The sequence below is a fragment of the Lepidochelys kempii genome, chromosome 9, assembly GCF_965140265.1.
Source record: "Lepidochelys kempii isolate rLepKem1 chromosome 9, rLepKem1.hap2, whole genome shotgun sequence".
Classification (NCBI taxonomy): Eukaryota; Metazoa; Chordata; order Testudines; family Cheloniidae; genus Lepidochelys; species Lepidochelys kempii.
Genome location: NC_133264.1, coordinates 91622889 through 91866681, shown reverse-complemented (window position 1 = coordinate 91866681; position 243793 = coordinate 91622889). Strand labels below are relative to the sequence as shown.

At 42.3% G+C, this 243793-nt stretch overlaps 3 protein-coding genes across 20 annotated transcripts; 2 read left to right on the top strand and 1 right to left on the bottom strand.

The window, feature by feature from the left end:
• The first annotated feature begins 1264 nt into the window (after positions 1-1264).
• Positions 1265-77003, top strand: MTM1 (myotubularin 1). 6 transcript variants are annotated; one of them, XM_073358366.1, is made up of 15 exons: positions 1265-1391; positions 24914-24985; positions 26438-26510; positions 28402-28496; positions 29745-29855; positions 31004-31105; positions 51714-51797; positions 53530-53679; positions 55516-55704; positions 61157-61342; positions 64153-64359; positions 68312-68404; positions 70372-70485; positions 70837-71013; positions 74356-76910. In XM_073358366.1, the coding sequence occupies exons 2-15, from the start codon at positions 24923-24925 to the stop codon at positions 74521-74523; spliced, it is 1812 nt and encodes a 603-aa protein (XP_073214467.1). In that variant the 5' UTR covers positions 1265-1391; positions 24914-24922; the 3' UTR covers positions 74524-76910. The 6 variants fall into 6 exon arrangements, with proteins under 6 accessions (XP_073214467.1, XP_073214466.1, XP_073214468.1 ...); XM_073358365.1 differs by lacking the exon at positions 1265-1391 and adding an exon at positions 21143-21640 and having other exon boundaries at positions 74356-76911; XM_073358367.1 differs by lacking the exon at positions 1265-1391 and adding an exon at positions 21143-21698.
• Positions 77004-82335: 5332 nt separating this feature from the next.
• Positions 82336-135221, top strand: MTMR1 (myotubularin related protein 1). Of its 9 annotated transcripts, none has more exons than XM_073358358.1 (17): positions 82336-82572; positions 86006-86111; positions 92063-92086; positions 94232-94285; positions 96985-97060; positions 98634-98728; positions 98963-99070; positions 99489-99590; positions 101699-101782; positions 102469-102618; positions 103652-103840; positions 105268-105453; positions 109733-109939; positions 110946-111038; positions 118249-118362; positions 120260-120436; positions 132294-132424. In XM_073358358.1, the coding sequence occupies exons 1-17, from the start codon at positions 82442-82444 to the stop codon at positions 132336-132338; spliced, it is 1941 nt and encodes a 646-aa protein (XP_073214459.1). In that variant the 5' UTR covers positions 82336-82441; the 3' UTR covers positions 132339-132424. The 9 variants fall into 9 exon arrangements, with proteins under 9 accessions (XP_073214459.1, XP_073214452.1, XP_073214451.1 ...); XM_073358351.1 differs by having other exon boundaries at positions 82337-82572; positions 94232-94282; positions 132316-135221; XM_073358350.1 differs by having other exon boundaries at positions 82337-82572; positions 132316-135221.
• Positions 135222-137155: 1934 nt separating this feature from the next.
• On the bottom strand, positions 137156-223069 carry CD99L2 (CD99 molecule like 2). 5 transcript variants are annotated; one of them, XM_073358346.1, is made up of 14 exons: positions 222912-223065; positions 178024-178089; positions 171262-171300; positions 167472-167537; positions 166449-166487; positions 162027-162119; positions 159950-160033; positions 158484-158576; positions 157177-157218; positions 154109-154174; positions 148762-148782; positions 148362-148481; positions 141543-141608; positions 137156-141062 (listed from the first exon to the last, which is right to left on the bottom strand). In XM_073358346.1, the coding sequence occupies exons 1-14, from the start codon at positions 222967-222969 to the stop codon at positions 140995-140997; spliced, it is 921 nt and encodes a 306-aa protein (XP_073214447.1). In that variant the 5' UTR covers positions 222970-223065; the 3' UTR covers positions 137156-140994. The 5 variants fall into 5 exon arrangements, 3 of the variants coding, with proteins under 3 accessions (XP_073214447.1, XP_073214448.1, XP_073214449.1); XM_073358347.1 differs by lacking the exon at positions 157177-157218 and having other exon boundaries at positions 222912-223063; XR_012160616.1 differs by lacking the exons at positions 137156-141062; positions 141543-141608 and adding an exon at positions 151345-151826 and having other exon boundaries at positions 148411-148481; positions 222912-223069.
• Positions 223070-243793: the final 20724 nt, after the last annotated feature.

The following is a 243793-nucleotide window of genomic DNA, read 5'->3' as shown; positions in this document are numbered from 1 at the left end:
CCAAAATAGCAATTAGTACAACTTGCTGCCACCAGCAAAACTAACCAGCAAGGCAGAGAAGCTTCTATTTCACACTTGCTTCCTCTCCTCCACTATTTCCTTTTCTTTTTCTGATCCCTCCCCCTCTTTCCTTTCCCTGTTTTCTCCTCCTCTTCTGCCTTGTTCTATCTCCTCACAATCTCTCTCCTTCTTTGCCCCCATTTCAAATATCTTTTAAAAATATAGTAGTGGTATTAACAAGTGGCGCCAAAGTGTAAAAAAAGGACAGGAACTTGGGTGCTTGTCAGAGGCAGATACAGTACATTAGGCAGCTATCCAAGACGGAGTTCTGGTATGTGACTAGGTTTTTATCCAGTGTCCATTGGGTCATTATTATCCATCCTTGATTTGATGGTAGATTGCAATACTGCCTCTGCTGTCTCTCCATCTCCTAGGCCAGGGTAATGCAGTTGTCCCACATGGCTTTTTGATTGGCAGTCTGTTATAATTTCTAATAATTTGGGGCAATAACTTTCTTGTAGCTATTCTCGGTTCCGTGCATCTTGCGGAGTCGATTGCGTTTTGAGCTCTGCACCAGTGGAAATGACTCCACACAGTCGTGAGGCAAGGGTGATTGAGATACCCTTGGAAGTCTGGACGTCGGCGTGACCATTTCAATCACTCCTCTCTCACGCTGGCCGTCCTCCAACTTTTCACTGGGCTGCGTGTCGCCAGCCTTAGTTCATGGGTTCTCAGCTTGGGGCTTTGGACCAGATTTCACAGGGCTTCACCCACCTCTATTTAGGCAAGATAGGCAGCAACAGGCCCCCCCACAGAACTTGTCTCTGTTTATTGGGAGGTTACAGAACGGAATAGATTGAGGGCAACAACCCTAGTGGGGGCGGGAGGAGAGAGTGTGTGTGTGTGTGTGTGTGTGTGCGCTGCGCTGCCTAGGCCGTAGCCGCCTGAGGGCTGAGGTGAGGCAGTTTGTTCCATGGGTTGAGAAAGGGGGGGCTGTTGTCCTGCAGGGGTTCATGGGTCTCCCTTCCCATGCTGCCCCCGCCCGGCCACTTTCTCCTCCTGGCTCTCTTTAGAGTCAGTCGTTGTGGTACGGACCTGAGACCGGCGCTGTCAGCACAAGCAAACTACAGCTCCCGGCAGGCCCCGCGGCCCGTCCCTGCCCACGCAAACTACAGCTCCCGGCAGGCCCCGCGGCCCGTCCCTGCCCACGCAAACTACAGCTCCCGGCAGGCCCCGCGGCCCAGCCCCTTCAGCCAAACCCTTAGGCGGGGGGGGCTCCGCTCCGGCCCCGTCACGTGACAGGGCGAAGTTGGCCCGTGCCGTGAGGGGTGCGCTCGGCGCGGAAGCGGGACTCGGGCCCACGGCAGGGGGGAAACGGCGACTGGAGCGCGGTGAGTGGCCCCGGCCTCCCACAGGGCAACGGGCGGCTCCTGCTGACCCCGGGGCTGCGGAACAGGAGCCCGGCCTGGCTCCCCCTCCGCGCGAAGTACTCCCCCCCCCCGTCCCCACAGCAACCCCCCCCAGAGTCCCCCGATATACCCCTCCCCCACGCCAACCCGCACCCCTATAGCTCCACCCTGGCACGCCCCAACGCCCCACCCCGCCATGCCCCTCGTCCGCACCCACCGCCCCACCCCACCCTCACCCCCACCCCCGCCATACACCTCCCCTGCGCTCCTGCCAAACCCCTCCCCCCCCAGAGTCCCTTCCCCCACCTTGCCTCCTAGGTCACTCTCACCTGCCATGCCCCTCCCCCAGGCGCCTTGCCCCATATGTCCCTCCCCCAAGGTAGCCCCCACGCCGCAGAGTCTTTACCCGCTGGGTCACTGCCATCCAGTCACGCCCTTCCACTCATGGCACCCTCTCCCTTTTCCTTCCTAGGCGGGCCCCCCCACATCCTACATAGCACCTCTTCTTCCAGCCATCACCATGCCCGCCACCCCGTCTTTCCCGTGCCCCTGCCCCCAGGTCAGCCCCAGCCCGCGGAACATCACTTCACTTCCTTAGCGCTTGGTGTGACCATTAACTCTCAGGCCATTTCCTCTCCCTTCTCTCAAGTCACATCTCACCTTGTTTCCCAAGACACTTTCTGGGCTCCTACCTTCCTGCCATCTTAAACCCTTTTAAAAGCTGTAAGTTGTGTTGGAGAAGGATATCAGGCCATGAAGAGATTTCCCATCCCCCAGTGTTGCTCTCGGTTTGGGTGCTATGTAAATTACCTTTGGCTTCAAACCGAGATGCTGCTTCATGGGAGTCTTTAGGAGTATGTTTTTGTTACTATTATTATTCATTCCCTTGGGATTTTTCTTCTGTTTCTAGCTGCTCCAGTGGCGTGAATGTTGGTAACTTAAAATGAGATGTTAAATGTTTCATTGAAATACATGACACATTAACAGTACCTCCCTCATTTGAAGAATTAAGTAGATTAATTCCTCCTCCTCCTCCAAAAAAGTTTCCCTTTCCAATGACATTAAAATGTGGGGCAGGTCTTTTAATTTCAGAGCAAATATTTTTATTTTATTCTTAATGAGAATAGTTCTTGCTAGCAATTTGCTAATTTGCTGTTAGTCGTTCTTTATTTCAGTCTTTTCTATGTGAAGTAGGAAAAATGGTGGTGATATTTGCAATCTGCTCATTTGGCTGAGTTAGTGCTAGAATAAAATCAGAAAAGTAAATCAGTTTTAATATCTGCATCGTTGTTTTTCAAATGATCATACTGCGAGACCTTTTAAGATTTTTTTGTTAATTTTAATGGTGCTGGGAGTAGGGCTTCCTTTAAGGAGGAGAGCTCACATTTGTTCTTAGTAGCTCTCAAAAAATACTTCTAGAGATTTTGGAAGACAAATTTTAGATCTACATTACCGGTAGTTATGTGTTGCTCAATGTTAAATGACTGAATGGATTTTGTCTTTCTTTGTGTCTGGTCTGAAGATTGCTGCCCCTTTACTGGTGTAGTTAATAAACAAGGTTATATTATGTTAAAAAACAGACCGACAGAAAATGTCTAGATAGGTTCCTACGGTTTGGCTCTACTGTGGCTTTGGTATAATTGACTACTGTCCAGAATCCTTTACTTACCCATAAGGAAATAGTACTTTTTCCATGGTTATGGTCATACTTGTTTGTCATTAGCCAGGTCTGAAGGACAAAATTTTCCTGGCAGAGAACTGTTTCAGTGGACAAAAACAAAGCATACTTATTACACACTGCTACAATATTTGGTTTTAATCCATGGTTTAGTGGTAAAAACAAACTAGGTTTCCAGATGAGGATATCCAAGCTGATAGATGCAGATAGCTGTAATGTGATTAGTGTTGTCAATATATGTCCTGCAAGTGACAAAAGTAGAGAGTTCAGAGAAAAAGAACAGACCTGTATGAAATGTTGTCATCATCTAGTTTGATCAAACTAATTCTACAGTAACTTTTTTTTGTCTAGTAGAGTACATTTCTGGTGTGTGTGATAGCTGTATAATATATTATGACATTCCCTTAAACTCTTTGACAAAATTAATCTTGCACACTGTGTAACAGTCTTTTAAAAATGTTGTGTGTGTCAGAGGGCATATAGCTTACTGTTATGGAATTGGAATTCTATAAATTACAATTTCTTTTTCAGCCCCAGTTGAGTCTCTAAGGTGCCACAAGTACTCCTTTTCCTTTTGCGAATACAGACTAACACGGCTGTTACTCTGAAACCTGCATAGAGACTGTCTTCTCAACATAAATATATAGCTGTATGTGAAAATAATACATCAAAACAAAACATTACTGCACACGTCTCCCCTGGGGAGAGGATCAGAGAGCAAACACATGACAGATGTTAGTCACATTGCTTAATATGCTACTGGAAACTGCTCAGACACTACAGTGATGAGTACTGTATAAGAACCTATATAGAAGAGAATGGAAAAGAAAATAGATGCTAGAGGCCAGTTTGGAACTGTCATTCTTAGGATTCCCGAGGGGAAAGCCCTTTACCTTCCCAGCTGAAATTTTGCCTCCAGCTAGTTCAGTTAGGTGGAGTTAGTTCAGTTTTTCCTTTTACACCTGCAGATCAAATTAGAAATGTGTTTACCGTTATTTCAGCTTGCTCATCATCCAGGAGGTGAGGAGCAGTTTGAGTTCCTTATTTTTCGCTTCTTATTTTGGCATTTTTAAATTAATACCTGCTAGAACATTGCTGGCAACTGTGGGATGCCTCTCCCCACCTGTTGGATTGCTGCCAGAGGCCCAGTTATAACACAAAAAACAAATAAACACCATTTGTAGCAGAGGTGCTTAGTTTACTGTAGTCATTCAGCCTTGCACTGAAGTGGATCTGTTCATGCTTTTGCAACTAAAATGACTTGACAGATTCTAAGGGGGAGCAGCAGGTGAAGTTAGGGTCTCCCTGAAAGTGGTAGGTTTCAGAGTAACAGCCGTGTTAGTCTGTATTCGCAAAAAGAAAAGGAGGACTTGTGGCACCTTAGAGACTAACCAATTTATTTGAGCATGAGCTTTCGTGAGCTACAGCTCACTTCATCGGATGCATACCGTGGAAACTGCAGCAGACATTATATACACACAGAGATCATGAAACAATACCTCCCCTCCCACCCCACTGTCCTGCTGGTAATAGCTTATCTAAAGTGATCATCAGGTGGGCCATTTCCAGCACAGATCCAGGTTTTCTCACCCTCCACCCCCCCCCCCCACACAAACTCACTCTCCTGCTGGTAATAGCCCATCCAAAGTGACAACACTCTTCACAGTGTGCATGATAATCAAGGTGGGCCATATCCAGCACAAATCCAGGCTTTCTCCCCCCCCCCACTTTTTTCCGGGGACACTCACACAAACTCACTCTCCTGCTGGCAATAGCTCATCCAAACTGACCGCTCTCCAAGTTTAAATCCAAGTTTAACCAGAACGACGGGGGGTGGGGGGGTTGGAAAAAACAAGGGGAAATAGGCTACCTTGCATAATGACTTAGCCACTCCCAGTCTCTATTTAAGCCTAAATTAATAGTATCCAATTTGCAAATGAATTCCAATTCAGCAGTTTCTCGCTGGAGTCTGGATTTGAAGTTTTTTTGTTTTAAGATAGCGACCTTCATGTCTGTGATTGCGTGGCCAGAGAGATTGAAGTGTTCTCCGACTGGTTTATGAATGTTATAATTCTTGATGTCTGATTTGTGTCCATTTATTCTTTTACGTAGAGACTGTCCAGTTTGACCAATGTAAATGGCAGAGGGGCATTGCTGGCACATGATGGCATATATCACAGTGGTGGATGTGCAGGTGAAAGAGCCTCTGATAGTGTGGCTGATGTTATTAGGCCCTGTGATGGTGTCCCCTGAATAGATATGTGGGCACAGTTGGCAACGGGCTTTGTTGCAAGGATAAGTTCCTGGGTTAGTGGTTCTGTTGTGTGGTGTGTGGTTGCTAGTGAGTATTTGCTTCAGGTTGGGGGGCTGTCTGTAGGCAAGGACTGGCCTGTCTCCCAAAATTTGTGAGAGTGTTGGGTCATCCTTCAGGATAGGTTGTAGATCCTTAATAATGCGTTGGAGGGGTTTTAGTTGGGGGCTGAAGGTGACGGCTAGTGGCGTTCTGTTATTTTCTTTGTTAGGCCTGTCCTGTAGTAGGTGACTTCTGGGAACTCTTCTGGCTCTATCAATCTGTTTCTTCACTTCCGCAGGTGGGTATTGTAGTTGTAAGAAAGCTTGACAGAGATCTTGTAGGTGTTTGTCTCTGTCTGAGGGGTTGGAGCAAATGCGGTTGTATCGCAGAGCTTGGCTGTAGATGATGGATCATGTGGTGTGGTCAGGGTGAAAGCATGTAGGTAGGAATAGCAGTCAGTAGGTTTCCGGTATAGGGTGGTGTTTATGTGACCATTGTTTATTAGCACTGTAGTGTCCAGGAAGTGGATCTCTTGTGTGGACTGGACCAGGCTGAGGTTGATGGTGGAAATGCTGGAAATGGCCCACCTTGATTATCATGCACATTGTAGGGAGAGTGGTCACTTTGGATGAGCTATTACCAGCAGGATAGTGAGTTTGTGTGTGTCGTTTTTGGAGGGGGGTGAGGGGGTGAGAGAACCTGGATTTGTGCAGGAAATGGCCCACCTTGATTATCATGCACATTGTGAAGAGAGTTGTCACTTTGGATGGGCTATTACCAGCAGGAGAGTGAGTTTGTGTGTGTGGGGGGTGGAGGGTGAGAAAACCTGGATTTGTGCTGGAAATGGCCCAACTTGATGATCACTTTAGATAAGCTATTACCAGCAGGACAGTGGGGTGGGAGGAGGTATTGTTTCATGATCTCTGTGTGTATATAATGTCTGCTGCAGTTTCCACAGTATGCATCCGATGAAGTGAGCTGTAGCTCACGAAAGCTCATGCTCAAATAAATTGGTTAGTCTCTAAGGTGCCACAAGTCCTCCTTTTCTTTTTCCTGAAAGTGATGGCGCCACCCAGTGAGATTGATGTTTTAGCCAGGTTATCTAAATGATCAGTTGCCCACTTAGAGGGGAGGCACTCTGGAGAGGTGTAACATTGCTAAGAGGGTGTTTAAAAATATAATTCCCCTGAAGAAATGGTTCTTCCAGATGACCATACATTTGATGGAGAGCAAGATTCACATCCTCCTCACCCCCGCATCTCCCCATCCTTTAGCTAGTTTTTTTATAGGAACCGGGGATAAATCCGGGGATAACAGGACTGAAAAATGGACTAAAGGGAACAAAAAGTACAGGTGAAAGAGAATGGCACACTAATATATCCATTGTTTGAGAACATTATCAATGGGGAATTGGGAAAAACTTGGACATAGGATATCATTTCAACCGTCATAATGAAGTTTTTATAAGGTATAGCAAAATGTAAAGTAGAAATAACTTCCATTTCATAGGTGGAATCATCAGTTAAATCTTTAGCAATAGAGCTACTGTGGCCTGAGGAGATATCTTTCAAAAAGAACAAGCAGAAAGACAGACTGAAGACTTTTTTAAAAGAAACTTTGAAGCAGCATCTGTTGCCCCTCAAACATTTTCATCAACTACATCCGTTTTTCGCAACATGAGTGGCGGGGTGGGAGGTACAGACTACTTCAATGGGATGCAAAGGAGAGAAAAGGGTCTGTCTGGCTTGGAAAGCTGCAGATCATTCCTAACTACATGTGCACACTGCAAATGTGCTGCTCAGTCTGTGTTTCCTTTTTTCTTTGCTTCTGTTGTGCTGCTTTCACTGTACAGGGCTTCAGACTGAGATAGCAACCTGTCACACCCGAACCTTGTTTGCTGGGCTTGCGTGGCACCCACATCCACTTTGGTGGGCACCAGTGGATGTTCCCCCATGCCAGCAGTGTGTGCCTTCGAATTGAGTTGGGTAATGAGTGGGAGGAATCAGAGCTACCAGGGAATAAATGAAGGTAGGAGGTATGTAAGGGACAAGTCAGAAAAATGCAAGAGCAACAAAGGAAAGAACATGAGGATGACAAAGGGGGGGCAGACAGAAAAAGAAGAGTACAAGAGAAAGGCGACAGAAAAAAGAGATGGCACTATCATAATGTGGCACTGGGGACATATACCAATCCCTCCCCAAGGGTGGAGGAGAAGCACCACCAACAAAAAATATTGGGAACCACTGACGTGCATGCTGCTTGCTCTTGATGATATGAAGACAAAAGATATAGCAAGACAGTAAAGAAAAGTCAATCTGCTAAAATCTTACTTCAGCTACATCTGTCATGGCACACACTTCCGTTGGTTCCTTAATCTGTCTTGTGAGATGTGGCTTCTAATGCTATTGCTAAAAGACACTGTTGACTCCTCCATGGCAACCTCTCCAAGCAATTTTTTCAACATAATTTGAAGGAGGGAAACAGTTGAGTGAACAGTTAGAGAAAGTACTGTTGGAGGCCAATGACAAGAATATGTCCTCTGCACCTTAAATGGCCTTACAGGAGGGCTAATTAACTCTTCAAATGTAGTCGTTTTGAAATTGGGGTGGAAGTTAGGTAGAGTTCCGGCTACAAAGGAAAACTCTGAAACAGAAAGTGAGGAGGAAAGTCTAGGAGCGAGAAAAAATCCTCTCCAAATAAGAGTTGGGTTTCCTAGAAAAAAATTTCATTCAATACCTGCTCTAGAACAGCAGGAGTGTTTTTTTAATTTAATTTTAATTTTTTTAAAGCCATAGGTACAGTAACATCTTGTCTCTTGGGTCTGGGAAGCATTGGGAGAATATCTTGTCAAATTTGCCAATGAGTATTTTCACACTTTCCCCATGCTGCCTCTTATGCAAGGGAGGACTCCCCGTAAAAATCTGCAAGGCCACCACATTCTTTTCCTTTAAATCTCTTTAAAACCCAACAGTGCTGTGATGTCTATAATACGCTTGACGTTTGTTAGGCAGCTGGAGTGCTATGACTGCTGCTTATTATATTAATTGTAACTATCTCATTGTTATCTCATGCACTGTATTGTATCCCCCCGTTCTCATTTAATACAATTCTGTTGTGAGCTCTTTACGGCAGGAGTCATTGTCTTGTTATGTGTATGTTTGGTGTGTATGAGGAAACTATTGGGAGTGGTTCCAACTCCTTAATAGTGTACCTCTCATGATCCAGCTTTTCATTCGTAGTCTCACAGAGAATTGGTTATGTCAGAGGCATTACTACATAGTCCTAAAAGGACAGGCCAGCCTGGAAAAGAGCTCAGTATAAGCACAGAGCAGGTAGAAAAGTCTTCTGGAACTAGGAGTGATACTACTGACGACAGTCCTCCTTATGAGACACACTCAAGAATCTGCATACGTTAGTGATGAATCTGACTGACTTCACTTACGTAAACCTACAAGCGGTCTAAACAATATTAGGAAATTCTGCAAATAGAGCATATACTATTCAGTCAAGCCACATACATGTGAAGAGCTTTCCACATGAAGGTTGTTTGACTTATCAGGCAATTTGCACATACTGATCGCTGCCTGAATTTACATCTGCCTTCAAAACTCCAAGAAACTTGGAGCTCCACAGGTAGATGCACTTGACTAAATTTGTGAATTGTTTCTGGTGCAAATGAAATGTGCAATCTGGCAATGGATATCCTATTCACTTATTGGTTAGGCATGCATTCAGACCACAGTCAGCAGGATCATTCAGACAGTAAGGGTAGCGAAACCATTAATGATGTATGTAAACCAAGATGAGCTTAGAATGCTATTGTCTTCTGACCCAGTGGAATTGTTATTATACAGCTTACCCTACTAAGCAGGCTATTATTTTCAGGTCCTATTTGGCATCCAAAGCCAGAAACTTTGAACTTAACAGTAGCAACTGAAATAAATTTGTTGAGTGAGATAGATATATCTGAATGTGCAAGCAAATAAAATGAAAGCTTTTTAGTGGAGCTGCTGGTTTTTAAGGAACTGGTGTCTAGCCTGTTGCCTTAAGGCTCTTAACTGTGTATCTTGAGAGTGACTTTCTTATGAAGAAAATTTTTGTATTTAATTACAAACTTAAAATGTGTTCTCTGACAGCTTTTTTTTTCAGGAGGGGAGTAAAGAGTAAGCAGCATCTGAGGAGGGGCTACTTTGAGGGGAGGGATGAGGGAAGAGAAAGCAGAAGGTTGGAGCCATGTTGTCTTTACAGGAGTGGGAAGGGAGGGGGAGCAAGCAAGTTGCAGAGCAGTTGGTGGAGGGATGGGGCCCATGGGGGAGAGAGAACTAGCAAGCGGAGAAGCAGGTGTACTGCAAAAAGGACTCTTTAGAAAAAGAGAAAGGAAAAAAAAAAAGCCATCAGTTTCCTCTTTAAGCCCAGCTGGGAAGCTGAAGAAGCATCTTAGTAACTTAGAAAGTAAAATTTAGTTTTAGGCACCCAAATTAGGAGCTACTTTTATGCTTTCAGTGCAGTTTCTTGAGAGAATTCAGGAAGGGGTTGGAGGGGGAAAATATTGTAGGTTTAAACTACGCTATCTCATCTGATTATGTCCCCTTCACATTTTGAAATAGGACATTTGACTCTTACACTGAAAATGTTTGGATGCTATTGATTTTGGATTTGAAGATGTGGAGAAAAAGGGATTTATCTGTATTTTTTTATGAATATCATCTGTACTTCAGTTCACCTGTTTGATGTCCTGTCTGATTTAATGGAATTTAAATCAAAGGAGGCTGTTAGGGGGAAACAAACAGGCAATAATGACAAAGTTAAGGTAGTGCCAGAGAGAGTACCTAGGATCCTCAAGGAAACAATGGGGGAAATACTAATAGGGAAATGCCTGGCTACAATCAGGCTAGCAGTTTAATTTTCTCAGACCTGTGGATGGGGTCAAAAGGGCATTAAACTATTAGATCCTGGCCTAGAGAGGAACCAGTGTGACGGGGCAGCCACTGCTAGGGACATAATGTAGGGTTACCAACTGTCTAATTGCACAAATGCAAACACCTTTGCCCCCCCGCCCATCACACCCCCACTCACTCTCCTGCACCCACACTCACTTTCACCGGGCTGGAGCAGAGGGTTGGGGTGTGGGAGGGGATGTAGGCTCTGGGCTAGGGGGTGGGGCCAAGGAGTTCAGAGTGGCAGGGGGCTCCAAACTGAGCCTGGGGCAGGGGGTTGGGGTACAGGGGATATGTGGGGTACAGGCTCTAGGAGGGAGTTTGGGTTTAGGAGGGGACTCAGAACTGGAGCAGGGGGTTGGAGTGTAGGAGGAGGTGAGGCAGGAGAGCAAGCTCTGGATGGAGCTTACCTCGGGCTGCTCCCTGAAGCGACTGGCATGTCTGGCTCCTAGGCGGAGGCATGGCCAGGCGGCTCTGCACACTGCCACTGCCTGCAGATACCACCCCTGCAGCACCCATTGGCCGCAGTGTCGGCACTCAGGGCAGGGTGCGGGGCAGCATGTGGAGACCCCCTGGCCGCCTCTGCGCCTAGGAGCTGGACATGCTGGCCCATTCTGGGAGTTAAGCGGAGCCAGGGTAGGTAGGGAGCCTGCCTTAGTGCTGCTGTGCTGCTGACCGGACTTTTGGCTATTAAAATGTCCCGGATTGCTTTTAATAGTCACCGGGAGATTGAGGCCGATTTCAGTAGATTCCTGGCCAATCTGGGAGGGTTGGTAATCCTAGACGTAAGGGGAAGAAGCACAGAAATGGTGGTATCTTGGCTAAGAGCAAGAAAAGTGCAAAACTTGCAAGGAAAGGATCGAGATTAGTTGGGACCAGATGTGTATAGACTGTTGTTTTAATCTTTCTCTTGGCTTGGTATGTACTTTAGCGTAAATAGATGATACATTTGTTTTGAATAAGTTGTTTTATAGTCACTTTACTCAACCATAGGTTGCAGGCTTCCAGAGACTCATTTCTTACAGATGCCAAATACAGTTGGGTCTGTTGTGTTAACACAGTTGGAAATGGGGGGAGCTGCCACTCCAGGAGCTGGTCTGTGAGTGGTAGAATTGAGGGCCTCCACATGGAGAGAGGTGAAGGTTACAAAATTTGTCACTTGAGTGCACTAGAGGATGGCCGCAATAGGAGTCTAAGGCACTCATAACAATGGCAGTACCATTGGAATGGGGGGTGTGGTAACCTGGTGATCCAGTCTAAAGTGCGGGTAGAGGTCTGACACTTAGGGCTTGTCTACACTTACCGGGCTATTGACATGCAGCGATCGATGCATCAGTGGTCAATTTAGCGGGTCTGGAGAAGACCTGCTAAAGCGACCACAGATCGCTCTCCCATGGACTCCTGTACTCCACCGGATTGAGAAGAGTAAGGGGAGGCGTCGGGGGAGCTTCTCCCATCGACATCGCGTAGTGTGGACCCTGTGGTAAGTAGATCTAAGCTGCATTGACTGGAGTTATGCTATTCACGGAGCTCAAATTGCAAAGCTTAGATTGACACTTCCCTGTAGTGTAGACAAGGCCTTAGAAAGGGTGCCCACAGAGAGACCGGGTAGAGGTCACAGTTCTAACTTCCCATTGAACTGTGACAGAAGAGAATCTTAGATTTATTATGACAGGTTTCAGAGTAGCAGCCGAGTTAGTCTGTATTCGCAAAAAGAGAAGGAGTACTTGTGGCACCTTAGAGCCTAACAAATTTATTTGAGCATAAGCTTTCGTGAGCTACAGGATGAAGTGAGCTGTAGCTCACTAAAGCTTATGCTCAAATAAATTTGTTAGTCTCTAAGGTGCCACAAGTACTCGTTTTCTTTTTCAGATTTATTATGCACTTTTGGCAATTGGCTTAATATTTCCTCTCCTGTTTAAAATACATTGTTGAAGCACTGTGCTTTCAGGTTTGCTCGTTTTGCTTATGATGATAGGAATTCTTCTTTTTCATCTGGAAAAAGAATGCTAACAGGTAAGGGCTGGTGGCCTGCAGCAGTGAGTGTGTACCAGTATACTTACAGTGCCTTAATTGTCTCTAAAAAAGAAAAGGAGTACTTGTGGCACCTTAGAGACTAACCAATTTATTTGAGCATGAGCTTTCGTGAGCTACAGCTCACTTCATCGGATGTATGCAGTGGAAAATACAGTGAGGAGATTTATATACACACAGAACATGAAAAAATGGGTGTTATCATACACACTGTAAGGAGAGTGATGTATATAAATCTCCTCACTGTATTTTCCACTGAATGCATCCAATGAAGTGAGTTGTAGCTCACAAAAGCTTATGCTCAGATAAATTGGTTAGTCTCTAAGGTGCCACAAGTGCTCCTTTTCACATTGTGAAAAGATAAACTATCAGACTGTTTCTCTTTTTTCTCCTTATCACTAAAAGTAATCCTGGTTTAAGTAAATGTTCCCCATCTTGTTTAGTCATCCCTAGTATTTATTTCTATGCATATAATTGACTTCACTATAGTTGCCTATGTCACTTGGGATGAGCCATAATGTCATCCTTTCCTCATGTTACCACTGTACCAGAAGCTTCTGGAAATACGTCTTTGATGTCTGATAGTTTAGTGTAATTTCTAGGGCTCTCAAGTGATTAAAAAAATTAATTGCTGTTAATTGTGTGATCAAAAATATTAATCGTGATTAATTGCATGATTAATCACAGTGTTAATAATAGAATACCATTTATTTAAATAGTTTTGGGTGTTTTCTACATTTTCAAATATATTCATTTAAATTTCAAGGCAGAATACAAAGTGTACAGTGCTCACTTTATATTTTTATTACAAATATTTGCACTCTAAAAAACAAAAGAAATACACCTCTACCCCAATATAACGTGACCCGATATAACATGGGTTCTCATACAACGCAGTAAAGCAAGCCTCTCCCTCCCCAGAGTCTGGGAGGCAGGAGCTGTAGGGGGGCACTTTTTGGGGCCCTGCAGGCCCAGAGTGGCCCGGGTGATTAGCAGGGGGCCGGGAGCAGCCCGCTCTGCTTCCCTCACCCTCAGCCCCAGCCGTGTCGCTCGGGGGAGGAGGCATAGGGGAAGGGATTCTCTTCCCCCCCCCCCCCGGCACTCACCGGCAGTGGTGGAAGCAGAGCAGCCCGGCCCCAGCCTGCTCCACTCCGCCAGCTCCCAGCTGTGGCGCTCCACTTCCCGCCGCCAGTGGGTGCGGGGGGTGTCCTTTCCCCAACCACCCTGCACTCACCGGCGGCAGGAAGTGGAGCTCTGCGTCTGGGAGCTGGTGGAGTGGAGCGGCCTGGGGCCACGTTGCTCCACTTCCAACCGCTGCTGGTGAGTGCCTATCAGGGGGTGGGGGGGTGGATAGGGGTCATGGCAGTCAGGGGACAGGGAGCAGGGAGGTTGGGTAGGGGGTTGGGTCCTGGGGGGTGATTAGGGACAGGGGGCTCTCTGGAGGGGGTAGTCAGGGGATAAGGAGCGGGGGGGCCAAAGCAAGTTCGATATAACGTGGTAAGAATTTTTGTCTCCTGAGGACCACGTTATATTGGGGTAGAGGTGTAGTATTTTTCAATTCCCCCATTACAAGTACTGTACTACAATTTCTTTATCATGAAAGATGAACTTACAAATGTAGAATTATGTACAAAAAACCCCTGCATTCAAAAATAAAACAATGTAAAACTTTAGAGCCTACAAGTCCACTCAGTCCTACTACTTGTTCAGCCAATTGCTCAGAGAAACAAGTTTGTTTACATTTACAGGAAATAATGCTGCCTGCTCTTGTTTACCATGTCACCTGAAAGTGAGAACAGGCATTTGCATGCACTGTTGTAGCCAGCGTCACAAGGTATTTACGTGCCGGTGCTGTAGCTATTTTTAGAAATCTCACATTGGTACCTTCTTTGTGTTTTGTCAGATCTGCAGTGAAAGTGTTCTTAAAATGAACATGTGCTGGGTCATCATCCGAGACTGCTATAACATGAAATAAATGGCAGAAGGCGGGTAAAACAGAACAGGAGACATGCAGTTCTCCCCCCAAGGAGTTCAGTCACAAATTTAATTAACGCATTATTTTTTCAACAAGCGTCATCAGCATTGAAATTTGTCCTCTGGAGTGGTGGCCAAAGCATGAAGGGACATACAAATGTTTAGCATATCTGGCACGTAAATACCTTGTAATGCCAACTACAAAAGTGCCATGTGAATACCTGTTCTCACTTTCAGGTGACGTAATCAAGAAGCAGGCAGCATTATCTTCCATAAATTTAAACAAGTCTGTTTCTCTAAGTGATTGCCTAAACAACAAGTAGGACTGAGTGGACTTGTAGGCGCTAAAGTTTTACATTGTTTTGTTTTTAGTGCAATTATGTAATAAAAAAAAATCTACATTGTAAGTTGTATTTTCATGATAAAGAGGTTGCATTACAGTACTTGTATGAGGTGAATTGAAAAATACTATTTTTTGTTTATCATTGTTACAGTGCAAATATTTGTAATAAAAATAAATATAAAGTGAGCGCTGTACACTTTGTATTCTGTGTTGTAATTGAAATCAAATACTTGAAAATGTAGAAAAACTTCCAAAATATTTAATAAATTTCAATTAATATTCTGTTTTTAATAGTGCGATTAAAACTGTGATTAATCATGATTAATTTTTTTTGAGTTAATCGCATGAGTTAACTGCGATTAATCGACAGCCCTAGTAATTTCACATCCTTGTAAAAATCTCTCCAGGTGAACATAATTACTGCCGAAAAAATCTACAAAAATCGAATACTTTTCCTTTTAGTATTAAAAAAGAAAATGTTTCTCTCCACACCAAATTATTGTTTCATCTTCAACTGTCATGTTGGTGTATTCCTACTTTTAGAGATATATTAAGTATATATATTACTAAATAAGATTTCATTCATTTATCCTATTTGCATATTCTGAAACTAAATCTAGTAATTCCTTACTAGATTTAGGAATCAGTAGCAATTAAGTAGCAAAGAAGCATCTTGTATGAAGTGCTTCATGGTAATATAACTGCTGTTAAGGTGGTATGACCGTTTAAAAGCAATTGTTTTTCTGTTCAATGATGGTGGCTTAAGAATAAGTATCTGTAAAGGAGCAAATGCTATGTTATCCATAACTTACACTAGTTACCGAACATTTGTAGTAAGTATGCATGCCTCAATGTAATTTGAATAAAGTTAAATTGATATGTTGGGTATAAAGTGACTTTAAATGTGTCCACATAAGGGTTTTCACAACTATAACAATATTGATTTAAATACAGATTTCAGTTAAACAGTGTAATTCTCATATATAGGCCTTAGAAGACTCATCTGTGTCAAATGATCTTTAATTGGTTCCTGGACCCCAAAAGAGCCAAATCACTCTTGTCAGGACTCCACTGACCCAAATTTGGCTCACTGGGCATTCGATCCTAATAACAGAGTTGGTGGTGGTTTCCAAACCTTTTAAGAGTCCTAGTGAGGATTGCAAATTCTTGAGGGGAGCTGCCAGACTTTATAAGGGGGTGATGAGGTGTTCAGGAAAAGAGTGAAGGAGAGAGCAGAAGGCAGATCTCCCAGGCTCTTTAGGGAGGGTGACAAAATGAGAGGATTGAAGGGAAGTTGAGGTTTTTGCCCTCTCTTGTGGACCTCCCGCAATTTGCGGGAGGAAAGAAACCCCACAAGGAGCCTCAATAGTCACACCCAGTCCATGAGTTTTGATGGGCTTGACAAGCTACTCTCAAGGCTTAGGACCAGATTTTTAGAGGTATTTAAGTCCTAAAGATGCAGTTAGGTACCTCTAGGTGTTTTGAAAATCCCATGGTACCAAACTCCTATTGAAATCAGTGGGGGGTTCGGAGCCTACGTGATTTTGAAAATTCCACTGGGTGCCTAGCCTGCATCTTTAGGTGCCTGGCCTTTAGTGTCTACCCCTTTCAAGGTCTGAGGGAGCTTGGTGAGGCCCCAACCTTAGACAGAGCTAGTATAAGTATAGTTTTTTGGTTTTTAGTGAAAGCTTGGGTCCGAATCATTTTTTGAGGTCATATGAGCCATCGTTCTCTGGCAATGTTACTATATTGTGTTTTAATAACACTTGTAATAAGACTTTAAACAACTATATTTTAATTCTGGTTGCTAGATCTCAAGTAAGTTAAGTAAAAGTACACTTTGTATCTTATTTTTTCTCTCGCTGCACAGTGGCTAGGGGGAGAATGTTCCAACTATTTAACACACTATGTATTTAGGGTATCCTAATACAGCAGTTCTTTGTATGATTCATTTAAATTTTTTTGCAGAAAAATTCTGTGTCTGCCCAAGATCTAACCTACCAACTTTGAGTCTTATATTTTTTTCATGGGTTTGCGTTGTGCAGTGTGTTTGAGGGATTTGGGCGGGGGGGAGGTGTCAAAACTGGTTCACTTGCAAATTTCTTCTTATGGAGCAACTGCTGTTGCTGCATAATAATTGGAAAGTTGAAACTATTTTAGGACTATGATGGAGTATGCCTTTGGACTCCTCAGCAATCTCACTTTGGCAGTTTGCCAGAAACAACTCTTCTAATCTGTTCCATAGAAGAAAAGAAATCAATGTTTTAAAGGGAAATGTTTAATATGAGATTTAAAAACCTTTTCTGAAAATCAGTTAGCTATTCCAGTCTGAAGAAAAAACAGTATCGGGTACTTCTTGAATTGGCAGGTACTGTAAATGAGAACTTGATCTGTTCAAGTGGATCTTAATTTAGAATTTTGTTCACTGCTTTATTTCTTCATAAAGTCTCGCACAAAGTTTAAGTTACTTGACTATAGTTTACATATAAAGTAGGGGAAATGAAGAACTACTCTTAGTTTGGTAAGATCTTATCTGATATTAATAGCTTTGAAGAAATTCAGTTTTTGCCATTTCTGGCAATTGGAAATGAAACTGAATTATTTGACTATTGTTCTGTAACTATATATGAGCATGTTTCACTTCTTTATATCTTTTGGAATAGATGGAAGTCAGCAAATGATTTTGTTCCTATCATTACTGAGATCATCACTGAAATATCTAGAAAAACAAGGCTTATGAAGTATTGACAAATAGATTTCCTAAAAGTATTTGTGGCGTATGTTCTTCTTTGTGTAGCAAACATCCTTTTTTGCTGCATCACAAGGTGTGCTAGAAAACTTGAGTTTTTCAGGTGGCCTGATGGGATGAAAGCAGTTTGGGTTTTTTTGTACTGCTGTGTATCAAGGTTTTATAACCATAAATTAGCAAGTATTTAGCAGACTTTTCTCCATTCAGTGAATCTCTGCATGAATACAAAGAAAGTAATGGGGCTAAAATTATAAGGCCTGTCCTGTGAATTTGATAACAGGGTTTTAGCTGTGCAATTCATCTTGGCCCTGGTCAAGTTTAGGTCTACCTAAACTACAAGTTTAGGTAGAATTTAACAGTGTTAGATCGATTTAACCCTGCACCCATCCACACAGCGGAGCCATTTTTGTCGACTTAATGGGCTCTTAAAATCTATTTCTGTACTCCTCCCCGACGAGGGAATTAGTGCTGAAATCGACATCGCTGGGTCGAATTTGGATTAGCGTGGACGCAATTCGACAGTATTGGCCTCTGGGAGCTATCCCAGAGTGCTCCATTGTGACCGCTCTGGACAGCACTTTCAACTCAGATGCGTTAGCCAGGTACACAGGAAAAGCACTGTAGACTTTTGAATTTCATTTCCTGTTTGGCCAGAGTGGCAAGCTCATCAGCAGAGGTCACTATGCAGAGCTCATCAGCACAGGTGACCATGCAGTCCCAAAATGGCAAAAGAGCTCCAGCATGGACCGAGCGGGAGGTACTAGATCTAGTCGCTATATGAGAAGACAATCCGTGCTATCAGAACTCCGTTCGAAAAGACGAAATGCCAAAATATTTGAAAAAATCTCCAAGGGCATGAAGGACAGAGGCTATCACAGGGACCTGCAGCAGTGCTGCGTGAAACTTAAGGAGCTGAGGCAAGCCTACCAAAGAATCAAACGCCCGCTCGAGGTCAGAGTTTCTATGATGAGCTGCATGCAATTCTAGGGGGTGCCCTTACAACTACCCCACACCTGTACGTGGACTCCTGCAAGGGAGTCTCGCACAACAGGGATGAGGATTTTGGGGATGAGGAAGATGCTAGCGCACACCAGGCAAGCAGAGAAACAGTTCCTGGCTGTCAGGGAGAACGGTTTATCACCCTGAAGCCAATACCCTCCCAACCCGGGCTCCCAGACCTTGAAGGCGGAGAAGGCACCTCTGGTGAGTGTACCTTTTGTAAATATAATACACTGTTTAAAAGCAAGTATGTTTAATGATTAATTTGCCCTGAAGACTTGGAATGCATTCGCAGCCAGTACAGCTACTGGAAAAGTCTGTTAACGTGTCTGGGGATGGAGCAAAAATCCTCCAGGACACCTCAATGAAGCTCTCATGGAGGTACTCCCAAAGCCTTTGCAAAAGGTTTCTGGGGAGGGCAGCCTTATTGCATCCTCCATGGTAGAACACTTTACCACGACAGGCTAGTAGCACGTAGTCTGGAATCATTGCATAAGAAAGCATGGCAGCGTGTGGTCCCAGTGTTTGCTGGCATTCAAGCAACATCTGTTCTTTATCTCTCTGTGTTATCACTCTCCTGAGGATATCATTCATGGTCACCTGGTTGAAATAGGGGAATTTTATTAAGGGGACATTCAGAGGTGGTTGTTCCTGCTGGGCTGTTTGCCTGTGGCTGAAAATAAAGCATTCCCGCTGTTAGCCACATGGTGGGGAGAGGGGTGAAGCGATCATCCCAGAGAATTGGGTGTGTGTGGGGGGGGTTAGTTGGGTTTGTGCTGCACGTTAACCCCAAAACATCAGCCCCTCCTTTTAAATAGCCAATGTGTCTTTTTCAATTTTACTCTCCCTTTTTTTTTCCTCCCGCAGCTGCAAATGTTTCAACGCTGCCACTAGCATCTCCATCCCAGAGGCTAGCGCAGATAAGAAGGTGAAAAAACCGCACTCGCAATGAAATGTTCTCTGAGCTCATGCAGTCCACCCAAACTGAAAGAGCCCAGCAGAATGCGTGGAGGCAGACAATAGTAGAGTCCAGGAAAGCACAAAATGAACGCGAGGACAGGAGACGGGAGCAACAGGAGAGGTAGTGGGATCAAGAGGAAAGGTGGTGGCAGCATGATGAGAGAGGCAGGATGCAGTGCTGAGGTTACTGGAGGATCAAAGTGATAGGCTCCGATGTATGGTTGAGGTGCGGGAAAGGCACGGGCCACCACGGCAGCCTCTGTGTAACCAACTGCCCTCCTCCCCAAGTTCCATAGCCTCCTCACCCAGATGCCCAAGAACGCGGGGTAGGGGTGGGGAGGCGCTCTGAGCCCCCAACCACTCCACCCCAGAGGACTGCCCAAGCAACAGAAGGCTGGCATTCAGTAAGTTTTGAAGTGCAGTGTGGCCTTGTCCTTCCCTCCTCCCACACCCCACCTGGTGCTTCCTTCCTCCCCAACCCCTCCCAGGTTACCTTGGCAGTTATTCCCCTATTTGTGTGACGAATTAATAAAGAATGCATGAATTTGAAACAACAATGACTTTATTGCTTCGGCAAGCAGCGATCAAAGGCGGGAGAGGAGGGCGGTTGGCTTACAGGGAAGTAGAGTGAACCAAGGCGGTGGGTTTTCATCAAGGAGAAACAAACAGAACCGTCACACCGTAGCCTGGTCAGTCATGAAACTGGTTTTCAAAGCTTCTCTGATGCGCACCACGCCCTGCTGAGCTCTTCTAACCGCCCAGGATCTGGCTGCGCATAATCAAATGCCAGGCGATTTGCCTCAACTTCCTACCCCGCCATAAACATCTCCCCCTTACTCTCTCAGATATTGTGGAGCACACAGCAAGCAGTAATAACAATGGGAATATTGGTTTCACTGAGGTCTAACTGAGTCAGTAAACTGCGCCAGTGCGCTTTTAAACGTCCAAATACACATTCTACCACCATTCTGCACTTGCTCAGCCTATAGTTGAACAGCTCCTGACTACTGTCCAGGGTGCCTGTGTGTGGCTTCATGAGCCATGGCATTAAGGGGTAGCCTGGGTCCCCAAGGGTAACTATAGGCATTTCAACATCCCCAATGGTTATTTTCTGGTCGGGAAAGTAAGTCCCTTGCTGCAGCTGTTCATACAGACCAGAGTTCCTGAAGATGCAAGCGTCATGTACCTTTCCTGGCCATCCCACATTGATGTTGGTGAAACGTCCCTTGTGATCCACCAGTGCTTGCAACACCATTGAAAAGTACCCCTTTCGGTTTATGTACTGGCTTCCTTGGTCGTCCAGTCCTAAGATAGGGATATGTGTTCTGTCTATGGCCCCACCACAGTTAGGGAATCCCATTGCAGCAAAGCCATGCACTATGACCTGCACATTTCCCAGAGTCACTACCCTTGATAGCAGCAGCTCAGTGATTGCATTGGCTACTTGCATCACAGCAGCCCCCAGAGTAAATTTGCCTACTCCAAATTGATTCCCGACTGACCGGTAGCTGTCTAGCATTGCAAGCTTCCAAAGGGCTATCGCCACTCGCTTGTGAACTGTGAGGGCTGCTCTCATCTTGGTATTCTTGTGCTTCAGGGCAGGGGAAAGCAAGTCACAAAGTTCCATGAAAGTGCCCTTACGCATGCGAAAGTTTCGCAGCCATTGGGAATCTTCCCAGACCCACAACACTATGCGGTCCCACCAATCTTTGCTTGTTTCACAGGCCAGAATCGGCGTTCCATGGCATGAGCCTGCCCCATTTCCACCAGGATGGCCAAATTGCCGGGACCCGTGCTTTTAGAGAAATCTGTGTCCATGTCCTCATCACTCTTGTCACCATGCTGCCATTGCCTCCTTACCTGCTTTTGCAGGTTCTGGTTCTTCATATACTTCATGATAATGCGCGAGGTGTTTACAATGCTGATAACTACCGCGGTGATCTGAGCGGTCTCCATGCTTGCCGTAGTATGGCGTCTGCAGGAGAGCAGAGTTGCAGGGGAAGCGGTGGTTGGATGGCCAGTTTTGCAGACCTACTGCATCTTCTGCTGCCAGGACGACAGCTGAGTGGGCTGCAAGCTTGCTGTGGTATGGCGAGACAAGAGCAGCCGAGCAGAGTTGCAGCGGAAGTGGCCCTGTGAGACCACCAGGAGAGCAGAGTGCCAGCGGAAGCGGTGGATGACGACGGTCATATAGAAGACCTGTGCGGTGGATTCATAGCATCAGGAGAGCAGAGTGGCAGCGGAAGCAGTGGATGACGATGATGGTTAGCAGTCCTACTGCACCGTCTGCTGAAAGCAGTATGGTGCCCGCATGGAAAAAAGGCATGAAATGATTGTCTGCCGTTGCTTTCACGGAGGGAGGGACGGCTAACGACATGTACCCAAAACCACCTACGACAATGTTTTTGCCCCATCAGGCATTGGGAGCTTAACCTAGAATTCCAATGGGCGGCAGAGACTGCGGGAACTGTGGGATAGCTACCCACAGTGCAACACTCTAACAGTCGACGCTAGCCTTGCTATTGTGGATGCACTCTGCTGACTTAATGCGCTTAGTACATTAGTGTGGGGACACACACAGTCGACTGTATAAAATCGCTTTCTAAAAAATCGACTTCTATGAATTCGACCTAATTTTGTAGTGTAGACATACTCTTGTACAGCTACACACAGCCCCAATCAACTCAGTGTGCCTGTAATATAGGAGGAAGTGTTGTCCAGTGGCCAGACAAGGAAATTAAGGGGTTTAGGATTCCTTCATTCTGTTGCAGTTCCACCACTAATTTGCTGTGATCTTGGACGAGTCACTTGCCCATTCTGTGCCTTCATGCACTCATTTTCTGTACTAGATGCCTACTTACCTCATATGAGTGCTATAAGACTTAACTTACATTTGTATAATTTCCAGTATAAGATGCTAAATAAATGCATATTACTGTTCTTCCTGAGAAGAAATAAGGCCTCTGAGCTCTGAATTACATGATTTTTGTAACTAAACCCTCAGTCTTAATGTTGTATTTAACTTCCCTCACCTTTTAAAAAATAAACTTATAACTGAATATCTTTTTTGAGGGGGATTTCAGTTAATGCTCAGGTATCTTTGTGAACATCTGTATGCGAAATGGCTTAATGGACGGTCTTTCTTCTTCTTTTAATAAAAATAAATTTGAATGAAGAATAAGTACAAAACATATCAGCTAAAAGCCAGTTTTAGTTTAAAGAAAATAGTTTCAGCCATTTGAATGTTGAGTGTTCAAATATACACAAGTGACAGCATTATTATTTAGAAAAGATTGCAAACTTGTGTTCAATATTTTTTTATACTATGAAAATTTTTCTGAAAACTTGCTAGTTCCAAACTATCTTCTCTCACTCCTAGTTGCCTTTTCTATTATTAATATAATACAGCTGTGATTTCTGAGGTATTGTCTGCTGAGTACTAGGAACAGTTCATCCTAAAGGTGGCACAAATAGATATACCACACTTACGTTGAGTGTACTGTTCTAAAACATATCTTCCTATGAAACATGGCAAAGGCATTTGAACTCCCTCAGCACTTGCTATGTTTCAAATTGTAAGTTTTCAAACAAAATAGTTTCTCAGTTTCATGAGTCCAAAGATAAGGTGGTTCTTGAGCTCAACTGGCTAAATGTTTAAACTGAATAAAAATCCAGAATCATTTTTGGGTCACAACCAAAGCAACTTTTGGAGAAAGTTGAAACAGAAAGAGATCTAGGAAGGAAGTGATGCCTCGATATGATAGCGTTAAACAAGCTGTTTAGCATGCTGAATCACAAGGTTCTTTTTCCCTCATGTTTTCATTTGGAATATTTTGGATTTCTACTACTTGTGTTCTGAAGGAGTGTTTTTATACTTTCCACTATATTTTTGCTAAGCCATAAATCATGGCAGCATAAAATAATTTAAAAAGACTTGTAAATAAATTGAATATTAGGGTTCCTATATTTGCCTGCTCTCATTCACAAGACAAGCCAGTGAAGTTCACAGATAGTTCTATTTTACCCTCATGCTCCTCCTGCACTGGAGTGCTTTTCCTGTACAGTCACCGCAATTTCAAAACCAGAAGGGTGTCACAATTCTAAACTGCTGGTATCACTTCTGCCTGCTTCACACTGCTGCAGCATCAATGGGAACATGCTATTGTGCAGAAGCAGAGGTAGATTAAACCAAGTGACAAAAGGGATCTTTTCAAAAGTCTGTAGGAAAAAAGCCACTGTGTGTTTATCATTGTTGATTAAGGCTGTAATAAGAGCATTCTTGTGGCTTTTAGGTAATAAAACCAAAACCTTTCAAAAGACTGCTTTCAGTTAGTAGTTAATCTTAGGGAAGGGTGTCACCGGTAGAAGAAAAATATGTTACTGGAAAATAGACTTGCACCTTTGCCCATCTGAGGTTAAAGCAGACAGGTTCCCCGTCTGCAAAATCAGAAAAAATAAACTGAAGCTTGCTTTATAGAGTAAATCCTGAAATGGTGCACTTTTGTCTTTAATCAAAACCAGCTTTTTAAACTTGAATTAAAAAAAAAAAAGGCAGCCTCTTTGTTTAAATGATCAAGGCTCCTCTGATTAAGAAAAAGACAACAAACTCCCCCTGCTGGTGGCTTCACGGACATTTCAATTTTAGGAAGTTGGGATTGTGTTTTCTGACCATAAAAATACTGGGGAATTCCTTCTGTTTTTCCTCCTCTGATCTCTCAATCTTTCTGAAACATTTCTTATAAATTTACTCAGCTTAAATTTTAAGGTCTGTGTGATAAATGCCAGTTAATTTAATTTTGTTCCCTGTATTCCTAAATGAAAGTTCATAATATAAACTAGGGGTAGGCAACCTATGGCACGTGAGCTGATTTTCAGTGGCATTCACACTGCGCAGGTCCTGGCCACCGGTCTGGGGGGGCTCTTCATTTTAATTTAATTTTAAATGAAGTTTCTTAAACATTTTAAAAACCTTATTTACTTTACATACAACAATAGCTTAGTTATATATTATAGACTTATAGAAAGAGACCTTCTAAAAACGTTAAAATGTATTACTGGCATGCGAAACCTTAAATTAGAGTGAATGAATGAAGATTCGGCACACCACGTCTGAAAGGTTGCCAACTCCGGATATAAACCTTCAGGTGACAGATTATGTGGGTATATGTTTCTACTATGTAGCAGAACACAATAGCTAAGTATGCTGAGTTATGTACTCAGTTAATCACATTTTAAAAATACCCAAAATATATAATATGGACTCCAGGTACTGGTTTTGTTTGGGGCTGGGGGAAGGAATTAAAAAAAATCAAAAACCTAGTATATTATTATTTCATTATATTTGGAGGCTTTAAAATATTGTGATTGATTTGAATGAGCATTAGATTGCAAGGCATTTTAGAATAAATCTATATATCTAAAATTTCTAATACTTTCTTTTGCAAATGTTCAAAGCCCGTTCTCTCCTGTTCTTACATCTGACTTCTGTATAATATATGCAGTCTAGCTGAAGTCTCCAATATCTGCTTTCTCATCAGCTCCCCAATATGGCCTCATCATCAACACCTAAATATAATTCAAACTCCTTGGAGAGTTCGTCAATTAAAAGGGTGAGTGTAGCTTCTTCTGTATTATTGTGGCTATGTATTTTTTTCACTTTTTAAGTCAAGTATCCCAGGGGTCACTAGCTTTCAGGTTCTTGAACATAAAACTGAATATTTATTGCGTAACTTAAATATAAATTATTTCTATTTCCAAAGTTCAAATGCAACTTGAAACAACAATGAACTGTAAGATTGAAGCATCAACCTGTGCAAACAAAGAAATTTCTTATTCCAGGTTTTTATAGCGCCCGAAAGTCAATCCTGTTTCAATTTGCAAATTGCTGTGCACTTTTTCTAGTATTGCTGAATGTTGAAATTTTGTTACTATTCAGCTCTTTTTGTCTTTAGAAAAATTCTATCACACAATTAATTAACAAGTTGTATCTAGCTCAGTGGTTCCCAGACTTGTTCCGCTGCTTGTGCAGGGAAAGCCCCTGGCGGGCCCGGCCAGTCTGTTTACCTGCCATGTCCACAGGTTCAGCCGAACGTGGCTCCCAGTGGCCGCGGTTCGCTGCTCTAGGCCAATGGGAGCTGCTGGAAGCGGCGGCCAGTACGTCCCTCGTGCCGCTTCCAGCAGCTCCCATTGGCCTGGAGCAGCGAACCGCGGCAACTGAGAGCCGCGATCGGCCAAACTTGCAGACACGGCAGGTAAACAAACTGGCCTGGCCCACCAGGGGCTTTCCCTGAACAAGCGGCGGAACAAGTTTGGGAACCACTGATCTAGCCATATCTGGTAGCTGGGCCACTTTGAGATAAAATATAATTACCTAAAGATAGTACTCTCTACTAAACTCCACTCTTTCGTCACACGTATTGGGAGGGGGAGTATTTTTATTTGATTTATTTTAGCTTGATTTATTCTGAGGCAAATAGATGCTGCTTCTGCATTACTTGGTGGACTGTGTATCCTTGCACTTAAGTAGTATAATAGAAGTTTGTTTACTTGCTGTTTAAAAATATTTCTCACTACCTTCTGCAGAAATACTTATGCTGAACTACAGCCTTGTCACTCACTGTTTTTTTAAAATCTTTATTAAAAGACATAAGCACCAAATGTGCAAAGTATATCTAATAGTGAGGTGAACATTTTGCTTGTATAACTATTTGAAAAGTGGGACAGATTTTTAAACTCTTGAACTAAGCAACTATGATGAATAACTCTTATTCCAGAGAATTGGAATCTACAAAACCTTTAGAGACATTGAGATATAGACATTTTATTCCAGTTAAATACAGAAATTATTTTTGAATATTTCTTTAGCAAATAACATTAAGCACAGAGTTGAATTATTATTTTAGGGGTTCCTTTTTGCTTTGCTTTGCTATGTCAGTTCCTGTACTGAAGTTCCTATTCCTTCATGTACTGGATATTTCATGTTTTAAAACAGTTTATATCTATAAGATTTGAAGAAGTTGCATCAAGTATGAATTTGTTTTTATACCACCCTTTCTCTTTAGACCCCAAAAGATGGAACTAAATGGGAACAAAATGAGGAAATACCTCGTCTACCAGGAGAAACTAGAGTCACAGGTAAAAAATTATCATTGAATGATCTAACCTAGTGCATATTGAAGGATTAGTAGGCCATCTGTATGTAGTTTTATCTCTGTACTGTTGTGAATTTGTAGTGGGGTAACTTTTACTGAATTCCCATAAACATTTTATTTTAAAAAAACATTCAGGGTTGTTGAAGTGTGACATCCACCCAATGCAAACCCTTAAATGCAAGAGAATGCCAAGGTAAGGGACGCCTCTTAGTTGTAACTTACTGCCCATACAGCATATTTTTAATGACAGGACTCCCACATTCCCTTCTTATATGCTGCACACAACACATCACTTTCCCTCACACAATAATGTGCAACTTTAACTACAACTTCAGCAACATAAGCATGTGTCAGCGTTGACTTGTGTGCTAAGTGTTGCCCTGTTATGTTTGGGATATATGATATTGTAAGGAAGGTTTTTGCATTACAGTGTGAGGAAGTCTGTATGCAGTGTTTCCTTATGTGTTGGAGACAGAAGGCTGATCCTTGTGAAGGGGTGGAGTCTACCACCCTCAGTGGAAATGTGCTGTGTGGGTGTTAGGGTCCGATTAAAAGGAGTCCTTTAGCTTGACATTCCTTTGGGTATATCTACACAGCAACTATATACCCATAGCTGCCTTGCTAGCTGACTTGGGCTTGTGGGGCTCGAGCTGCAGGGCTGTTTAATTGCTATGTAGACTTTTGGGCTCAGGATGGAGCCCAGGCTCTGGGACCCTTACACTTCACCCTTACACTTCCGGGTTCCTGAGCTTGTGCTCCAGCCTAAGCCTGGAAGTCTACACAGAAATTTAATAGTCCCACAGCACAAGCCCCGCAATCCCATGTTGGCTAGCATGGGCCACCTGTGGGTGTCTGGTTGCTGTGTAGACATATTCTTTGTATCTAATGGTTTGTTTTGGAGAGATATCGCACTTATGAAAACCTTAACTGGTTTTAAATATTTTTCTAATGGGAATTTTCTAGATTTTTAATAGAGCAAGTGATGGAGGGATTGGAGGCAGGGTATATCAGGGGGAGCAGGAATGGCTTCCTGGATTTTCCTGATGTTGTTAGGGTACTACAGAGTGAGTGGGAAATCCTGATATGGGTGGGTGCGTGGGGAAAGTGGGCCAGGGGAATAAGTGGGGAGAAAAAATGGATATACTGCACAATGAAATCTCTGTTTAATGAGAGCAGTAATAATACCTGCTATAAGATTTCTTCACAAAGCTTATGATAGATCTTAAGAGCAGTTATTTATATATGTAGTAGTATTTCCTTGCATTGTAAATGCCCTCACTAATTGGTCGTAGTGGTACTGATGTATTTACGGTGCCTCCAGGGCTCCAGTATTTGCATTATAGGCTGCCCTATGAACTGTTCTTTAGTTCTGGTCAAAGTGAAATTGAGTAGTTCTCCCCAGTGTGAACTGTTAATGATGAGCCCCGACACACCTTACAAATAGAACTGTGTACCTTGACACAAGAGAACTTATTGCAGAGCATCAAAAGATGAAACAATATCAACATTAAGAATGTTTTCACTGTGGAATCTTAAAGGAACAGTCCAGCAGCTACAAAAGGAATTTTAAATCCCAGTCGCTGCCTCATGTTTGTGTAGTTCTTTCGCACAGCAGTGAGAAAGAGGAAGATACAGATGTAGTCAGAAATCAACCGACTCGGGGCGGTTGTAGAACCTGAAACATTCAACTTTTTTTCCTAAATGTCTATTTATTAACATGTCAAAATTTTCCCCTCATGTGGGTCCTTCTCTTAATAAATTTTTTATTATGAGTACAGTCATCCTTTTTATTGCTCTTATTAGTGTTGTCTTTAACTCCTAAATTATGCTTTTTTCATAATATTTTAAAGGTAAATGCTGTGTTTCCTTTACAGACAAGGAAGTTATCTACGTTTGTCCATTTAATGGTGCTGTTAAAGGAAGACTGTATGTTACGAACTACAGACTATACTTAAGAAGTGTGGAAATAGTGAGTAGTGTGTGTAAACATTTGCACAATGCAAATCTGCATAACTGAAGATCAGTAATGAGATGCAGTTGTTGTTTTGGTCCCTTCTAGCCTTGAAATGTATGAATCTCTGCCCGTAGAACAGCACTGCTGGGGGGATAGCAATGGCTGCTCAAGAAATTATGAGTACAAAACAGAATAAAACTAAATCATGGGCTGCTCTGTTGTGATCAGACTCAAGGTTTTAGAACCCTTGAACTGAGATCATTGTGATCTCAGACAGTTTTTATTACTTGGATGCAAAAAGTTGGCAATATTTAGATACAACAAGAGTGGGCAATTTTCCTCTTCAGTGCTAAAGTTCATTGCTGTGACAATAGTTTTACGTTGCCAATACAAGAGTAATTTATTCCTGCAGCGGAGTTCATGTGAAGAAAAATAGAGCTGTCACAGAGAAGATTTGCATTGTTAGCAAAAGGAAGGTGATGTTCAGTTAAGATAGTAGCAGAAATATTAGGTTTTTAATAATCAATATGGTTTTAATTTTACTGCTTAATTTAAAAAAGTTAGTATATAATTTTTCAGGTTTCATTGTCTTAGCTTAGTTTGTACTCTTACAAATGAATGCAGGCAAGATTGTGATGTTGCCTTTGAAAGATGAAAATTATTCATTACTTTTCTCAGATATCTGTGCAGTCATTTATCGTTTCAAACATTAACAGAAAATTACAAACCAGCTCAACTTACTTTAAAGCTATATTTTTTCTTAATTGTATGAATATTGTTAACACTTTTGAGAATGAATCTATTTGTCAGACAGATCCAAACCAATAGCCTTACTAGAACTGTAGCACCTCTGGATAACTTCTCAGTTCACTGATTTCTGTTCTACCTACAATTACACAGTCAGAGCTAATGTAGTGTCACTACAAGGTGTCTTCTATGCTTTTTCCTCTTTTCATCAATATCTTGAGTGAAACTAGACACAAATTGGCAGTTCTTGAAAAAAAATCAGATAGGCAGGGATATAGTGACTTCACAATTTTTCAACGTACATTGGGAGGAAAAGAACTTATCACCAGGTCAGTTTTGAGTCTGCATTGCAAAGTTAAAGCAAGAAACAAACTCATTTACAGAATACATGACACCTGCTATGTGTATTTTTATGACTATAATAGATTACATATCTTGTGATTTTAAAGAAGTTTTGTATGAAGCTTAATGGCAGTAATACTGTATTTATTTTTATATTTTATCCTTTCTTTCCAGGATCCAGTTGTGATATTGGATGTTCCTCTGGGTGTAATTGCAAGGATTGAGAAAATGGGAGGAGCTTCAAGTAGAGGAGAAAATTCCTATGGACTAGATATTACTTGTAAAGTAAGACTTGCAACAATTCATTAAAAAGAGAGAATTCATGGATGTCAATTTTTCATTGCATACATCTTTTGCAGAAATTAGAAAACAAAGTATTTTGTTCATCCAGCAATTTGGAATTCATAGGGTAAATTTACTTTTATCCAAAATGTGCTCACCCCCCGCCCCATCCTACAGCTAAATCTAAAGAAATAGCTTTTCAGAACTATCTAGGAAAATAATTATAATGTGTAACTGCTGTTGTCACCAAATGCAGGGAGAAAGATAGCATTTTGTAGTAGTAGACCAATGATCTTGTATTGTAATACGCAGTTTTAGGGCGCATCAGTGGGATTTTAATCACTTTTATGAAACAAGGCCATAATTCATGCATCAATAGTTCCTTATTTTATGGACCCTACTGGTCATTAATATATTATCTTATAGACTTCTTAAAAGACCCACCCATTGTCTTATAGGAAGGGTCAAATAGTTGTATTAGGTTTCATTGCCAAAAAAAGGACCTTAACCCAAAGGTGCAGGCATACTTGTAAAACAATACATCTGTTTTCTTAAGTCTCACAAGATTTGTGGCTGTGTATATTGCCACAGAAAATACGGTTATGAGAGGAATTCCTTTTTGATAATCCAGGAGTCCTTGATATAACTCTTGAATGGAATATGTAAGCCATAGACTCTGTTCTCAACAGTAACATGCAAATTTCTTAATTTTAAAGTTAATCAAGAGGAAATGTCTGAGTACAGTGTAGTCTAGACAGCTTGTTGGCAAAGTACTCATGTTGTAAACATAGAATAACTCATCATCCACAAACATTCAGTAGCCCATGAGACTTGCTAATGAATCAAATAATATTGCTTCTGACCGTTTTAAGCCAAAGAGGAGGAGCACCAGTGTTGCACAGTAAGGTAAAACTCTTTATTCCAACCAAATATTGTATGTGAAGTTGTTAAATTCTTTATGCCTTAAAATAAAGTACCCTTTTTTTTTTTTACACCATGAAGTCAGAGAGATCTTAAAATGACCATTCAGATTTGTTTTTGATACATTGAGTACATTCTAAATCATCATCATACAATACAATACTTATAAATAAAGTAAAGATACTGTACTACTTTGCTTATTTTTTAAAAGGTAATTGTCCTCATTTTAGGATATGAGAAATCTACGGTTTGCACTGAAACAAGAAGGTCACAGCAGAAGAGATATATTTGAAATCCTTACAAAACATGCTTTTCCACAGTCACATAATTTGGTAAGTTAGCACTATTGTACTCTTTAATCCCTTTTTTTAAATGCAGAATTGTTTCCTCACCGTTCTCAGTTAATTACTGTACCTGGTGACAGGCACCGTAGATGCATAGAATCGTAGGACTGGAAGGGACCTCAAGAGGCCTTCTAGTCCAGTCCCTTGCATGATTACTTACAAAAAGAATCGCCACCCCATGTCTAATCTATACAGAAGAACTGTATTCCTTGAAATTCATTTATCTTAAGATCTTTGCCATTTAAAAACATCCAAGTATATCTACTATTATTAAATACGTATACTTGTATCTTCCAAATCCCCTGTGACCCATACAGTTGTTATCATTGCCCGTCAGAAAACATAAGTTACGTCTTTCCTGGTCATGTTAATATAATGCTACTTAAGCTGTTTGATTTCCCCCACCCCTACTTCCCCCTCTCCAAACATTAAATTGTTCGGCAGTCTCCGAAGCAATCAAAGTGAGTCTCCTGGCAATTGACATTTAGGACAAGTAGAGGTAGTGAGCCAGCCCATATTTTATTGGCAATTATTAGTGAATAATATAATTAGAAGTTAATACTGTACTGAATTTGCACAGATTTATTGCAGATAAAAATCTTATGGAAGAAGTTCATTGACAGTGAAGCTAACAAATCCGGATTTTTGGGTCTATGCCTATAGGAGAGGGAATACTTTCACCAGGGTTCCTTGGTATCGCTGAAAATATGGTGTCATGGAATAAAACTGAAATTTGTGGGCAAGTACTCAATAATGTGGACTCCTCTTAGGCATTTTGGAATAAAATATTTGAGTGAATGAAATTTTGTATTATGCAAAAGACAAAAACAAACCCTGTGAGGGACAAAGATTGTATAACTTCGGCTTGGGAAATGTTTCAGATAAATGCCACTGCAGGTTTAAGCTTAGAAAAGTTGCTCTCATATTTCATAAGCAAATATATATAATATATGCATGATGCATCCATTGGTATAATTATACCAACTTTTTGCTTAAAATTCAGCTCACCTGCTCTGTTTCCTCATTGGTTAACAATCTTTAGTGCTCTAATAAAATGTAAAGCACAACCAGCCTTTGAAACTTACAAGTTACAGGTAAATGAGTGCACATTTTGCAAGAAAATAAAATTTCTGAGACAAATGGTAATTCTAAATGCTTTACTTGTAAAGCCTTCTTGCCATGGCCTGTGTTCTGAATCAGTTGCTTAGTTACTATCCTGCTTAGGCCATGTCTACACTACAAAAATAACCATGCCTAAACATACAACATGGTTTGTCCACAACCATATTTAAACATGGTTATTTTTGTGGTGTAGATGGGGCCATAAATCAGAGTTGACACTCACAGTGTCCTGTGATTAATTCTGCCCCAGAGACTTTCCCCACAGTGCTTAATTACTCAGTGGGTAAGAAGTGGGAATTAATGTTGTAAATTACTCTACAGTTAGAGAGAATTTTCCAGTTTCAAAAACAAATGTTCAGAATATTTGCAGCTGCTAGTTGCTGTTTAGAAGTGGCACACCAGTCTGTCATATACTTACACCTAATCTCCTTGTAAAAATATTTCCAACTTTAAAATATTTTACTTATGCCTCTTCCAGGTGCCTTGGTACTGTGTATGCTTGATGCTGTCCCAGGTGACACAGCTTGATATTTTAAGAGATTCTAAGGACCCCTTTCATGCAGGTCCCACAACTGGGTCAGAATAGCATGGATTCATTTTTATTAGTGTATCCAGGCAACCTTCAAATATAATGTAATCACAGTAACTGTAGCAAACATTAGCACTGCTTATTTGCAAGGAATAAAACATGCAGCACAAACACAAACTAAAAAAGGAAATAGGATAGCACAAACAATATTGGTAATGCCCTTAATAAACCTTGTTGCAAAGAATGATAAAGGATTACATTCAATATATATTCACGGTCAGAGCCTAACATTGGCTCTCAGGGTACGCCGGATTATGTGAAAGTGACTACAAGTGAATGGTATAGAATGAATTGCTGCATCCTGTGTAAATTTGTTTTCTTCTAAGTTCAGGCTTAGTCCTCCATAGTGTCCAGAGTCTCGTCCACTCTATAAACTCCTGACTAGCCTTCTTGATGAGTGTAGTAAAAATTCACCACTCATACACAAGCCCATAATTTAAAGAGCCCCTCTTCATGTGGCTGATAAAACATTAAATGTCTTTCCTACTGAGTCCAGGGCATCTACAGTCCAATATCACAGTAGTGACCAGTCTTTAAAGAACCCCTAGCCCTCCATGTGTGTGCTTTTTTTGCGCACACACTGTTTCAGATAAGAATCATTGTTGGCTAATTTAGGACCTTGTGCATTGCTTCCTGGTATGGTGCTTTGTAAAAGACATTGTGGAGGTGTTATTGAAACCATTTCAGCCTTCTGAACCATTTGTTTCCCAACATGTTTGTCTTCTGAGATGGTTAACTAAAAATTCACTCTTTTAGCTGTCAAATCCAAATAAATGTCATCTGCTTTAATTCTCTTAGGGAAAAAAGAAAAATTTAAGAGAATTATATGGAAAAGTCAGTGTATCAAATATGAATCAGAATGTGATCAGTAATTGTTTACTACCTGTTTTCTTGGAACACTGTATTTAAAAAATTTTAAAATGTGATACATTTTTTTAAAAGTGAAAAGTTTTATACCTGGGATTCTGCGCTTCCACAGTTGTGATTGGCTACTTCAATAACCTGCAAAACAGAGCAGGGAATGCAGCTCCCTTTTGCTTCTTGGATTTAAATAATGTGCTCAACTATAGCAAGTAAATCAATTTTTACTTTGAAAATGAAAATTATCATTAAATTTATTAGCAATTTTTAGAACTAAATATTTAGCTTATTACTATGTTGGTCATTTGGGACTTTTAGGGTGTTTGTTGTGTACATAGTTGTGTTTTGTAGCTCAGTTTTATTTTAATGTCCCAAGGCTAGCCATAGGCATAGCCATCCATTGCAGATGTTCTTGAGCTGCTGTTTTTTAAGCAAGTGCCGTACATTTGTCATCAGTCTGTTGCCATGGGTATTCTTGAAGTACAGTAATAATGTTAACAAACTGGCTGTTTTCACTTTTATTTGTCATGTGATACAATTTTATAGGTGACAGTTAAAGCAAGCTGTTGAACCTGAATAACAGAGTATGTTTGGCTAAACTCTAAGCATCATCTCTTCATAGATGTACTTTAAAAGCTGTTGCTGAATAGCTTTTATAATCAACTTATCAAAAAAACCTTTGTTTTTAAGAAAAATCTTAAAATGTATTGCTTATGTTTTATAACTTCTAAATGCTCTGCTGCATATCTTGGGAGTCTAAAAAAATCAGATGTTAGAGTAGCAGCCGTGTTAGTCTGTATCAGCAAAAAGAACAGGAGGACTTGTGGCACCGTAGAGACTAACACACATTTATTTGAGCATAAGCTTTCATGGGCTACAGCTCACTTCATCGGATGCATTCAGTGGAAAATACAGTGGGGAGATTTATATACACAGAGAACATGAAACAATGGGTGTTACCATACACACTGTAACAAGAGTGATCAGGTAAGGTGAGCTATTATTAACAGCAGAGCTGCGGGGGAGGGAACCTTTTGTAGTGATAATCAAGGTGGGCCATTTCCAGCAGTTAAGAACGTCTGAGGAACAGTGGGGGTGGGGAATAAACATGGGGAAATAGTTTTACTTTGTGTAATGACCCATCCACTCCCAGTCTTTATTCAAGCCTAAGTTAATTGTATCCAGTTTGCAAATTAATTCCAATTCAGCAGTCTCTCATTGGAGTCTGTTTTTGAAGTTTTTTTGTTGAAGGATTGCCACTTTTAGGTCTGTAATCGAGTGACCAAAGAGACTGAAGTGTTCTCAGACTGGTTTTTGAATGTTCTAATTCTTGACGTCTGATTTGTGTCCATTTATTCTTTTACATAGAGACTGTCCAGTTTGGCCAATGTACATGGCAGAGGGGCATTGCTGGCACATGATGGCATATATCACATTGGTAGATGTGCAGGTGAACGAGCCTCTGATAGTGTGGCTGATGTGATTAGGCCCTGTGATGGTGTCCCGTGAATAGATATGTGGACACAGTTGGCAACGGGCTTTGTTGCAAGGATAGGTTCCTGGATTAGTGGTTCTATTGTGTGGTGTGTGGTTGCTGGTGAGTGTTTGCTTCAGGCTGGGGGGCTGTCTGTAGGCAAGGACTGGCCTCTCTCCCAAGGTCTGTGAGAGTGATGGGTCGTCCTTCAGGATAGGTTGTAGATCCTCTCCAACGCATCATCAAGGATCTACAACCCCATCCACTGTTCCTCAGATGTTCTTGTCAACTGCTGGAAATGGCCCACCTTGATTATCACTACAAAAGGTTCCCTCCCCCTCTCTCCCCACCCCCAGCTCTCCTGTTAATAATAGCTCACCTTACCTGATCACTCTTGTTACATTGTGTATGGTAACACCCATTGTTTCATGTTCTCTGTGTATATAAATCTCCCCACTGTATTTTCCACTGAATGCATCCGATGAAGTGAGCTGTAGCTCACGAAAGCTTATGTTCAAATAAATTTGTTAATCTCTAAGGTGCCACAAGTCCTCCTTTTCTTTTTAACAAAGTCAGAGGATGCCTTCCTTGGAGAAAGAAAGGAAACACTGTGGAGGAAGTGCAATAGAACCTCAGAGTTATTACCACCTCAGGAATGGAGGTTGTTCATAATTCTGAAATGTTCGTAACTCTGAAAAAAACGTTATGGTTGTGGGTTTTTTTCAAAAGTTTACAACTGAACATTGATTTAATACAGCATTGAAACTTTACTATGCAGAAGGAAAATGCTGCTTTTAAGTGTCTTAATTTAAATGAAACAAGCACAGGAACAGTTTCCTGACCTTGTCAAACCTTTGTTTTTTAACTTTTCCTTTTTTTTATTAGTTTACGTTTCACACAGTATTGTACTGTGTTTGCTTTTTTCCCCCATCTCTGCTGCTGCCTGCTCGCGTACTTCTTGTTCCAAATGAAGTGTGTGGTTGACCAGTCAGTTTGTAATTCTGGTGTTCATAATTCTGAGATTCTACAGTAGATCCCTACTTTCCTGCTTTGGCAGGTCCTGACACGATTGGTGTGGGTTTCAAATTGCCAGCCGTTGCATAGGTAGAATACACAAGGAGGAGGTGTGTTGTTTTGTGAACCTAGCTCCTCATCAGTCTGCCCACTGGGCTTGTATGCTTCCCTTGGGATAAAAGACTGTCAGGTAGATAACTGTATCACTCCCAGCCTGCATTGTGGTAGCGGGGAAGACTTTCTCCTGTAACTCCTACCTTACTCCATGGCACTCTTGTGGTACATTAATAGTCAGGATAGACTTAAATTATGGTGATGTAAAGCCTAGGGAAAATGGCCTGTTTCTTCTGGCTAAATAAGTAATTAGTGCCATGTTTCAATGGTCTTTGCTGACAAGATCAGCATTTTGTTGACTACCAGCTTTTGGGTCTGCAAGGAGTTTTCTCCCATGGCAAATTGGCTGTTCCTTAAATATTTTTTAAACTTGTCTAAAGCATCTGTCAGCGATCACTTAATATAGACTTCAGTACTGAGCCAGGGAGGTTCCTGGCGGAAGAAGAGTGAGTGAGCCCATGTGAAACGAAGCTATTCAATTTTAGACTTATTACATTGTGATGCATATGGAAGATTCCCTTTTGGTTTTTGGTTGTTACCTTGTCTTTTCCAAGTACAGGGTGGGAGTAAAGTGATGAAGGGATGGGTTGAGAGCCAACTATAGATAGGCCTTATGATCAGAATCATAATTGACATACTCTGATGTGAAGGCTAGATTTCTTCCTGTGGGGAACTGATTTAGGGAGTTTCAGCCCAGTGATCACAGTGAGTGATGAGTGGGGACACTGTGCCTTCTGCCCTGCCGCATATTTTGGACCTCTTCAGACTCTCTCATGAACAGATTTGACATACTGAACATGGCTTTGCAATACAAAAGAATATTTCATTATCTAGGGAGGTAAGGAGAGGGGTTCAGGGTTTGTTGTTTTGTTTTTTAAAAAGCTTAGAACATGACTCTGACCCATGACTGTAACTAAATTTTGAGCTCTCCTATGGGACCCTGAGAGCTATGAAATGTAGACGTTATGTGTGATGGGTGATCAGTAAGTGGATGCACTGTGGTGCATCTAAGGTTGTTACCTAGCTTCTTACCTCCCATGTGAAAGCATGATTTTCTTGCTCTGGAGTTTCTCTTGAATTGTATGCAGTGCTTCTTAACAAAATGCTTCCTTGCCAGGCTGTTTTGAACAAATTTGCCTGAGAGAAATCCTTAAATGAAAGCAGCTTCAAAAGAGCAAACTTAATATTGCCCATCATCTGAACAGTTTTATATACTCCGATCATATTTTTTTAAATCTGAAATAATCTGTGTGTTTCAGATGTTTAATTTCTGCCCAGCAGCTACTTGTTTCCTATTCTTGGAACTATATATTTAGATTCTTATAAGGTTGTCCATCACCGTGGTATCAGAGCTCACTTTGGGCTAATGATATTGGTATAACCACTGTTTTCTGCTGGAGCAAGGGGTTTGAAGAAAGCTAATTTACTTCTTATAGGGAGGCCTACCGACTCCTGTACCAATCAGTGGGTAGTATTGACATCAGCACTCATCAAGCCAGAAAGGAAACCGCTGTGAGGCAGGAAGCCTAATGAAGAAAAAGGCTAGGGTTAACAGATCCATCCATTATGCTGAGCTCTGATTGTTACAGGCACCACCCATGTACTTGCTCCCTGCATTGTGTTGTGAACACATTTTTATTTTAATAATTTAACAATTACAAGTCGATTTGTCTCTCTGGCTTTTTATGTATTATTTACTATAAATACTAACATTATCTTAAATTTTTGATTATATAAGTTACTGTTTATCATTCACGCTTTTGGGTCTTAGATCCTCAACATGAGGCTGTTGAAATTTCTCTAGGCCTCAGGGTGTTTTGATTTTTGACTGTAACAGTAACAGGGTAAAAAATTGAGCCTGACCATCAGACACCACTTTCTGCTGACTATAAATGCTGCTCCATATGCTCTCATCGTTTTCCTTCTGGACCTAATTCTGCTTGGCAGTAGGTGTCAGATTCGGTGAAGAGACCTAAAAAGGAAGCTCCAAGTATCTGCCTTGCACAGAAAAGAACTTATTTGAGGAGCTGGTAAAGATAACTTTACAGAGGGTGAAGGAGACAAAAGGTCATATTGCATTCTCCTGTGCCTACAATCTCTGCATTATGCATCTTGGGTCGCCCTTTTAAAGTAGGGAAAGGAAGGGCTGTGCTTTGTAAGCCAGCTTTCATGTGGATGACTGGCTTCAAGGAAGCGCTATACTCCCTTGCATGGTGCATTAAGCCTTGGCAGTACCAAAAAGCCCAAAGGCAAGGTTTTTAAGAAGTTCCAGCGCATTTAGCCAACTTGCCATTACCAGTAGTCCACTAAGCCCTATCTCTCAGAGGCAGACTGGGGGCCTCCGCCACTCCACTCCACTCTGCCTGTTCACCTTAGATATATGGGTCCTGACTATTGTGCAGTAAGGCTACATGATCTGCTTCCAGATTACCCCACTCTGAGGGTATTTTTGTACTTCTTAAATATAGGGGTCAGATCAGGCTGGTGAAACACTTCTAAGGTTCCCGTATTTTCAGCATATGGAAGCAGATTTAGGTTTCAATCCAGCAAAACACTTGTGTAACTTTTATATGTGTGAGCAGTCATTTTGACCTCAGTGCAACATGACTTTATGTGAGTGAAGTCATGCACAGGACTTGGCAAGACTGGGGCCCTACTGTTAATACTGCTACAGCTAAATCTGTGTGCATGCTGCTCTACATTCTGGAGTATGCATGATGGACAAGTTATCAACTGAACAGGATTCAAAACTACTAAACTGCTTTTAAAAAAAAAAAAAGTAGAGCAGTAAATATGGAAGTAAACTTCAAAGACGTTAACACAATATAAGCTACTCCCATGCCCTAGCATTGTCCATTTTAGTTGTACTTATGCAATTATTTTTTAAAATTGTATATGAAAATGATTACACCTAAAATTTACGCCTAAAATTAGGTGTAAATTGTCTTTTTAGGTGGCTATGTAGACTTAGTATTTTTTATAACTTGTATTAAAGCTGCATTTTGCAGCTAATATCACTTTTTCCTTTTTGAGAGTAGGAGAGTGAGCTAAACTGTAAACCCAGTAATTGAAAGCTGCATGTACAGTACACTATTTGGATTTAGAGGAGCTGCATTTTAACACCGTAATCAGGTATGTTTTGTCTGGTGACATTTAGACACAGTGGCTCTTTTTTTTTTTTAAATAGTGAGGGATGAAAAATACCATCTTGATCAGTCAAGCGAAATATAAAGGTTAACATTAAATGTCTGTCTTATGCTAAATGGTATCCATATGGCCAACTAGCACAAGTCTTTCTAAACCTTAGATTGATGTATTCTGCATGGAGAACCTCCACAAATCTGTGGGAATTTTTATTAGGAAAATTCACTGCATGCTACAGAATTTCATTTACTTTTCAATTTATAAAATTTATCTATTAGCAACTCTTGGCATGCATACAGAATTTATGTAATTTTAAAATGCTAAATTGACACCATATCAAACTCCTAGAACCATGTCTCCTGTAATGGAAAGCACACTGGCCTAAAATTAATACATTAAAATGTTTCTTTACGTATGATAACAGCAACACATTAGATTATTCATCCAAGATTTTAATATCTGATTCACTTGTTTAGGTTATTTTTTTTTTCATTTCTCTGTGTGCTGAGACGCTGAAAATCAATTAAGTTAGTTTCACTGTTAGGATCTTGGCACAGAAATGCTTATTTGTTTAAAAAAGTTTCCAGGGAATTTTTTTTAAAAAGAGATTGTTAGGGAAACAGTCTGTGACCATATTTTTTTTTATTTGCACATGTGTATATGCACTTATAGATGTGAACTGTAATGTCACTTGTCAAAAAAAATTGTTCCAAAATTTCCCTTGTGACATTAGTCTTTTATGAATCAGTGCATGGAAAAGCAAATCCCTCTTATATAAAGGCAAAGATTTTATATATATATATATAAATTGTTTGAACAAACTTGATTTAAACTAGAAAATCTAAAAATAAGATATGGAGCTTAGGGTATTATGTCCTTAATTCACCCTGTCATGCTGTAAGGCACAAAAATACATTGTCCTGTGTGTACCTGCTGAAGTAACAAAATTTTCATGGATGTTAATACATTCTCTGTCAAATAGTGCACTCTAATGCTCAGGAGGTTGTTGAATTGTAGCAATGAAAAAAATGGTTTGTATATGTCAATATATTAAAAGCTGGAGACTTCTGTATAGAATAGTAAGTCGTCATGAATTGTGGGTGATATTTGAGGCTTTACAAGTTAGCTGGGCTGGTTCGTGTGTTGACTTTGTGCTGTTCAGTAAGGAGGGACAACTTGTTTAATTTTATTTAGATTTAAAAAAAATACTTAAAATACTGATGTTAATTGTTTTAAGAACCAAAAAGAGTGGCATAAATGCTTAGATTTCTCAATTACTGCAGCTGTCCTCTACAGTGAAAAAAGCTGATGGGGGAAATTCACAGTAGCAGACATTGCTATACGTTCAACAGCATTTTTTGTTTTTTGGGCACTCAGACCTCTTGGTAGGTAAACTGACAAAGTAACAATGAAAGGTCATGCACAATATAATCAGCAGTCCCTGGAATAATATTTTATTGTTGCCATTATTGAATATTGAGTTACTGTTATTTTGCAAGTACACTTAATGAGGTAAACTACAAATTCTGCTTTCTGATATAGAGTACAGCCCGCTGCAGTGTGTGTTTCTTAACTTCACACAGCAAGTGTTGGACTCCCACAGCCCAGCTAACACTCTGACTTGACAGTGGTTAGAATTCATCTGATTTATAAAGGTGCCAAGTTACTTGAGTTCAGTAATATTTTTAACCCTTCAATGAGCTCCAAACAGTAACAGCTGGATATTTCTTTCTAATACGTCAAGATTGATGAACACTTTCGTTTTCAGTCCACCTCACTTTCACCCTTGGTTGTCAACTCTTATATAAACTAGAAACCTTTAATTGTTGAGAAACATCAGCTGGGGGATGGGAGACTATTACATTTCTGACACTGAGATCCAAGAATGAAGAATTTCCCTGCCACTTTTCATCTCTAGCAGTAAAAGAATCAGTTACATTTTGAGAACATTACAATTGGGTTGCACTTTTGGTGGAACTGAAAAGTCTATAGCTAAAGCACTTTTATTCCCAGCATGTCAGTGGTCTAGAGTAAAAATTTTTAGCTAACGTTGGTGTAAAGGAACATAATTTTAAAAATTAGTTTTATATAAGATTGGTAGGAGCAGCAATGGGTCTTCATGACATGGTTTTGCAAAACATTTTGACTTGAAGCGTCACCATGAAATACTTGACAACAATTTCAGTATGACAGTGTGAGGTTATTACATTTCAGAAATAATCAGGTTTTAATTATTATGCAAATACGAGATGTTTCATCTTCATTTGCAGGCAAAATCAGGTAAGGGTTGCATGATTAGCTGAATTGTAGTAATAGCATCCTAAAGCTAAGGATAACGAGAACTTTGTTTTAAATGTTTTTGCTGTGAAGGTAACAGCCTTTTCATTGAATAACAGAATAGTGAGGGTATGTCTACACTACGGAATAAGGTTGAATTTATAGAAGTCGTTTTTTTAGAAATCGGTTTTATATATTCGAGTGTGTGTCCTCACAGAAAATGCTCTAAGTGCATTAACTCGGCGGAGCGCTTCCACAGGACCGAGGCTAGAGTCGACTTCCGGAGCTTTGCGCTGTGGATAGCTATCCCACAGTTCCCGCAGTCTCCGCTGCCCATTGGAATTCTGGGTTGAGATCCCAATGCCTGATGGGGCTAAAACATTGTCGCGGGTAGTTCTGGGTACATATCGTCAGGCCCCCGTTCCCTCCCTCCCTCCGTGAAAGCAAGGGCAGACAATCGTTTCGCGCCTTTTTTCCTGAGTTACCTGTGCAGACGCCATACCATGGCAAGCATGGAGCCCGCTCAGGTAACCGTCACCCTATGTGTCTTGGGTGCTGGCAGACGCGGTATGGCATTGCTACACAGTAGCAGCAACCCCTTGCCTTGTGGCGGCAGACGGTACAGTACGACTGGTAGCCGTCATCGTCATGTCCGAGGTGCTCCTGGCCACGTCGGCTGGGAGTGCCTGGACAGACATGGGCGCAGAGACTAAATTTGGAGTGACTTGACCAGGTCATTCTCTTTAGTCCTGCAGTCAGTCCTATTGAACCGTCTTATGGTGAGCAGGCAGGCGATACGGATTGCTAGCAGTCGTATTGTACCATCTTCTGCCTGGCAGGCAAGAGATGAGGATTGCTAGCAGTCGTATTGTACCATCTTCTGCCTGGCAGGCAAGAGATGAGGATTGCTAGCAGTCGTATTGTACCATCTTCTGCCTGGCAGGCAAGAGATGAGGATTGCTAGCAGTCGTATTGTACCATCTTCTGCCTGGCAGGCAAGAGATGAGGATTGCTAGCAGTCGTATTGTACCATCTTCTGCCTGGCAGGCAAGAGATGAGGATGGCTAGCAGTCGTACTGTACCATCTTCTGCCGAGCAGCCATGAGATGTGGATGGCATGCAGTCCTTCTGCACCGTCTGCTGCCAGCCAAAGATGTAAAAGATAGATGGAGTGGATCAAAACAAGAAATAGACCAGATTTGTGTTGTACTCATTTGCTTCCCCCCCTCCCCTGTCTAGGGGACTCATTCCTCTAGGTCACACTGCAGTCACTCACAGAGAAGGTGCAGCGAGGTAAATCTAGCCATGTATCAATCAGAGGCCAGGCTAACCTCCTTGTTCCAATAAGAACAATAACTTAGGTGCACCATTTCTTATTGGAACCCTCCGTGAAGTCCTGCCTGAAATACTCCTTGATGTAAAGACACCCCCTTTGTTGATTTTAGCTCCCTGAAGCCAACCCTGTAAGCCATGTCGTCAGTCGCCCCTCCCTCCATCAGAGCAACGGCAGACAATCGTTCCGCGCCTTTTTTCTGTGCGGACGCCATACCAAGGCAAGCATGGAGGCCGCTCAGCTCACTTTGGCAATTAGGAGCACATTAAACACCACACGCATTATCCAGCAGTATATGCAGCACCGGAGCCTGGCAAAGTGATACCGGGCGAGGAGGCGACGTCAGCGCGGTCATGTGAGTGATCAGGACATGGACACAGATTTCTCTGAAAGCATGGGCCCTGCCAATGCATGGATCATGGTGCTAATGGGGCAGGTTCATGCTGTGGAACGCCGATTCTGGGCTCGGGAAACAAGCACAGACTGGACCGCATAGTGTTGCAGGTCTGGGACGATTCCCAGTGGCTGCGAAACTTTCGCATGCGTAAGGGCACTTTCATGGAACTTTGTGACTTGCTTTCCCCTGCCCTGAAGCGCATGAATACCAAGATGAGAGCAGTCCTCACAGTTGAGAAGCGAGTGGCAATAGCCCTGTGGAAGCTTGCAACGCCAGACAGCTACCGGTCAGTTGGGAATCAATTTGGAGTGGGCAAATCTACTGTGGGGGCTGCTGTGATGCAAGTAGCCCACGCAATCAAAGATCATCTGATATGAAGGGTAGTGACCCTGGGAAATGTGCAGGTCATAGTGGATGGCTTTGCTGCAATGGGATTCCCTAACTGTGGTGGGGCCATAGACGGAACCCATATCCCTATCTTGGCACCGGAGCACCAAGCCGCCGAGTACATAAACCGCAAGGGGTACTTTTCGATAGTGCTGCAAGCTCTGGTGGATCACAAGGGACGTTTCACCAACATCAACGTGGGATGGCCGGGAAAGGTACATGATGCTCGCATCTTCAGGAACTCTGGTCTGTTTCAAAAGCTGCAGGAAGGGACTTCATTCCCAGACCAGAAAATAACTCTTGGGGATGTTGAAATGCCTATAATGTATCCTTGGGGACCCAGCCTACTCCTTAATGCCATGGCTCATGAAGCCGTACACAGGCAGCCTGGACAGTAGTCAGGAGCTGTTCAACTACAGGCTGAGCAAGTGCAGAATGGTGGTAGAATGTGCATTTGGACGTTTAAAGGCGCGCTGGCGCAGTTTACTGACTCGCTTAGACCTCAGCGAAACCAATATTCCCACTGTTATTACTGCTTGCTGTGTGCTCCACAATATCTGTGAGAGTAAGGGGGAGATGTTTATGGCGTGGTGGGAGGTTGAGGCAAATCGCCTGGCTGCTGGTTACGCGCAGCCAGACACCAGGGCGGTTAGAAGAGCACAGGAGGGCGCGGTACGCATCAGAGCAGCTTTGAAAACCAGTTTCATGACTGGCCAGGCTACGGTGTGAAAGTTCTGTTTGTTTCTCCTTGATGAAACCCCCCGCCCCTTGGTTCACTCTACTTCCCTGTAAGCTAACCACCCGCCCCTTCTCCCGTCAATCACCGCTTGCAGAGGCAATAAAGTCATTGTTGCTTCACATTCATGCATTCTTTATTCATTCATCACACAAATAGGGGGATGACTACCAAGGTAGCCCAGGAGGGGTGGTGGAGGAGGGAAGGAAAATGCCACACAGCACTTTAAAAGTTTACAACTTTAAAATTTATTGAATGACAGCCTTCTTTTTTTTTTTGGGCAATCCTCTGTGGTGGGGTGGCTGGTTGGCCGGAGGCCCCCCACCGTGTTCTTGGGCGTCTGGGTGTGGAGGCTATGGAACTTGGGGAGGAGGGCGGTTGGTTACTCAGGGGCTGCAGTGGCAGTCTGTGCTCCAGCTGCCTTTGCTGCAGCTCAACCATACACTGGAGCATACTGGTTTGGTCCGCCAGCAGCCTCAGCATTGAATCCTGCCTCCTCTCATCACGCTGCCGCCACATTTGAGCTTCAGCCCTCTCTTCAGCCCGCCACCTCTCCTCCCGGTCATTTTGTGCTTTCCTGCACTCTGACATTATTTGCCTCCACGCGTTCGTCTGTGCTCTGTCAGTGTGGGAGGACAGCATGAGCTCGGAGAACATTTCATCGCGAGTACGTTTTTTTTTTTTTTCTTTCTAAGCTTCACTAGCCTCTGGGAAGGAGAAGATCCTGTGATCATTGAAACACATGCAGCTGGTGGAGAAAAAAAAAGGGACAGCGGTATTTAAAAAGACACATTTTATAAATCAGTGGCTACACTCTTTCAGGGTAATCCTTGCTGTTAACATTACATACATAGCACATGTGCTTTCGTTACAAGGTCGCATTTTGCCTCCCCCCACCGCGTGGCTACCCCCTCAACCCTCCCCCCTTCCTGTGGCTAACAGCGGGGAACATTTCTGTTTAGCCACAGGCAAACAGCCCAGCAGGAATGGGCTCCTCTGACTGTCCCCTGAAGAAAAGCACCCTATTTCAACCAGGTGACCATGAATTATATCTCACTCTCCTGAGGATAACACAGAGAGAGAAAGAACGGATGTTGTTTGAATGCCAGCAAACATACACTGCAATGCTTTGTTCTACAATGATTCTGGAGTACGTGTTACTGGCCTGGAGTGGTAAAGTGTCCTACCTTGAAGGACGCAATAAGGCTTCCCTCCCCAGAAACCTTTTGCAAAGGCTTTAGGAGTACATCTAGGAGACCCGCGAATGCCAGGGCAAAGTAATCCTTTCACATGCTTGCTTTTAAACCATGTACAGTATTTTAAAAGGTACACTCACCAGAGGTCCCTTCTCCGCCTGCTGGGTCCAGGAGGCAGCCTTGGGTGGGTTCGGGGGGTATTGGCTCCAGGTCCAGGGTGAGAAACAGTTCCTGGCTGTCGGGAAAACCGGTTTCTCCGCTTGCTTGCTGTGAGCTATCTACAACCTCCTCATCATCATCATCTTCTTCATCCCCAAAACCTGCTTCCGTATTGCCTCCATCTCCATTGAAGGAGTCAAACAACACGGCTGGGGTAGTGGTGGCTGAACCCCCTAAAATGGCATGCAGCTCATCATAGAAGCGGCATGTTTGGGGCTCTGACCCGGAGCGGCCGTTCGCCTCTCTGGTTTTCTGGTAGGTTTGCCTCAGCTCTTTCAGTTTCACGCGGCACTGCTTCGGGTCCTTGTTATGGCCTGTGTCCTTCATGCCCTGGGAGATTTTGACAAAGGTTTTGGCATTTCGAAAACTGGAACGGAGTTCTGATAGCACGGATTCCTCTCCCCAAACAGCGATCAGATCCCGTACCTCCCGTTCGGTCCATGCTGGAGCTCTTTTGCGATTCTGGGACTCCATCATGGTCACCTGTGCTGATGAGCTCTGCATGGTCACCTGCAGCTTGCCACGCTGGCCAAACAGGAAATGAGATTCAAAAGTTCGCGGTTCTTTTCCTGTCTACCTGGCCAGTGCATCTGAGTTGAGAGTGCTGTCCAGAGCGGTCACAATGGAGCACTCTGGGATAGCTCTCGGAGGCCAATACCATCGAATTGTGTCCACAGTACCCCAAATTCGAGCCGGCAAGGTCGATTTAAGTGCTAATCCATTTGTCAGGGGTGGAGTAAGGAAATCGATTTTAAGAGCCCTTTAAGTCGAAATAAAGGGCTTCATTGTGTGGACGGGTGCAGGTTTACATCGATTTAACGCTGCTAAATTTGACCTAAAGTCCTAGTGTAGACCAGGGCTGAGTTATAGTATATAAAAGGGGTGAATCCAATGAGTTAGAAACAGAAGAACCAGTGAGCAAGGATTGGCGTTGTTTGCAAGTGGTGGGTTTTTTTCAGTGCTCCTTTTTGTTTTCCATAGCAGCTGTTATCGTACATTCACTGTAAAAAGACCAGTAAAACAGTTACTAAAAATGGCTAAACCAGGTTGTCATCTGACAACCTCCAGAGTCAAAATTTTCTTCTTCTGTAGAGTTCCAAAAATCTCTTACTGATGATGTCATACAGTATATAGTTTATTTTCATATATGAAGTGGTGATGGTAAAGTTAGATGTTAAAGTTGAATGTAAGCCTGTGAGGGCTTTGAAGAGGAAGAGGCTAATATGTATATTGAGAATTTGTGTTGGCATTTCCACAGAAGCGAACAGAATTATTCATGTAGGGAGTGTAAAAATTTTACCAGTGTTGAAACCTTTTTTCATAAAATGCTGTTTCTCCTACTCCTTCCCTTGCCCACAAATTCTGTGGTGTTGGATACACCGTTAGTGCTTTAGCTCTAATCAGTGAAAATATTTTCATCTGCTTATTTGGTGTCCTTAGTGGATTTATTTATTTAGGTTTTAAGCTTTTTGGGAAAGGAACGGTCTTATTTGTATTGCCAAAGCCAAGCATTGAAAAATCATGAGTCAGACTGCGAAAAACCTTGGACATTTTAAAAAATGTTAAGGTGGTTTCAGAGTCTCTGTGGTGTGCTTGCTTCGCTTTGCATAAACAAACAGTCCATTGGATCAGGGGCTTTGAACATGGGTCTTTCCCATCCTAGGTGAGTGCCCTAATCCCCAGGTTTCTCTGCCCCAGGCACTGTACTGCAATGTGGGAGACTCAAGTTCAGATCCCTGCTCCACGTCAGGCAGAGGGGGGAATTGAACCTATGTTTCCCACATTCCTGGTGCGTGTCCTAACCTCTGAGCTAAACATTATAAGGATGATACTACTGCCACCTCCTCCTTCTCTGACACCTCTGGCCACTTTGATTCTGGTCTCCCAAAATCAAACTGTTTTAGTAGTGTCACCAATTCACAAATAGTTTCAGGTTAGGCAAAACTGTATTTTTCATTAAATAAACTATTTAATGAAAATTTTTGCCCAGCTCTAGCTGAAAGAAGTCTGATGAGACAAGTGTAGGTGGGAGACAAATGACTTAAATGCTTATTGCCTTGCCTTTAATGGTATGCATTGGTGGAATATGCAGTCAAGAATCTTTAGCTCAGTTAATCATAGAATCATAGAAGACTAGGGTTGGAAGAGACCTCAGGAGGTCATCTAGTCTAACTCCTTGCTCAAAGCAGGACCAACCCCAACTAAATCATCCCTATAATTAAGGTTCTTGAACGGGGATGAATAAAAATAATTTAGATTAATTGAGAAAAGACTTCAAAAACGTTTACTGCTTGTGAAACATTCATACCTATGTTTATTAGAGATTGAAAAAGGAAGCAATTTCACCCTCTTGAAACTTTTCTGCTTTGGATATTCATGTATTTTGCTGTGAAAGAAAGACCTAGGATGAGAGTGGAGGTGACAGTGGAGAATGAACTGTATTCGGTTTTAAACACTAGCATTTAACTTCCTTTTGTCTTCTTACAGTGTCTAGTCTTTTAAAAAGAAAAAGCTTAAGTGGAAGGCAGAGGGAGAATGTTTAGCTTATAGAGCAATCTCTACCACATTTTTCTTCTCTAATGAGTAAGATCATTGATTGTTACCAGACCTTTATTTTGGATGATATATGTACAATATATGCTTTTTAGTAATAGCTTATTCAACTCCTGTGTAAGGATACAGAAGCACAGTAGGCCTCCACTTTTTAAATCCTTTCATCTTTTACCAGAAATGTTATAGTAGACCTAACATTTATTTTGAAAGCATATAACATGCTGGGATTCTCCTCCTAGAGGATAGTTCCAATAAATATATTGAAAAGCCCCAAATGCTTCCTTCATTCCATATTCTTCTAAAGCTTCATGTCTTCACTGCATTTCATAATTGTGTTGTGCTGTTATATGTTTTAATGAGATACAGCAGATTTTTGGCACAATTCAATTGACTGCTTATATTCTAGCTTTTCTAAGGATATCTAGTAAAGTAAACAATTGATAATGCTCACCTTTCAGGACTTGTAGAATTAGCTTTCTTCTCAGTTTGTCAACTCTGAGAAAAGTTAAAGGAGTTAAAAGTAGTTCACTTGACTCCTAAAGGGAACTTATCATTTCTAAATACTATGTTCTTAAACTTCTGTGGTTGCTCTCTTAAAGTTTTAGATCATCCTGTTGTTCTAACGAAGAGACTAGAATTTGTATATCTATATATTTCAAAATAAGACCTGAATGACATATAATACACATGGGAGCACAGAGTCCTGCTTTAAAAGAAATCTCTTTTCCCATTGTAAGCATTCATCCCCTCTACAGACAGTTTTCTCATTTTAGTTTTGAAACTTGAAATTAAAATAAGGGTTTCCCTATGTCATTCTCCATCTGAAAAAGATTTTTTTGTTATTTTCGTGGTGAAACATACAACTTGGCTACTTCTAGATTGGGTCACCAGCTTCTTGATTTATTTTATTTTAACAGGAAATTTATCAGCGATAGGAATATTTAATCTATGCTGGCATAGAGTACCAGAGACAGCTTGTTCTTATTTTATTTCTCAGTGATTGAACTGGGGAATGTTTTAATTTTCCAGTGAAACCTGCATTTAAGGGTCACCTTGAATAAGTAACAAACTCCTGTTTTAAGAGATCAATTTCTCTAATATTTCCAGTATTATTTTTGTTCAGCCTCTAGTTTAAAATTGCCCTTTTCTGTGTTGTGATGGTAGGCCCTTGGGTGGATTCTTATGAAAGATGGATCAAATTTTGTGTATAATAAATTACCACTTTAAAATGGCCATGTGCTATGAGTTCAGTGCACATAAATTACTTCAGTGGTTTGTGAGCTTCTGTTTTTGTTCAATTATTTTTACAGTTCTTCTGCCTACCTTCAAATATTCACTTCTGTTTCTAGTAGACCTCTTTTTCTTGAGAGACATGGGCCCCCTAATTAGTACAATCAACTTCAGTCAAAATTTATTTAAGGCTTACTCCTATTGAAGGTTGCCATGTATAAAGAGGGGAAGTGTAACTATTTTCTTTACCAAGTTGTCTGAGAATTAATTTGGAACTGAACACTAATCTAATAGTAATTTTGTTGCGCTTAAGCTGTTATAGTTCCCAGTTCTAATGGGTTAGATGCAATATTTTCTTAAATAGTACACGCAATTACAATGTATGTGTAATAACTAATTTTTAAGGCTTGTCAGTCTGAGATAGAATGTGTGTTTAGGGAAATGAAAACCACTCTTCCTGTTGCAGGATTCCATTTTAAATGTTTTACTCATAAGTGACTGTTTGATTTAAACATGTGCAACACGTCAGGCCTGAGTTAACCCAAAATATCCGGTTGGCTCAAGCTACAGAAGGCTGTAGGTCCTAGCTTCATTGCAACTCAGCCTATTCAAGAGAAGGACTTGCCTGTTGAAGAAGCCCATGCACACTTGTACCTATGGCACATTTGTGAAGAATTCCTTAACCTCCTGAGATGCAGTAATCTAATTTCAGGATCTTGATTCTTACGTACCAGGACGTGTTCCTCCCATGCCATCCTCCCCGTACCAATTACTATGTGTCAGGCTGTGGTTAGTCCAGCTCTAGACTTGTAAGTGTGAACTGCACAGCTCTGAGAGGCTTGATGATCCAGCATCAAGTTTATCTTTTCTAAATGTTGTCATATGAGTAGCAAGGTGATTTCTTGTCTTATTGTTAGACATCATCTGCCCTGGCCCTCTCCTCCCCTTACAGCTGTTCTACAGCTCTCTCGAGGCAACATCCTGGCACTTCTTCTCTCACCGCCTGTCCTTGGGCTATAAAACCATTTCTTAGTTTCTTTCTCCAGCTGGCGTAACAAATAGTTGATATACCACAGAGTCATTGCTTTTCACATTGACGGAGGTGCTTTGAGTCCACACCATCATTGCAATGATTGTTAAAAGCAATGAATTATGTAGCATGTTACCGACTTGAAGGTGGCCAAAACAAGGAAGTAAATAGGAATTAAAGGGTACCATAAAGTTACTGGTAGGAGTCCTAGGTAAGAGGATTCTAAACAAGTATGAATGTTTCTCAAAAAAGGTGAACCTAGCTGTATTGAATCATTGAGCTGCATAACCTATAGAAAGCCAGCTTTTATAAAAATTAGGGAGTCTTTTCCAACTCCATATTAAAGCTACTGAAAGGTAAACTGCTTCCTTTGTCCTGAGGTTGCTATATGACTTCAAGTGCCTTTATACACATCAGCAACAACCCAATCTGTTCTCCGCCTTCATGTTTGTATCTAATGTCTTGAGTAATAATAGCATTGACAGTTATTAGAAAAGAAGTTGTTTACTTTGGGTGGAATATGAAACTACCTGGAATGTACAAAAATTTAAAATCACTCAAGGAGTCACCTGCTTGGTTTAAAATATATAAAAATAATTTCTTACCATTTTCACCCTCCTAATTTTCAGGTTTTATATTATTTTTCAAACTTTTTGTTAAAAAATTTATTTTAAAACTCTTTTAATTGTCAAATTTACATTGTTTCATTCAAGATTTTGTGAATATCTAGAGTACAATACAAAAAGTACTGTTTTACATTCATCTGTCACACCTCAACTTTGAACAGAACATACAATGAGGGTAGCAACACCAGAAAATTGATCTAGTCATTTGGGACATGATGAGTGAGGATCTTTCTTGTGTAAGCTACCTTCAGTTGGCATTCTATGTATTAAATTCCTTTGTCTTCCCTCTTACAGCCTTTTTTTGCATTTGTAAATGAAGAAAAGTTTGCTGAAAATGGTTGGATGGTTTATAATCCAATGTCTGAATACAGGAGACAAGTGAGTTAAACATTATCTGAAAATGTAGAGAGACCTGGTTTTTGTATGTGAATTTCAGAAAGTAGCAAGGTCATTTGTCACCATTTTTGGCGGGTGGAGGAGGAGAATAAATTGTGAAGTAGAGAAAGGTTGACAGATCTGACAAAAAAGTAAGATTAAAAACAAAACATGGTGGAACCTCCAAGACTGTTTAAAAAAAACAACAAAAACTTAGTAAGGTGTCGCTGTATTTCTTTTTAGACTCTTGATAAATACCATTATAGCACGCTATTATTATTATTTAGTAGATTTACTGAATAGTTACAACAGTTCTCAATTGTCTATATTGCATGTAAAATGAATTATAGGACAACACAAAGTTTGATTTTTACATTGTAAACCCTGCATTTCACAAGTTTATAAATCAGCTCTAAAAGCTGTTGGGGTTTTTTTTAGCTGCATGCACTGGTCAGTATATAATATTAAAAAATCTAGAAGTTTTCACTCTTGGAAGTCTGTGTTGCTAATTTTGGATATTTTGAGCCCTGCTTCAAAAGTTGAGAGAGTGACAATGTAACAGAGGCATTTAGGATACTTTAAGTATGCAAATTCCATCCAGTCTGGTATTTCCAAAAGTTTAGAAAATTGCTTATTATGGAAACTGCACATTCTTTTACAGTGGTTGTTTATATAAAATCAGTTCACGCTTTGAATTGATATGGAAAAAAAGTAATGGCAACAAAGGAAAGGGGGCATGGTATACTTAGTTTTAAAAGGCATGTTTGTTAATTAGGTAAATACATCTGAGAATAGCACCAAAACTATTTTCATGATGACATATCGCATAAATACTAAGTACATTAAAAAGTTTTAAATTCATGTTTACACAACAAGCCATCATAACTCTCTTGGATTTTTTCCTTGTAATTTTCTGATGGGCTAAGGAGTATCCAGATTCACGCAGCATCTGTTTGGTCCGAGGTTTAGAGGCCCAGGCCTAAAGAAAAGGTAAAAATTCAAACACCCACACAAACCCCACTCAGTGTGTGTGAGTGTATGGGGAGCTTGTTAGCCCCTCTGAATTCGCTGATGGGCTGTTGGGGGAATAGAGTCTCCTGAGTAACATCCTGTTATATCAGTAGTCTGTTCAGCTAAGAGGCCATTTTGTTTCCTAATCTAATCAGGAGTCTGCTTTCAACCTCAACAAACTTCAAACAAATATAAGACTCAAGCTTTGTTAGGGTATGAGAAGGAGAAAATTTGAGAGGAAGGCCTTTCCTCTAATTCTCTCTTCAGGTTTGTGCCTTTTTGTAACCTTTTTTTCACAGGCAGGCTGGAAAGGCAGTTGTCTCTGTAGGGGGAAAAAGCTTTTCTTTACCCCTAAATTAGGGAGAAGGTTTTTTTCACTTGTTGTTGAACTATTTTTTTCTCCTAATTTCAGTGTTGTTTTTTACATGAAGGTCTAGTTAAAATACAGTTTGTGAAAAGGACCGCCTATACAGGCAAGCGTGTTTTAACTACTGTAGTTGTTAAAGATTGTGAACCCATCAGCCATGTCCTGTCTTGTGTGGTCCTGTAATCTTCTAAGCTACCATTTGTTCCGTATCATCATTACAATAGTTACCCATGGTAAATTGGTAGGTTGTTGCCACCATGTGGCCATAATAGCATGTAAAAGAATAAGTATAAAGAAGAATTTGCAAACTTATAAAATAACAAGTAAAACATACCTTATTTCTGTTTCGTTTTTAAGGGACTGCCCAATGAACAGTGGAGAGTAACTTTTATCAATGAACATTATGGACTATGTGATACATATCCATCACTTTTGGTAGTCCCATATAATGCCACAGATGATGATCTCAAGAAAGTTGCTGCTTTTAGGTCCCGAAATAGAATTCCAGTAAGTACTGTATGTGATAGAATGTGCCTTAAAGAGTAATTACTGTGACGTTTACATGCAAATATATGACTCTTGTGGCCTGAGAAATGAGGGTTTTTTTTTATGTTGCAGCCAAGTAACTTAAATTGATTTTACTGCTTTAAACTACTGAGACTGCCAAGTCCTGTTTCTGGTTCCCCTACAAAAATATCTCCAATCCCCATTTTGCTCTTCTCATTTCCCTTTCCTAGCAATAACTGCCACTGTTGCACATTCCCTTTTGTTGACAGAGCCTAAGCCTCAGGCCACCATCTGTACTACTTTGTGGGCTGACTATTGTTGGATGCACTTAAGAATTGATGATAAATGTTATCCTTCTCATATGCATGCAAACCACCTGGCAGTCTAACACAAATCTGAAGGTCATTCATAGAGCCAGACCTCCTACATAGTATCCTTTTACTGAGTTGCCAGCTATTTATTTATTTTTTTTAATAGCTTGGAAGAAATATTTTTAACTTAGACAATTAAAATACATTTTAGGTAGTCCTAGAAGAACTTCTTTAACTTTAGAATAGAAACCACAGAGTAACAAATTGCAGCCAAATATAAAAACTAAAAATTCTAGTTCTGTTTAAACCATTTTGACTGATTTTGGTTTGTTTTTTGTTTTTACTTTCACTCTTTGTTAAAGGCGCACTCATATGATCATGTAAAAAAAATGTGCTAGATCAAATCTAGTGACGTGATTAAGGTTATCTAATGGATTTACGGTTAGTTCTTTTTGTAACCAGGCTAATCTCATCTAAATCTTGCTAGGTTCTGTATATGCCTGCACAATGGGATCAAATTCTTGTGCAGCATGAACTTATTCTATCACCATAAAATAACCATTCATTCCCATCCCCACACAAACATTGACAACTATGGCTCGTTGATGTAATCTTCATTGAGGATTATTTTCAACAGTGATTACTTTTGAGGATGCTCACAAGGTGGCCTGGCTCCGCCCCCATGTTCTCACAGTATTGTCAACATGCTCAGACTCTTCTTCCTGTTCTGTGTGCAAGGACAATGGATAAATTGTAGCCAGTTTCAGAGGCTCATCTCACTGGTTCCTCAGACTTTGTTCTCATAGACTAGGAAGCTGGGCTGTCTTGTTTTTTTTCCCTTCCATTCTCTGATTTAGTGGAACAGTGAAGGGAGAGAAAACAAACTGTACTCAAATTAACTTCCCATTGTCGGGAGATCTGGAAAGCAAGAGGCAGCTGCAGGGAGAGAAAACAAAATTTCAGGCACCTGGATGGAGCAAAAATGCTGAATTATGTGACATGATGGAAAAATGCTAGACTACGCAGTTGCAGAATCGTGGGAACTCTAACTGAAATGTATGGAATCTGTTCACACCTCTGAATTATTGTTGCAGCCTCTTTGCTGATTCAGGCAGGCATTTTTGCATTAGTTTATGCTCAGTTTGCATTTTCAAAATTATTTACCCAGCCATTAGAATTTAACAAAAGATGAGATTAAGGAGATGAATTCTGAAGTTACAGAATACACTTGACCTTGTATATGTGCATACAATTTCAGGAGACCTAAATAGGAGTTACATACACAAGAGGAGAATAAACTTTTTACATGCCAGTAGTTCTTGTGCAATGATCTTTTACTAGAAATAGTAGCCAATAACTCTAACTTAAGACAAAACATACGCTTACCTTTTCAATTTCTTCCAATTTAGCGAGGTCTAAATATTTTAGACTTCCCATTAACTTTATAAAGAACATAACTTTGATGCTTTAAGCTGTGATTCCCAAAGAGTACGTTGCTTGATAACGCTTTTTGGCATGTGGCTAGGTGCTGTCATGGATTCATCCAGAGAACCAAGCTGTTGTTATGCGCTCCAGTCAGCCTCTTGTTGGTATGAGTGGGAAAAGGAATAAAGATGACGAAAGGTATCTTGATATTATCAGGGATGCTAATGGACAGATCTCAAAACTGACTATCTATGATGCAAGACCCAGTGTAAATGCAGTAGCTAACAAGGTAAGTAGATGTTTTAAAAATCCTGTTTCTGAAAAAGCTATTGTGTCATAAGTTTGCTGTTTCTAACTGTAAGATTTTTACAGTTGCTTTTTTTTCTTCTTCTTCTTTTTTTTTAACTGTTGGTAGTTTAAAATAAAACGCCATCAAAATACGAGTAGTAACACACTACATTACAGTCCTCTCAGAAGTGGAGGAACTTGGAAGCCTGTAGCAAATATGTATAATATATTTGTTGGGCTGCTTCAGAGTTCTAAAGGTGGGATAAAAAATGAATTCTGCAAGATGTTTTTGCACTGCTGTAACTCAAAAACATAAATAACAAACAAAATAACTTTTGCAGGCCACTTGCTGGGAATATGGAATAGCTTATTAAAAAAGAAATATGGCTTTAATTTTTTCTCTGAAGTGTATGGAATGTACTTTATCACAGACAGTTTAGCTAGATTTTAATCTGATTGGTTGTGTTTTTAAGGCTTTGGTTCAACTGGCTGCATTTTAGTTCCCAAATAACATTTTACACTGCACACTTAATTTTAGTGGGTGACCAAAACATTATCTCTTTGTTACAGCATGTAATCCTCTTGTGGTTTTCCTTGTGGAAGGAATGCCATTTCTTACAAAAATGATTTAAATTTTTTTGGACTTAATTCAAAGATGGATTATGGCCAAATCTTATACACACACATTTCTTTTATTGTAACTTTCCTGTACAGCTTTTCAGCTTTTTAGAAAAAAGTTCTAAATATTTTGTCGTCTGATGGTTCTTTTAAAACATTTTTTTGCTAGGTAGGAGTTATCAATCCTACTTATTGCTCCTGGGGGAATTCTGCACGAAAAAATAAATTCTGTGCACAATATTTTAAAGTTCTGCTTATTTTATTTGTCAAAATAACACAATATAATCTTGCCAGTTTCAATTATTTTGGTAATTTATTTCAAAACCTCTATCAACAAGTATGTCTGTAACAATACAGACAACAAAAATCATTCAGGAAGTGTTTTTTGACAAATAGATTACTTACTAGGCATATTAATACATAGCTTTGAGTAATAATTTAAACTACAATACAGAAGCATATTTCCAGCATGCCTCAGAAGCAGTGCAAAGGCTTGGGGGAATCAGAGTAATGGAGGAGCTGAGGGAGAGGGAAGTAATTGCTGGGAAGGAGCCTGGGCGTGAACCTGCAGTGTTGTGGGATGTGGGTGGGAGAAGTATGGAACAGTTTTTGGGGAGTTTCAGGGGGATTGGGGAGAGATTTTTAGGTTGTTGGGGGGCCTCACCCATGGAGACTCTGGCTGACCCATAGCCTTTCCCATTCAGTCAGGCACATTTGCCCCTGTCCCCATGTGTCCCTGCACCCCCACTCAACCACCCCATCTCCATGTATCCCTGCTCACTCCCCCACCCCATGTGGCCCTGCACCCCCACTTCCATTCAACCCCCCCACCCCAGTCTCTCTTCTCCTCCTTTTCCCCCTGCCCCCCTCCCCCAAGCCCTTCTGAATATAATACAACCTAAATGGAGCTACTATAAGGTGGGTGCATAACTGATTGGAAAACGGTTCCCAGAGAGTAGTTTTCAGTGGTTCACAGTCAAGCTGGAAGGGTATATCAAATGGGATCTTGCAGGGATCAGTTCTGGGTCCGGTTTTGTTCAATATCTTTATCAATTATTTGGATAATGGCAGAGAGAGTACACATAAAGTTTGTGGATGGTACCAAGCTGGGAGAGGTTGCAAGTGCTTTGGAAGACAGGATTAAAATTCAAAATGATCTGGACAAACTATAGAAATGGTCTGAGGGGTAAATAGGATGAAATTCCATAAGGACAAATGCAAAATACTCCACTTAGGAAAGAACAATCAGTTGTACACATACAAACTGGGAACGAGTACTGCGTACAGGGACCTGGGTCTAATAGTGGATCACAAGCTAAATATGAGTCAACAGTGTAACACTGTTGCGCCAAAAAAAAAAACAAAAAAAACCCAAATATGATTCTGGGATGTATTAGCAGGAGTGTTATAAGCAAGATAAAAGAAGTAATTCTTCTGCTCTTCTCCATGCTGATTAGGCCTTAACTGGAGTATTGTGTCTGGTTCTGGGCGCCACATTTCAGGAAAGATGTGGATAAATTGGAGAAAGTCCAGAGAAGAGCAACAAAAATGATTAACGGTCTAGAAAACATGACCTATGAGGGAAGATTAAAAAAATTTGGTTTGTTTAGTCTGGAGAAGAGAAGATTGGGGAGGGGGGGGGACACAATAGTTTTTGAGTGCATAAAAGGTTGTTACAAGGAGGAGGGAGAAAAATTGTTCTTTTTAACCTCTGAGGATAAAACAAGAAGCAATGGGCGTAAATTGCAACACAGGCAGTTTAGGTTGGACATTAGGAAAAATTTCCTGTCAGGGTGGTTAAGCACTAGAATAAATTGCCTAAGGAGGTTGTGGAATCTCCATCATTGGAGATTTTTAAGAGCAGGTTAGACAAACACCTGTCAGGGGTGGTCTAAGATAATACTTAGTCCTGCCTTGAGCGCAGGGAATTGGACTAGACCTCTCAAGCTCCCTTCCAGTCCTTTGATTCTATGAATCCCAGTCTGTGTAACCCCCCAGCATCTCCATGTGCCACCCTCTGTCTGTCTCCTCCCAACCCCCCATATCCTGTGCCTCCTCACCTGGCACCCTGGGCAGGGCACTGTGAGGAACGCAGCCTTTCCTCCCTATCTGCTGTTGACTGTTATGACTAGTGAGCTGGCTGCCCTTTGTTCTGGTACCACAGCAGCCCCTGGTGGGCGAAAGGTGTAACTGCAGCGCCTCGCTGTCAGAATGTATTTTCTGCTGTGAAAAAAAAAATCTACGGGGACATGAATTCTTTGTGCACGCAGTGGTGCAGAATTCCCCCTTGAGTAAAAGTATTTTCAATCTTCTAAGCTGTAGAAGCAGTGGAAGGGTGCATTTGCTGGGTTTGAGGGATATTGACCTATACACTGCAAAGGGTTGGCCTGTAGAGTAAGGTCAGAATGAAGAAGAAGCTGCAAAATGGAGAGTTTTGGATTTGCCTTGGATAACTCTTATGTAAACAAGATTTTGGGCTTACTCCCTGGGCTTTGAATGCCGTTTTTCATCCACACCCAAAGACCACACAGCCAGTAGGAATTATTGAAGCCCTAGAGCTGAAGTAACAATCGTTCCTTACTCCAGGATGGATAAAACCTAATAAAAGGGACTAAATTATATAAACACCTTTCATTTTAGGGGCAGGATGACTGCTCTGACACATTGAGAAAGCCCCATCCTGTGGCAATGGTAGTGGACTACACATGTACTCATTCTTCACTATAGTTTAGAGGGTTGGGTTGAATTTTTACTGGTGGGAAATGTGATTTCAGACCGCTTGAAAAGCCTAGTCTCTTAGCATGACTTGTAGGGGCAGTGTATTTTTCTCTTTCCTTACAGCAAGCAGGAATCGGCCTCTGCAACTGCTTTGCCATGGAACTTCTGAGAGAGCAGCCATAGCAGTGACTTTTTAGTAAGAATCTTAAAATGTGTTATGCAAGAAACAGAAAATTTGCTCTTAGAAAACTCACTTAAAGTAAAGCTGATGGTGATCACTCAGTGAATTCTGTCTGTCAAAATTATTGGTCAAGCTATAGAGCAGGGGTGGCCAAACTGTAGCTTGTGAGCAACATGTGGCTCTTTTACTGTGACTCATGAGCCCCGCCCCCCTCTCCGCCTACCAGACTGGGAGCCCAGGACCTCTGCCTTGCAGTAGGGTGGTGGGGTAGGAGTTTCTGTCCAGTGGGGAGGGGACTCTTGGAGCTTCAGCTGAAGCCCCAAGCCCTGGCTCCCGACAGGCGTGCCCCAGCTCTCAAACTTTTGAAGATTGTCGTATGCGGCTCAGAGGGCCAGTAAGTTTGGCCTCCCCTGTGATAGAGAATTTTATTATTTAAACTTTATTCATTCTAGGAGCAAATAAACAGGACACTGAAATATAGCAAGCTTTGAGACTCTTGGTGCTAATGTGGGTAAACCTGTGCTTTCATTAATTAAAGTTTGTAATATGGAAACAGGAAAAAACTGTCATTTCCTCTTGATTAAACTCCTGTCTAGTTAATATAGAAATGTAGTGAATAAATAATTCCTCATTGCATTTCTGCCATTGATGATCCAGTGTGCTAAGTACAATCAGAAGATTGAGATATTGCTGCTTTGTGGAATGTACCTTATATTTTAATTTTTATCTTCTAGTCCATCTGAGCTCCACTTAATTTAAATCCGTTTCCTCCATACTTAAATCATAAATTTGTTTAGCTAGTAAAAATAACACTCAGGAATTAAAACAAACAAACCAACATGGTTAGACAGCAGGATGTCTTAATAAAAATTACCTGTGTTTAAGGTAGTTGGTGTCTGGTCAAGGGAAGGCTATTTACCACCATTACTTATGTGTGTATATATAGAGTCTAGGGGTATAACCGTTTGTCCTCAAAGCAGCCTGGATCCTATCTGATGTAGTGCTTGTTCCATTTTTGCTTGTCTGGCTAGTTCAATCCAGTCCATGGATTATGGGACTCACCTTCACAAAATTTAGCTCTTTCAGCCAACATTATTATAACTGTTTTGTTTCACTTCTTAATTTTGGCACTCATGAAAATAAAGAACCTGAATATCATCAGTGTTCAGGTCTGTTCAGGAACTCGAAAACCAAATCAAAGCTGAAATGATTGTCTTGTTTTGAAAGATGCATAAAGGTGATGGAAGAAGTGGAAGCATTTGATGATGGTAGGAGGGTGAAATGTGTGAGGAAGCTTGTATGGCCAGTAATTCCTATTTACTTTAGTAAATAACTCTCCTTTTTGGAGCCTTGCTCGAAGGAGCATGCAGACTTTGGTACACTAAGGAAGATTGTAGGAAGATTACGCTTCTGAATGTAATAAGGAAAGTGATGCTCTTCAGATTTGACACCTGGATCAAGCCCTTACAAAGGACCCTGTAAGAGTTGCCAAAATCATTCTCTAACTTCATGGCCTGATATGTTTATCTAAGACAAGGCGGCAGCAACAGCAACTCATGAGGGTTCCAGAAAGAGAACTAGATTAATGGACAGATTTGAACTTTGTTAGACCATTTACCAAAAAACATTTATTGGGCCATACCCATGCACAAAGCGAGCTACCTTGGATTTGCATTTTCTACTATTTTCTTTATTATGTAATTTGTATTGAGGGGAAAAAGCTTTCTAAAAATATAATGAATAATTATTAAATATAATATAAAAATAGGGCTTGCCTACTATAGTTGGGCTATATAGGTGGACTTCCTCATAAATAATTGACTTGGTAATGTGGCAGGGTATCCTAAGGAAGGTTTAATCCTCTCAATCTTAAAGTATTTCAGCAGAGTTTAAATGACAACTAAAAGTAGATTTCAAATCTGTTTTTGGTTTTTAGGCCACTGGGGGAGGATATGAAGGCGATGATGCATATCCCAATGCAGAACTCTTCTTCCTAGATATTCATAATATTCATGTCATGAGGGAATCTTTAAAAAAGTTGAAGGACATTGTTTATCCTAATGTAGAAGAATCGCACTGGCTCTCTAGTTTGGAATCAACTCACTGGTTAGAACATATCAAGGTGAGTTTCGAGCGCAAAATAATATTCTATAGGGATCGTATTTTCACTTGTTTTACATAAGACTTTTTCACTTGACTTTTTTTCTTTTTGTAAAATAAAAACTACATTAGTTTGCTTTGTAATTTGTGTGATTACTGAAGAATTGTAGTTACTGCTGTTCTGGAATTGGGTGACCTTGAAAATGTCTTGCTGTTTTGCTTGTTGGAAACTATATAAAGGGTTGGCCGGTAAGGTAGGACTTCTGCAAATATCAGACTTGCTGTCTTTATTACAGATGCTGTTTTCCAAAAGAATTTTTAAAAAGAGGCAGCATTTATCTACTCTACACAAAGTGGGTTACCTTTTGATTAGTCAGGCTGTAAAATTATTCATGTATAGATGTGTTAATATCCAATAGCTCTGTCTAGATTGTACTAGTCTTAAGAATATATCATGCTAATATCCCTATTTAGCCAACAGTAAGAGACATTTATCATTTTAAATATTGAATCATAGAATCATAGAATATCAGGGTTGGAAGGGACCTCAGGAGGTCATCTAGTCCAACCCCCTGCTCAAAGCAGAACCGATCCCTGACTAAATCATCCCAGCCAGGGCTTTGTCAAGCCTGACTTTAAAAACTTTTAGGGAAGGAGATTCCACCACCTCCCTAGGTAACGCTTTCCAGTGTTTCAGCACCCTCCTAGTGAAAAAGTTTTTCCTAATATCCAACCTAAATCTCCCCCACTGCAACTTGAGACCATTACTCCTTGTTCTGTCATCTGCTACCACTGAGAACAGTCTAGAGCCATCCTCTTTGGAGCCCCCTTTCAGGTAGTTGAAAGCAGCTATCAAATTCCCCCTCATTCTTCTCTTCTGAAGACTAAACATCCCCAGTTCCCTCAGCCTCTCCTCATAAGTCATGTGTTCCAGTCCCCTAATCATTTTTGTTGCCCTCCGCTGGACTCTTTGCAATTTTTCCACATCTTTCTTGTAGTGTGGGGCCCAAAACTGGACACAGTACTTCAGATGAGGCCTCACCAGTGTTGAATAGAGGGGAACGATCACGTATCTCGATCTGCTGGCAATGCCCCTACTTGTACATCCCAAAATGCCATTGGCCTTCTTGGCAACAAGGGCACATTGTTGACTCATATCCAACTTCTCGTCCACTGTAACCCCTAGGTCCTTTTCTGCAGAACTGCTGCCTAGCCATTTGGTCCCTAGTCTGTAGCGGTGCATTGGATTCTTCCATCCTAAGTGCAGGACTCTGCACTTGTCCTTGTTGAACCTCATCAGATTTCTTTTGGCCCAATCCTTCAATTTGTCTAGGTCCCTCTGTATCCTATCCCTACCCTCCAGCGTATCTACCACTCCTCCCAGTTTAGTGTCATCTGCAAACTTGCTGAGAGTGCAATCCACACCATCCTCCAGATCATTTATGAAGATATTGAACAAAACCGGCCCCAGGACTGACCGCTGGGGCACTCCACTTGATACCGGCTGCCAATTAGACATGGAGCCTTTGTTCACTACCCGTTGAGCCCGACAATCTAGCCAGCTTTCTATCAACCTTGTAGTCCATTCATCCAGCCCATACTTCTTTAACTTGCTGGCAAGAATACTGTGGGAGACCATGTCAAAAGCTTTGCTAAAGTCAAGGAACAACACGTCCACTGCTTTCCCTTCATCCACAGAGCCAGTTATCTCGTCATAGAAGGCAATTAGTCAGGCATGACTTGCCCTTGGTGAATCCATGCTGACTGTTCCTGATCACTTTCCTCTCCTCTAAGTGCTTCAGAATTGATTCCTTGAGGACCTGCTTCATGATTTTTCCAGGAACTGAGGTGAGGCTGACTGGCCTGTAGTTCCCAGGATCCTCCTTCTTTCCTTTTGTAAAGATGGGCACTACATTAGCCTTTTTCCAGTCATACTTGACATACTTTGCTTTGTGTGGGAGAAGATGAAGGTAATTAATAATTGAGTAAGTACAAGACAACGTAAGATTAAGATTATATTAATAAATGAGTGCTGTAAAACAAGGATTCTTGAGTTCCAATGGCACATGAACATAGAGAAAATTAAACTATTTTACTGCATGTTTAAATAAACTGCAATTTACAAAACATACAAATTTTAGTCTAGCAATGTTTATTACATGAATTTTTGAACTTCATTTTCTTTGCAAATGAGTTGTGTGCATTCCACTTTGTACTTGAAATAAAATATTTTTAAGGTATGGATTAATCATAAAAATGTTTTTAGCAGTATGTTTTGTCAGTTGGTTTTTGGGCTTGTACCCCTAACATTTCTGCATTTTTATAACGTATGCCCTGCTGTAGTAACTACTGTTTACTTAGAATTTCAATTTTAAGTGAATGGTTGCAAAAATAAACATCAGAAAAGGATAAAACCGGCTTTATTTTTACCAATAGCATCTGTCTCAAATCTTTAACTCAAAAGGAACTAAATGAAATGTGTAATTTTTAACACAGGTACTTCTTGTGGTAATCCTATTTTTAAAAAGCTTTTATGTTGTTCAGTATGGTAAAGACACTATCTTCGTTCCCATTTTTGAGAAGTTGCTGTGAGATGAGTTTGGTTCTCTTTTTCTTAGTAAACCCTATCTTGTATAGTTTGGGTCTTCATTTTTTTTTTACAGTAGAAATGGCAAATTGCTTGCTGAACTCCCAGAAAAATCTGATCAATTTAACACACACACAGGTGTTCTTCCCCAAGTCTTTTAATTAAAATTGTAAGAAATCAATAATTTTTGCTGGAATGATAAATCTAACCTTCTGAATTGTCTGGTATCTGTACCTCGTTGTCAGCTTGTCTTGACAGGAGCTATTCAAGTGGCAGACAAGGTGTCTTCAGGGAAGAGCTCAGTATTGGTGCACTGTAGTGATGGTTGGGACCGAACAGCACAATTAACTTCTCTAGCCATGTTGATGTTAGACAGCTACTACAGAACAATTGTGGGTTTTGAAGTTCTGGTACAAAAGGAGTGGATAAGCTTTGGACACAAATTTGCATCGGTAAGAATTGGAGGAAATAATTGAAAGGAATTGTTTTAAAGTTTTTTATGTATATTGTAAATTCTAAAACAAGGAAGATTTTTAGATGCTTGTATTAAAACTTTGGTGCTATGAAAGTTCTAATAAATGTGTTCAATTTTTCAGTTGATCAACATGTCAAGTTTTGATCTGTTCTTTACTGTCTGTCTAAAGTGATGAAGAAAAATAAATCTGAGCAGAATGATCAGTCTTACCTAGACTTGAAGCTATTCCATAGCATTTATTTCATTTTTTCAAAATTCATTTACTTTGTCTCCCTTTTTTGCATCCTGCTGGAAATGCAGAACAGTTAATGTTATGGTACCATTTAGCGGGCACCAGTAAGGAGGCAAAGAATAGTGAAAGCTTTCCATATGCCTCCAGGACGGAGCAAAGAATACTGGAAACGTGGAGCATAAATTCAGCTTTCTCACTCCAGCAGTTTTTCTTGGCTTTTCTCTGACTGCTCATAATGAGACAAACAGATGGAAGAAGCTGGACAACCTTTTCTGGGTAATATGCTGAGAGAGAGTTCCACCTTCTTCCAGCATGTCCTAGAATTTGTCATAACAGGTTTCAACATAGGACTCAAGCACTGTTATGCCATAACACCAAGTCCAGCTCTCTCCTTCTACAGTCTTTTTGAGGTGAGAGGGAATCCCTAAGGCCCCACCTCTGTACTTACAAGCTTCTCAAGGGCTTTTCCCACATGACTCATCTTCAGATCCAATATCTCTCAGTAAGACTTGTCAAGTTTGTGTCATTGTCTCTTTAAGCCCCTATGTGTTGCACCTTGTGATTTAATCAGAATTTGGCTTTTAGTTGCCCTTTCCCCATCTTGTAGTTTTGAAGAACTAAGCCAATGGTCCTCAAACTTTTGTACTGGTGACCCCTTTCACATAGCCAGCCTCTGAGTGTGACTCCCCTTATAAATTAAAGACACTTTTTTGTGTATTTAACACCGCTATAAATGCTGGAGGCAAACCGGGGTTTGGGGTGGCGGCTGACAGCTTGCGACCCCCCCCCTCAATGTAATAACCTTCCGACCCCCTGAAGGGTCCCGACCCCCAGTTTGAGAACCCCTGAACTAACCTCCTTCGTTATTAATCTTTGCCACCAATACCTTCCATTTCTTTTCAGACAAATTGATAGTTTTTCATTTGCTTCAGGAGTACTTTTCCAGAGCGATCATATACCTCCACATGGTTTTCTCCAACTTTTACCTAAACTCTTTCTCTCCTTTCAAACAGACATACTACTCTCAGGATATAAAGGGAGGAGCTATCAAGCTTTATTTGCACAGGACTGATATTCAAAAAGACAGACTCTTTTCATGGTCCAGTGCAAGGATTACCAACCTCTAAGGCCACCATTAGTTCCTGGCTGAAATCCTGTATTGACAGCAGGGTAAACCCCCTTCTCTCACAGTGAAAAGATGCTCTGCCAGAGTCTTTCTTTCTGCTACTTAAGTAGAGAGAGAGGAGGCCATTTCCTCTGATATCTGCAGGGCCACTACCTACTCTTCACTTCACATCACACCTTCATCAGTCCCTACAAAGTGGACCTAACTTTCCCCACAAAGGCAGACTTTGGATGTAGTGGTCCAAGTTAACTCTCAGGTAAACCCATCTTCTAACTGGGGATACTGCTGGTGGCTTCTGCTAGCTGTTTTCACATCCTGCTGGCAGCACAAACTCTATTACCAAAGTTACCCTGTGCGAGAAGTTACATTCTTTAGACTCTTATCAGCAAGGCTAACGATATGCTGTAGATGTTTAGTTCATCAGTTATAGTAAAACAGTAGCACAACTGAATTGTCTTTTTTGAGGGATCATCTGACAGTGGACAAACATTGCTTCAGCTTAGATCTTTAGAAAATTAGAAAAAAATATACTGCTAGATTTTAGAAAAGGAAGATTCTTGAATATGGCACACATGCCAATTTTTAATGGCACGCTTCAGCCTGCTGGGTCCCAGCCACCGGTCCCGCTCAGCGGGCTGAGCAGGGCCGGCGGCTGGGACCCCGGCTGGCAGCAGTATGCCATTAAAAATCCTGCCCGCCCCAGCCTGCTCTTCCCCCAGCGTTCTGGATTCCTGCCCCTCCTCCTTTCAGGTGATGGCCCTTGTGAGGGAGGGGGAGAAGCAGAGCCGCAGCGCGCTTGCTGCTCTGGGGAGGAGGAGGAGGAGAGGTGGGGATGGGGCCGTGCGGTGGAATCAGGGCATATCCCCTACAGCCGCCTGCCATGAGCCGCTCTGGGCAGTGGGCTGGAAGCACCCCCACGACCCTAGCCCACACCCCCAGCCCTCTGCCCTGACACCTACACCCTACCAGACACCCTGGCCCTGATCCCTGCACCCCCCACACCCCAGCCTCCTGCCCTGACCCCTGCACCGCCCATGACACCATCCCTGACTCCAGCCCCCCCCCACCCAATGCCCTGACTCCTGCACCCCCCCCCATACCCAGCCTCCCCATGCCCTGACTTTTGCACCGCCTCCACCTCTTGCACCGAACGGGAGCTCCTATACCCCCCCCCCCCACACACCTGCACCCCTTGCATCAAATGGGAGCTGCCCAGGTAAGCACTCCACACTCAAACCTCCTGCCCCAACCCTGAGTCCTCTCCCTCATTCTAGCTCCTGGCCTGACCCTACACCCCAACCCCCAGCCTGCTCCTTCACCCCCAGCCCTGTGCTCAGTCACTCCCACCCTCAGCTCAGTGCAGAGAGAGAGGAAGAGAATGGGCTAGAACCAGGGAGAAGGCAGGAACCCACTCTATGTGGGCAGGGCTGGGATCTCAGATCGGCAGCGGGCTGAGCGGGGCCGGCAGCCGGGACCCTGGCTGGCAGGAGCTGGTGGATGGAACCCCAGACCGGTAGCGGGCTGAGCCGCTTAGCCCACTGCCAGTCTGGGGTCCCGGCTGCTGGCCCCGCTCAGCCCACTGCCAGTCTGGGCTTCTGGCTGCCGGCCCCTTCGCAGCCGGGGTCCCGACTGCAGGCCCAGCTCAGCCCGCTGCCGGCCTAGGTAAACGGAACCCCAGGCTAGCAGCAGGCTGAGCGGGCTGGTGGCGTAAGATCAGCATTTTAATTTAATTTTAAATGAAGCTTCTTAAACATTTTGAAAACCTTGTTTACTTTACATATGATAATAGTTTAGTTATATAATGTATAGACTTATAGAGAGAGACCTTCTAAAAAACGTTAAAATATATTACTGGCATGCGGAACCTTAAATTAAAGTGAATAAATGAAGACTCGGCACACCACTTCTGAAAGGTTGCCGACTCCTGCACTATACAACAGCTGCTACTTACTCTCTGAGAGAACATGAAGGGGAAGGACAAAGGAGCATAAACTTGATTTCCATCTCTGAGAAAATGTTGGTAGAAATTGATTCCATACATTTACAGGATGTTCAAAAGAAACTCAGGATTTGGAATGGCAACAGTAGCATGAATTAGCGTAAATGATTGAGCTGGGTAAGTATTAGGGAGCAAAGATGTTGCATAGCTTCAAACTTAAATGAAGATAAAGAACTAGTGCAAGTTCTTGCCACCTTGGTCATGTTTTGCATAGTCCTTTATGTACAGGATTCAGGGTGCTGAAGACGCCCATGCTTTGGAGGGTTGATTTCAATACTAAATCTTGCAACCCGTAAGCAAGAAACTCCCATTGATTCCAGCAGAAGTTATCTGCACTGCAGAACCTTTCAAATCTTTAAGTGGTCTAAAATAATGTTAATATGTAAAATGATATTGCTAAAGTCAGGAGGGTGGACAATAGAGTATTAACCCCCTCATTGTAGTATTGTAGCTCAAATGTGTTTTTCATACCTCTCTTGGCATTTATGAAGCATGTCTCACACCAAAATAGATATCAGATATATATCAAAACCAGTTGTGAGTAATGTCTAACTTGCTTTGTTTCATTTCAGAGAATAGGCCATGGTGATAAAAATCATGCTGATGCTGATAGATCACCTATCTTTCTCCAGTTCATTGATTGTGTGTGGCAAATGTCTAAGCAGGTAAGCTCTAGCCATATCCAAAAGATGGTGTTATCCAGCAAATAGCAATATTTTAAAATTATCCTTGAATTAAGAGTGAATTCTCCAAAATAAATAAATAAATAAAAATACTGCCCCTTCCGCCCCCCATTTCCCCCCAAAACCCCACAACAACAAAAACAAACAAACCACCCCTGTATACGTAAGTTTGCTGCTCTGACCAGGTAGTAGAAAGTAACAAATTTACTTTTTTCTTTTTTGTTAACCCTCTCCTCCCTCCCAAGCTGGAAGTCCACCTATTTCTGAGTAGAAAATGTGCTGGCTTTATGTCCAGTCCTTTTGCTCATTAACCAATATTTCATGTCTAAAGGACTGTACTATGACATAACTTACAAACATTCATAAAAGCATCTATTTAATAGTGTAACACTGTTGCATATAATTACAGGAGCTAGAATTAATGTATTATGGATAATTTTGTTTTTATTTCATCATTCCAAAAACTGTTCCTGGAAACACAATTCCCTCATGCAAACTTTGTCTTTGAGCGTCAAACTAGGTCTATCAAACTGCTATAGGTTATTTCACAGTCCCTTCCCGCATTTTCAGAGCACTGAGATTGAGATTGTTTCTCCGTCCCGCTTTTGTAATCCTATTCTAACACCTTGCCCTGAAGATACTGTGACATTGCTTCTTCCTATTGAAGCTTGAAAAGAATGCTTGGGGCTACTCAGTTTTACCTCATAAACTTAACAGACTGTTCGTATTAAGTAACAAATATTATCCTTATAGCATATTATATAGCTATATTGTCATTATAGCATACCTAGCCCATGTAGGTCAGGTATGAGAATCAAGAACTGGAAATCAAATATTAGTTCCCCCCTGTGTGTCCGTGCAAAGCAGAGTCACTAGTTCGCTAGGCCTCTGAGTTTTCTATTACTAGTTTAAATGTGATCATTTTGGCTGTCTAATCTTGATGCAGTTGAGTTAGCAATCTTTCATGGATCAGAGTAAAGGTGCCACAAGTACTCCTTTTCTTTCTTCATGGTATCGTTACTGAAGAACTGTATTTCACTGACTTTGAAGAATTATGTTTCTGCCAGTGAGCTAATTATTCATAAAAATTTAGCTAACATTATGGAGACAGAACTTTTGCCTTGAATTTCTGTTAAAACTTATCTTGTGGATCGCAGTCTTCCAACTATACCCTTTCACAGCTTATTCTGTTTATAGAAGCTTATTGTCCCCACTTGAGATATCTCAAGAAATGTACAAGTTCACTTAGTGTAATAATACTGTGCAGCCAACTAAGTACTACAGTTTACTTTTGCCCACTGTAAGCCCCTCCTTGCATTTTGTTTGGATAAACAAATCCTTTTCCAATATTAAGCTAAATCTGTCACAGAAAAGTCAACAGCTTTCTGCTTAATTGCAGTGGCCCCATACCTTTATCAACTCCTAATTCCTGCATGTAGTTAGTCTGAATCTTTTGGGGACAAAAATGAAAAAGTTCCTGATTAACAAGGAAACCAGCCTCTTGTTAGGCAAGATGAGACTTCATCTATCTTTGGAGTGGCAGAACCAGCTTTATATCTCTGAGCTTAGAAATGTAAAGCAACATTGTTGATCTGACAGGACATATGCTAATGTATTCATTGATAAGATGTCAACACTCCTACATTCTTACCTGTTTCAGAGTAGCAGCTGTGTTAGTCTGTATCCGCAAAAAGAAATGGAGGACTTTTGGCACCTTGTTAGTCTCTAAGGTGCCACAAGTTCTCCTTTTCTTTTGACATCTTACCTGTTATCTGAGCATTTAATCCATCATGTTTGTAGTTGTTTTGTGGCAGGAAACCTAATTTTTAGGTAAACTTAACAGGTTTCCTAAAGGACTTCTTTTAAACTAGCTGTTCAATCAGACTGTTTCTGTGTGTGCGCTCATGCACACAGAAACAAATCTCTAACAATAACTTTTTTGTGCCTAGTTTCCAACAGCTTTTGAATTCAATGAACAATTCTTGATTACAATTCTGGATCATTTGTATAGCTGCCGATTTGGTACTTTCTTGTACAGCTGTGAATCTGTTAGAGAAAAAGAGGTAGGTAAAACTGATGATTGTTTGACTGTGGCATGAGGAATATATATGATCTTAAATTTAAAAAGAAATTAAGTTGTGTATAGCCAAGGTGGCAAAAATGGCACTGTTATTTGAACAATTGCAAGACAGCAAGCTTGTTTTTGTGTATCTAAAAGAAAATATACAGACTTTACGGTACTTTGTGAGTTTGTCACTGCTTGTGGAATATTCTTCATTTAGTGATTATACATGTGATACTTTTAGTTAGAACAGAACCATGCTATATGAAAAGTGTAACTGAAGATACCATAGTGTGTGCACTCTTATACTGTACAAATACTCAAAATCCTTACCATTTCATTTTCTTTGCAGAAAGTGACTGAGAGAACGTTGTCATTGTGGTCATTGATAAATAGTGAAAAAGCAAAGCACACCAATCCTTTTTATACTAAAGAACTGAATCGAGCACTCTATCCAGTAGCCAGTATGCGTCACTTGGAACTTTGGGTCAATTATTACATTAGATGGAATCCAAGGATTCGGCAGCAAGTAAGTCAACTTGTCTAACTTATATGAAATACTTCTCAACGTAAAGATACAATACACTTTAATTATGACTTGTACTATTTTTTTACACTATACAGAATATTATTTATGCTCTCTGTTTAGTCATTTCAACTAATGTCTGTCAGGAAGAGAAGAAATATTACTATGCTCTTCTTGACCTCTCAGACTTCTTTTTTGGACATTAAGATTATTTCACTGGTATGCATCAACATACCTTCCAAAACTTACTTTTCCCACTTAATTTTATTTTTTAAAAATCTTTCCTTTTTTAGTTTTTAAGAGCATTTGATGCTTGTGAAAAGCGGTGACTGACAAACCTGGAGAATAAAGTTTTTCTATCCATAAAATAGGTAGAGCACAGACACTAGAAGTAAGATACCCATACCGCCCTGTCATTGTGTAGAGAAAATTTGTATTAGAGATTAGCATTCCCCATTCAGTCCTTTCCTCTGCTGAAATTCCCAGCAAGAGGCATCAATTGTAATTGATTTTTTTTTTTTTAATCTGGGTATTTTTTCGGTAGGACTTTCAGCTCAGGCCACCAAAATTATTTTAGACTGAGTAGCCATTAGATGTGTAACTTGTTTTGATCACTACCGGCCTGGTTCAGAGTTGAACCCAGAAACAGATCACGTTTATTACTGAATTCTCTGAGTGCTTCAGTCCTTCAAGATTTTTAGTATAGTAGAACCTCAGAGGTACGAACTGACAGTTCAACCACACACCTCATTTGGAACCGCAAGTACGCAACCAGGCAGCAACAGAGACCAAAAAATAAAGCAAATACAGTTGTAGCAGTAGTGCTGTATTAAATGTAAACTACTTTAAAAAAAAAAAAAAGTCAAGTTTTAAAAAAATAAAAAATTGACAAGGTGAGGAAACTGTTTCTGTGCTTGTTTCATTTAAATTAAAATGGTTAAAAGCAGCATTTTTCAGTTATAAACTTTTGAAAGAACAACCATAATGTTTTGTTCAGTTACGAATGTTTCAGAGTTACGAACAACCTCCATTCCCAAGGTTTTTGTAACAGGTTCTATTGTATTTAATTGATATACAGAGGCTCAGAATTTTGTTTAGTTATTAGTTAAAAACATTTGTAAAAATCTGATCAATTGAGCAGAGAAAGGTAGTGCATCATAATGTTTGCTATCTTCCCTAAGAAGTGGGAAGAGTTGTGGTTAGGGGAAGAAGGTATTTGACAAAAGCAGTCTTTTTCATCCAGCCACTGGGAATGAGCAGGAGTTTTCAGGCAGCTCAGTTTCTCTTATGTAGTTGATCTTTTGTATTATTTACAGCACTCTGGAGCTGGAAAAAAGCCATCCAATGTATTATATATTTTTATAAGTATGCTGCCAGTTTGAATTCGGCATTTTCATTTCAAAACTGTTGTTGCTTCTGCTGAAAGGCTAGTGCATTTTGCAAAAGGTGGAACTACAGATTTGTTTTAGAAAGCTAAGGATTCTAGCGTATGGCCACTGGCCACTTACCTATTAAAGTTCTGGATTGAGGTGCCAATTACCATTACCAAACAAAGATTTTGGCCCTGGAGCACTATAGCATAGGTGGAAAAGTAGATGAGGATTCTCCATCACTGCTAGCAAATGATGAAAAATGTTGCCTGCTTGAGCAGTTTGAATTTTTTACCTTTTTTTGAGGAAAGAGACTCTGAAGTTGCTGATTTTTTTCCCCCTGTTGTTTAAGCCCCATCTTCACTAGGAAATTGACTCACTGTTGATGTGTTCCCCTGAACCAGTACTGAATTTTAACTGCTAGTGTAAATGGGACAAGACTCTTTTCAACATCATTACAAAAAGCTCAACTGAGGCTTCTGTGCAAGCAATGGATCAGTTTCCTAGTGCAGTATTCCTTTAGAGTTAGGCATAGTGATCGACAGCTTTCCTATTTTCCTGCTGATTCTCTAGGGTAATAACTGAATCCAACAGCTTCTATAGTTGGTTCATACTCTACCTGTTGTACCAGTATCTCACCTGCTGCTTAATGTTAGAGAAATAGATTACATGGGAGGGGAGTAAAGCAATTAATTTATTTATCCCTAAAGGTATGTGGCATTTTATTTGGTCCTGCGGGGACCTGGAAGGCTGTGTGTCTGAGTTTGTCACGTGCAGTATCTCTTTTCTATTGAATTTATCGTTTCCTCCCTACAGGCAGAAATTATTTGAAGTTTTATGGAAAGGGAAATGCCTATCACCCCACCCCCTGTTAAAGAACTGCTATTTATATGAGTAGCTTTTTTTCTTGAAGCTCAAGAAATTTCATAAAACAGATGTCCAGAGTTTCATTAGAGAATTTACTAATAGAAAATGCGCTGGCATTTTTTGGAGGAACTCGGAAAACTTAGGTACAAAGGTTTTATTTAACATCCCCTCCCCTTCCTAAAAAAACCCAAACAAACCAATCATCTTTTTTAATTATAAGGATGCTAATATGTTGTTGGTCTAGTTTGATGATTTAGCAGCATTTGCAAGCAAGACACCAGGATTTAGCTTTTCAATTCCTCGGTTGTGAAGAGCTAGGTATGCTCATGACGTGCGTGAGGCCTTGTCTATACTACTGCAGTAATTCGAACCTTAGTTAGGTTATTCCAGTTATATGAATAACATAACTGGAGTCGACGTAGCTTAGGTCAATTTACTGTGGTGTCTACACCACGCTGTGCCGATGGGAGAGCGCTCTCCCTCCAATTTAGCCAGTCTTTAGAAGACCCACTAAATCGATACTGCATCGATTGCGGCAATGTCAATCTAAGGGCTTGTCTGCACTTACTGGTAGATCAGCGCTGCTGCAATTGACCTCTGAATTGATGGGGGAGCGCTCTCCAGTCGACTCTGGTAATCCACAACTCCGAGAAGAGTAAGGGAAGTTAATGAGAGAGCATCTCCTGTCGACATAGCATGGTGTAGACACCACAGTACATTGACCTAAGCTACATCGACTCCAATTATGTTGTTCATGTAACTGGAATAGCGTAACTTAGGTCGACTTATCACAGTAGTATAAACAAGGCCTGAGAATGGGGAAAAGGGAATAAATAACCCTCTCATCATTCAGCAGCAAGCTTTTCTGACTGATATTGAAGTAGCATGAACTGGCTTTGTACAAAGCTGGATATAAATATCTTTTTGTGAGGAAGGGAGGATAGATACGAGGAAACGCTTTTGAGAAGGCTTTGCTGTTCGGGATGCTGGAGAGTGCAAATGTTGGGTGCTGCCGGATTGTTGGGTGGAGTTGGAACAACCTCATGCTGAGGAAACATGGTCAAAGTAACATTGTAAAAAGTCACCTTTATTGGATTTTTTTTTCTAGCAACCAAATCCAGTGGAGCAGCGTTACATGGAGCTCCTAGCATTGCGTGATGACTACATGAGAAGACTTGAAGAACTACAGATCACAAATAATTCCAAGATTTCCAATTCATCAACCTCATCAGCATCTCCCTCACAAATGATGTCCCATGTGCAAACTCATTTTTGAAGGAAAAAATGTTTGATTCTTTCTCTGAACATTGTAACCATAAGTGGTGCTTAATGTAGATCTATAGTACAAAAAGGAATATTTGAATGCCTTATATTGGACCTCTTCCTAACATGAAATTTTTTAGATTGTCTCCATAGTTGGAAGACTTGAAAGAGCATTCTCTTCAGTTCATTTGTGCCTTTCAGAACCTGTGGACAGGAACCATGTTATCCAACATGGGAAACTTATATGGGATGCGTTAGAAGTGTATTTTGTAAAAGTTTGATACAATTAGAAATATGATTTGATTTTTTTCATTAGTATGTATTAATTTATTGCATCGTTAGGTCCTGATGCTGCGAAGACATAACCATGTGCTTAATCTTATGCACTGTGAATAGTGCCATTGACTTCAGTGGGGCTATTCACAGTGTATAAATGTAAGGATGTGCATAAGTCTTTGTAGCCTTAGGGGCCTTAGACTTTTTGAGGCAAAAATGAGAGTTGTATTATCTTCTTGAACTTTCAGAAGCAAAGTGCTCAGAAATAGATTTTTTTTCTAGTAAACTGAAAACTACTCCAGTTTTTATTGTTTAAAATAATTCCAAATCTGAGGACTTTAGGTGCCAAGAAACTTGTAATTAACAATTCAACTTGCTCAGTACGTATCCAAAAACAAGATAACTGTATAAAAAGGCTAACTTCTATATCATAGATGACGATTTTAGAATAAATGGATGAGGACTGTGGTGGCTTTGGGGAAAATAAGTTGCAAACTTTTTTTTTTTTAAAGTTAGCTGTGGAACACTACATATATTTTTGATTCTCGGATCTGTCAGCAATATTTTCTGGATTTTTGCTTTCATTAATTTGCCAAAAATAAAGAATGGTTCTCAAGAAGACGCATATAAATCTAAAAAATAGGATCCACAAAGACTTTGCTTAAATGTCCAACAGTAGCAATAAGTAGCTTTTATATGTTTTCTAAAATGAAACATGCCTATTCAGAGCAGTTCTTATACCAAAATAGTTTAAAATTCTTCAGATTATGGGTAATGAGTTGGGAACCTCTTAAATTTGTAGCTAGTGTATTTAATCTATTCCTTTAACAAATTTATTCTTTATCAAGTATTTAAAGGGATTTCAGTGTATAAGGTTTGCAGATAATAGATTGTGCATTGACTGAATCTTTCAACGAACTTGGTTTGAAGTTATTTCAGAGGCTTCTAGTGTTACATTTATAATTTGCTACTTTCAGGTATTTTTTCATTAGAATTACAAGCACTTAAGGCAGCACAAACCTTGCTACTTGATATTTTAATTCATATTTGCATATACTTGGAAGTTTTAATGATTTTCAGGCAATTGAGTACATTTTGCAATATAGGATTTGTAAAGGACTGTTCATAGATAATATAGTTATTTTAAAGGGATTGTTTGACACTTGAGGCTTCTACCTTTGTAAATTATTGTACATGTAAGTTTTGATCTACAAAATGTAACAGCAAAATACAATAGGATATGTATAAATTAAGTTTGTGTAAGTATATAAAATATAGTTTATTAGAAATTCTCCAGTTTTTGTAAAGTGTAAATATTTGGGTACAAAAGCTAAATTTAAAGCATAGAGTTCCATAAAAATCAGATAGTTTAGAGAACATTGGAACATTTTAGAAATAGTATTTTGCATAGAAATAAAAAAGCACCTCTTAATTTGATACAGTAAATATTATGCTAAGAAAATTGCACTGTTTTTTTCAGGGAAATTCAGAATATTGCTTGTATTGTGTGTGTTCTAAGGACATATGGCTTACCTCCACTTATATTTGTCCTCTCAATTTTACTCTCCCCTGAATCTGTCTTTTATATATTATTCAGCATATGTATCTGGAGCAGCAGCTTTGAGTTCCCCTCCCCCCAAGATCTTAGCATGTTAAGATAAATTGGGTGCAGTACATCTAATGAACAAGGAAGCTCAAATTCATGGCTACTTATCCCTATGGCAGAGTATAACTTAAAATTTTAAAAACTATGCAGATTCTGATGTAATGGCCTTCTATTTGTATATGGTTTATAAAAAACTAGTTTTTTATTACAGTTTTTGAGAATTGTAGTAGTTGGATCAAACACACAGTAGAATCTTTTTCAGCAGTATGCAGGAGGAGTTAAGAAAACCTAGTTTTTACTTTGTAAACACTAAATGATAAACCTATTGTTTGGGAAAGTTTAATACAGTGAAAAGGATTTAATGCACTTGTTTCATTACATATATACAATTCATTTATATTGCCAATACAGTTGATACTGCATTTTTTATGTAGCTAGAGCTGAAATTCATTCTTTGAAAACCTCTAACTTAGCTATATGTTCACTTGGATTCTTTCTCAAGACAATGATTTAGAATAAAATCCTTGTTTTTAATTCTATTAAAATAGTAATTTTAAATACAAAAAAGAACCTTTCTAATTCTTTAAGCTTCTATTTGTTATAGGATGCTAACCTTTTAACCTTAACGTGACCATGGATATAGGTGTGAAAACTATGATCATTATTAATACACAGCTTTTTCTGTTTGTTTTAAGCTGCTTATTTAGGTCCTGATCCTGCAGTTCACTGCATGCTGGTGAACACTGAGGCTCCACATGGACACAGCAGTGGATTGTAGAACTGGGCCTTACACAGCAGTTAGCTCAATTGTGTTTGACCAAGGTAGTTATATGAAAATTGCCAAACTCTTAGTTTAGGGAGGGTGAATGAGAAGAGAATTTTTAGGCATTTTTAAGAGCAATGTTGGGCAGTCTTTTATTGTGCTATGTTTCTGCACTATACCATGGTGCTGAAATGACTGGAGTAAATCTTCATTGTGACAAATCCCCCAATACTTCTCCCAAAAAAAATTATTCTGCTTTTTCTTTTATATCAGACGGGGTTTAGATGTAAATGATGAGGAAGCTGCACATACATACCATGCACCACTACTGTGATTACCACTGCCAGCTTCAAAATGTTGGTTTCCTTCTCCCATTCCTACCTGTATACTATCTCAAAGGCCTGGAATGACCACCCAGTTGTGTTACATCACTTCTTGGATGGTGTTCCAAGAAGGAGGAGTGCTAGCCAGAGACGGGCTCCACCTAACAAAGAGAGGGAAGAGCATTTTCACAAGCAGGCTGGCTAACCTAGGGAGGAGGTCTTTAAACTAGGTTCACTGGGGAAAGGAAACCAAAGCCCTGAGGTAAGTGGGGAAGTGGGATACCGGGAGGAAGTACGAGCAGGAGAGCACAAGAGAGGAGAGCTCCTGCCTCATACTGAGAGAGTGGGACGATCAGCGAGTTATCTTAAGTGCCTATACACAAATGCAAGAAGCCTGGGAAACAAGCAGGGAGAACTGGAAGTCCTGGCACAGTCAGGGAATTATGATGTGATTGGAACAACAGAGACTTGGTGGGATCACTCACATGACTGAAGTACTGTCATGGATGGGTTCAGGAAGGACAGGCAGGGCAGAAAATGTGGGTATGTGTGGGGGTGCTGAAGTCAGGGATGGGGTTGTGGGGGGTGCAGGGCAGAGGGCTGGGAGTGTGTGTGTGGGGGTGCAGCGATCAGGGACGGAGTGTGTGGTAGGGTGTAAGTGTCAGGGCAGAGGGCTGGGGGTGTGGGGTAGGGTCGTGGGGGTGCTCCCAGCCCCCTGCCCAGAGCGGCTCACGGCAGGGGGCTGGAGGAGATATGCCCCGATTCCACCCCCCTTCCCCAAGGCCTCCTCCCCAGAGCAGCGAGTGCGCTGTGGCTGGCTTCTCCCCCTCCCTTGCAAAGGCCATCAGCTGATCCGGGGCAGGGAGGGAGAGGAGGAGGGGCAGGAACCCAGCACGCTGGGGGAAGAGGCAGGGGAGGGAGGAGCTTGCCTGCCCTGCAGCAGCAGCTGGCAGGACCAAGCTTCTTCATCCTGCCCCCGTGGTAGTGGTGCGGGGGCAGGATTTTTAATGGCGTGCTGCTGCCTGCTGGGGTCCCGGCCCTGCTCAGCCCACTGCCGGCCTGGGTTCGGCAGCTGGCTGAGCGGGGCCGGCAGCTGGGACCCGGCAGGCAGCAGCGTGCCATTAAAAATCGGCTTGTGTGCCGTCTTTGGTACACGGGCCATAGGTTGCCAACCCCGATCTAGACTGTTCTCAGTGGTAGCAGATGACAGAACAAGGAGTAATGGTCTCAAGTTGCAGTGGGTGAGATTTAGGTTGGATATTAGGAAAAAGTTTTTCACAAGGAGGGTGGTAAAGCACTGGAATGCGTTACCTAGGGAGGTGGTGGAATCTCCTTCCTTTGAGGTTTTTAAGGTCAGGCTTGACAAAGCCCTGGCTGGGATGATTTAGTTGGCAATCGGTCCTGCTTTGAGCAGGGGGTTGGAATAGATGACCTCCTGAGGTCCCTTCCAACCCTGATATTCTATGATTCACACTACCTTTTCCTTATTCAAAACTCTTCTAAAAATTCACTTTTTACCCTTGTTGCACATTCTCTGCATCCCAACATCACAATACAGGTACACTGATTATAAACTAACTCCCTCATTGCTGTCTTCTCTGAACCTGTCTTTTAGACTGCTAACTCTTCAAGGCAGAGTCTTGCTTTTGTTTTGTACAGCACTGAGGATATTGGCATTGCTCAGCAAAACATTGATATTTTGAAAATGTAGAGTTTTTAGCTGCTTTGTAAATGGCAAAATTGTTACAGTTCAGACTTATCAGATTGGGTCTCTAGCACACTATAATTCTTCATAATTGAGTGACTTGTAAAAGAGCATAAAATCCAGCTGCATGTATATGAGTAAAAGAAAAAGATGTCAGTATAAAAACCCGACTTCAACATCTGATTAAACCTATCTTGTTAGAGGGTTTTTTAAATACTTTACTCAAATATTGGAATGCTTTTCAATTGGTTTGGTCTCGGCATATTTGAACTAGCATATTTGCTAATTACTAAAGATGCTATTGCTTAAACATGTGTGCTTCTTAAAAATCTGTGTAAAAAGTATGAGAGCATCTCAAACTCCAGTTAAAGTTTATAAGCCTTGTTCTTTTTTTCTTTTCATTTGGCAGGCTACTTGGAACAAATGTTATGCAATCAGACTTTTTAACCAGATTCCTTAGAGTTCTTACTAAATTAAATCTACCACTGCCATTAGTGAAAATCTTTGATATCAACCCTACTTCCTCTTTACAGGAAGAGCTTGCTGCTCCAGTATCATCTTGTAATCTGATTGATAATAAAAGCTATGCCACCAGTTACAGAACAGAAGATCAATATACTTAGCGCAGTATACTCTTCCCCTCTTTCAAAACTGGCCATGTTATCAAAAGGATCAAAGTAAAAAATCTGTATTATTTAGACTCAGTCATCCAGTAGTAACTTCAACACACTTCAAACTTCCCATAGTTTAAACTCCCTGAAATTTTGGGCATAGGCTACATTTGACATTTAAAGAAAAATTAAACCTGTTGAATCACTTTAATTAGCAGGTTAGTACCATAACTAAACAACCCTTTCATTAAAGTGAGATAAATGAGCTCCTCCAAGCTCTATTTAATAGAATCATAGTATATCAGGGTTGGAAGGGACCTCAGGAGGTCATCTAGTCCAACCCCCTGCTCAAAACAGGACCAATCCCCAATTAAATCATCCCAGCCAGGGCTTTGTCAAGCCTGACCTTAAAAACTTCTAAGGAAGGAGATTCTACCACCTCCCTAGGTAATGCATTCCAGTGTTTCACCACCCTCCTAGTGAAAGTTTTTCCTAATATCCAACCTAAACCTCCCCCACTGCAACTTGAGACCATTACTCCTTGTCCTATCCTCTTCTACCACTGAGAATAGTCTAGAACCTTCCTCTCTGGAACCACCTCTCAGGTAGTTGAAAGCAGCTATCAAATCCCCCCTCATTCTTCTCTTCTGCAGACTAAACAATCCCAGTTCCCTCAGCCTCTCCTCGTAAGTCATGTGTTCCAGACCCCTAATCATTTTTGTTGCCCTTTGCTGGACTCTCTCCAATTTATCCACATCCTTCTTGTAGTGTGGGGTCCAAAACTGGACACAGTACTCCAGATGAGGCCTCACCAATGTCGAATAGAGGGGAACGATCACGTCCCTCGATCTGCTCGCTATGCCCCTACTTATACATCCTAAAGTGCCATTGGCCTTCTTGGCAACAAGGGCACACTGCTGACTCATATCCAGCTTCTCGTCCACTGTCCTTTTCCGCAGAACTGCTGCCTAGCCATTCGGTCCCTAGTCTGTAGCGGTGCATTGGGTTCTTCCATCCTAAATGCAGGACCCTACACTTATCCTTATTGAACCTCATCAGATTTCTTTTGGCCCCATCCTCCAATTTGTCTAGGTCCCTCTGTATCCTATCCCTGCCCTCCAGCGTATCTACCACTCCTCCTAGTTTAGTATCATCCGCAAATTTGCTGAGAGTGCAATCCACACCATCCTCCAGATCATTTATGAAGATATTGAATAAAACCGGCCCCAGGACCGACCCCTGGGACACTCTACTTGACACCGGCTGCCAACTAGACATGGAGCCATTGATCACTACCCGTTGACCCCGACAATCTAGCCAACTTTCTACCCACCTTATCATCCATTCATCCAGTCCCTACTTCTTTAACTTGCTGACAAGAATACTGTGGGAGACCGTGTCAAAAGCTTTGCTAAAGTCAAGAAACAATACCTCCACTGCTTTCCCTTCATCCACAGAACCAGTAATCTCATCATAGAAGGCGATTAGATTAGTCAGGCATGACCTTCCCTTGGTGAATCCATGCTGACTGTTCCTGATCACTTTCCTCTCATGTAAGTGCTTTAGGATTGATTCTTTGAGGACCTGCTCCATGATTTTTCCGGGACTGAGGTGAGGCTGACTGGCCTGTAGTTCCCAGGATCCTCCTCCTTCCCTTTTTTAAAGATTGGCACTACATTAGCCTTTTTCCAGTCATCTGGGACTTCCCCCATTCGCCATGAGTTTTCAAAGATAATGGCCAGTGGCTCTGTAATCACAGCCGCCAGTTCCTTTAGCGCTCTCGGATGCAACTCGTCCGGCCCCATGGACTTGTGCACGTCCAGCTTTTCTAAATAGTCCCTAACCACCTCTTTCTCCACAGAGGGCTGGCCATCTACTCCCCATGCTGTGATGCAGCAGTCTGGGAGCTGACCTTGTTAGTGAAGACAGAGGCAAAAAAAAGCATTGAGTACATTAGCTTTTTCCACATCCTCTGTCACTAGGTTGCCTCCCTCATTCAGTAAGGGGCCCACACTTCCCTTGGCTTTCTTCTTGTTGCCAACATACCTGAAGAAACCTTTCTTGTTACTCTTGACATTTCCTCTTAATGTAATCTCAACATTAATAAAGAAAATGCAGCTCACTTCATCGGATGCAGGTGACTAAGGTGACTGGCAGTGTGACAACTAGGGACGGGGGTGAGGGGTAATCGGAGCCTATATAAGAAAAAGACCCCAACGTCAGGCCTGTCCCTAATTGAAACAGCTGTGATCCCCAGCGCGCTCAGCTTTACCAGGCAAGCTGGCGGGGGGCAGGCAGGCTTGGTGCACAGAGGGGAGCGCAGGGGCCGAGGGCGCTATGGGCGGGTGACCCCCTGGCCCCTTTGCAGACCCCCCCGGCCCTGGGCTGTGGGAAGCTCTTCCCCTGCCCCTCGCTGTGACGGACACAGGAGCGTCTCCCCCGCTGCGTGAGAGGGGCGAGCGGCGCGGCTCGGCCCGGCCCGGCCCAGCCCCGCTCAGGGGCGCTGCCTGGCCGCCCGCTCCCCGCCCTCTCGGCGCCGCGGAGGCCTGTGGGTAAGCGCCGCCGCCAGGTGACAGTTCCTGCCGCCGCCGGGGCCGGGCTGGCGGAGTGAGGCCCGGCGGGAAACCGGCAAATCCCGGCCGGAAGGATGGAGCGGGCGCCGGGGCCGGCTCTGGAGGGCGGCGGCGGCGGGGCCCGCAGATCCGTGCGGCCGACAGGGCTGGGGGGCGCCGCCGCCGCCGCGGGCTCCCGGCAGCCCAGCGTGGAGACCTTGGACAGGTGAGCAGCCCGCCCTCCGTCCCGGGGTCGCTCCCAGTCCCGCTCTCCCTGGCGGGCGCTGCGGGGCAAGTCCCCCCCACACTCCCCCCCCAGCCCGGCCGCCGGGGCTCGTCCCGCTTCGCGGGCTCCGGGTCCCCCGGGCACTAGTGCGGGGCCTGGATCAGCCGCCCGGCGGGGCGAGGGCAAGTCCCAGCCGTGCGCGGGGCCGCGCTCTGCCCTGAGGAGACCCGCAGGCGGCGGCGGCGGCGGCAGGAAGGCGGAGACCGGCGGGGGGACGGGGCCCGGGCCTGTGGGGAGCCAGCGCCCCCTTCCCCAGCCGGGCCCCCCTTCGTGGGCTGACCATCTCTGGGAGGAACATAACGGGCAGCCCTCGCTTGCGGTATGGATAGCCGAGGGGGAGAGGGTACAGGTGAAGGAAAAGTAACTTCCCCGTGAGTTAGTGCAGAAAGTTTGGGACTGTTGTTGTCCACCCCGCGGTGCCCTGTAGCTGACGGTGCAGCTCAAGCAAGGATGCGTTTGTGACATAAATCTGGAGATGGGCATCGTCACCTCACAAACAAATGCAAAACCATCCAGTTTGAGGGATGTACTTGACATCTTAAAAATGGGGAAAAGATTTATTCCCTAACTTACCTTCCTTAAGTGGTATCTGAGAGAGCGTTTAAAAGCTTCTAATACCTATGTATGTTACGTCAACAAAAACAAATCTAATATGCACAAACTGATGGATAATATGGGGGGAATGTGAGCAGCTGGAATCAAGCAAAAAGTGCACCAAAATAGTAATAGCATTGGGCTTCATATTAGCTTTAGACTGTGGTATCAGGGTAGTCTCTCCCCCCTTTTTTTTCTCCTCCCACCCTGACACACATTTAATGGGCTTGGAATGATAGGAAAGAATGATTTCTGGATAATATACTATAGCGGATGTTGCTTGATATCAAACTACTTTGTGAAAAGCATGTTGTTAAACTAGCAGTATTTATTTATATAAGGGAAGTGAGGAGCCACTTTCAGTCTTGTTTTCAGACATTTATACATTTCTGCCCAATACCTTTTTGGGATGAAGCTCCTCCTGCTCGTACCTTTCCAAAAGAGAATTTTCTTGCAAGTTCAGTAACATTTCCATTAGCTGTTAGAGTTATCAGAGCATGTGAGGAGAGTATCTTTTCAGTGGTTAAGATGGAAATTTGGAATTTAGATAATTAAAGAGTTGGTTATTTTAAAAATATTTTACCTGTAGTGTTCAAAATATTTTTGTTCAGAAATTGGAAGGGAATAGTATTCCTTTGATACCAGTGGTAGGCTGGGGAGAGGGCATGCTATGCATATGTGAGGAACAGTACCATGGTACCAATAGTGAACCTTGCAGCTCCTGGCACAAAGAGGAAAGATTTTTATGTGCAGCTGCTGCAACATCAAAGCAAGCCTAGCCTGTGCATGAAGTGTGTCTCCTTCCTCCTATGATATTGACATTCATCATTGCTGTGATTCATAAGAACGGTCATACTAGATCAGACCAATGGTCTGTCTAGCCCAGTATCCTGTCCTCCAACAGTGGCCAGTGCCAGGTGCTTCAGAGGGAAAGAACAGAACAGGTTATCATCACGTGATCCATCCCTTGCCACCCATTCCCAGCTTCTGGCAAATAGAGGCTAGGGACACTTCAGAGCAGGGTTTTGCATCCCTGCCCATCCTGGCTAATAGCCATTGATGGACCTATCCTTCATTAACTTATCTGATTCTTTTTTCAACCCTGTTATAGTCTTGGCCTTCACAACATCCTCTGGCAAAGAGTTCCACAGGTTGACTGTGTGTTGTGTGATAAGGAGAGGGCCAGTAAGTAAGATCAAAGAGACAGGTGAGCAAAAGAGAGAGAAATACTATCATTAACTGGACTTGTAGCTAAAAATTCATACACTTCCTCTGTTCCCCAAAATGTGGGTAGAGGTCTCTGCAAAAGACGCAAGTGAAACTAAAATCCAGTTCAAGACTAACTATGGTAAAAGCGACTTCTCTGAAGCAGGAATGTAATTGATTTTTAATAATGAAACCATATATTAAGAAGTGGTGCTATGTAAAGTTTATGCAGCAAGGGAGAGAACTAATAAAATCCATGACTAAAAATTACTTGATGGTCTTCCACTTCAGATATGTAGCTGCTGCAGTGCTCACCACGCTTATCTTCAGCCAGCACCTCTTGAAACCCTATGCTGTTTCTCATTATGGCACAGTGCAATTAGTGTGTGAAAGGCCTCTGAAGTGGTATCTTGTGCTCTTGATGAACAATCTGCCACGCCCCCTCAAATCCCAGTTTTACCTGTTTGTGCTATGTACATTTGTGATTTATTAGTCATTCACTTATACCATTCTGGGAGTATCCCAGAATTCAAAATTAGCGTGTGTGTTTGTTCATTATATACTATTTTTAAAATGTATTGTACTTTCTGTTCCTGACTTCAATTAAAACACTATGTATACAGAAGAACCTCACCTCACTAAAATTCATTAAATTGTTGAAGCGCAATCTGAGATTATACTGCTGTGCTTGGAGCAGGGACAGCAGGGCAATGGGGAGCATCCTGTTACCCCCCCCATCCTCTCATCTGACACTGAAATGTACTGAAATAGACCTAGGGCACTTAAAAGTGGCTGGTGTCCAATTACAGTGGATCCTCCCCAGTCTCCATATTTGTTAGTCTCTGAATTTCACCAATCTGCACTGTCCCAGTCTCACTCACACATTAGTCCAGATGAGTGAAATTCTGCTGTAGACTTGCCTGATGCAGTATCTTTCGGGGGGGTCTTGTGTGCTTGCTAAACTACAAGGTTCAGTAATGTGAAATGGGTCTCCCTGTCGTTAGCAAATGCAAAAAAGAAGATACAGCTAGGTAGAAAATTCCCTTGAGGAAGAGTTATACATATCTTTTCTTATTGTTTTAGAGGTGTTCCCTTAGAGAATATCTAATTTCTTTTTAAATGGCAGTGTTAGAATAGCTTTCTATCTCTTAGGCCTTATTTGAATAATAGTGTCACATATATGAAATTCTTGAAAGCACTTAGGTCCTGGAAGCACTTGCTCAAAATAAATTATTTTTTATGGCCTTAAAGAGAAATATATGAATAGTTTTAACAATATCTGATAAGGGAATCAGGAGCTTCATGTCCCCAGGGCCCTGAACATTTTTGTAGATTAACAGTTGCACGTCTGAATCAAAATGAATGGCAAATTCCAGCAAAATTGAATTCTTCTCTGTAATCTGCTCAGCAAAAAGGTTGTACTCTGTTCTTAAAGAGTATAATGTCATTAGTGTTTGTGTAATTGTTTGTTGGTTGTATTCATGTGGGGTATAATTAAATGTTCTCAGCACTTCCTCAGTGTAAAGTAGTAATCATTGCTAAATACTCTGAAATATTTATTTTGTTCTTGTAGCCCTACAGGATCCCATGTTGAATGGTGTAAACAGCTCATAGCTGCTACCATTTCTAGTCAGATTTCAGGTTCTGTGCCATCAGACAGTGTATCCAGAGATTACAGGGTAAGTGACATCTATCATTTGCGGAATACAAAAATAGTTGTTCAGTCTGTTGAAACGGGTGGGCAGGAAACTTCTTGCTACTTTGATTTATCTACATGGCAAACACTTGAGTGGATCATTGCCCATCTGAGAGTCAAATGTCAGTTAACAGCGAATAGAGAGGTGCAAAGATTTTCTTTGTATTTTCTCTCTCATTTAGAGTAACTTCACTGAGTTCTACAGAACAAAAGGTAGGTAGAAAAAGAAAGGAAACTTTGAAGGTGGTATTTTACAGTCATGGTGTGATTTTCTTCTTTCCTTTGATTTTTGTCTAGAATTTTCTGGAAATTGGTTTCTTTAATTATAGGAATGAAACATTTGTTTCTTGGTTTGGAATCTTGTCTATGCACCATGCACTCAGGAGAAAGAATTGAGCTATGTGGATTTCACAAAAATTAAATATAATTAGCCTTGGTGAATATTAAATGAGCATATCTTCTCCAGGTGTGAAAAGAACATTTACCTATTTTTACTTTTCTTCCTTTGTTTTGATGTGACATGTCACTATTTGTGGAACGATGTCCCTTTATAAATCAGAACAGACTTTCTCTTGTTTGTTTTTTCTCATCCAACAATATAGATGTCATTGAGACAATGATTATGCAATGTCTTAGCTCTGATTAGAATCTTTGGGTTTTTTCCTCCCTCCCTTTTCATGCTCTCTTCTGTTTCCCTACATAGAATCATAGGACTGGAAGAGACCTCAAGAGGTTATATAGTTCAGTCCCCTGTGCTCCTGGCAGGACTAAGTATTATCAGGAGCAGTGTGTATTAAATCTCTCTTGCACTGCAAATTGACACAAGTGTTATCTCTGTTTCCAGTCCCCATAAAAGTCCAAAGTTGCTGTTAAGTTCAGGTCTTCCATGTGCTTTATATTCTCTTTCTTCCCTGGAATTAAAACAAAATTGTGTGTTCTGGATGCAAAGTGTCTAAATAAAGATTTTATCTTGTTTGCTTTAAACTGGAGTTTAAAATAGTCTACCAATGCTTTCTGGGTTTAAAAGGCCTTGAATGCTCTGTACAAACAGCATATTTCCTTAACTTCTGTGACTGCAGGTCAAATTCAGCGTGAGCTTGAAGATGAAGTTACTAACTGTATTTGATCTTAGTCTATTTAAAACTTCACCTCACAGAGTTTGTCACTATGTTGGCACAGTCAGCAACTTGTACTCAGAAAAAGCTTAGCTCTTCTATACTCTGGCAGCTGAATTGCAAATGCTCGCTCTGGGTCAAGGCTGATGTCTTTGATAAAGCATTGTGGGAAACCTTGCATTACAACTGTCTGTTGTATTTGCCCTGTAGATCAAGGACTTCATTTTAGCAGAATCCAAGTCTGCGAGTTTAGTGTTCAATTCACCATTTGAGTTATTATGCATTCCTCCAGAGGAGAACCAGTTTTTTAATCTAAATAGTCTGGTTCTCTATTCCAGACTGATCTTGCACATTACTTAAAAGGGAGAAATATTTTGAGGCCTAATGAGCAGCATTTAAATCCATCTCATTCTCTGTCTGTTACAAATAAAAAAAAATTAAACCTTTCTATGCTCAAAATCCCCCTTGTTTATAAATTGTATTTAACATTACATGTCTATGACAGGATAGAATGAACTAAACTCCCACATTTGCAAATCACATTGCAGAGTTTCTAATCATAAAATTTTATTTACCTATCCTAAATAATAATGCATATTTTTTTTAAAAGCTAAGAAGCTACTATATGGTGTTTTCCAAGTGCTGCTTTGGAAAAGGGCCTCCTTTGCATTATAACCTCTCTTTCAGATACTTAGTTCTACTGTCCTATTGCCTCCTGATTGCCATGGAATATCCAAGGTTTTACGTATTTCCGGAAAATCAGTTGACTACTGCATACACAATATGTTTTAAATGTCACAATTTGTTTTTAAAGTGGGTGAATTTAATGTATGTGTAAGTGAGAAACTTTGTATAGCAGCAACTAAAATCAAGAGCAACATGGGCAGATGCTGTGCAAACTTCTCCACACAGTTGTCAAAGCATCTGAGTCTTTAATTGCAACCTTCCTATTCTGGTCTTGGGTAAATCATGCCAAATAGCACTAATTTTTGTATGGCTTTCTTTAAGGATGAGGTCGCCATGCTTGCTTCCTCCTATGATCCAAGTAAAGTATCCAGAGATACCTCACACACTTTTCATCACAATTTTGATATGCATCTGCATTAGCATTTCTCATTTTGAAAATGGACACGGTACCTTTTAACTAATACAAAGTTAATTAAGTTTAGGCAATAGAATATGTATTGACTTGTGCATTTATCCAATAAATTTAACTTACCATATTTACACAATAGATTGTAATGGTTGTGAAGTAATCTTTCAAGTTGATCAGCTAGAATGTCCGTGTAAAACTGGCCAACATATTAAATGAAAAAGTTGTTATAGATGAGTAAATGGCAAACAAAAGAGAATCCATATGATTATAATATAATAGTGCCTATAAAGCTTTCCATCTGTTGATATCACAGTGCTTTTTGAAGGTGGGTGAACCTCATTAGCCTCCTCTTACAGATGAGGAAGCTGCGGTGTAGAATGGCTAAAAGACTTTCACAAGGTCACCCAGTCAGCAAAGGAAAGCCAGTTTCTAGACTCGCAGACTGGTACCCTCTCCATTGAACCACACTGCATTCAGTGCCTTTTAAAATCTTGATTGGCATTTAAAGAACGTAACACATCAAAGAAACCATATAGGTAGCTGACTTCTAAATTTGTGTTCAGAGTTGTTTGCGTGCGCAAATTGGGTACTTAGTCTGTCTTCCCAATTTGTGAGCAGATTTTTGATTATACAAATGTAAAGGCAGTTTTGAAAATGTGCCCCTAAGTTTTTTGATTTAAATTTCTAGTACAAAAACTGAGACTTAAAGCAGGAATATAGTCCTGAATTGCAGTGCACTGTTACAGAACTTCTGTCTTCAAGGCTGAATAAAACTGTGAGCAAGAGAGAGCAAATATACTCCTTTCTGAATTTCATTCAGTCTTGCTAATTAAAGTTCAGAAGAAGCTTTGAGATGGATACTTGCTCTTCATGATTAGTTTAAAAATATACAGTTTGGGGCCATTGTCGATGTGGATTGCTCAGAATACAACTTGCCTTCATTACAAAAGCAAGCAATTGCTAGACCTGGTTGATCAGGAGGTGCTGTTGAGTCATCTGTGGGAATGAATGCGATAGCTTAAACTGTTCATGTTCAGGTCTAATGGGTAGAGTCTAGTGGCTTATAATTCTTGCTCTTCCTGAGGGTTCTTGCATCACGGTCTCAATACGAAGGTTCTCTTCTGTCATTCCTTCTGCTCAACATGTGTGTGAGATCACTAGGGGCAACAATTCCCCTTTTTGATTGAATCTACATCTTTTAGTCTGCTTGCTTTCCCAGTGTCTGGCCTACTTAGCCGTGGGTGAAAGCTAACTAGCTGGCTTAAGTTCAGCCCAAAAAAATCAGAGGCGAAGTTGTAGTGAAAGCATATCTAGGAATAAGTGTAATGATGGGGTGGGGGAGGATTATTATTGTATCCTTCCTTGAGGGGCTATTCCACCCTTGGTCTTGTCAATATGCACACTCAGGAGTCTCTTTGCTCATTGCTGAATTCATAGGTAACAGGATGCTGCAAAATGCATTCTGCCCTAGCTAAAACTTCTGAGTCACTCTGATGCAGACCTCACCACGATTATCTGTGACTTGGTCACTCTGGTCTGGGCTATTTTAAAGTGCTGTACCCTTGGAAACTGCCTACCTCTTTAGCTAGACAGGCAGATTTGAATACATAACATCAGTTTTCTTGACAGGTTTCAGAGTAACAGCCGTGTTAGTCTGTATTCGCAAAAGGAAAAGGAGTACTTGTGCCACCTTAGAGATTAACCAATTTATTTGAGCATAAGCTTTCGTGAGCTACAGCTCACTTCATCGGATGCATACAAGCATTCTTACAACTACAATACCCACCTGTGGAAGTGAAGAAACAGATTGATAGAGCCAGAAGAGTTCCCAGAAGTCACCTACTACAGGACAGGCCTAACAAAGAAAATAACAGAACGGCCACTAGCTGTCACCTTCAGCCCCCAACTAAAACCCCTCCAACGCATTATTAAGGATCTACAACCTATCCTGAAGGATGACCCAACACTCTCACAAATCTTGGGAGACAGGCCAGTCCTTGCCTACAGACAGCCCCCCAACCTGAAGCAAATACTCACCAGCAACCACATGCCACACAACAGAACCACTAACCCAGGAACCTATCCTTGCAACAAAGCCCGTTGCCAACTGTGCCCACATATCTATTCAGCGGACACCATCACAGGGCCTAATAACATCAGCCACACTATCAGAGGCTTGTTCACCTGCGCATCCACCAATGTGATATATGCCAGCATGTGCCAGCAATGCCCCTCTGCCATGTACATTGGTCAAACTGGACAGTCTCTACGTAAAAGAATAAATGGACACAAATCAGATGTCAAGAATTATAACATTCATAAACCAGTCGGAGAACACTTCAATCTCTCTGGTCACGCAATTACAGACATGAAAGTTGCGATATTACAACAAAAAAACTTCAAATCCAGACTCCAGCGAGAAACTGCTGAATTGGAATTCATTTGCAAATTGGATACAATTAACTTAGGCTTGAATAGAGACTGGGAGTGGCTAAGTCATTATGCAAGGTAACCTATTTCCCCTTGTTTTTTCCTACCCCCCCCCCCTCAGATGTTCCTATTAAACCCTGGATTTGTGCTGGAAATGGCCCACCTTGATTATCATACACATTGTAAGGAGAGTGATCACTCTAGATAAGCTATTACCAGCAGGAGAGTGGGGTGGAGGGAGGTATTTTTTCATGCTTTGTGTATATAAAAAGATCTTCTACACTTTCCACAGTATGCATCCAATGAAGTGAGCTGTAGCTCACGAAAGCTTATGCTCAGATAAATTGGTTAGTCTCTAAGGTGCCACAAGTACTCCTCATCAGTTTTCTTGGCTTTCAGATGGCTCCCCATCAGCTTGTGCACTTCAGATTGAATGATTATCTATTTTTTGTTTCTTAAAATGTCTGTTGGTATGTCCCTGAATCCATATACACAAAAGCAACACATACAGTTGTTAAAAAATTCTGAGTATCATGGCTCCCTCTCCTCTGTGTTCCATGGTGGGAGTTTCACTCCACCACAAAGCTTTTGCAAAAATACAAAGGTCAGGAGGGAACATATTGTGCTGCAAAGGGGAATGTGGAATTTGAAGCATGTTGAGCTTGCTTTTTCTTGTTAGACTTGTACTAATGTGCCATACACAAGCAGCATACTTGGTTTTGGGGGCAATCTAACTCTCTAAATTCATAGTTTCTTATGTAAATCTCACCTGACTGAAAACTTAGTAATAACGTGGTGGCCTTGAATGAGGTGGCATTAGTGGAAAGCACTTAGATAATAATGGCTGCCTAGAAAGTTTTGGAAGTAAGTTAGGGAAAAGTTAGAGCTAACTACACTCCGGTGTTTGACTCAGAAATGTAGGGCCATCATTTGTCATAGCTATTATTGTGGGCTTACTATATACTATCCAAAAGGATTACTAAATTCTTCAATTTTTCACTAGTATGTTGTCACTGAATAAAAAGATGCTTAGGACCTGATTTCAAGAGCTTGACTCCCATGTAGACATTAAAATGAAGTGTCCAGATTTTTAAAAGTGCTCAGCACGCTTTGTTGAATGCATAGGGAGCAGCTGTGTATTGTGCAGTTTTGAAAATCTTGCTACTAATTTAAGTACCAGAGTGGGAGTTGAGCTCTTCTGAAAATCTGATCTGCTGCCTGATGTCGTCTCTGTCACAAAGCAACATCTGAATGCACATTTTGTTGGATAACATTTTGTATTTTAACTAACAGGTATACAAGAGGCCTGATATACGGGTAAGAATACATTTGGCTATTGGCAAAACAGCCTCCTACCTGTTTGTCTTTTGTGCTGTGTTGAGAACTTAGCGTGCCTAGTATTCTTTTTTATGTCATTAATGTTTTTTATGAACCAATCAGACCATTTTGCTATGCAGCTCAACAGCTTGTTTGCCATTGCAATCTTTTCATGAGCAGTAAAAGCCAATGTGTGAGAGAGCCGTATATTTAAGTTATGTTACAAATGTGCAGTGCAAACTTCAGTTTTATTATATTAACTCCGACAAAACGGATGCTCATGACTGATGCTTACATGGTTTGGACTACAGAGCACTGTATTAGTGAGTTTAATGTGTTATCTATGCTAAAGAATTTCAGTAGTAGTTTGTGGAAAAACAGTAAGTCTTTGTTTATTCTATTTAAATAAGATTTCAATTCATGTTTGCATTCATACATGTTTTACCTTAATTGATACAGCCCTTGAGCAAAATAGAAAGTTGGGATTGAAGTTAGATGCAATGACCTACATCTTTTTGATGATAATTTTAGAGGCTGGGTTTTATCCAGTGTTTAATGATATAAAAATTCATAGCTTTCTCTTTCACTTTGGAACATTAATCAATTGAGAAAAGAGAGGGTTAATAGTCTGATTTTATTCTCTAAATATTTTAACCCTGTCATTCAAACAAGGGTTTGCATTTATTAAAAAAATCAGTTAAGCCTGATCCCCTGGTTTGAGATGAATCAATTATTTTCACATCTGAAAGCTACTTGGATTTGTATAATAATTGTAATACACAAAGATCAATATTTTCAAGGGCAAATCTATCAGAAATTGGAATGAAATAACACAAGAAAATATGTTAAAATAATAAAACTTGATTGTTTTCTTTGGTTTTTCACCTTTATCAGTAAATGTTCAAGGATGAAAAACCATCTTCAGTGCCTGTGCATACTTTCTGTCATCCGTAATCTGTCGGTTTAGAGCTCAATTGCCTTTCTTCCAGTTTTTCCTTTTCCTGGGATTCTAGCATCCACCTTTCTTTGGATTTTAAATATAGAAACAGTCTTCAGCCATTTCTCTGGCCTAAGCTTTAAATAACTACTATATTCACTTTAATAAGGTCTAAATGTTGGGAATCCTGTGTCATTTGAAAGTGGTGACTGTTGCACTGTAAATTTTTTTAGAAGGATGTAAAAACAATGGAACCTATGTTTTCTACAAATGTAACCCCTTCTGTTAATTTGTTTTCTTTTGGGGGTTTCATAGAAGTGATTAAAATTATATTTATCAAAGCAGATATAAACTGTCTTTCTTTCAGATTTAAGACAAGAAGTGTTATCTGTTAAACGAGAAGTTTTTGTATTTGTGAATTGGGATTGATCTGGAATGTAATCCAACTCTTTGAAAGATGATGGTGGTTTCATTCCAGTTAATTTTGGAATCAGACTGAAGAATAATTTTGGCTGAAAGTAGTAAAAAACAAAACAAAAAACTTGCATATGACCCAATGACCTTTTGTGTTCTTGCCTGTAACACACAGGGATCTTTTTATGATGTAATTTATATAGTAAAAGAGATCCCAATATGATACAACAAGTGTAAGTACATAGAGATGTGAATCTTTTGGCTAATAGATGTAATTTGTGTATATTTTTAACAGATGTTTTTGATAGTAACATTTAAACATGTGATCTACACAATACAACAGTTCCTTAGATTATCTGAATACTAATGGATATGGAAAATATTTAATTGTTTTCTACAATAAAAAACGCATGAATTTTCCCTTTATACTACTACAACAAGCAATACTCAATTTCTTCTATTTTTAAGCATGTGGCATACATAATTTATATTCTGCATTTTCTCTGCTATAAGGTTGCTTGTTTTAAAAAGACAGTACATACTTTGTGTTCTTTGATACCTGCACTGACTCTTTTCGTGAGACTGCAAATAAATATTCCATTTCATATTGTGTCATAGCTGGGCCTAATAGCTGTGAGTAGTTTATGCAAAGAGTGGAAGGTGTTGAATAAATAAGTTGATGTTGAAGTATCTACTGTCTCTTTAAAAAGTGTGATTCTGTCCTTTCACCTGTTGTCTGCATGTTTTTTTCTTATTACCCCTCTTTTGCCCTACTGCTGTCTCATGCAATGCAGGAGATTCAGGATGGACACAATGGCTATCATTCTGAAGCAGAAGCTGATCAGGTGGCAAGTTTTACTCCTCGTTTGTTCATTAACTGTGTAGTAAATTACTGTATAATAGCCCCATCTACAGTATGTAGAAATCCTCCATTGTTAAGTTCTGGGGAGCAATAGAGAATTTCAGAATATTACCTCTAAACTCCTATCATTACAAACAAACAAACTACACCCAAAAAACTAGAAACAGCCCTCTCCCACAAGCAGAATTTTTAACCCCAGAAGGGAGAAGTGCCAGAGATATCATGAAGACCATCAGGGACTTGGCAACATGCATTGCTTCTGAAGCTCTTTTCTTCGGATTCAGGGTTTATTAAAAGTTTATTGCACCTTAATTTAATAATATTAATGGGTAGCTATAAAAAACCCTGTTTTCTAATACTACGTTTTTAAGGCTCTGAACAAATAACGTGCATAAGAATCTAAAATGGTGGCAACATTACCTCCCAAAAGCTTAGCTATGAATATATTCTTTGTGAGGGTGGGGGAGAAAGCTTCTGCTGAAAATAAACTGTGATTCTAAATGTTTTTAGACAATCAGCTGTGAGAAAACTACTTGGACAGTAATGTGGTTGAACTCTGACTTTAAATAGAATTTAAAGGAAAGCCCCCTCTTAAAATGTAGAACTTCTGATAAATGAAAAGCAAAATACAATGCTTAACTGCTAAAACAATAGAATTTGGTTTTTGGCATACCAGATTGTGTATGAAATAATGTGTTGAAGTTCTTATAAAGATTTGGTTAAAAATTCCTAGTCTTACCTGCATGCATCTCCCCTAATTCATTAAGATTTTCTGCAGATTTTCTGCACTTCAAGAGAAAAGTGACCCTGTGTGGGACTGAGTAGGTGAAGTGTCTTTACAGTAAATTATAAGGATATTTTTGCTTTCATTCAAAAGATGTCTTCTGTGTACTATACAGAAAACATTATACATATTGGTATGTCTAAAAATGTTTGGTTATATCGGGAAATATAAATATAAATGTTGTTCCTACTCTTTATTTTATACTGGACACGTGCATTGATAAATAAATTCTTTAATAAAGAGTACATAAATTATTATATATCTGGGCCTAAGGTAAATTATGTACTTCCAATTTATGCAACTTCTTGCTTAAGCAACTTATTTGCTTCTGAACTCAACAACCACTGTGTTACATTTGGTTGAGATATAGTGCTCTTTCTTAGAGACAAATGTGTCAGGAATTTTTAAAACATAATTTGATAACGATCAGTCAGGACTGGCATTTCCTAATGAAATTAATACATCTTTAAATTACACATACCATAATGATTTTCAAAAATATTTTACTTTGATGTCATTTTTCAAATTAAAAGTTATGTTTCTGACAATGAAGGAGGAATTATATTCTGTCTGGTGCAGGAAGGAAACCCCATTTGCCTAGGTAGCGCTTTTGTGACTGTATAAGAGGTCATGAAATATAAATTATAACACTGCACTTGGACCCCAGTCTAGCAGAGCACTTAAGCATGTGCTTACCTTCAAGCACCTGAGTAGTTCCATTGACTACTACACTACACCCTGTTCCATGATAGAGCTTAGATACCAAATTCTGCTAGTTTCAGACAAAATTAAAAACAAAAAGCCCATATGAATGTATGCTAAGAAAACAATTTAATGTTAAAGGTTTGTGTTTAAAAATATAAAATATCTGATAATCTTATTTCCTTGCTTGCAAGTCAGAAATTTGTTACAAGGGATGAGTATCTGTATATGTTTCTATATACTATGAAACTAGCTCACTGTTTATACTCTTCTAATGTAAAATATTCCAACTTTTACACCAAACACTTAAAATGGAAATCCTAAACTCTCACCAAAACATCCTGTGTTGTCAGCTCCTTTATATGGTCATTAAAAATTTTGTAAACCCTTAAGTTCTCCACTAAAATCTTCTTCAAAACGTTACAAACATCAGCAGAAAACTAAAGGCCCCTTGTTGCAGTATTTAAGGAGGAAGCCATTCACCTGAACATTAGCTTTAAAATCAATCCCTGAATTTATATTGACCGGCTTTTGAGACTCTCTGGAAAACAATGTGACATCAAGCTATAATCTGAATTCTTAGTTCTATCATCTCTATAAAATATCTCCGTCAGACCAAGTGGTGCTTACGACAATGGTACCTTGTCAAGTAGGGTATAGTAGAATGTGTCTGTCTGTCTGATATATATATATATATATATTTACATATAATGTGATTTGATTTTATTTAATGCTAAATAATTAAACTTCTCATACTATTCTCTTTGATAATTAAATGTTAGCTATTTTAATAAGGTGTCGAGAAATAAAGAATATAAATGCTTTTAAATAAACACTTCTAAATCTTCTTGAGTAGATGATAACCTAAAAACACAAAGATTAGCCTAATTTTTTTGGCCTAATTTTGGGCAAATGGTATTGCTTACGTTTTTGTGCACTATATATGTAGCTGGCACGTTAAATTAATCGTGTAAGTGGTTTGTTACTAATATTTAAATGTCTGCATAATAAATACTTTGTTACCTACGATATCAAGCCCTGTTTTCTAATGCAGCATTGTTTAACACAGTTGTGCTTTGGAAAAAGGATACACATTCTCATGCTCCCATAACCTCTTAGCAAAAGCACTTTGCAGCAAAGTGTATCGATGGTGTGCAGATGGAATGTGAGATTTACTCATGGTTTTGGATTTCTGCCAGGCACTGAGGGATGGAAACAAGCTGGCACAGATGGAAGAGGCGCCACTTTTCCCTGGAGAATCAATCAAAGCGATTGGTATGTGTAGTTTTGAATTTATAGTATTAAATCATTACTTTATGAATAAAGATAAAATCAAATGGTTTCTGTATTGGTTTTGTTCTTTCTTCTTGTAGTTTATAATTCTACCTTGAATGATCAAATTTGCTACGGATTTTCTTAGTTATTCAAACCCTAACGCTATGCTATAAGTAAATCAGTTCAACATAGTGTAAACAGATCTGTGTGGTATTTTATTTCAACAAGCAGCTGATCGACATAGACAAATTAGCAAGGTTGGGGGGAGGGTGCATCTGTGCTCAAAATTTCCCCATAGGTCATAAATTCATTCCCGAGTTTCAAGCACTTCAGGATTTAGCCCGGAAAGAAAATGAAAATGTGGTGTTGACTGTCCCATTTTAATTAGATCTTTTGCAGTCAAATGACCTGCTGTGGAAAGTTGTGTGGTGGAATTAGTTTGTAGGGACCACAAAAAGATCACTGACTACCAGAATGGAGATTGTAACCCAGTCTGTAGTGGCAAAAGGTACACAGTCACTCATTCTACTATCAAGAGCTCTAATTGGATACAGTCTTAATGCCAGATTTTTCAAACTGCTCCAAAAACCTGAAATAATCTGTGGAAATCTGATAGCTATATATAAATCCTCTCTGTTTAAGTGTGCAAAATAGAAGGCCTTAGGTTTTAGTTTTTGTGAAGTAACATAGTTTGATCTTGGGGTGTTTTGTTGGATGCAAGTAGAACAGTTATGTGAAACCAGGTTGCTAAACTGTCACTGTTTGTTCTACTGAAATGTAGAAATTATTTTTAAAAAGGTATGCAAAACCCAGATTTGGACATAATCTTTGCTCAGACACATTACTTGAGCAGCTAACTTGAGCATTAGTTTCAGGATGACTGTTGCTTGCCACATGAGCCTTCCCATCTGACTAATGTAAGGTGCAACAAGGGCAGAGAATGCTGTTGTGATTGTCAGAAAAAGGGAGATATGGTGTAGCCTGGTATTTTTGCAATATGAAGACTTTGGGACTCCTCGAATTCTGATTTGAAGTCGATGAAATGTGCACAGAACTCACATATGGATGGTGACAGGACAAATAGCTATTATTCCAAGCCACTCTGGTTTTCTTAAATATAAGATACAACAAACTGGCAACTTTGGAGAAAGGCAAAAGGCTATTTCTCATGTTACATAAAATATTTGTATGCCATTTCATGGACTCCCCACAAAAACATTCTGTATAGTATAGCTCCAATAAGGAGTAATGCTTCATGTCACATCACCATTCTCTTAGGCTGGTTTATGGTGGGGATTTAGCACGTATTGCTTAGAACTGAAGAATTTGATCATTCTCTTTGTAAATACCTTTTTAAAAATGCAGAGGACTTTTTCTTTCAAATCAAAATTTGAGAGTAGAAGGTCAGTTATAGTGGCTTTGAAATAGTTTCATATAGAAGTCTCAAAGATCTCTAGTACATTGGAACTGTAGGAGGTTTCTTGTATACAATTTTTGGTTTTCTATAAAGAGCTTCTTATAGCACAAATGCCTACAATAATAAAATGGAACTTTCATTTCTGTCTTTTTCCAGCTAAAGATGTCATGTATATCTGTCCATTTATGGGAGCAGTCAGTGGTACACTGACAGTGACGGACTTCAAAATGTATTTCAAAAATGTTGAGAGGGTGAGACTTTAAGATCTATGTGCATATTTCTTCCAGCTAGAATCTGAAGTAGATTTTCAGAAGGTGACAAACTTAGTTTAAATTAAATGTAAAGTAGTTCCACAGCAATCAATTCAAAAGGAACTATAAAAAGACTAGTAGAACACACAATTTGACATGAATTATACTAGATTACATATACTTCCCAAGGCAATTAAAAATGTTTTTATCTTATTTTTTTAATCCGAATTTCAGGATCCACATTTTGTTCTTGATGTTCCCCTTGGAGTAATAAGTAGAGTTGAAAAGATTGGAGTGCAGAGCCATGGAGACAACTCCTGTGGTATAGAAATTGTTTGCAAGGTACAGAATGAATTCCTAGGAAATGCAGTGGATGCCTATCTATTACTGTTTAATTGCATTAATTTCATTTTTGTATTAAGGGGAACCTGCACCCACAATGCCTTGTGCTATTGTTCTATCTGATCCCATAAGCATGCTGGGTTTGGTTGGAATTTGGATGGGAAACTTGCAAGAAATGTTTCACCTCATTGGTGAATTCTAGGGTATAATGCCTACTTCAGTGGCATATTGAGACCTTCCTGATTTTTCCAGTAGTCTCATTTTAGAACAGAATTTTGTTAACGACTAGGAGAGTTAGAAAATGTGACTTGCCTTAATGTCAGTAGCCAGTGCTTAGTTTCAGTCAGCTTTGTAACTGCATCTATTTTTTTTTTTTAATTTATCAAAGTGTAAGAGAGTTTGACTTATTTTCTGACAGGATATGAGAAACTTGCGGCTTGCCTATAAACAGGAAGAACAGAGCAGACTGGAGATATTTGAAAACCTCGTAACTCAAGCATTTCCTCTTTCTAATGGGCTGGTAAGTACTAAAATGGGGAAAGGACTGCCTGCCTCTGTTTGTCTTCTTCTTGGAAGTGTAGGGAAATAAGCAAATACTGCATAACAAATATATTAATTTGTTGATTCTAGATATCATGAAGCATTCAGATTACTCTGGCTTGACTTCTTTATTTCAGTAATTTACAGAACTGAGAGCCAGGTGCTGCTACCAGTGAAAACAGTGACTTTATTGGTTTCAGGGTTTGTTGACTTTCATTATAAGCATTTGTCTATAATAAATAATTGGGGAATTTCAGAATGAAGGATAAAGGAGTTTGGTGCTTAAGGCCCAGTTTGGGGACTGTGATGCACAAAACTCCCACTGAACCCTGTAGGTGCCTAATCTCACTCAGTCCCTAGGCACCTATGTTTCTGCCTCTGGGCATGCACCCTGCTTCCTTCCTCTGGACAGCAGGTGGCTTATCTCTCACCTAAACCTCAGACATTCACAAACTGGGGAAGATAGTTGTTCGACCACCTAAGTCTTGTGTTAGACCTGATCCAGTAGGTACCCTCTGAGCACAGCTACCTGATTTGGCTCCTTAGGGGAGTTCAGACAAAACAATTGGAGAGTGGGGAATTATTGGAACTCCCTCATAACTTTTAGCCCAGTGATCACTTGTGATGTGGGAGACTCCTGGTTCAAGTCCCCCCTCTTTCTGAATGGGAACAGGGATCTGCCAACTTTTCAGGGCAGTGCTCTAACCATTGGGCTGTGGGTTTTTCTCAGTCTCTTCTGTTTAACTCTGGATAAATAATTAGTCATTCTGGCCAGAGAAAGAGAGTGCATACAAGGGTGAGTGACTCCATAGCTTGATGGGAGATCCAGGATCCAGTCCTACCGCTCCAGTGACTCTTTAATTATTTATCCAGAGTGGAACAGCTTCAACAGGAGAGGCTGAAGGAGCCCCACATCAGAATATTCCATAGCCCAGTTGTTCCCATCCTCCCAACCCCAGGGCTTCTTGCAAACTCTGAAGAGAATTCCTGGCTGTGACTTGCTAGCAGAGATAGGTGCTTCTCTACCGCCTGGACTTAGGCACATATCATGGTGAGAGGGACACACAACCGCTACTTGGCATCTCCCATTGGCTAGCTTAGGTAGCTCCCTGCCAACCGGGCTGGCTTTTGTGAATTGCAGCCTGTTTATTTACAGGGCAATAAAAAAAAACACCCCATGCCCCAAGTTTCAGAGACCGGGACAATTGACTTGGGCTCGCAGGCTAGGGCTGTAGGGCTAAAAATGTCAGTGTAGACACTCGGGCTGGAGCCCAGGTTCTGAAACCCATTCCCCTTGCAGGGTTTCAGAACCTGGTCTCCAGTCCAAGCCTGAATGTCTACAATGCAATTTTTAGCCCCACAGCCTAAGCCCCGTGAGCCCAAGTCAACAGACACAGGTCAGCCGTGCTCATGTTGTGGGTCTTTTATTGCAGACATATTTTCAGGCGGATCTCTCTCCTCATTCATTGTATAGGGAACCTAAGTGCCTAACTCAGGCTTTGTGAATTGCAGCGATTTTCTAGGGGCCTAAAAGTTTGGCGTTGTGATGCTCAGCGTCAGAATGCCTAACTCCTCTTGTGCATCCAGGCCAAAGTGCTTTCCCGAATTCAATGTCCAGATAACAATAGCTAGGCACAAGTTGCCTTGTTTAGCTTTAGCTATACAATTTCAGTATCATATTAGTATACAATTTCAGTATCGTCCAATGGGTAGGGTACTGGACTGAGAGTGATGGGGCTTGAATTCTATTCATGGCCTTACTGCTGACCTGTGTGACCACGGGCTAGTCATTTTACCTTTCTGTTTCCTTTGCTATCTGAATTGACAAGACACACAATCTCTTTGGGGAAGGAACTGTCTCTTCTTTTGTGTTTGAACAATCACTAGTACAGTGAAGCCCAGTCTTGACTGGGGCCTCTAGGCACTACTGTAAAACAAATGTTGTATATAAGATTTTGTCTTTTGGAAACTAATTGAATCAGCTTTTGTGGCTTTTATTTTCAGAGCTCACCATGTTTACAGGAATTCTAGTTTACTAAATGGCTAAATACTGCATAGTAATTTGTGTTTTAACATTGTTGCTTTCAGCCACTTTTTGCATTCAGCTATAAAGAAAAATTTTCTGTTAATGGTTGGAAAGTTTATGATCCAATGGCAGAATATAAGCGGCAGGTAGGTTATACAAGTAATCCCCTTTTCATTTTGTTTTGGTAGCCTTCTGAACCTAATTTACCTTTTTTTAGAAATGTTCACAGACAATTTGCAAACCTGAGTAACTAAACTTACTCTCTTAAATCCACATTTAGACATCTAAATGCAAGTCACCTGATTTTCAGTAGTGTTAGGCGCCCACAAATCCCATTGAAATCAATTGGGATTATAGGTGAGGAAGTCTCTTGGCAGTTATATAAGGACCTAAATCCGTATTTGGAGACTTAATTTTAAGCACCAGTTCTGAAAAGGTAGTCTGCTCATTTAAAAACAAATATGACCAGCAGTTACACAGAGGAATAATTTTAGTTTGGTCTCCTTAATCCATCAATTTCCTGGTGTAAAATAATTTCTTTCTATTTCACTATAGGCCCATTTTTTACTTTAGTGCAAACCCATCCAAATCACTGTTGCTTTTTAAATTATCTATAGGCTTTGGGGCTTCATACTGCCCCATATCTTTAACCAAAATATTGAGAAATGCTTCTGCTCACATAACCTTTGAAACACTGTGCAGAACAATGTGGGTATGGTTTTTTTAAAAAAAACATGTAATGGATCGTTCTTTTTTGGAGTCACTATACAACACACACATGTAAAGATCTAACTTTTTTAAAACATTGGATAAATGTTTTGCCTCTGCACAGGGTTTACCTAATGAGAGTTGGAAAATATCCAAAGTTAACAGCACCTATGAACTTTGTGATACATATCCTACTATCTTTGTTGTGCCAACCAGTGTGAAAGATGATGACCTCTCAAAAGTGGCAGCATTTAGAGCAAAAGGCAGAATTCCAGTAAGTAAGGCCTCTAATATTCATTTTGAATTCTCTCTGTATTTGTAATATAGCTTCCTGAAGAAGAAATGTATTTGTAATGCATCTTATAAGAGATGCCCTTAGGGTTTTTAAAGGCTTCTGAGACAGCTATCCAGCTCCCTTCTACGAGAGAGGGCGAGTATAAATGTATAGAAATACACTTACTGGCTTTGGAGCTGGAGGAAATTTTTAAAAAATTAATGAAGATAGTTATCACAGGGTTAGTGCAATTGTCCAGTGGCTTACTGCTGTGTACTGATCTTTAGTTCAAAGATAGCGTCCGACGCTAGTGGGGAACTGAAAGTGTCCGGTTGTGCTCCCCCTTGCTCCCATGGTGAGTGAGGTTTGGGGGTGAGATGGAACGTGTGTGGTATCATTCTGACACCACATTGTGAGCTTCCTGAGAATGGCAATGTGTTCTTGGTAGAGATTATCCTACTCAGCTGCTCATATAGAGGGCTGTAAATGCAGCCATATTATACATGGGGAGGGTAAACTTTAGAAAAGAAATGACAACCCCAGGAGGGAGAAAGAAAGTGAGGAATTTTAATGTGATGTCATCTTGCAGTAGTTCCTGCCTGGGGCAGGAAGGAATGAGATATGTTCATGCTTGACTGCATAGACCTCCATACAGACGTAGCTTCCCGTTCTCCCCACCACAAAACCCTCTTACTGTATTTAAGCCCGTAGAAAGTATGTAGAAAGTAAAAGTTAAGGCTGTTTCTGAATGCTACGGAGAATAAAGTCATCGTTGTTTAGAACTACTTCACGTTTCAATCTAACTAAATTTGGGAACAGTGATACCATGTCTTTTACAGCCATGCTATTAATCTGCTATTTTCTCATCATCCCACTTTTGAATGTATGTGGTATGAATTATTCTTACTGAAATTTACATTCTCTCTCCCACTGGGAAGTTGTACCATGGCTTATTATGACTGACCAATTGCTCTAAGGACTGTCAATTTGATGCTGGTGCACTATCCTGAAACTAACTTTTTTTTAAACGCAGGTGTTGTCTTGGATTCACCCCGAGAGCCAGGCAACTATAACGCGCTGCAGCCAGCCACTGGTAGGCCCGAATGACAAACGTTGCAAAGAAGATGAAAAATACTTACAAACAATAATGGATGCCAATGCTCAGTCGCACAAGCTTATCATCTTTGATGCCAGACAAAACAGTGTTGCTGATACAAACAAGGTAGGTTGTCATTTGTTAAAATGGAGATTACTTTGCCCATGTACTGAGAAATAAACTTTATTCTGATATTTTCCATAGAAGTTCACTTCTCATAATAAAGTAATATATGTGTAAGCCCCTTGATAGTATCAAAGCGTTTTGTCAGCGTTAACTAATTCTTGCAGCAGCCCTGTGAATTATTGCTATCTCCAGTTTAAAGTTGGGTGGAGACTGAGGCAGAGATTGACTTGATTGCAGTCACAAGTGTTGTCAGAACCAAGATTTGAACTTATTGGTTCCTAGCTCCTTGTCCTGTATTGTAAAAGAATCCTTCTGTCGAGATAGTAATTTACTGAAGAAGTACTTCAATGGCCTGGACATGGGCCAATTGAGTTTATTACAGTTTGAGTCAGTTTTGCAAATAGAAGAAAGCTGTAGGAAGTAGAGATGTGCTGGTAATGATTATGGTGGGAGGAGAGGGGAAAAAGCCTACATGGAGTCCCCTGATTTATTTCTTATGTATATGGCATCAATTACCGAAGTAACTGTGCACTGAAATAGAGTACTTAAAAATAAATAGGGGTGGGGAAGGAACGTAGTAGTCCAAATTAACCCTAACCAGGTGCTTCAGAGGGAATGAACAGAATAGGCAATCATCAAGTGATCCATCCCCTGTCGTCCATTCCCAGCTTCTGGGCAGGGCCGTCCTTATCTGGGCAGGGCCGTCCTTGCCCATACACAAACTATGCTGCGTGCTGCTCCAGCGGCCAGCCTGATCCCCGGCCGGCTGAGCTAGCCAGGAAAGCAGCCCCAGCCCGTGCTCTGCCTCTTTCCCAAAGCCTCCGCCCCGCCTCTTCCCACCCTTGCTCCACCCCAGCCCCACCCCTGCTACATCCCGGGGGACTGCAGCAGGGGTAGCGCACGCCCTGTACTCACCGGGCAGTGGGAAGTGGAGTGACCCAGCCCCAGCCTGCTCTGCTCCACCGGTTCCCAGTTGCGCCGCTGGTGAGTGCTGGGGAGTGGTTCCCCCATCTCCCCAAGTCCCAAGACTGGGATCTAGGGGAGCAGAGAGGGCTGGGGCCAGGTCACTCCACTTCCCACCACACCGTGAGTGCGGGAGGAAGTGGAGGAAGTGCAGCGACCCTGCCCCAATCCACTCCGCTCTGCCGACTCGTGCTGGGGGGTGGTTTTACCCCTGCCCCCCCAAGCCTGCTTCTGCCCCCCCTGCGGAGGCCTGGGGCCAGTCCCTCCCCCCCTCACAGGCCTGGGGCACCAAAATGTCTAGGGACGGCCCTGCTTCTGGGAGTAGTTAAACATCAGTGTTTATTTTTCTTAAAATGTGTTTTCATTTGTTCTAAAATAACCGCCTCTAAAACTCCCTAGAAAGCAAAAATAACCCTCAGGATCTTATCAGAAACTCCTGTACTCTTTAAAATTTTAAATGACAGGCAAAAGGTGGAGGATATGAAAGTGAAAGTGCCTACCCAAATGCTGAGCTGGTCTTTTTGGAAATACATAACGTACATGTGATGAGGGAATCATTGCGGAAGCTGAAAGAAATAGTTTATCCTTCGATTGATGAGGCACGGTGGTTGTCCAATGTGGATTCAACGCACTGGTTGGAATACATAAGGGTAAGAGACTATAGATGTTAAAGACATTGCATGCTTTTTGCTTTTTAAAGCAATGTATTTGCTTGAATTTCAATATACCACACTAGAAATCCTTTCTCTGTGTTTATCATGTCTTTGGTCAGGATAATCCTAAAAAGTAACCCTTTTTACAAGTTTTATTTAGAACACAGTATTTCAGATCAGATAGAATATAAATATATGCCATACTGCATATTATGTATTTCATACTGTAGGTTTTAGGAAGTAGTCAATTAAATCCTGATAATGTAGGATCACATTCAGTTCTGGACAGCACTTAGTTTTCATGAGAGTGTGAATGTTGGCCGGGATACCAGGATTATCCCTGCTTTTTGGAAAAGTGCCATGGGAAATTCAAATTCCACTTAGACAACTACCAGCGGGACTTCATTTTTAAACACCACAGCCCTCCTCATCCTGCCATTCTATGCCATTAATGAAGCATTTGTGGACATGTATATTTCAGTGGGCCTGACTTCAGTGGAAGATGGATTGGTCCCTGTTACCATATGGATTACAGTCTCCTTTTATTATTTAACACTGCATTAAAATAAGTCAGTCCATATCATGTTTAAATTTACTAAGTGTTTTATTAACCTCTAAGAAGCTTTTAGAATGGATGATTTCTCTGCTATTTTCCCTTCTTTTTGGTGGTAAATATTGATGGAATGGCATTTAATGTGGAATTTGCTTTATACAACTTCAAATCAAATGTCACTCATGCAAAGCATTTTTGGATTGTGCACAAAATTATTCATATAATCTTAGCTCTGGTAATTCAGTTTAACTGCTACAGAAGAGCCAGCAGAGGGAGCAAAAATATAAAATATTTGCTATTTTGGGAAGAACTTAACTTTCTTATTTAGTTTAAAATCTTCCATTCCTATCAAACTAGTAAATATTCACAATCCAGAAGCCTTTTTCCATCCAAATTTATGAATTTGATACTTAAGTTTGACTGTCCATTTAAAAAAGAACTGGCTGTAGACCAGATAATGAGATTGAGATGTGATTAACTTCAGTGGGAGCTCTCTGCTTGAATAGGATGGCAGGATTGGACCCTGAAATCTCAATTTTGTAGTTAAGTTTAGAATAGTACCCTGAGAATGTTTAGACTGATGAAGATGGTAGTGGCTGACATATGTTTATCTCTATTTAAAAAAAATTCTGTCTGAGTACAGTCTGTGGATGATGCTCAGAATTTTTCAACTTATTTGGTGCTAGCTCAAACTGCAGCTTAATTGTAAAAGACTTTTTGGTTATGTCTACATTAAAAATGCTACAGTGGCATAGCTTCAGCAGTTCAGTGTAGGCACTAAGGGCTTGTCTATACACATAGCACTGAAGTGGTGAATCTGTATTGGTGCAGCTGTGCTGCTGTAGCACTTTAGTGAAGATGCTACTACGCGGATGGGAGAGCTTCTCCTGTTGGCATGGTTAATCCACCTCTGTAAGAGGTGGTAGCTATGTCAACAGGAAAAACTCTCCCTTTAACATAGTGTTGTCTACACCATGAGTTAGGTCAGTATAACTACCTTGCTCAGGGGTCTGGATTTTTCACACCCCTGAGTGATGTAGTTATACCAGTGTAAGTTTGTAGTGCAGACCTGGCCTCACTATAGCAACCGAAGGGGTTCTCCCATCTCTGTAGTTAATCCATCTCCCCGAGAGGCAGTAGCTAGGTCAGTGGAACAATTCTCCATTTGACCTAGCCCTGTCTACACTGAGGGTTAGGTCGGCACAGCTGTGTCTCTTAGGGGTGTGGCTTTTTCATACCTCTGGGAGACCTAGCAATGCCAATGTAAGTTTTCAGTGTAGACCAGCCCTTCGTGGTGTTTAGCTACCACAATGATAGGTAAGTTAAAAATACTGAAAGAGAAGTTAACATGTCATAAATATAAAGGGAAGGGTATACCCCTTTAAAATCCCTCCTGGCCAGAGGAAAAATCCTCTCACCTGTAAAGGGTTAAGAAGCTAGGATAACCTCGCTGGCACCTGACCAAAATGACCAATGAGGAGACAAGATACTTTCAAAAGCTGGGGGGAGGGCAAAACAAAGAGTCTGTCTGTGTGATGCTTTTGCCGGGGACAGAACAGGAATGGAGTCCTTAGAATTTAGTAAGTAATCTAGCTAGATATGTGTTAGATTATGATTTATTTAAATGGCTGAGAAATTAAGCTGTGCTGAATAGAATGGATATTCCTGTCTGTGTATCTTTTTGTAACTTAAGGTTTTGCCTAGAGGGATTCTCTATGTTTTGAATCTAATTACTCTGTAAGGTATTTACCATCCTGATTTTACAGAGGTGATTCTTTTTATTGTTACTTCTTTTTTACTGTTACTTCTATTAAAATTCTTCTTTTCAAGAATTGAATGCTTTTTTCCATTGTTCTTAAGATCCAAGGGTTTGGGTCTGTGGTCACCTATGCAAACTGGTGAAGATTTTTATCAAACCTTCCCCAGGAAGTGGGGTGCAAGGGTTGGGAGGATTTTGGGGGGAAAGACGTTTCCAAACAACACTTTCCTAATAAAATAAACCCAGATAAACGTTTGGTGGTGGCAGTGGAAGTCCAAGGGCAAAGGGTAAAATAGTTTGTACCTTGGGGAAGTTTTAACCTATGCCTGTAAAAGTAAGCTTAGGAGGTTTTCATGCAGGTCCCCACATCTGTACCCTAGAGTTCAGAGTGGGGAAGGAACCTTGACAATAAATTATTTTATGGAAAAAATAAAATTTAGTTTCTTTAAAATTTTTACAAATGAACCATTTGTCCAAAGTGGAATAAAATGCCCCACCTCATTCCACAAGATGTTGCTAAACTAATACTACCTAGCTTTTGTTCCTTCTCCCATTTTCTATTCACTGCCTGCATCTACTCTTTCTGCAGTAATGCTTGACTGGCATGAGTACCACTCTCAGTGATCTTTCTAGGACATAGAGTGCTGCTATACTTATGTCACATGAATTGTCTTTTTTCATTCCTTTTCAAAGATCATAGAATCATAGAATATCAGGGTTGGAAGGGACCCCAGAAGGTCATCTAGTCTAACCCCCTGCTCAAAGCAGGACCAATTCCCAGTTAAATCATCCCAGCCAGGGCTTTGTCAAGCCTGACCTTAAAAACCTCTAAGGAAGGAAGGAGGGAAGGAAGGAAGATCCAACAACATAAGATGACTTTTTGTAATATTTATAATTTTTCAGTGCAGTAATGCATTGTCTGTGACTTAATAAACATGTGAGAGCTTTAGGACTAACCAGATCAAATTGCACGCCTTTTAATTTACTAACTCAATCTTTAACATTGACCTACAGTAGTTACATCCTTGCATCCTTCAGTTTAACCATAAAAGAACAAAATCTGTGTAGCTTTGTCTCAGAAGCCTGAATGGCTTTCAAGATTGTGTCCTGTGAAAGCAAAGTTGCTCCAGTGGATGCAGGCTTTCCAGCTTTGGAAGTGTCTTTGCATGCCTTGGAAGAGAGAGATCTCAAATGTCTCATTAGATTGTCTTTACTGACGTCAGAGTTGGCTTTGCTGAGGTCAGAATCCGAAGTCCGGAGCCCTTCCAACGGCCCTAGTTCTAGCTGCTTCTCACGTAGTTGTCAGTGCTATCAGGAATCATGTTGTGGACACATCTGTGCCGGAGAGAATACTCCAAGTTAAACAACTGAAGAGCTGCCAAACATGACTGAGGAAATCAATAGAAGGAGTTTCATTGGAAAAAAATAAGTGTAATGCTCTTATGAGTTGCTACCGTCTTGTGCCACTCTGACTTCTGATCCAAGTTATTACTAGTAGAAATAAAGACCCGTTCCCTATATGAACATCATGTATACTCCATGCACCAACAAATCAGGGCAAGTGATCAGCAAGCAAGCACACCCCTTTTCTTGTCTGGGCTTCCCAATAATCTGCTATAGGGTTTGATTAGCTGCACTCCCCCCCTGTACATACTGTTTGAAAACTGAATGCTGAGGAAGAAAGATGATAATAGTTTGCGGGATACCTGAATTTATTAAAAGGATTGATCTTATTCTGTAGTCTTTTGAGTAATCTTTCTACTGAATAGTCTACAGTATATCTGAGTGTTTTCTTTATGAACAGATTTTCAGGAGATTCTAATGTTAATTTACAGTAATTTTGGACACATAATTGGGTTTGAATTCTAATTTTAAAATATAGCATTCTAGGACTAATTGCTACTTTACTACAAGAGGTTGGCTTGATGTGACATTTTAACATGCTACTTTCTTTTTTTTAAAAGATTCTTCTTGCTGGAGCAGTAAGAATTGCTGATAAAATTGAATCTGGTAAAACATCAGTTGTTGTACACTGCAGTGACGGCTGGGATCGTACAGCCCAGCTCACATCTTTAGCCATGCTCATGTTGGACAGCTATTACAGGACTATCAAAGGATTTGAAGCTCTTATAGAAAAAGAGTGGATAAGTTTTGGACATAGGTTTGCAATGGTAAGTTGAAAGAATTAATAAAATTATCTCCTTCAAAGCTTTTTTTTTGATCAGGTGGCTTGTCACTGTATTTTGCAACATTTAGAATAATGTTCCTGCGGTATGTGAAGAAAGAGAAATATGAGTGATTTAGTGTTCCGTTGATGTGAAAATGCTTTGTGTGAACTATTAATACACAACAATTTCTAATATAAAGTTTACAAGAGGGGCAGAGTTTGAGCCAATAGCACAAGACAAATGTCGAGACATTTCTGGAGGAGGGGAGGATTGCAGAGCATGGTGAAAAACTTACAGGAACAGATCTTACTTGAGGAAAATGAAAAGGAGAAAGCTATGGCTGTCATGTAGGTAAAAATCACGGAAGTCATCATCCCACAGCCACAGTGTTTAAAGAAAGAAAAAAAAATAGCTTGAGCTGGAATATTACAAGATTGTGGTGCTGTATGTGGGCTTCTGAACTAGAGAGGTAGCTGTCGTAACATTTAGTTATGGTGAGTGGGTATGGAATAGTCATAGTTTCTGCACAGTCCTCGTAACTACCTTTCGGTTAAAGTTAGTTGATCCAGCATAATATGCCAGATTCACTGAATCCATTCTGCTGTGGAAATGAAGTGGAGGATATATCTCCTGCAGTTCTGAACTATTTATTCTTTCCTCATATATAGGAAGAAGCAGATATCCTTATGTTGAGTCTTTGAATCAACAAGATCATTTGGGGTATAATGGGATGTACACTTTAAAAATAAGTTTAATGTCACTCAGACCACTGGAAAATGTGTGAATTTCGTGGACTGGGTGCTCTTCCTATTCTGCCAGACTATAGGACTATATTTGTGAATGTATTCTGGTGGGGGTTTTTAGTTATAGGAAGGGTGGAGTTTAGCTTGAAGAAAGGTGTGCTGATCACAGTCCTTTTCAAGAACCTGCCTAAGATCTTTGCAGAACTTGTGTTATTGGTTACTGCTTTTAAATGGATTTGACTAAAATGAAAGCATCTGTTTTTCAGCGAGTAGGTCATGGAGCTGATGACCATGCTGATGCAGTCAGGTCTCCCATTTTCCTTCAGTTCCTTGATTGTGTTTGGCAAATGACGAAGCAGGTAAGAAAATTTAATCGGATGTTCATGGGGATGTCTTCCTCCTCTTTATTGAAACTCTGATCCATAGGGGAGGCCCTGTTTTCCTTAAATGTGCACAATTTTAAATTTTGGTTAAAGAATTTTAACTGTGGGTAGGCTACTGAATACACTGGAGGAAGAACAAACCCATTAATTCATGCACAGTTAGTACTGCTTTTTCATGTAGAAGAGATGTGAGATGGGCTAGTGTAGAAATACCGACGTGAAGCCAATGGCCAGGCATTTCTTTGTGTTCTGAATAGACTGTTTAACGTGCATTTCTGCAAATTGAAGCACTGAATTGTCTCAAAGCATTTTAAATTGAAAAATGAATAAGATTAATGACTTTCTTTTTTGAACCTATCCTCCTTAAAGTTTAGTTTTTCCAGTGGTTAGAAACAGATGTGACTAGACCACTGTATATTATGTAGGGTCTTGCAAGCTGAGCATTCAGTTTATTAGTAAGCAGAGATGTAATTCTGTAAATTGTGTTTAAAGTGAAAACTAATATAGAGTCAAATGGCTTTTTACCCAGCTGTTTTTAACCTAATTAAATAAGCAGTGATGACAAATTCAAAAGTTAGATTTTCTTTAAATAAATAAATATGCACAGTGGTCTACCCTGACAGTTCAGTGAAAGTAGAGAGATTCTAGAAGAAAATCTTTCTCAGAATTCTTTGATTAAAGTCAGAAGTAATAGGACAAAGTACCTTTGTTGCTGTTTCACCAATCATTCGGTGTATGTTCACAAGAGATTATCTGTATTTTAAAAATGGCACAAATACAATCTGATTGTGAATCAGGGAGGACTACTTTTCTAGTTGTCTCAAAAACATGCTTGCATAGTTAAGTGTGTGTAATAATATTTCCTAATTTACATATACTCCAATATTTACCTGCTCAAATATGCTTTCCTCCTTCCACCACTAGCTTTAGATCACAGTTGGGAGAAGATCCTTTTTGAAGGGGGTAGTACTTAGGGTATCAAAATGTGACGGTCCTCACAAAATTTTACAGGTTCATTATCGTGAAGACCTATCATAGGCCTAGTTTTCCTCTTACTTACACTTCCATGGGAAATAAATTTTAATATAGAATCTCTTGTAGGATCTTCCATTCTTCTATTCTGCTGGGCTTGACTGGGGCTGCTAAATCAAGTTGTCCAAACTAAGGCCTTGCTTCCAAGTAAATCTAAAATGTTTTACCCCTGAAGTATAGTAGACATCTGCCTCTCTTTCCTCCTGTAACAATACTCTACAAAGAAACTGTTCCTGCAAGACCACCTTCTGGAACATATGGGGGGTGGGGACGCGCGGGAGTGTAAGGTGGAATTAAGAACTTTCTATCCCAGGAGCCCTCCTCCCCTGTCCCTTGTTCCCCCAAATCCTCCATTCCGATTCTGCTTATCTTTTTGAAAAGGCTTCTTGTAAATTCATTGGCATCAAAGTTTCATAAAATGTTTGATTAAGACTTCCTGCTAGAGAATTTCCCACTCTTTGTATACACGTATATTTCGGTATTAATATGCTATAGCAGTAGGGTTGGAAAAACATTTAAAACTTTGTCTCTGCCTCTGAGAAAAGCCAAGAGCAACTACCCAGCAGAAAAAACTCAGTTCTAAACATCTGGAAGGAACAAAAATCCTTCAGGGAGCCACTTAATTCAGAACAGCCTTCTCTATTTTTGTGATCTCCGTTGTTGCCTCCTAGTTTTTGCTATAAACTGTTTAGTTCCCCTCTAGTAAAAGGACTATGTAACAGTTTGCAAATTTACATCTGGGCAAAATCTGAATCCAGCCTGAGTTCTGAATTTCCTGAACAGCCATGGCATTGAAAAAATATTAAGGCTGTAACAGGCAAAAATGAACACATTCATAAAAAAGTCTTATTCACATATTTTTTTCCTTTCTAGTGGACTGCACCACATGTACGTTTTTGAAACATGCACTTTTGGTGAGACGAGAGAATTTCTAGTTTCCCAGTAAGATGTGAATTCCTGAATAGCTCCAGAATCTTAACAATGAACCTCAATCCTTAGCAGCTATACATTTTCCCATGTTTTCCTAGCCTTGATGACACGCAAATAGAATAATATAGAACTTGAGATAAATGATGCTGGCTCTTAATAAAGAACATATGCTTTAAATGAGGGGTTCTCAACCTTTTCCCTTCCAAGCCCCCCCCCCCCCAACACGCTATAAAAACTCCATGGCCAACCTGTGCCACAAAAACTGTTTTTCTGCATATAAAAGCCTGGGCTAGTACTATGGCGTAGCAAGCAGTGCAATTGCCCAGGGCCTGTCGCCACAGGGGGGTCCACACCCCAGAGACCCCTGCAAAGCTCAGTTGCTCAGGCTTCGGCTTCAGTCCCAGGGGGCAGGGCGGTGAAGCTTCAGCCTCCATGGGTCAGTGGAGCCTCCTGGACTCTGGTCCCCATGGGGCTCCAGGGCTTTAGTCCTGGGTCCTAGCGAGTCTGATGCTAGTCCTGCTTGGCGGAACCCCTGAAACCTCTTTGCAGCCCCCAGTTAAGAACTGCTGCTTTAAGTGATTCTAATAATCATGACTGACACAAACTTTAAATCGGAAAGTCCTCCTGTAATCTGTAGTTGTTCAAGGGAGATGAAACAACTAATACTATGAAGTAGCCTGTAAATCTGCTTGGAATCACTGCAGTTCCAATAATATCTTGCCACGTCTAATATTCAGCAGCCCAAATATAAGCAAAATACATTCAAGTGGGTATGAAGATAATGTCCCTCTATGTGGTAACAACCAGGACTTGTCTCTAGCCAGAGATGCACTTTTCATTAATCTTAACAACATACTCTCTTGGGATGTACAGTGCTCAAGCAGATTGTCTCAATCCACTTCCAGGAGAGTGAGAACTAAATCAGTTAGTGTTCCAGCTTAAAATATTACTGCAGTGCAGGGCAGGCCTATTAATCACAACATTTAACAGCAAGCTTCTTTTGTGGGCTTCAGAATCAACTTCAATTCAGCATCATCAGTCACCTTAAATTGAGAAATTTTCTGTAGCTTTCTTCACATAGCTCACTTAGTGAAATAAATAATGAAGTCCAACAGCACCAGATGACAGATTCTAATGGACTGGATATTTTCTCAGAATTAGTGGATTGGAGGGAAATGAAATTTTCACTTGGGGAATTTTTCCATCTGAATCCTCAAGCAGACACTAATGAGCTTGGGAAATTGAGAGCTAAGAATTTTTAGGTCAGTGATTTTTCGGCAACAGGAATAGAAGCTTTACAGTCTAGGTACATCAGCTTTCCAACAGAGATGGGGTTCTATCCAGAGATGGGGTTTCAATAGTACTATCACTTTTAAATAATTAGTCACAGTGCCATCACTGGCTTATGGAATTTTGAATATGCTTCACTGAATCTTACTAGCTGCCATGTCAGTATTCATCTGATTAGTATGGACCCATCACAGCTTAGAACCCTTATGTGACAGTGATGACTCTGTGATGACAGGGCTCATTAAATGCTTTCAGTTAAAGAGAATTCCTTCACGGGATGCTTTGTCTTGAAAGCTGTTTCTATATCTCACTTTGAACCTTTGCACGCTACCTTTATGCATCTGTATCTCGCTGCTGCTATGGGAAGGTGGAGACTGGGTGAGTTCAGGGAACCCGTGGATTTTATTCATGCCTCAGTTTTTCCAGACCAGTTTACTTGAGCTTTTTAAAGTTTATATCAATATTTTCTACACAACACAGCCCTATCACTAACATGGTTAAATGGAACTAGGATCTTAATTCCATTTGTTTAAAGGCAAAGCATTTCTTAAAATCCAGAGACTTCTGTTATTTATAAACCTAAATGGTCTATGTCGTCCAACTCCTCACTTTCAAAATAAATAAAAATTTTCCTTTATAAATCATAGATAAGGCTGAGAGAGTCTTTTTCGATCATTTAGTTTGTGCCCAGTCACAATTGCTGGGTTAGTCCTCTAAGCTAAATCCATAAGTGGGTAACAGACTTTGTAGTCAAGTCCAGCCCCATGCACTGGGGCAGGATAAGGAAACCAAGACCATCCCTGACAGGTGTTTGTCCAACCTGTTCTTAAAAACCTGCAATGATGATGATTCCACAGCTTCTCTTGGAAGCTGATTCCAGAGGTTAATTACCTTTCTAGTTAGAAAGCTTTTCCTAATATCTAACGTAAATCTCCCTTGCTACAGATTAAGCCAGTTATTTCTTGTCCTGCCTTCAGTGGACATGAAGAATAATTGATTACTGTCCTCTTTGTAACAGCCCTTAACATATTTGAAGACTGTTGTCAGGTCCCCACCTCGGTGGTCTTTTGTTAAGATCAAATATGTCTAGTTTTTTTAACCTTTCCCCATAGGTCAGGTTTTCTGAACCCATTTATCAGTTCAGTTGCTTTCCTCTGGGCTCTCTCCAGTTTGTTCACATCTAAAGTGTGACACCCCCCCGCCCTCCCCAAGAACTGCAGATACTGTACTGTGCCAGTTGAGTTCTCACCAGTGCTGTGTAGAGTTTGACAGTTATTTCACGTCTTATATACAATGCTCCAAATTATATTAGTCTTTTTTGCAACTGCCTCTTGTTAATTCATATTCAATTTGTGATCCACTCTAACACCTAGATCCTTTGCAGCACTACTATCAGCTAGCCAATTATTCCCCATTTTGTAATGTGTATTTGATTTTTTTCTTCCTCGATGTAGTACTTTTATCTTTTGTTGAATTTCATCTTGTTGATTTCAGAAGAATTTTCTAATTTGTCAATGTAATTTGGAATTCTAATCCTGTTCTCCAAAGTGCTTGCAACCCTTCACAACTTGGTGAACTCACAAATTTTGTAAACATATTCACCACTCCCTTATCTAAGTCACTAATGAAAATATTGAATAGTACGAGACCCAAGGCTGACCCTGGGAGACCCCTGTAGATTTGCCCTCCCTGTTTGATACTGAACCATTGATAACTACTCTTTGAATATGGTCTTTCGATCAGTTTTGCACCCACCTTATAGTAATTTAATCTGGGCCCAATTTCCCTAGTTTACTTATGAGAATGTTGAGGGACTCTGTTGAAAGCCTTACTAAAATCAAGATATATCACCTCTACTGCTTCCCCCCATCCACTAGGCCACCAACCCTGTCAAAGAAGCAAATTAGGTTAGTTTGGCATGATTTATTCTTGACAAATCTATTTTGGCTATTTCTTATAACCCTGTTGTTCTCTAAATGCTTACAAACTGATTGTTTAATAATTTGTTCCAGTATCTTTCCAGGTACCAACATTAGGCTGCCTGGTCTATAATTACCCAGGTCCCCGTTGTTCTCCTTTTTAAAGATAGGTACTACATTTTGCCTTCTTTAGTCCTCTGGGAACTCATCCATCCTTAATAAATTCTTGAAGGTAGTTGCTAACAGTTCCGAGATTGCTTCAGTTAGTTCCTTAGGTACCCTAGGATGAATTCCATCAGGCCCTGCTGACCTGAATACATCTAACTTATCTAAATATTCTTTAACTCATTCTTTCCCTATTTTGGTTTGCGTTCCTTCCCCCTTGTTGTTAATATTAATTGTGTTTGAGTATCTGGTCACCACCTTTGTAGTGAAGACTGAAGCAAAATAGACATTACACACTCAGACTTCTTGATGTTATTAGCCCTCCTTCCCTGTTAAGTAAAGGACCTACACTTCTCTTTGTCTTTCTCTTGCTACTAATGTATTTATAGGAACTTCTTATTGCCTTTGACAGCCCTTGCTAGGTGTAACTCATTTTGTGCCCTAGCCTTTCTGATTTTGTCCCTACATGCTCGTGCTGTTCTTTTGTACTCCTTAGCAATTTGCCCAGGTTTCCACTTTTTGATTCCTTTTTGATTTATAGGTCATTACAGAGCTCCTGATGGAGCCATATTTTGGCCTCTTGCTGCTCTTCCTGTCTTTCCTTTGCATTGGGATAGTTTATAGTTGTGCCTTTAAAATGTTTCTCTTTGAAACAAAAAAGGAAAAGAAACTTGGAATGTTGCTTGCTCCATGTCTTAAATACTCACTTCAGCTTCCTGCACAGTATGAAGCTAGAAAGCTACCATTTGAGACTCTGCAAAGACTTCTCATTATTGAGATGATGCTTTTTTCATAGAAGAATAAACCACTCTTTTAAAAAAAATTTTCTTCTCCTGTTTAAAAAGTATTTTCCTTTCTCTGTAATTATTTGAATCCATCCCCATACTGTCTAGGGGCAGAATTACTTTGTCCTATGGACGGGGCAGTTGTGGACAGTCACAGAATACTTAATCTGGTTATTGAGAGAATCCTTTCTCATTTGAATAAATACCAGCCTTTGTAGTTTTATTTATTATTTCAATTTGTAGGGCTCCTAAAATTGCAGGTGTCTTGGATTTTTGTTTCATAATTCTTAAACTTTCTGTAATTTTATACGCATACATACATATATGGTTGTTGGTACTTTAAAACCTCTAGTTAGTTATGAAGAAAGTATGTAATGGTGAATATTGACATAATACTACTTTCATTCCAGATGTGAGGGATTTACATTCTAATATGAAAAGGAAGATGGATTAGAGGATTATTCTACATAGTGGATAATAAACTTGAGGGAAGAATTAGGGGACAATGTAAACTGGGTGGAATGAGAAGGGAGTGTTTTTAAATACGTATTTACTATTAAACACGTTGTACATGCAACAATCTTAACTGTTCAATTTATTGTACATTAGTTTAGTAAATAAAGCTCTTAAATGCCCAAAGTGTTTGTTTTTTTAAGATGGCATCCTGTAACAAAAATAACTTGATGCAATGTTTGCAGGACACTGCCAGTCAGGGCTTCTTGGTCCTGTTGCTGGGTGTCACTGTTAACGTTAGCAGATCACTCCATACCTCTGTCTCAATTAACCTCTGTTAAAACAATAGCTATAATAATGCTTACTTTAGAATATTAGTAAAGTGTCATTAGATTTTGCAATGAAAAGCACTATCTAAGTACAATAGAGATGATCAAAATTGCTTAGCATTTCTTAAGATTGTCAATAGATGTAAACCCCACTTTTTGAAAAAATCATCCTTTTCTTGTGAATTTCTTGGTTGTTATCTTATTTATAAGGTTGCTTCTCTTTACTATGGATAACAAAAGTTTAAAATAATTCTAATACATAAAAATCTATACTTTTTTAAAGTTTCCTGCAGCCTTTGAATTCAATGAACTGTTTCTGATCACCATTTTGGATCACCTTTATAGTTGTCTCTTTGGGACTTTTTTATACAACTGTGAACAAGAACGATTGAAAGAGGTAAGTTCTACACTTGCTACTGTTTGACATGTTGATTTCATGCAGAGGTGCTTTGAGTATGAGACAAGAACATTTGAGCCTGTGTTTTAGTGGAATTTGTTGTTATCTAAATCTCTAGAGCTGGCCTGAAAATGAATTTAATGTTATAGATATGAGAAATATGTTCCAAACAGCCCCATAACCAGAAGAAGGGCCACTCTACACCATAGTTGAATTAAAACATTTTTCTAATTATGTCAGGCTCTACACCTTCCACCTCACTGTAGATCATGAACTGCTGTTCCAGATGATGTCCCAGTTCATGCACAAACCTCTAAAACACTTCTTACCAAAATCTTGGCCATCTGTAGAGGAGTTCTATGGTTGATGCAACGTTACCAGTACACTGCAGTCTGGAGCATCATTTGAAGCAGGATTTGATTATTGATGATGGAACATGAGGTTGAAGGATGGAAGAGAATTTAAAATATTTTGGTATTAGGGAGGTTAGCACTTTCACTCTGAAGCACTTTGCACCTTCTATAATATGCTTCATCCAGTCTCAAAGTATTATTACTATGCTGAAAATGTACATTTGTGGTTGGCCTTCTCCTCTCCGTCACACTTCATGCTTTCAGTAAAATAATTAACTGTCCCTTAGTGTTTGTGTTTAGCTTTGGTATTTTTCTGGGTTGGCTGTCTTATCTAGTACAACAAATTGCATGCATACACCACAAGATGGAGCTAAATAATACATTCTTAGCGAGTACGTGATTAACAGACAGTTTTCTTTCACAAATGGATAATTGGATGCAGCTCCCTTTAAAAAAAAAAAAAGAGAGAGAGAGAGCAATTTAACACACAGCTGTAGTAGAAACAGATGCTTTATAGTATTGAAAGAGTATAAAATTGCAAGATAAAACTGATAAGGTTTCAGAATATGAATTCTTGATTTTATGGTTTTATTGTGATTTTTTTTATTATTATATAGTTTTTTAAAAGTGCAGATAAAGCTAAAACTGGACACTTAATTAAAAGTACAATATTTAGATGGCTGTAAGCAGACAGTGGAAGAAATAGATGACACTCACTTTCCTCAAATACTGTTCCGGTTATTTCAAAGGATACATGCTTCTCTTCACTGATTTCTAGTTAATTTAATTTTGTCACATTTTGGGTTGGTCAGTGTGTTGTTATGAATATGACCAGCTATGGTTATCACTGCAGGGTTATAAACAGTGTAACACTGATCAGCTCAGAAAGCAAAATAGCCCCCAAATATACTAGAATCTTCATTCTGCTCCTGAACAGTTTTGTAGAGAAATGACAATCTTGCAACTATGATTAAGTCTTACAGCTGTTCAGTGACATGGATATTGGAAATGTTCTGAGCACTTACTGAATTGTAGTAAATAAAGTTGCCACTAGCTTCCCTGCCCAGTTAGTGCAGTAACTAGTCTGACTTTTTGGAAAAAAATTTTCCCCAAGGATAACAAAAGGAAATCTCAACAAATTAAATTAATGTGCCTTTAAATAAATATTGTGTATCAAATAGTTCTTGGAACAAAAGAACATTACTATGCTAAAATGTAAAGATTTTGAATTACATACATTAGAACGTCAGAGTTACAAACTGACCAGTCAACCAGACACCTCATTTAGAACTGGAAGTACACAATCAGACTGCAGCAGAGACAAAGGAAAAAAAAAAAAAGCAAATACAGTACAGTTACTGTGTTCAACATAAACTACTAAAAAAAATGAAGGGAAAAGCTGTATTAAGTCAATGTTCAGTTGTAAACTTTTGAAAAAATAATCATAACATTTCGTTCAGAGTTACGAACAACCTCCATTCCCAAGGTGTTCATAACTCTGAGGTTCTACTGTATACTAAATGGCATTCTTTTTATTTATTCAGGAGATAAGTACAAAGACTGTATCTTTATGGTCCTACATTAACAGTCAACTAGATGAATTTACTAATCCTTTCTATGTGAACTATGAAAACCACGTCCTGTATCCTGTTGCCAGTCTGAACCATTTGGAACTGTGGGTAAATTACTACGTCAGATGGAATCCAAGAATGAGGCCACAGGTATGGGTTCTTTCAGTTAGCTACTTTTGCCTTAAAGTGAACTGAGCAAACAGACTTTGAAAAGTTTTTAATTAATTAAAGTTTTTAATTTTGAATGGTCTCCTATCTGAATGATAGAGTAGTGCTCTAAAATATGAGGTGGTGGTGTTTATAAAACCTTACTGTCTCGCTGTTTTCATCAAAATCATAAGTGGAATGAACTATGGAAGAGGAGAGTTGCAGTATTCTTTTACTGAAGATTACTGATTCTTCTTTTGCTCCTGGACTGTTTTCCATGGCATGACAAATATCTCAAAATGTTCCACTTTGCTTGTTATGATGATGCTCAGGAGATTATTGCAAACACACGCACACGCAAACCTCTGTGCCTTATGTTTTCCAATATAATCATCAAAGTCCAAACATATGCAACAGCTTCTCATGTTAATAAATATAGTGGACTGCGTAATCACAATTTACCAAGATCACCTTTTCTATATTTGGTCAGTATAGTTTCAGATCCTGTTAGCCTGTCAGTAGAAAAGATCATCCCCATTTTTATTTAATGGACCTTATGTCTTCTTCAGAGATAAAAAATAAAATGTGATGTTCTTAGGGGATCACTGAAGATATTAAAAGAATGGACCTTTCCAACTACTGGTACGTTGGTTTAGTTTAGTGACTCTTCACATGATTCTTTCTTTTGTCCTGTTTTATGCTAGAATAAGAGAAAATAAAGTATTTAACATTAACAGGGAGCCCACTGAGGGGTAGTAGTTGTACAAGGCGACTTCATAAGTTCATCTATCAAACTGCAAAAAAAAATCTTCTTTAATCAAGTGGGAAATGTTTGTAGTGTTTTGGAAGTCCACTGAAAAGAGAAATGATCCAATATGTGGGTGTAATTGAGGATGAAGGCCAGCCCTTTAGCATGTGTAGGAAGGGGTGTTTGAACCCCTTGATGTGTCCATCAACTAATTAATCTTTTTGGTAAGAAGAGAAACTCACAAGAATTAAAGGGCAGTATTTGAATCAGTCAATATGTCAGTTAATGCATCTTTAGTTTTTCTGAATTACGGAGACTTGGATTTTCAAAAGGGCCTGTGGGTGTTAGGCACCTAACTTCCATTGACTTTCACTGGGAGTTGGTTATACAATTACCTTGGGCTCTTATTTGACAATTCCAGAATGAATCTGTTGTAAAATAGTAACTTTCTATAACCATTTTCTTCTTACTCCATTCTTGACCATCTCTGAATATCTGTTAATTGTCAGCTATTCTCTGCTTTGAAGCTACAGGATTCCAACTAAAGCCTGAACATATTGGAAGACAGTGCATGTTTAAAAATCACAACCAGCCAGGGTATTTAGAGTTTATAGAGATTGTGTTCTGTGAACAAGGGGCTACTTATAACTTACTATAGCAAGTGGTGGCTGAGTGCACCAAGGATTGGCAACACTAATTTGATATTATAGTAGTACCAACAACTTCAATAGTAGGATTATGGCCCCATTGTGTCAGGGTCTGTGCAGTTGGGGACAAACAGTGCCAGCCACAGAGAGTTCACAGTCTATGTGTATGACAATGCAGTGGGTGGATGGAATGGACAAATGGGGACATCTTTTGCTGGGAACCTTCTCACTAAATTGTGTTGCAGTAAGTCAGACACTTCTTTGTTCTTGAGCAAAAACCTGTTGCTCCAAATTGAAATTGGGTTGCTTTTAATCCTAAAAACAATTGATACTTCCTCATCCCAACAAAATCAGGTGGCTCATACTGCTTGGTCCTAGAACATTGAATCTGTTGATGAAGAAGAGAATTTCAGAATTATTCTTTCCTCCCTGAATTGGAAAGATTGCCATTTGTACTCAACTTGTGGGAGACCTGCTCGTACATTCTAGGTACTCTATTCTTTCTAGGCTTACCTGCTGCTTTTCACTTCCAAATGCCTCCATGCCAACCCACAATAGGTAGGATAATGCAACCTCCTGGAAAATGCTCTCAGAATTCTCCAATTGAGGTCAGGTCCCTCCTTTTTTCTACTTATTTTTATAGTACTTTTCAAATTAGCTTGGTACATTTCTGGTTTTCAGCTATCTAGCATCTGTAAGTATCCCTTTCTTGGACCCCTCTTGGCTAGATTTTTGTATTTCAGAAGACAGGGCAAATCCTTTAGAAAGACCGTTCTTCCTAGAACATGGCTTCTGTAGATGTAGTATTTCAAGGCATGAACCTTTGTCAGTCATGTCTGCAGGTCATGATTAAAGCCTTGAAACCTTTGAACTGCAAGCCCTACACTGCTGTATGAAAAAGGATTTATTTTGGTCATGAAAATTCCATAATTCCTAATTTTCTATTAGGATGTACTTTAAAGTTTCATTTTGTCACTAGCTAGTATCATCCATTTGTATTTAGGTTGTGACTGTATCTTCTCTTCCAAAAGCAGGATTTTTCTCTAAGGCCAGCTTCCTTTTATGCCTTCTACTATAGCCACCTTATCCCTCCCTCTGGGAACTGTAACAACTTTCTGAATTGTTAATATTTGTCAGCTTTACTTTTCTCGATGACTTTTCTGCAGGCTGTGTTCTTCTGGAAGCGAGGCTGTTATGAATAAAGCAGGCATCTTGAGATCCCTAAGCTATTAATTTGTTCAAATAAGTAGTTTTGCAAGTTTGTTCATCTTCTTATTTTTATTTGTTTAAGCCCTTGGTCCAAATACAAAAGTGACAGTGTTTGTAAACATAGGCATTCAAATTAGATGGTGAAATGTATACTGTGTGCTTGTTATAACAAATCTATCCCCTAGCACTTCTATACTAGAAGCATAGGAGACAGAACTAATCCAGTATGACAACTCATTTGTTCCTATCAGTATGTTTTTACTGAGAGCCCTCGATGTACTTAATTTTGTACAAAATGCAAAAGGTAACACTCTCTCTGAGAGAGAGCTTGTGTTGTAGGCAAAGCCGCTGGTGCTGCCTAAAGTCAGGATTGCCCGACACTTCCCACTATGGGAGGCTGTATTTAGTTGCTTACAGCTTTGCTAAAATGTAAACGTTTGGGCTGAAATTTCTGATATTCTGCATCTATCACCGATTGCATTTTTCCCAGTGCAACCTTTGTGTCTCTGCAGCCTTCATTTGGCCCTTTGTGGGTATGTATTATCATAGTGTGATCATATTATTAAATACTACTTTTTCTACAGCACCGTACCTCATTGAGTGCATAGGATGGACCTGCTCTGGGAATGCTCAGGGTTGTATAGTGAGAGACGGTTTGTTTGTTTGTAGGACGGCTACCTCATTTCTTACACTAGTTGAAAAGAGAAGGAGAAAGGGTGGTCTCATGGTTGAACTGGTGGAATTTTGTTGCCCTGGGGAATTTGAATCTGTCCTTGCCCCTGACGCAAACTTCCTATGTGATGCTGGGCATGTCACTTAAAATCAAACTTTTCATAGGTGGCCACTGATTATGTGTTTGTTGTTTTGTGGGCTTGATACCCCAAGATCCTATTTGCAGAAGTGTTAAGCATTTACAGCTGCAACTGAAGTCAGTGGGAGCGGGAGCAGTGTGAACACAAAGTGCTATGGAATGCTAATTACTATGAAAAATCAGGCCCTAATAGGGTGACCAGGCAGCAAATGTGAAAAATTGGGAGAGGACGTGGGGGGTAATAGGAGCCTATATAAGAAAAAGACCCAAAAATTGGGACATCTGGTCACCCTGGGTCCTAAGCATCTCAAAGTGGGCATCCAAAATTAGTGGACACATTCAGCCTTAATCACTCTGTACCTCAGTTCCCTATCTGTAAAATGGGGATAGTTATACCACCACACTTCACAGGGGTGCTGTGAAAATAAATTCATTAATATTTGTGAAGCTCTTAGATACGTAGTGATGAGCACTACAGAAAAGTACAGGAGGAAGTGAATAATTCTGCCTCCCGAGTAGGGTTTGGATAGTGTACGGTAAATAAGACCTAAAATTGAACAGTGGCAAGCAAACAAAATATTGAACAACTGCTTATTTTGTGCACTGAATGAGGCATCGGTCCTATGGGAAAAATAATATGTGGTCATATAATTAAAGATGGTCATACTGCATATGCACAAGGGGGCTAAACTACCATCTCCTAACTTCCGGATTCTTGACTTTGTGACCCTAGTGTCATTTTGTCATAGTTTGTTAGATGTCATTCTAAACAGACTGTAGATTTAATCAATGAAGTTAACTTTTAGAGCAACACTTGCACTTATGCCTGCTCATGCCACACATAGCACTGAGCAAATGGTGTGCCATCTTCACCCAGTGCTGCCAATTCATATAGGCACGCTCTGACTTGCAGCCCTCCTGCTGTTTTAGGCCCATGCCTCACTTGAGTAGACACTGTCAGTTCTAGATAACTTTGTAACTGGGCGTTAATACGTGCCCATAAAACACTGACCTACTGGTAAGTGCATTTGCACCCAGATGTGGCTCCAGAGGTGTAAGACTAATGCAGTAACACCTTCCTTCACTTGATCTTACCTTCCTTTCCATTTCTTCTTTTCTTTCCAACCGCTCCTTAAACTCTCTGCCACAGCTTTTAAATCTATACAGTAGTTTCCAAGAGCCGTATGTCAGTTTGCACAGACTAAGTTTCAGATTCACTAGTGACTACTTTTCACGTTGGCTTGGTGTAGTTGACACAACTTTATAAAAAGTCTGTTGTGTTGATTACTATTGAAAAATACTGCTCTCATCATGGTAGATGGACTTTACATGTGAGTATGTCGTTAGCGAGGATTTTAAAAGCAGCTCGATCAGACTTCCTGTTCTTTTGTGAAGAACAAAAAAATGAACTGAAAAACATTGTCTTCTTACAGCACGAAGAGTGTATTTTTGAAAAACTGACTGATATAGTCTGAATCAAGCGATGAATTTAAAGTAGTCATTTTCCTCTGCAGCCTTTCGTCCCTGTTGCTAAAATAGATAAAGTATGCTCATGGAAAGAAGAAAAAATGCATTCACAGCTGAACAATTTTCAAGTGAATGACTGTCCTTGAGCTAGTACAATAATGAACTAGATATCTATCCAATTAAGAACTGGTGGTACTGTAAGTGAATAGCTGTTATGACTTCTTTTAAACGACGCCTTGTGCTTACAAATATTGTTATCCAACAGTACTTCAAAATACTGAAGGATTTCATTTGAATGAAAAAATGAATGTCTATAAAGAAAATGGACGCAAAAACTTCAGGAGACCAAGATTTGACATGTTTAAGAAACAAAGTTCTCTTTTACATATGTACTTCAGTGGGGATGGCCCTTTGTTAACTGTGAAGTGGCTGTTCCTTTTGAGTTATTTTGTCTTCAGGACAGTAGACTCTCCTGGAGAATGTATGATGATGATTTTTTTTGAAAGGACACATGTTAATTAAAAGACAGTTAATAGAAATACCTAAATACTTTACTAATATTTTTCAATATAAGAAACAGCAGTGGAAATGAACACAGCTGTTAGTGGGATTGTGATTAGGAAGTTGGGAAGAGAGGTGGGCCACAAGACATTCTCTCTCTCTCTCTCTCTCTCTCTCAAGAGCGAATTCATGCTATTAAATAGTTGAAAACCCCTGGGTTAAGCAAACTTCTCCCTTATGTCGTAAGTCAAGTTTCCTTTTCCCCCTCCTACATCTTCAATGTTGCAAGTACATCCTTTGCCTTCCCCTTTGAATTGTCAGTCTGCATAGTGCTTTTAGATTTCATCGGTAACAAAGCATTTAGTACTGACATGTTATAAAGCCACTGCACGGTTGCAAGAGAAAATAGACGCACACCCCCAGGCAGGACAGCAAGAGGGAGATAATGGAACATGCGAGAAGGAAATGGAGTGGGTAGGGGGTACAGAATACTACAGGAGAAAAAGCAGCATCCTAGAGACATAGAAGGGTAGAGTAAGTCAATCATGACAGATAAGGGATATAGACAGCCTCTGAGGGCTTTGAGTGGGTGGAAGAGGAGAAATGGGAGTTAGGGAGGGGACAACAGCATACAGATTTATGACAAAAGGGCTGCCACTTGATTGCTGATGTCACATTATTGAAGGTAAAAAAAGAGCCTTCTGACTAACTTCTGTGGCTGTAGTGAAGCTTCAGGAAGTTCCCTGGACCAACCTTTATGGAGGCAATTAGCTCAATTAAGGGCTAAGGGCCAGTAGTCAATGGTGCTATGTCGACAAACACCAGCCAAAGATCTGGCCCTAAATCTCCACTACTTTGTACTGCTGGCCAACCCCTTCACATTGCCCTACTCTGCTTATCTTTTTAGATACTAAAGGTTTAATTGATGATTTTTTGGTAGTTTATCAGTTTCTAATGTTCTTTTCCTAAGAGTTTAGAATAATTCAAAAATCTGCTTTTATTTCTCATAAATGGTCAAATGAACAGTAAGTTCTTGGATCTGCTTCACACTTTGAAATATGTTAATATGTAATAAAGTAACTATGATATCTGTTAATTTCATTCTTAGTAAAATATTTTGATAAATCATGGAAGTGAAATTGAGAGTGATTTATCATTTGTTTCATCACTTGGGATATTTATTGGTACTAATGGCATTCATATATTTGTAGCTTAATCAAACTACAGAAAAAGGAAGTGCCCTCTTTTCTGCTCAAGAAGAGTTCTGGGACATCAGTCCACGGGAGATACCTTTCTTCTACCTTCGAAGAAGGATATGTTCTGTGTGTTCCCCCACAATGCCGCTGATACTGAGGGTGATGAACAAAATCAGACAGGCCTGGCCAAAGTTCTCCTAACAGTCGCTCAATCTCCCGAACGTTCCTCATCTCCTGTCACAGGATGTGGGTCGTGTGCCTCATCCCATCCTAGTGCTACTCCACCTCAGGATGTGGCTCCTTGATTGTTCATGGGGTTAGAATCCCCCTGCTCTATGGAAGAGCAACAGGAGTCACTGAATAGTAGAAAGAGGTCAACCGGTACTGCTTACCAGCAGAAATGGAAGAGATTCTTCCATTCGGGGGGTGATGTCGCTACCTCCTGCCTGATACTATGCTACTGTTACCTGCACACATTAGGGCACCCCACCTTTTCCCAGTCCATAGGACTCCAGGCGTAACCCAGTTAATTTAGGCCCCCCCACCTTTTCCCAATTGGTAGGGCTCCAAGCGAAAAGCACCTACCCTTACCCAATCCGTAGGGCTCAGGGCCACCTGTACCCGATTCATAGGGCTCCGGGTGTAACTAACCTGGTTAATTTAAGTACCCACACCCTTTACCAATACGTAGGGCTCCGGGTGCATACTACTTCTGCAGATGTGCAGGACCTTTTACCAGTGAAAGAGCCTTACACAGTAATATCCTGATCCTCTATTAACAATTACCAAGCATACAATGAATAAACATTAAGCATACAATGCCATTCTCACCAATCCTGATCATGCAGGCGGACTTCCCCTGTTGGCCAGGCAAGATTGGTCTCGTCTGAGTCCTAGTTGCTGCATGTCAAGGTCGTGCAGAGGATTCTTAACAGCTCTGGTCTTAGGCTATGTCTTGTGGGTGAGTTCTTCTTCTTCCAGGTCTTTCCTTCTGCTTCTTCTTCTTCCCAGCTAGTCTCCTTCTTGGACCCCAGTTTATATAGTGAAACTTGTCCTGCTTAGCTATACCTTAACCAATCATTTTACTCAAATCTATCTAACATATTGTAACATAATTCTCCAACCAATTATATCCCACTACCCTAATTAACTTACACTGAGAAAAATTAATTATACAGCAGACAGAAACAATTAAACAATAGAGAAGTGGGGACCATAATGACAAAGCAATAAAGAAATGAGAATTTCACAACCACAACTATTGATAAGTGATTTCTTGACGGACAGAAACCTTTAACCAACTTAAGATCTGTTTCTTTATCTGGTGATAGTGGGTGCCATTAGGATGGGGTCTCCTTCTTAACAGCCTGGTTTAATGTAATTTAGATGAATGTGAGGATGTGACTTCTTGTTTTTCAGCTAATGGCTGCTGCTTGGGTGCTCTTTTAATCTGGCTGCAGACAAAGGCCTTATCCTTACACTACTCTCAGTTATCTTGGATTATCTGTTGGTTCTGAAGACATCAGGGGTCTCAGTTCAGTTAAGCTCCTTTTGGCCACAATATCAACCTTCCTTCTTCTTGTAAAAGGATCCTCCATTTTTGCTCACCTGGTATCAATTGGGTTTATTTAAGGGTTTGGAGAATCTCTACCCTCCACATTAGGGACCCTACCCCAATCTGGCACCTCAGGTTGGTACTCAGTTTCTTTACGTGACCTCCATTTGAACCAATGGCAGTCTGTCTTCTGCTCCATTTATATATGAAGACATTCTTTTTAGTAGCCATCACGTTGGCTTGTAGGGTTGAAGAAATGGATGCCTTGATGGCAGATCTCCCCCTTTATGTTATTCTTCAAGGACAGTGTCTTTACCTCCACACAGTGAATCCCTACCTAAGGGTCTGTCGGAATTCCACCTTCATTTTTTCCACCTCCATGTATTCATTTTCCAGTTTTCATGCCCTATATTTTAGAAGAGCACTGGACTTCTACCTAGTATTGAGAAAGTCACCTAAGTGCTTCATTTCCTTCACAGATAGATCCAAGTTGTCCTTGATCTCTGCTCAGAGACTATTGAGATGGATATCTGGATGTATTATCACTTGTTATGTGGATGCAAGCGTTCATCCTCCCCACCCCCCAAAGGTGATAGCACATTCAACCAAATCATAGGCAACATCTACAGCATTACTTAAGTATGTGCCCGTATCTGAGCTGTGTAGGGCTGCTATCTGGGCTTCAATATGTATGTTTTCAAAACATCACACCCTGATTTATGCTGCCAGATCCAATGCAACACTTGTTTCTGCAGTGGTATCTTCAGTTCTGGTCTCAATTTCGAAACTCCCTCCTCCATCTGTGGATTCTGCTTAGAAGTCACCTGAGGTGGAGCATCCAAAGGGACACTGCTCAAAGAAGTGGTAGTCACCTTGTGCAGTAACTATGGTTCTTCGAGATGTGTCCTCCTATGGGTGCTCCACGACCTGCCCTCCTTCCTCTCTGCTAGGGGACGTTTGGCAGGAGATGGAACTGAGGGCAGTTCACCCGCGCACCCCTATAAAGTCTTTGTGTCTGGCATGCGGAGGCCTGGGGTGTATGCATGGGCTGAATGGACACTGCTAACTGAAAATCTCCAATCAAGGGCTTGAGAGGCACATGTGTGCCTAGGGAGACACATTTCTAAGACCTGCAGTTACTGCACAAAGTGAGTAACCTCTTCTGCCCATTACTGGAGCACCATCCCTTCTGTGCAGTGAATGAGGCAGGAAAATATTGGTGGGGAACAGTCTGTGGTAATGTAATTAAAGACTGTATCATACTGCATATGCGAGGGGGCCACAGTACAGTTGCACAGAAAACTTTAATCCTGGCATTACCTAACTTTTGAATGCTTGACTTCGTAACCATGTTCTTTGTCCATATTTTTTTGTGTATAATGTGAATATACGGTGCCTTAAGTGATGTGTTTTAAGTTTTGTAGACTTCATTATTGTGACTTTTACGTAATTTATTAATGTACCATCCTTTCAGATTGAAGCATGGAAGGGACAGGAAACTGTGCATGAGATTGTAAGGTGTTCTTTCCTAGTTTAGGTGTTGGGGAGGACAGAAAAGTAATACAGCCAGCATCCTCCCTTTTAAATGCTATACATAATGTCTGTATTCAGCAATGTTCACGCAGTGTGTCCTGCACAGATCTGTAGCAAGGTTCTACGAAGTCTGTTGTCTGAAACTGCTTTTCATGATTCTGGCTTGTTCAGTGGGACACCTAGGTGATATATGTGACAAGGTGTTCAAGTCTGTAAAAGAAAGATGTTGCACATTACAATGGTCCATGATTATGCTGTTCAGAAACCGGGCGTGCAAAGCCCCTGTGACCTAGGGCCCAGTGCAACACAACAGCTAAATCATTCTCTTATGGACCGGAGCTCTAGTGTAGGAAGAGTATCCACAAGGATGAACTCTGGTAGAACAGCAGGTTTTTTCTTATTGAAAAACGTAGTGGCCACTAGAAAAATATTCTTGCTGTCCATTAAATTGAGTTCCAATCTACATGCTGTGGTACAGCATCTCAGTGTTACTTGGCTGTGGAAGTTAATTGTTATAAATGTATTTCTAATATGCCAGGTCAAGAAACCGGTAGTGTGCAGTGACTGTCTGCCTTGTTGAAGGTTTGTGAAGACACCCTCTTTATGTTGACAGGTTTAGGTTGACATCCGATGAAGTGAGCTGTAGCTCACGAAAGCTCATGCTCAAATAAATTGGTTAGTCTCTAAGGTGCCACAAGTACTCCTTTTCCTCTTTATGTTGCAGTTGATATCCGCATGTACATGTGAGTGGAGGATGCTGACCTAGTGACTTCCAGGGTATCAGAAGTGGCATGAGCAAACTTCCTCTTTCCTGGACACAGCCCAGCTCTAGGAGTTTCATGCTTAACCCTGTAGCTCTGGAATCCTTTTTGAGCAGTAACTAGCAGTCAGGGATGAATGCCGTTCTCTCGAGCCAAACGTTTCATAGGTCTAGGCTACCCTATTACTTCTAACAGCCCTAGAGTTCCCCTCTGTTCTTCTGACAGCACTTACAGAATATCTGTCTTCCTTACTCTAGATAGTTGTAAATAGTTCACAGCTTGGTAAAGTACAGTGTAGACTAAGTCTGAAGTTTTGGCATTTTCCGGCTGTTTCATTATCGTTGTCGCACTTTGGAAGATCACCCTGGGCTTTGTCTAGGGCAGCAGATCTAGTGAGAAAAATGGGGTTAAAGGAGTGTTCCTCTTGACCAGCTGTGTTCCACTGCTTCAAACAGACATGAAACAATGCCTTTCATAACTCTAAGAAAATCACTCCGCCAAAGACAGCGATGTCTTCAAGGTTCCCTTCAGAGGCCACTGAAAGGGCAAAAGACACCACTCCTGAACCTGCTTCTGTGAAAGGCTTCTCAGTGCATGAATCTGGGAGGCCTGCACAGACAAAAGCCTTTTTTCTACCTCTGTGATGATGACTGATGCTAAATCCCAGGCTGAGAGGCGTCGAATGCTTGTAAAGCTGCCCTGTACAAAACCATGGAAATATGTTCCATTGGCAAAGGATCCAATTTCTTTGAATGGAGCCAAGGAAAACACTAAGCTGGCTGTTCTCTGGAGCAACACATTAAAAAAAGGCCTTGTGTGATCAACTTCCCTGAAATCTGGAGGTCCTGAGAGGGACAGGACCTTCTCAGACTACAGCCAGTCACTCATGTGTGCAAAGCACTATGGGGCAACTTTGAGGGATATGGCCTCTCTTTTTGTAAATTCCATCTTTGGTATTGATTTGTGGACCAGTGTTTGTATTCTGGTGCAAAATGCTTTTCATTTATTTACTTTTTATTTTTATTTTTTTTTCAAATTCATATCACCGGAGAAGAGAGACTCCTGGTGAAGGCATTTCATACATTAATTGACAGTAATATTGGTAAAATTGATTAAAAGTACGGTATCAAAGTAACTTGCTTTTCCTTAGTCATCCTTTACTTCCCCCCCGCCCTTGTCTTTGGGTATCCCTTCAATAAATGTGTACAGCCTCCTGAATAGGGCCCCTACAAACTCAGTCATGATTGACTGGGGAGAGAGGGGAAGTTGACTAGAGTATTTATCATTTGAAATGTTAAATAAAGAAATAGTCACTCCAAATATTGAGATGTAATGAAATTTTAAGAAGCTTGGGGTTTCTTATGTCACAATAGAAGAAAATAGCAGATGTATTATTAACTGAGAAATTAAGTAATTATTATAATAAAAATAGGTCTCTTCTGTTAAACCACCAGATGCCAATTCATCAGAATCTTAAGGAGCTACTTGCCATCAGAGCTGAGCTTCAGAAGAAGGTGGAAGACTTGCAGCGTGAAGCTGCTACACGATCCATTTCTTCATCATCAGCTAGAGGGTCGTCATCTTCTCACTCAGCCTCACCGGTGCGCACTTCTGTCTGATGTGCAACAGCCATGTAAAACCATTCCTGTCAGATGATCAGCGTATATATGCTTTGAGGCGGGTGGAATATTTTCCCTGTCTCCCAAGGATTGTGAGTGACTTATAATTGCTATCAATCTACATGCCTTACTCTTTGTGTCTGTTTCTGTTATGATGAGGCCAAAAAGAGCTTCAGTAGTTGTGATGGTATTTTCTAAAGTTGGCAGTTCCCGTATGTGTTTTGACATCTCTTGCTAAATCATCAATTGTAAAATTAACTTTATTTTGAGCAACCAACAATTTAACCATCTTAAAAAGGAACCCATCTGTCAGTCAGATAATGTAAGATGCTTTTTGCTGCCTTGGGTACAGAGGCTGGTTGAGAAACCCAAATGAAATGCCATGTAATGTTTGTGCTGAATCAACATGGAGAGAAATTTACTGAATGGGAGCTCTTTATTTAATGCAGTACATTATTTTTATCTAGCGCAACTGCTAATATTCTTGGGGACATATATAAGTAATGCACTTTGAAACAGATTTTAAATTAAGTATTTTTCAGTGCAGCCAATTTTACATTTTGAGTAATTATGCCATTAAGAATGGATGGTAATGAAGGTAAACAGGATTTGCCAATTAATACACACCTACTGGTACTTGTATGATGTAATATATTTGGTAAAGCATGGATTTTAATTTTTTAATGCCTTTTTTTACAAGTTTAAATAAATCTTTTGACCGTTTATTGTCCTGTTTTACCCTCATCAATAAGGGGTAAGCTTAATCAGGTCTGTCTTGTACTCGGTAACTTGTTTTCTAGCAAGTGGTTACAATTTGGATTAGAACATCGAACCGTGTAAATTGTATAGTCTGTATAGTTCCACATATTTTAAGTGTGTCCTGTTAAATGTATACACACAAAATCCAATTTATGTACATGCATATGTGATGTTAAACATGCATACACTTGATTTGCATGTTATGGGTTCAGAAAATTGATCCAGCCTTTCCAAATGTTTTGGAAGATATAAACTGTTACAACTTTGATGTTTTTAAATAATAGGATCTTAATTGGTTTCCTTGAAATAATAAAGCCTGTTCGGTTGGGTTTTTTTTTTTTAAATGCTGCCAACATTTTCTGTTTTCAATCATTTATCCATATTGTATATAAAATCCTTATTTCTCATTTTTTTCCAATTCCCCCCCCCCCCCCCCAAAAAAAACCATTGTTGTTTCAGAACCGTCTGATCAACGCCATTAGTGACATGAAGCCTTTTAAAAAACAATTCTGCAGCTGCTTTCTCAGCAGGCGTGGAAGTAAAACGTGCTTGAAATTCCCCTTTATTTTTTCCTTCCTACTTGACCAACGTTTCACAAGAATCCCAAGCTCCTCCTTTGAGTAGTCAAGATATCGTGACTTCACTTGCTGGTCTTGAACTGTATGATTCAAGTGCTGCTGGGAGGAATTAACCCTGTTTCTGAAGAATCGATTGGTTCTATGCACTAGTTGTAGTTCTTAGTGGATAGCCATTGTCCAGCTCTGCTGGAAGGAGGACAAGAGACCCTGGATGTGGTTTAGGCTGCAACTTTATTCCTCACTGTCCAGGAGTACCTGGCAGATAAAATTGTACAGTGCAGGTAATTCCATACTTGTTTACACACAACCGGGAGGTGAGGGAAGGGCTGCTGGCAGCCCTCCCCCTTTATCCATCCAGGTCCCTAGCCAACCTGCTAGCCGCTCAGTTTAAGGCACCCTGCCTATACCCTGGGACATCAGTACCCCTGCCTCGAATTAGGTGGGGAGGGGGCTATAAAGGAGCAGGGGGTTAAGTCCCTGCTATTCTAATCATCGGAGCCCTAACCTCCCTACCCTCACAGTTTCCACTCTAAATCCTGTACCAGTCCATTTTATCTGATGATGGGATCCCTTCCCTACAGAAAGAAAAGGACGACTCGGATGCATTCAGTGGCTGTAGCTCACGAAAGCTTATGCTCAAATAAATGTGCTAGTCTCTAAGGTGCCACAAGTCCTCCTTTTCTTTTTGTGGATACAGACTAACACGGCTGTTACTCTGAAACCTTCCCTACAGAGTGTCTGCACTGAACATGCACCACAAGGAGGCACCAGCAATTAGCTTGGCTGTGCAGTGGTCATTGTACTAAATATGCCGTTGTGCCACACTCCTTTTCCCCAGTTCTGTGCACTTCTGTACGTAACGATGCCATGTGTAACACAAACTGGTGAGTACTTCTTTTGCAAATGTGAGCTGTGTTGATAGAAGTTCTGTGTCCAGTCTTCTCAGTTCATTATACACAGTGTATGATGTTGCAATGTGTCCTGTTCATTTGTGATGGAAAAATTTTTATAATAGTTTATACACCTGAAGCAGAATGGTTCGAGAAGGACCAAGATGCCACATCTGTTAATCTAAATCGGGCCTTTCATAAGAGATCATTAAGATGGAAGATGGTTTTTATATAAAAACAACACTATAAAACAATATACCATCAGTGAATTTTATACAGTCAAAATATGTTGAGTTGTGAATTTAAACTCCTTGGTACTTCAAATTTAGCCTGGCGTTTTAACCGTCTACTGAAATAGAGCATGCTGTTTCTAAAATGAAACCTAAAGAAAGTAATTTGAAATTTTCTCTTTATTGGAGCTAGTGATCATGAAAGATTGTGCTCCATAATAACTGTAAAAGGGATAGTTGGAATAACTGTAGCACTTTCAGATATTAAACATTATATGCTCACAGCTACAATGTATGGATTCATTTTTATACAGAAAAGTGTCACTCATTCTTACAAATAGTCTGTATGTGCCACAGGTTTCAACATACCCAAGTGACCCTGTCATCGCAAGGATAACATGAGGGATCCTCCTGATACAATAGGAGTAATAAGCAAAATTGACTTTATGTAGACACTTAACTCAGTAGTTTTCAAACTGAGGCTTTTTTGTATTTCTGTTGGTCAAAGTGTGGTTTTGCTCTGGAAAGTGACAAAGTGAAATGATCTCTCAGCTCTGCTCCCTTTGTGAGCATTCAGCATCTTATCCTTCTAAGTGACCAAATTCATTATTACTTTTTACTCCTGTTAACACAGTAGAGCCAACGCCATTCTGTGAGAGGGAGCAAGGTTCAGTTCTGACTGGTGCATCTTCAATGGAATTGTAAACTGTGTTCCAGTAGCTGGATCAAAATCTGTCCTCTGTTACACCAGGACAAATCTACTGAAGACAAAGGAAGTGTGTACAGGCATAGGCTGGCAGATTTGACCAGCAGAATCTTTTATTGCAAATGATGACGTACGAGTCGGGAACCACGTCTCAGGAAATCCCAGAATGGGTCTGAAGCACTGCTAGGTAGTTAAATCTAAACTCACCAAATTTTTTAAGAAAAGGAGGACTTGTGGCACCTTCGAGACTAACCACTTTGTTTGAGCATAAGCTTGCGTGAGCTACAGCTCACTTCATCGGATGCATGATGTGATGAAGTGAGCTGTAGCTCACGCAAGCTCATGCTCAAACAAATTGGTTAGTCTCGAAGGTGCCACAAGTCCTCCTTTGCTTTTCGCAAATACAGACTAACGCGGCTGCTACTCTGAAACCAAATTTTTTAAGGTGTCAGGGCAATACAGAAGTCACATTTCAGAGCTGAACGACACTTTGTGAAACCTTTTTTCCCCCTTGTTGGTTAAGTTTTGTTTTTTAAACAGAATTAAACACCCTTTCATTTTTACTAAACTGATAAATATAGTCTTCTCCAACTGTTCCCACAGCCCTCCTCCCCCGCAGCTATACCCTATCTCCCAGTCAAGGAATTAAGGCTGATATGATAAATGTTTATATTTGCTTCCTTTTTATTTATTTATGTTTTATAAAAAAGCTATTCAGTCTTTCGCATGGATTTAATAAAGCCAGAATGACTGGCATTCCTAGGTGAAAATAAGGGCTAAGAGCTTTCCCAGTCCACAACTAAGACATCCAGCAGAACAGGTAAGGCAAGATGTGAAATTCAGCATATTTGTACACACCAACTTTTATATACAAATTCTAAAAGGCAGAAAAGGGTGCACCCCCATTTTTGTACGTGTCACCTTTAAACCAAAGTAAGTATTATGACTGCGCCAGAATTCTCCTGCCCATCTAATCACCTGCATTTGTTAGGGAGAATGGGCTTCTACTATTCTATATCAAAAATTACTCACAGCAAGTAGTGTCAAATGTGAAAATGGTGATATGCTGAGTCACCGTATCTGGGGCCAAAAAATTTAAGTTTAGAAATCGCCATTGCAGGGGAATTTCACATATGAGACATGGAGGTACAAATCCAAAGTCATGTATGCCAGAATTCTTTGTTCTTCAGGAAAACTCTGGATTCCAGACTGGCTACACTGAGTTGACCAGCAGAACGAGATGGGGCAGAGTTGAGGTTGTTAGCGTGACTTTACCAGTGCTTTTCCATACTCGTCAATTTTATCCTTAATTGCAAATTTTCAAGGTAATGTTTTTCTCGGACAATCAACACTGTTCTTAGTGTGAAAAAAATCCTGAACTAAAGTTGAAGTAGCTTTAGTAGGGCTTTTATGCAGGAATCTGTCTGTGTGTGTATGTATAAAATAAAAATACTTTTCCACCTTTTTCCTATTTTTGTCAAACACACGAACAAAACACACAGTACTAAAATGTCACTGTATGAGTAGTCTGTTTTATTCATAGTTTTCCAATGGTAGTTCAGCAATCAAATTCTGATTTTCCCTGTAAGCCTTATATGTACTTTAGCAAAATGAGTCTGCCTTTTCACAGCATAATACACAAATTTCATTTGGTACAGATCAATTCTGCCTTAGTAAACTGTATGCCTTGCTTTTTAAATGAAGATTTCATTCAAAGAAATAATTTACTCTTTATCTAATTTCATCCATATTGTTTCTGAACATCATTTGTCACAGAAGCAATTTTTAACAGCCGAGACTGTCTTTCCACTTCAATTCTTAATGTTTTCTTAATTTTAAATGTTTTTTCTCATGGACTAATTCCACTTTTACCACAACAAAATAAGTCATTAAGAATATGTACTATTGGGTTACATGAAAATGGGGGATTTTAATAGAGCGTCCGAAGGAGTCGTAAAAAGTGTCAAGTCAAAACCGAATGTCACAATTCTCGGGCTTGAAAGGAGAATTACAACTTTACCAAAAGAAAATGCACATCACTAATACAGTAACAAACCCAAAGCTTTATGTGACTAGAGAGGGCTTCTTGTCAAGGATCCGTTTCATGTATGTACAGAAAACTATTGGACTTTTCTCTAATTAGAAGTGGACTCAGTTAACCTACAAAAGCAGGGTGGGGTGAGCACGTGGCCACAGCCCAGGCACTATGTAACCTTCTAGCAGGGCCTCAGCTATATTTTGGACTAAAAGAAAATTAAATAATTTCACTTAGCATTGAGCCATGTCACACTTTCCCTGTATCCTACCACTTTCGACTTGCAAATATTTTTCTCCAGATACTTTAAAGGGGAATGTGGCTGAGATCATGTTTGCAGCGTTTCAGTGCAGGGCTTTTTTTTTAAGTTGTCACCTGTTTTTAATCATGAAGGTCTTTAGGAGGGAAGGAACAGCTCTATCAAATTCCCCTGGAGTATAAAGTAAAATATAACTTGCATCGTACTGGGAAGTGACAAATAAAAATTATTCAAGGTGCTGTACAAATGGTGGCTGCCCCTCCAGAGATTGAACAGACAAGCCAGAGATGAAGGATTGGGGGAAAGAATGCAACAAAAAATAGAGCGATTGTTCTTTACTTTGATATCTAGTACATCATAAGGGTCCTAGATTTGTTTGGATTTTTTGTCCAATTTGCTAACCTTTTTGAAGATAGGCCTGGGGCTAAGGCTTACCTTTTTTTAATGTAACATCAGGCGGTAGTCTCCTCTTTAAAGCCCTCCTTCTCCTAGACCCCAAATTATGCTATTGTAAACTTGGAACAGGAGTTCGGCCGTGCATATACGTACTTTTTCTGATACATTAAGGCATAACTGTTTACCAGAATCATAGAAAAGGCTGTGGGGGAAAAAGCAGCTTCTGTGCAATCTACTTCTGAGTTCTCAAATCTGGTATTCTTCTCAGAGAAACTACTTTAAAATAGAAAATTGCTCTATCTGTGAATTATTAACAGGTCTCAGATGTTCTAGTTTTTAAACACTTTCCCTGCAAGGGTTAAGTGGTCTCTCCTAAAGTAAGCAATCTTGAATACGTCAGTCCACTGTACAGTAGACACAAACAGGGAATGTACAGAGCAGTAATAGAAATGCAACAAAATATGACAATCTATACTCATCAAACCACTTTCTTTCATCAGTAAAAATGAAATATGGAATTATGTTCACTTGATCTACCCAAGAAAATGGCTCCTGGTGTTGTACCAGTGCCCTATAGTAACATTTATTTCTAATATTATCTAAAAATGCTTTTATACTACAGCTTTCAAACATGTTTGGCTAAGAAAGAAAGAAACTACACTATTTGGAAATATACAGTCATATGAATTCAGCTTTGTGGCTTCGTTAGTGTCTGGGTTTCTTTATGTGCTCTTCGAAATTCTACAAACCACATTTCCTCCATCATAAAACTACTCTAGAGTACCTAAGCAAACTTGAATGCTGTATTCCTTGTCTATTTTTCCATAGAAGCCAATAGTTAAATGAGAACTTTGGAAACCGCTTATTACATTTTGTTTTGTAATACAAACACATTTATAAAACAATACATTTCTGCCTGTAAAGCTATTATAAGGCTTTTGATATGCATGTGTCAAAAAAAACAGAGCATAAGGAATTGTACAGCTGCTGCAAAACATTTACAATGCTACTAGGTAATTTCCTTTAAATTAGATTGTTACACAAAAATGTCCCTAGGCTTATACAAATACCTACAGGCAAGGCCCCATGTAAATCCCTTCATGAAAACTGAGTTTGTACATCAAACTGAAAACTAGACACTCTTACTCAGCTGCTGCTTCCCATTCACATAATGGGGAGTTTTGCAAAACATTACAAAATGTACGCATGTCCTGATTCTATAAACACTTTGTACCTTTTTCACTTGAGAATGTGAAGAGTTTTCCTTTGTTTCAAAGCCTCCTTTTCCTAATTCAGCTAATTTTGAAAAATGTATTGGCATGTAACAGTGTCCACATGCAAGGAGCATAAAGAAAAAAAGAAGTTGTAACAAGTGATAGTCAAGATACCAGAGGCCAGAATCAATCTCAGTTACACTTCAGTTAAACAGGACCACAGAGCAGAGCACTGCTTCAGCTAGAGTACAGTGTCCTGTTAGTGGCCAGCATCCAATGCTTCAGAGGAAGGTGTAAGAAACCCCACAGGATAATTCTACATAACTACCCCGTCAGTGGCAGTTTCTTCCTAACCATTCTCGGAGGTTAGCTTATGCCCTGAAGCATGAGGCTTTATATCCCCCTTTCCCCCTGGGTAAAATAACTATGGATGTGCTCATCAGCCATAATAAATAGTTGGGTTTTTTAATTCTGCTAAGCTTTTAATGGCTATCTTGTGGCAGAGTTTCACAGGTTAATTACCTGATCTTTTTAAAAAAAAACTCAATCAGTTTTAACTTCGCTCTCTCTGAATTCAAGTGGCTCCGGTGTTAATGAGATCTGAACCTGTCCCTAAATCCATACAAGTGTGCACAGTTTTCAGTTAATCTCAGCGACTATGCAGAAGTTTGTGTTGTCATAGCCAAACCCTGGAACTCGAGGCTCAATGCCGATCTCAGACACAACCATGTATGGCAGTGTTACCTGCCAAAATCCCATACCGCAATTATCTGTACTGTTATCTGGTATCAACATCAGGTCCTTAAAGGTGGGTAGAAGCCTAGTACTTTGAGATGATGTGCACTCTCAACTCCATGACTCCAATGAGCAGAGGCATTTGTTACCCCCCCTGGCAGGGCCCCTAAATGAGGATCTACCCACAGGCACTTTATTTTTAGGTGTAGCTACTCTAAGGAGTAAAATCTACCCTCAGCTGCACACACAATTTTCATTGCTGACACTGCATGTGCCTAGCTGATAGCAGAAATTGGCTGGAAGTGATTTACAAAGGTTCTCGCATGGTTTGCTTTGGATTGTTATTTTACAGGCACTTCATCGTCCTCACACCTGTACACTCTGGCACTCTTTGAAAAAGACATTATCCCAGCTACTTGTCCCAAAAGTGAAAATCCTAACTGTCGCTTGGAAGGCTACTGAAGCACCTTTTGTTGTCTTGTACACAATGTGAAATCAATCCTACATTTTTAAATTTGATGTAAACATACAACTCTTTACAAAAAAATAAAAAGACACTGACATTCTAGCCCTACAGCCTATATCAACAAGAAGCCACTTCTAGTCTAAATACACATTAAATAGCTTGGATCCAAATTAAATAAAAAGCTGAATTACAAGCGTGTGTGTGTGTGTGTCGCTGACTGATTCTCTTCCAGCCCAAGGCCATGCTTTAGACCTTCGCATTGTCTTGTGGTGGCAGTGGCTCTGCTGACTGTGTTTCTAGGGCTGAATATTTAACTGGAGGGGGAAAGAAAGAATCACCATAAATACAACAACATACTGAAGTATCAAAATAAAAGGAGTCAATGGAGGGAGGTGCTCTATGGCCTTGGGAAAATCCTTTCACTTCTGTGCCTACGTTTTCCCATCTTTAAAACAGGGATGATGCCTTCCTTTTGTAAACTACTTTAAGAGCCATAGCTGACAAGCACTGTGGCAAAGTATTAAGGCCCATTGTTTGCAGGATCAGGCTCTGAGGCCCCTGGATTTATAAATCTCTTTCGTGAGTGCAGTAAGGGAGCAAGCACTGCTGTGGATGTTTTATGGAACGTGGCAGTGTCTTCTGTTATATTAAATGCTATGACTTGCTTAATAGAGAAAGGAAGGCCTGGCTGACATGTGAGACACTTACAATGGGAGGCATGTACTGATGTTTAGCAAGAGTTGTGAAAGCCAGCATTCAGAAAGATTAAGAGCAATGCCAAAAAAAGCTCTCACCTTGAGGTTCTTCAGTTACAACAGCTTCTGTGTTTTCTCCTTTCACGTACTCTGCGTTAAGACCCTCTGTGAAGTGATGATAAAGAGAGTCAGATGGGGAAGGAGACAGTATGGTATCTTTCTCACCAAATGCTAAATTATGCAGAGGAATGTTACCAACACGTGGGTAAAAGAAGCGGTTTAGAGCAAGCCTGTGTTATGTTTATAAAGCAAAATCGCACTTGAGGTTCCCAAACTTGTGGGAGTTGAGGCTTTAAATGCAAAAAAGTATTCAAAGTTTGCAGCAATTAGTAAGGCTCTTCGTTTCAGTAGCACATCATGCCAGGCTGGGAGCTGAGGTAGGGTGGGGAAGCCAAGCACTGTTGTGAATAAACTGAGGGAGCCAAACTCACCATTGGCAATAAGCCATTTAAATGGCCTTGACTTCAGTGGAGCTGGGCTCACTTCCACCAGTCTGGCCCAGGCTCTCCTAATTTTCAACAGGCTAGAGATACAGTATAGGGCAGAGGGGAACCAGCCATCCCAACCTGGCACTTCACAACTCTTGCCTTTCTGCCCTTTTATTCACAGTGCTTGCGTGAGTAGGTCGGAGGCATGACAGTACTGCAGCACCTACCTACAATATCAAAGGGCTCCATTGATTTCAATGGAGCATCCCCTTCAACTACCAGCAAAGAAATACCCCAGGAAGTCTAGCAGTGAAGGGGTTACTTACCGGCATATTTTCTTTAGGCCTAGTCATTCAGCTCTATAGCTATGTGTGTGTGTGTGTATATACACACGTTGTACACACACCTTACAGGATTTTGCTGTGATGTGAGACCTGCTGAGATCTTAGCTACCCACCTAGTTCTGCTCATCTTTGGTCTAAGGAAGGCACTCCTACTATTTCATCCGCCCTATCCCCCGTACTTCACGTTCAGACGGCTGATTTGCTTTTCTACTATACACAAGCTCAGTTAAGGCGCAGTCCATAAGAGCGCTGCAACAATCCCCCTGCAGCTGAATGGTGACGGTCGAACTGAGCAGCTTGCACTGGGAACAGAGTTGCAAGGGAGGAAACTGCCAAACATGCTCAGTGGGTGGGGGAACAGGGTAAAATGAGGATTTCAAGGCTTAAGCAGGAGAGCAAACTGGGCGGAGATGCAAGGCCAGCTTTACCTTGCCCCTCTGCAGCTTTGAATGACAACAAAGAAGTCTTACCACAGAACACAGCCTCTGGAACACAACTCACACAACAAGCAAAGCTACACCCTACGGCCCTGGCTGCATTATAAACTTTCACCCAGTTTGTAACCGGGCACTGCTGTCATTTGTGTTCATGCACAATATGGTCATTACATGATGTAGGCTGGGATCAGGCTGTAATGCTGGTTTTAACCATACTTATGTCACCAGTTTGGCCAGCCTTCCTCCCTCCCAGTGCTTGTGGCAGGACATCCCAGAGCACTGCTTCTTCTGCACGTCCGCTGGGCAACGCGGACCAACTCGCCATCTGGTCCCGCAATGCAGTGGTGGGGTGGATGCACAGTCATGGCTGGATATATAGTTGTGTTACTCCACCCTGTTCATTGGAACTGGATCTATGCCTGTCACACTGTGTACTTAGTGTAGACGGGGTGTCACATACAGCAACTAACAGCTTGACTCACTCACCTGGGATTCAGAGTAGGAAAATAATTCAGCGGGGCCTGCTAGGAGTGGCCGAGTCATTGCAAAGCAACAGTGAGGTCGCCCTGGTGAACGTGAAAGGCATGCCTGGGCTGCTGTTTAACAATGGTTTGAATCCACATCAGGGTTAGCCACCCTGACAACAAGGGACAGTAGATCCCGGAGGCGTGGAGTTTCGGGAAAAGTAGATTCTGGGGGCCTGTCGGACACTGTATGGGGAACTAGCTTCTTTATTGGCCTAGTTCTATTCCCCTTGTGTCATAATGAAGTTGACGTGACTACTTGTGGGGGGTCAGGAAAATGGGATTTAGCCTATTACTACAAATGGCAGAAAGCAATGGCTGCAGGGAACAGGACACACAAAAACATTTCAGTGTCTGCTGCCGGTGAGCAAGAGTACATGCTCATGGCAGTAAGAGCAGAGCAGAGCTAACATTTAAAGACCCCATAGCTCTGTTCTTCCCCAGTGCCAGACCAGACATGCAGTGGCTGCCTGGCCAATGCCTCTGAGATAAAGTCTTGTCACAGCTGAGGGCTGGATGGTTTTATGGTTAAGGCACAGGCCTGCACCATGTAGATGTGGGTTTAAGGCTGAGCTTTTCCACAGACTCCCTATGTGCGGTGGGGCGGGCAAGACATTTAGGCCCAGAATCTCTAAGGCATTTAGGCACCTAATGCTCACTGAACTCTTGTGCCTAAATCACGCTCTGCCTCAATTCTCCGTCTATAAAATGGGGATATATTACTTCTCTAGCTCACCGAGCAGGTTGCAAGGACAAATGCACCATTAGGCGTAATAGTATACCCAGCACTAAAGAAACTATACCATATTAAATGGATGTGAACGGAAATATGGCTAAAAAGGTGAAGGCATGTACACTGCAGGCGTGGGGAAGCCAAAATGCACTAACTTGGCAGATAGGATGGGACCCTTACACCTGGTCTGGTACTAAGGAAGATAGAAGTAGTTGCCAAACCAAATGGATGATCAGGTATGTGAGTTCCCTATCACTCGATGGAAAACAACTAAGGCACTCTTACCACTATGTGTGGATGTTTGTTTCTAGATTCTGTGGGAACAGTTAATTCATCGCAGGGGGCGGAGGGGTGTTCTTTTAATGCTTTTTGGGGAAAAGCAGGTCACAAGCTGTAGGAAAGGGGAACAAGAGCTACCAGCAAAGTAAACATTTTCTTCTCTGCTGCTGCAGGAGGGCTACAGAATAACACAGCACAGTGTGTAATGGGAGGTGAGTCACAGCTAAAGTCAGTACTAGCCCAAGCAGCTACATAAAAGCTCCCACAGGTGAGCAGTGGGCATTCGCTCATGGGTCAACACAGAGGCCTGGGAAACAAGACTCTTAGGTCCTTCTGTTCCTTGATCTACCCCAGCCTTGCAGTGTGATCTTAAGCCAATCAATTAATCTTCCTATGCCATAGCGTACATTGCCGGTAACAGTCACTGGCTGACAGGGTGGCTCAAAGCATGTGACACGTTTTGAGCCCTTCCCATGGAAGGTGTAATGTGATTACTGCTATTGGTGCGAATCACTAGAAAACCAATGACCAAGGGGGCTGGGGACAGGGGGCAGGGAAATAGAGTCTGAACCTGTCACTGCAGAGCAACCTCCTTTCCTCCTATTTGCTTCAATGGGAATTGCGGGCTCTCTGTCTCAGGCCCCGTGTGGACAGGAAGCTGTACAAGTGCAGTGTGCTGGCGAAAGAAAGGCCTTGCTCCAAATGGTGAAAGAGAGGGCTGCGAACAATGCAGGTGGTGCTTTTCAATGGAGCCAGGTGCCCAGCTCCCATTGGGGGTATGGCACCTAATTCCCTTAGGCTTCTTTGAAATTCCCAGCCTTACTCTCAGTCGCCTCTCGATAAGCGTGACCAGTATGTGTGGAGTTTTCCCATGTAACTGCTCAGTAGCACAGAAATACCAACATTGCTCTGCTTGACTATATCCTGTCAGAACTCTCCTAAGACATCTTGATGCGCCTAAATACCAAGGTGATGGATGTTAAAGGACAGAAAGGGGTAAAGGATATGGGGAAAACTTTGCATGAGTCATTGATAAAAACATGAGTGTATGAATGTTCCAGTCCAAATGAGATCAAAAATGCAAACTGAGCCCACCCCCCTCACCACTGGACGGGCAGAGAGACACACACAGACAAACAGCCTAGTGTTCCTTTGTGCTACCAGCACATGGTCATTCCATAGCACAGCAGCTTCCCCCAAGACATGTGTTTTGCTGGGATAACACCAAACACAATTTATGTTTTTCAATAAAACGCCAGTTCTGCCGCAGCTGACTGCTCTCAGATTTCCGTCATTCATTGCAATGCATCTAAGGCCTGACATTATCCCAGCATGCCATGTCTGATGGCTTAAATTAATCCTCCTTTATAATTATCTTTAATTTCCTGCTGCCTTTCTGGGCTTTGCTTCTTTCGGCTTCCCTTTTATCAAAGCTCCTTTTTTTATTATTTATTCTTTCCAAAATATCATTTAAATGGTGGGGGGGGGGGGACAAACAAGGGCATTTTATTCTAACACATTCATTCGACTTTTCCTGCTGATCTAATTTTCCAAAACTCTCACCTGTTTGTTGAAGCCCCAGCCAGGAAAATAGCATTGTTTCAGTATAAGTTTCTGCCCCAATAAGTGAAGGAGACACTCAAGGGATTTTAGCTGATGAATTTTAAATTAGCTTTTCTGGCTATTTATAATAACTCCTTGGAAGCCCCGGGGCAGCGAGTCCCACCCTGTGGGCTCCAGACTACCAGTGTTCAAAAGTCAGCCCACAGGTGGTTAGGCTCAGTCCAGTTGCTACATCACATTAAAGACAGCTACTAAAACTACACCAAGCACTTTCCCCAGTGCTCTTCTCTATGTACACAACTGCTGTGGGGATGTTACATGACGGAGTGGGAGAGGGAGGCGGGTCAGGGGCCGGACAGGTGCATACAAACACCCACTCCTGTGACTCACACTATGGAAGGGTTTGAGAACTGTTGCCTAGGCCAGGCTCTTGCCACCTCTTGCCTTGGATTCTGCATCTCTGTCCTTTACCATCTCCCATTCCTAGGTCTCCAGCAGCTGCAGAATGCTGCAGCTCACCCTCTCTCTCACAAACAAAGGAACTCGCCTGCCCAGCCTCAGAGACAGCTGCATCCCTTTCAGAATCCCCCACGTATTTCAATGTCCTCCATGGACCTCCCCATTCTCTCAGTGACCTTGTCTCCTCTCCTTCCTCCACCTGTGCAGTGCAAGCCCCTTCCCGACAACCTAGCTGTGCTTGGTGCAACTGCCTTCTGGACAGCAATAGCTTCTTTCCAAACCTCATTGCAAAGTTAACCTATATTCCCCTGCCCCCCACCCCAGTAGCTACATCTCGGTACGTTGCTCGCTGCTATTACTTAACTCTACAACTGTGTTAGCTAAGGAGCAGATCCTGAAAAGTCTGTCCAGATGAAGGAACTTACAGGATCAGGCCCTAATACTGTGAAGTGTTCACAATAAAGATGCTTTACAGAAACAGAAGGTGTTGAAGTGTAATCCATTTCCCCCCTGAAATCGTCTCCTTCCGCTTTGCTTTTTTTGTAGGGTTGCTTGCGACTGCTGGCTTGCTACATTTATTATTTTCCCCATGGGAAAAGAATGGAAACGTTTATTTTGAAAGGCAATCTTTACAACTGGACTATACGAACAGATGCCTGAAAGGAGGAAGAACTGGAGGCTATTAAATACAATTACGTGGCAAGCAATACTGCTATAACTACTTCCTTTATGACTCCCACTACAGGCTTTTTCCTTTTATAGGAACTTCTTTTTCCCAGCATGCCTTTCTGGGGCTAGTCCTTTAAATATGACAGAGGCCATTTTGGAATCAGCTGCTGCTTGCTGTATCTCCCTTCTCTACCTACTGGTAAGTTTTCAGTTCCAGTTATATTTACTCTTTCTTATTCCTCAGTCCATGGTATGTTCCTACGTCATTCATTGGACACTACAGTCTGGACAGATTCTACCCCAAGATAGTCTTAGACTGTAATGAAATGCTGTAGAGCCATCATTTTAAGCTGGAAGAAACTTCTGGCTGTTTGGCTTATGCTGGTATCCTGCAATTGAGTCAGGACTAATGTGTGTGCGTGTTCAGTCAATAATTCCATGTGCAGAGGCAAGGGAGCAGCTGAGTCCCCTCATTTACACTGGCGAGGGGTGTAGCTGCTGGAGGAGCTGCTACCTTTATCAAATGGTGGGTTTGAATAGTTTGGTCAATTAAATGGTTAATGTTATAAGAAAAAAACCCTTCAGATCCAGAGTTCCTGCATGGGGTGGAACAAAGCCGCCCCTTGCAAGAGCTGGAGCTGATACATGCTGTTTCAATTTAAAATGAATGCTTTATCCTTACAAAATTCCTCTGCCTGCTAGTGAGCCAGGTTTGTGGGGTGGGGAGGTGTCCTCTCCCCCTCCACAGGGATAATTTCAGACAATAATAACATTTCAGACAATAATAGTATCCAGTCTACCCCACCACTCTTCTTGTTCCTGAACTTCCCAAGGTACAGCTCGGCTCCTGATGCCATGCCACAGAGAGATTGTGGAGGAGGCCTTGGGTGTATCTCACCAATTATGCACAGAGGCTTGCTTCCTGCATAGACCCTCTCGTGTTGCCTCTGCTCCCCACTCCTGCCTTTCCCCCACCCATCTCCAGTGTAATGAGGGAAGCCCCTTCCCACAAACCCTGGGTCTTTTAGCTACCTAGCATGGAGAGCCGCAGCAGGGGCTGACAAACAATTTGGGCCTCCTGGCTAGGTACACAGCCAAGCAGCACCATCACTCCCATGAGCTGATGCTGCTGGAACTCCCGTGCAAGGTGGGTACCACAGCCCTGAGATTACTGCAGCCTCAGGGTGCGTTAACGTCTCAGAGGATTCCTAGTGGGGCTGTCCCACGGCAAATCCCTGGAGGGTTCTCCCCGGGGGCCGCAGCCCCCTTCTCTTGCACAGAAAGAGGGAGGGTCGCTGCACCCCATGTGGACCCTCAGGCGAGGTGCTCAGGACTGTCCTGAGCACCATCCCCCTCCAAGGGGCTTTCCTCCTCTTTCCCCAGCAGGCTCTGTGCTCTGCTCAGAGTGTTTGAACCACTTACGTTGTATGCTGAAGCAAAACTTCTTTTGCTGATAGGAAATGTAACTAGAGACAGCACCGATCAATGCCATGGCAAGAGCACTGGCTATTCCTGCTATTGTCCCAGTCTCGGCGGTGGTGCCTACAAAGCAGAGGAGCAGATGTGCTTAAATACGTCTCAGGGTCCAAAATGATTATCTCCCGGGTCTAGCTGTTCTCTCCCTTCCCCCAGGTCACCTGGGCTATTCTGCAGACTCTAAGACTGGCCAGGATTTATCATCCGTAGCCTCTCAAGCAAACTAGTCTGGGAAATGTGGTGGGCAGGGGGTGGGTGTTCATGCGTGTCCATCGCTCAGAGATGCTGTGGTAGCACGGTCGGTCTGGGGCTGAATGGAGCTGGGCTTCTGTGCGCCACTACCTACCTGCATCGTAGTCGCTGCCACCTGAAAGAAAGACAAGGGTCATTAGGGCTGATGCTGCCAGGATGGGATCCACATTCATTGGGGCCTGTTGGGGATCAAAGCCAACAGCAGTGCTTTTCCTCATGCGAGGGCCTCAGGTCTGCCCCCCATCACCTGACTGAATCCACTGCTGTAACCCACAGCTGCGCCCTGCAGCCTGCCCCACCCAGGGTGGGAGAAAGGTGGACTCGCTCCACTCCCCCCACACTGCAAATGCATCCTAGAGCTGCACATAAAACAGTGGCTGGGCTCTCTGAAAGCTCCCCTGTTCCGGAAGCGGCCAGCCAGCCAACGCGGCTCTTGAGTACAGACTATGCCCTGGTCTTCACTAGAGTTAGAAACTGCTTACATCAACCTAACTCTGTAAACATCTACACTAGAATTTCGCTCCCGTGGACATAACTCGCCCGCTACACTGACTTGACTCCGCCCACGAGCGGCGCCGAGTCAGTGTCTACGTAGTTAGGTCAACGACACTGCCTTGGTTACAGCCACTGTTGCTGGCTTTTAGAAGCCATCCCACAACGCCCCACGCTGAGTGCCGTCAGTGCAAGGGCTCCCGGTGAGGACCTGCACCGCCGACACACAGAGCGAAGTGTAGACACGCACAAGCGATGTAATTACTGTGGTGGCTGCATGCCGACATAGGTTAAAGCGACAATTTTGAAGCGTAGATGTGCCCTTAGAGACCCAGGACCAGACCAGTTTGCTCTTTTGTGTCCCTGTCCCCGCGGAGCCAACCCCCACCCCGAGACATGTGGACAAGAGAACCTGGGACAGAAAGACACAATGGGACAGGCAGGCGGAGTTGGGGGGAGGAGGAGAGGAGACCGAGAATGAGAGAGGAATTGAAACCAGGCTGAGAAAAATAGGCCAGGCCCAGTTGCCAGCCTGTCACCTACTTAGTCCTCGCCCTGCAGCACCAAGCCCTTTCGTGCCAGGGCAATGGGGGCAGAGCGGGCAGCAGGGTGCTCTGCTGTCACCGCAGCCCTGCTGCACTGGCTCTGGTGGACAGGCAGGTATCAGGCACTGCGGCGATGCCAGCAGCTGCTCTGGGGGGCAGATGCCTGGTGCTTGCTCCCCAGCACAAACCGCTCCCCACCCCGCCAACTGCTTGCGCTGGCTCCTCTGCTGAACCTGTGTAGCATGCATGGAGGAGACACCCCCACACACACCCGCTCCGCCTTCTCTCAACAAACCAGCCGCTAGTGAAAGCACAGCCCACACGCAGACACAGCTACCTTGCTGTGCTACGGCTGGCAGAGCCAATGTAGGCTGTCTTCACTCTGACAAACTGTGGGAAAAGTAGCATACAGTAGTGACTTTGCTGCACAATCCTAGTGGAGACGTGGTCCTGTAGTGTTTACTGAGCGGCAGCTAGGCGAGGCTGACCTCATGGTAAAGCCACAGGTGCCATGTCTCCATTAAGGTTTTATGTGCATGAGTTGCCCTGGCTGAAAACACACCTGTCTTGGCAGTGAAGACAGTCACAGAGAGGAGAAGAGCGGGGTAGTACTTTCTTACTACCATCTCCTAGCACAGCAGGGTAAAGGGCTGCCAGCCTGGCCCAGGATCCTCAAGCTGACAGCCACCTTCATGATCCTACTGTGACTTTAATGATTTTCTCAGTGTCGGTGATGGGTGGGAGTAGGGGGTAACATTTGCAGGAAAGCTGCAGTACAGAACATGCTGTTGTATGACTGTAAACCTGCACACTAAGGTAACCCTCGTATTTAATTAAACAGCTGCTGGCTCAGTAACACTGTGTTAGGCTGTAAGTGGAATTGATTATAAATTTAGAGCTGTGCCATCAAAGGCAGGCTTTACAATTGCTTGTGGCTTCATTTATGTGTATCTGCACTTGAGTCTAGAAATCCCGGCTTCCTTTGAGACAACGCCAGGGTCACTCCAATAAAGGCTTTTTGGTGCCAGGCTGTGGGCGGGCGATGAAAGAGGGACCTGCATAATGAGAGATGCCTGCAACACACGCAGCTTGAAAATGTATACACAGGGGAAGGGGCATGCAGGAACTGATCACTCTCTGTTCTACTCCACCCCTCTGGTGACAGGCTGACTTAAAACAGTTCAGCCCATTAATCAGCCTCACACCTCTGTTTCATGGTACCTCCATTTTCTTATGTTCTGAGAACTAAGGCACTATGAGTTATGCACGTGTGCAATGCGGGTGGGAAGAGGGCAGTGTGTGTGTGATGCACATGAGTGTAATAATTACTGGCTCAGTGGGGCCAAAGTCTGACACTACACTGGGGCCGTAAATCTCTAGTCAAAGGAGAAGATCTGGCTGGAGGTATGAAGAGCTAAGTGGCTTCCCCCTTTTTCCAAGGATTAATTAGGTCCCCACACTGACATAGGTACATGCAGCAGAACCTAGTCCTACCAAGGTCTGAGTACCCTAAAGCCTCATTGCCTCCAATGGGAGCTCAGAGTGTTCAGCACCTTGCAGAATTGGGCCCATAGCAGCTGCTCAGAGATTTGACAAGCTGTATTTAGCAGGCATTTATACCAAAATGAGTAGACTCTCACATTCGTTTATTCCAGTCGGAGCCAAACCAGTGACATGATTCAGTACCCAGGCAGGAATCCTGGTGAGAATTCTCACATTCCAGCAGAGAATCCCAGCTGTGATGATCCTTGTTGTTTTATTGCATCTTCTACAAACTGTGAAGCAGTGACCTTTATTCAGGATGCACTTCGGTACAATGGGACCTGTGCCACAGACCATAGCTCAGAACCAGAACCTGGCTTGCCAGGCCTATTCATTCTTTCGCCATAAAGTGGGATCAGTTCCAGGGATTTGATGACTCTTCCTCTCCTTTCTCTTTGCTTTTGTTGTGAAGACTTAAGACATCATACATATTATCAGAGGAGCCGCCTTAAGTGGGTAGTCCTTTCTGTAGGGCAGATGAGCTCTCTATATCCTATTCCTGTACTAAGCAATGGTTTGCGAAGTGACGACAAAGGGCTGATAACTGACATGCTGTATGGAATCACACGGCACACTTGCACTGTCAATAGAAAAATGTGCAACTAAGCTCCATAATGCCAAGCAATCTCTACTTCGCCTGACACCTATTTAAACCCCCTGCTTTCCCTGGAGAAACAGGGTTAGGAGGAAAAGTTCCCTCCAAAATCTACAGTTAAATCACTCTAAATAAATCTTGAATTTATGGAAGCGGGTCAGCATAATATTAATTACTCCAATGCAGTTTGTCTTTAGCGCAGTTTGTTGACTGGGCTGGTGGTATTCATCTTTTGAATTTCCCTATTTTAATATTGTGGATCTTCACAAACATGCAGCCTGATGTCTTCATCTTAACTCTCAATAACCAGTAGTGAGTGGTAGAAAGTTGAGGGAAACTTTTATCTTTTCTACCATGAGAGGCAAAATGTCTGTATTTTCAAAATACTAGTCATGAAAGCCAATTCCCCAAACCAGTTCCCAATGCTGTGGGACTCTTGTCCTTGACTACACTAGAAGTTGGATCATTCCTCAGAGGACTTTCCAACCCATAGGTGAAACCAGTACTTCCTAACTGATGAAGAAGGCCTCACCCAACACCTGCTGACATTAAGGAACATTGACTTCAACAGGAGCAAGAGCACATTCTGACAGTAGGTCATTGCTTGGGGTTCATCCTAGAAGGAAGATGCTATCTGGTAAAATGCAACTTTTGGAAGTTTAGTTGATATCCATTAAAAATAAAATAATCACTCCTCAAATAACTTAAAGCTAATTAACGAAACTAATTAGTTGGGGGCAATGGGGGAGGGGGAGCTAAGTCATAAATTGTAACTGTTTTTGGAGTTAAAGAAACTAATGGTCCAAAGGTTTTCTCCTTCCTGCCAGTGGGCTACAAGTTTGTTCCTTGCCATTTTCCTCCTCCAATGTCTCGGTGGGTAATCCAGATTCACGTTAAAAAGGCTACTCTGGAATCATGCCACAAAGGAGAGGTGGCTGAAGTGACCTGTGGACAAGCTTAGGGTGGCATCCTTTATCAGCAGAGCTGCTCTTCCCTCCTGTACTGCAATCGATGGCATCCATACAGGACACAGTGCTAATAAGGGAACAAATTCATCTGCATAGGTTTCTCTTCCTTGCATTCCTAAAACTTCCCCTGGTCTTGGAGGCCATAAAGGCTGCAGATACCCTGCGTTCCTCTCTCCTTTGCTTTGCTGGGATGAAGCTAATGTGCCTCTTTGCCAGAGCAAGCCATGGTCTTTCCCCGTGGCCATAATACACTTCTCCTTTGGCAAATTTCCTAGCTTCAGGCTAGTTCTATTGGGAGCAGAAGATTCAAAAAGGAGTCACATGCCTTTCTGGAAAGTCTCACTGCAGAAGTTTTCAGCTTCTGAAACTACCTCCCCATCAACTTTCTATAAGCCTTGCTGGCAGTAATGCTTTTCCATCTCCGTTCCATGAAAGGCCTTAGCATGGTGCTTGATCCTAGTCTCTGTTTCCACCCACATCTCTTAGCTCAAGGACCAGGACTCGCTTGTGTTGTCTGTTAGTGATGCAAGGCTCTACTGCAGTGATTTAAGTACAAGAATTTACGCACGTGACTCCTTATCAGTCTCATTTTCCGCTCCAATTTCTCCACTGCCTTTTGCGCAGGGTGCTATACTAGATTAGCTGCTCAGATTATATTACAACTGCTTTCAGTGGAGCAAGAGAACTGGGGAAGGCTGGGGGGTGGAAGTGGGTGTGAAAGTCTTGCACCTGGATTTGGCTGCCAGCTGCTGAATGACAGATTCATCCATACTGGTAGCAGCCACATCATGGAAAACAGATGATTTGGGGACTATAACCAGACACTGCAGATGTAATTATAGGTGACTATAGCACACAGTGCAGGTAATTATATCCGGCATGAATACACCATGGTACCTGAGCATAAATTAATACCTAGGCCATTGTGTTGCTTAACATAGTAACAACAATGAAAGAACTGATAAATGAATCCATCTTATGTCTTTTGAGACTAGTTATTCTGGATTTAGATTGACTTCACTTTGTTTCTCTCACAAACAAATGAAAATGAATGCTGTAGCAATATTTAAAAGATCTATTACCGCACCTAGCACAATGGGACTCTGATCCTCATCGGCGCATGTAAACGCTACCACAATGTAAATAACGATGAAATACCAGTCTGTCCACTCACTACACCCTCTATCTCAGTTCTATCACCATTCCTAGTCTCCAAATGGAAGGGTCATACTGTGTATTAACTGACCTGGGGTATAAACAAACTATAATGGACTTGGTCAGCAGAGTGTAAAGACCTACCTTTCTTCTTATCAGGACGGTACTCCCCATCGTCCAGAACCCCAGCCAGATCGTCATCTGAAAATGCTAAAACAAACAAACAAACAAAAAAAACCGCAAACAAGATGTGCTGACTTCCTGTAACTTAGATATTGCAATATGTTACATATTCAAGGCCTTTTATTGAGTAGTTCAGCTATATCTACTAACCCTGGTAACCAGAAAGCTCTCTGCAAAACCATCCAGAAGGGTTGCAGGTGGCACTGTTGTATTTGTAGAGAGTAGGAGAGGGTGAGAATCTGATAAGCATCAGCAATTAGACATCTTGCTGCAATGTTACTTCCCTGACAGTGCCCACATTGTGCTTTGGGACTGACAGATCTGCTGGGACATGCAAAAGGGACAGTGTCTCTTGCTTACAAATCTACCATCTACTACACAGCTATTCACTTAATGCCACATTTGACCTGCATCACTTCTATCTAGATAATATAATTTAAGTGCAGTCTGTCTTCTGAACTGAACTCCATAAGTATCCCAACTCTGAATTCAAGAAGAGCTCCCATCTGTGTGGACATCTCACCGTTTCACTGTACGCCAAGTTCAGGAATGGCAGAGATTAAGAGAGTCCCACTGGTCTATTGTCTGTTCATACTTTCTATTGGTAGTCATGCAGTACTTGCTTGGGTCTGGTACATAATTGTATTCATAGAGGGGCAGATTTTCTCATTTAACTAGTAACTGAAAATATCAATACTGGTTAGTATGAAACCACAAGACATGGGGGGCAAGCATGCAATGGGAGGACAGCTGGTCTGCCAAAAGGATTAGTTCAGCAATTTCTCTATCTACTCCCAGATGCCTTTCATTGGCTTTATCCAACTTAGGCACTAGGGCCTTATTTTTGGGCTGATCCAAAGCCCATTGAAGTCAATGGCACTGACTTCAATCACTTTGATTCAGTCCTTGCAGAAGTCTTGAGCACCTGCTGTTTGCGGGCAAGGCCAATGCTCAGCTCCTAGAAAAAGTCAGGCCCGTAGCTCTTCCGAAAGGTTCTCATTGCACTCGTATCAGCTGGTACAAAATGGGCTCTGGACCAATTCTGGTTTGTGCAACCCCTGGCTGCCTATTGAAAAAGTCTCCTATGGAGCAATGAGGAACCCACTTTCAGGCATACCAGGTCTGCATAATTTATATAGGAGAGGTGCATAAAGTCTCTCAAAAATCAATTGTAAGTGAGCTGTCTCTGAAACAGCCTCCTCATCCAAAAGTCCAGAGGGGAGTGCCCAGACCACTAGGGTGGGGATGTCTCAATCCCTTTTGCTTGAAGTTCCACTCTGTATAATTAATTCAATATTCATTGGGACAGAGAAGGACAATGAATGATTCTATAACCCAGTGGTCAGGGTACTTCCGTGGGATAGGGGACACCTAGGTTCAAATCCCTGTTCCAAACCAGACAGAATAGGGACGTGAACCCAGATCTCTTGCACTCAAGAGAAGTGCTCTAACCACTAGACTATGGAATAGAAGGGTAGCACCACCATTTTTTGTGAGCACAGACTGAATGACGGACACCGGACTCCGGGAGAGGGTTCATGGCAGTGAATCCAGTATTAGGCATTTAACTCTCTCTTGAAGGGTTGGGCTTAGGCCCCAATTCTCTCCTCCTCCTCATTTCCTATTGGCTACCTTAGGCAGCTCCCTGTTCAGTATGCTGGATTCTGTGAATTCTTTTGATAGGTGTCCAACTCTCCCTGTGCATTATTTGCGGAGTCTGAGCACTTAATTTGAGATTGTGAATCTGGGTTCCTAAGGCTTTGTCTACACTACAGGGAAATTTAATCTAAGCTACGCAATTTGAGTTACATGAATAGCGTAACTCAAATCGACGTAGCTCATATCTACTGACCATGGGATCCACGCTACTTCTCAATCCGGTGGCATACAGGAGTCGATGGGAGAGCGATCTACAGTCAATTTAGCAGGTCTTCACTAGACATGATAAATCGACCGCTGATGCATCAATCGCCACACGTAGAAGTGGTAGACAAGCTCTAAGTTAGGCGCTGCACTGTTCAGTATTACAACACCTAAATCCCCCTTGTGAATCTAGTCCTGATGGCTCCTGAAAAGTACAACATGGGAACTGGAAAACAGATGGTTTCCTCGAAGAGTTAAGAATATTACATGTAAGCTACAAGCACATACTGAGCATCCAAATTGCATCCCACAGGCTTGGCAATATTTAAGGAATATTTTCTCCCTCAAACAGGACTTAACTTCCTTGCTTGTTTCAGTTGATGATCTTTATTAAACCTCTCTTGCTTAAAAGTACCTCAACAGACCGTGTTTAATGAAAATAAATATGGAGCCAATTTTAAGGGTCACGAGGTCTGTATTTCACAACATATAGTCAGCAGACTTCATGTACAAGGGCAGCATAAAAAGACCTTCAACCAGACTCCAGGCATTTTATTTAAGGAATAAGAGCTGGAGGCAAGAGGGAGCTTTCAGCAGGTTGTTACACTATCCCCATTCCAGCCCTGGTGGAATGCTGCTGTGTTCCTCTAGTTCTCAGCTGGTGTACAGTCCCTTAGGAACTATTGTCAACTGACATAGATTAGAACAACCCCTAGGCTGCTCTAACCAATGTGGCTGTGAAGGGCAGAGCATAACGACTCCCTGAGAGCCCCACCTCTCTCTTGTACTGAGCAGATCTTGACAGAAAAGGGTATCTGGCCTCTCATCATGGGATGTTACTACATTTGGCTTTTTTTTTTTTTTAAGTGTTACTGTAGTATCTCCAGCAGAAGGACTGTGCATGAACACATTTCTAACACAAGTAGGTGAGATAAAATCACTGAGAAAATAAGTTTAATACATGCAAAATTGAAATGGAGAACTACAAGACAGTCCTGAATTAATAGGAAAAATAGTGTAGATATTCAAACCATTAAATTCCCAATTTATTTTGCAGATAGAAGAGGAGTAACAGAAGTTTTCAGTGCTTAGTAAAGCGCGTGGCAGAAAGCTGAGATTCATAAAAGGAAAGAGGTACGGCTGGGAGCCAGTACAAGACTCCTTACCCTGTTTTCCACCTCTTGAAGGGCTACCTTTACCTTTCGAGCCTGGAACAGGATTCTCTATTCATTAACTGATCACAGAAAACAGCATTTATGGATTTAGGATTTGCAATAAGATTAAAAACAAAACTAACAAATTGAATGGAGGCCAAAATGTAAGTTGTACCAATGCTGATTAAGACTGGGTATACATTACCATGAGAGCGTCTAGCTTTTGATACTTGGTACTGACACACTGACTCTTTAAATTTTCCTGAACAAGTCTAATATATTTAAACAAACCTTGAAATCTAAGTACTTGCAAGACACCTAGCTAATAAAATCTAATTAATTACACAAGCTGTACAGTAGTATTCTATGCAAAGGCTGTGCAAGTCTTTTCTAGATTGGTGCTCAAGGAACAATAACTGCAGACAAATGAGTCTCCACCTGTAATATTTTGGGAATGGAAAGAGGCCTCCCATCCCAGTTAAGTCCAGCCCATATTCTACATTGGGCTGGGAATTAAGACTGCTCTGGATTTCTGTGTCTTGGTAATGACGAAGAGTCACAAGAGCATGTACCATTCAGCCAATAAACTATCAGGTAGAGACAACATAGCAGACCTGCCAGGAGCTCATGAGTCAGAGGGAAAATAAGAAATAAAACAAGGGGACAAATACGTAAATGTGTAAATAGCCAATGAAAAACTAGGCAAGTCCTTTAATACAAAATATATTATCTCCCTTTAATTAACTCTGCAATAACAGATGTTTCCTCTGTTATGGGCTTGATCCTTTGTTATGGACTTGATCCATTGACTTCAGTGGAGAAAGACCTGAATTTGCAGAGCCCTATTTGGTCTTCAGGTATGTGTGTGCCATTCTAAAGAGGGGGAGGGCGAGTTTGTATACTCTATCCAAGGGAATAACTTGGCCTGTCATGTTTAAGGGAATGTCAGGGAAATGCCATAAATTTACATGAGGCTAGAGGAAAAACTACTGCTTTGAAAAAGTCAATCTCCAGCTCTTGCAGCTTTAAATCTCTCCACTTCCTCCGCCTTTGTCATTTGCAGCAATTCATTGCTTAAATGAAAGGATGCACTAAACAATGAAAACTACATAGTGACTTGATGGAGGGATGGGAAGGGTTCTTCATCTAATGTAAATCAGCACAGGCTCCACCGTAATCATCTGAAAGGGAGGTGCCATCCCAGGGGGTCTATTCTGTTCTTCCCCACTGTGTTTTGCATTCCCCCGAGTCATAAGAAAAAGGATAAACAGCTTTACGCTGCAGGATCTAGAGCAGAGTAAGAAAGTTAATCTACATACCTTCACCAGGTTTTACATTTGGTTTCCCACCGCCTTTCCCATCATTCTGATCATCTAGTGCATCGGATAAGTCAAAGTCCGCAGGATCCTTTGCTATAAAATACCATAGTGGTTACTATCTTGGACCAAGCGTTCCAAGGTACTTAATTCAACACTCCTTGATCTAATCCCTTAGTTCTGACAAAGGTTCTTAAGAAAGAAAATCCTCAACCCTGTCAGACAGTGTCAACGGGAAAGATGAAGTAACTGACTTTTTTTTTTTTTTTTTCAGTTTAATCATATAATATCATGGGATAGGGTGACCAGATGTCCCGATTTTATAGGGACAGTTCCGATATTTGGGACTGTATCTTATATAGGCTCCTGTTACTCCCTACCCCCTGTCCCGATTTTTCACACTTGCTGTCTGGTCACTCTATCATGGGAGATATTTGCAATTCATTTGGTTTTGTGCTCTCATGCTGGTGTTGTGATAAATGTCATGTTCTTCTTGCAGAAATTGTCTTGCATAGTGGATCAAATGCCAGGAAATCATATAAATCAAGCAGGAGAGAAAAGGGCAGAACGAAATAGACAATTCTATGTGTTCAGAGTGTGGAAATAAGGTGGAGGGGGGAATCTTAAAGGGAAAGGAAGTATTTTCTGAGATGCACCTTTTCTGACTGAAATAGTCAGTAATGGGGGAAAACACACTGCTGTATATCCTGAGAATTTAAGTTTAAACAGAGAACAGCCTCTTACTGTGTTTATTAAATGACTACTGCACAAATGTAACTGAGCTAATTGAATTTCTTGACTCTTTCACTGGCGGGAAAGTAAGATTGTTCTCTCAAAGCAGAGCAAGATTTAAAATCACCAAAACTCTGCCCACATCGCCTGGCAAAATGATTAGCTAAGAAATAGTGCTTGGTGTCCATTAGGTTCCAGAGTCAACACCTCATTGAAACGCATGGGAGAAAGTCTCAGCGACAATAATGTTTCAGATTATCTGTCTAGAATCTTGAAACTAAATTCACTGCTGGAGTAACCAGGTACAACTCCACTGACGTCTCCACTGACTTCAGTGGGGCACCTGAAACAGCACTTCATTGCTTTACGGCTGGAATGTTTTCTTCACAGCAGTCAGGGCTATATACAATTTGTTAGTTTTGTTTTAAAACGCAAAGTAACTCTTCCAAAGTAGCTGGTGCTACCAGAGAAGTGCTGCTTGAGCTACCCAGCCAGGACCAGCTCAGAGTGTCCATGGGGTAAAGGTGGATACACCAGACCCCCTACTTTCCAGGACTATTGAATGAACAAAATAAAAATAGGATGAAAATAAAAGGGGCTGGGTATAAGTGAGGCGGAAGGTGATTGCTGGGAGAGGTTGTGGCTTCCACCATTTCTCCAGTTTGTGCACTGCTAGCTTCTCCTCCTTTGGAGCTAGCTCTTGATGCCCCATGTACCACTCAAGAACTAGCACTTACCTGGATTCTTTTTGGGTGGGGCCTTGGTGGTTTTTGGCTTCTTGGTTGTGGTGGTGTGGATCACATCCCATAAACTAATATCATCTGAAGGAACAAGACCACAACAAAGTTACATTACAAAAGCCCACCACCTAGCAGGCCTTTGTAGCTCCAGCACATCAGACTGGGGGAGAGGGGTGCTAGTACAAACCATGGGCCTGTGCTACAAAGTTAGGACCCTCCCATAGCTCCAGTGCTCTGGGGTTTGCTCACTTGAGATTAGCAGACACTCCTCCCTGCAATCCGTTCTGCGGAGCTACCTTCAAGTACCCATGTGCACAGAACACACTGGTACGTATGTCTATTAGAACACATGCCATGATGGCTGTAATTGCTAAGGTCTGAGGACACTGCTGAGTATCACAGGACTGTTGTTGTTGCATACATCACTCCTTCTATGAATTCTGGGAATGGGTAAGGGAGGCTCATTTTAAACTCCAGAGGAGTTTGGCTAGTTCTAGTTTGGCTCATTAGCAATTCAGTAACTCCTCACTTAACGTTGTAGTTATGTTCCGGAAAAATGCTACTTTAAGCAAAACAATGTTAAGAGAATCCCATTTCCCCATAAGAATTAATGTAAATAGGGGAGGGTTAGGTTCCAGGGAAAAATTTTTTGCCAGACAAAAGACTATATTTTATTTATTTAAAACTTATACTCTGTGTGTGTGTGTGTGTGTGTGTGTGTGTGTGTGTGTATATATATATATAATTAACAATTTAATACTGTACACAGCAATGATGATTGTGAAGCTTGGTTGAGGTGGCAGAGTCAGAAGGTGGGATATTTCCCAGGGAATGCCTTTCTGCTAAATGATGAACTCAGCTGAGCCCTCAAGGGTTAACACATTGTTAATATAGCCTCACACTCTACAAGGCAGCAAGAATGGAGGGAGGGGAGACAGCATGGCAGAGAGAGACAGAGACATACACCGTGTGTGTGTGTGAGAGAGACATGCGCATTGCCCCTTTAAGTATGCTCATGCCACTCTAAGTACACTGCCCTTTTAAGTAGATCAGCAAGTTGAGACAGCAACTGCTGCCAGCAAGCTCCCTCCGTCCTGAGCCCTGTCGTGTCCCTCCCACCCCGCTCTATGGAGATGGGATAAACGGGGGACAGGGGGGAGGGGAACATCCTGACATTAGCACCCTTCTTCTCCCCCCCCCACCACCACCCCAGCTGCACAACAAGCAGGAGGCTCGGGGAGCAGCTCCAAGGCAGAGGGCAGGAGCAGCACACGGCAGAGGGGAGAGGGACAGCTGAACTGCCCAGCAATTGATAGCCTGCTGGACGGCTGCCCCACAGGGAACTTAGGGGAGCAGGGAGCTGATAGGAGGGCTGCCGGTCCACCCTGGTTCCAAGCCCCCACCAGCTAGCTCCAACGGGCTGCTTTTTCTGCAAGCAGTGGACAAAGCAGGCGGCTGCCAAACAACGTTATAAGGGAGCATTGCACAACTTTAAATGAGTGTGTTCTCTAATTGATCAGCAACGTAACAATGTTAACCGGGACGACTTTAAGTGAGGAGTTACTGTACTGTGCACTTTTGTCACCCAGAGTATAATGATGATGATTATAGTATATGGGCACTCCATCAGTAGAGATTAGATTCCAATGTGAGTTGCATTCAGTGCTGGAATATCCATTATCTTCTGCCCAATGAGGAGGGACTACCACACTTAGTTAAAAAGATTATCCAATGGTTAATATTGTGCATTACTAAATCTCTCTTGTAAGGGTGTTTTAATAGCCAGAAAGGACTCAGTCATGGCCCCAAAGCACTGTACGGACACTAAAACTAAGTCTCCATCCCCCTTCTAGGTAGGACTCCAATGCCAGCATTTTACAGATTAAGTGATAACACAATAAGTGTTTGTGCGAGCCAGGTCTCCTTGCTCTGAGTCCTGTGCTCAAAACACTAGGCAATGCTTCTTATGGTTACACTGACAAGCAGTTTCCTTCATTCACACCCCAGAGAGGAATCTTGAGCAGTGGGATGGTCTGTATGCATTCCTACAGTGCCTCAGGGAATGCGGTATTACCTGGCTTCTTTGGATAGGGTTTAGTGGTTGCCTTTCCTGGTTTTGTTGTAGTCTCCAGTGGGGTGTCAAAGTAGTCAGATAAATCGAAGTCCCCTATTTTTAAAGGGAAAAAACAAATCTCACCATTGTGTAAACAGCATGATTCTGTCAGCATGTCTCTGCTGTTGAAAAGCTTTCTGTGACTGCACCATTCAACATCAACGTGAAGTGCCTACACTGTGCAGGTCTATTATCTGCAGAACCTTATCAATGGCCCTGAGCTCACATGTGGCCCACTCCTGTGGCCAACCTCCCAGGAGCTCTGCAGTCTTAATTCCCTTTCTTAAAGGCAGCATTAGCAGCATTAGAACAATTACCTGTAGTGCCTGCTGGGAAACATGGGCTCATGGCTGCCTTGTCATTTCTCACACAGAGAGATTGTACATAGAGATCAGTGTGTCTTAATCAGTAAGATACAAAGATTCACAATAGGTCAACTGAGAAAAGGTGTCTAGATACCCCAGAGCTCTGCTTGTTAGAATACAATCCCATTGCAAAACTTTCAGATTAAACTGACTACAACCTAATTTGCCACCTTATCTCCTAGATCTGGACCTTTTGTGCGTCCTGGACCCATTGTACTGCAATGGGGGGAGGGTTGTCCCCTTCCTCCCACCGATGGTCTCTTACAATGGACACACAATGCTGTGAGAAGTGTTAAGGAAAATGCTTGCAGTTGTCAAGGCAATACTGGAAATGCAATACAAGGAATAACTTAATTGCATGCTTTCCCAGAAAAGGGCTTTCTTTAGAACAGAGCCATCTTGCTCATTAGAGCCAGAAATGTGGTGTGTGTGTGTGTTGTCCCGTCCCCCGCCCCTTCTAGGGTTGAGCAAGTTACATGTTATCAAATTGGAGTGAGGACAGAAAGGGATTTCAGAATCTAATCCACTAGAGAAAGCTCAGAGCACAGGACAAGCCGGAGAATGGAAATGGCACTTTAAAGGGAGGGCTGCCCAAGAACATGAAGTGCCTTGGCACATCTGCCAGGCTGTGTTCTGAGGGAATCTCTGAAGGGCAGAGCTCACTAAAGGGAATTAGTTGTAAATGCCCATCTAGCTTCTGGAACAGTGCTAAGAACCTTGGCTGTGTGAGCGATTTCACAGCAGGAAAAGCATGCGGAAGCTAGACATGGAAACTGGAAAGACTCAGGTCAGAACAAGAAATGACACCAACTGAATAAGAATACTTTTTAAAAAATGTTCTGGGGCAAAGGAGACGAGTTCAAGTTCTCAGCAAGGCATCTTGAATTAGACTTCTCTCACCAGGGACTGAATCCAGAGCAAGCACCCCGTGTCCGCATGTTAAAGGCATGTTGAGATATACAGCTGGCTGAATCCCAGTGTTCATAGTTCTTATCTACAGTGCAATTGCTATTTACAGAAGTGCACTGTATGGGAAAGCCAGATGTGAACTGTCAGCTGAATGCTAGTCAGTCTGCTAAGCGCAAATCCTACCATGCAACTAGCAGTTCCCTGCCACATATGAAAATAAAGTTGGCAGACTGCTCCTTACTACCAACCCTGCACCTGCATCCACTGACCAAAAACACGCGGATTTATGGGGTCAAATCCTAGCCACATTAAAATTAATGGAACTTTTGCCATTTACTTCAATGGGGCCAGGATTTCATACCATGGTGTCTTTTTCTAATGTGGAAAACTTACTGACTTTGAAAAATGGAACATGGTGTGACATTTCTGGATCATGCATGGCGATTTATTATGCATGCCAGGACTGGTGCTGGATCATAGGCAGGGACCAGTGATAACTGTCTATCTAGGTTCTTGTAAGGTGCCTATCACTGTAGATCTGAGCTGGCTATTGTGAGCTTCTGAACCTTCTCCTCCCATTTCCCATTAATACACGCCTTGTGCATCCGATGAAGTGAGCTGTAGCTCACGAAAGCTTATGCTCAAATAATCTTGTTCTCCCTGTATATCTCTTTGTTCACGAACAGTTAAATGCAGCTGAATTGTTCCCCTCTACGCAGTGGTTGGCTTTTGTTGGGTACTAGCTTATGGTGTAGTTCTCTTCTGGCTTTTTGTTCCTCCTTTATTTTGAATAGAGGAGAATGAAACTGAGCAGGAGCAATGGCTTCTGGCTTCCTGATCCTCCACAGGTTCTGTGCTAGCCCTGACCCTGATATATCTTAGAGCAGTGTCAGGGGCTATGGCTGCCAGAAGTCTGTCTGGGCTTCCAAGGCTTGCCAGAGCTCAGACCACACCCCAAGATACCCGTTCCACAGGGGGACATAGGAGCCAGCTATGTTGCTTTCCTGCAATTCCCTCATCCTGGGGGAACCACTAGATGGCCAGTTACGCTAGCTTTCCCATTCCTTTGCACCACCAGAATGGAGGGAAGGATCTGGCTCACAATTTTTCATTCCGATAGTTTTGATGTCCCCCATCACAAAGTTTAATCTCTTTATTCTGCTGGAGTTGTTCTTGAAGCTCAGAAATATAGTTAACACTCAGCAGATGTTACATGACATTGTTTCCACCTGGGTCTTCCTGGCATTCCTAATGAAAGCCATATTGGCCAAAGGGTTAGGTTGGGTTTGCTTTGGCTAGTGAGTGTGTTCGTTTCTGGAGCTCTCTCGCTTGCTGCAGTTTATTTCAAGCTGACGGGCTGAGCTGTTACTCAACTGGCCTGTCTACATTTCAGCTGACATTTGGCTGGAATTGAGCTGGAGAAATTGCAGATGGTAAAACTTTCACTTCATTATGAAACCAAGCAAGTTCCCTCAAATGGGTCCTGAGCAGATGCTCAAAGGTGTCTGTATCTAATCAGCAAGGGCTTTTGAAAAGGCACAGAGTGGGGGAAGTGTCTCCTCACAGCTAGTTAGAACTACACTGTTTCAACAGAGATTTCCTGTGTCAGGGATAATCAGAAACACGTACAAGAAAAATGAAACTGAGAATAGTTTGTTGTGTTTACACACGGAAGGAAAGAAAGCGGCTGTCATTCTTCGAGCAGGGAACATATGAGGCAGTAGGGCATTATTACTGTGGAAACAAAGGCACAAAACAGTTGAGAGACTTGCCCAAGGTCACAAAGGAATCAGCAGAAGGGCTGGGAACTGAACCTAGATTTCCTGAGTCCCAACCCAGGGCCTTACCCACACGTCCATCCTGTGCTACAGAAGCAGATTTCAAAAAAGCTTAGAACAGTTTTGAAAAATGGCATCTATTGCACTGTACGTTACACAGTCCCTGCCCAAAGAGCTTGCATGTTCTGTGTTTGTGCAGCACCACACACTGTGGGGTCCTGGGCCAGGACTAGGGCTTGCAGGTGCTAAGAGAACACAAATAACATAATCGCGTCCTGCTAGCACAGCTCTTCTAAACCCTTGGTAATTGTAGTCTTGATGTGTTAATGTAACAAGTCACTGAAGCCTCTGAACATGGTAGTTCCTGTCATGTGCACAGGGCTTGGGGCACATCTCTTGCATGTGCACAGTTCCTGTGGTAACTGCAACTCTGACCCCCTTCCTGGCTTGCTTGAGGGGGACTCAGGTATCAGGCCTCCAGCCTGAGACAGGAACAGGTCTGTCTCTTTCCCTCCAGATTGAGGATTTCGGCTGCAATTTCCTCCTGCTGCTCCCTCTGATCATCTAAGGGCTTGTCTACACTTACCTTTTAGAGCGCTCTAACTTGCTGGCTCAGAGGTGTGAAAAATCACCCCCATGAGCGCAGCAAGTCTGAGCACTTTAAAGTGCTAGTGTAGACAGGCTCCGAGCACTGGGAGCCGTGCTGCCAGCGCTCTGAGCTAATCCCCTCGTAGAGGTGGATGACCAGGAGCGCTGGGAGGGCTCTCTCCCAGCGCTCATGCGCGACCACACTCACGCTTCAAAGCGCTGCCACGGGAGCGTTCCCGCGACAGCGCTTGGAAGTTTCCAGTGTAGCCATGCCCTTAGCAAGCCTGAACTTAGGGCAGCACCTACAGTCCTGTTCTCCTGCAGAGACTAGAAGCGGGTGCCCAGCAACCAGCCAGCCCTCATAAAGCAAAGGACTTATTCAGAACCAACAGCAATACAGAGAAAACATACCTTAAAAACAAACAGCTTATTCACATGGCTTACCAGATAACCTCCATCTTCCACCTGGAGCCCCTGTCAGTTCCTGGTTTGACCCTCCTCTATGTAAGACCAGCTACCTCCTACCACTCTCAGTTCTTTGCTTGCTAGGCCCCTTGAATCCACTTAAGTATATGCAATTTCACCCAGAGAGCGGTACAAGGTATGGGGAAACTGAGTCACGTATTCTTTCATAAAAAATAAATCTGAGGTTTCCTAGTTCTCCACAGCAGCGAATTAACCCATTGGTTAACATGAATGTATTCATTATTTTGTTTGAATGATAAATCAATAAGGATCCTCACCTGTTCTGCCCGATGGCTTTTTGGGCAACTTGGGAGGAGCTGTGATTTAAAAGAAAGAGGGGAAAAACTTAGTTACTAGGGTTACTTGGAAATTTGTCAACTATAACTTAGAAATAAACTACAAGAGCTTATTCATCACAGGATCCTTATGCCCCATGTGTGATGTGGAAGATTACAGGATGCTTAAACCACGTACTTTTCAACATTAATTAAATCATGGTATGAACTGAAAACCATTGTTTTAGCTCTCTTTTATACTTCATTTGCAGACCTCACTCAGGCTCTGATCCTGCAAAAATTCATGCAGGTGCTTAACTCTAAGCATGTGAGTAATCCCACTGAAATCAACTGGACTATGTACAGTTAAGCACCTGTACAAGATCGGGGCCCACGTGCTGTTCACACCAATGATAGCATTGCATGCACACAGTCAAATTCTGCCCTCAATTACCCTAATGCATGCTGCTGTCCACTGTAGCAGAGAGCGGAATTTGATCCCCTGTCAAACCATGTACTTCAAACAGAGACTAGGCAGATCAACTGCTAACAGTAAGCCCACCCCGTGCCATCCTGCAAAGCCGGCTCCTGTCCCACAGGGCTAAGCCTGGCTCTCCACTCCAGGAATCGTGAGGTCGTGGTGTCACTCAGGTTTGGCCTGGGCACCCCTCTGTCATGGCATGCAGGGAAGGGGAAGAGGGGAGCCAGCCGCCAGGCCATATCTGAGTGAGTGGTGGTGTGACCTGGTATATGGGCTCTCCGCAACACTCACTCAAATTTGGCCTGGCCACCCCTTCACCCTAATGACAGAAGAGCAGGTTGGCCAAACCTGAATGGTGCTGTGACCCCTGTGTGCCAGGTCACCATGCCCAGAGTGGGAAGCTGGCCCAGCCCTGTTGTGCAGGAGCTGCATCTGAGTTTATTAAATCATGGACACACCAGTCTTGGACAAAATGAAGAATCATAGTATCTGACATTTTGACCACCTCCCACTCATCGTGATTTTCCTGTCAAAACGTTACTTACGTCGCTTGGTGGGAAGGTCATCCAGTGCATCTGACAAACTGAAATCATCCAAACCATCCCCATATCCTACAGACAAAGAAGTGGTATTGGCTTTACTCGTTACGCCTGACGTACAGGCCATTAAGCAGTACAGAGCCATTTGACATCCAACCCATCTATTTTTCGCCTTCAGAATCTCCTAGGTGCATTTCTAGGGAGAGCTCTCATTTGCTCATGCTTACTCCTGTCATCCCAGAACTTCCACTCCCACCTCTCATCTGGCGTCTATGAACTGAGGATGGCAATCCTTTGTTCCTCAAGGGGTTGGCTGCCCTGGTGGTGCCTTGGAGGTTCCCCCACTGGGGAATTATAGGAAGTAACTCCCTGGTCAGATAGGCCTGGCTCCTCGCAAAGCTGCTTTTTAACCATGCAATGCTTTTAGCCACTGAGGGACCCCAAACTTTTCGCAAGCCAGAATCTTCAACCCTCCCCAGAGCCAAATTCCTTTCTATGCCCAACCTCCCTGTGGGACAGGGACTCCGGACCCCATGGCATCACCTCCAGCTCTCTGTGGGGGAGAAGGCAGAGCCTGACCCCATGCCCCACTAGGTTTGCCTTTAGTTTGCCAAATGCAGAGACTAGGTGGGTGGCGATTCCTCTCCCATCCTGTTCAGTCATTCACATTCTCACAGCCCATCAGGGGGTTACAGATGGGAGAGAATAACTTGCTTCCCCCCTTCCTGACTGTAGTCACCTCTGCAATCTCCCAAGCAGCTGTGGTGTGCTTTACTTGGGTGCTTCCCATCCTGGAGTTGGTATCATTGCTTTGGAGCTGCTCCTTAACTGCCTCAGTTTCCCTTCTTGCAGCTGGGGACTCAGTCACAACCATGCTCTGCGCTGCCTCAACTTCCTTGGTGTGGGCAGGCAAAGGGCTACCCTCCCTCCCTAGCCTGGGGGACAGGACTCAGGCACTCAGTAAGACTCGCCTCTTAGTGGGAGTGGGTGGTGGCCTCGTCTCCTCCAGGTATCTGTTTTCATACACTGGGAACCTGAGCTTAACCCTGCTTTCCCTTTGTTATAGGCAGGAGGAAGGTGACTAACCCCCACCACGCCCACCCTTCTCCCTGTCAGCTACTCTGTTTGCATTCTGGCTGATCATTTCATACACATTCTTATGTACATTCCTAGTGAATTGTACGGGTCGGATTCAGACACTCTACCATCCCAGGAGAAAGCTGGATGGGTTCTAACCAAGAAGTACGTCAAAAGGTGTTTCATTCAGGATCCCAACCAACAGCACTCCTGCCCCTTCCTGTGTCTGCACCGAAATCTGGGCTGCAGGCAGTGCAAAGGGCTTCACACCAGGAATGGTCACCCTTTCAGCCTGTGATGCGGTTTTGCTACACAGGGTTTAACCGCTATGCTCTCTGTTCCAGAATCTCTCCATCCCGTCAATGTCTCTCCATTAACTCCCACCAAGTTTCGCTCCCACTGGGAACCCAACGGATCTGCACCGAGGAGAATAGGACTCTGTGTGACTCCTTCCCTCAAGGGGCTTGTCTGAAACAGGACTATATTAACGTGAACTCGGTACCTTTAGTTCATGCTCGCAGGATCTGTGCAAGGCTTCAGTGCATTAGCAATTCACATCCCCGTAGGCTCACTGCAGGGCCATGTAGACAAGCCCTCAGCCACACAGTTATCTGCAAGGTTTAGCTACCAGTGGCTTTTCCAGGGCCTCACTGGGTGCATTGGGCAATCCTGGAGGAGGTGACTCAATGCTTTTCCCCACTCACCTTGGGGTCCTTCTGAGGTGGCCTTCCTCTCACTCGAGGAGGTCTCCCAGGTGGGGGTGGATTGCTGCTTGACCCTGACCCCTTTTCCCTGGTCCCATTCCCTCCCTGTTAGATTTTTTTTTTTTAATTAAACCCAAGCCATCTAGTCACATGATCAGCCAGTTTCTCACCTACACATACTTCCCTAGGATTTTTGTCTGTTAACCATGATTTCACATCCAGGGAGCAGAGTTTATAGAACTGTTCCAAACTCATTAACTCATAAGCTTCACTATCTGTGCTAATTCCCCCAACTAGCTCCCGTTTTCTTATATACATCCTAATTTGGGTTGCAATATCAGCACAGTTCATACCCTCTTTTTTTTTTTTTCTGAATTCCCAAAAACTTCCTTCGTCACCATGTTCAATTCACACCCAATTTCAAGAGCATTTAAAAATAAATTCATGTCAACTTCTTATCTAAAATAAGATAAGACGTTGGGGTACGTCTCTACTGCAATAAAAAAAAACAGGGGCATGGCTGCGGCTGGCCCAGCTCCGGTGCCTCTGGCTTCGACTGTGGAGATGAAAATTGCAGTACAGATGTTTGCGGTCAGGCTGCAGCCCCAGCTCTGGAACCACGCAAGTGGGGTGGGTCTCAAACTGAGGCTCTAGCCCTATCTTGAATGTGTATGCTGCGATTTTTCAGCCCGGCAGGCTGAGCCCCTTGTGCCTGAGTCATCTGACCTGGGTTCTGAGACTCTGTCTAAACTTTTGTCTTGCCTTATTCCAACTACAGTGGTGTCTCCACGACTTCCTGGGCCTGCTGGACTCTGTCAGTGATCTGGGTGTCCCTGATAGTCCTGGATCATAACTCCTTTTCTGGTCTTCTAAGGCACAGCTAGTTGACCTGCTCCTGAGAGTTTAGCTGTGTCCTTCTGCATGTCTCAACCAGCTGACCTTTCTTCAACTGTTCACACCTAACCTTTTCTATTTGTCTCTCCCTATTCCTATCCTAAATAGGCTATGGGACACTCTGTGCTTTTTTCTTCAACAGTACTTGCTGTCGGGGCTGTTGGCGCTTACTGGAAATTCACCACTGTCCTTGATCCCACTTCTACTACCATATATGTCACAGATCCCAAAGTAACTGTACTGCTGATCCCTTCATGGCCTCTTTGTGGATGCCCCATTCAGGTCTCAGGCCTTTAGCCATCACCTTTCTTTGGGTAGGAACAGGCATTCTTCTCTTTTCAGACACTGGATTTATGCTGCAATTTCCTCCTGAAGCTGTGTACACCTTAGCAAGTCCAAATTTAGCTCAGCACCTTCCGTTCCCAGAAGCTATGATACGGCTCACCAGTGACCAGCCAGCCTTCATAGGCAAAGGATTTAGTCAGAGCCAAAAGAATTATAGGTTTTCTCTATCTTGGAAACCATGAACAGCTTATGTGTGCCTGTCTTACCAGGTGTCCCCATCTTCTACATAGAGCTCCTGGTAGGTTTCAAAGTCCTTCAAACCCTTTCAGGAGCATCCGTCCCTCTTGGTTACTATGTCCTGTTGGTTCTTGCTTCAGATGAGTGACACTGCCCTATATCAGACAGACCACTTCATACCACTCTCAATTCTTGGTTTTCAGGGCTTCTTGATCCCAGGCAAAACCAGTATATGCAATTTCCCCCAGGGAGCAGTACTTCCGCACACCTATTTAACTGTCTACAGATTTGCATTAATTACTCCTATAGTAATTTTAGTTTTTGATAATTCATTCATGCTTTAGGTGACTTTCTCACCTTAACTCCACCGATTGTCTTGTTTCAAGAAAGAAATTAATGCCTTCATTCCCAGGATGGGTGGGTGGATGGATGTACATGTGCCAGTATGAGGTATGGGGAAACTGAGCCACGTTCTCTCTTAACAGTAAACCAGAAGTTTCCCAGTTCTTCACAGTAAGAGAATAACTCATTGCTCACCATAAATGTTTTCAAGAGAAACAACCCATTACTCTGAATGATAAATCAATAAGGATCCTCACCTGTTCTGCCTGATGGCTTTTTGGGCAATGTGGGAGGAGCTGTGATTTAAAAGAGAAAAAAACTCAGTTACTAGTGTCACCTGGAAATTTGTCAACTATGATTTAGAAATAAACCAGAAGGGCTTATTCATCACAGAATGCTTATACTCCATATGTGACGTGGAAGATTACAGGATGCTTAAACCACATGCTTTTCAACATCAATTAAATCATGGTATGAATTGAAAACCATTGTATTCACTCTTTTATACTTCATTTGCAGAACTCACAGGCCTGATCCTGCAAAACTTCATGCAGGTGCTTAACTCTAAGCATGTGAGTAATCCCATTGAAATCAACTGGACTATGTACAGTTAAGCACCTGTGCAAGATCGGGGCCCACGTGCTGCTCACACCAATGATGGCACTGCACACACAGTCAAATTCTGCCCTCAATTACCCTAATGCATGCGGCTGTCCAGTGTGACAGAGCAGAATTTGACTCCCCTCCCTGTCAAACTATGTACTTCAAACAGACTCAGCAAAACAACTGCTAACACAACAGGACTCATTCAGCACATAAAGCAAATAATCATCCTGAGAAGATGGAGGGGCCCTAAGTTTTATTCTCACCTGCTTGGGTCTCTCAAATCAATGACATTAGAAGATCTACAGTGCACCATACCACATCAAGTAACAGATGGTTATGTTTTAAGGAAAGAATTTATCTTTCATTGATTTCTGGTCAATGAAATATCTGGTCAATGAAAATATCACAACTCCTGATACTGTCAATATTGTGGCAAGATGCCAAAGTGTGTGTGTGTGTGGGTGGTGGTGGGGGGAGGTTAATACTGTAAGCCACTGATGATATCTGTTAGTAGTAATGGGCCATGTTACCTTGAGTATGAATAAAATATGAACAAAAGATGTGGTTACCCTGTTCCTATTAATTTCTGCCTCTGATCTGGCAATATTTCCAATGGTGTGTCATGATTTAAGTCAGCTAGCCGCTTTCAGGTGCTTGCTTTCTGCTGCTTGATCTGTTCAAATCCAAGGACACAGTTCAAGATATGTCTTGACTTAATAGCCCTGGGATTTTGGGAGGTTTGCTCCCTTCTACCAGAACCACAGCACTCCAGGTCTCAGCGTTTAGTCTGTAGGCTGGAGCAGTGTTCTCCTGCAGCAGGTGTTAAGGGGTCATTGTGTAGAGGTCTGCAGGGATAGAAAATCACACAGGGGAGAGGTCCAGGGCTTGCTACATTCAGTCCTCGATCAGTATGTGATAAGACTTTACAGTGATCACTGGTCTAATACCTCATTATCCGTCATCTTTCTAGTGGGATGAAGTATTCATTTCTAGCCCTGGCAGATTACAGGGTATCTGATCTGAAAATTGCCCCATTCAAATTATGTGCATTTTTTCTTCCCCATGTGAATTCCAGTACAAGAAAGCAGAAGCTAAAATAAGCCCTGCTAGAGCCTGAAATCTGTTTTATGCTGTAAAGCAAGGGATTTCAAATCTTTTCATAGCTTGGATCACATCTTTAATGGGGTGTCACCAGGGCACATCACATCCCATTCACAACCACATGGACCCACCTCCCTTTCAATTCTCAGGGTGTAACACCTGCCCTCCTCTTCTCAGAGCTTGTCTACACTTGAAACACTACAGTGGCACAGCTGTGCTGCTCGAGTGCTTCAGGGTAGACCCTACCTATGCCAATGGGATGGATTCTCTTGTTGGAGTAGGTAATCCACCTCCACAAAAGGCAGTAGCTAGGTCAATGGAAGAACTCTTCTGTTGATCTAGCGCTGTCTACACAGGGATTTATGTCATCTTACTGTGCTTCTCAGGGGTGTGGATTTTTGACATCCCTGAGAATGTAGTTAACCCAGATCAGGCTCAGTCATAATGACAACTTGAGTGATTGTTTAGATGGCACAGTGATAACAGGAAGATATTTGATGTATTTTCAGCTGACTTTAGTGTGACATTGCTACAGGAAACTAGCAGAAGCAGCACCATGTGAGCAGTTAGCTGCCTCTGAATCACCAATATGTGGATCAGCAGTGGTCTAAGGACTATAATGTGGGAACCACTGCTTTAAAGCATGTGTGTGTGATGGGAAGCAACACATTAATAGGAATGCCATGATTTTGTAGTAGTCTTGTATCTGACAACTTGCCTTGGCTTGGACTAATACAGATGTTTTCAGGACTTGGGGATTTTTTTCAAGTGCTCCATCTGGAACACTGATCAGAAAGGGGAAAAAACTGACCCCTGAATTCTGGATATCTTGATGGGTTTCAAGGAGACCTCTGGTAAAAGTAGAGCGGTCTTTTCCTCTGTAGGCCAAATCCTCTGCTGGTGTGTATCTGTGTAGCTCCATTCACTTCAAAGGAGCAAACTATTCACATCAGCTGAGGACTTGGTCTACAGTTTCTGCACATCATGGGATACATTCTTGTATATTCAGGCAGTTGCTACTGAGGTCAGTGGAAACCACACAAACCCATTCCAGGAGAGAATATGGCTCATCACAGTTGTGTTCTGAGGGCTGTACAATAATCTATGCTGGTTAAGGTATTAGATATGGACTTATTTTCTTAACATGTCCATAAATGCGTGGAGAAGAAATGAGAAGTCCTTGTAGCAGACAGGATCAGGAACACAACAGCCTTTCACGCTGTGATTGGTTCCTTGTATTTATTTATCAGGGCAAAGACTATGGTCCAGAGTCTGTTCTGGGTAAATCAGAAGTGCTTCCACTGAATACCAGAGTTGTTTTGGGGCAACACTGACCAGAATCTGTGTAACTGTCTATTCTGTGTAAAATAGTATCTACGGATTAGCACTGTCAAACACTGTGCTCCTGCAATAGTGTCACCTAGCCATGAAAGATATTAAGCCATACCTTAACATAAAAATAATAAATGAGTTTTCTTTGACTTGTCAAGTGCTAGATAAGATCCCCCCTCTTAGAAGTGATCTGCTCTTAATGATGAGATACAGCAAAAATAACTAAAATAGGTTATTTTCCCTAGATCCTGATTAGCAATGGTACTAATGGCTCACTGGATTTTTAAACGGGATTTGGAATCCCAAGAAAAACTTAATCTACAGAAGGAAGCTTTGCCTGTTCAGATTTTTTTTCGTGTACAAAAGATCTATGGCATGTGTCAAGGTTCCTCCCCCACTCTGAACTCTAGGGTACAGATGTGGGGACCTGCATGAAAAACCTCCTAAGCTTATCTTTACCAGCTTAGGTCAAAACTTCCCCAAGGTACAAAATATTCCACCCGTTGTCCTTGGACTGGCCGCTACCACCACCAAACTAATACTGGTTACTGGGGAAGAGCTGTTTGGACGCGTCCTTCCCCCAAAATACTTCCCAAAACCTTGCACCCCACTTCCTGGACAAGGTTTGGTAAAAAGCCTCACCAATTTGCCTAGGTGACTACAGACCCAGACCCTTGGATCTTAAGAACAACGAACAATCCTCCCAACACTTGCACCCCCCCTTTCCTGGGAAATGTTGGATAAAAAGCCTCACCAATTTGCATAGGTGACCACAGACCCAAACCCTTGGATCTGAGAACAATGAAAAAGCATTCAGTTTTTTACAAGAAGACTTTTAATAAAAAATAGCAGTAAATAGAAATAAAGAAATCCCCCCTGTAAAATCAGGATGGTAGATATCTTACAGGGTAATTAGATTCAAAAACATAGAGAACCCCTCTAGGCAAAACCTTAAGTTACAAAAAAGATACACAGACAGAAATAGTTATTCTATTCAGCACAATTCTTTTCTCAGCCATTTAAAGAAATCATAATCTAACACATACCTAGCTAGATTACTTACTAAAAGTTCTAAGACTCCATTCCTGGTCTATCCCCGGCAAAGACCCAGCATACAGACAGACACAGACCCTTTGTTTCTCTCCCTCCTCCCAGCTTTTGAAAGTATCTTGTCTCCTCATTGGTCATTTTGGTCAGGTGCCAGCGAGGTTACCTTTAGCTTCTTAACCCTTTACAGGTGAGAGGAGCTTTCCCCTGGCCAGGAGGGATTTCAAAGGGGTTTACCCTTCCCTTTATATTTATGACAGCATGAAACTACATCAAGAATATTAGAGTGCTAAGCTAGTAAAAGTACTTTGAATGCAGCCCAATTGGAGTGCTCTGTAGAGATGGTATAAATAGGGTAAGAACTTGTCACTGGATAGTGCTCTCCCACTGCTGCATAAGCTTGAGTGAAAGTGGTGCTTTTTTTGGTGACTAATTTTTTATTGATTTTAATAAAGAAACATACAATGAAAAGTACAAAAAGTAAATGACTTATGTTTCCTGTGGTACACGCAGTATTTGGATACCAAACAGAATTAGGCAATTTTACAACTTGTCAAAGACCAAACACCACAAAACCAGACAATATCACACAGACATAACATGTTAGGGTGAGGTCACAGTAATAGACTAGGAGAAGTCATGGATGAATAGCCAGGAGGGAAAGAGAGATGGGGGGAAGACGGACGTGGAAAGAGGCAAAGGGGTTACGTGGAATGGAGGCCTCTCATGCTTTGAGCCGTCTTAACACTTCTTTTTTTTATCCAACTGTATCTAGAGACAGGGTCCAGACTTCTTTGAATTCATATAATTGCTCTATACAGCAATCAGCTAGTCTTTCTTTGGCTGTTAATTAAAATAAATCTGAATACTGCTGCTCTATTCTGGATATGTCTACTCTTCCATTTTTGTAATATTATGCCGTTAATCATCTATTTCAATTAATGAGACCTGGATCCTGTGACAATGTTCTAGAAAAATAGTTTTCATTATACCCAATGAGCACTATCCTCCTCTACAGCAGAGGTCCCCAAACCGTGGGGCACATCCCCCTAGGGGGGCACGGAGGAACATTCGGTGGGGTGTGGTGAGCCCCAGCCTCAGACCCCTTACTACTGTCTGCATCTCCCCAGCATGAGCCATGGCCCCATTCCTGGCCCTGGCTGGGCCGGGGGGTGGAAAGGCACAACCCTGAAAAGTTTGGGGACCACAGCTCTAGAGATTGCCTGGTGGACAGTTGTGCAATGAAATGACTCTATTGGCAGGACACTCCTTTACACTATGCAGCATGATATGGGACATGCCAATGCAACTGAGCCAGTCATGTCACATTGTTTCATCGCAACTGACTTGGAAGGGCGAGGTCATATTTTTACCTGGAATCCTTACAAAGGAAAATAATTTGTGCTTTATGCTGTTCGTTGTGAGATAAGTCTATCTGAATTATCTGGACAGAATTCAGAAGGTTGCAAAGGGGGTTAGGAATAATCAGCCAGGTGCAGAGAAAAATGTGAGGTTGAAGGCAGTATGAATATTTCTGAACACCTCTACTCTGTGAACAAGCAGAATCAGGAAAGGAGAACAGCATATCGTGTGCGCAAAATGCTTCTTCCAGCCATTCATAAATTCTCTACAACAAATGCAGCCACATAGTGTTCATGGGTGAAAAACTGACCAGAATTTGTCCCCAGGCCTATTCTGTGTAACAGAGTACCTGAGAACTGGCTGTGTTAAACAGCTGGGCTCTGCAATGTCACCTAGCCATAATAAATATTAAATAATTAAGTAATTTATACATTCTTTATTATACATCTGGCCACTTACTGTTCAAGGGAAAATCATGGGGCCATGGCAGAAAGGGAGCAGGGTTGCAGCTTCCCACTGCATATGTCAGCTTCAGGAGGGACTGGCCAATCCTCAGGGCAAACCAGGTGTGCAAAGGAGGAAGAGGGCATCTGCACCTGCTGCACATCTGGGTGCTGCAGAACTGGTTGGCTATCCACCCTCCCCAAAACACTTGGCTGTGGCCCCTAACCCGTCTTCTCTCCCAGGTCTCAGGACAGCTATGTACATTTAACAGGGCTGCAGGAACCCATGTGGCACTCATGGAGGGAAGAGGTGAGGGGCTAGTCTCCGTAGTGCTTTGGAGATAAGTGGGAGGATCTCCTAATCCCTGTTGTTTCAGGAAGGGATTAACTAGGAGCTTGCTTTGTGGTTGCAAATAGGGTATTTAGCCATTGAAATGCTCCTGGAATCAACTGTCAAAGCAAAACAATACAGGCAAGAGGGAGAGTCTTGTGAAAGTCTCAACCATGGGGTATGTCTACACACCAATTAAAAATCTGCAGCTGGCCCGAGGGGGCTCTGGCTCATGGGGCTGCCTAATTGCAGTGTAGACATTCAGGCTTGGGCTGCAGCCGGGGCTTGAATATCTACACTGCAATTAAACAGGCCTATGAGCCTGAGTCAGCTGGCCTAGGCCAGCTGCAGGCTTCTAATTGCAGTGTACATGTACCCATGGAGGGCAAGCAGAGAATGGAGAAAGGTAAGAGTCAGAACATCACAATCTCAGAAATAGTGCTCACACCTGCTGGAAGAGAAAAGCATTACACAATGCATTCCAGGCAAATATGGGAATGAATGAATGACCACACAAGTGATTAGGAACACAGAAGCATGTATTCAATACTAATAGGCTGTCAGAATGCTAAATCAATGTGACTTGCTAACCAGCATCACAACATTAAGAAACACGAGGTTAGAAACAAATTTTACAGGAGGAATGTTTATTTTAGCTGTCGACAATTAAGGAAACTGGATCTGACCAGGAAAAGATGACTGGGTCATGTAAGCCCCTCATCTTTTACCTGCGTATAATCCACACAGGTAGTTACACACACAATCGCTATTTGCTTTTTCCTGTAAACTGTACTTACGTCGCTTGGTTGGACTGTCATCAAGTGCATCTGCTAAACTGAAGTCATCAAAATCATCGCCATATCCTAGAGATAAAGAATTGGCATTGGCTTTACTCATTACTCACTGACAATGTAAAACAACTTTCAATACAGCATGGCTGGACTTGTTCCCTTAGATTGCTTTGGTTTTAGAGATTTTTAAATCTGACCCATTACCAACAATGAAGAAGACGACAGCCTTCTCAGAATTCTGTGACTGTGAAATTGCAGAGCAGTCATCTCTGGATTTTCCATTTGTCTGCTCTAATGGATTTGGTATAAATATACATGCTACACTTAAATTTGTCAAGTGGAGCCTACCAATTCATCTCTCTAGTTGCCACTCATCTGTGGATGTACTCACGATTATGTTTGCTAAACATCATAAAAATATTGGAATGGCTTAGATAATGTTTGTGCAAAACACACACACTCTCTCCACTCTGTTCCTAAAGGTACATTCAAATCGTAAAGGTTTTTATATTAAAAAATAAAATTTGCTGTTGTGCCTGCTAAACATACAACTTAACATTCACTCTGTCCAGGCAATATAAATTCTGGACATACCCATATTCAAAGAGTATACCTGACAAACAGAAGGTATATTTATTAAGGATGCCTCACGACATCTTAGCTATCTCCTATCATTTAACATCCCAATGATGCCCCTAAACTATATGCTATTCTAATGTGGTAGGTCCACTAATCCTTCTTTTCTCTGTCTTTTTGCATCACATTAATTACTGTTGACTTAGCCTAGTTCTGAATGCATTTGTCTTGATAAATTCATGCTTTTACATCTCAGAGCATGCTGAGTAATTAATATCCTTTGGGTTTGCTAAGTACTGCAGCACTGCAAGAGAACATTAAAATGGCTTTCCTCTTATTCCTACTGCTAAATGGATTTAGCTGTTGCCACCTGAGCTCCAGCTTGCTTCATGAATAAATTTAAAGCTTTACTGACAAGGACAATAACAATGAAAAGGCACTAGTCCATCAGAAAGCAGGTATCAGCATTTCAGTGAAAAACTTTTGCACACGGTGGTCACAAAGTATTATAACCCATTCAGCTCTGATTTCAGTTATTCACACATCACATCTTGTTTCATCTACCATCTATTTAAATGTAAACGTGGCAAACAAGGGAACGATTTAAATGTAGGGTCTATGGTTTTTAAGTTACTTTGTATTTCTGTACCTTCTAGGGAAGCACTCAAGAGTATTATGCTGCTGCTTGGGCGATTTATTTTTTCTTAGATCGGTCCATAGATGAATTAGAACAGACTATATCCTCCTTTGTTGTATGAGAATGGAGATGTCTATGGTGGAAAGCAAGCCGTGCGAGACAGGCAGGGTGCAATAAGGTATTAGATACAACGCCACAGATGAAGTGGAATCTTATCAACAAATCCTTTTGTTTAGAAAACTGATACCAAGGCCCTCTAGTCTGGGGGAATGGAATACAACCTCAAACTCCAATCCACATCCTTGCTCCCAGCCTACAGTGCTCCTGCTTGTACCGCACCGTCCACTGGATACAGCACATTTCTCCTCTTCCCCTCTCCTCACCCCTCCTCCCCCCGCAAAAAAATATCCTGTGCCTCCTGTGCCCTTCTACCAGTAAAGTCTCTGCAGCGTGAGACAGGAAATGCTCTCACACTCCAAGTAAATGGTACTTCAGCAGTAGAAAGCATCCATTGCTGAACACATCAGGGAACTGAGCAGCTGGAGACTGAGGGCCTAATTCATCAAGGTATACAGACAAATGCCTAACTTCAAGCAGGTGAATATTCCACTGAAGTCTAAGTGTATAAAGTGGTGTATAAAGATGATGCAAACTGAAGACCTTTGAGCATGTGACCTTTAATTCCAGAATGTTAAGGAAGAATAACTAGTCTTCAGAACTAATCTGCCATACTGGGACACAGAATGTGTTACAACTGACAGTATTATTATAGGTGGCAGTATTGGAACCACAATGTTCCCAGGACATTAGAGAGAGAGAAGGTGGGTGAGGTAATATCTTTTATTGGACCAATTTTTGTTGGTGAGAGAGAGAAGCTTTCGAGCCAAATCAAGCTCTTCCTCAGGTCTGGGAAAGGTACTCACAGAGTATGTCTACACTGCAATTAAAAACCCACAGCTGGCCTGTGCCAGCTGATTCAGGCTCAGGCTAAGGGGCTGTTTTAATTGCAGTGTAGATGCTTGGGTTGGAGCCCAGACTCTAGGATGCTGTGAGATGGGAAGGACTCAGAGCTTGAGCTGTAGCCCAAACCCCTACCGTCTACATCTCTATTAAATGGTCCCTTGTCCCAGGAGCCTGAGTCAGCTGACGCGGGCCAGCCATGGGTTTCTACACTCAAAAGGTAAATCAACCCAGCTACATTGCTCAGAGGCGTGAAAAATCCAAACCCCTTAGCAATGTAGTTAAGACGACCTAATCCCTGGTGTAGACAGTGTTAGGTCAAAGGAAGAATTCCTCTCGGGGGAGGTGGATTATCTACGCTAATGGGAGAACCCGTCCCATCAGCGTAGGTAGTTTCTACGCTGAAGTGCTACAGCGACACAGCTGCAGCAGTGTTTCAAGTGTCAACAAGCGCTAACACTGTGATTTTTACTGTCTAGCAGTTATCATCCATGAGTACTTTTCATAAAACTATCACTCCGTATCTGACCTCTCAATCCTCATCCTCAAAGGAAACCCGCACAACACCTTCAAAGCACGAGCTTGGAAGCTTCAATAAACAACTTTGCAAGACACTAAAAAGCATGGTCTTAAAGATACTGGATTTATGGTGTATTACAACAATCTGTAACCCACTAACTCTGCTGCAGACACGCCACCCGTTTTTGTTCCATGACTGCAGGGGTGTTAACGGGCCACTTCACCTTGAATGGTTCCTTAGAATGTGTTTTAACTACTTATGCTAAACAATCTATTCCACCTTGTGTTTAGCTGTGACTCTGCATACCTTTCCCAGACCTCGGTAAGAGCTCTGTATAGCTTGAAAGTTTGTCTATTTCACCAACAGAAGTTGGTCCAATGATATTACCTCACCCATCTTATTTTTAGTAATATTATAATAGCATGACGTGTGTGTGTGTGTGTGATCAAGGCTCCAATGTGGTAGGTACTGTACAAACAACACTGCCTGCTCCAGAAAGCTTGCGTTGTAGCTTAATGCAGAGAACATCACCGCCTTGACCTTCTATATCTTTGAGTATTGTATGGATTTGCCTTTCCCATATTGTATGTCTCTCTCTAGCCTCCATTCTGTCTACAGGGGTTCACTTCTTCCCAATGTTGCTACATAATCCTTGATGTCTGTGTTTTAAAGGAAACATACAACAAAGAGGAAAGAAAAAGGTCCATAAAAATCTCCAGAGTGACAAGGGACAAAAATGAAATGCTGCAAACCTCACCCAATGGGACTGCATCATCTTAAGGCTTATCGACATTGGCACTTTACAGCGCTGCAACTTTCTCGCTCAGGGCTGTGAAAAAACACACTCCTGAAGGCAAGCAAGTTTCAGCACTGTGAAGTGCCAATGTAGATAGTGCACCAGTGCTGGGAGCCACGCCCCTTGTGGAGGTGGGTTTTTTTTACGAGCGCTGGGAGAGTGGCAGCACTTTAATGTTGCCAGTGTAAACTAGCCCTTAGACTCTACTTGAATTCCCTTTTAACACAGCGGCACTTTGTAGTAGGTGCAAAGCTAATTGAAGGCTGGAATATGGTAGCAATACTAACATTCATATTTGTATTCCAAAAGCCTCTCCCTGCCCCTCCTTTTTTTCTTCCCCCCCCCGTCCCCCCCATTCTCAGTGATTAAATAAATGTTAAGGGCACTGATTCGCTGTACACCAAGGCTGTGTAATTAACAGGTCCCGGCAGGATCTTTTGTTTTTTACATATGATAATGCAGTTGGTGAAATGTGCCATCAGAGGCAAATTGCAGCTCCTCCATCAAACTGTTACAAATACGTGGAAACACAATACCATATGTGTCCAGTTACAGCTTCCTTTTCTTTTAAAGAACATAAAGGGGCCTTACTTCCATGCAATATGCTCAGCTACCCCAGGAATGCCGAGAATAACCAAACTCCTACTGGAAGAAAAACAGCTAAAGCTAAGGAGGCATGATGCACCCTCAGGCACTGAAAACTATTTGAGAAATGTGCATATTTCCACTGAGTCTATTTCACAGCTTTTCCTTTGCAGTGTTGCCAACTCTCATGATTTTGGCATGAGTCTCATGATAATTATTGTTTTCTTTTAAAGCCCCAGCTCCTGGAGTCAAGTGGGTATGTGATGATTTCAGTCTTTGTTCTTAAAGAAAAAGTAAGTGTCTCACCCTCTTGGTTGTGAAGAAAGCTTTAAAATGTGACTCAAGTGCACCCTAAAAGCTCAAAAAGCAGAAGGCAAAAAACACCAAATCTATTAATCTCATGATTTTAAAGCCAATCGAGATTTTTGGTGAGCCTGACTCATGATTTTTTGAACATTTGGGGTTAGCAATACTGACTTTGTCTGTGATTAGGGGAAATTCTCTAGCAGAAAAAGGTGACCAGTCCCCACAAATCTTGTGGCCCTCCTATCTTTGATGCAGTTCAGCTAGTGAATCCTTGGTTAATTATTTTTGATGGCTTTTTACAAACACAAATAGGTCAATGGCCAGGAGGGCTTACAGTCTCAGCTCAGCCAACAAATGTTGGCTTTTCAAATGTCCAAATTTTAGTCTATTCAAGGGCAGTTTAATCTCTGCCTCTTCCTTTACCACCCCTTATTTTACTACAGTATTGTGGCAAAGTGATTGTGATAGACACCGATCCGTATTCCTGGGTGCCGGTAGCACTGGGGACTGTCTCAGGGTGTGTCTACACTGGCAGTTACATCGCCAGCAGTTACATTGCCACTCAGAGAGTGCTGAAGGGAAACTGCGGTTGTGCGTTCACACTGTCAGCTACCTGTGCAACAGTGTGTTCACACTTGTGGCACTTGCAGTGGTATTCAGAGCAGTGCACTTCTGGGCAGCTATCCCACAGAGTATCTCTTCTTCTTCTGCCGCTAAGAGGAAGGGGGTGGGGGTCGTGGGGCATCCTGGGTCCTGTCCCAATGCCCCCTTATGCATTACTATGTATCCCAGTAATCCCTGTGCTTCAGTCTGCATTTGGCGCCGTCTTTCAACAGTTTGTTTACTGCGCACTCTGCCTCTTCAGTCTACAGGAATGGATCCTGTACTGTTGACCAATATGCTGCTCCCTCTCGCTAACGCGTCACGTGTGGCAGTGGAGTTATTCCTTAACCTACAAAGGCAAGAGGAGTTTGACACTGATCTCGTCACGCATACTAGCTACGACACGAGATTGCTTGTGGTATTCACGGAGGTGCTGACCACAGTGGAACACTGCTTTTGGGCTCGGGAAACAAGCACTGAGTGGTGGGATCACATCATCCTGCACGTCTGGGATGACAAGCAGTGGCTGCAGAACTTTCAGATGAGGAAAGCCACATTCATGGAACTGTGTGATGCGCTCACCCCAGCCCTGCGGCGCAAGGACATGAGAATGAGAGCAGCCCTGTCATTGGAGAAGCACGTGGTGATTGCACTGTGGGAGCTGGCTACTCCAGACTGCTACCGATCAGTCACTAATCAGTTGGGAGTGGGAATGTCTACCATTGGACTTGTGTTAACAGAAGTGTGCAGGGCTATTAATTGCATCCTGCTCTGAAAGACAGAGACTCTGGGCAACATGCATGACATTGTTTCCCTAACTGCGGAGGGGCAATAGATGGCACGCATATTCCAATTCTGGCACCAGACAACCTAGCCACTGCGTATATTAATCGGCTGTGATATTTCTCTATGGTTCTCCAGGCACATGTGGATCACCGTGGGCATTTCACAGACATTAATGCAGGCTGGTCCGGAAAGGTGCATGACGCATGCATCTTTCGGAACACTGGCCTGTTCAGGAAGCTGAAAGCAGGGACTTTCTTCCCAGACCAGAAGATCACCCTAGGGGATGTTGACATGCCCATTTTGATCCTGGGAGACCCTGCCTTCTCCTTAATGCCTTGGCTTATGAAGCCATACATGGGGAGCCTTGACAGCAGCAAGGAGCAGTTCAACAAAAGGCTGAGCAAGTGTAGAATGACTGTATGAGTGTGCTTTTGGCCTTTTAAAGGCCCGCTGGTTCTGCCTATATGGGAGGCTGAACCTGGCCAATGACAATATTCCTGTGCTTATAGCAGCATGCTGTACGCACCATATTTGTGAAGGGAAGGGTGAAAGCTTCACTGAGGCTTAGTAGCCGGAGGCTAGTGGCACCTTAGAGACTAATCAATTTATTTGAGCATGAGCTTTCGTGAGCTACAGCTCACTTCATCGGATGCATACCGTGGAAACTGCAGTAGACATTATATATACACACACAGACCATGAAACAATACCCCCTCCCGCCCCACTGTCCTGCTGGTAATAGCTTATCTAAAGTGATCATCAGGTTGGGCCATTTCCAGCACAAATCCAGGTTTTCTCAAATTCAGGTTTTGTGCTGGAAATGGCCCAACCTGATCACTTTAGATAAGCTATTACCAGCAGGACAGTGGGGCGGGAGGGGGTATTGTTTCATGGTCTCTGTGTGTATATAATGTCTACTGCAGTTTCCACGGTATGCATCCGATGAAGTGAGCTGTCGCTCACGAAAGCTCATGCTCATATAAATTGGTTAGTCTCTAAGGTGCCACAAGTACTCCTTTTCTTTTTGCAAAGACAGACTAACACGGCTGTTACTCTGATACCCGGAGGCTGAATTTGAACAGCCAGAAACAGGGCTATTGGAGGGGTGCAGCGGGGGGCCATAAGGATCAGGGATGCCTTGAGGCAGCAATTTGAAGCTGAAAGCCACTAATATTTGTTGCTATTCTTGGGAATGCCGTGCTTGTAATGCTAATGCTAGGAGGTGATTGTGATTGGTGCAGACTATACACTGTAAAGGTTTAAGAAAACTGCATGTTGCTTTGCAGGGCTCTGGTGGCTTTCAATTAATGGAATAATATTGCTTTCAAACCAAAACCATTCTTTCATTAAAAAACAACAACCAGAGGAGAGAGAGACACAAAAACTCATCAGAACTGTGGGGGAGGGGAGGGTCCCAGGATGGTTAAAGATTTCTGTATGTCCAGGTATCATATGCCACCTTGTTTTTTGGAATATAGTGCAGAGGGTACTGTACTTCAGCGGGGCTAAACTGCAGAGGGATGGGTGTTGAGTGCAGTGTGTATTGGGAGTCTGCAATGCTGGACTGTGACGGGAGAGGAGTGGAATGCTGCGGGTAGAGAGGGGAGCCAGGAGGTTGATCAGAGTGTGCTGGCGGTGTCTGGGGGGTGCATGGAAAAGAGTTTTCCAACAGCAGCTGCAGGGAAGGGCAGGAACAGAGCTACTCGGTTTGCAGTACTAGAAGCGCCTGGAGCATGTCCGTTTGGTGCTCCATAATGTTCAAGAGTCGCTCCATGTCTTCGTTCTGGCGTGCTGCATTCTTCTTTCAGTTCCTCTTCTTGCTGTCCCACCACTCCTTCAATTCTTGTTTTTCGGCCGCAGAGTGTATCATGACATCACACAGAAAGTCCTCTTCAGCTTTTCATGTCCGCTTCCTAATTCTGCGCAGCCGTTCAGCTGGCGATAACAAAGAGGGAGGCTGGACTCCCAAGGTCATATCTGTGAAGCCAAAATGCAACATTTTACAGAAGCAACACACAGACCACTGAATTAGTGATTTAAAACACAGCCATACGCCTGTCACTAACTGGCTGACCCCAGGCAAGCATTGATCCACAAGACCCCCAAAATGGTGAGTAACCAGGGGCAGGGGAAATCAGTGTTCCAGGACTGTACTGTCCACTGGGTGGCTCTTGGGGAGAGCCAGAACTGTAGGCATGGCCTTATAATCATTACTGTCTCCACATTTTCCCCAGGCTGTGTTCATTATGGAAGATATCTCGCTGCTGAGGGTGAGCAGGTAATCAAGGGAGGGTCTTCTTCAAGACTGCAGCTTCCACTCTGGTCCTTGCCTGTGTGCAGCAACGGTCCCCGGCCCCCGTAGTGACAGCAGAGTGGAACGGGAAATGGGGCGAGAAACCCTTAATGGGGCAAGAAACAAAGAACCTGAGGCAGCAGATTGCCCAGTATCTCCATGAGAGTTTCGTGGAGATCTGAGGCAGATTCCCATGAAGTGAGGGAGTCAATGAACACCCCATTCCGCCGCTCAGACTAGGCATGTGGTGTTACATGCATCACACAAACACAAGCCTGCTTTCTGCAACCCTCCTACCCCCAACAACTCGCTTCAGTGATTCCCAAAATCAAATCCACTTACCAGGGCCTCCTCTCCTCTTTGTGCTTCGCCAAGCTGTGACTGGCTAGCCTTCTCTGGGGTAGAAAAGAGCTCCTGGCTGCACGCATCTCTGACCTCCAAGTTGTCCTCTGCCTCTGGGTCCCCCTCCCTATCCTCGTCCAAGATTTCCTCCTCATGACTCAGCCCACTCTTGACTGGCACGCAAACCAACGAAGTATCCACAGGGGCCATCGCTGTGGGGGCGGGGTCACCACCGCGGATCACGTCCAGCTCTTTGTAGAACCAGCAGCTCGTGGGCGCAGCCCCGGAGCAGCAGTTTTCCTCCTGTGCCTTGTGGTAGGCGTTCCACAGCTTCTTCACTTTGACCCTGCACCGCAGTGTGTCCCAGTCATGGCCCCTTTCTGTCATGCATGGTGAAATCTGTCCAGAGGTATCATAATTCCTATGGCTGGAGCGCAGCTGGGACTGCACAGCCTCCTCTCCCCAAATGTTGCTGAGGTCCAGCAGCTCAGCATTGCTCCAAGCGGGGGAAATCGATCGCGTGGTGCATGGAGCAGGCCTGGTCACCTGGAAAGATGTGCTGAGACCACTGCACGTGTCACCAAGCAAATAGGAAGGGGACTTTCAAAATTCCCAAGGAATTTAAGGGCTCACGGAGTTCAACCGATGACCAGAGAGAGAAGAACAGCCATTGTGGAACACCTCCCAGAGGCCAATTGCAGTGCTCTGATTGACCACGCAGGGCCAGTGCAATGTTGTTTCGCACCGCAGGCGAAACTTCCACCTTGTGCCCGCCCCTCATCCCCCCGAGGCACACACCCCCCACGGCAGCTCCCCGCCCCAGCTCACCTCTGCTCCGCCTCCTCCTGGAGCACACCACCGCTGCTTCTCCCGCCTCCCAGGCTTGTGGCACCAATCAGCTGTTTGGTGCGCAAGCCTGGGAGGGAGAGAAGCAGAGCAGGGTGGTGCTCAGGGGAAGAGATGGAGTAGAGGTGAGCTGGGGCGGGGAGCGGTTCCCCTGTGCGCCGCCCCCTCCCCGTTACTTGCTGCAGGCGGCCCTCCCCACGCCCCCCTGCCCCAGCTCACCTCCACTCCTCCGCCTAGTTTGCCTAGTGGTTGCACCGGCCCTGTGACTAGGGTGTCTACACTGGCATCGCAACACTGTAGCCCCAGTGCAGAAAGCTGTATGCCTCTCGTCAGGTGGTTTATTTACAGCGCTGCAACTGCACACTAAGTGGCTTTGTAGTCTGTACACCTCAAGAGTTACACCGCAGAAAGCTGTTTTACTGCACAGAAAACTTGCCAGTGTAGACAAGGCCTCAGCATCGGGCTGTACTGGGCACTCCCCAACCCTAGCATTTGCAAAGCTCAGAGTGGCAGGGGCAGAGGGAAACTGCACCTAACATGTAATAACTATGAAGAATGCCCTAGTCTCTGAAATGTCAGGGGAGGGTTTGGGGGGGAAGGGATTTCTTTAAGCAGCTGTTCCACAGCTGAAAATGGTTAGTTAAATCCAAGCCATGTCTGAGTAAGAGCCCCCCTGACCCTGCACAAAGCACCTGGACAATGTCTTTTTAAAAACAACACCTTTATATTTTCCTCGTCATCCTGTTCATTCCGGCTGGGACTTTCAAAGAGGCCTAAGGAAGTGAAGCGTCTGTTGCAGCTCCATGTGTTCTTGCCATGAGAGTTTTATTAGCATCCTCACTGCTCAAGTATTGGTTTCCAGTTAAGTGACCAAATGTTCTGGATATTGTGATTGTTTGGACACGTGCCACACACTCCATTCCCACAGCCAGGTTATCCATCATTGCAGACTGTGGAATGAAAGGAGCGATAGTCAGTGAAGTCCAGGGCAAGCATTTAAACTGTGAAAGTTAACATGCTGCCTCAGCAGGGTAGGGTCAGCCTCCCCAGGAGATCAAAGAACAGAGCATAACTGACTTGAGATGGGAATGTGGATATAAACTCTGACTGGCAAGAACCATCAGCTGAACAATGTTCATACACCTACTCAAGTTTAACTAAAGATCTGCTGCTGCACGCTTCTTGGCTGCTGCCCTAAAGCATTAATATTCTAGTAGAAACATAACCTGGTATTATACCCACCACTGAGTCCCATGCAGTAGTAACAAGCCAATGAACAATCCCGCCTTCAGAAAACCCAAACACCGAACACCCAGATGCAAAAAAATACAGCGAATAGAGAAGGTGACCCGGATAGGGAAGAAACAGCCTTTCCAAAAATGCTCCCCACCCCCCATTACAAATAAGTTTCAATTCAGGAAGGTGCTCCAGCACTTTAAACATGCCATTTACACAAACTCCCACCTATGATGGGATTAAACAGCAGGGGAGCTGTGAGCTAGTGCTGCAATCTCCAAAATCTGGAGGGCTAAGTGCCCCATTAATTGGAAGATCTGTAGTAACACTGGGCTGTGTTCGGCTATGTCTACACTACAAAGATAGGTCAACCTACGTTAGGTCTACTTACAGCCACCGCATTAATTACTGCAGTGGCTGATGTCCACACTACCTTTCTTAGGTAGGTGGTGCGTCCACCAGGAGCGCTTCCACCGACCTTGGAGGGGCACCCTCAGCTCCACTGGCAGCTCCCTAACGGGAGCCCAGCTGCCCCACAAACTCCTGGCAGGCTGCTTCCTCCCCCTCTCGCCTCCCCATTCCCCACCAGGAGTGGAGGAAGCTGCCAGCAGCTCCTCACTGCCCACCAGGAGCTGGGCAGCCTTGTCAAAATTTCACAGCTCCAGAGCCTAGTGAAAAGAGGATATCTCCATGTTGGGTGAAATTCACCCAAGGGAGATGGCTGCGTTATGGGTATAAGTGGTACATGAACCCTGCATCAGATCCTGCACTGAAGTGACAAAGAATGAAATCAGGACACTTTTTTGGTTAAAAATCAGGCTATTTTTTCCCCAAGTTTCCATGAGGATTTGGGAAGAGCCGATATATGGAATGTCTTTATTCACTGAAATCTTACCTATGAATTACTGTATTTGGCACAATCCATTTCACAGTGGTTACCCAATGCAAGTCATCAAAGATCACTTTCCAGGGCAACTTAAGCAGAGGAATTCCCTGGGTGTTGGCTAGATTAATAATACATTGCCAGTTAATTAAAGCTGACAACATCTTTGTTTCACCCAAGGAGGATAACAGAGACATATTACAACCTTATGGATCAATACGCAAGCACCTTGTCAATACACTACACACACCTGTGTGCTCACCCTAATAGATAAAAACACTACTCTCATTCTGTTATTAAACAGTAATTAACTTGGCAGTTTCCAGCCAAATGCTCAAAATCCAGCTAACACACACACATGCATATTTTTTACCTTTCCCTGGTATTTAGTGCAGGTAATTTGTACTCAGGAGAATCTGTTCTATGCCTGACTCTAACAGACTCCCTGCTGGCTGCCTCAGCATCTCCATCCACATAATGCAACTGCAGTAATACTTCCACAAATCTGTAAAGTATAAGTTCAGATGAAAGGTGCTACATAAGCACAAAGTATTATTATATTAGAATTTGTTTCTACTCTTCAAGGAACCTTATGATATGTAGTTTTATTCCTAAGTCTTAGAAATGCTTCTGTTGGGGCCTGTCTACACTTACCAGATGATCAACGCTGCAGCAATCGATGCATCAGCGGTCAATTTAGTGAAGACCTGATAAATTGACCGCCTATCACTCTCCTGTCAGGTCCTGAACTCCACCTGATCGAGAAGAGTAAGGGGAGTTGACGGGAGACATTGCATAGAGTGGACCCCGTGGTAGGTAGACCTAAGCTACGTCGATTTGAGTTATACTATTCACGTAACTCAAATTGCATAGCTTAGATCGACTTTTCCCTTTAGTGTAGACAAGGCCTTGAGCACACACTAAATATATTTAAGCTGTTTTTCCTTTAACCATACCCCCGTTGCCCGAATTTTGTTGGTCTAAAATCTAGTTTCTCTTCCAGCTCCCTCCCTCATTGCCATTAATAGAGCTCTGTGCAGGATTCCTGATGCTAGATATTTAGGTTGCTGTCCTGCCAAAAAAAATCCAGGCCTTAGAAGCTGTGCTTGAGTGATGTTCACTGCCAATTTGTTCCTGCTTACAGCAGATTGAAGTCGTGCCCGATGCCTTTCCCCTTCAGGCGCAGTTTTATCATTTGCCGCGTGCCAGTAAAAGAAGGTTTTCCGTTGTGCCTCATCCTGTCCCCATCTAAGTCAATGGGAATACTCCAACTGAAGTCAAGGGAAGCGAAAGTGGCCTTGTTAGTTTTTGCAGACACTTTGTGGCCTGCAGTACTGAAATGGAACAAGACAAATAGGCACTGCTTTGCAGAGTGGCAGAGCAAGGCTTGGAGACAGCCACAGCTATATCCTTTATTGATGTTCAAAGGCTGGTTGAAAGGGGTACAGTCCATTAGGATTTGGGGACAATTTTTATAAATTTTACACAAACCTGGTCTCCACTGATTTTTGTCCTTCTCCTTCCCTTCCCGCACCATACCAGTTCTGGAGTGTGGCTTGGTTACTAATTAATTCCATCAAGGAGATCCTTCAAACAGAACCCTGAAAGTGTTGGTGTCCATTGTATGGAAATGTTTATTCTGCTATTCGGAAGCTGTTTTTGAGCCATGTCCTTTCATCATAATCTCCTTTTTCCAACACCAAGGTTGGGTAGGTCCAACCATGCCGTATTTCTTATGCCATATCAAGGTTTTACCATAAATGGGCACCAGCCTTTACAACTGCAGTTAAATTTAAAAAGCAAAGCCTTAGATTGCAAGCACTGTGGGGCAGGGACCATCTTTCTGCCCACTGTTTGTATAGCACCTAGCACAATGGACTCCTGAGCCATGACTAGGGTGCTGGGGCTGTACTGTAAAACACCTAATAAATGTACAGCATTTAGTACAATGAGGTTCATGACTGGGTCTCCTAGGCACTACCAGGATACTACTACTACGACTAATAAACTACTTAGCACTCAGAGAGCTGGATTTATACACCAGCAGTGGCTCAGCACCTCCTGTTTGTCTATCCAGCAACCCATAACCTCAGTGCTCTCTAAGCAGGCTGACAGCACAGACTACCAGACCACAGAGGCTATTATCTGCCCTTTCACACGCATGTATGGAGTAACACAACAGAGCAGAACAGCTGCTTTAAAGCCGTTGTGGTCAGTCTTTAAATTAAAATTCTATTCTGGATCAAAAAATTCTCCCCCGCAGGAATGAACCATTGAGCCTGCCTGGCCTGGAGAGTCTGCATTTTAGTCACTCCCTTGTTCCAGAGTAACCCGATCGGCTGAATAAAAAGCATTTTAAGAAGAGCCTGAACAGGCATTTCTCCAGTAGTTTGCAATGACTTCTTCCACTCCGACAAATAGGCAAAATGAAAGACATTTTCTACACTGCTATAACAATTACAAAATCAAAGGATGCTGAACTGCAGTATTAACTCTAAGAATTCCAGGACATTTAGAGAGAAAAAGTGGGTGAGGTAGTATCTTTTACTGGACCAACTTCTGTTACTGAAAGAGACACACTTTTGAACAACAGAGCACTGTGTAGCTCGGAAGCTTGTCTCTTTCACCAACAGAAAGTTGGTCCAACACAACTACCGTAACACTGTAAAGGACATTTAGAGTTAAGGTAGCAAATCGAAGCCAACCCTGCTGTTGCAACTTAGTTAGTTTTAAAAAATACAACCAAAAGACATGAGTTAAGTCTGATTTGTCACAGTGTTTCTCTACCAGGGGTATACATACCCCTGGGGGTACACAGAGGTCTTCCAGAAGGTACACCAACTCATTTAGACATTTGTCTAGTTTTAGAACATGCTATATGAAAAGCACTAGCAAAATCAGTACAAACTAAAATTTCATACAGACATCGCCTTGTTTATACTGCTCTTATGCTATATGCTGAAATGTAAGTACAATATTCAAATTGTAATCAATTTAAATAATTATATGGTAAAAATGAGACAGTCAGCAATTTTTCAGTAATAGTGTGCTGTGACACTGGTATTTTTATATGTGATTTTGTAAGCAAGTATTTTTAAGTGAGGTGAAACTTGGGGTACACAAGACAAATCAGGCTCCTGAAAGGGGTACAGTAGTAGTCTGGAAAGGTTGAGAACAACTGCTTTTGGCTTTCAGTGTGGTCTCTGATCTCCCTTGCTTTTCTACAATATTTTTAATCAGAACTCAATGCTCTTTAAAGGTGGAAGCTATTTCGTAGCTAATGCATTCTGTTCTCATTATTTTCAGTAGCAGGAGGCCTCAAACAACCAATTGTCCTACTCAGCTTTTTTTCCCCACAATTATATATATTCTAATTAAGCACTACGATTTGACAAGGGTTGAATTATAGCATTGTAATTCACACCTAGCATATTGTTATGGGACCTATGCTACTAGGCATGAACCGTATTCTGCTATAGCCCAGGCCCTCCCATTTCAGTGACAAAGTTCCTCATCTGCCTTGGTGGGTCCTGCACTTTTTGGTGGATTTGGTCACCTCAGAGGTTCATGGCAGCTCTCAGTTTGGCCGCTTCTGCTAGAGACTCAAACCTGCCGTTCACTCAGCTAACCTCATCACTGGCCAGCATGGGGGAAAATGGAGAACAATTCCACAGTCTCTGTTTTCCCACCTAGTGGATCAGGGACAGGCCAGATCCCTTTCCAAATTAGACCTTCCCTTCTGGTGTTGCTCACAGATCAGGCCAACTCCTCTTGTGTCAATCAGGAGTTGGGGGGAACCCAGGCCCGCCCTCTACACCAGGTTCCAGCCTAGGGTCATGTGGATAGCAGCTGTCTACATCTCCTGTATCATCTAGGTGACAGCTACAGCTACAACTCCCTGGGCTACTTCCCCATGGCCTCCCCCCAGCACCTTCTTTATCCTCACCACAGGATCTTCCTCCTGATCACACTTGTACTCAGTCCTAGAGCAGCACACCTTCTCACTCTCTGCTCCTTACACACACACTCCACTAACTGATGGGAGGTCCTTTTTAAACCAGGTGTCCTGATTAGCCTGCCTGCCATAATTGATTCTAGTATGTTCTTAATTGGCACCAGGTGTCTTAATTAGCTTGTCTGTCTTAATTGGTTCTAGCAGGTTCCTGACTGCTCTCGCGCAGCCCCTGCTCTGGTCACTCAGGGAACAGAAAACTATTCATCCAGTGGCCAGTATATTTGCCTTCGATCAGACTCCTGTACGCCACTGGGTCTCTCACAATATATAGATATATATAATATGTTCAGCTTCTTTTCAAGGGCTTTGGAATTTAATGCTTATGAAGGTACTAAATTGATGGCCCCAGAGACTGAGAGGTGCCTGCAGAATAGGTACAGAAAATGCAGAAAAAGTGCAAGCTTCCTTGCCTTGCCCACAGGTCAGTCCTCTCAGGGATGGGATGAAAGTTGTTCAGTGTTCTCTATATGGTGCTGCTCCTGCGAATAAATGCATCAGTGCAGACATCTGTGCTATGTGTAGGCACAGATACAGAGGTCCAGCTACCCCTATCTGTTTCCAGGATGGCCTACATCTTTCTGCACTGTTAGCTTCTCTGCGGACACTGCACACCAGGGAGCAAACGGGCAATGGGGACTTACACAATTTGGTCCCTTGTCCAGTAGAGACTGAAGACCAAGGTGAAAAGACCTGGCAATACAACAGTCATCCGAGGAGATGATAACTTCCAGACCTGGCACAGAACTGAACAGGTGATCTTAACATGAAAGACTCTGTATTGTATTACCAACCATTTGGGAGACTGCCAAGCCACTGTTTATAGCAGAACTGTACTAAACTCCACCTGTATCTCTCTGACACACTCTAGGTTCTCCCACTTTCTCAGCAGAGGTAAAACTGCAGCATTCTGCAAGGACCACCCATTACCAAAACATCACTCTTTTCACAGAGTGGGGTTCAAAACATTTACTAAGATATTACTGGTAAACAAGCACCAGCTCTGGCCAAGGCCATAGGCATTAGCGAAGAATTGACAAACTCATAGCTGGAAACCAAACCAGCTCACCTGTATGTTATTTTTATTCAAAATAGGTGTTTGTCTTATAAGAATATATTCAGTGTTTAGACCGGGGTGGGCAAACTTTTTGGCCCAAGGGCCACATCTGGGTATGGAAATTCTATTGGGGGGGGGGCCATGAATGCTCACAAAATTGGGGTTGGGGTGCAGAAGGGGGTGAGGGCTCTGGCTGCAGGTGTGGGCTCTGGAGTGGGACCAGAAATGAGGAGTTCAGGGTGAGGGAGGGGACTCTGGGCTGGGGCAGGGGGTTGCGGTGAGGGCTCCAGGTGGGGATGTGGGCTTTGGGGTGGGCCTGGGGATGAGGGTGCTCTGGGCTGGAATCGAGGGGTTTGGAGAGTGGGAGGGGGATCAGGGCTGGGGCAGGGGCGCAGGACGGGCTCAGGGGTGCAGGCTCCGGGCAGCGCTTACCTCAAGCAGCTCCTGGAAGAAGCAGCATGTGCTCCCTCTGGCCCCTACACAGAGGCGCCGCCAGGCACCTCTGCGCTCTGCCCCGTCTGTAGGCACTGCCCATGTAGCTCCCATTGGCCGCAGTTCCTAGCCAATGGAAGCTGTGGGGGCAGTGCTTGGGGTGGGGGCAGTGTGCAGAGCCCCCCAGCAGCCCCTAAACGTAGGAGCCGGAGGGGAGACATTCCGCTGCTTCCGAGAGCCCTGCAGCGGGATGGATTAAAGCATCTGGTGGGCCCACCCTGGTTTAGACTCTATGAAATGCTTTTAAGTTGCTGTCTGCATTAATCTACCTTGTACTCAGCGCTATAAGGAAATATGTAAGTTTTCCTTTAAAACTTTGAAAATGTTTGCTCTGAACTTGTGACCCCAGGCACAGGAATTGTCCCCTCGCCCCATTGAGAAGGCCTATCAAGCTCAAACAGGCCATTAAAGACCATCACAATATAAGGGACAGGGCCAGTCACCAATCACACCTTGGAAATGCTACCAGCAAGGGAGCTCCTCTCATGGACTGGAAGGCCAAATGTAAAAGATAAAACGGGGTCACAAGAAGTTTTTTTCATCTCTTTGCTGTTTGAACTCTCACAGGGCCAGAGACACTAAACTAACACAGAAATCCACAGGGTCAACCTGGGTCTACCCTGAAAGACTATTTGAATTTACAGATTACTCCATCTCTGTCACCTTTTGAAACCATGGATGTTAACTTGTTTGTGTGTATGTGTGTGCTTGCTTTCACCTGTAAATAACTCTTATTTTTCTTTTTGCTAGTTAATAAACTTTAGATAGTTTATTACAGGACTAACTATGGGCACTGTCTTTGGTATAAGATCGAGGGTACCAACTGATCTGGGGTAAGTGAGTGATCTCTTGTTACTGGAAGCAACCTGAATATTTTGTGATTTTTTTTTTTCGTTTAAGTGACCATTTATCACTGTCACATTCGTATGGGTGGCATGACAGCCTGGAGAGTCTAAAGGGACTCTCTGTGACTTCGTGGTAAGACTGTGACCCAGGAGTTCATATTTTGTTACTGGGTTGGTGAAATCTAATTATCGAATAGTTTGGGATGTCTGTCCTGCTTTTGACAGTCTGTCCTGAGGGAGGCACGCACAGTTGTGAATTCCAGACAGCGTGACAATTATGAAGTAGATTGTAAGCTTTTGGAGGCAGGGGACATCCTTTTGGGATAAGAGTGTACAGGGCCTAGCACAATGGAGCCCTGATCCATGGACCTCTATGTGCTGTCATAATATGAGTTATAATTAATAAACCCTGGACTACAACTGCCAAATACGTGTAATTTTGTGACATTCCCCTTACTTTTACTGGTGTTTGGAGTTTGCTTACTCATTTGCAAATTTTCAAAATCATGTGTTCAGTACTTCCTGACTTAGTGAGGATCTCTTCATTTGGCCTCTAACTTGTAGGGACATTCCTTTGACGGGATCTCCGCTCTTTGTTCTACCACGTCTAAGAAATATGTTTAGCCTAAGACCATGTTTTACATTCCCAAGGCCCACCTAGTTTTACAGAGTCTGTAACATGGCTGAGTTCCCACATGGGTCTCAGTCCTGTAATCTGATATGTGTAGATGAATCCCTGCACCAGCATAGAGCCCCTTTGACTTCAATGGGCCTCTACATGTGCTCACAGGACAGCCTATGCTGATCTGATTGCAGGGCTGCTGACACAGCCACGTTGCATATGGAGTAACAACCTATCTCGCAGTTTCTAACTGCGCGCCTGCACTGCGTTTGAACTCTGATCATGAGCAAGGCTGTAACATGACAGGCTATAGCTGGCTCTGCTGTACAGAAGGTCACTCTTACCTGTCTAAGAAACTACTGGTGGGATAGCTAGTGTCATGCCTTGCAGGACATCTCTGTGCTGGACAGCAACCCTAACTGGCCGCTTCCCTAGGCACTACCAGCCGTGGTACAGTGGCTGTCAGTGGTCACCCTGGGCTTGAGACAAACACTATCAAAACTTTGGTTTTGTCAGACCCAACCAAGAAAGGATTTATCTGGCTATTTCTCTCTTGCGGTGGAGATACCCCCTGCCCCACTCCTACCCCACAGCAGCAAGCAAGGCACTGGTAGCAAACAACTGTCTCATGTCAGGCCTACCCTCCTTCAGGGAGGATATGGCAGGCAGCAGGCTCTCAAGGATGTAGATATCTCTCCTGCCTCAGGGAGGTGCTAACCAGCAGCAGTCTCTCAAGCAGTTCCTGGCCTCAGCGAGACCTCTCGCAGAGAGCTGGTGGTCTGCTCTCCTTCCCGGTCAACCCCTAACCTGAGCTGTGCTCTCCCCTTTAACCTCTCCCTCCAAGCCTGACACCTTCTGCAAGGGAACTGGGAGGGGGGGGGGGCACTGTAGCTTGTTAACTCACTCCTGGGCTCCTCCCCCAGGGGGGGTTTACCTCATCACGCTGCCCAAACATTCCTGGGTGTAGGCCAGACCACAGCTTGCAGTGCAGAGGTGTGGCGAAGCTGAGGGCTTGTCTATGCTGGGAAACTCTATTCCAGAGTAAAAATCACTTTGTTCTGCAATGATTAGTGCGCTATAAAGCAGAATAATTATTCCAGAAAACCTTATTCCAAATAGTTATCCCAGCCAGCTTCTCCGCATAGCTCAGCACTGACAAGCTGATCCTGGGATGGGACGCAGAGGAGAGGAGCATGTCCGAGCCTGATAACATTTAACAGGTTCTATCTGGGCTTTTAGCCTATGGATTCTCCTCCCATATACCAGAGCTTGATGACAGTCACATACACACAGGTGAGCTCAATCCTATAATAATATAGCTATTGTATTTAGGGATGATCTTTCAACACAGTAACATGGGAAGTGTGCATGGGGGACACCTACATTCAGGAAAGCGTTGAAGGAATCAAACTTTTCAAAACATTTTTATGGTCTTCACTTCACTTGAAGTTTTCCAAATGGAGATTTGAAATGCATCTCCATTTTAAAAGCCAGAAATAAACGTGGTTTGCTTTTCCTTTTGAATTCTGGTGGATCGGCCTAATCTCAAAGAGCTGCCAAGGAAATGCAGTCCCTTAGATATAAACTACAAGCTCTTGTAACCTTTTCTAGCATTGCAGTCTTAGAGTCAGCAGCATTTTCCATTCAAATATAAATCAATAGCTGGCGGAGGAATTAATTTTTGCCCTTAGCCCCTTATGAATATATTGACCTAGTGGAGAGGGATGTATCCAATGAGTTAGATATAGGCCTGATTCTGCTCCCAATAAAATCACTGCAGGTCTTAACCATTGATGTAAATAAGAGACAGGAGGGGCCCATAGTCTATGGAATGGTACGTGCTGGGTAGAATGTGAGCTAAATCGTCTCAGATTCACGTGGCAAACTGGGATGAGTAGAACTGCCACAAAATAGAGCTGAGTAGTCGCTTTAAGGCAGGTTTCACTGTATCCAGGGAACTGGAAAAAACTGATTGTCTAGTGTAGCTGGGTCTTTAACTGGAGGACTAACACAATTGTACTGGAAACCTTGGGGTGATTTTGAGGTAGTCACTTAAGAGGGAGGTGGTGAGGAGGTGATGCCTGCTAGATGTGTCCTAAAGGCTTCAACATTTCCTCCCAATCCGCAAATCATCTGCCATATTGTGAGGATACTACTATGAGAAGTTATCCCCAGAAGGCCCCCAGGCACACCCTTCTTTGCACCTTCCTCTTCAAACTATTTGGGGTAGAACTGGAGAAGACCAGAGCCAAATATGTTTCTTACCTACACTGGTGTAAATCCAGACTAATCAAGGCAGTTACTCCAGATTTACACCCACATAAGAGAAAGGAGACCATTTCCAGAGGAATCTGCTTCTTCTCCAGAAAGAGATTAATTTTAAAAACTTTAGCACCAGATTAATGTGGTTTAAGAGCCTCTGACTATTTAGGGCCAAATATTCCAATCCACTAAATTTACTCTGTGCTGCTCACGTGAAGCAAAGCAGATTTAGACTGGGCAGAAAGGGACAGCAGAAAATTCCACCTGTGCAGGGGAGATATGTTGGTGGAAAGCTGGAGAAGGTTGCGAAGCTTCCCACCTCTTGTTTCTTGTAGGGGAAAGGGGCGTGCTGGAGAGAAAACATGATGCAGCAGAGCTCCTCTACATCCAATTTGCCACTGGCATAAGGTTACAGAAGGATCAGACACCAGCAGCAGCTCAGATCTGCAGTGAGGCTGGGAGGTGTGTGGTCAGGGCATCACTGTTGGCTCCTGGACAGCTCCCTCCACCCCATCAGGGAGACTAATCCAACTCCCCGCCTTGGGGTGGCGGGGGCTGTACTCCTTCGCACTGCCACGGGAACATTTGACTTCAGAAGTATTCATCAAAATTACTCTTGATTATGGCAAAAACAACCTTTGCTATAATTTTTTTATGCAATTAACAAGGGTGTATGGTAATTCCAAGCAATCTTGCTCTTGAGATTAACAGAAAAGCCTGCCAGGAAACACATGAATAAAGCTTTAAGATCAAAATTTGCATAATGAAGACTTTTTCTTCATGGATAGGATAATGGTGGTTCTGTTTCAAGCCTATTAACAGCAATGCTTAAAAGCCTGTGCTAAAGTCAGCAAACTGACAACTGGAAGCTGTGACCTAGACAGTCTCCGTGACCTTTGGATTCTCCTCCAGTCTACCAGCTAAAGAGCACAGCCTGGGTTTGAGTTGCTGAGCCATGTTTAATGAATCGTAGCTGTGAAAATACATACATGGCAGTCAGCAGCAGCGACTGAAATACAGGATTTTCAGCATAAAAAATCTCACCTGTCTGAGATACTGAAAACTTCCTTCAGCTCTATGTAGCTGGCAGGCTGTTACATTCACTGGGGCTAGCCACTAGAGGGAGACATGATTACACAGACTAACCCAAATTATTGCACACATCTACAGAAAATCTCTGGCAACAACAGTGCAAACCGCAGAGCCCCCACATGCAAGTGACCTTTTCTGTGTTATTTTATAACCATGCACTCATGTCCTTTGCATTTAATTCACAGGGCCCTTGTAGATTTTGTAAGTGTGGGTAACTGGACTGAATGCAGTTCCCTGCTACAATTCATTCAATGCTTGCCGTGAGTAAATTTTTAAACAGGGCTTCGTCCCTATCCCTAATAAGCATGATGGGTCTTTGTATAGTTACAACAATGTTTGATGCAGATTATTTACATTAAGGGCCTTCACTTATAGACCCAGCAGCCACATAATGCTTTGTGCATTGAAAGCCATAGTTAGGCTGCTGCAAAATATCTGGCTGGAACCCAATTGAGGCAAGGCAGGTTCTAGCCAAGCATGCGAACACCAGCACACCAAGGTTTGGCTCCATTCTCTTCCCCTGAAGGACAAGGACCACAACACACTTTTACCTTTGCTGCCTCCTGGACAAAGGTAGCTGGTGATCTGATCCTATCATGCTTATTTATTGCTAGGACTCCCCTGTCAGGGATTTTCAGAGGAGGTAGGTGGCTGTTCCCCCATCTTCCTACCTGGGGGGGGAGGGGGAACTGGAGAGTCCAATTGCCTCCTGCCAAACTCACCTGTTCTGTAGGCAGCAAGAGAGGGGAAACACGCTGGGTCTGAGGAGGGGACTCATCCCCCTAGCTCATAGTGTAGCTGTAGTCCCAGTGAAGCCTCTGTGCTAGTGATATTCCCACTAAGGCAGATCCACTTCCTTTATGGTCTCTTTGTGCTACCAAAGCACCCTAAAGGAGCCACTAGATATTGAGAATGGGGCCTTTCCTCCCTGTTGCTAGCCACAGCTAGTGCGACAGGCAGAGCTGAGAGGGTGCCAATAGGCGTGGGCTCTGTCTGCCCTTGCCTCTCTATCTGGCAGTGGCTGGTACTGGACTGTCTCCTCCTCTCCCTGATGCTTATCTGCAAAGGACAACAAGCTGCTTTCTAACCCCTGTGGATTTGGGAAGGGCAGGGGACACACACACACCCCCAGCGGCCTGTGAAAAAGCAGATGTGGCACTGACTGTTTGATCCTTGAGACCACCTCAGGAAGAGGGTGCTGGACTCTGGCCAGGAACAGGATGGGGGGAGTCAGGCCACTGTCTGTCTCCCTCACAGGACAGCAAAGGCAACACAGGTAAAGCTGCAGGGAGAGCCAGTAATAGAGTGTTTGGGTTTTATCCAAACCTCCAATGAGCCTCAGGGGCTGGTCCTGTGACAGAACCTTGCTTTCCTGGGCTGGCTCAGCCCTAGCCATGATTCAGAAATACACCTGCCATTATCATAGCTGGAGGCCGTTGTGCGAGACTTTCTTTGCAACTGAGTGTCTGATCAGGTAACTCAAGTTGCCATTCACATAAGGGCTAGGCTAAGGCAGCACTTGGCATAGTCTGATGGATTGAACGACTGGCTGATGTATGATTTCAGAAGGTGGCTGGTGGCACACTGAAGAGGAAAACCAGAACAGCAAGGCCATATGTCAACAGACAATACTGTACATGAACCTGCTTGTCAGTTAGTTTGGAGTTCCTCTCCCAGCGGAGCCCAGGAGCATTAATAGGAAACTATCCATATAAACCATCATCCAATGAGAGAACAGATGGAGGCAAATCATCCCTCGGAATTTCCCCAGAAAGTGTTTAAATACTCCAGGTAAACTGGCAGATGAGGCCTTCCAGACACCAACCTATATCTGCCTTAAATTTTGTGAGACATCAGCAGATGGTCCTCTGTTTCCCAGCAAAGTCACTCCTCCGCCCTCCTGAAAACATCTTCAGTTCCTTCCAGGCAATCTGGAACAGATACTGTCCCTCTCAGATTCCTTCACTACATAAACCATCTATCGGTGGAATGAGCCCACCCTCCGAAATGGGAATATTCAGACAGCTCATCCTCTGCCACCCAAGGCATTCTACAATAACGTGGTGTGATGTACCCAATAATATCATGGATGTTAACAGCTGAAAAGCCAAAATCTACTTACCTAATTTCCAAGCCTTGGTTTACATCCAGACCCAAGTACCTCTTCCTGCTCACATACAAAAGTCACATATAGAGGATAGGTGCTATCTGCAGATCAATGACTAATCAGGCTCCTCTATAAACCTCCCGAAAGTCCAGACAAAAACAGTGCAGTGAGTTGCATACACTACTCACTGTCCTGCCATCTCTCTCTCTCTCGCTGTGCTTTGTTCACAGAAGTGCTAAGCTCCTTGAGGGTAAAGGCTCCCATCTCTTTTTGTGTACTGCACTGAGCATATCATTTGTATCCAACAAATAGTCTGCAGTGCAACCCACAGGTTTTTACTGGAGTTCGCACAGACGTCACAAGGCAAAATGTACAGACTCAGGTGAATGGTGGAGATGCCAGCACTCCCCTCCTGAACTTTGCCTTATAACATGGGCCCACAAAAAGATCCCCTGCTCAAAACCATGGTCTGTACTAAGGTCAGTTTTACTGCTCTGTCCTACCCCTAAACTCTGCCTTGAAAGGACCAATTAAAACAACTACAGTTCCCTTTCTGCCCTCACAAGAGTCAAAGGAATCCTAGCCAGACAGTGGGAAAAGGAAAACCCAGCATCTACCACCCACCAGAAAAACAAAGAAGCCAACCTATTGCTAATGAACACCTTAAGCTACATCTACACTGCAGACTTCTGCCAGTCAGGGGCGTGAAGATGTGTGACCCCTGACTGACACAGCTGTGCCGGCAAAAGTGCACACTCACTCAGCCAAACCAGCAAAACTGGGTTTTTATCAGTATAGTTTGTTTCGCTCACAGGTGGTGGAATAAACTATACCAATAAAAGCATAGCTTTGCCAATATAGCTGCATCCATATTAGGAGCACTTTGCCAGTACAGGATTCCAGTATTCCTATACTGGTAAAGGACTCCTAGTGTAGATAAGGCTTAAGACAAAAGCCTGCCTAGAAACCAACAGAGGCAGTTTGTTCAGAATACACACTCTTTTCTCTACCACCTCTCTCCTATGTCTCTGTTCTTTCTGCTTTAAGACCTGAAAAATGTGAAATATTTGCTGCTTGGAAACAACCCATATTCAGTTTACTATATTTTTATGTTTAAAAACAACTAGAACAATGAGGAAGTTAAGTGAATGGCTTGTTTGCTCCAGGGAATAACTCTAGCGATTGACTCCATGCCAAATTCTTTTTTTCTTTTTTAAAGCTAATGTGCTTGTTTCCCACCCAGAGCTTGACTAAAACCATTTCCAATCTTAGTGAACAATTTCTGTGTAAGCTTCCGGACTTACATGCTGTGAACCAAATTTTCTGTTTCAAAGAGATGATGCATTTAGACAGAGTTTGTATCCCTCACAGTGTCAATTTCAGCATGTCAGTATATTAAACCTCAGAAGTGGAGGGTTTAGAATGAAAATGCCACGTGGCCCTTAAAAACAGTGACATGCTCCTCTAATAAATATGGTCTAATGCAAGAGATGACATCCTCAGTGCTCTTGGGCAGGCACAGAACATCTGTTTCTTGTGGGTACCCAACCCAGTGCCACTCACAAGGTAGAAGGAGGAGAGAAGCCAGCTTCATATGTCACTTCACATTGGCTTAGGTCACTTGATGTGACAGAACTCTGTGTAAAAAGCAGTGATGCAATGGAAGCATCTTAATGTATCAGAGACTGAGAAAGACAGTATTCCCCCTGTAGGCAGGCGGAAAGTTGTACAATAGCCCTGGTACTTACGAACTTGCAAGAATATCTGTTGATCACCACCTATGCAAATACTAGCCTGGAGTATGTGGGAGGACCAAGGGATAAATATGGATGCACTGACACTGAATGCTAATCACAAGGATAGGATCTAGTTTAACTAGAAGGTACAAACTTGATACAGGAATTACTGGGTGAAATTTTGTGGCTTGTGTTATGCTGGAGATCAGACTGGAGGAACATATTGGTTCTGTATGGCTTTAAAAAAAAAAAGAATCTATGACAAATTGCAACTGCTAACAGAGCACCTTTCATGTGATAATCTTAAACTCTAGACAAATGTTACCAACTGGTGCACCTGCTTTGCCCATCACTGAAAGGCAGCCATCTCTGGGGTGTGGAAGTTCATATCATTGTACATGGTGCATAACAATGCTGCACAAATAGTTCAGGACAGAAAGCAAAGAACTGTTATTGGGAAATTTAAGGAGGCAGAATGTATCAGTTGAAATATTAACAAACAGGGCTATGTGAGGATTTCCCATATTATGCTCTGAAAACAAACCGCTGGGGTCTGGTTCTGCTCACTCATGCTGCCACAGATAAAGTGGAGTGGTTCCTGATTCACACTGATCTGAAAGGTGTCTTTGTTTGCACTTATTCAAAATTACCCAGTGCTGTTCAAATAAAACAAAATCCCAGTCAAAATGATTTTCTTCTGTATCAACATTCAATTCTTTCAGGATTTTTCAGACTCTCTTATGTCTCCAGACTAAAAGTGGGTGACAAATTTCTAAGCAACTTAAATCTGAAAGAACCATTATCATATTAATGTCAAAAAGACATCTCTGCCCCAGTGTTTCATCTACTCTGAAAACTGCTTCCAATTAAAGTGACTAAATCAGTCAGTCACATGAAGAAAGAAGGATCAAAAATTCTCAGCACAATTTTTAAGGTTCCTCATTTTTAGAGGGATGTGGGATTGAAGACCCACCCTGAGGGCTTGTGAGATTGACACAGGTGCCACTAATGCTAGTGTGGCACAGGCGGGAAAAACAGAGGAGTCCTATTTTGGGCTCCTTGCCTTTTTTTTTTTTTTTTTTTTAAATAAGAGAAAACAAATAATAACAATGTGTAACAAACAATTTGCACTTAAAGTACTTTTCATCCATAGCTTTCAAAGCACTTTGCAAAGGCGGGTAATTAACATCATCCCCATTTTGATAGATCAGAGCAAGAGGCATAGGGAGGGTAAGCAACTTGCTCAAATCAACTGAAGATACATGAATATGCCCAGTCCTGGCTCCTATTCACTAGACCATGCTTCCTCTGGATAATAGAGAATTCTGATGGTCTCATGAGCCCCTGGATTTTTATTTTAGGAAGCAGAGTCTGCTGGCTAAAGCAGCGAACTAGGAAACAGGAGATCTAGGTTTTATTTCTGGTGCTGCCACAAATTGGTGTGTAACCTTCAGACTGTAAACTCAGAGGCAGGGACCTTGTCCTAGGTATCTGTTTGTAAAGCACTGTTAGCAACATACAAATAATAGCAGCAGTAATTTACCCATCTTTAAAATGGAGAGGGCAATACTTGCATCACAGGGAAGGCCTGGGGCTTAATTCATTAAAGAGACAGTTTGAGATCTCTGGATGGAGAGTGCTAAAAAAGGGTAGAGAGATTTTTACCATGACTCCATTGGCAATACTGAAAATGTGGGCATTTAAACATATTTCGCACATACTGTCCAGGCTTATAAAATGAATTATAATCAGTACTGGGTGCGCAATAAGTAACAACTGTGAATTTCCCTATACAATGGGGTGTATCAACCCCACACTGGGCCTGAAGGAGTCAATGAGAGCCTGTGGGTGCAATCAGCCTCGCTCCCCTTACAACTGCAGTCTGTGTCAAGCCTGGAGGGAGGAGATAAAGGGCTGACCCTGGCTCAAGCTGGGCTGAGCAGGAAGGAGAGTAGATTTTACCAATTCACTCACTGAGCAACCTGATGGTCGATACAGTCTCTCTGATGGAAGGTACATCTACACCTGAGAGCCCAAGGAATCTGGGAAGGAAAGCAGTGGGAAGTGAGTCCAGCTGGGATTGTGTGAGCTGGTGGAGGGGCCTGCAGGGAGCAGGAAAACTGCTGCTGAGTCAGGGACTGCCCAGCCCAGGAATGGAGAAAACTCCTCCAGCAGAACCAGATGGATACCAGAAAGTGCTAAAAAATTCTGCTGTGAGCCAATGGAAGGGGCTTACAGAAGGCGGAGCTGACAGATGGGAGAAGGTGTATCAAAGGCCCAAGACAGGGAGAGGTAGGAAGAGGACTAAGAAGGTACACCAGCCCTGACTACCTATTCAAGGGTGCCTAGACTGGAACCCAGTGAAGAGGGAAGGCCCAGGTTTCCCTATCAGCTGACTGAAGAATGTGGGGAAATGCCCTCAGCAAGGAGTTAGGACTAGTGAAACTTCCCTGATGCTATAGGTAAGGGCTAGGGAGACTCAGACTGAGAGTCCACTAGGAAGTTGATTGACTACTATGTGTTGGATTTACCCCGAAAGGGGTGGGATTATATGTGACCCAGGTAGAATAGCAAAAGGGAGACCACAGTATGGCTGGAAGAGCTGTCAGCAGGGGGTGCTACAGGAGGCCTGCAAAGTCTCACCCCACCATTAGGAGGTCTGCATTGTGCTGGCTGGTGAGTCACACACTTACACCCTTCAACCACGGAGGACAGTTTATAAAACAGATGACAAGTTGTGACACAAATACACTTCTTTCAGCCAGCACAGAACAGCCAAAGAGAGAGCCTGAGGTGTTACACAATGCAGGAGTGTGATGGGGGTGTTCACCTCACACTTCCCTGGAGGCTGAGAAAGGGCCAATTAACTGGATAGGCCCCATCTGAGGGAAATTAGATGGGGATGGAGCCCAGCTGAGAAGGAATAGGTGGGGCTAGTATAAAGCCAGGAAGCTGGCAAGGGAAAAGGGGCTGGAGTAAGGGAGTCTGTACCCACTCTCTAGACACTAGAGCAGGAAGGAAGGATGCCTAAATGGAGATGTAGGAAAAGGCTCAGGGAAATGGCAGTGATGTTTAAGACCTTGGCTGCTGATTAGAAGGTCCCAGAACTAGAACCGAGAGGGTGGGCCTGGTTCACCTCCCAGCCACTGGGGAAGTGAGGGAGAAGACTGACATTTTTGGATGGAGCTACTTTGAGAACCCCTGGAAGGGGAAAATGCTCAGTGAGGTGGCTGGAGGACCAAGCCACAAAGAGAGATCACCAAGTCACAGAGAGAGGTGGCAGGGCACATGAACGAGTGACAGAAGGGAGCATTGGATTGAAGAGGAGCTAATCCCTGAACCACCAGGAGGAGGTACCCTAGTGGTGAGTGGACCCTGTGATTAAATGCTTATCACCAGATTCCTAACAAAGAGATTGTACTCAGTAGATAAAAATCAAGAGAAGATACTACAGCTAAAACTAGGCAAATAGGGAATTACACAGTGAAAATGCTGGCTCATCACTTGGAATGCAGTGTTCCTGTCTTCCTGCACTATTTCAGATAGGCAATAAGTCAGTATTGAGGCTCAATCCAGTTAAGACTTAGGTGATGTTGATGGAGGGGGAGATCTTAGGAGGCACAGAAGGGCTTATATCTACCTGTAAGGTTGAAGGTATGTTTCTGTGGTCTGTCACTCAAGTTTGCTATGCAGGGGTCTGCTGTGATTCCCTGGCTGCTGTAAGATGCATCCAGAATGGGTTTTTTCCTCCCCATCTGTGTCCAGCCAAGAGGTTGCGACTGATTCTTCTGAAGTAAGACTTTGCTGCCATTGTACATGCCCTTATCGTGTTGGGAACAGACTAGTGCAACTGAAACTACATGCAGCATCCGTAAATCCATTTGAAGACTGAAACTAGTGCATAGTGCATCCTCCTACTTTTTGGACAGAGTACACCATCCTTATGGGCACATATCACTAATGTGCCAGGATCTGCCCTGGGTGCCTGCTGGTTACAAGTAGTGGTGGTTAAGGTGCTGGCTTTGGAATATAAAGTACTAAACACCTAATTGATAGAGCCTCTCTTTCCCCATGTGATACTGCCGAAGCTGTGGAGGGAGGAGTTTATGCTGGATTTCCCCATTTAGAGGGGAAGGGGCTGATGGCAGGGCATTCTGTGAGGGAACTTTAGATTTCTCTCTCCTCATTGGTCTGAAATAGCCCAGATCCTCTAGGACATGCTGCACAATCTCTCTAATGGTGGGGACTTAGGGGAACCAGTAATCTGAGAGAGGGCTGGTATTGCTGAGAAGTGTGGCATTTTATCCCTTAACCTCCTTGGTTAATTTTAAACTACACAAGTGAAATGATACTGTTAAAGCTGCTATTTCTCCTGATTGTGATATAAAATGCTGCATCGATTACAACATCAAACCTTATTTTCAACTAACAGTACTACGGATTATGAACACGCTGCAAGCAAACTGCAGCAGCTAGATTTTTACCAATTATTTGTAAATGCTACTCAAGTTGTTCAGTTTAATGCCAACACTTTCAAAAAAACCAGAACCCTAAAGTTAGACTTCTAAATCTTGATTTAGGCTTCTGTATAAGTGAGCTAATTTTTCACAAGTGTTGGGCACATACCAGCTCCTAGGGAAGTCAATGGGACAGCATAAAGTTTGTTACTGTGCAAATGTACCAGGCTTCCGAAATATGAGAAAGTGACAGAATCCACGAGTGCCCCCTCCTTGGATTGTGGATATCTGCTAATTTAGAAGACTAATCCCTCTGCCAACAGCATGATTCAGGGGAAATTCCAAAGCCTCAAAGCCACCACATGTCCTGCTGACATTCCTGTTGCAGATTTTGAACAGGAGGACAAGATTTTGCTTTTAAACAACATTTCTCACATTTGGGTCAAACGCTTCTAGCAATGTTGTTAGCTACAGTTATTAATGCTTCGGAATCCAGAATTCCTCTAGTTCTTCATAGTTTGAAAGAACACTGTTTATCTACCAGGATGTTTGCTGATTTTCCTATAGTAGTTGTCTTTACAAACCTGTTCAGCACAATGTTACTAATTAGTGTTTTTCTGACAACAGACACAATTCCCAACACCTAAATTACACACACAGAGGCAGGAGTAGAATGCTGGAACACAGCCCTCTGACGCTGGAACTAAAGGGGAACTCCGCTAGTTGCTATTAGTAGTAGGTCTCTTATCCACTTTCCAAGCCAGCCACTAGAGGGCAATAGGCATAAAGACAATTGCCCTCTACCTTACAAAATCGTTAGATGAAAACCCAAAAAAATCGAAATGATCATTGTTCTGTACTTTCTGCCTGTGAAATGATGTAACTTATTCTCTCAATTAACTTCAGATTTACCCCCAAAAAGGAGGTCTTCTCTCTTTAAATGTGTACAGTTTAAACCAGTTTCAAAGTGCATTATTTTTCTAAGACCAAATAAATGGTTAAAAGTGCAGGTAGGCTCAACACAAAGTTTGAATCTGTCCTTCCCATGAATTTCAGGGCTGGCTAATACTGGTCGATCTTGTTAAAAGTAATTATTCAAATGATACCACACCTTTTTGTTTGTACCTCTTGACAGTGGGTGCGATGGAGTGGTCCATAAGTGGGAGTGACTGCCGATTGGCTGGAATTTGGTGGGGAGTATAAAGCTGGCCCTGACTTTGAAAGACTTAGTTTGGCCTGGGTGCTTCAGTCAGACAGACCTGCTCATGTTTTGGAAGACTGAGTTTAGCCAAGAAGCCTATCACAGGCCTACACCAGCCCAGAAAGATTTTTATCCAGCCTAATTAAAGGCTTGTTCTAAAGGTGGGGGGTGGGTGGGGGCTTTTACTTCAGCTGGGAGTTAGATTGTCATCAAGTTGTAAAGAATCTTTCTAATCCAAATAATGTCAGTTCCTATGGGACTTAACATTCCAACATTGTATGTTTTCTCCTATATTCTTACTGCTCCTGAGTGTGTGTCTCTCTCTCTCCCTTCATGATACCTGAGTCTACATCCCACAGTTCACACACTTAGCGGCTTTGTATGTGCTGATGCCATACAATGGTTCACAGGCACTGTGCTCATTCAGGCCTTGATTTGGTGTGTGGAATTTATTTATGGCAGGAATAATATAAGACGATGCAGGGGACTAAAAGTTTTTGTTGGGTAATTTTTTATTTTGAAAAAAAAATGCCCTGTTCACAAAACCAAACTTTTTACAAAAAAATTTCAGTTTTTTGCTGAAAAATGTCCATATTCTGGCGGAGAAAATCCCAGAGATGGCTTCTTGGCTCCCTGCCAGCCTAGAAAGCTCTTGTGAATTTCAATTTCTGCTCTTTGCCCCTATTTTCCCTTAACTCCAGGAATGGAGAGGCAGACAGCCTCATGAAGACAAAAAATTCCATTTTGGAATTTGGGATGAAAATTTTTCCCAAAATGCAAAATTTTTCTGGGAGATTTCCATTTTTTTGGGGGTCAACTTTACAGCGGACAGAAAAGCATGCTTGCATATATATCACCAACATTTATACGTCCTGGTTGGTTTTCCAGTTCAGACCACAGTATCACTCTACCGTATGTGAAGCTACACAGAGACTAACCAATTTATTTGAGCATGAGCTTTTGTGAGCTACAGCTCACTTCATTGGATGCATTCCATGGTATGCATCTGATGAAGTGAGCTGTAGCTCACGAAAGCTCATGCTCAAATAAATTGGTTAGTCTCTAAGGTGCCACAAGTACTCCTTTTCTTTTTGCGAATACAGACTAACACGGCTGTTACTCTGAAACCATACACAGAGATTGTTTTTTCCAAGTACTATGCATGCCACATGCCATCCTGAAGGTTTTGGCTGTCAGGGCTGAAAAGGGAATAAACCTACCCTGTTGCTTGAAATAAGAGAGCATCCTGCAAAGCTGTACAGGCTACGAATCCTAGAAATGTAGGGCTGGAAGGGACTCCCACAAAATCATAAAGTCCAGCCCCCTTGGTGTGGCAGGACCAAGTAAACCTAGACCATCCCTGACAGGCATTTGTCCAACCTGTTTTTAAAAACCTCCAATGATGGACACTGCACAATGTAGTGTTTTAACCACAATGACTGCACAATGGTGATTTGTTTCTAGTAATGGCTGTTCCAATGAATGATCTACCTGCAGGAAGAGGCATCAGTTTTCATCCTTGAGTGTGTGTGTGTTTGTTTTTTTTCCTCCTCCCCCACACCCTTTTGGGAGAATACCTGTAAATGTCTCCAATTAGCCAGATGAAACCTTTTGGTCCATTTGTCACCTGCCTTGCATAATGCACGTTTCACACAAGGCTGCCAGGCCTCCAAGATGCACAGCATTTTGTGAACGACCAAGTGCCATTTTCACATGAACTGACCAACAGCTGTGCAATGCGTCTCAGCAATGTAAATTATACAAACCTCTATGATAAACACTGTGTGTAACTGATGGAAGAATGGAACCCTAAAAGGGTTTTTTATTCCAAATGGGATAGATTGGGTCAGACATAGCTTCCCTCACAACATCTTGCATTGTCTGAACAGGAGATGTAAATTCAGAGTTAACTGGGATGCCTAAACACAGAAAGAACGTGGCTGGTCATTCAGGAAATCAACACTTAACCAAAGCACTCAGAAGCAGCTTGAGTTGAGATTTCTACTGGCAATGACTTCCTTGCAAACATGCAGGACTAAGGAGGTGTGAAAGCCCTGCTCCTGCAAGAGAGTTGGACCTGCTTTACTTGGGAGTTGCTTCTGACCGGGGCAGAGATCTGATCATATCTCATGACAGGTAGAACCCATGTCTAATCTGGTCTTCAGCAGCTGGCATAACATAGGAAACTGATAAATCCAATCTCAGAGCAACCCAAGCACTTCAAGGAAGGGGCTACTCTTCCAAGAAATCAGTTAGTACAGTAAGAACCAATAGCTTCTTTGAGGAATGCTTCTTAGAAGCTCTATGGTGTTGATTATGATTTCTATCCCAGTAGCCCCATTCTGCTAGATGGTGTACTATGTACCAAGGCAGTCCCTGCCCCCAAAGAGTCCACTGTTAAGACAAGATACAACTGATGGGGTTGAGGAATAGACGGAAGTATGGGGAGGGGATAGAGGCCAGGGTATGGTTGCAATAGTAATAGGAGCATGTTTTGCACATGTTATCAACCCTAACCCTAAGTTGCAGTCTAGACACATCCACAACTCCCCCTCTTGCTCCTGGTCCTGAGAGCTTTGGAATCTGCAAGTTCTCCAGGTCCTCAGCTTTGTCCAGCCTACATTCCCCTATTAGAGCAATAACTAGGCTTGGAAGGATTAGAATTTTATCAGTAAATGTCAAGTCAACATCTATTTCACTGTACACATAGACGCTGCCAAAAAAAATTCAATTGATGATCATCAAATTGACAGACAAATTAAGAACATTGCTGCTTGAGAACTGAATTGATTTAAGGATATTTACTTTATATTTTGATGTGTGATGTTGACAATTTGTGTAATGGTTATAAAGCTTTAATTTTTGAATCTTAATGTCCGTTATAAAATAATAATCTGACCCCCCATCCCTAATTATGAGCAACTGTGAACCTTTAAATCAACAACAAAAAGGCTACATTGATACTATCCATCAATATTACTCTTAAAAAAATCCAATTCTGCCAAGCCTAATACTAAGGCTTCTGGTATCACTTTGTAAGTGTGCTCTTACTCGGCCATAGCTTAGCTTGATCATCTTTTTTGGCTTTTGTTCTCTCATTTTCCCAGAGCTCCCAGAGAGCTGCAATTAGCACTGAAGGGTTTATCACTGGGCGTGCATCCTCTTTGAAGCAGTTTTCCAATAAGATCTCCCAACTCGGACACTTTCATCCAGATTTCTTTGAGCATAAGCAGAAAAGCATTTCAAAGAGCTTGAAAAATGCTGAGCAGTACTTTTTTTTTAAACCAGCACTTCATTCTCTAGGCCTGTTCTCAGTTCTAGCTGCATACTCCATCTTGTGCTGAGGTTTGAGAACAGTGCACTCACTCTTCTCCCCTTGTGTGGATCCTCTGAGGTTTCTTTCAAAAATCTTGCAGAGTCCTCTAGTTCCCTGTCATCTAAACCTGAGACTCCATGCCATGATCTGGAGACCAAGGACTCCATTCAGAGAAGGGTGGGGAGGCAGCTGTTGAGTGGTGCAACCCCCTGTCTCCCAAAAGAAGAAAACACTGCACTTACTGAACTACAGTACGTGATCTTGCATCTCTGGAAGTAAAGATGTGGGATGAGACTCAATGCCTTGCATAGCAGCATTCAACACTGCCACTAGGTCGGGCAGAGCCTGTCCATTTGCTTCCAAGAATTTCCTTTGCACATCCTGAAGTCTCCTGAGGAAGTGACCATATTGTAAGAATGCACTACCACAAGGTTTATCTAATAGGCAGCTGCAGCCTGCGCAGTGACAGGAGGGCTGGATCATATCTGACCCTGGTGTAACGCCTGTGAATTCAATGCAGATACATCAAAGATTAATTTGGCTACCTTTTCGTCAACAGACCATTTGCTTCAAAGAGTGGAGCAGAGAGGCACCCAGTATACACACGTTCTTGCACCCACAACCTAAGTCACTGCTAGTAGATCAAATGTCTGGCTCACCAACTTCAAAATTCTCTTTTGGAGAGAAGTTTTGTCATGTTTGCTTTTTGATATGGAACATTCATCTTCTCTAATTTTGTTCTACTCAAGTTCTTTCACTGGCTTGTGAATTACACCAGTTGACAAAATAGATGACAAAAGAAAACCTACAAAGTTATTAGCTAGTTTATCAAACATATAGTTTGTTATTGAAGTGGCTTCAGAAGCAGTATATAGTCAAACCAATTTTTTCTGTTAAATCATACCTTCAGGATATATTTTCTGAGGAGAAACACATTTCTATTTCAAACCTAGCAATGCTAAAACTTTATTCTAGGCAGCGTTGGAGATCAGTGGCTTGTTGTTGTTGTTTAACATGCTTTAGGGGCAAAATCTGTTGCAACAGATGTAGAATAACTACTCTTAGTACCATTTCTGCCACAAAATCCGTTTCAATGCCATTTCCAAGTGTCAATATTATTAGCTAGAGGAGCAAAAAGAAATGACTGTTCAAAATTGTCAATTTCAGTCCTTCCACTTCTATTTCCACCATTTTGATTATTTTGCTGCAGTGCACTGACTAGTGTGCATTTGGCTACAGATGAGACAGCTGAAAGAGAGAATTTGCTTTTGTTTCTCTCACTCTATCATCTAAATTAGACACTGACAAGGTAAAATAAAATCTAAAAGCAAGATCTCTAATCACTAATGATACTAACCAATTACATGGTTAATTTAATGTTAACATTTATTAAAACTGAAAGACGTTAATGAAACGTTAATTAAACTGCATTGTGAAAATTAATTTACGTGTTGCACTTCACTCAGCTTTGACAATGAAACCAGAATGGATAGTTTTGCTTTCCAATTCTAGTCTTTCACTTTCTGGTTCTGATTTCTGTAGTACAGTGGGTATCAGACTGCAGTGAGTACCTAATTGAACAATTTATCAAGGGTTGTGGTGGATTCTCCCTCGCTGACCATTCTGAAAGCAAGACTCTGTTCTAAAAGATCTGCTCTAGGAATTATTTTAGGAAAGTTCTATGCCCTGCGTCATACAGGAGGATCAGACTAGGTGATCAGTGGTCCCTTCTGGTCTTGGAATCTCTGAAGCTTGAAGGTAATCTGTGCAGCTCTGGCAGGTCATGTGGTGCTGGCTCCACCCTTGCTTGCAGCTGCTTCCACTTCTGTCCATGGCAAAGAAGAGCCTGGACACCTGTAAAAGCATCTGAAAACAGGCTAGCTCCTCTCTTCATCTGCCTTCCTAAAAAGCCAATGCTGGATAAGAGAGCATAAAGAGTTGCTGCCTGGGGTGATGGGAGCCATCTGTGCAACAGTTATAACTAGCTAATTACTTCCCTAATATTACTTTCCTATAGTAGTAATTATAATAATTGCTACCAGGATATTATGTTCACATTTGAGACGAGAGGTGGTCCAGGAGACATCACCCAGTAAGGCATAGGCAGCTATCACAGGGTGACTGGCCCCTTTAAGGGGAAATGGGACCAGCCTCACTGTGCCATAATTAATTAGCTGCTTCCCAGACGGTAGGGATACAGTGTCATGCACACTTGGGCCTTATAAAAGTGCTGAGTAGGCTCCGTCTGTCAGTACAATCACGGGGTAGGAGAAGGCACCCAGCCTCCTGGCTTAGGATTCCAGATGAAGCAGCCCAGGAGAAGCAAAGAGCTCTAAACTGGAGCAGGGAAGGATGTGAGGAAGATTGATACCCCAGGGAAATATTTTGCTACAAAAGCCGAAGCATAGGCCTGACCTGCTTAACAGGGTTCCTTTAAAAACAAACTTGCAGTTCATTAAGACAAACTCGTGATTCAGAATTGCTGGGTGTCCACATACCCCCTGATTAACACACATCAGCCTGTTTATATCCATCTATACTGTTGCGGTCAGAGCAGGGAGAGAGTCAGGGGTGAGGAATACCTCACTCTACCTATGTGAATGTCGAGAATTCCTTATTATCTAGCAACCCAGGACAATCTTGGTGCTTAGGCTAGGTGAATGAAATATAATTTGCTGCTTTTCAGACACTTGAAAATCATGGGTGTGCTGACTGGCCAATGCAGTCTGACCTGACCTGAGACTGAAAATTATATAATGCATAACCAAGGCTGCAGTTAAAGACAGCCGATGTGTGAGAGTGGTATGAAAATGTAAAAAGAAAAGGAGGACTTGTGGAACCTTAGAGACTAACCAATTTATTTGGGCATCCGATGAAGTGAGCTGTAGCTCACGAAAGCTTATGCTCAAATAAATTGGTTAGTCTCTAAGGTGCCACAAGTACTCCTTTTCTTTTTGCAAATACAAACTAACACAGCTACTACTCTGAAACCTGTATTTAAAATGTGGCTGCCTTGGGATGGAAACTATGGCATGCTGCTTCATTTGTAATCCTGTGGTTTGGCGTTTGTATTTTTACAATGTGAGGCAGCAGAACCCACTGAGCTGATTTTTACACTGCCTGCAGCTTCCTTAAACAAGCTACTGAGGGGTATAAGAAATGTATGATTTCCCTGCCTGGCACTTTTCTGGCTTGATACTCTGCCAGTTGTGCCCCATACTGCACTTTGGTAATACTTTGTATTTACATGGCACTCTCAACTTAAAAAAAGAGATCTCCTGGCAGTCTGTAAACAATTCATTAAGCCTTTTAACAAACCAGTAGAGAAATATTAGCCCAACATTACAGAAGAGGAATCTGAGATGCAGTGAGTTTAAAGGCCACAATTTTGAAAGCATGCATACATGCTGAGCTCTGCATGCTTACAGATCTCCATGCACAAGCATCCTCAACTTGGGCATGCCCAAAAGACCTATGCAGTTTTACATGACTGGGCACAGGGAAAGGCCATGGCAAAATCAGGAACAGAACCCTGAACTCCCAGATCCCAGTCCCTGCTGCCTCATCCCAAGAGTATCCCGCCCTGTTGAGTACTGCTCAGCCTTCTCCCATGGCAGTATCATGTGTTTTACCAAGAAACTGGAGAGGAAAGTCTGTCTTTGATTTTCAGCCTCATGCTTATGACATTTTGGTGAGTCAGCTTACCCAGCACTTTGGAGTGCAGAGCAAGTAAGATTCTTCTTGCGTGAAGGGACTTAAAGCACAATTTGATCTAAAACAAACTAAACTTCATTTTTAGCTTCTATATATTGATACATTATGGCAGGGGTGGCCAACCTGTGGCTCCGGAGCCACATGCAGCTCTTCAGAAGTTAATATGCGGCTCCTTGTATAGGCACCGACTCCAGGGCTGGAGCTACAGGCGCCAACTTGCCAATGTGCCGGGGATGCTCACTACTCAACCCCTGGCTCTGCCACAGGCCCTGCCCCCACTCCACCCCCTCCCCACACCCTTCCCTGAGCCTGCATGCCCTCCCCCCTCTCCCCCAGAGCCTCCTGCACGCCACGAAACAGCTGATCAGGAAGTCCGGAGGGTGAGGCGCTGATCAGCAGAGCTGCCGGTAGATGGGAGGCACTGGGAGCGGGGCAGTGGGAGGGAGCTGCTGATGTATTACTGTGGCTCTTTGGCAATGTACATTGGTAAATTCTGGCTCCTTCTCAGGCTCAGGTTGGCCACCCCTGCATTACAGGCTGTCCGCGTCTGAGATCCAGGTTGACCTTGAACAAGTCACCTTAAATAACTTTTGTAGCCTGGGTTGTTCTCTTTTTAGCTTCTGAAAAACGGTGGTCGACTCCCTGGATTGTAAGAGGCTGGCAAGGCCTGGTTTGCACCCAGCTTCAGCAGGTGTTAGATGACTGTGTAAAGCTGTTGCTATTCTAATGAGTCACTAAGGCAGGTGCAGGAGATAGGATGGAGGAGCTCTAGTGGAGCTCTAGTGAGAGGGGCCTGAGCTGGATGAGGTGCTGGAGAGAGATCCTAGGGACAACTAAACCTCATTCTAAGTTGCCTCCCTGAATTGGTGGTGATGCTCCCTGAATTGGTGGTGGTGATCCAAGTTACCAAAAGGCCAAACCTCAGGAATGGAGTTAGTTTGGACACTAGCTCAGGGTCTGTGTGGCCTGATGAGGACAAGCTGGAACTCAGCTCACTTGTAGGGATGGGGTCTTTCATCTCCAGGTGACCTGTTCAAATCCAGCAGGTGAGTAGTGACAGAATTAGCCTCTGACAGCTTTGAAGTGGCCTATGTAAAATAACTTTCTTCAGTTCCCAGTAACACGCCTGTGTCACATAAGCCATCATCATCATGTGATGCCCCTCAAATAAACATATTAATAATGTTTCCCATACAGACTTAAAATTTCTGGAAAATCAAAACAAAATGAAAAAGCCACGAGTCTCACTCTGCAGCTGCTGTACATGCAAGTAGCCCTGCTGGGACTAAGAGCCTAGTAAGGTTTGCAGGACTGTGTCCTTTGAGTAATGCACAGCCAAGGGTGCAATTACAAACTGCAGACGTGTAGGAAAGGCACCCAAATCTGGCTTTCTCTGGGCAGAAACTATGGATACTGCTTAATTTGTAATCCTGTAGTTAAGATTTGTATATACTCTTGAGCTGAGTTTATTTTCCTTTTGTTAATTGCAATACACATTACAGATAATTGTAGACGGTGTTGCTACTTTAGCTAAAATCACATGATATTTAGTGTCTTTTCTTAAAGCCCCAGCTCCTCGAGTCATGTTAGTGTGAGAATCTCCGCTTTAATTTTTTAAGGGGAAAAAAAGTGTTTCATTTTCATGGTTGCAGAGAGAAGCTTGAAAATGTGACTTCACAAGGGAAACTTAAAAAAAAATTTTTTTTTTTAAATCATAATTGTCAGTCATGACTCAGGGGAGGGCGGCAGCACAGTCATGATTTTTGAATACTTGGGGTTGCCAATACTGAGATCACTGAGCTACAACAAACGACTGCGAACCCAATCCTAAAGTGCTTAGTGCCATCAGTTGTTATCATCTATGGCAGCTGCAGCTGCCATGGAACTTCCAAGCACAGGCCCTGTATGATAAAGCTACATATTTTTGTCATTATTCATCTATTCTGTGTTCAATAGGATGAAATTTCCTATGACAAGGAGGAGGCTCCGACCTCATCCTCCCAAAAACTGCTACCTTTTTTAACAAAACTTGGTCAATGATTTTTTGAGTGCCCAACTTGAGACTCGTGGACCTGATTTTTTTTTTCCCATAATGCTGCGGACCCAGGGGAAGCTGAGGTGTTGACTTTATAGAGTGTTTATTGTTGTAGTATCCTAGGAGATGGGCCAAAATGTTCAATGTGCTAGGATACTACAATAAGTGCCCTATTAACACAACAGACAAACATCCCAATAGCAAGCGAGTATCAGACCTAAGTGAACTACAGCTTTTCTCCATGAAGTGCCTACTCTCACTGTTGTGAATTGTGGCTTTAGTTTTATTCTCTTCATTTAGTACATTAATTTGTGTTTGTGCCCCCACACAAACTTGAACTGTGTACATGGCCAAGGAGCAGTGGAACAGTTTCTCTTGCTGTTAATTTTAAGAATGGATTCTAATGCTGGATTTAGAAGTTTTATAAGGACACTGTCAAAGCAAGATCTAGCAGCACTAGTGGGGCAGATGCTGCAGAAGCCTGGAAGAGAGACCAGGGAGGACAAACCAAGGGAAAGTGAGAAGGTGTGGGAAGGAAAAAAGAAAAATATGTGGGAAGAAGGGAAAGTGATAGATAGATGAGTGAGTGGATGGAGAGAGAGATCTATCAGGAAAGACTAGCATTTGTTTTAAAAAATGCTCCACAGATTCCAATACCAGAAGGGACCATGGTGATCACCTAATCTGACCACCTGTACAATACCTGATTTTTTTTTTTCCCCAAAACATTTTTCCCCTCAAACATTCTAGTATTTATTAAAATCAAGTAATATAAGCACGAATGGGAGAGAAGGGGGTCTCATCCTGAGTCTGTTTGTGGCTTTGGCTGGGGAAGATATTCTCAGTAACTTATCCCACAAAGCCTCTCTCAATGCTTGCAAGGTATAGATCAGGATGACCTGCATCTCCTATACAGTAGAACATCTACCCTCCTTTCTCAAGTCTTAGGAAAGAGACCTAATCTCTAAAAAGACTGTGCTGCACAAGGACTCTCTCTATGGATGTCAAAAGGTCTTGCCTTTTAAGTGACACATCAGAAGGAATGAGACTATATGGGGAAAAACTCTGACCATGACCCTGCAACTAACTCTGTATGGGGTTTGAAGTCAGTGGGGCTTTGTGTGGAGGAATTTGCAAGATCAGGGCTTATAATTAAGTTTGGAAAGATCAGATTTGTATTGGTAAATGTTGCTTTCACCACACACACACACAAATCAATCAAATATTTCCACTGATGATAGAAATTTACAGATAAGCAAAGTAACAAATGCTGTCTGAGAACTTAGTTTGATCTAAGAATATTTACTTTATAGATTTTTGACATGGGAGGTTGACAATTTGTGTTAAATTGTAGAGCTGTAATTGAGTCAACATCTGCCATTAAATAATTGCTGACCCCTTTCTTGTTTTCCCACCCCATAATTTCCTACAACTATGAAAATATAAATAAAGCTTAACTAATCAATATCATGTGCTTAATTGAAGAAAAAATCTGGCAAGCCTACTTATAACTCCACGTACTTTTATATGTTTACTTCTGAAAGACAAGACATTATTAGGTGAATTAGAACTCAAGTTAAAGATTAAAACCGCTGTTCCAGCACCATTGTTTATGAAAATTTCAGTGACAGGTGTTTTGATATAAATATTCTCCTGCCACACTTGTAATCCAACTACTGCAGCACTGTGCTAGGGCATAAGAGCCAAGAAATGAAGCAGGCTGGTCTAATTTCTCTGTCCATACAGGAAAAAAGCTCAGAGTGTAAACAAACTACATAAGTATGGTCAAATAAGTCAAGTAAATCATTAGAGTTCTTCCCATTTGAATAGTAAGATGTTTAATAGCACAGGTAAAGATATGTTGTTTTTAAAAACTGTTAACCTGACAGCATCTCTTTAAGAGGGACATCTTGCTTGTATCATTTAGGTGGCTAAAAAGGATTGTGAGAGTAAGGTTAGATATTTGAATTATCCATACACTCAGAGTAAATAAACAAATGCATCACCTTATTCACAGAAAGCTATAAGCCTGTGGCATTATTTGCAGGACAAATACCTAATAATGCTGAAAGCAGAACTACAAAAGACATACTGAGCAGAAAAGACTACTGTAGAACTAGGTAAATAGCTAAAGTGAAGTCACTTGGTTTTCAAGCCTGATTTAATTTTGAGTTTTCCTATAGTCTTGGTCTCCTCAATGACCTTCTGTTGGGTGTGATGTTGGACAGTGGCTGGGTTACTGAACTGTGTGATGGACCCAGGAGGAAGGCGCAAAACCAAAATGGTGCGAGACAACCCCAGAAGAAAGGTAAACAGAATACTGACTAGAGCTCCTAGGCGCTACAGTAATACAAAACATTTGTAATGTATATAGTGTCTCTGCATCACATCCTTGAGGATGCCAAAACACTCTGACATACTATCAGAAAATTCTCAAAAGTATGTAAGGTAATTTAATTTCTATGAGTCTTAGGCTCCTAAGTCACTGAGCACTTTTGGAAAAACATTATACTTTATGTACAGAGCATCACTGAAAAGCAACTGTCTCTGTAGCAGAAAGCTGCAGCCAGACACCTGGAAAACTGCACAGCTGTGGAATGAGAGGGAAATTTTGCCCGATGACACTGGCCCAACAGGGGAAACCTATTCAATGTAGAGCAGAAAGCAGCTCAGGTTTTAATCTCCGCTCTCCTCGGAAAATAATTGGATGTTGTACAATTTATCTACCTTAGAAGAATCAAGAACCAAATCAGTTATACAGGGTTTTGAACCTAAAGTTCCAAGGAAATGAGACCCTTTTAAAGTGGTGCTTACATCACTACTAATTTTTCTCTACGTTTGCCCTACAGCCTTGATTTAACATATAGTATGTTAGCTGTCTGCCAAATTAAATTAATATTGTCCAGTTTAAAAGGTAGAGATGGGAAGGAAGTGAAGTAGCAGGAACTTTTTAAATGATTTGAAGCCAGCTATAGCAGGCAGCTGTGTACCTAAGGCAAATGGAGATTAAAACCCAGACTGATGCATGGTAATATTGTGCGCTATTAAAAGAAAGGCTTTTTAGCTTGGTTTACTGAGTTGTGGTATCACTGATATCCTATCAGTCCTGTCTGTGTTTGGCAGGTGCATACTATACAATAACAATGGTGGTTTTAACAGATTTTTCCCATGTTCATTTACATGTTGTCCTATTGCGATTTGACAACAGAAGTTGCAAACTGTTTATAAATTACACTATGACTTCTGATTCCTCTTAAAGAGGAGCTTTTTTTTCCCCCAGTCCCCATCCACCTCTGCCATTATTCACTGGCGCAGACTCTGAGGTCAGGCAGTTGTCATGCAGAAACAGCAGAGAATGAAAAAGCTATTTTATTCATTTGTCTCAAGAAATTTGGGTCATGTCTGTAGACATTCCGAAATCCTCAAGAACGCAGTAAGCTAGACTCTGGACAAAAGTTTGAGGTCATTTTCTTACTGTCCAGATCCTTTGTTCTGGTATATATTTAGGCATTGGCTCCTATGAAGTTTAATACATTTAGCATCACATTTCTGTTGACAACCCCTCACTGAGAACATTTTTGTTTAAATTTAAACAATGGACTTGTTTTTTATAATCCTACTTTTCAACTATGAATACCTCTACAGTCTGTAAAGCCCTGTCGGTTACTGAATAGTTGCATTAAGCTGATACTTCAGTACCTGCCCAGAAGCTGTTCAATCCAATTTTCATCTCTAGCTGTTGAATAAAACTATCTGTTAAAAGGCTGTAAAGCAAATACCCCAGGAGTTTTTAACAGAAGGTAAAAAATATTAAATGCATGGCTCCTTGCCTCTGAACTTTTTGGTTTAGAAGGGAGATTTCTAAACAAAAGAAGGGGAGCTGGGGGAAGGTATAATAAGCTAGTGGTGGTTTTGTTGGTAGGGCTTATTACATTTGTTACCGCTGCGTAACTGCTGGACTGGTATGCTGATATTTTGGGGTTTGGCTATGGTGGCCACAGCTTTGACAAACCAAAGGAGAGAATGGCCTCGAGATCTCTCTCAAGGGAGACACGGTGGAGATGCAGCCTGTAGCGGCTACACCCAGCTGTAGGGTGGCAGTAGGACAGCGGGGTATTTGTCTCATTCCACCCCAGGCCCCCTCCAGCCGGCGCAGCGCGGCCCGGGGCAGCAGGGACGTGCCCCACACCCAGCGGGCGAGCGGCCGCCGGCACGGGACGCTGCAGCAGAGGAGAAGGGCCGGCTCCGGGCAGCGCCGTGGGCTGACGGGGCTGGGGGGCGCGGCCCGGCCCGGCCCGGGGGGCTCCATTGTGCGATCCGTCGCCAACGCCGCTGGCCCGCCCCGGAGCCGGGACCCGCATTGTTCTCGCGGGGCGGCAGAAGCGGGTGGGTGGGGGGGGCGGTTTGGTCCCCTTTTAATCCTGTCACGAGCCGGGCCCGGCCGGCTTTAGCGGCCCCTGCTGTGCGGGGGCGAGGGGAGCTGGTGCGGCCGGCCCCGAGCCCTGCGCGGCCCCAGGGCGGGAGCGGGAGCGGGCCGGGCCGGCACAAAGGCGGCGGCGGCGGCGCCTGGCGCTTACCTCTCCCGAGCAGGGCGGCGAGGGCGGCGGCCAGCAGCAGGAGCGAGCGGCCGGCCATGGCCAGGCCGGGGCGGGCGGCGGCGGCGGCGGGACCTCGGCGCGAGAGCTCCTCTCAGCCACCCGGCCAGGCGGCTGCCGTCAAGGCGAGGGGCGGGGGCGCGAGCGGCCGGGGCGGCGCAGCCTCCGCCGGGGAGGGCGGGAAGGGGGGCGGCGCGCGAGGAGCGGGGCCGACCCCGAGGGGAGGGGCTGGGTGGATAAGGGGGAAGCCAGGAGGGGCGGGGTGCCGCAGCTGAGGGGCTTCCGCGCAGGGGGGTCCCCAAGGGGGCCGGATCCGGCTGGGGAGGCCAGGAGAAGCGGCCCCGTGCAAGGCGCCCGGAGCCGAGGCGGATCGGTGGGGCGGGGATGCGTGAGGAGGAGGAGGGCGGGGCGGGGCGGGGCGGGGGGGTCCCCGGGGGTGGGCAGCGCTCCGCCCGCTGCGAGGGCTGTGTGCCTGGAGCACGCACAGGCGGGGACCCCAGAGCAAGGGGGCTTTGGGCCGGCCCGAAAGATCCGCCCCGCCTCCCCCACACACTTTCTCCTGGTGCAGTCCCAGATTTTGGTTTTTGAATCCAAACACGAATAGGACCCAGCTTTGTTTTGTTTCACTGTGTGTGGGAGTGTGCGGGGAGGGGGAGGGGGATGCAGAACATACTGGTCATCAGTCCCCAAATATGAACCTACGGGATGAGGCCCGGGATTTTCAAGGGGTCTAAAAGTCACCACTGTCCACAAATGAAACTTGTTACTGAAAGCTGCTGACCTCATCAAAGCAGATCCATACCATAACCAGGCCAAAGAAAATAAAGAGCCCACTCTCCCTTCGCTATTCAGAATAAGAATAATGGTAGAATGGGCTGCTGTACTTATATCAGTAGCAATGGATGAGCAGGAAGTATGGTCTCATTCTAATTTTAAAACAAAACAAAACAAAATCCAGCAGTAGGAGTGCAATGCAAAAATCAGCATCTGAAATCTTGTCCCTTTGCAACCCTCATAAAGAAGCTGAACAGAAGCTATAGAAGGAAGTACAAGGAGTAGCCTAAAAGTTAGCATTCATGGTTTGCATGTTAACACATGTATGCTTTCTGACCCCCCTCTGCCTGCTACATGCAGCCCCTCTGCATGACCTATTCCTAGTGCTTATCTGGGGTAGAGGATTGGAATGTGGGTGCATGTCAATACTTCTCTTGCAGGGTGCTGTGACCATTTGCCACTTTCTCCACACTTGCCCTGTGTATTTGATGATAAGGGTAATGAGTTCTAGGTATTGGCACTGTCAAAATAAACACAACATGAAAACTGAAAACAAGAAATGAAGGACTGTCATGATTCTGTGCTATTTAGTTGAATTTGTTTAATTATGGTAAAAAGATTAAAAATACCTGTTATGATCCCTCAGTGCAGAGATCAGTTCTTTGGGAAGCCAGAGCTGTCTTGATGGTTTGCTGTTCTTTGCACAGCAGTCAGTGCATTCATACTGTCTGTCAGGGACTCTGTGTTGTGTGTTCTGCAGCTTTTGGGTTTGCTTGTGTGTGCGGCCCAGGAACATATTTAAATAATTGTTCTGGGCACAGAATTTCCCTTTTAGTTAAAAGGCCAGTCACATGGGTGCAGCTGGAATTTGAGTGGGATGTTAATAGAGCAAGTCTGTAAACATAAAAATTCTGACACACTTTTAATATGTGGCACAGACAGTGCAGCCACAATGGGGCGATTTCAGTTGTGTTGGAACTTTAACCTTTATTCTGAGTTCCTTGGCTTTGGGGTGCATTTGTACTACACGAGCTTTGGGGGAGGCCTAGCCATGGAGCAGAACCCCACTGTGTTAGGAGCTGTTCAAATATAGAACAAAAAAACAGTCCTTTTTCCAAGAAGCTTACACTCTAAATACAATATGAGCCAACAGGAAACGATGAGACAGTACAGGTCTGCATGATAGGCAGTGGAGTCAGCGCACCAACAGCCTAACCATTGTCAAGTTTTTTGTAGGCACCATGGCAAAGGAAAGTTTTGAGGAAGGATTTAAAGCTGGATAATGTTCACAAGCTTTGTTGTAGATTCACTCCTACAATGAGTGTCTTCTTTACTGGTGTTGTAGCATAGCTTGTTTAGAGCTGAATGAATGAAACTGGTATGAATGAAAAGGAGCTCTCCACTCCCCTGTAAAAGTGGGTTGAGAGGTGTTGCTAGGGCAGCATGGGGAATCTTGCTCTACCATTGCCCTTAGTCTAGAGAGGATTGCAGGTTCTGTGGCTGTCAAAGCAGCACCTTTTATGAGTGCTCATTCACACAGGAAAAACGTGATAAAGAAATGCTGCTCAGGCAGCTGTACCCAAGTGTATGTTTCGTTAAGTAAATGCGATGCCGTGAAACGTGTATTCTGACTGTTACCGTTGCAGACTCTTCTCTACTGCTGCTGTAGCAGAGGTGGAAAGAATCACAGTGACGCTAATGTGAGGAGAAAGAAGGAAGCAGGGAGGAAACCACAGAATACAGAGTAGCCACTGTAAAGAAGATACAATTCAGCTGCTGCACAGAGCCTCATATGCCTTGAATCTCTGCCTCGTTTTCTTTCACCTCTCCCCTTTATGGAAAAAAGGAGGAAAAAAAATTTTTTTTTCTCAAGAGAACAATCACACCCTAACTAACAGAGCAGCATTTGTATTACCACAGTCTGGTTCCCCAATAATCTCTCCATATACTATTTGCATTTCAATAGACCTTCAAGCTTCCCGTAATTGTTGTGGAGGGTAAAAAGGCTATTATATTAGACTTACATCAGCTTTTGCAAGTCTGAGAAGATAACAGTAACATTGATAGCAGCTGACCTGAATCATGACAGCATATTGTTTGCAGTTCTGTATGAGTCTGGGGTTTGCACCATTGTTTTGTGATTTGATTCATAATTATGACAAAATAAATGGATTTAACAGTTTAATTGATGGGAAACACAGAAGCAATGCAATGATGCATTGTGGGGCCAGAATGGAACAGAGCAATGCAGTCTAAGACTGCATCAGGTCTACTGAGCTAGCTAAAGAACACTATGAAATCACATGGTGCATTGCTTGAATAACCACTTCAGCAGAGACCCAAAGACTGTCTTTTATGGATCAGAGGGACTCTTTCCATGGGAAATGTCATTACTGTGAACTAAAAGTTACAGAATTGTAAGAGTAGATTTTTCTCTCCTGGTACTGTGTTCTGATGGACACAGTTCTAACTCCTGAAGATGGAATGTAAGTGCCCACTCCAAAGCACATCAGAGTCAATTGGAGTCTTCAGTGAGCTTTGGCTCAGGCTCTATGTGACATGAAAAGTAGAGCAGTAACACATAACTTGATCAGCATGAGTACTGGATACTCTCAGGCTGAAACTATCTCAGGATGTGCCCACATCACATTGGATGAATCATGTGTGTAGTGGCTCTGTGCTCATTCAGGTTTTCCACTCTGAGATATTTTTGTTTGCAATTTTCCAAGTACAATCCAGTAACTGTTGAAGAGGTGGAGACAGCAGTTTCTCTTTAATTCTCTCTGGGAAGGCATTAAAAGTATAATTTTTAAATAGTGAAGTGAGCTGAGCAGTGATGAGGGGAAAATTTTCAAAGGCACAGATAGGCGTTGACTTTCAACAGGAGTTAGGAGTCCAACTACCCTTTGTGCCTTTGACAATCTTCCCCCTTGGAGCCTAGCACATTTTTGGCTGCTTGGAGAATAATCAGGAAAATGCTGCTCTCTTAGGATATGTTTGGCATCCTTATTAGACCAAGCAGGCTATTTCCATTTTCTCCCTGGGCTCATTTCTATAATAATAATAAAATTAGTTGCACTTTTAGAATCTTTCATCCCTGGATTCCAGAGCATGTTAAATGATGGACATGTGTAAGCATTATTTGAGCCACCCCTGAAAGGCAGGAGAATGGGCTGCTGTGTGACAGTGCAGGGTATCACTATGCAGCTGTTTAGAACAGGAAGTGAAGTATATTTGTAGAAAATGCTGGATGATTTTTAGTAAAGGGGGTAGGACAGGATCACATGCAGCCTATGATCACTAGATATTTTCCTCCTCCCAGAAATTCTTTCCTGCCCTAGACACAATATCCCCAACCCCAAACTTCCAAATCTCATGATTTGTTTGAGCCTGATTCATGATATTTGAACAAGACTAGTTTTTGGGAGGTTCTTTTTTAAAATGTCCCTTCTGATGTTGGAACACTGAGGAGGGGGTCACATTTTCAAAGTTTTTCTCTACAGCTGTGAGGGCTAGGGAATTACAGTAAATCCCCCTCAGAAAAAGAGGGATTCTTGGATTATTATGACTGCAGGAGCTGAGGCTTTAGGGGAAGCATCCTTTATTGTCAGACTCTCAATAAAATTGCGAGCAATGGCAGCACTCTTAAGATAGCCATCAACGTATGCCACACCCAAAGGCTGCATTGGAGTCATGTGACTCAGATATTGCCGGCCTCTCCTGTGATCATGGGACAACGGAGAAGAAAGTAGAAAACTTCCCTGGGTCCTCTGGCAGCAGTGGCCAGTCAGCAGGACGTAGCTGTGCTGCCCGCTGTACAGTGAGTCATTGCTAAAGCAGGACTCAGATAGCAAAGATCCTTCCTTAATCTTCTCCTGTGGTGCACATTGAGTGGCTAGAGCTAAGGAAGGAGACTCAGGGCTGGTCTACACATGCAGTTCTGCAGCGGCGCAGCTGCACTGATTCAGCTGTACCACTGTAGCACTTAGAGCAGCAGTCCTCAAACTGTGGGTCGGAACCCCAAAGTGAGTCGGGACTGGGACCCCATTTTAAGGGGGTCACTAGAGCTGGCTTTAGAATTGCTGGGGCCCGGGGCCAAAGCCCGAGCCCATGCCTAGGTGGTGGGGCTCGGGCTTCGGCTTCAGCCGTGGGCGGCAGGGCTCAGGTTGCAAGCCACCTGTCTGAGGCTGAAGCCCTTAGACTTCAGCTTTAGTCACCCCCACCCAGGGCAGCAAGGCTCGGGGCAGGTGGGAGGGTCAGGCTTTCGTCTCCCCTCCTGGGGTCGTGTAGTAATTTTTGTTGTCAGAAGGGGTGTGCAGTGCAATGAAGTTTGAGAACCCCTGACTTAGAGCTTCTCCTATCGACATAGGTACACCACCTCCCCGAGAGGCCTCCTGTTGACATAGTACTGTCTCCCCCAGGAGTTTGGTTGGTATAGCTGCATCGCTGAGCTGGTGTGGATTCTCCACACCCCTGAGTGATGTAGTTTTACGAACATAAGTCTGTAGTGTAGTAGACCAAGCCTCGGGAACTCTGCTGGCTCTGTCACAAGCTCACTGATGCACCTTTGACAGTTCAGTTCATCTCTGTGCCTCAGTTTCTCTATCTGCAAAATGGGGGTAATAATATTTCACTACCTTGAATGTGGGCATGAGGCTTAATGTTTATAAAGCACGCTCAGCTATTCATATGGAAGGAACATAGCAATGCAAAGTACTATTGTTATATTAATCTGTTTGGAGTTAGCTCAGGACACCAGACTTAATCCTTCCCGCTTACTCTCTGCATGGACTCTATAGAGACTGTAGTAGTCAGTACCTTTTTGTTGGGTCTTATCTAAATGATGGGATCTCCAGCACCCCAGTGCTCCTCGGCACTATGCAGGGGCATTGGTTTCGCAGTGACTCAGAGGGAAAAGTTCTATATGCTGACTCACCAGTGCTACCTCCTGTAGTATCCCAGTATTCCTTGGAGATCTGCCAGCTGCCACCAATCTAGTCAATTTCTGAACTGATACAGCATGTCTATTAGAGAGACAAGCTGGGTGTGGTAATATCTTTTATTGGACTAACTTCTGTTGGGGAGAGAGACAAGCTTTCGAGCACCTCTGTGCTCTCTCTCTATTTAAAATAAAGGTAGATCTTTGGCACTCTGCATTATTCTGATGATTCATCCGCATTTGTAAAGGAGAAATGTTAGCGATAGTAGGATGGAACTTAACTGGAGGGGTGTATTTATTTATTAGTTGAGTCAATATCCTGGCTGCAGCTACCAAGCATTACCTCCCAGTTCAAGTCTAACTGTTCTTGCTGGGTAAGTCCAGTGAAGGTTTGAGTCTGGATCCAGGTGAGTGCCTGGGTCTTTGTCAGCTGTCTGCATGTAAATGGAGATGGGAGAAGGAAAGCTAAGCAATAGCTTTGGGGAGAAGAGCAGTGCACTTGCATGCAGAAGACAACAGGAATGAGAAGGAGCAGAAGTAGCAATGTACTTTTAAAATGTATCTGTGAGTCTCTAGGCACTTGCGTACAATTAAAATAAATAAAACAAACTGACTCTGTCCTTGTCTACCCTGGGTCTTAGACAGCTGTTTAAGCCCCTAGCACAGACAGGATGTGCATCTATGTGAAACCCAGGGTAAGTAGCACTAATGTCTAAACGAGAGGTGTGGACTAGTAGCTAAAGTCCCAGTATAGAAAATGCCCCAGTGTCCACTAGGGGACTGGACAATCTCCTCAAAAACAGGCCTCCACCTTCCCCTACAACATCACCTCAATAAGAACCTAGACAAGCCTTGCAGTATATGCCCTGAAGGTCAACGAGCTCCAGTTCTGTTGGATCAATGTGGGGAGCGATAGTGGGAGTTGAGTCCCTTTATTTCCAGCCTCTGAACATTTTAATTTTGGGGGGAAAGGGGGGAGTCTTGTTCATTTTGTATACGTTGTCTGATTGCTGCTCTCATGACAGAACTTGAGGGCAGAGAAGGTATCCTCTCAGGTAGCCAGGATCTTTTCTTCTCAAAATAACTGTGATTTCCAGTGGGAACAAGCAAAGGCAATGGAACTGCGTGGGAGGACTCACGCTGTTTGCAAATACAGTGTGAACTTGTGTTTCTCTGCAGATTCCTGGAAAGCAGAAAATCTGGTGTTTTCATCTTACATTTTTCAGCAGGGAGGGAAATAGGTGGATGAGAATGTTAGGCCTGAGCCCAAAGAAAATGTTTCTGAAAAGCCAGTAAAACCACTTTTGATACGGTTGCTATTCCTTCTCACACTCAGCCTGTTCCAGAAACTCACATAAGTGGTTATGAATGTATGGTGGCATCAAGTGGTTCAATGAACTGCTGAAAGGGAACTTTTCTGTATGTCCCAGCAGTTAATAGACTTACTTCCACAGAACTTTATTTAAACAAGGCCTGGTGTGGTTTTTGGTTGGCTGAGGATTAGAGGAGAGAGGTCAGAATTACTAATGGAGAATTTATCTTTAAAAAATCCCTCCCAAACTTGCTTTTAACAAAATCTTTGCTCTTGCTGTGAGTGTCGGGGATTTCACTCAGTAATAACACACAGCTTATAACATCTTTATCCAGAGCTGGGACATGTAGAAATAAGAGTGCCAAATGGGCAGTACCAAGCCATCAGCATGTGTGTTTTTCCTTGAAGGGCTGTTGATGTTTGGCTGAGTTCACCCCATGCACGTATCTTAATGTTCTCATTGAACATATTTAGCTGAGTCAATGTAGTGTCAGGGTGGGCACTGGCAAGGACTGCAGAGAATTCACACACTGCACTAATCAGGGATGGAGATGCTGTTGCCAAAACCTGGATTCTGAGCCCAGGAGAGCAGAGCTGAATTTAATTTTTTGGCTCTTGAATCTATGCTCTAAAGCAGCTAAATTGTGGATGCCTCATGGGAGCTTTTGAGGCCAAAACTGCAAAAACCACAATTTGATCTAAATACTGCCTGAGGAAATTGTGTTGGCCCCTAGATAATATGTGGCCTGTATTTCACAACTTAATCCTTCTTTCTTAATTTTCATAACTAATTTTTACTGTATTAGTCAATCTATCTTTAAGGCAAAGTCCTGTAAAATGTAATAGATGAATAGAAATTAAGCTACTAGGGTTGTATAGACACTTACTCAAAAAAAACCCCATCTATAGTTAAATAGAGAATGAGATTTTCCCTAATGTTTTTAATGTCCTATGAAATTCTCGAATTGGAGTATAATTTTATATTACATTCTATATTGTGGTTCAAAAGACCGATAGAAAAGTGATAATTTTATATTAAAATTGTGTAGGACTGTTCCATGATGGCGAAAGAGGTAAAAAAGCAATAGAAATTAGAGATGGACAAGTTTATCTGGGGCCAATTCACAGTTTCCCCCTAAACTATATCCTCAGTGCTTCTTGGGCCAGCCTCTGTATACATATTTAATGAACTGAATAGTTATGAATTTAATTTTTGAATTTTGATGTTCTGGGGCTTCATTTATTATTAAACACCAAGTGCATGTGTGAAAAGCTATTAAGTATGACTAAAAAAATGCAATATAGAAAAACTAAAATTCAGCTAAGGTTCATGTTAGTTCTATTGTTGTTCTGGCTATTGCCATGAAATGTGTAATATGTCGTCTGACCCCTACTGGTGGGATGGAGTAACAACACCAGTAGATATTTCAAGGTTCAAAATAACTGTCACCCAAGGTGATAAAAATCCACTTGTTCTCAAGGGTTGAACTGTAGGCAGGAGCTCCAGCTCTTGAGGGATATGCCAGCAAAGCCAGAAATTTGTGGGTGATTGAGGTCTGACACAGCGACACTGCATTTTGTTGTATGCCTCAAGTGGTTTTAGTTTTACAGTTACTTGATTTTTACTTAATTTTACACAAACTTTATTTTTAACTACTTTCATTAACTTTACCACTCTATTGTTGCAGTGATCTCACTTATTTCATTTTGTATTTTAATCTAAATCTTATTGAGTGGAAATGAAATTCAACAAACTGGTTATATGCAATCCTGGTCTACTCTTGAATAGTATATACGAATATCAAACAGATAAGTCTAAAACATGGGACACACCCCAGAAATCCATAATTTGGCCGCAGTGTACAAACCATGCAGAAACTGTGAGGATAAAATAAGCATAATCTAATGTGGCATAGGAACTGATGGTGAATACATGCATGTATGCAGGTGCACACCCAGAGGTGTCTATTGGGATTACAGAGATTTGACCTTAGTTTTATTATTTATATTCCGCTTGCATCTATAGGCCCCAAATAAGATCAGAACCCCACTGTGCTAGTTACTGTACATGCACATAGTGGGAGACAGTCCCTGCCCTAAAGATACAGTATAGCAATCTAGTTAGATTGTAATACTGTATTTTTATTACTCTGTGACAGTGTTGCTACAGAAGTCCCTGCCTAGACAAAACTCCCATTGGTGTCGAGAGGGATTTTTCCTGAGAAAACCGTAAAGACTGCAAATTTTGAACCATTATCTACATTAACACACATAGTCACACCTCTGTCTGCTTGTTTTATTACCTACTATTGTTACATGGAATACCTAGAGTTATTATAACTGTAAGATCAGGTGGGAGGGAAAGTTTTGTCTCCAATTTATTTTCTTTGTGCATTTGATGGCACTGTGTCAGAACCACTGTCCAGTTAATCTGTTTCTTCTGCTGTTTGTGTGGGCCTGTTTGTGAGAAGAAAATATTTTAGAAAACAGGAAAATATGACTTTAAAACCACAAAAATTTGCAGAGAGACGTGGGAGTAGGTGGACTTCAGTGGTAACAGGATCACTTTTAACTACAGTTGTTCTTAAAAATAATTTATATAGTGTCACAAACATATGGGAACACTGGAGAATCAGGCCTGTGGATGCCATAGCAAATGATCTCCTTTGTATAGGTTCTTTGAAGCATCCTAGAATTCCATGATAATTCACTATAAACATCAGGCTGGTTCATAAGAAGTTAGAAAAGTTAGAGAAGTTAGCCTTTTCCATTCAAATCTATCGGACTTTTTCCATAAAGCTAAGGAGAGCGTCCCCACCTCCCCTCACAGCTTTACTGTGTAAATTCAGTTTCATGTGTTCAGGCTTTTATTCAGACTGTACTAGGCTGGTTTTCCCCAGTCCCCCAGGGTTTGGGCCCGCAGGTGTTCCTTGCAGAATAGTGATAATATTTAGCTCTTACATAGTGCTTTTTATCCATAGGTGTTGAACCATTTTGCACCAGGGTAAGTATAATCATCCCTATTTTACAGAGGAGGGTTCAGAGATGCCAGCCTTGTGGTAGGTACATGAGCCAACCTGCTTGCAGAGATCAGATGGTTCAGGACAAGCTGGAGAGAAGGCATAATGTGGCATGTCTTTTTATTGCTGCTGAAAAGGGATTGTCAGGAACTCACCTTCTCCATTGTGGAAGTCCAACTGTAGCATACATGCAGGAAGGTGTGCAGAGTGTGACTGCTTAGGGTCATGCAACTTGATCCAGTGCCACTCAAGTCAATGGAAGAGGATCAGGCCCATGTTGCACGGTCAGATGTAGTAGGGGGCCATAGACCTAGATTTCTCCTATGCTAAATCAGGCTGGAATCCTGTGCTGTTGCTGATCACTACACAGCATCTATAAAATGACATTTTTGTGCGTGGAGTATTTACACATGTAAACTGGTTTTACCTTCTTAGTCAGGCTTGTGGATGTCTGGGGCTTGTTCCTACAAACTCCCTCCTACCAGATGCATTGTGGACAGTGAGTAGGTCACCTAGAGAAGCCAGCTCTACACCCGATAGCAAATGTTTGCAAGATCAAACCCATGGTTTGCATACGGTTGATTTATACAGTTTAAGTGGACTTGCAAGGAAAGATTTTTCTCCTTTTAAACAATATAACGCTTCCGTTAGTGGATGTGCTAACCTGTTTGTATGCCATTTTCACAGGGATGTTTACAGAGTAGTGAGAACTGGCTTTACGTGTTTTAATTTCTGTGTCCTTTTAGACCAGTCACAGTTTTCAAAAGCCAGTTCTGATTTTCTGGAGTGTAGAGTGATTTTGTCACTGAATCCTGTTGACATCAGTGTGAGTTTAATAAATTACCTTCTATTTTTTTGTTTTGTTTTGTTTTTAAACATCTTCATCCTTCAGCTGGAGTTTGTTCCAAGCTGCTCTCTCTGGCAAGGTGCCATTGAACCCATACACATATTCTAGGTGATTCTAATTTTTTTCAGCGTAACAATTTTAATTAAAATTACACACACAAAAATACACAAAAAGAATGTTAATGTTGCAAAGTCAAGTACTCAAAAGTTAGGAAATGCCAGAATTCAGGTTGCCTGTGCAATTCACCCACCTTGTGCATATGCATGATAATCCAGTCTTGAATTACATGATCACATACAGGGTTCCTGCCTCATTCAGTGCACAGAGTGAACAGTTATTCCATTTTTTAATGCTCTTTGTTTACTTTGTGGCCGTAGGTTTTATGTACTGTACACTATCCAAACCCTGGTCCAAAGACAGAGTTAATTAATTTCCTCGTGGGATTTTCTATGGTGTTTATCACTATGGTATTGGAGTACTTTACAACCATTAGCTGATTTATTTTCACAACACCCCTATGAAAGGGGAGGCTATTATTATCCCAATTATATACATGGAGAATGGAGGCACCAAGAGATTAAGGTCAAAATTGTCCACTACTTTAGGGTGTCACATTTCAGATGCCTATCCTCTGACTTTTCACAGCACTTAGCATTATGTGCTACTTCAGTTGCTGCGGAGTGCTGCAGCTCAGACCCAGACTCTCAAGTCGGGCACCCTGCAAATGAGGAATGCCCAATTAATGATCACCTGTGAAAAGGTTGGTTTAAGTGATTTGCTCAGCATCACATAGGAACTATTTTTGGCAGAGGCAGGGATAGAATCCAGTTTTTCAGGGCAACATTCAGCTGCCTTAACCATAAGCCTCTCCTATATCTTCCTATAATTCCCTGCCTCATTCACTGCACATCTTCCAACGTCTGTCCTTGGGACAGCAACCTCATTCACTACACACCCTGCATTTATATCCTTTCCTCCAAGACCTAAGGTCCGGCCCTTGTCCCCTCCGCATTAAAGTCAGGCTCCTCCTCCTCCTTCTCCATGCTGCTTTGGCAGCAGCAGGTGGGCATTGAAAGCCCAGGGGAGACAGTCTCCTTGCTCTGTTCCTCTAACTGGTACCACAGCAGGCCCTGGTAGCCAGGAGGAGCAGCTGGAGGGAAAGTCCTGCTAAACTTCAGCAGCCTGGGAGCATACGCAGTGGCTCTGTGGGACTGGTGCATTCGCAGTCTCGTGGACATGTAGGAGTTGTGAGCAGCTGGAGCACACATGCAGCACTCTCTGAATCCTGAGAGACAATAGCTGCCAAACTCTAACAAGTCCACTGAGCATGTGCAAACTGCAGTTATTCAGAGGCTTATAACTTGGCCAGATTTGGATATTTTGGATGTCACTGGGACATCAAAAGGTACATCCCTGACACCAAGGCTACCCTCCTGCCAAATGTAAAGTCCCTTCTCCAAAGCATGGAGGTGCTAGAGCTTCTCAACAAAATGGCTGTAAGAAATTTTTTAACATGGCCAAAAAACTTGTTTTTCCCTAATCATATTCTCAGAAGTGGCTGAACCATTTTAGTTGTATTCTCTCTCTCCCCCCCCCCCCCAACAAAAAACTGGCCTGAGGAAGACACCTGCTATGGACAACTTCAGCCTAAATGGGTAAAAATAGATAAAACTATAAGCAACTGAAAACAGGGTCTTACAATAGAAACTGTCAGATGACCTTAACTGTAAGTGGTGCTACCAGCTTATAGGTGGCTATAATGTAGGCATGCTTGTCAATACAAATGACTGTTCACTCTACCAGAAGAAAGCACGTTGGTCCATACTGAAGAGCTGTTTAAACTCATGGGCCAAATTCACTGATCTGAGGAAACACTTTGCAACAAAAATAATTTGCTCTTTAAACTGTGATTTGTGACTTACAAAGCAATGTCTTGTCTCAGATTTATAATATTTACCTAGGGTTAGATTCAGCCAGACTATTACATTTCTGTGCAGTGTAGGAGAATGGGGTCTAGTGTAATCGCAGCCTACTATAGAGAAGAGTAGCTTGGGCATGAGAAAGCTGGTACAGCAGGGGTTGATGACAGCATACAGGTTTTCACTTTGTTAATGTGCACATCTTCTGGAATTTAATTTTTTCCACAGTGTCTTGGTCTAGGCAAGTCCTTCGTGGGCATCCAGCATTTAATTTTCCGGTGAATCAGGTAATCTCTTACAGAAACAAGTCCTGTGTTAACAAACAGAACATCTGGTTGCATGCAACGCTTAGGACCTACCTGGACCAAAAGGACTTGTGTGGAGTAATTACCAGCTGAGCTGTTCCTCACAATGACCTTTCCATCACACACTGAGTGCAGTTTGTAAGCTTGAAAATAAGGGTGTGTTCTTGTTTCAGCTACTTGCCCTGCCACAGCTGTTGGATTTGGCCATTGATGAGTTATAAAGTTAAAGGACAGTCAAACAGTCCTTTTCAGTAATGAAAGGAGTGCAACCGAGATAGAACTTGGAATGAGGAGATCTGCTGTGTAGCTGTTGCGGAAACTATCAACTATCCGAATCAGTGTGGAGACACTTGTATTTAAGGGTCTTCTGAAGTAGAGTACAAAAAATGCTTAGAGGAATGGCTTATAGAAGAACATGATCATCCAGACCTCATCTGATACAACAGCATGTAAATCTTAATGTTCCATCTTATCTCTTTTCCCTCAAGAGATTGGTGCTGATAATTTTTAACCTTTAACTTGCCACTTCAAATCAAGCCCACAGTGATAGTGACTGAAAGTTCTTGCCACACGATAACTGCTCAATAGCTTAGGTGAAATAAAGTCTTGGGCCCTGCTCTATAGGGCAGAAGTAAATCTCCTCAAACCACACACACCGTTAGCACTAAGGGGCACCTTTGTTGGAAACTTTGAGGGAAGTCATGGACTGTGCAGAGATGGGGATGGAATTTTCTTTTGTCCCTAGAGGTCATCCCTGTGGGTCAGGATTTAGGCATGTTGTTACCATGCTGTGCCTGGCTGGTAGATAAGGAGGCCTTCCACTTCCAGGACTGTCAGCATGATACTGTTCACAAGCAATGCATTCACTTTTAAAAACTGGGCCCTGATCCTGCTTGGAGCTCCTGCACCTTCACAAAGCCCTACTGACTTCAGTGGGGCATGGAACCCTGACCTAGTGGAGACTGTTTGAACTTACTGGGGCTCAAGGTAGGCCCAGGAGTCTGGCTACACGGAGCTCTTTGCCAGATCAGGGCCTTAAGCTGTGGTGTTTTCTCACACTTGGAGCTTGTACCCTTAAAGCATATCAAGAAACAAATGTAGCAAAGAGAAAAACATTGCTACAGCCTGTATTTGGCAGAGAATCAGTGAAGATAAAATGTTCTATGAGCTGTACTCCTGCACGAGTGAGTCATTCACTGGGATACAGTTGGGGTCAGGCACCTCCAAGAAGAAGAAATGTAAGTATTTGTGTTTCCAAAAAAAGCACAGTTTATTTTACTACAGTCAAAATAAGCTATGTTTATATCGTCTTACTTTTTAAGATAAAAAATAAAATTCACACAGATAACAGCAACACTGTGTGAAATATACAGGGGCAGAAGACTTAATTGACAAGCTATGTCCCAGAGAAAGAAAAATGAAAAACCAAAGATTATCTGCTATTCACCATATTTCCATTCAAGTCTGTTCTATAAATTGGGAGTGTGTGTTTTGGGAATCACATTATTTCAAAGTATCAAATTGCTGAATAAAGAAACCTCAAAATATAATTTCACAAAAAGCAACATACCCAGTAGGATAATAGTAGCCGCTGTTTCTTTAATGAGGTTCTTTCCAGTTAGATCTTACAGTAAGAATGCAGCCATTCACTTAAAATATTATAAATCACATGCATATTACTTATGATACAGTATTAACATAAAATACAGTGATGAACCATAGCATTAGAAAAACGTTCCTTGTATAGCTATTAGCAATACTATTCCTGTAGACAAAAGCCTGGGAATAAAGATGTCCTGTTTCTGGGACAGACCTAGGAATGAGTGTAAATATGTTTACTTTGTTAGTTACTGGGCCTGATTTTTCAGAGGTGCTGGGAAACCAGGCCTCCAAATGAATTCAATGTGATGTGAGGGTGCTCAGCAAGTTTGATGAGTGGCTCATGAATACATGGTGGTAATATTGCTATTCCGTGTAGCCGAGCACTGCATGCTACAAGTGTAGGTGAACATGTGATTGTATAGGGTGAAAGAACTCTTGTGTGTTAAAGTAATTCTCCCATAATATATTTAGTTTTTCTACAAAATACTAATAGTTTGCGACATTTAAATACGGAAGAAATTACATGAAAGAAGCTATGTACAAAAGAGGTGATGAGATGGTTTAGGCAGGGGATGAGACAAGTAAAAAATGGTGAATTTTGTAGGAGACAGAGAAATAGATAGGGCTCCTCTTCTTCCCTTTCATTGTGTCTGAGGCTGGGTTATTCAGATTCTGAATACAAGTAAGTAGACATGATGGGTTGGATTTTCAAAAGCACTTAGGTGGCCAACTCCAATTGACTTTCTATGGAAATTAGGTGCTTTTGAAAATCCTATATTACAATTGTGGATAATCTCTAACAGGTTCCCATTTCATTTACTCTCCTTGTTGTTAAGTTTCCCACTCACTAATATCCTTACTTTCCATTATAAAGTATCTAGCGATTTTAGTACAAGCAAGCATCCAAATCATAGAGCAGGGCAGCCTCCCACTGAGTCCCACTAAAGCAAGAGATCTCCTCATTGGATTGGATTGGTTACTTGGTGTTAAACGAGGAGGCAGAACTCATGAGTCCTTCCACTTTAATCATGTAATCTAGCTGCATATCTAGCCAGAGACCTGTAGCAATAATTATTCTTCAGTTGTCTTAACAAATCCCTGACACCACCTTTATGGTTCTGAATTATTTGACCTCTTCCTTATCCGCAGACTCAATAATAATTCTACTATTCGGAGACAACTTCAAAATCACTTTGGATAACTCTTCCAAAATCAGCCTTCACATCTAGGCCCTGACTGCAATAGGTCATACCAGTGCTTGCTACTATGACTCTGACACAATTTCCCTGATCACATGGACATTGATTTTTCACCCTATTGCCGTGTAGACAGCTGTGTTTAAAAACCTGGCTATGGGCCACCTACGGGGTAGACTATAGCCTAGTTTGGCTATTTATTATCATATAGTATGAGTATTGCAAAAGTGTCTAAGGGCCCCAGTGTGCTAGGTGCCGTACAAACACAACAAAATGATGATCCATGGCGGAAGAGCCTACAATCTAAGTAAGCAAAAAATCCCATGTCCGTCCTGGTCAATAAACCATGGTAGAATGCTGCTAGCACCAAGTTTAAAGAGCAGTTGCAGCTTGTATGGGTCTTAATAGCCTGATCTACATTAGGAAATCGACCAGTCGCTGAAAACGATTAAAGCCAGACGCTCATTACTTCAGCTCACACACCCACAAACCAGTAGGAGGTATAACTTATGCTAACTGCCCCATGTGCCCTTCTGGTATGCGGTGTTGTAGCCATGTCAGTCTCATGTCTCTCTCACCAACAGAAGTTGGTCCAGTAAAAGTTATTACCTCATACACCTTGTCTCTCTTACGTGACATTAGTCATTGGAGCTGATGGATCGTGAGCCCTGACATCAGACAAGGGTATAACCTTTTGTTAGCCTGGCCCATGCCATGCGGCTGAAGCCAGGGAACAAAGATCAGTCCCTTAGCAGCACTCGTGTGTCACAATCATATTGCACCTTACTCACAGGCAAGGAAGAGATTAAAGAGAGTCTAAAAGATCCAACTTGTGCCACTTCATCCATCATCTCTGAATCTGGTCCTTTGCATCGGACTCCTATCTCTGTATAATGGGCCAAACCAAAACCCCAGATCAGAATACAGCTGAAGTTTGTGGCTTCAAAAATCTAGATTGCATGCTGATATCAGCTTTGCATATTGGACCCATTGTCAATGGATATTTAAAAAAACCTAAAACATCCTGAATGCATCTGTTTCAGGGCAGGAAAAAATACAGGGGCAGAAGACCCTGATCGGTCTGCTTGGCCAGTATGCCTTATTCCATCTCCCCACCTGTCTTGTGTCCTTATCTCTTTAGAATATGCAGTCCTGGGGCAGGGGCCTGGGTTTCCCTCTGTGTTTGGAAGACACCTAGCACATGCTGAGTATGCCAGTCATATTAATGCATCATGACCAGGGGAAGGATGGGATGTGTGGGAAGAGGGGAGCTGCTAGTGAGAAGCATCGAAAGCCATGGGGACCCATAATTAAACACAGAGCTCTCTTAAAAGGAAAAGGAGTACTTGTGGCACCTTAGAGACTAATAAATTTATTTATTTATTTATTTACTGCATGCATCTGATGAAGTGAGCTGTGGCTCACGAAAGCTTAAGCGCAAATAAATTGGTTAGTCGCTAAGGTACCACAAGTCCTCCTTTTCTTTTTGTGGATACAGACTAACACGGCTGCTACTCTGAAACCTGTCAGAGCTCTCTTAGACATAACTTTGCTGACTATGGTTCTCCCTCCCCTCTCAGTCCTTACAGAGTGTTACTTTTTGCATCTCGCTGTATTTATTCTCTTCCGTATCCAGCTCTAATTAAAATTACTTTCACTTCCAAAAGAAATATAATCCAATGGAAAGAAAACAAGCTGGTAAGTCATCATTTTTACCAGTTTGGCAATAAATGCATGTTACGTCTGGCACTCTCACCATCAAGTCAAAAACTGAATCAGCATCTGTTGTGGCAAAAGCTTCTTCTGAATGAAGAAAGAGAGGAGACAAAAAGAAAAGAGGCCAAAGAGAGGAGGAGGTTCTTCAGATACGGTGTCACTGGTAAACCTACCCCGCACAACTTCCAGTGTGCAACTTGCACTTATGTTGCAAAAGTAAAGCTGATCTGTTCCAGAGTCATTCATTCATACTGCTGTGCTGCTCGCAAGCCAGAATTATCCTCCGGTGAAAACCAGAAGCCATCTGGCATACCAATTAATTGATCAAGGTCTCCCTTGAAGTTGTGCTTAGGGGAAACAGCCTGTTACAACACCCTAGGCAAGCTCTTGAGCTGACCAGAGATAAACCCCAGGCCTGAATTATTTTTAAAATCTCTAGCTTTGGGCTCAGGCCTGGAAGTCTGAGAGCTGTCAACTCCCATTGAAGAACATGGGAATTGAGAGCACTCAGGACTTTATGGGCTCTTAGACAGTAAGCATTTGGGCTGTGATTTGCCAAGGTACTTAAGAACATATCTAACTTTTAAGATCCGATGCAGTGAGCTGTAGCTCACAAAAGCTTATGCTCAAATAAATTTGTTAGTCTCTAAGGTGCCACAAGTCCTCCTTTTCTTTTTGCAAATACAGACTAACGCGGCTGCTACTCTGAAACTTTTAAGCTGTTAGGCATGTGCTTAGGTACTTTGCTGAGCCTTTGTGACTAGATACGCTTTGCAGAACGGCTTGGATAGATAGCATACAGAAAAGAAAGATACTAACACACCAGCAGAAGCTGAGAGCAATGCCCTTATCCAAGGGTCATCTAAACTGAGTGCTTCTGCATTTATAGCACTACTTTATGCCTTGTTTAAATGTTTGTTTGCAAAAAAACAACCAAACCAAACGTATTTTCCCAAATCCCCCCCGGAGTGTCCTTATTTGTGCTGTGTGACTTTCTCCACCTTGGGACGCCACCCTGACCAGCCACAGCAATTGGCATGTGAGGGTGACAGGCTGGCAAGGAATTTGATCTTCCCCAAAGTACAGAAGTGTCTCGATCGATTAAGAGTTGGTTTGGGCCTTTCTCTTGTTGTTTAATTGTATTAAAGCAGAATTAACGGAGTCACAGAATTTTAGTTTTAAATTTAAATTTTCATGTTAAAGTTTCAAATGTACCTGATACGTTCATGTGGCGACAAATTAACTCTGTTAACTACCAAGACATTGCACTAGGCAAAGTGCATATAGGTTTCCTTATATAGAACAAACCTGACATGCAACAAAATGCCCTCATAAGAGGCTAATGGTGGAAAGCTGATGGTATGTAAACTCTTTTTTTGTTTCTTAAAGTGACTAGAGTGGAACCCAAAACTGCATCCCAGTAAACAGACCTTTACCAGAACTGCAGTGGCCAGTTTACCTGCAGTGATGACAGTAGAACGGCACCTCTGTCATCTGCTAACTAACAAGGACTTTTCTTTAGCTCTGGCAATGGCACATAGGAGATTTCCCCATTATCCCATCTCTTCTCCCGCTTGGAATCCTGTTGCTGTGGCTGAAGACGAAAGGAGGATGTAACATAGTGATTGTAAGGAGGACAAATGCAGGTCTTTAATACATTTAGAAGAAACAATTTCACTTTGTAACTCTGAGCACATAGTGTTTGAATCTTGCTGGTTCCTGCTAGAATCCAAGTGATAGAGGAAGACAGATAAAGAGCTTGGCTGACACAGTCGCACTGATAGAGCAATTAGACTGCTAGAATGTTATCTTATCCTCTGTGGCTAGATATCTTTCTGGTGACTTGCAGAACAAAGAAACAGATCTATGTGTTGAGTATGAATTATGCTATTGTATAAGGGGCTAGGTATTAAGACCCTTGAAGTGTTTATTATTCTTAAAAGTTGAGCCCACTTCTAGTAAATTTAAATATCTTGTATAGGTAGAGGGAAGCTTCATTATCAGGGCAATGAAAGTCCTTTGCACTGCACTGAAGGAGCTGCAGGATTTAGAGGACTTACATTCCATGTTACTGTAGACCTTGATCTGAAGCCCATTAGAGTGAGTGGAAAAACTCCCAAGGCCCTCTGAGCACAGTTTCACAGTCCACGGTAAGCAGGCTTCGCTGTACATTAAATATCTCTAGCCACATCACATTTTTAAAGAAAAAGCATAGTTACAAAACTCATATAGGGCCTTTTTGGAAAGTCACATTTCAATATATGGGACAGATATTTCACCAACCATAGGGATGAAGGAACATTTACGTAATAAGCCAGTTCAGAAGCGTACACAATCAGTCTGGTACAACTAAATTGCCATTTAGTATCCATTTACCTGACATCCGAAAATCAGTTCATCAATCTGACATCAACGTGATGAATGATGCCATGTCACTTACAGGAGCATTCTGGGAATTGTAGTCCAAACGATCTCACTAATTTTAAAGGGGGTGTAAAATCACTTTGAAATCATTAAAGTAATCATTGCCTGTTCATATATAGTTTCAGGATACTGTAGCTAAAATAAATATTTAAAAAATCATCAGATTGCCCTAAAATATAGATTACCTTGTGCAGACTTGTCTTGGGAGCTGGATGGATTTTGTTTTTGGCAGAGTCAGGCCCATATTTAATTGTTTTAACTGATAGCATTGTATATATTCTACAAATAAGCTAGCTTGCTGTGAGTTGCATGGAGTTATTTCATTCTAAAAGTTTGAATAAAAGAAGTTTGAATGGTTTATGATGCCCCTTGTTTGTTCTCATCTTATATTCTATATATAACAGTTAATGTCTCATAAAGACTTTATTTAATTTGTGACCTTTGGCGTCTGATATTGCTAACACTCTGCCAAGTCACTGAAAGGCTTGTTGACAGAGGTTTATTATTCTTTATCCAAAGCTCTAGCAGAAGTCCCTCTATAGTAGGGAACTTATAGGATCAAATATTGAGACATCCCAGCAACTAGAATGCTAAAAAATGGAGCCCAAAGTATTAAAGTGTGTGGTATGTTTGATGGAGGAATTTTAGGAAGACAACAGTGCTATAACATATCTTGTATTTTTATTTATTTTTGGTATATATCTATATATAGTCTTACAGTTGGAAGCACTTATTAAAGTGAATTCATTATTTAGCACTTGAAATCGATAAGATAGTATTTTATAGGAAAACTTCATTGATTTTCTATAT

Coding starts and splice junctions, on each gene's coding strand:
- CD99L2 (XM_073358346.1), bottom strand. CDS start 222,969: ATGGCCGGCCGCTCGCTCCTGCTGCTGGCCGCCGCCCTCGCCGCCCTG. Junction 166,488..167,471: donor TGACCTTCCCACCAAGCGAC/GTAAGTAACGTT, acceptor TTTAAATCACAG/CTCCTCCCAAGTTGCCCAAA. Junction 141,063..141,542: donor TGTAACTGAAGAACCTCAAG/GTGAGAGCTTTT, acceptor TTCCCCCTCCAG/TTAAATATTCAGCCCTAGAA.
- MTMR1 (XM_073358350.1), top strand. CDS start 82,442: ATGGAGCGGGCGCCGGGGCCGGCTCTGGAGGGCGGCGGCGGCGGGGCC. Junction 99,591..101,698: donor TTCCTCTTTCTAATGGGCTG/GTAAGTACTAAA, acceptor TGTTGCTTTCAG/CCACTTTTTGCATTCAGCTA. Junction 105,454..109,732: donor ACTGGTTGGAATACATAAGG/GTAAGAGACTAT, acceptor TTTTTTTAAAAG/ATTCTTCTTGCTGGAGCAGT.
- MTM1 (XM_073358365.1), top strand. Junction 26,511..28,401: donor AGGAGAAACTAGAGTCACAG/GTAAAAAATTAT, acceptor TTTCCTTTACAG/ACAAGGAAGTTATCTACGTT. Junction 61,343..64,152: donor ACTGGTTAGAACATATCAAG/GTGAGTTTCGAG, acceptor CCTCGTTGTCAG/CTTGTCTTGACAGGAGCTAT.